This window comes from Pleurodeles waltl, chromosome 12, assembly GCF_031143425.1.
Source record: "Pleurodeles waltl isolate 20211129_DDA chromosome 12, aPleWal1.hap1.20221129, whole genome shotgun sequence".
Taxonomy (NCBI): Eukaryota; Metazoa; Chordata; class Amphibia; order Caudata; family Salamandridae; genus Pleurodeles; species Pleurodeles waltl.
In genome coordinates, this window is record NC_090451.1 from 668,297,255 (window position 1) to 668,528,175 (window position 230,921).

General features: G+C 45.9%; 2 protein-coding genes across 8 annotated transcripts; both read left to right on the plus strand.

The window, feature by feature from the left end:
- The first annotated feature begins 8,454 nt into the window (after positions 1-8,454).
- Positions 8,455-32,978, plus strand: CTXND2 (cortexin domain containing 2). 4 transcript variants are annotated; one of them, XM_069218525.1, is made up of 2 exons: positions 8,455-8,585; positions 27,451-32,978. In XM_069218525.1, exon 2 carries the CDS (start codon positions 27,486-27,488, stop codon positions 27,651-27,653), a length of 168 nt encoding a protein of 55 aa, XP_069074626.1. In that variant the 5' UTR covers positions 8,455-8,585; positions 27,451-27,485; the 3' UTR covers positions 27,654-32,978. The 4 variants fall into 4 exon arrangements, with proteins under 4 accessions (XP_069074626.1, XP_069074623.1, XP_069074625.1 ...); XM_069218522.1 differs by lacking the exon at positions 8,455-8,585 and adding an exon at positions 11,544-11,773; XM_069218524.1 differs by lacking the exon at positions 8,455-8,585 and adding an exon at positions 17,968-18,323.
- Positions 32,979-48,313: 15,335 nt separating this feature from the next.
- On the plus strand, positions 48,314-210,614 carry SETDB1 (SET domain bifurcated histone lysine methyltransferase 1). 4 transcript variants are annotated; one of them, XM_069218530.1, is made up of 22 exons: positions 48,314-48,427; positions 49,162-49,383; positions 58,390-58,547; positions 59,464-59,501; positions 59,661-59,751; positions 70,796-70,969; positions 90,667-90,868; positions 91,400-91,473; positions 106,224-106,414; positions 121,297-121,426; positions 133,549-133,684; positions 133,949-134,146; positions 135,589-136,182; positions 144,308-144,424; positions 164,629-164,798; positions 174,453-175,084; positions 175,919-175,947; positions 192,017-192,149; positions 193,073-193,235; positions 202,275-202,483; positions 202,922-203,010; positions 208,462-210,614. In XM_069218530.1, the coding sequence occupies exons 2-22, from the start codon at positions 49,172-49,174 to the stop codon at positions 208,577-208,579; spliced, it is 3,858 nt and encodes a 1,285-aa protein (XP_069074631.1). In that variant the 5' UTR covers positions 48,314-48,427; positions 49,162-49,171; the 3' UTR covers positions 208,580-210,614. The 4 variants fall into 4 exon arrangements, with proteins under 4 accessions (XP_069074631.1, XP_069074629.1, XP_069074630.1 ...); XM_069218528.1 differs by having other exon boundaries at positions 48,326-48,427; positions 133,952-134,146; XM_069218529.1 differs by having other exon boundaries at positions 48,419-48,531; positions 133,952-134,146.
- The last annotated feature ends 20,307 nt before the right edge of the window (positions 210,615-230,921 follow it).

Genomic DNA, 230,921 nt, shown 5'->3' on the forward strand with positions numbered 1-230,921 from the left:
CGCACCCTCTAAAACCAGAAAGACTGTGGTATGGCTGTCCTTTGCTCAGACCTGGAACACTTCCACCCTCCTCAGGCGATTACTCTAGGGGTCTTGCTTCACCCAATAATGCAATGAAACAATAATAACAAAGTGAAGTGTGAAAACCTACCATCTCCCGTTCAGGTCCTCTAATCAAATTCCTGAAGAATTTTCATTCTACACTCCCTCACCCATCACCTAATTATGCTCTAGGCTTGTAGTAGAGGCCATATCTTGGACACTGAAATGGGGAGGGCATCACCAGTCCCCCTGCCTCACTGGACAACACTGTCAAAATTTCACTGCTTCATGCGAAAAAAGATTGGATCACATCAAAAGTGTCCTGAGAACTGCTGAAGCCGTACAGCCTTTCAAAGCATAGGTGTGGATGTATGGGCCATGACGAGGAAGTACAGGAGTAGGGGTAATGGGAATCGACAATCAAATTCCATACAGACCAGGTGTACCAAAGCAGAAAAACTGGCTTCTGATCATTCTCTCTTAGAATCCAGGCTGTAAACGTTGATGACCTGGACTTGCAAATGTGCGGATATATTAGTGGTATGGAACTTATGGGGATGTCTTACGTAGCTGCTCAGTGTGTATGTATTATCTTTTCGATTGGCCGATAGTGGTAGGCAATAGGGCACCCAACATAGCTTTTGACCCTCAGGCTCATGTAATTACGAAAATCAAAGAAGAGATGTATTTGGAGGTTTGCTTCAACAGGGGATGTTTTACGGCTAGCGATGCTGCCTGGACATCGATTAGGGCAGTCTGGGGTGGCACATGATACCCTTGACTTGACCTTGCTATGACTTGTCTAGAGAAAAGGAAATATACGTAAAGAGACCTTTGGGAGCTCTGTTTCCTTCCTGCCATTTCCAATCCTGGACCTCCTCCTAATTCCTGAGGACCAAACAAAAGGACATACTTCTGCTGGCTCAGGAAGCTGGATAAACGAGCAGCATAATCACAGCTGTATGGATGGAAATTATATTTTCTGGGACGACACAGCACTTCTGCATAATTGAAACATACTTATGTCTACCGTGTGTGGAGGTAACTTTACATCAGAGGTAATCGCGTTTGCAGAAGGCAGAGATATTTCCTGTCCGCATGTGCCCTTCTTAGACATTTTGTCATCACCTGTAAGAGTTTGCAAAAAAAGGCAACTTAAAAAAGCAAAAGAAACATTAAGACCTCCATCCAAGAGGTTTGACAACATCCATCATTGTAATCCCAGTTTGCCCCACTCTGAGAGTTGCATAGCCTTCCCTTTCCTCCTTCTGGTGCTGTCTGCTCTATAAGAAACACCTCAGAATTTGTTTCATTGATGCAGTGCCAATTGTCATACATTCAGTTCTGGATCATACTGAAGATGTTATTGATTTTACACTGTTCCAGGTCAGGACTTTTTGGTTTATTGCGTTTTAAAGACTCAAGTATGCCAAACGCTGTACGGGCTCATCAAATGTGAATCAACTAATCCAGTGGGTGTGCGCTGTAATGGTAGCCTTGTGATTTACTGAATGGAGGTGCCAGTTTGTCTCTCTCTTATCAATGGCTTTGGAAGTAAATGTAGTCAGTTCAGGGTACCGGCGAGACAGACCCTCCAGGAAAGGCAGCTCCTAAGACATAAGTTAAGGTCAGGGAACACAGGGGAAACATAACATCAAGCAGCAAACTTTGTTCCCACATGACCTATTTACATTAATAAGTGGAGTATATCCAACCCAGTCTCTGACCCGAATGCTTATGCAAAGCACACATTCAGGCCATCGTCAATCTTTATTCGATCATCAGCTGACCATAAAAGAAGAACAACACAAACTTGCATAAAACAGATCACAAAAAACATTGCAAATTAGTTTTAAAAGCACAAAATAGAGGAGGGTTCTTAAATCACAATACAATTGATGACCTCAGCCGTATAGTACACTGTACAAAGATGCAGTTAAAGGAGATATCCTCACCTTTGGCAGTGACTGCAGAAACTCCATAGCAGCCCTGCATTTTCTAGAATTGGCCTGTTTAAAAAAAAAAAAAAAAAAAAAAGGTAAAATAAGCAGCTATATTAATGATATATAAAACTAACAAAAAAAGTATAAAGTGCAATGTGTTTTGTGCAGAGCAGCCATCATGTGGGCATGCAAGAAAGTTAGCAATATTTGTGTCCTTCGTAGGATCAGCCGCTAGGAAATAGACTTTGTTCAGCCTTAGTCTTGTTATCAAAAACCTGTGATGCAACTTGATCACCCAGGTTAAGTATGGCTCAATGCCAGGGCTAGTAAAGATGTGGCATGTGCCAGAACAGTGGGCTTGCTAGTTTCTTTTTGGATTCTCTCTTCAGTACACTTAGCTAAAAAACATTGCCCTCCGTGTTCTAGAAAAGATGGCCTCTTAGATTTCTGGGGTCTCAAACTAGTCATTTAAATTCAGGCAGATACAGATGTGTATGTATGAGATCCAATGTAGTTTCAAATATTCCAGCTTTTAGACAGTCAACAAAAACCACCTGGTTAAAATAAGTTTTGCACTTAGTCTGGATCTTGATCCATACCATAAGTAGTTTCAGCTTAAGAATATCACTGCTATAACCTAGTCCAGCTTCAGAGTGACAGATATAAGTGCTAGTGGATTTTGACACAGCCAACAATCTTCTGACAAAACCATTTTCAACCCTCCCCAGCCCATATTGGTCACTATGGCCCAGATTTAAGAGGGCCTAGCACTACCTTAGTCAATTTTTTTTACGCTAAGGCAGCTTTAAGGTGGCCTTTTCCCTGCACCATATTTACAAAGTGGTGCAATGCAAGCATTACTCCGCTTTGTAACCATTTGCGCAACATTAAACCTGCGCCAGGCATAATGTATGCAAAGGGAGTGTCCCCCCCCATTAGGGGGGGCGAAAAAATGGCCCAAAGAAATCTAAGAAATTTCTTTGCGTCATTTTTTCCGGCACTTATTACACCTGCTCAGAGCAGGCGTTAAGAGGGGGAACACCACTGTTTACCATGGGCCCGTATGTACGGTGCAGATGTTGCCAAAATGTTGGATCTAACCCTGAACAGTACATCAATAGCATCAAAAAAGTTTACGCAATTGCCCCCTACCCTGGCCATGGTGCTCTGTATAAGATATGGCATAAACATGGTGGCAATAAGGGGGGGGGCAAGGAAAGTGACGCTGCACTTGGTGCAGCGCCACTTTACCTAATTCTGCCCCTAAATCCTCTGACAACAGCCCTATAAACTGCATTTGTGCAACAATTTGCCTTATATATTGTTATAATAATATTTCTGATGGGCTTGTTGCTTACACACAAAACTGACGACCACTTCTGTGGTTCTTGCTAGAGCAGTAGCTCTGGTAGTTTTCAGTGGGCTCCAGGTAAGTTTCTCATCAACAATATCCCAAAATATGGATATGTAGGGACAGTGCTAAATTTTTTAATATTCACCCTAAAGGGGATATCTTTTCTTCTTTTGGGATCCATAGTCCATCATGTGGGTTTTTGCTTGAATGACCTTGCGATCCAGGCTAGCCATGAAAGCACAAATTTGGTCAAGCAGTCGCTGCAGGCCAGTCACAGCCTTAGCTAATAAGACTATATCATCAGCGTAGATCAATGCTGGAACACTGCGATTACCCACACGCAGGCAATCCACATTAAGGTGGAATAATAGTTCTTCTAGGCCGTTGACATATAGAGAAAAGAGAGAGGGTGCCAGCCTATAGCAATTTTAAAGGGTTCAGTTGTCTCTTCCCTCCCCCCCCCCCCATTCAGATCGATACCACACATTAGCAGTCACCTATAGGTTGAGTTCTCTCAAATAGTACTGTGTTCCCCTTTAGCCAAGGTTCTGTCGTAATACTCCAGAGCTTAGGTCTATTGAGTGAGTCAAAAGCTGAACTCAGATTCATAAATTCTAAATGCACCTTGGCCACTGTGCAATTGTTTATTCAAAGATATAAATTAAGCCACTGCTCTACTGTCCAAGACCAGAACAAAGGCCAAATTAAATCTCAAAGCACATTGCGTTCGCTCGCTCAAGTTTATAAGCACTCCAACAGAATCCTTCCCATTATTTTAGCATTTGAACTGATCAGCGATATCGGATGATAGCACTGCGGGTATACCTTGGAGCCTTTTTTAAAAATGGGAACATTAGTCACATGGGAGCAGGCCTTGAGAGGACCCATTATTAAGGAAACCTTAACAACATTAGTCAAAAGTTAAGCCCACAAAGGCATATTTGCCTTAAAAAGGTCAGCTGGTATCGCATCCTGCCCAGGAATGTGTTCTGCAGGGCATCTACTGATTGCATCTAACATATCACTCAATTCAATCTCAAGTTTTGGAAGTAGCGTGGGAAAAGACGAGGATGGAGAAGAAGAAGAAACTGGAGAAGCTTTTGATGAAGTTGCCACCTTCTCAGTGGGAATAGATCCTTCCATAGAGGTAGGGCCTAAATCTAACTGAGTAAAGTGTGACCCTGTTGCTGGTGGCATCACTGTGTCAAGCCCAGTCTGCTGGGCTTTCTCAAAATAATTATGATTCAGTGTCTGCCAAAAGGTTTTACTACCTTTAAGGTCACAAGCCAATACTAAGGAATAATATGCTTCCTCGTTAATGATCTTTTTCTGGGTCCCTAACACCACCTTGTACGCCTTCCTGCAGTTATGTGTGCGCTCTAAATTCCTAGGAACTTCTTTGAGTGCTATCAGCATGACGGTGTCAAACCATTTGACTTGCTTCCTGTTATTAAGTCTTATTGAGACTATAAGCATATTGCATGCCGCAGCACAGATTCTATCAAAACTCTTAAGTAGCTCGGCCCCGCTCAATATTGATATTTTCACCGAGGCACAACAGGAAATCAGGAAGTGTTGAGCCCATTAAAGCGGACAATAAATAATCATTGTCAACCTTTGCCAAAATCTTAATCGCCCCTTTTATTGTTCGCATAGGTCAGTGGTAAAAGTTTGACCTCCAATTGTCTCTTAGCAAAGAAAGCACTGCGAATTGATCTGGGTATAAGCCTATGACATTACATATCTTATTGATTTTTTTTATATATATATATATATATATATATATATATATATATATATATGCCACATTTTATTTTGGTTTATATCATTTTCATAAACTCATATAAAAAATCATATAAACATCCATTGTATCTCAGAATTGCATCATGTGGTTCATTAGGCTATCACAAAATGCAATACAAGTTTGAAAACAAATTTGATTTACATTATATTTGGGTCAGAGACTGGGTCAAATATGTTTCCATTATGAATATAATTAAATAGGTCATGAGAGAACAATGTTTTGCTGTTTGATACTAGTGCGACAGAGGCACGGTGCCAGGCCAAACCTTCTGGCTCAAAAAGATAAAACCCTGCAAATAAATGTGATCACTTGGGTTGCACGTGAGCTCTGTTGTATGCTGACCACAGAGCACGTCAAGCGCCCTGCGTTGATGGGGGCTCTGCCACACCATCTGAAGTCTCTGTGACTGTGTACACTTGTCATTCACAATTGAGTTGGGGCTAAAGTTGTTTCCTTTTCCTTGTACAGGGAGTATCAGGACAACTGAACCAGTGTTTAAAGTGCAAATTCTGAAGCCTACTGTTGACTTTTTCTGAACTGGTGATGGTCTGATGCATAGGAAGTGGACCACTAAAGCATTGTGCCATAGAGCCCCATATGGGTGGTGATGATGCATGTCGTGCACTGTGGTCTTGTGTGGTGAGTTAGGGGGTTATTACAACTTTGGAGGAGGTGTTAATCCGTCCCAAAAGTGATGGTAAAGTGACGGATATACCACCAGCCGTATTACGAGTCCATTATATCCTATGGAACTCGTAATACGGCTGGTGGTATATCCATCACTTTACCGACACTTTTGGGACGGATTAACACCTCCTCCAAAGTTGTAATAACCCCCTTAGTGTTTTCAAATGCTGAAGCTGTACTTCGAAGCAAGCCTCATCTTGGTTGTTGATCTGTAGAAAGTTGTTTACCACTTGCTGTAGATATTTTGGTGCTACAATCATGAATCATGGCCTGCAATTGTGAAGGACGTGGGCGCTGACCTTTGGGTCCTGCAGTTGGTTAGCCACATCCTTCTATATTATCTCGTAGAGAAATGGAAGCCCTGAATGGGGTGTAGCTAGCAAAATCATCAAGGGGCTTTTTCAGTGGAATCTATGGAGGTTTGAGGGTATCAAGAAAGATGTTTTTGGGGATATTAACTATGTTGGGGTGTTCTGCAGTGCTTTGTACAAGTACAAATGTAGTAGTAAATGTTTATTAGTGAAACACCCAAATATCCCCCAAGTTTAAAAGTTAAATGTGTAGGGATTTCTTTTTCTTCACAGCATTGTGGGTAAAACTCTAAAATCAGGATCCCATGTGTGGGATAATTGCTGCATGAAGTAAATAATCCACTGTATAATTGGCACACCTCCCTATTTTCTCTAGACCTATTCCATCAGAAAAAAACTGGTAAAACTTCCCAGGTGAGAAGGGTCAGAAAACAAAATGAAATATGCGGTAATCTGTGAGGTAAACACGGATTCCACATGTTAAGCCTGATTACGACTTGCGAAACTCGTAGTTGATAGTGTTTGGTCTTAAGAACATAACTCAAGCTTCATACATATATTTACAACAATGTGTGTAATCTATACATTACATATGGTACAGAACCTGGGCATGCGTAACCAAGCAGAGCCGTGAAGAGCCATCTGATATGTAACCAAATAGGGCAGCATGTCATTATATGAGAGAGAGTCTCAGTTTACAAGTTTCTAGTCTTGCAGCACACTGGACTTGGTCCATCTTCTCAAAACCTCATTCAATTCATGAACATTAACCCTTGCCTTCAAATAAACTGTGAGTAACCATGTCTACCAGAGTGTTGCGTGGCTCAGTGGACTAATGAATCCACTCCAGAAACTTTTTATTTGACATCATGGCCACAGGTTCAAATCCTAGTGTGTCCAAGCAGCCTTACATCCTTCAAAGGTCGATAACATGTGTATCATTGAGTTGAGTACCAATGAACACTTGCTATTCAGCACTGAGGTGCCCAAATGGGTCAATACGCTCTTTACAAATACGTGTTATGCTACCAGATCACATCTTTCAACAGACTCAAACTATGCCATTTTTCCTCCTTTCTAAAGCTATACCATCCAAAGACTTATTATCTTTGCACTGAGTGTTGTATCATACCTGTACTTTGGCTTTCTGTCTGTATAGGTCTCTTTTATGTTTGAAGTTTCCTATTGACTCTTGGGTAATAGTCTACATTATGGAAAAATTCAAAATTCCATTTGTTGCAAAAATGCAGCATTTTTACGTGAGAACAACGCAAACTAGCAGAATGTGAGCTGTTGCTGTTTGTGGTGCCTATATTTTATGTTTGTTTTTTTTAAACCTGGAAATGTGTACTGTCGTTCAAAAATAATTCAAGGGACAGAGCCCACTTCTAACTAAAATGTTGCACCCGATGCTCCAAAAAAAGCATACACCCAACAGATATGGTTTAAAATGCAATTCCTGCGTTCAACACCTTTGTTTAAAACCATTGTCACTTTCAGACATTTCTAAGCTCAATTACGTAATGATTTGTGGAAATAATGCATGTGCCTCAAGAAGAAAAAAAAATACTTCAAAAATGTTTTTGCTTTTTTATGTGAACTTTTGTGGGAAATAGTATGGGGTGTGTGATGTAATTTTAAATGTATGTGATGTTCTGCATACGTCTTATGCCACGAAGAGCCACGCAAGGTGGCTTTGCATGGCATAGTAAATGCCACTTAAGGGTAATGCCATCCCTCAGTAAATCTGCATCCTTTTGGCTGGGGCAAATCTGCCTGCACGTCTTATGTCAGGAGTGCATGACCTGCATGTGTGTATGTTTGTCTGCCTGTTTGTGGCGTGCGGAGACACCACACAAAGGGCTCGTCTATTGGCTTTGTCACTGCTGGTTGCTTCAGGGTCTGTCGCAGTACACAATAAAATTATTCCTCTGCAGCAACCAGGCCGCCCCACATTCAAGCAGACCACAGGGAATTTCCCGCCTTTCCTGCTCCACACTCTCACGGAAGGCGGAAATTCCCCGGAGGGTTGAGGCAAGATGTCCCGGGCCTTGCAGCTGAGAGACGGTGGTACACCACACACACACCCTGACCCCGCCAGGACTCCCTCCGGCTGGTGCGGCCTTGTCTCCCCACAGAGGCGGGGAGAGGTGCGCTGCGGCCGGGCTATGATTGAATGCGTAGGCCGCTTGCCTCATTACCGGGAGTGCATGAAATGCAACGCTGCGCGTTGTGAAGTATTCATGAGCCCCCTGGGACCGAGGACATGTCGGGGCCGGCGGGAGGGGACAGGGGACACGGACGCACAGGCGGTGAGAGGCAGGGCAGCCTCTGAGGCCTTCGAGGAAAGCAGAAGAGCCGGGGAGACTGTGAGAGGGACGGGCCCAGAGAGTGGGCTGGCAGAGGAAAGCAGGAGGTGTGACTCGACAGTGCTTGCATGGAAGGTGCGTCTGTGTTGTAATTGCATTTGTTTAGCGCTTACTACCCCGAGAGGCGTCGAAAGGCTCGAAGGAGCTATTGCAAGGCAGTATGGGTACTAATGTAGAGGAGCGAGGGCAGAAACGGAGATGATAATACAGGTGGGAAGGGCTGACAGTGAACAGGCGAAAAAGAGAAGAAAACCAACACACAGGATAGGACGGGGAGAAAGAGGGAAGGACAAGAAAAGGGGTGGAAATGCTCTCATGAGGTCGGCGGGGGACACAAGACAGACGGAGAGCGGACCCAAGTCCAGTACTGAAGGGACAGGACACGTGGGGGCTCCACACACATGACGTTGCAGGGAAGGGGTTCCTCAAGACGTAAAGGCGTGCAGAAAGGTAATGGCATAGGACAGGATAGGTGAGGAAAGTATACAAAAAAGGGATGGGTGGAAGCTTGAATTAATCTCAGCCACTGGTAAATTCACGGCTGCATCCCAGTCCATCATTATTTTTCTGCCACGGCTCCTCAGTTTTGACCAAACCACACGCAAATCAGTCTTGACCCTGCTCCAGTGGGAATAGTCCACCATGAACTACCAGACCAGGTTCTCCCTGAACCTGAACAAAAGCACCCTAAAAGTACAGGGCAGGCACTGAGAGAAAGTAGGGCAGGCAACTGGCCCACAAAAGAGGGCGAGCACAGGTTTTGTATGGGTAAAGGTGCATTGAGAAGGCCAACAGCGTGGAGGCTGTGAGGACCCCGGGCAAACTGAGTGGCAATATGGGCACTACTAGGGCGTGGGTCAGCTACAAAGATGACAGGTGAGGGGTGGTGAGGGTGACGTAAATTGAATAAGACAACATATAAAATAATGTAGGAGATGAATAGGTAAATGCTGCCAGGAGACCGGGTGGGTGTGAAGGCAGTAATACAGTAAAGAAAGCTAGAAAGAGGACAGAAGAGGCAGTGAGTAGACCAGACAAGCATTGAGGGAGCAGGACAAGCTGATAAACATTAGGAAAGTTAGTGAGGTGACAAACCAAGGCTGCTGGATGATAGGACAGGACTATCTTTCCAAGGTGTGTGAAACCCCCAAATAAATCCATTCTTGTTTTGGTATTTGGGTGTGGGGGTCTCCTGACAAGCCAGGCTGCTGGATGACAGGACGGGACTATAGTTTTGGGAGGGTGTTTGGCAGGGTAACACCCCCAAATAAATCCATTGTTGTCTTGGTATTTGGGTGTGGGGCTCTTGAGTCTGGTCTGCTTTCTCTGTTCCAGTTTTTCCTCATTTCACTAAGAGGTTCTGTCTTGTTCATGTATTTAGATCTTGATATATAATGGCCAGTTTACCAAAAAAATACCAAATTGTCACCCACCTTGAACAGGTGCACATTTACTGTTTTTTTTGTTTAGAACTTACAAACATTGGAGTAGTAGGATTGGAAAGCTGCGCCAGTCTGAGGTTTCCAGGCATACTACCAGCAATCAAGCACCCAAAATTGGGTGGGACGAAAGCATGAAAATAGCCACCCACAGGTAATCCCTTGGGTAGCACTCCAAAGCATAATTTTTCACCCTCTACGCCACTCTAGAGAGAGGGCCTGATTTAGGATTTGGCTGGCAGGGTGGCAGAGGATTTTACGTCTGCCACAAGGGTGTTACTCTGCCTGCCAAATTTAGAGATGTCTGTTGGCCCTGCAGACATCTCTGTATCTTGGCAGAAACTGTTGTCATGGTGGCTGTTGTCAATGTAAGAAAAGTTTGACGGATGCTTAAATAAATAGGATGGCTGTCAGTCGCGGCTCACGGGGGTTACAAGGGGAGGGGTGGCGCGTAGGGGGAATATTAATAATTTTAAAAAATAAAGCAAAAAAACTTACCTGCACAGTGTGCTGCTGCTCCTCTGTCTCCCAACAGGCAGCACAGGCTCCCAGCCTGCCCTGCGGCCAATCCTGACGCTGCTCAGAGCAGCGTTAGGATTGGCTGGGAGCGCCCAGCCAGGGTACTCCCAGGCAGACTGGGAGCCTGTGCCTTGTGTGTCCAGCCCGGCAACACAGTGCCGGGCTGGAGAGAGCACAGTGCGCATGTGTGTGTGGCCAGGGCCGGCTAAACACACATGTGCCCTGAGGGGAGTGCACAGTGTCCTTTGTCCCCATCATCCCCAATGCCCCGCCACTTTAACAACTAAAGGATAATGAACTTAGTTTATTATCCTTTCGTTGTTAAAGGGATTTGCAGCGGTTGTTGCTGGCGGGGTGATGCCATAGCGGAGGAACCACCGCTGAATTGGCTGGGCATCAAAGGTGTTCAGAGTTTTGTATTTCTGAAAAACAAACTTTATTAAAAAAATTAAAAAATAGACATCAAGTGAGCTTTCTCCCAGCCATATGCGCACAGAAATGTGGTACGATGCGCCCCGGACTGGTGGTAAGTCAGGAGGCTGTAAAACAGATGCAGAGGGAACAGGAGCAGTGATGAGCTCGCAGGACATGTGGTGACATGCAGTGCTTTAAATGGAAAAATAGAAGTGCAGGTACTCTGTACTAGAGTACCTGCTTGTTTCTGAGAAGTGCCGGTACTCTCCAATTCAAAGTATTACGTTTTTCTTGAGATATGCCGGTACTCTCCCTCTCAAAATAAAAAAGTGCCGGTACTCAGTACCGGAGAGTACCGGCCCATTTAAAGCACTGGATGGAAAGGCACACAGTGCAGGTAGGAAGGGGCATGATTCATAAGGTGGGCAGGAGGTGCTTACGTTTGAGGCGCAAAGGGCGGACTGGGAGGTGTAGTGTGTACTGCCCGTGCCCCCTAGGACTCGCGGGGCGGCACACGGCGCCAGCAGGCAGGAGGTGAGGGCGGGGCGCGGGAAGCCCTGGGACAGAAGACACGGAGAGGCAGGTGGGCGGGGAGGGGGCAGGACGGGCGGAGAGGACAGGATAGGCAGCTAGAGGGAGGAAAGCAGCGGGGGAGGCGGACGGAGCAGGTGACGAAGGGCCTGGGCCCCAGGCGATAAGGGACAAGGGGAGGAAGCGTGTGAGGGAGGGCAGGACCCGGCCGGCCGTGAAGGGGAGGGCACTTGTGCAGGCGCTGGGGGGGAAGACAGCGGCTCCGGGACACCCCCAAAGGGTCCGTGCACACGGCCACCGGCACAAGGACGCTGCAGCAGCGGCTGGGGCCCCTTGAAGAGCGAGATACAGTCTTTGCAGGTGAGACTATTAGCAAAGCGCCTAGAGGCGAGAGGACACCCTTTGTACGCTTAGGAACTATAAATTGCCCCGTCTGCACACGTGTCCGTGCATTCATTATCTGTGTGTGTTCTCCACACATGCTAGTTTTATGTCTGTAACATGTACACGTGTGCAGTTCATGCATACATATCGTTCTGCGGTCTGCATTAGTTATCATACGTATCCTCTGCATGCATCGTTACAATGTGCGTGTAGATTTTGTCTGTTTGCTCTGTGTACATAGTTATCTTTATGTGTGCATTTCTACATCTGTGTGTTTAATACCTACATGTATGTTATCTGGGTGTTGTGTACGTACGTATGTTAACTATGGTTCACCTGTACGTATATACAGCATGTTCTCTGCATCATCGCTATCTCTGTTAATATTATATTTACGATTCACATTTACATGTATATTTTCTGCCTGAATGGTGTCTCTACATGTAAGCTGTTATAAATCTACTTATTCCTATTTTTTTCTGTGCACTGTCTGCACACAATGCCCCCACCTGTCCTCCGTTTGGTGTCTGTACATGTGATTTACATGAATATCGAAGATGTCTACCCCCTGTCTCTATCTAAGAACCATCTATGATGCACGTGTTCATGTCTGCATGTATACTGTATTTACTTACACGGTATCGGGGCTAAGCACGTACAGAGCCGTATTTTCGACTTGCCGTCTATATGTGCATGGTGTGTTATGTATGTTCAACGTACAGATCTAGCGCTATATGTATTATATATGACTGTTTGTCTGTGCCTAATATCTGAATTCACACATTGATATCACCCAGTGGCAACTTCCGCAAAAAAATCTCCACTTCGGGTCTTTCCGAGACGGGCAGATGACAGATGGGGCAAAAATGCAAGCTATTCAGAAATACTCATTTCCTTTTATCGCTAGATCAATAAAGCCATTTGTAGCTGACCTCCACTTTTATCAAAGAAGCACCCATAGGTGTTGAAAACTGCAGGCTCAGGGCTAAGGAGGGGGCTTTAGTGGCCTGAGGACAGATCTGGGCTGGGGGAGTTGGGGGGGGCGGTGTAAGGTGTTGAATGATGAGGGGGTCATTGCTCTGGCCTAACTTAGGGACCCACAATTATGAGATGGAAGAGGAGCCACTTGTCCTTATATAGGGGTGCTTTGAGGCATTCTTCACCATATGTTATGCTAGGTTATGTCTGTGATTCGTATAGCACTTTATGCCACCCTAAGGCTGCTTCAAAGCGCTGGGGGCAGAATCCGTGAAACAGAGGGCCCAGACCGATGAAGGGCACACGTACAATAGAGGGGTGGTAAAGGAAACTTGTGAATGGGCCAGTCTTCCATAAGTCAGTGTCAAGCAAAGAGGTTTAGACCTAGGCCACTTTTACACTGAAATTCCCCAAGTGTCACCCTTCCTGCAATTTGTAAGATTTTTTTTGATTTTGAAATGAGGACCAGTACAGATTTAAAATATGCTTCGTTTCTACTGTACACACCACTAAATCGTTTTCTTATTCCTTTTAATTACTAGTATAACTAATGTCACGCTTAATGAGATGAACATAATTTAGGTTATTTTAACTTCTGATTACCATATGCTTGCTAATTTTTTTTCAATACATAATTTTATTGAAGTTTCAAAAAAAGAAAAAGTCATTACAATACTATTCGACAGTTAATTTAGGGCAGTTCACAACCAGACCAATCAATGACCCAAATCATCAGAGGTACCAACATTGTATAGCTAAAATGATACAAGCCCATTGGACCCATTATCCGTATCCCATTCCCACCTCCATCCCTCGAAATTCCCACCATGGGGACCAAGTGTTTCCCATTTGTGGGGACAACCTCTGCCAGCGTATATCACTGTTTTCCACTAACATGCACCAGTCCATATTTTTCTACCAGTGAGTCACCTCTGGTGCGCTTGGCGCTCCCCACGGCTGAGCAATATTCCGATTTGTCACTCCTAGACCCAAGGATAACCAGAGCTTTCTAAGTCTGGGCAGGGTATTGCTCCTGTAGATAAGCAGGATACAGCATTTACGTGTATCTGGGATCTCTGTGCCCATGACCTCTGATAATTCCCCAAAGTGTTGACCAGTAATGACTTACCTTTGGACAAGACCACAGCATATGAAGAAAAGTACCCTTCTCTCCACATCCCGAGGCAGGGATTTGTCAGGTATCCGTCCATGGTGCGAAATGTCATGCGGGAATAGCGGGGTCGGGGTAGAATATGCACTTGGATTAGACGAAATCCTGTGTTAATAGCAATCTCCCTGAAAGCACTCATTGCCTCCTCCCATTCACCATCCTCAAAGACTCCAACTATGGCCTCCATTTAGACTTCAGCTCACTCAGGATGCCTGCGGAGTTATTCATTAATTTTTCGTATATTACGCGATATGGCCCCTTTAGGTAGTGGTTCTGTCAAGATGCGGTGCTCAAAGGGCGTGGAGTCTTTGATAAGGGTGTGTTTGGGGATGTGTGTCGCTAAGGTGTGTCGAAGCTGGATGTATTAATGTCTCCTTGTATGCCAATTCGCATTGTACTCGCATTTCAGACTGTGTGAGCAGGGAATCCTCTTTCCACACATCTCCAAGTGTGTATATACCGATAAGGTTTCCCCTCATGAAACCCTGTAACTCCCCCACCTCTTTTAAAAGGTCACTGGACCGGAGGGGTGTCATTTCCGTCAGTTCTCCCCTCCAGCTCAGGAAAGTGGTCGCGCCTCTCCAGATTTGCGCTACAGTTTGAGTACGCAGCAATAGTAGTTTTGATGCGAAGGACCTGTATAGTACCCCCTGAGATCCCACCTGTCCCAAAGTTAGTCTGTCCAGCCTGCATGCTGGGTCACTAACCACCGCCAGCTGAGTGGCCCAGTAGTATTTCATAATGTCAGGCACGTCAATCCCCCATCATACACTCCGCCCTTTAACTTTTGAAGAGCTATTCGGGGTGGGTCCTTAGCCCAAAGTAAAAGTTGGAGTGAGGCTTCCGTCTTGTTAAAGAATTCCTCCGGTACTCAGCATGGAGTATTCTTGAGAGAATATCATTCTGGGTAGTGTCATCATTTTAAATATCGTCACCCTTCCTAGTTGGGAGAGCAGTAACGTCTTCCAGTGCTGAACATCTGCAGCAAAGCAGTCAACAATTGGGGGTAGGTTGTTGGGGTAAAAAAGCTGTGGATCAATTGTGGTGAAAATCCCCAAATATTTAAATCAGTAATTGGCATGGGCATTGGGATGTCGCTGTGTAGTGCGGGTGGGGAGCCCGTGAGCTGGTGCATGAGGTACTTACTCCAGTTGATAGTATATATCGAGTGTCTTCCAAACATTTGGAGAATCTGAATCAGTCAGGATATCGTCAGAGGTGGTCAATGACATAGAACAAGTTATTGTTCGTGTATAATGAGATACGCTCTTCCCAGGTCTCTCCCCATTGTATGTCTCGAACTAGGGGGTCTTGTGTGACCCACGCTGCTGGGGCTCCAGGGCCAGTGCAAATATCAGTGGGGACAAAGGGCAGCTCCATCTTGTTCTTCTGTGTAAAGCAAATCTACAAGACAGTCCTCCCTTCACCTTGACCTGGGTCTTGGGATCTTGGTAGAAGAGATGTATCCAGCTTATGAAATTGGGCCCGAATCACAGCCTCTCTAAAGCCCCAAACATGTAGTTACACTCAAGTGTGTTGAACGCCAATGAGGTGTGCATCAACAGCAACATAGTGGAGATACTCTTGTCTGTCGATCAGCCGAGTACCCAAAAAAGTCAGCAGAGGTTGAGCCTCATCCCCCTGTTTGGCATAACCTCTCCCACCGTTCAATGCCTTTTTAAGGTCTCTCATGGCTGGAGCTTTGGTTTCACAGCTGGGAGTAGTTTGTGTCCTAAGGGCCTTATCTGTAAAAATATTCTAGCTGGCCTGCAAGGCCTGAAAATACGTAAGACACTATGCCCCCCAGGGGCTGAATATATGGTTTCACTGCAATGCTCTCTGCCCTTCTCTTTTCATGCGGTTATGCTCTCTTAGGGCTGACTATATGGTTACATGACCATGTTCCTTCCAAATGCTATTTTCATTGTGGTGTCTTCCAAAGGGTGTTCTGACCATTACAGTCTAATGCCAAGTGTATGAAGGAATGCACAAACACAGTTTATTTCTGATAAAGGGTTAATGTGCTGCATGGCTAAATACTTACAAGGTCCCAAAGGCGAGACCGTGTCTATGCCAATGCTTGTTTTGTATTGGCGGCCCTCACAGCTACCAATTGCTGCTGGGCTATTTCACATGCAAAAAAGCACTTTTGTGTCAGTATATATATTTTTGTATTATTTATCAATCCAAGTGGCGTCTACCATCTTGGATTGGTAAATAAATGTAAAAAAAGAAAATGGTGTCTTAGTTATTTAGTAGGCTTGCACATGGGCGGACAGTCATACAGAGCCCTGCGTCACAATACTTGCACACTGCAATAGAATGAGATTGGTGCGTCACTGTGCCTTTTTTTCCCCTTTTTTTGCTGATGGTGCACAGCACCAGAAAAAAACATTGGCAAAAAAATAGACCAACATGGCAAACCCTATTGTCTTTGCAGTGCTTGTTCGTTTTCTGACAGTGCGTCACGCACAGATGCCCAGGTGTGGTTCCCACAGCTCTCTGTGCTTTAGGGCTTCAGGCCACATCTCAATTAAGAGACCCTACAAAGTCTGTATGTGCATAGGGGTTCCTGTGCTGCCATCAAAGGGGTGTGGCCTTAAGATATTGACTGGGCTGACTTTTTTGGGGGCAGGACTGAGACTGATTTATACATGATTAGTCTTCTTCTATAACACACAGAACAAAAAAACGGTTGAATGAAATGTGCCCAAAATAATTAGCAATGGCCCGGATTTATTGAAGTATTTAGTCTATCACATATTTGCTTTTCTGTGTGTTTTAGCTTTGAGGCGTGGGTAGTATGGGGTGACACGAGTCCTGCTGTTCCGAGCCACCTGCTGCTTTGCCATTAAACTCAACTCCCTGTCTGAGTAGGGTGTGTGTGGGGAGCATTGTGAGTTTGTGCCATCCCCACAAGACCGCTTCAGATGTCTGGATATTCTCAGCGGCTTGGCTAGAGGCCATTGTAATCCTTGCTCACCATGGGCACTTTCTTAAACGCTGTCACTTGATCGCAAGATGAGGTCAGTGAACCCTTGCAGCTGTCTCTGACTGGCAAGCACATACCACGCGGTGAACCCACAGATAGGGCTGTGCCCATATTTATTCAGTAAAGTCCATAGTGAGGTGCCCTGGGGTGGCAGGCCCATACCTCCTTGATGACATTTCCAACAGCTCCCCCTCCCCAGAAACAAAGACATTTTTGCTAATACCTGAGGTGTGTGTAACTCAGTCCTCCATCTGACCCACCAACCTTCTAATCGAATTTCATTCCTGATCTGGTGCTCAGAGGACAATGTATCCACTCCAGGAATCTATGTTCCACCTCATGGTGACGAGTTGGAATCCTGGCTGGCCCACTCAGCCTTTCATCCTCACTAGGTTGATAAACTGCATACAATTGAGATGGGTAAAAATAAGCATGTTATTCATGACCAAGAGGCCTCAAAAGGGGAGCCTGCACGATCGAGATCCGCACTTTGTTTAGGTAGCGTCTAAAAGTGCGGGTCTCTAGGCGTTTCGACCCATTAGACATCAGTTTCAAAAGCACTAGCATAAAATGAGACTAACTAGTTCTCGAAGGCCAGAGAATATATTCCACAGGACCATAAATGTGCTCTTGTGGGCCCTTGACGCAATGGAACTGTACATTTTGTTGCAGTAAACATAATTTAAATGATGTTCTTTCGAGGCAAAATATGACACATCAGCTGCTTTCTTCAGATGTCCAAAATGGGTGATGTCGGGCCAGGTGATCTGTGAGGAGGGGATTAGGCTGGCTTGAGGTCTCCTCTAGAGGTGCAGCCCAAAGTCACACGCACACGTGTGTGTGGGAGGGGGTTGTGTGTGGGGGCTGTGGATGTGTGTGGGTGTGTGTGGGGTGTTTGTGTGGGGGTGTATGTGTGTGTGGGGTGTGTGGGGGAGGGGTGTATGTGGGTGTGGAGTTGTTGGGGAGGGGACAGGGTTGCAAGTGCCTCCTGCCGTGGTGGGGGGAGGAGGGAGAAGACGGCACGAGGGCTTGCAGTCTGCCTTGGGCTTCATCCCTGTGTGCAGATGCCTGCCCGATGGCTGACACTCGGAGCCCGACGGTCCCGCCGGGTGGGCCTCGGGCCGCTAGGGGCACTTCCCGCCGTGGGGTCTGCCCACCTTGATCTCCGCAGGCCGCAGCAGCAGTGCCCCCTGCCAGCCGCCTGGGCTTCCGGCTCAGCCGGCCACCGAGCGTGGGGTCCATGCAGCACGGCCTCCGACCCCAGCAGCATGACTGCCCCGCGGGAGCACGGCCCTACCTGCAGCAGCACCGGGGTGAGCGGAGGGGGCTGAAACTGACCCATTCCAGATCAATTGAAAAGTGAGACGAGATAATCGGAAAAATTGGTCAGTGTGTGTTTGTGGTTAGGGTGTATTTGGTTGTGTCAGTGCTAGTGCACAGAGGGGGTATTTGGGACTGTCTTCTACTTCCATTTCCCTTTTTTATTTCCTTCTTCAGTTTTTAATGTTCCTTATTTCTCACTTTTCAACATTTTTCGTTTTTTTCTGTTTTCTCCTTCAATACCTATTTTATCGTTAATTTAACTTTACTTTTCCTCGCCTGGCAGTATTCTGATAATCTTTTAAAGCAGTTTGTAAATATATACTACTGTGGTATTTCACGAATTTCGCTTCCTCCATGTCTGGGTAGTGCACCTCTGGTGCCTACCACTGCGCTATCTTTCCGCCTATGTACATATACCTGTTCCTGCTGTGGCGCCTGGGGGCATTCTTGTGTTCCCACTCGACTGCCTCAAATGGCCTTATAGTTCCAGCCACTTACACGTGGTGACAGTGTCTTGTGGGCCCCACCAGTGCAAGTTCATTAGTACTGATTTCACGTTAGATAGTTTGGGGTAAACGTTGCCCCTAATTCTGGGTCTTAATCATCATTCACACATTTATGACCACCTTTCTGTTCTTCACTGGCTACCCAGTAGCGTAACAAAGGCCCCCGCAGCCCTTGCGGTGTGGGGAGTGGGGGGCGAGCTCCAGAGGGCCCCATGAGCACAGCACACTGTGCACAGGTGGCAGGCTTCTGACTGGATCCGGTGGGGAGGGCCCCCGTCAAGGTACTTTTCAGGGGGGCTTCCTCAAGTTTTGTTACGCCACTGTGGCTGCCATTTCTGAAAAGAAGTCTGTTTAAGGCACTGTGTGTATCATAAGGCTGTTACTTGGGGTTGTGCCCAGCCACAGTAGTTCTCCTTTCAACATCTCCCAGAAATCTTTGTTCAAGGGCAGTCAATCCACTTTCAATTCCCAGTTTTCCGAGAGCTCGAATGGGTGGACAGGTCTTCTCATGCAATCCAAGTTTGTGGGTCTCTTTACTTGGCACTAAGTATTGAAAGTTGTCTTCGGAAATTTAGAAAACTCTAAAGATGCACAGATTTACTTCTGGGTAGGACTGTCTGCTTTCTTTCAGTTTGTGTTCAGAGCCAGGGCACACTCTTCCTGGCTAATGGCGTGCTTTAGAAGTCATTATCACATCATAAAGCTTATTATGTATCTTATTATAATTTTTACATCTCTGATCAGACCGACAAAGTCAACCTGGTTTGCTTGTCAATAGCTCTTCATGAATTAAATCCAATACCTCTGCGCATGCAACTACAGAGGCCTTAGTTTTTAGTTGGAGATGTAATATGTTGCCTCAACTGTAAAGTATTTGTTGATAGCACACTAAACAAGCCTTGACAGAACCACTAGATCTCATCTTTGAGACCCATTAGCAAACCTAATTTTGCCAAAGTGCTTGAAAAACAAATTAAAGTTGGTGAAAGCAACAGTGGCAGTAGAGGGTTGGGCGGGTGGACAAGAGAGGAAGCTGCAACTGAGGTGGGCTGGCAGGGGGAAATCGGCAACAGATGGCTGGCAAGGAAGCTATAAAGGCAACTGAGGGTCAGTGGGGCACTAAGCAACAATGGCAAAGGACTGAGGATGGGCAAGAAAAAGTAATGGAGAGAGGATTGACTGGGAGGCACTACGACACATTAGAGTGGGTGTGAGCGAACCCTAAGAGGCAATGGAGGGATGTCAGAAGGCACTAAGCGGCAATGGAGGGAGGGATACTTAAAAGCCGCGGATGGTGGGTGAGTGGTTAAAACGCAACAATGGCTATGGAGGAAGGGTGGGCTGGGAAATGCCAGGGCAGCAACATAGAAGTGGAGGGTTGGCAAAAAAGAAGGCAGCAAGGGACGGTGGGTGGGGAAAAAGCAACTGCAGCAACAGAGGGAGGGTGGTCAGACACTAAGCAATAGCAACAATGGAGTGAGGGTGGATGGAGAACTGCATCAGCTGCAATGGAATAGGAGGAAGCTTCAGGGGTGGGGAAAACAGCACACCAGCGAGAGAGATGAACATGGAGCATGGGAAAGAAACACATTGGGTGGGAAGCAGGTGAAGGACAAAGTAGCGCTGAGGGAAGGAGTGTGGGGGGAAGGACTTGGGCAAGAGACAACAACGTTAAATAGGGGGATAGGACAGCATAACACAGGAAGTTAAACAACTTGGAGCATTGCAGTTGGTGAACAGAAGCACACTTGGAGACATCAGAAAAACAAGCAGACTCTCCTAGATTGCTCATGAAAAAGGAACAATAGTTCCAGAAAAGTAGGCACTGGTAGAAGCATAGAACGCGCCAGTCGGAGAAATGGTGAACAGGCTAATCTCCATGGGAGGCACATCTACAAGCTAGATGAGCTAAAAGAAAGCTGAATATTATAAATCAAGCAAATGTGAGTGACAAAAGACAAAGCCAGGGGTAAGCAATGGGCAGAATGCATTTGCCATATCCCTAGAATAGCATAGCAGCAGGACAGCTGCATTGTCTGGTAGGCTTCGACCTAAAAAGGCAGCCATTAAAAAGGTACTGGATAAAGACACTGGTGATATACATGATTGATATAATTTCAAACATTACACATTTTGTCTTGTGTCACATAATCAATAAAGCATTGGTGTCCCGAGTGGATTGCCCATGAATATTTACATTTTAAGATTGTTTTGCTGCATGCCTATGCATGATATTTATTGCTAATTTAAAGAAGTTATCAATGTATCAACGTTCCAACCTTAGATCTGAACTAACTAAAATATATTCTATGAATTTTCCAATATTGAAATTCAGCTTCATAGTACTAGATCGTGTTATTGTGTTTCTAACACTGATTAACATTTTTTGTTTAATTAACAAGGCCGATTGTGTTGTAGTATTTAACAAAGTGGCAATGCTACTAAAAGGGGCCAAAGTTCCTGCCGGATAAATATTGATATTGTTTGATATTCTTTTTTTTGTCGGGGATGCATATGGCTTTTCTTAAAAGCAGCGTAGCTTATCCCTGAAATCTCTATGTACACACCACACAAGGTTTGTTAACCAGCACCAGAAGTAGCAACAGTACTGTCTAAAGCCTTCTTTGACAGGAAGCAGATTCTGCGTTTTGAAGCAGGCCTACCGCACCAAAAACACAAATCTTGCTATGCACAATCTTCCAGCTGACCTCACTACACTTCCAAAATGTAAACCTTTAACTGATACAACTTTGTGGACCCATGGAACCGCCTCACAAAACCTAGATATGTGCCACACATACAAAGATGGCTTTGCATTGTACACTCAAAATTGGGCACCCAGTGTTTAAAAGCGTTTGTGCGCACATAGCAATTTCAGAAGATCTTAGTTCTAAGTGGGATTATGCACTCTGTAGCACGTGTGCAAAATCAGCAAATTTGCACCATCCACATTCAATTCTCATTGCATATGTTTACCGAGCACCCTAAAACACAAAAAATGTAACTGTATACACACCTTCTCCTACCTTCCTGGACATGGTCAAAAGCTGGACAGAAAAAGCCAAAAGTAAGATGACAGCTACATTTCCTGCCAAATTTGAAACATAAAAGGCACCCAAGTATCGCTACCAAAAAAAAAGAAAAAGCTATCCTAGAAGGCTATGCTCTTGCTGTTCTGAATATTATTCAGCCACTCTATCATCTGCTTCTGAGTAGAAATTTGTACACACACTGATGGGCATACTTAGGAAAAATTACGCTTTTCCTGCGCCCCGTAGCGCCCCCTAACGCAACCATGTGACGCTGTATTTAAAATACGGCACACCATGTTAGGGGACCAGCATCAGAATGTTTGACGATAGTCTGGCGCTTTGCAGGATTAGTGTAAAAAATTCTGAGGCTAGTCCTGCAAAGCACCCAGAGGCCCATTGTAACCAATGGAATCACCCTTTTAACTCCTGCTCTGAGCAGGCATTAAAAGTGCCCCCAAAAAATGGTGCAAGGAAATCTTTTCGATTTCCTTGCACCAGTCCTCTCCCTCCTCAAAGGGGGAGTGCCTCTTTTGCATACATTTTGCCTGGCGCAGGCATAATGTAGCGCAAAGCGTTACAATGTGGCGCAATGCATGCATTGCGCCACTTTGTAAATATGGCCTAGCATTTTTGGCTTTCTAACTCTGCATTAGCATACAAAAATGATGCTAATGTTGCGTTAGAATGGCGCTTAGGCTCTTAAATATGCCCCTTACTTTTTTGGTCTTTCTTTCTCGTTGCTTTCCTGTTTTGTAGCTATCTTATTTTTGCAGTTCTGTCACTTAAGTTATTTATTTTTCTTTCACTTATTCTTTCTAGAAGTGAGTCCCACCAGGCTTTGCACTGACACAACTTCATTTCTGATTTATGCTTCTTTCTCAAAAATCATTTCTTCACTTAAATTATCATTTCACTTTCTGCTTCAAATATCTCATTTTCTAAGGCTAACTTTTCAGATACTGCTGTCAATGTCTGGTTGCCCTCTCACTTTGAGATTCTGTTTTCTCCCTTCCACGCTGTTACTGCCTCTCTCTCTTTCATTCTCTGCTTTTTCTTACCCCATACTTTGTCACTTTGTTTTGCTTAAGTGTGTATGTGTTTTCCAGCTGTCACGCTTGTGTTCTTTTTTCCCTCCTCCTGCTTCGTGTTTCTCCCTCATGTCCGTGTGCTACTGTTTCGCATTTATGTGCTTCTTTCCCGTTAAGCCATGCTCCATCTTACTCCTGCTCTCACCCGTGTGCTTCTTGGTATTCTCTCTTTCTTCTGCGTCTCCCCACCAGCCCTCATCTGCTTATTCCCTTTCCCACTCCACCCTCTTCATCGTTAACCTACTCGCATCCCCGAAGTACCAATGGTAATTTTTTTTAAGTCCTCACTCATTGATTTTCCTCTTAACCTCTTAGGCGAACTTTATTTAATCAATTTATCTTCTTTTTAAGCTTCCTTGTAATTTACATATTTCTAGCAATTTTATGGCTCTTCATTTGCTTTCTTACTGCTTTCGCCTCTGTTGACTTAGTTTGTTGTTTGATGTACGTGTGGACCAGTCTTCCTAAGTTCTCTTTTAAAATTCTCTCAGGAAACCTCCACGCTTGTTTCCAAATGCTCCCTGTAAAGTGCCATCCATGATGTTTCCTTCTGTTTAAAATCATATTCTGTACTTTCCCCAATCACTGGTATCAAATCCCATCTGGAGTTCTTACCATATATTTTCTATGTGTGCTTTAGAAGAGTGTAAAGAAATGGCTCCCTATTGCAGTTACCCCCCACTTTTTGCCTGATACTGATGCTGACTTGACTGAGAAGTGTGCTGGGACCCTGCTAACCAGACCCCAGCACCAGTGTTCTTTCACCTAAAATGTACCATTGTTTACACAATTGGCACAACCCTGGCACCCAGGTAAGTCCCTTTTAACTGGTACCCCTGGTACCAAGGGCCCTGATGCCAGGGAAGGTCTCTAAGGACTGCAGCATGTCTTATGCCACCCTAGGGACCCCTCACTCAGCACAGACACTGCTTGCCAGCTTGCGTGTGCTGGTGGGGAGAAAATGACTAAGTCGACATGGCACTCCCCTCAGGGTGCCATGCCAACCTCACACTGCCTGTGGCATAGGTAAGTCACCCCTCTAGCAGGCCTTACAGCCCTAAGGCAGGGTGCACTATACCACAGATGAGGGCGTAGGTGCATGAGCACTATGCCCCTACAGTGTCTAAGCAAAACCTTAGACATTGTAAGTGCAGGGTAGCCATAAGAGTATATGGTCTGGGAGTCTGTCAAATACGAACTCCACAGCTCCATAATGGCTACACTGAATACTGGGAAGTTTGGTATCAAACTTCTCAGAATAATAAACCCACACTGATGCCAGTGTTGGATTTATTAAAAAATGCACACAGAGGGCATCTTAGAGATGCCCCCTGTATTTTACCCAATTGTTCAGTGCAGGACTGACTGGGCTGTGCCAGCCTGCTGCTGAGAGACGAGTTTCTGACCCCATGTGGTGAGGGCCTTTGTGCTCTCTGAGGACAGAAACAAAAGCCTGCTCTGGGTGGAGGTGCTTAACACCTCCCCCCTGCAGGAACTGTAACACCTAGCAGTGAGCCTCAAAGGCTCAGGCTTCGTGTTACAATGCCCCAGGGCACTCCAGCTAGTGGAGATGCCCGCCCCCTGGACACAGCCCCCACTTTTGGCGGCAAGTCCAGTAGAGATAATGAGAAAAACAAGGAGTCACTGGCCAGTCAGGACAGCCCCTAAGGTGTCCTGAGCTGAGGTGACTCTGACTTTTAGAAATCCTCCATCTTGCAGATGGAGGATTCCCCCAATAGGATTAGGGATGTGCCCCCCTCCCCTCAGGGAGGAGGCACAAAGAGGGTGTAGCCACCCTCAAGGACAGTAGCCATTGGCTACTGCCCTCCCAGACCTAAACACACCCCTAAATTCAGTATTTAGGGGCTCCCCTGAACCTAGGAACTCAGATTCCTGCAACCTAAGAAGAAGAGGACTGCTAAGCTGAAAAACCCTGCAGAGAAGACGGAGACACCAACTGCTTTGGCCCCAGCTCTACCGGCCTGTCTTCCCCCCTTCTGAAGAAACTGCTCCAGCGACGCTTTCCCCAGGACCAGCGACCTCTGAATCACCAGAGGACTGCCCTGCTCTAGAAGGACCAAGAAACTCCTGAGAACAGCGGCCCTGTTCACCAAAGACTGCAACTTTGTTTCCAAAGAAGCAACTTCAAGACAACTGCGTTTCCCGCCGGAAGCGTGAGACTTGCAACTCTGCACCCGACGCCCCCGGCTCGACTTGTGGAGAAACAACACTTCAGGGAGGACTCCCCGGCGACTCTGAGACTGTGAGTAACCAGAGTTGCCCCCCCTGAGCCCCCACAGGGACGCCTGCAGAGGGAATCCCGAGGCTCCCCCTGACCGCGACTGCCTGACTCCCAGATCCCGACACCTGGAAAAGACCCTGCACCCGCAGCCCCCAGGACCTGAAAGATCGGAACTCCAGTGCAGGAGTGACCCCCAGGAGGCCCTCTCCCTTGCCCAGGTGGTGGCTATCCCGAGGAGCCCCCCCCCCTTGCCTGCCTGCATCGCTAAAGAGACCCCTTGGTCTCCAATTGATTTCCATTGGAAACCCGACGTGTGTTTGCACACTGCACCTGGCCGCCCCCGTGCTGCTGAGGGTGTACTTTCTGTGCTAACTTGTGTCCCCCCCCGGGCCCTACAAAACCCCCCTGGTCTGCCCTCCGAAGACGCGGGTACTTACCTGCTGGCAGACTGGAACCGGGGCACCCCCTTCTCCATTGAAGCCTATGCGTTTTGGACACCACTTTGAACTCTGCACCTGACCGGCCCTGAGCTGCTGGTGTGGTAACTTTGGGGTTGCTCTGAACCCCCAACGGTGGGCTACCTTGGACCCAAACTTGAACCCCGTAGGTGGTTTATTTACCTACAAAAACTAACAAATACTTACCTCCCCCAGGAACTGTTGAAAATTGCAGTGTCTAGTTTTAAAATAGCTATATGTGATTTATTTGAAAAGTATATATGCTATTGTGATTATTCAAAGTTCCTAAAGTACTTACCTGCAATACCTTTCATTTGAAGTATTACATGTAAAATTTGAACCTGTGGTTCTTAAAATAAACTAAGAAAATATATTTTTCTATACAAAAACCTATTGGCCTGGAATTGTCTCTGAGTGTTTGCTCCTCATTTATTGCTTGTGTGTGTACAACAAATGCTTAACACTACTCCTTTGATAAGCCTACTGCTCGACCACACTACCACAAAATAGAGCATTAGTATTATCTCTTTTTGCCACTATCTTACCTCTAAGGGGAACCCTTGGACTCTGTGCATACTATTCCTTACTTTGAAATAGTGCATACAGAGCCAACTTCCTACAAAGAGGCACCTATTTGTAACGTTTTTCTGTGGGCTTTTTCTCCATTTAGATTGGTGTCAAATATAGTTGTTATATATACGCAATAGCTCAATTTCTAATTGATCTGATTTGCTATTGTTTTAGCACGGTTCGTACATATTTGTATGCTGCTCAGGCGTAAGCAATCAAAATATTAATTAAGAAAATAAATCATTAGAGCTGCAGCGTAGCGTGCTAAAATCCAACAGAATGCAAAGCAATGGCGACCTGTAGGCATGTGTTAGTGAAACAACAATCCAAACCACGGGGAACCAGAAGGAACAGAGAGTGGCTCTAAAAACACTTACATTTTTAATATCTCTACCAAACATTTTAAGGTCCAGTTTTTCTAATTTCTTCTGTGAGTTTATTTAAAATTCTGAAGGTCCTGAACTGTGTATCTGCTATCTTCAGTTTTTAGTCTGTCAAACCCTGGCACAGTTATGAGAACTTTATACTGCGACTGAAAAACACTTTGCAGTCAATATAAATTTTGTTTTATCTTTCAAATAAACAGCCATGGCCCCAGACACAAAACTCTGCCTCAGATAGAGCACTTTAAATGTAATCCAAACTTTTACAGGCTGCCAGTAAAGATGTAAGTGTGGGATCATCTATTATCTATCATACCTCTATTTATGTACTCAAGTCACACTTGGTTGATAGCATATAAACTTCCTTTGCTTCCTTTCCTTGGCAATAATACTGTGTTATAATAACCAATATTTCAGATTCTTTATTTTTAAAATCTGCCATATTTAACAGTGTCGTTTTTTTTAGTGGCGGGGTAGTTTTAGATAATCTTACTTACAAATTATAAAGCCGGCAACACAGATTTAAACAAGGAGTTAAATTAGAGTAAAAGTGTGGCACAGAAAGGAGTAAAGACAAGAAATGTACAGTTCTTTTAACGGTATTCCACCAGAATCAGAATATTGTTTCCAAAATAGCATGATGCCATAATATCAAGGGGAAAATGTTAAGGACCAGCTTAAAGGCCAAGAAAGCATACATAGATGTATATGCCTGCTTAGCTGAACACATTTGTACTTTGACAATATATTTTCAAGGAATATTGATATGGGTCTAAGAATAGTAAATGTGTACTTACCTAACTGTACTTACCTTGATGATATTTTGCACACAGTACTTTGGAGATGATATAATGGGTCATACAACCGTGTTTGATTCTAATGTGTCATTTTATCACACTCTCCATGGCAGGACCAGCAAATGACTGAGAACGGATTGTTTGACCCATGGATAATCCCACCCCCTACATCGACGTGGACAAAGGCTTTGCCATTGCTTTCTTCCTTCTGCTGTGTTTCTTCCTCGGGGTAGTGATTGTGCGTTGCGCCAACTTTATTATGGACCCATACAAGGACATGCCAGCGTCCATGTGGGAGGAGGAATGTGCAATGTAACGAAGGCCGTAAGCTTGGGCCTGGCACATCTATTCCATGTGGGGACAGCAAAGTGAGAAGAAAACAAGACGTGATGCCCTTTCAAGGAGAGGCGGGAAGGAGAAACAAGCATACACCTGCCAACAAGCACAAGAAGGCGAAATTAAGATGCATCTACTGAAACAAGTTGAAAGTGGGTCTGGAGGAATAATGAGGCCACGACCACTGAAGTTCACATGGAGGAAGGAGAGATGTGGACAGATGGTGGGAAAGGTGGGGCAACACCGCCTGTGGGAAAGTGGTAGTCTAAACCTGAGCTGTAGAAGGTGTAAATTACTAAACAGTCAACAACCGAGTCACGATCATAGCATCAACACCTTTTACCTGCCATGGATCCGATATCATCGGTTTTGGGTGTCAGAGCTTGCAACTGATGAGGGATTAGTTCCGCCTCCCCCAGAGAACAATGTGCTCCTGCTCTGCAACAGTTTCCATTTTCTGCGTGGCTAGAAAACTTGCAAAGAAAAAGCTACAGTTAGAAAGTCTGGAATTCGAGTGCGTTTGCCTTGAAATGTGTGTCTTTTCACCGTGTTCCTTTGGTCAGGTTTAATAAGTAATGAAAGTGACTCTGCCGAAGAACTACAAACCATGCAGTGAGACCACCTTTCAAGACATTTGTAGAATAATATGCTTCTTTGGTTACCAAATCAGTTTGTTGCATCTTGCAGACTTAAAGCAAGCCCTGGGCTATTACCTCTGTAGGAAGATGTGGGCACAGAAATTGTTCAGGATCAGGCTTGCAAAACTGGCCAGTCTTACTCAGGGATGTGACGTCCTAGTGCGAGTCCTTGGCTGCATGCATAGTGTAACTTTGAGAACTGTGATGCATTGATTCATCTTACAGGGAACCTGGATGGTCACACAATTACAGCCCTAGGCTGCATGCACTTCAGCCTGCCAGAATACGGATACGGTCCCTGCAGAAGTTCTTAGATGAATGGGCAGTGGACATCTATATTAGGCTTAGGGAAGCGCTATCTCAGAAGAGATTTTCAAGTATGCATGTACTTACCACACTGGTACTTGCTCAGAATGATTGTGTCCAGTGAGGGCTATGGAGGCGCTCTCCCCAAAATAGTTTTCAGGTGCACTTACAGTAGTCAAGAGAGCTTTGACTAGCATTGATGTATCTGACAAGTGTGTGGGAGCCTCTCTTTGCAGAAGTCCTCAGTGTGCATTCTGACCTCTCATTCCTGAGGCAGCTTACCTCAGTCAGGGAAGATCCCTTTGAACCTCAGGCATACATACCATAGGTTATTTTAGCCCTGCACAGCTTTAGTGTATCAAACAGTGTTCCTCTCCAAGGTGAAGTTAGGGTGAATGAGAAGTGGCTTGTGAGAGGCCTGCTTAGTTTTATTTTTACAGGAGGTGTCAGGGAAGCCCCCTCATGACTGGGCCCTTACGTGCAGCAGTCGTCATTAGGGTCTTTGAGGCCTTTGAGAAGGAAGCTCTAATATCAATGTTTCTCAGGTGCTCACAACAATGACTTCTCTGAACCCTTCTCAGATTTAAGGTCTTCACACAGAACTAAAGCATGGCCATCCAGCTGGAATTCTCAGGTATGCATCAAGTGACCGAGCCGAATCCTGCTCGGCTCTGATGTGTAAAGCCAGTCTGAGAAGCTGCCTCATGAATCAGTGGACGTGTGCACTGTAATTGCTCAGGGCCCTGCCAAGTGCTGATAGTCAGGGCTACTGAAAATATGTGGCAACAAGGATTAGGTTTCCATTAGGATTGGCTAGAGTATGATGCATGCAAAACGTAAATTATGCAGTATACTATGCACTTAAAGGAAATTTGTGTGGCACTTTCTCTAGCATTATCTAGCAATGATGATTAGTATAGCACTTTTAGAATTGATTGCTTTAGAAAATACATTTATCCTAGATTAACAATTTCGTTTTGCATGGAAATGTAGAACCAGCAAATAGTACTTTTAATATGGACCTCAGCAACTTTTCTCACAAGTCAGAGGAAACTGGTCTGTGTAAGCCATACAGTGTTGAACTCGGCAGAACACAATTACATGCGTACACTGCTCGACTTAAAAGATCACCTCTTTCACCTTCGTGTTTTAAACTAATACTCTGGATTATTTCACATTGTTGACTGACATTTATCAGAAGTAAAAGGTGAATCAGAAAAGGGCTTAGGAGTTTTTTTAAATCAAAATTTGGGAGAAAAGAGACAGTCGCTGGCATACTTCACACACCCTGTTTTGGCCCGGCCGTCCCAGGGCCGAGGCAGTCAGCCCTAGCCAAGCTTGAGCCGTGCCCTGCCCGCCAACCACTTTTGCCTATTTTCCTGTGTGATTGAACTGTTGGAGGCAACCCTCAGGAAGTAACTACTGTGGAGAATGTGGATACATATTCATTATTTGAGTTTCTCATTAGGAGGCAGATAAGAATCAATACACTAGACCATAATCCATTTGCAATGTTTACACCTCTACTGAATTCTGTCTTCCTTCTTTAAAAGACTGCAGCTTTGAGAACATTCTGCTGTAAAATAAAAACTAGTAACAGCAGAGACAAGGTTTTAAAGGGGCTAATAGAAACATAATTCAGAGGAACAAACAGGGAAATCGAGTCGAATAGCCATAATATTTATCTGACTAGGAATCTGTTTGTACATCTGACATTGTTCTTCTTCTTAATCTTCTGTTAACATTGAACCCCTGCTTAGTTATTTGATTGATGATCTTTTAATATTTAATGTTTTCATTTGTATAATGTATTTAAACCTGTGAATGCGTGTTTGAAAATTCACTTTTTTGTAGTCCATTTGGATATACATCAAGTAATGGGGCCCAGGGTAAAATGATCACCACTTCAAAATGTGACTGAAGGATCATTCTGACAGAGTTGTGGTGGTCACTTCCATATAGTGCCAGAATATGTTTTGCACCTCATAAGCAGGGCTCTTCACTGTTTTTGTTCTGTTTGGGGCATCCCCAGAGTATGTGGCAGACCATTAATTATAAATTAGTCAATCCTCAGGTCATGTGAAATTTGTCTTCGCTCTACCCAGTTCTAGTGGCCCAAGATATCTTTATTCAGCTTCTAAAATTTAGCAGCTGAGTCACCGACCAATCATTTTTCCCGACTTTGTCCACCTTTACCACGTGGTGGAGGGCCTCCTACTGAAACTAACTGTACGCTACCTGGAGGCCATAGGCCTACTTAGCAACAAGTTCACCATTTTTATTCCACTTTGAGGGCTTCTACCCTTAAATGCTTCTGCCACAAAATCCACAGTGCTGCTGTACTCATTCTCTGGACATCAAGCCCATCAACTGCCATTAGAAACCCAACCTTCCTCGTCCATATTACTATTTCAGTTGGCGCTTTCAGCTCGTACTCCGCCTCTACTGAATTTCATAACCCCTTCAGAAAACACTACATCATGCCAAACAAGCAAAAACTAGTTTACGTCTTTTGTACTTGTCCATACAGACTTATAGTCTTTTTTCATGTCCACTTGGCAAAGGAAAAAAATCACCATTACACCCAAAGGCACTGTGCATCTGAAGCGTGGAGTTGCACATGTAAAAGTGAGTAGTGTGTGTCCCTTTTGAGCCTGCAATTCTCATCGTTCCACTTCAACAGTGATCTGCACATGCCTAGTACCCGAGCCATAGTTCTGGTTTTAAAAACTATGCAAAGAACTACAACACTGATCTCACTGATTCATGACTGTGCTTGCAACTTTATGATAAAATGTTTGTTCTTCAGATAGTTCTCTCTGTTCCAATCTGCTTCTTACTCTGCCTATACCTCCGTTTATTCTTCCCTCGTGGGACCTCCCATTGGGTTCCTTGCCTATTAATGTTGCTTTAAATCTGACTATTTAGGGCCTGTTGTCCGGTTTTTCAACATCATCCGTAGGACTTCAGCGCTCTACGTAAGACCCCTTTTCGGACTGGAGTGTTGCAGTTCATTCCCTAATTATTCATGCCAATTCTGCTACTACAAAAAGATGAAATGAAGAGGTTAAATTGAGACTCTGATATTTGCTGTCATGAGGGTATTGTGCTCACATATGACTTGTGGCTCTATGTCATGTATGACACATTGACCCACTTCTAGCTTTTTAGCTAAGGCGTTGTACACTGTGAGACTTGCTTTTGTGCTTCTCCTGTAAAAGGGGAGGTTACAGTACCACTAGGAAGAGGACTATTGCCTGCAAGTGGGCACTGACTGAAGGTGTTGTACAGAAAAAGACTGCCTTAGAATAATGGTATACTAGCAACATATCAGAGCCCTTAACTAACCTAGTACTTCATACAGACACATATTTATATAATGTATGTAATGCATGGCTATTAAAAATAAGTAACTGTTGGAAAACTAATTACAAGCAAGGAAGTGTAAGCCGGTAAGGCCCCATGGTAACTTATGACAGCAGTTACACAAGAGAGACCTTTTCCTAATAACTACAACATTACCATAAAGTGTGAATCAATTGAATGTATTAAGTGGAACAAAAGGAAGTTGTGCTATTGGTAGCATGAAGAAATATTACATTTTTTAGCATCTCTACATGGCTTATGAGGAAGATTGTGATGAGAATAATAACACCTATTAATAACCAGGTCACACATATTTAGCTGCATGTGTCATGTAAAATCGAACAATTTATAACTGCATGAGGTCATGTAATTCAGGAACAGTAAAAGGGGCCACATAGTGGCTGGAAAGAACTTGTGAGAATACTAGAATGTACATAATACACAAGTGTGCGATAACAATGAAACATTCCCACAGTACAACTGCGCCAGCGTAGCACAGATTCAAGAGATCTCATTCTGGAATCAAGGCACAAGTGGCACTTGTGGTCACGCATATTCCCAAAGGAGAACGTTTGCTGCTTGGCTTCCATGAAATAAAGCGCAGGCTCAGAATTACATCATGATCTCATGGCAGCACCACTTAAATTCTGACTTTTTGATCAAAATGCAGATGTATTATTTTGAAGTGACACAATGGAACCAGAGGACGATCTATCAATGGACGCTTTGGTGTGAGCATTGGAGCGTTGAACTTTGAAATGTGGGAGTTGCAAGAAGGAGTTGGAGCTGGGTATGATGTAAGCTCTGTCTAATTTGCAATAAAAGTCTTTACACTTACGCACTTATGCCTCCTTGACTCCTCATCTGTTGACTAATGATGTGTCACCTAGATGCTGGGGATTGGAACTTTGAACTTTGCAATGTGTTAGTTGCAAGAAGGAGTTGGAACTGGGTTCAATGTAAGATTTAATTTGCAATAAAGGTCTTTGCACTCACGCACCTATGCCTCCTTGATTGCTCGCCTGTCGACTAGCGATACGTCGATGGTGGGCCTAGCAGAAAGATTCACAAGGATCCTGCTGCAGATACTTCTCCGATCTCTACTGCTAAAAAACACATTTTCACTTTAAAGGGTAATCTGTTCTGTACTGTCTATTCTGGTCCTGGGGATCACTTGATGGCTACTCTTATTGCTGGGAGAAATGCTATTCATGGCTACAATGGAGTCATTTGCCTATATCTGATGTATCATGCACTGCAACACTTAAGTGTTCTAGCCGTCTGCCTGTGTCTTATGACTGATGCACCACCTCGTTGGAATGAACTGTCTATGTCTGGTCTTAAATACAACTCTCGCCAGTGCTCGTTGAAATGAGAGCAGATCTAGCTCATGCGTAGACAGGCTGAAGAGATACTTGTTAACCAGCACATGGCAGCGTGCACTAACTCTAGCTTTTTCAATGTCCATTGTGATGCATTGATTTGGATAAGAATGGTCTTGTGTGGGTCCCTGGCCCATCTCCCAAGCTTTAAGAATGGTTTAACATTAGTGTCACCTTTTCCCCAAAGAGACAGGGTACTTCAATAAACTGCATATTAAAAGAAGCGGTCTCTTTGGTATCCTGACAGTATCATTTAGTCCTTTAGATGTCCAATTAACTAGCAGAAATAATCACTCATCCCTATTCAGGTCACAATGATGGTACCTATTTAACCCGTTGCTTGAAAATAATAGGAAAAGTTTTTAAAATTATTGTAATGTTACAGTGTGCCCTTACCCAATGCCTTTGCTACCCACTACTACCTCTTAGTCCTACTGCAACAGCAACAAAGCAACAAGTGACACAGTCAACTACAATGACAGTGACATTGGTTTTCTTAGCAGTCAGCAAGGATATACTCAACAGATGAGCATATCTGACTGTCCATCATCAAATGAACTGGGGAAGTCCCTTTCCGCAACCTACTATGATTTTGGCTCTGACATGTTTTGTGTATTTTTTCCAGTGTCTCGTCAGTTTTTTATTATACTATCTAGGCACTTCCTATTCTGGTTCCCAACGTCCACCTAATAAACGTATTTCCTCTGTCCCTCACACCTTAACAATTGTTTAGAGCAAAGCTTTGGACCTGTGATTTGATGAGTGCCATCACTCCAAGATGTCCGACTATAACATGCCTTGCTCAACCCTTTTCCCAGGACTACCAGCTGAGCAGTCCATTTAAGGGGCAGAAAGACAACTTCCTTGATGGGGGGAGGGAGGGTGCTGCAACCAGAACCTCTGCCTTATCCCTTCTCTTCTAATGTCCCTGATTTAACCCCTAGAGCCCCTCTGTCAATCCCAGGTAGATCCCATTTAATATTCCTGATGACTTACCAGTGCTTGCAATGTGTTGTACAGGGATACCGCATTGGAAAGCACGATATAATACTCCCTGCTGGCTAGATTCCATATAATGCTTTTTGGTGGTTTAGCAGTCTCTGAACGGGTTTGCTCCATTTTGTCACTCCTGAATTGATTTCATATAACACTTCCTGTTGTTTTAACAGCACCTCCAATGGGTTGCACCAATATTGCCCCTGGGAATGAATCAGCTAATACTGCCTGCTGGTTTAACAGTGTCTACAATAGGTTGCTTCAAACACTATACAGCAAGGTGGATTACCTAAATATCCTGCGGGTTACACCAATGAGTCTCCACTGGACAAGCCCAATAAAAACACTCCCTGGTTGTTTAACAGTACTTCCAATGAGTTGTACTGCTGTTACTCATGGGTAAACACCAAATAACATACTATGGTGCTTAAATAGTGCCCCCTTTGAGTTAGCTAATGTCTTTTTTGGAAAACCACTGTATAATATTCCTTGGTGGTTTAACAGTGTTTCAGTGCTGTGTTCAGCTGTCCTTCCTTGGCAAGCACATTATACTACTTCTAGGTCGTTTAAAAGCGCCTCCAGTTGGCTGTTTAATTTAATTATCGAGTAGATTCTATACAGCACTCCCTAATGGGTTAACTGTGTTTCCAATGGGTTGATCCTCTTTCACTCTTGGATTTGTGCCTCACAATGCTCTGTGGTGGTTTAACAGTGCCTCCAATGTGTTGCTTCCCTGTGTTTCCTGAGTAAGCACAATATGACTCTTCCTGCTGGTTTAAGAATGCCTCAAGTGGATTGTTCCTCTATAACTCCTGGGTAAAGACCATACAACACACCATGGTATGTTAACAGTTCTTCCTTTGAGTTGTACCAAGTCTCTCTTGGACAACCTCTTCTTAATACTGCTCTGTAATTTAACAGTGCCTCCAATGGGTTTCTCCACTTTTGCTCCTCTGCAAGCATCATGTAATGCTCCCTCTGATAGACCGCACCACTGTTGCTCCTAGATGGAATCTATACTTACTGCTGGTTCAACAATACCCTGAAAGGCGAGGTCTTCTGATGCTACTGAGGTGATTTCCAAACACCATAATGAGACATCAGTGGTGGTGTCTATACTGGATCCTGCCCATACAAAGTATATATTTCTCTGAATCTCAGTAACATTGCAATCATGTGCTCTAAAGACCGCAGAGCGAAATCGTTCTAACTGGAGCCCACCATGATCATGATAGAAGTATTAGGCATAAATAACAGAGTGACACTACAAAATAAATTATAGGGTGATGTTGAGCTTACCAAATTGAAGGGATAATGGCCTAGTTTATTGGCCAAGTGAAAGAAGAACCATTTTTAATAGCAATGGGAGTTGCTGCAGAGAGCGGCAAACATGTTTGAGTTCCTGTGCAGGTAGTTTTGGTGAACATTGTCCACAAGGGCCAATTGACTATGACGGATGTCAAACGATCACGTGTTGGTGAAACCCTGCTTGGTATTTTTGCGCATATATATAAGCACATGCATCAGGGAACCTATCAGTCCATGTAATTGTTGAATAACATTTGCCTTGCCTCGGTTCTTAGATCGCATATAGAGATACGACATTTAGGAGAGATAGCACCGGACCTGCTACTGTCTCCACCCGGGGAACTTGTAGCGATGATGTCTTGAAAGCCTTTGAGACTTTGAACTGGAAAGCCACATGTGAACAGTCTCTCTCTTTCTGTTACCACTCAACATTCTGATTAAAAATTGATCAGGACATGTCTAGAAGCTGAACCAGCTCTAGATTACTACATGGCCACACCAGCGAGGCATGACCCCACAGTAAACATCTACCCCGTAACAACCACAAAACACAACCACTTTTTGTGATCGCCAAATAAATCATTAAAACTCTGCATTGTCGGTTTGATCTTATCTGCCACATACATAGAAAGGCCAAAATGTGCCTGTAACAAACATAGTATCCTTAAGAAAAAATATACTATTTTACTGTGTTTCTTTACATCAGTAGAAACAAAAAAGACATTCTGAAATAATGCCATGGTAACTGAGTCACATTTTGATCATAAAAATGTTCACTTAAGAGAACCTGACTGCTAACTCCAATGTTTTCTGGATATTCGGCTTACTCTACTGTTTCATTTATCAAAAAAGCACCTCGTTGAAAATAGTTTAAGGTACCAATTTCTTATGCCTGATAAAAGGCATACCCTCTCCTAAAGGTAATAATTCATTGCAATTTGTGGGCGCCAATTGGATGATGCCTCTCATTAAAAAGAAATGCTGCAACACCAGAGTAATGGTAATTTTGGGGAGCTTGTGGGCATGCATGGTAAGACGTGTATTGCCAACTACTAGTACAGTGCTGAACTCCAGAAAACTGTGGTAGCTAGTCGCAAACTGTTAGCATCCAATAATTATTTCCTACCCTTGGTCAAATGCCGGTCTATGCACAATGGTGGTACTTCTGGAAATTTGTGAGCATCAATAGCATGATGCCCACCCCTGGTAAAATATTGACCCTAGTGTAATGGTGTACATTCCATGAATACTGGGGGTGGCTTCATGATAATATGGTGCATATCCCTTGCATAAGACCGGTGCTGACAGAATGGTAGTCATTCTTGACATTGTGTGCATACATGTCACAGTGGTTCTCTTCCATGACTTAATGACAGGTGTGTCAGTGCCAAATGGTTGCAGTTCTTGGAATATTGCGAGCATCCATTCCGTAATAATGCCCAACCCAGCCAATCATGATTTATGATCTTTAGGTGGCATTATTGGCTATATTTGGGCATCCACTTTGCAGTGGCAACATTTTTTTACATAATTTGTGTATGCACTATATCCACTTGCTTAACTTTTGACATCTGAAATTGTGGCATGCGTGGCACCAAAGTACCAAACCTAGGGCCTCATTTACAAGGCCTTTATACCACCTTTGCATCATTTTTTGGGGGGCAAAGCAGTGGCGGTAGCAGTGGTTTACACTGCTCCAGATTTACAAACTGATGCATTGGGCCCAATGCATCAGTTTGTAAACCCTTGCTTTACATCGAACATGCGCCAGGTATGGAGGGTAGGCTTTCATTCCCATAGGAGAAGCCATGTAGAACTGATGCAGTGAAATTTACATTTCACTGCGTCATTCTGCGACTTCACTGCGTCAGAATTTTACCATCTGCTCAGAGTAGGCGTAACTTTGACACAGGGCTTTTCTCTATGGGGGCCTCCTCGCATTGCTGGAGTAGCGTCATTTTTTTACGCTAGTCCAGCAATGCATGAGTTTAGCGCCAACAGATGCATCAGAATTTCTGATGCATCTGTGAAAATGTAAGTCATGGAGCTCTGTATTGTAAATACACCGCATCCATGGCGCCTTTAGTTGATAAAAGCGCAGCGCAGAAATCTGACGCAATGGGCTAATACCTCAGATTCTTGTAAATTTGGCCCTAGTATATTGTTGTCCCTGGCTTAATGGTTGTACTAATAGGCACATTGTTGGAATGTTACACAAAAATGTATATGTTATGATGGTGCAAAGGCACAAATAATCTAGTTACTGGCCTTCAGTAATGCTCTTTCTTCTGGATAATCTATCTAACCGAAGATTCCTCACCTTGAGAATACCTGAAGGCACCAGACAGGATGCAGAATTTTTTCTCGATATTGCTCCTCCGCACCAATGGGTGGCATTGTGAGGCTCCGTGTTGACTCACCCTGGAAGTGACGCGAGAGCTACATATAAGCACCATCCCTGCACTCTGATGCCAATTTTTTCTGACTCTGCGGCTTCAGATATGGAGCTGGATCAGTAATCAGATATGACAATGTGCAGATCACTAAATTGGGAAATGTTTATCGATAGAGAAAACAGCCTATTCCACAGAACAGGGAGGTGGGAGGGCTGTGAGGAATCTGTGGTTAGGTAAAGTATCTACCAGAAGCGTTACTAAAGATAAGTAACTTGTTCTTCTGATGGATACTTCAACCCACCCCCCAAGTAACTTGTTCTTCTGATGGATACTTCAACCCACCCTCCCCCCCGAATCTTCATAGTGTGAATAGTTACCAAAGCAGAGCCTCCAAAAGTGGTGGGTCTGTGGAAGGGCTCAGTCCACAAAGTCCTGCAAGACTGAATGGGCAAATTTCCCATCTCACAAGATCTGACTATCAAAGCAATAGTACTTTGTGAAAGTGTGGGTTGATGCCCACTTTGCAGCCTAACAGATGTCTAGAACAGGCACGCCGCATGTCAACACACTGGTAGCAGCCTTGGCTCTGGTCAAATGGATGCTCAGACCTTTGAGGGACTACTTTGTGGCCAATGCGTCCCAGATTTTAATAGTGAGGACTATCCACCTCTGTATGGTTATTTTCTGTGCTACCTTACCCTTCTTTGTCACAGAGAACCCCACTAAGGGCTGATTGTTCACCCAATGGTCCATGGTACAACTGATGTAAAAGCTCAAAACTCTTTTGGAGTCCAAGCAATAGAGTCACTTCTCCTCTTTTGAGGGGTAAGATCGAACAAAGAATGCTGCAAGAGTGATAACTTGTATGAGATGAAAAGTTATCACAACCTTCAAAAGAATGAAGCCCTAGTCGGCAACACCAGTGTGTCTGGGGAAAAGGTGGTGTATTGTGGATGAACAGCCAGAGCTTGTAACTCACTCATGTGATGAATTAATTTATCAATATACTGTTTTCAGTCAAAGGGGCCAACAAATAACCTTTAAGAGTGCCCATGGCATGGTAAGTCTTTGCTGGGATAAAGACAGAACAAAAAGAAAAACATCGGGCAACTTTGCCTGTAAGGGGCCTGTGTGACAGGAGTTACACCAGAACATAAACTTATCCCAGCGTCTGGTGTAAACAGTTTTTATGGATAGAAGTCTGGATGCTACAATGGCATCCACCACTTTGGGAGGGAGATTGAACCAGTCATCTGTCGCCACTCAAGCTTCACGCATGGAGGTATAGACCGCACAAGCCTGGGTACTGAATTATGCCCTACTCATGCAACTGAAGATTCTCCAGAAACGGCAACTTGATTGGAGAACAGATACTCATGCCGAGAAGTTCTGGGTACCACACTCTCCTGGACCAAACTGGAGCCACTAGGATAAGTTGAGCCCACTTGTTTCTGATCTAAACTGAGGTGAAGTGCAAAATAATGATGAACTTAAATGCAGCCCGAGTAATTACCAGTGGTTGAGATCAATTCAAGCGTCCCAGCCATCACTTTTTTGTTCACTTCAGTGCAATGCTCTGAGTGCAATGGTAGGCCACTACTTGCGTCCCACGCTCACTTTGCCACTGGAACCAACCTACACCCAACTAAAAAGCCCCAAACTGGGTCAATCCGGTCTTGCTTTGCACCGGTTCAGTGAAGACCTTGTTTGGTAGTTAGGGGTGGAATGTTGTTATTGGAGCAGCATCAGGGCTGATTTACCTATGGCTGGGTCTAATTTGTGATGGTATTGTGGGCAAAAAAAACAATTGACTGGGATGTGGTGTTGATTAATTAATTACCAGTGGCTGAGATTAATTCAAGTGTTACACCAATCACTTTTTCGTTTACCTGAGAAGGGCCTTGGCCTTGTTGTAGAACCAAGCGCTCTCCAAAAGCCTCAAACAGGGCAACACTTTTGTAAAACTGCTAATGAGCGCAGAAAGGCAGTGTGCTGTGGTCCAGCTGCTCCAATGTTGAGTCTGATTATCTCTGAAGAGACAGATACCGTTAAATGCCCCATGCAAGTGCAAGGCTATTTTCCTGTGACGGTGAACATGCTTATGGTTATATCTATTAATAATAACCAGGTGGTTGTCTGCTCTGTCAATATTGCCACAGCCACAACCTTCTTATCCAAGATGCTGTTTAACTATTTTTCTGTGAAGAACTATTCTGTTCCACATCTCCACCCCCTCACATGGATAAGCCTTGTTATTGGATGTTTGCTACTGGTTTCAACACTCATATTCATAGAAAAGAGGACTTAACTACAAATTATTTCCCATAATATTTGGTCTGAATTTATTTGCAGCAGAGTTAACTTCCCTAAGCAAACAAAATGTTTTAAATGGATTGTTAGCAGGGCATTTCGGCTTTCTTTCTGTGTTTAAAAAAAACATTTTCACTATTACAGTACTGTTCTCAGAGCCCTGATCAACAGAACTGGTAAGCTCACCTTTGCAGGCCCTTCCTTGAAGCAGGCATCTATCACTGAATTCTATGTCAGGACTAGAGGCATCAGATTACGCTTCTCTTCCTTTACTGTAAAAAATATAGCAGTCAATTAAAACAAAATAAAGCTTTAAACTACATATCCCATTAGCCCTGAGCCCAACGTCTCAACCAATCAGAGAGTATCAGTCCCCATATATAAAACCCCCTGGAACGACTGTCCGTCTTCTTTCTTTGCTGTTGTAGCAGCAACAAGATAACTGCACTTTATTTGGTTTCCTGCAATTTAAAGTTGTATTTAGACTAAAAAATAGGGCAGAAGATTCTAGTGCCTTGCCCTAGGGGAGAGTGACAGTGGCTCCCTCCACATAGTAAAACTACCGTCTGGCACAGGCAGTGAGTTCTGCCTTTATTTGTTCACCTGTGGGGCTCCACCACCCCACTAACTTCCTCCTACATTATCATTGGCTTGAATTCCTTTTGTTGGTGTAATACACCAATATGGGCCGGTACTTTGATGGGAATGAGTCCTTTGTAGGCTATGCTGATGCCCCCTATAAACATCAGGTGGAGGAAAGGTTGGTGGAGGCACTGGACCCCCATATGCAAGACAATTCATAGAGCCATAGTTTGGGTGCTTTGCCCGTTTATGTAACCTCTCATTAGTTATGGTAGGCAAGAGTTCAGCACTGGCTCTTTAGGGGATAATCCCCCTCCTGGGAGTGAACACCACTGCCACTGGTAAGGGTCTTGGTGGATGGCATTTGAAGGAGGCAGGGCTGCAGATAGCCTCTTCTGTTCAATTGTACCATTACTACGGAGCCTCTTCAGCACCTCAACACAAATCCCATTATTCTTATGGTGCCCCATCTGACAGCTGCCCTTAGAATCACCTCTTTAATCCAGATGACATAATTCATCCATGCTCTACAGACTTAGTGCACTGCCCTGAAATAGTGGACTATGTCCAGGATCACTTGAGGAAAGGGTTTGGATAGAAAGTCCGTAACCTTATGCTCTGAATGCCTGCGACCTTCACTTACAGGCAAGTTCGCAGACACTCCCGAATTGGAGCCTAACATGGCAACATTTGGCAGAAAATTTGTGAGGGACCCCAAAAAGGGGATCAATCATCTTAAGTGTGTAAACATAGAAACCTGTCAGCAAAAAGTTACATTGTGTCACATTACACTTTATTTTCTTTCTTTATATATGTGTTGTTAAACCTACTCTACAGTGTACCAGAAAGACATAAGTAAAGCACTTTTTAGAAAACGTTTTTAATTTCCTTACAATGCACTTTAAAATTAGACTTATAATACACATTCCTTCATAATACAAATTGTAAGTACTAGCACATTATATCCAACAAATACACACATTTGCTATAAGTAATAAACTATGACAAATTCCCTACATTTTTATATATCATTATAAGCTGCATCTCAGTTGTTTGTTTTAAATATCCAGTACTTTTGGACAACCAACAAACACTAGATATCCCTGATACCTGAAACTGCTGATAGAGGTAAAGTTAATATTGATTTTGTACATCAGAAATTGGGGCAAACAATTACAGAAGAAATCATTGTCACCTATTTCTATGTTTTCTTACTTACTTTCACTATTTTTTTTATTTCAACAGTTAGTTTCTTGGGGAACACCATTAGCATTTCACATGTAAGAAAATAGACTTTTTGCAGGTTTCCCCCAACTTTTTGCCCCATTCTGGACTACTGGCTGTTGGGTTTTGACTTTGAGAATGCACTCAGGTTTGCTGTTTAGACCTCAATGCCAGTGTTCTTTCCCTTTTCAAAAGTATATGTTAAATTGGATACCCCAATTGGCATGTGCTGACTTACTTACAAGTCTCTAGTATATCGTACCCAGATACCAAGGGCATGTCCACACAAGCACCGCAGCACTGGTTGTGCCACTCTGTGTGTGACAAAGTAAAAACACAACTTTCAGATGCCATTGCAGACTGAAAAGGCTGTGCTTGCAATGCACACCAGACTTTGCCATTACAATTATTGTCAGTCACCTTAAGGCCCATATTTAACCTTTTTCAGTGCCACATTTGCGTTATTTTTTTACGCAAAAACTGCGCAAATTTACAAAATACAATTGTGTTTTGTAAGTGTGCGCCAATTTTGCATAAAAAAACAACGCAAATGCGGCGCAAAAAAAAGTATAAATATGGGCCTAAGTCCCTTAGCCATATATGTAAGTCTCCTCTAAGGCAGGCCTATGTAGCCCTATGGCAAGGAGCTGTATATTGTTAAGATAAACATATAGTTTTGATATGTTTATGCGGCAAAGCCCTAAACTGCCAGTGGTTGCTGAGGATGGTTGAGTAGCCTTATAAGGTAATTGCAGAGTTAACCGTTGGCACTCCAATGCACCTAACTTCTGACAGAGGCTATTTTACTATATCATGTAGGATATCAATTTAAAGGGGACAACAAAAGTGACTCAGTGGTGCAGTCAACACTTATGCTCACTATAATGCGAAAGTTGCCATACTTTGACCCAGCTAGTCCAGTGACTTCACAGAGTCACAGGGACTGAGACAGGTTTCTGCCTGTCTGAGGAGAAGGGTAAACAACTCCCAGGCTGAGAACAAACGCTGTTGCCGCACTAGAGGTGTGACTCCCACCCACAGGATGGGTTGCAAAGGGTGTTAGCCCAAAGGCAAGCATCAAAGGGTGATGCCGCCTTTAAAGGGCTGCTGTGACAACATTACCAAGCAGAAAGCACTTTGTGTCCCCTAGACAGGGTAGAGCCAAGGCCAAAGGAGGGAAAACTGGTTTCAGAACCAGTTTTCCATAGGCATGCTGCCCGTGATAGCTACACCTCCAGGAGTGGACTACCAAGGTCCTCACCAGCGACAGCTGACATAAATTAAAAGTGGTGAGGTGGGGGAGGGGAGAAGCGCATGGGTGCAGGGGGGAGCGCGTGGGGGAGCGCGGGTTGATTAAAAAAACACATAGCTGGTGCTGCCTCGCGATCCTCAGCTTCCTGGAGCAGCATCAAAGACTCCCAGTGCAATCCCCGCACTGCTCTCATGCTAGCTCTCATGCTATTATCTAGCATGAGAGCAGTACCTGGATTAGTCTGAGTGGGCTGATTTGCCGATCGCTCAGGGCCAGGGAGTCTGTGTTGTTTCTCCAACCCGGCTGTCAGATACAGCTGGGCTGGAGAAACCTAAGTGCACATGTCTGTTTGGCTGGCCTACAGTGGCTGCCCAAACAGACATGCACAGTTAAGGGCACACTCCACTCCCTCCTCCTCCCTCCCCTGTGGGCTGGTCCTGCCCCTCCGTGCACAGACTGGCTTAGCCAGCAACAGAAAAATAAAACGATAGAGAAGTATTGTTTTATTTTCCTGCTGTTGACTGTGAGCCAGCGAGGCGACGCCCCTCCGCCATTGCGAAGGAGCCGCCGCTGGTCCTCACCCTTGAGGAAGACCTCAGCCATCTTTGTTGTATTGTGCAAAGTACACTCTGGGATAGCCAGATGCCACACATCACCAGAACTGTGTCACCAGGTAGGAGGGATACCTACTAGCACAATGGTTAGTGACCACGTTGTCCCCTCAGGCACTCTACTGATATATAATGGGCACCCCTTGGCACCCTAGAAGTTAAAACTCACTAGATTTGGACCAAGGACAAGAAGAAAACCACTCTGCACTCCTTTTAAGTACACAGAGAGAGGCTGCGGCACCGGAGCGACTGCACTTACTGCACATTGGACTAGTGTTTTTGTGCCAAGTCTGAGTAAAAGTGAATTCCTGGCCCCGATCCACTGCAAAGGCTCCAAGGATCAGTTGGCTGGTCCCCTGGAGCCTGCTCCAGGGACACAAGAGCATAAAGAGCCGAAAAATAACAGGGTGGCAGTCACAGTGGAATTTTCCCTGCTAATGGTTACCAGGCGCACTAGCAAAGGAATCCAAGATAACCAAGGTCTGCACCCGAGTCTGCAGGACCCGGGAGAGCTGTCAGAGACAGGACTTGTTGGACTACAAGGACACTAACCACCACCAAAGGTTTGCACCGGAACTGCTGTGTTGCAATAACTAAAGGTCTGTATCGGCAGTCCTTTGGCCTCTGCGTAAAGGACTTTCTGGGACTCTAAGATACATGGTTGGAGTTGCCCCCACTCACCCATGGACCGAGTACTCAACCAGACATCACCCCGTGGACCACACACCCTCAAGAGGCATCCATTGAGCACCTTTAAGCCTGTAAAGTTTGGAACTTGCTTCTAGGACACTCTGGTGGCCAGGTAACTGTCCAAAGTTTTATTTCCAGACTCCTAGACCTCAATCCTGGTGGATTTAGGGCCTGATTTATGAAAAGTTAGTGCTACCTTTATGTCATTTTTGATGCAAAAGCAGCGCAAACTCCCAAAATATAATTATATTTTGTATATTTATGCCGCTTTTGCATCAAAAAATGATGCAAAGGTGGCGCTAACTTTTTATAAATCAGTCCCTTAGTCACCAAACTCAGGTCGGAGGTGCCAAACTCATTGTAACAAAAGTTTTCCAAACTTTTATAAAGTTTGCAAAGTTTTGACTTGCCAATGTTTGTTTGCGCATGATGTTAATATTTTTTAATGCTTTAAAAATTCCTATCTCCGGAACCTTCTAATGGATTTTTGTCATCAAGGACTCTAAAAATGAATTAAAAAGTGCACTATTTTTTATAAATTGTTATTGTGTCTCTTTCTTGTTTGGTGACTTTTGGTGTTGTTAAATGCTTTATACATTTTCCTTTGCTAAGCTTTACTGTTCTGTGCCATAGCTACCAAATAGTTGAGCTGAGGGTTGAGCAAATAACTCTGACTGGGTCCAGGGAGATAAATGTGAGTGTACTGCACAACAAGGCCCCAACCTTGCAATATAGTATACCCATTTCCTTACATCACACAAATGACCCCTTTCATGGATTCTGAATTTTGTCTTCTTTTCAGAAATGTATAGCTTACCAAACGGCATTCAGATCAGTACAGTGTGTACTGAGAGCAGCCATCTTTGAAGGAGGGGAGAAACTGCTCTATACTCATGTAAGTCTAGGTTTGAGGGTTCACACCTGTTCCAACACAAACTGCCAGTAGATACAGTTGCTACAAGCAGAAAAAGTAAATGCTACTTAGAAGAATCCAAAAACTGTGGTAAAGATGTTTTTTTTTACAACTCTACTTCTTTCTTAAACCCAGGAAGATTGTGAACTTAGCACAGGAAACCTTTTGGTGATGCAGGAAATAAGCATGTTTTCATTCACAGCACTTTTCTCACATTTTGTCCAAACAAAAACTAATTTTGCTATCTTTTGGTTGTTTGTTGTTTCCTTCCGGTGATCCACAAATTCCAAGTATATTTAGAATTCCACCCAATGTGGTGAAAAGGGTTGCAGATTTTCCCTGGGTGCCCTTGTGGGGAAGGAAAAAAGTAATGAAGGGTGAAGTGCCCTAAATATAAATCAAGCATTGACAATGCTAATAGGTCTGGCTGAAAAGGAATGTTGTATGGTAATGTAAAACATTACAGTTAAAAAGCAAGGGAAAAGAACAGAGGTCTTCAAACTTTTTGATGCCTAGAACCCCTTTCAAAACCTTTTAGGCATAAGGTCCCCCTCCTGACAAAAAAATTATAGAACCTGGTACTCCTCGTCATCGACTGTCATAAACATCCTCAATTCCCACTGCAAATCATTTTTACAGTGAGGAAATAATATGAAACAGTGTTTAGCAAACCAAAGGTCAGTGAGTGTTGGAGCGTGGACAAGGGTGTGACTAAAAACAAAGGTCCTCATTTCTAAGGAATTGGCATGCGGCAGCACTGCAAGTCTTCTTGCAACACTGCCCTACCCCAATATAAAAGGGAAGGTGCATTCCTATCCTTTCCCCCTGTGCTGGCACACAAATTGCTGCCTAGTGCCAACGTAGGCAGGATTGTTTTTGTGCAGGAAGGGGCACCTTCCTGAACAAAAACATCCTGAGAGGTATTTTCCTCTTTCCTTGTGTGCAGCAAACTGCAACACACATGGAAAGAGGAAAAATTAGGAGAAATGAAAACATTTCTCCTCATTATACCTGTGTAAGGTTTTGGCACTGCTCCAGTTTACATGATTTTGTAAATCTGGGGCAGCGTCAATATCCATGGGTTTGCATAAGAACACCCACTGCAAGCCCATTGAATGCCTCCTTGACACAGAGTAAGGCAACGCAGCGACTTGCGCTGCTTTGACTTACTCCATATTTATGAGGCCATGCAAAGCCACGCAGGGTGGCTATGCGTCACCTCACATGTATGGCTGAGAGGCTGGTGCCTCCAGGGCGTCAATAAAAGTGATGCTCTGGTGGTGCAAGTCTCTCATAGATATGCCCCAAAATATTCTGTAACTTTTTTTTAGGTCTTTCACCTTCAGGTAGCTACATATAAAATAATAGGCAGCTTAAAAGAAAAATAAATAAAAGAAAATGGTTACTCATTGGGAAATGCACTGTAGTCCATTATGAAACCACTATTATTTAATGCACTGCATAGGTCTGTATGTAACCAGCCAGCCACAGAATTAAATCTTGATTGGTGCAGTGGAGAATAGTGACTAGTGTATTTTTAGTGCTACGAGGTCCCAGCCTGTGACAGAAAGCACTGTGAAAATGTAAGTCATTATATTATATTAGCATTACATACTGTGTACGATAGACCACTACAAAATGCACAAAAAATGTTTAAGATTAAATAGTGTTTCCAAAATGTAGATTTGAGTAATACCAGACCATATGTAAAATATGTTTTTAATAGCTGTCCCTTCAACACCTCATCACCTAAGCACTATGTATATACAATTACACTTAAAAGCACACACTTCACAGCCAAGTTGTTAACTCTTTGCACTACTACTCAAAAAGAAAAAATCTTTGCCATCACAAAGCTTTGAGTGATTCGATCAATAAAAGCCAGAACGGACTCCAAAGCATCCTTTATGTTTGTATATTTTATCATTGGCATATCAACTCGTAGCTCACATTTGCATTTCATTCAGGAAGCAGGCCCCCTGGTGTCTGGAAGGATTCTTTAGCTGTCTGTGCAGCTTCATTTCACAGCACAGGAGACTCAATGAATACAAGTTCAGCTGAAGCATTTTAAAGATGGGATGGGAATGCGCGACCCCCCTTTCCAGGACTCCACGCCCCCCTCGGGGGTCGCAACCCACAGATTGAATACCTCTGGAATAGATATATGTCTGTGTGAAAGCACAGAACTGGAAAACAATATTGGTGTGGGGTAAAGGGTCCAGAGTCCAACAAGACCTAAAAATACATGTAGGCCAGTCAAACCATGTACTTCTGACACCACATGTGTGCAATGCCAATGTCTCTCTCTAATGATGCTCACATAATTGTCTGGGACAACTGCTAAGGCAAGTCAGACCATATACAAATGGTCAGCACTGGGTGGGTAAACGCCTCACCGGCTAAGGGTCAATGAACTATTAATGACACAACAAGGAACTAGGGTAAACATAAGCCTCAAACCTAGACATACATAAGGATAGAGCAGTTTTTCTACCCTCTAAAGATGGCCGCTCTCAAAACACACACACTCTCTACTGCTCTGGTTGATGCTGTGCTTCTTTGTCCCGCCCCCTCTTGTGCTGCCCCCCCTCAGGCTGTGTAGCGAATAGCAACGGCCGTTGCATCCGTACTCTACAGCAATAGCCGCTTCCTTGTGGCATCTTGTGCCGTCACGTCCGTCGGTGGGAAAAACTTCCGGGGCGACTCCGACTCGGCGGTCCCGCTGGATTCGGAGTGAAGCGAGGAGGCGGGGCGTGTACAGCAGAGGGCCCGGGGAGGAGGTGCGTTAAAGTGGGATGGGGCGCTGTTGTGGGAGGATGGGTAGCACTAACGAGGGGGTAAATTAAATATGGAGGGTGCTGCCAACTGAGGGGCTGTGGATTAGGTGAGAAGGTGCACTAGCATGGGAGAAGGCAAATAGAGGGGTGCATGTGGCCGGAGGCAACACCACCGGGATAATGCAGTGTTTAATATATTATCGCGATAATGCAGCTTAATGTGTAAATGTTAAAGTTGCACTTTGATGGGGAAACAACATTCGGGTGATGCGGCGAACAGAAGTGTGGGATGGGGAGTTATTACAGCATAGAGGGATGCAATATACACCCACAGTAGAGGCAGTAACATGTTGCGTCTACGACTGACAGGAATCAGTAGTGGCCAGGAATGTAGATCGATGGGAGGTAGATGCGGATGAGATGATAGTATCCCAAGGGCAGCGGATCTTGGGGTTTAAAATCAAGGTAAAGAGTCTCCCCACGGGGCAGCACCTTTGAAGAGTGCGTTGGTATCCTGGCATAACGAATTGTGACGTTGGAGCCCAAAGGGTGGCAACTTGGGAAGGATATTTTGGTAATTATAGGGTTGGACAGAGGGGAATGTGGGCATGGGGAGTAAAATCTGATCTGTAGACGAACAGCATTGGCAAGATGAGTCATATTACATTTTGAGGGCGCCTGAGATTCCCGTGTGCCAGGAGGCTCCGTGAAGCTTTACATTATCCTTGTCTCCCAAGACCAGCCACGATGGAGTCTCCAGACATCCTGGACCTGCAGCAGGCAGTAGTAGATGAGCTGGGTATCTCTATGGATGAGCTCCGGCAGTTCATTGACGAGGAAGTCAACAAAATTGAGAGTGTGAAACAACGGAAGGCCCAGCTGGTGGAGTTAGAGACCTGGGTGCAGCAGAAGGAGAATGAAGTGGCACACGTGGACAAGCTCTTTGACAGCGCATCTAGGTGAGTCACTTGTTACTATCTGGAGGTGTCTGTTAATACCTTGTGATTAGTACGTATGCCACTTTTATCTTTCTATTTTATCACCTTCGTTTCATTGATTTGGTGCCTTGATTTGATATCTTTTGTCTCGGTCGTTGAAGTTAATGATTTTGTGCTTTGGACTGATCACCATACATAAATCTTGATGTTTTTATTTGCAGTCCGTTAATCTCTACACATTGGATTATTTGGGCATTTATAATGCTTCCAACTTGTGTATCAGTTTTTAGATTGTCGGTTTGTGGCCGCTATTGCATGGATCTTTGAATCTTGTTTGTTGTTGTATATCTTTCCATATAGCTGGGTCTGATCTGAGGTGGCATTGTGTGCAAAAGAACTATGGGTTGGAATGCTACCCCAAGTGATTGCCAGTGGTTAGACTTATTGCAAGCATATTCCCCTCAACCTTTGTGTGTTTAATGTGCTGCCCTAAGTGCCCGTGGTTGTGCCAAGACATGGGTCCCTTGCTCACTCTGTCACTGAAACCAAGCTACACTCGACTTAAGAGCCCCAATCAGAGCAAAATGGGTCTTGGGTTGCTTGTATTCCGGTTCAGAGAGGACCTGGCATGGCAGATCGAGCAGGACTGTTCCTATTGGGACAGGATTGAGATTGATTTGCTTATGGCTGGGTTGAAACTGAGGTGGCATGATGGGTGAAAGAACGTTGTCTTAGATCACAACACTAGGGAGCAAGGTAGATTCTGGAAGGGAAAGAAGACCTCAGTCACATCTATTCTCCTGGACATGGTGTCTGTTCTATGGGGATGCTCTTCAGGTAGATGGACAGAATGCCGAACAATGTAAACATTCACCCCTAGTCACAAAGATCTGGGTAAAATCCTTTTTTTTTAACCCCCCATGCCACCCCAGTTTGGACCCAGCCATATGGAAACCAGTCTTGCCCCTGTTCCCCATGGTCAAGCCCGAACTGCCAGGCCAGGTCCTCCTTGGACTGGAATCAAGCATCCTAGGATCGATTTCAGGGCTTCACCCCTCATCAGCAAGGCTGTCTTGAACTTGGTAGGGCGACAAAAGCAGAACAACAGATGATAGACGGAATGCTCAATAATGCAAGCATTCACCCCCAGTCACATAGATTTGGGTTTAATCCATCATTTTATTTGCCTACCATGCCACCACAGTTTGGACCATTTCTCTGTCCTTTTCTGTGTTGTATTGTTATTCATATGGCATCTTCTTAGTTCTTTTGAGGCCCACAGCACTTTCCGAATTGAGAGTGCACTGTTATTTTTAATGTGAGTTTGTATTGGATGCAGTATTGCTTATTGAATTCATGTTTTGATGTTATCGCAAAGATTGGTGACATTCCTTACATTTTGCTTTAGAGTTAAATGAGTAATGTAGCAATGGAATGGTTGAAATAGAATTGAAATTTGTGTATACAGAGCTGTTTTATTATGAGTTATTATGTTGCAGGGAACATACAGAAATTTATAACACTCTGCTGCAGTGCATCTTTTTTATTTTATAGTCATGAACTTTTTCACGGGCGAGCGCAAATCGCTGAGTTCCGTATTATCTCTCTTTGGGCTTCAAACCACGCCCATGTCACGTCAGTGTCTTTCATTGGTTCGTGACGCTTGCCTTTTAAAATCTGCTTGATTTCATTAGCAGAAGGCATGCATACGTCATGCCTTTTCCAGTGGTTAGCCCTCCTCGAGCGCAGTAACCAAGTACTGAAAACATACGAGGCTCGCTGTTTTCCGTCTGGTTTGTAGACTACTTTTTCTTTTTTTTCGCAGCGCGATCTCGGTTGGCAGAAGTCGAGCGCTTTGCATGACATCGACCCTGTTACATAGTTATTTGCAGTTTTGCTGGTTAGGTAGATAATTGCACTTTTGCAGATAGGTTTCACTACAAGTGAACTGTTATTTCCGTTTGTGTGTCTGCTTTGCACTGATAGCGGCCGTTAGCTCGCTTATATAAAACTTTAACTTTTCAGTTTATATGGCAAGAAAAGTCCACTTAGTTATGTGAAACTGTTTTATTTTCATTTTCAATTTATGTGGCAAGAAAAGTCCGGTTAGGAGTTTACAGTGCTAATTGCTCGAGCTCAAGCAAACGCAAGACCGTTTGCAAATGCTTGTTTTAGACTTGCTTCAGCATACAGCATTGGGCAGTAGTCCAGCCCATTTCAGTCATTGCCCAAACTGACTGTGATTGGCGGCGTTCTGCTCTTTCACTAGATCACATTCGCACACAAAGTAGTCCCCCCTCACTGCCAGGGTCTACTTTGGCAATGTGTCCTTTTGAGACCAAAACATTATTTTGCTTTTTGCCTTTTTGTTATTTATTTATTTATTTTTTAACATACTGTCACAGGCCTGACGGTTGCTCCAATCGAAACATTTTTAAAAACCGTGAAAATACAAGCATTCATAAAACTAAAAGGCTTGCAGCCAACACCACATCTATTACACAGAACCATCTGGCAAACAAGATTGTATATGAGATTCTAATAGTGAAGAATGCACTTTTGATCACTTGGTTAGCTGGTAGTTTGTCCAGGGTCCATATTAGCACCTCTTGGTGGTCCAGTTTCCTCAGCATATTCTGTACCATACAGGTTTCTACAGCCGTAAGTAGTAGCAAAACCATTTGACATGTCCATGTAAAATCAGTTTTCTTTCTCCAGGATAGGGTATGGGGCGCGTCATCAATTATTTCTGAAAGTTTGGATGCACCACACTATTGCAGTAAGTGAATGCTGGTATTTATAAAGGAGGAAGCAATTTAAATTCTTTTTGCCAGTTAGGATTGGTGCCTTGGATTCCAGTGTCACTCATCCTTTGGAGAATAGTTATGGGTTTGAAGCAGTTGCTAATTGTTCACAGTGACAAAGACTGATAACCGGTCGACAAAAAGAGAAGGGATACCACTCTATTGGTCTACCATGCCCTTGAGGTTATCCCATATTACAATTAATACTGGTTTGGTGATTCTTCATCAGTAAATACTGCACTGTTTCTCAGAGTTGAGGTTGTTTTCATCAAGAAAAAAAGAGATATGTATGACAGTTGTATTTTCAGTGAGCTTCCATAAAAATGGCAATTTGCTACTGGCCTGTAGTTTCTGGGCCTTGTTCCTTATGTCTTTGTTTCTTAAGTATTGCCTTATTGTAGAAAGTTTTCAGTTAGTTGAGGAGGTTGCCAGATGACAGAAATGACTTAGTGTTTGCTTTGGTGGAAATTATTGCAGGTGACGATAGTAATAGGATTTTTATTGTATTTGAAGGGAGGAAATGGGTCAGTTGATGATCTGTTAATAGTGACAGACTTGATTAGTTTAGTATGGAGAGTTCAGTGAACCTACAGAAGTTTTGGAATGAGTAGTTTTGGAACTTGAAATCTGCTTGTAAGAGGTTCCACTGGCTGTTGCATATTTGACTATGAATTACGGCTTTCAGCTTGTTCACTGAAGTTATTTGCCAATAACTTTTAGTTTGGTTGCAGAATTTGAATGTGTTTTTAAAAACTGCTTAATTTGTCATGATGTGTCCAAAATGTGCTGTGCGTGATTTTCTTTTTGGCTGCCGAATATGTTCTTTACTGTCTATGTATTTGATTCTTTAAGGTTAATGCTCTGTACTTTTCTCCACAATCTTTCAGGGGTTGTATTTATTGTGTTTTGTAATTTAAATATCCTGATGAGACAGCCCATTTTTTCATGATGATTTTCTGAGGCTTAGAATGGAACCACTTTGTCAAAAGTTTCACAGTGCTATTGGTGAAATCAATAGACGGCCGTTAGAGATCCTAGAGGTCGTTAACCAGAAAACTCTACCAGAAAGTTGTCCAGGTTAAGAATTTTTTCATGGCATGGTCATTCTTATTTGTTGGGTAGGATAGGAGGGGATTGTGGTGGTAAAAATGAAGTCGAAATTTATGATATGGTGAGCTGGTTTTTAGTGGTGTGATTTTTATTTAACGGGGATCGTGGCTTTTAGTGGATAGTTGCTTCACAACTATGGTTAGCAGGCCAGTGACTAGGCGGTCAAGGTCTCCAGCATCAAGGTTAATAAATGAGATTAGGATTGTGGTTGGATCATGGCTCGTTGTACCATTATTTGAGCTCACCTAAGATGCATTGATTTTTGTAGTCAGGGCTAATGTTTCAAACGGCATTCAGGAGAGTGCCTGAAAACGTTTTGCTGCAAGGGAGTGGTTGGTAGATGAGCAGGAAGGCGACTGCATTTACTTTTCAGGTTGAGTCAATGTAAAGACCTAGGCATGGAACTATTGTAAAGAAAAATGCTCCCTGTTGCAGTTACCCCCCACTTTTTGCCTGATACTGATGCTCAGTGAGAAGTGTGCTGGGAACCTGCTAACCAGGCCCCAGCACCAGTGTTCTTTCACCTAAAATGTACCATTGTCTCCACAATTGGCACAACCCTGGCACCCAGGTAAGTCCATTGTAACTGGTACCCCTGGTACCAAGGGCCCTGATGCCAGGGAAGGTCTCTAAGGGCTGCAGCATGTCTTATGCCACCCTAGGGACCCCTCACCCAGCACAGACACACTGCTTGCCAGCTTGTGTGTGCTGGTGGGAGAAAAAGACTAAGTCGACATGGCACTCCCCTCAGGGTGCCATGCCAACCTCACACTGCCTATGGCATAGGTAAGTCACCCCTCTAGCAGGCCTTAAAGCCCTAAGGCAGGATGCACTATACCACAGGTGAGGACATAGGTGCATGAGCACTATGCCCCTACAGTGTCTAAGCAAAACCTTAGACATTGTAAGTGCAGGGTAGCCATAAGAGTATATGGTCTGGGAGTCTGTCAAAAACAAACTCCACAGCTCCATAATGGCTACACTGAATACTGGGAAGTTTAGTATCAAAGTTCTCAGAATAATAAACCCACACTGATGCCAGTGTTGGATTTATTAAAGAATGAACACAGAGGGCATCTTAGAGATGCCCCCTGTATTTTACCCAATTGTTCAGTGCAGGACTGACTGGTCTGTGCCAGCCTGCTGCTGAGAGACGAGTTTCTGACCCCATGTGGTGAGGGCCTTTGTGCTCTCTGGGGACAGAAACAAAAGCCTGCTCTGGGTGGAAATGCTTCACACCTCCCCCCTGCAGGAACTGTAACACCTAGCATTGAGCCTCAAAGGCTCAGGCTTCGTGTTACAATGCCCCAGGGCACTCCAGCTAGTGGAGATGCCCGCCCCCTGAACACAGCCCCCACTTTTGGCAGCAAGTCCAGGGGAGATAATGAGAAAAACAAGGAGGAGTCACTGGCCAGTCAGGACAGCCCCTAAGGTGTCCTGAGCTGAGGTGACTCTGACTTTTAGAAATCCTCCATCTTGCAGATGGAGGATTCCCCCAATAGGATTAGGGATGTGCCCTCCTCCCCTCAGGGAAGAGGCACAAAGAGGGTGTAGCCACCCTCAGGGTTAGTAGCCATTGGCTACTAACCCCCCAGACCTAAACACACCCTTAAATTTAGTATTTAAGGGCTCCCCAGAACCTAGGAACTCAGATTCCTGCAACCTAAGAAGAAGAGGACTGCTAAGCTGAAAAACCCTGCAGAGAAGACGGAGACACCAACTGCTTTGGCCCCAGCTCTACCGGCCTGTCTTCCCACTTCTAAAGACACTGCTCCAGCGACTCTCTCCCCAGGGACCAGCAACCTCTGAATCCTCAGAGGACTGCCCTGCTCTAGAAGGACCAAGAAACTCCGAGAACAGCGGCCCTGTTAACCCAAGACTGCAACTTTGTTTAAAAGGAGCAACTTCAAAACAACTGCGTTTCCCGCCGGAAGCGTGAGACTTGCTACTCTGCACCCGACGCCCCCACAGCAACGCCTGCAGAGGAAATCCCAAGGCTCCCCCTGACCGCGACTGCCTGACTCCCAGATCCCGACGCCTGGAAAAGACTCTGCACCCGCAGCCCCCAGGACCTGAAAGATCGGAACTCCAGTGCAGGAGTGACCCCCAGGAGGCCCTCTCCCTTGCCCAGGTGGTGGCTACCCAGAGGAGCCCCCCCTCCCCCCCCTTGCCTGCCTGCATCGCTGAAGAGACCCCTTGGTCTCCCATTGATTTACATTGGAAACCCAACGTATGTTTGCACACTGCTCCCGGCCGCCCCTGTGCTGCTGAGGGTGTACTTTCTGTGCTAACTTGTGTCCCCCCCGGTGCCCTACAAAACCCCCCTGGTCTGCCCTCCGAAGACGCGGGTACTTACCTGCTGGCAGACTGGAACCGGGGCACCCCCTTCTCCATTGAAGCCTATGCGTTTTGGGCACCACTTTGAACTCTGCACCTGACCGGCCCTGAGCTGCTGGTGTGGTAACTTTGGGGTGGCTCTGAACCCCCAACGGTGGGCTACCTTGGACCCAAACTTGAACCCGGTAGGTGGTTTACTTACCTGCTAGAACTAACAAACTCTTACTCCCCCAGGAACTGTGAAAATTGCACTGTCTAGTTTTAAAATAGCTATATGTGATTTATGTGAAAAGTATATATGCTATTGTGATTATTCAAAGTTCCTAAAGTACCTACCTGCAATACCTTTCATTTAAAGTATTACATGTAAAATTTGAACCTGTGGTTCTTAAAATAAACTAAGAAAAGATATTTTTCTATACAAAAACCTATTGGTCAGGAATTGTCTCTGAGTGTGTGTTCCTCATTTATTGCTTGGGTGTGTACAACAAATGCTTAACACTACTCCTTTGATAAGCCTACTGCTCGACCACACTACCACAAAATAGAGCATTAGTATTATCTCTTTTTTCCACTATCTTACCTCTAAGGGGAACCCTTGGACTCTGTGCATACTATTCCTTACATTGAAATAGTGCATACAGAGCCAACTTCCTACAACTATCATCACATTACCTTGCTGCTGGCACCTGTGCTCATTCTTACTTGCCTTTTGACATATTACAGTTTAGGGTTACATGCTGCTTTATTTGCACCCCTATTTAGGAGGTTGCCTGTGATGGTTGTCTTGATAGAGCTGCATAGCTCCACCCCCTCACATCCACGGACTATTCTTTAATTGCGCATGTAGCTCATATGTGGTGCTTCAAACGTACTTCAAGATTGTGGCGGACCAGAAACCCATGTGCATAATGACTGGAATCGATTTTAGATAGTGTGTGACTTCACACAGTGATGGTTTCCTACTGTGTAGAAGACAACAGTTATGCTATGTTTTATGGGTGGCCTCTCCGATACTATAGCAGTCTGATGTAAGGGAGTGTGGTGTCAACATAGTTAACCTGCATTGTGCCATCTGTCGTAACCAATGGGGTGTGGTGCCAAACCTGTACCCCATAAACCCTTCGCCATAAATCGTCTTATGAATTTCGCATATAGAATTCACCACAGATTGCATGTAAAAATTCTCAACCTGCGGTACTCCTTAAAATCTGGCATGAAAATATGACCGTCTATTTCTTATTTGTTTTATTTTTTTATGCCCCACCTCTTCCCTTCTACCTCTTGCCTTCTTCTTCTGTCTATAAACTCTGAGGGACAGATGTACAAAAAGAAGGAATAGTGATTTCCAATTAGCAATTTTATCTGAATTGCTATTTGGAAATCGCTATTCCTTATGTGTGAGACATTTTGTTCCATACTGGCAATTCCTAGTCGGTCGCAAATCAGCCTACTCATGAGTATTATTGAGATAGGTCACAATTTGCGTCCCGTTAGGAAACGCTGCTTTCATCCAGGGGATGGTGGTAGTTGTGTTTTTTTAACACAGCCCGTTTTCCTTTAAGAGAAACCGTGTGCGATTAAAAAGAAAACAATGGAACAATAAAGTATCATTTTTGAAGAGTAGACAGTGGTCTGTAGGACCACTGCCCACTCTTAAATATGTTTCTACAACATTCATACTGGACTGTCTGCACAGTGTACTTCACTGCAGTGCAATAAATAGGGAGCCAGCTTTCTAGAGTTAACATATGTTTATTTCTGAGTGATAGATCTGCTCAGTTTGAGACCTACAAAAATGCTTTACAATGCTAATATCTTGAAAACTATTGACAAATTTACACCAAAACATGCAAAGGCACTTTTTTGCGTAAATGTTCTTCTTTCTCACTACGTCAGATGGAATTCTGCTGAAGCCTTTTTTTACTGAGACACTTTTAAAATGTTCCTGTGGGAATTGAAATGGGAAATGTCTTTTTCTTGACTAGCCCCTCCAAACCCTTTTTAAAAAAAAAAAAATCTGACAATTGTAGGAAATTTGCTGTATGGAAAACGGATCTCTTGAACATTTTTGGGAACATTTTGTGCTGACTTGTATAGTGCCAACGTTATTGGTTAACAAAAGAATTGAATACATCAACCTATCTGCGCCAAACCAGTGATTTATTGTTGGAAGTTAGATCTGATCTTGGCCCCAATGGTTAGATATGGTCCAGAAAATGTTATCCCATAAACCAGTGAAATTCGTCAGTAATGATTTGCAGCACTCTTGGCAGTCAACCTTTTTGTTTCCTGTGCCCTTGGTAACGTGGTGAATAGAGCATATATTGTTCGTTGTGCACCTTGAAAATCACCCCATTCCAAATGCTGCTGATCTGCCTTTTAGATTTGTAATGCAGCCAGTCTCATTTGATGGATTTTAAGTAATGAGAATGCTTGATAAATAGCTGACTTACCAATGTATTCTTTGTAGCTGAAAGTTCATGTAAACGAGGAAGTGGTTTTACACCCTAGCAAACCTATTGAGAACAGGTATCAACCAGAGCAGAGCGTCTTCTGTTGGACTGACAATGCGGATATTAATTATGTGGATTTATTATTTTACTAGGGCAGCACTGGTGGAAGCCCAGATAGAGGAGTTACTCATTTTTATAAAGACCAAAAACGTTTTTTTCTTTATCTGGCGTTGTGCTATCAAGGGCAGTAGGTTTAATGGGTGGGTCGGTTGTGTCAATACTATGACTTTTCACACCCACTGTTATTTGTGTCTCTATAGTGCTGTCGATGACTGTGAATCTCTTGTGAAAGATTTATACAACAAGTTGGGGTTGAACTATCGTGAGAGCAGTTCCGAGGATGAGGGCTCCAGCAGGCCTGCGGAAGTCATTGAGATCCCAGATGAAGAAGATGATGATGTCCTCAGCGTCGGCTCTGGTGGGTAATGTTTCTTTAAAATGGAGTCCAGTTAGTGACCACATGTCCACATGCCTGATAAAAAAAAGAGTGCTTGTTAGCATGGACTGTATTATGGTTTCAGGCCAACTACTGCTCTGCTTTGCATTCCATAAGATCACAAAGCTCAAAGCACTTGTCACACTCTCCATCTTGCAAAATAGTTTGAGTGGTAAGGATTTGATTTATTTCAAAAAGATGATTTTATGAATATTTATACTTTGTTCTTTTTCATTCAGTTGTATTAAATGCTGTAATCCTTTAGAGTCATAAATGCGTTTCACGCACCATCGTTCAACTCTATCTTTGCGCTAGATCATCATATTTCAGATATTTTCTGTTGTTTTGTTTCTGTTGTGTGGAGCTTAGACAGACCTAGTAGACATTGAGCAGCATTCGGTCTGCAGTAAGCCTCATTGTGGTCCTTGTGACCAAACCAAGCTTAATTGGGTGTTTGGACTGCTGTGTCAACCTCCCAAGCAGTCTTAAACTCCAGTTGTTGGCTGTCCAGCAGAGTTTAATAGACAGCTTATGCTCAGATGCCTGTGTCTGCCCATGTTAAGGTCCTAAGAAAGTCTGTTAAATCAGAGATGTTTCACAACTTTCCCTCTTTTGGAACTACGTGATTAATGAGCCCACAAATATTGCTTTTAACTTGACCTATTAGATGCAATATAGTCTCAAGTTTCCCCAGAAATGCATTTTTTGGGGAACAAATAAATGATGATCATAGCATACTATCATCTGCCTTACTTTGCTAGATTTTTCTGCCCCTCGACCTTGAACTTGACCTCCAGCCTTTACAGCGAGTCCAGATTGCGATGTAAATCAGCTCTTTAAGGATAAATGCAACAGATTGGAATTTACTGAACATTATTTTAATGTGTGTTCCTGACAGGTGACGCAGTTAATAGAGTTTCGAAAGACCAGAGCCTGGTGAGTTGAAAATGTGCTCCTCTTGTGCACACTTTTAATTACTATCCATATTGAGTCTACTGTGTTGAGCCGGTTGGTTGTAACTCCACCCTACCAATTAACTCTGTAGTGTGTTTCAAATATATACGTATTGTCTCTTTGCTATCATTCCCACATTAGTTACGTGAAGCGATGGCTGCCATGAGGAAATCTGCTCAAGATGTCCAAAAATTTATGGAAGCAGTCACCAAGAAATCCAGTGCCCAGAAAGGTCAGCAAAATTTGAAAAGTGTGTGTGCGCGCGTGTGGGGGAAGGCACGATAGTTTCATGGAGAGGTTTCTAAGGAGAATGTAAGTGAGCACTTGGATATCTAAGAAAGACAAGCTCTTTGAGATGGTTTGTAATAACCATGGTTAAAACATTAAGGTAACACTGTAGGGAGCAGTGTTTGTACCATCTCGCCCATACAGTCCTCACCCTACAGAATAGTCAGAGCTTGCATGCCAACATGCATGTGCTTGTGTGCATTTCACCTGTATTTATCAGTCCTGAACTTGCCTTAAGAATATGATCCATATTCACTTTCTTGCTTGCCTTGCCACAGATGAAGAGAAATCGTGGCTTTTAAAAATGTTCTGTTTCCCAAAACTAGCTGTTGTGAACAGTATTGGTTTTGATTGAATGTAAACCTTAACTTTTTTTTAAAGGATTCAGCATTCTGTATTGAACAAAAAGCCTGGTCTCGTTAAGGGGACCTTTCCACAAAAATGGGATAGGTGGTGTAAGGAAATGCCTCCTTGGCATGGTTACCCCCTGACTTTTTGCCTTTGCTGATGCTATGTTTTGAATTGAAAGTGTGCTGAGGCCTGCTAACCAGGCCCCAGCACCAGTGTTCTTTCCCTAACCTGTACTTTTGATTCCACAATTGGCACACCCTGGCATCCAGATAAGTCCCTTGTAACTGGTACCTCTGGTACCAAGGGCCCTGATGCCAGGGAAGGTCTCTAAGGGCTGCAGCATGTATTATGCCACCCTGGAGACCCCTCACTCAGCACAGACACACTGCTTGCCAGCTTGTGTGTGCTGGTGAGAACAAAACAAGTAAGTCGACATGGCACTCCCCTCAGGGTGCCATGCCAACCTCACACTGCCTATGCAGTATAGATAAGTCACCCCTCTAGCAGGCCTTACAGCCCTAAGCCAGGGTGCACTATACCATAGGTGAGGGCCCCAGTGCATGAGCACTGTGCCCCTACAGTGTCTAAGCAAAACCTTAGACATTGTAAGTGCAGGGTAGCCATAAGAGTATATGGTCTGGGAGTCTGTCAAACACGAACTCCACAGCACCATAATGGCTACACTGAAAACTGGGAAGTTTGGTATCAAACTTCTCAGCACAATAAATGCACACTGATGCCAGTGTACATTTTATTGTAAACTACACCCCAGAGGGCACCTTAGAGGTGCCCCCTGAAACCTTAACCAACTACCTGTGTAGGCTGACTGGTTCTAGCAGCCTGCCACACTCGAGACATGTTGCTGGCCCCATGGGGAGAGTGCCTTTGTCACTCTGAGGCCAGTAACAAAGCCTGCACTTGGTGGAGATGCTAACACCTCCCCCAGGCAGGAGCTGTAACACCTGGCGGTGAGCCTCAAAGGCTCACCCCCTTTGTTCCAGCACCGCAGGGCACTCCAGCTAGTGGGGTTGCCCGCCCCCTCCGGCCACGGCCCCACTTTTGGCGGCAAGGCCGGAGAAAATAATGAGAATAACAAGGAGGAGTCACTGGCCAGTCAGGACAGCCCCTAAGGTGTCCTGAGCTGAAGTGACTCTAACTTTTAGAAATCCTCCATCTTGCAGATGGAGGATTCCCCCAATAGGGATAGGATTGTGACCCCCTCCCCTTGGGAGGAGGCACAAAGAGGGTGTACCCACCCTCAGGGCTAGTAGCCATTGGCTACTAACCCCCAGACCTAAACACGCCCTTAAATTTAGTATTTAAGGGCTTCCCTGAACCTAAAGATTTAGATTCCTGCAACTTACCGAAGAAGAAGACTGCTGAGCTGAAAACCCCTGCAGAAGAAGAAAGAAGACACCAACTGCTTTGGCCCCAGTCCTACCGGCCTGCTCCTGCCTTCTAAAGAAACCTGCTCCAGCGACGGTTTCTCAAGGACCAGCGACCTCTGAATCCTCAGAGGACTGCCCTGCTTCAAGAGGAACAAGAAACTCCCGAGGACAGCGGACCTGCTCCAAAAAGACTGCAACTGTGTTACAGAGGAGCAGATTTAAAAACCCTGCAATCCCCACAAGAAGCGTGAGACTTGGAACACTGCACCCGGCGACCCCGACTCGACTGGTGGAGAACCAACACATCAGGGAGGACCCTCCGGCGACTCCGAGACTGTGAGTAACCAAAGTTGTCCCCCCTGAGCCCCCACAGCGACGCCTGCAGAGGGAATCCCCAGGCTCCCCTGACCGCGACTGCCTGACTCTAAAATCCCGACGGCTGGAAAAGACCCTGCACCCGCAGCCCCCAGCACCTGAAGGATCGGAACTTCAGTGCAGGAGTGACCCCCAGGAGGCCCTCTCCCTTGCCCAGGTGGTGGCTACCCCGAGGAGCCCCCCCCCTTGCCTGCCTGCATCGCTGAAGAGACCCCTTGGTCTCCCATTGATTTACATTGGAAACCCGACACGTGTTTGCACACTGCACCCGGCCGCCCCAGTGCCGCTCAGGGTGTACTTTTTGTGTAAGCTTGTGTCCCCCCCCGGTGCCCTACAAAACCCCCCTGGTCTGCCCTCCGAAGACGCGGGTACTTACCTGCTGGCAGACTGGAACCGGGGCACCCCCTTCTCTCCATTGAAGCCTATGCGTTTTGGGCACCACTTTGAACTCTGCACCTGACCGGCCCTGAGCTGCTGGTGTGGTGACTTTGGGGTTGCTCTGAACCCCCAACGGTGGGCTACCTTGGACCCCAATCTCAACCTCGTAGGTGGTTTACTTACCTGCAAAAACTAACAGTTCGATGGCATCTGTCGCTGTAGATACGCATGTTCTGCAATAGCTCGCCATCTGGTGTTGGGCCGGAGTGTTACAAGTTGTTTTTCTTCGAAGAAGTCTTTCGAGTCACGGGACCGAGTGACTCCTCCTTTTGTCTCCATTGCGCATGGGCGTCGACTCCATCTTCGATTGTTTTTTTTCCGCCATCGGGTTCGGACGTGTTCCTGTCGCTCCGAGTTTCGGAACGGAAGATTAGCTAATTTCGGAAGATTTTCGTCGGTATTGTTGCGTTCGGGATCGGCGTACTTAGATTCCACACCGCATCGAAGATCGAAGAGCTCCGGTGCCCTTCGGGGTAGTTTTTCGATCCTCCGTCGGGGCCTGGTCGGCCCGACCGCGTGCTGAAGAACGCCGATGGAACGGACCCCGTTCCGTTTCTGCCCCAAATGCCACAATAAATACCCCTACACAGACCAACACTTGGTCTGCAACCTGTGCCTGTCACCTGAGCACAGCGAAGACACCTGCGAGGCCTGTCGTGCGTTCCGGTCCCGAAAAACACTCCGAGACCGTCGAGCCAGAAGACTGCAGATGGCGTCCGCACCGACAGCCCAACGGGAGTTCGAGGAACAGGAAGAGGAAGGTACCTTCTCGATCCAAGACTCAGACTCCGAAGGATTCGACGATACACAAACCGTGAGTAAGACGTCGAAATCCACTCAGAGGAACATTTACAAGGCCCAGGGGACGCCACTGCCACCAGGCCATGGCTCGACCCATAAATTCGGTGACCGACCGTCGGCACCGAAAAAGGCCCAAACAGTGCCGAGATCGTCCGACTCCGGTCGAGACACCGGCACGCAGCCTTCTCGGGACCGAGAAAGTGCTGGAGACAAGCCTCGACACCGAGATGCCGGTGTGGACACGGCTCGACGCCGAGACAGCGGCACCGAAACAGATCGACGCCGAGAGGTTTCGGCCCCGAAAAAGAAAAAAGTCACCTCGGAGCCGAAAAAACACGCAGACAGGGTTTCGATGCCGAAACAAACTGCAAGCGACCCAGCTTCAGGCTCTTATACAGAAGAGCACTCGCTAACCTCCCAAATGCAAAAGCATAGGTTTGAGGAAGAGCTACAAGCAACTGATGTGGACCATACGCAAAGGCGTATATTCATACAGCAGGGGACAGGGAAAATAAGCACCCTTCCCCCCATTAGGAGAAAGAGAAGGTTGGAGTTCCAGACGGAACAGACACCACAACCAAAAGTGGTGAAAAGAGTTACCCCACCACCCTCTCCTCCGCCCGTGATTAACGTCTCACCAGCACAAACTCCATCACACTCCCCAGCTCACACCACCATGAGCCAGGGTGACCAAGATCAGGACGCATGGGACCTATACGACGCCCCAGTGTCAGATAACAGTCCGGAGGCATACCCTACAAAGCCATCTCCACCAGAAGACAGCACCGCGTATTCTCAAGTGGTGGCTAGAGCAGCACAATTTCACAACGTAAGCCTCCACTCAGAACAGGTCGAGGATGATTTCTTATTCAACACACTCTCCTCCACCCACAGCTCATACCAAAGCCTGCCTATGCTCCCTGGTATGCTCCGGCACGCAAAAGACATCTTTAAGGAGCCGGTCAAAAGTAGGGCAATCACACCAAGGGTGGAAAAAAAGTATAAGGCGCCTCCTACAGACCCGGCTTTCATCACTACACAGCTGCCACCAGACTCTGTCGTTGTAGGAGCAGCTAGGAAAAGGGCCAACTCTCACACATTTGGAGATGCACCACCCCCAGATAAAGAAAGCCGCAAGTTCGATGCAGCTGGTAAGAGTCGCAGCACAAGCTGCAAACCAGTGGCGCATCGCGAACTCCCAGGCACTACTTGCGCGCTATAACAGAGCCCACTGGGACGAGATGCAACATCTCATTGAACATCTGCCCAAGGACTTACAAAATAGGGCAAAACAAGTGGTTGAGGAGGGACAGACCATCTCCAACAACCAGATACGCTCCTCCATGGACGCTGCAGATACAGCTGCACGGACAATTAATACATCTGTAACTATCAGAAGGCATGCATGGCTCCGAACGTCTGGATTTAAACCAGAGATTCAACAAGCAGTTCTCAATATGCCTTTTAATGAAAAAGAACTGTTCGGTCCAGAAGTGGACACAGCGATTGAGAAACTCAAAAAAGATACGGACACTGCCAAAGCCATGGGCGCACTCTACTCCCCGCAGAGCAGAGGGAATTACAGCACATTCCGTAAAACGCCCTTTCGAGGGGGGTTTCGGGGTCAAAGCACACAAGCCAGCACCTCACAAGCCACACCGTCCAGTTACCAGGGACAGTATAGAGGAGGTTTTCGGGGACAATATAGAGGAGGGCAATTCCCTAGAAATAGAGGAAGATTTCAAAGCCCCAAAACCACTACTACTAAACAGTGACTCACATGTCACTCACCCCCTCCACACAACACCAGTGGGGGGAAGAATAGGTCATTATTACAAAGCATGGGAGGAAATCACTACAGACACTTGGGTTCTAGCAATTATCCAACATGGTTATTGCATAGAATTTCTACAATTCCCTCCAAACATACCACCAAGAGCACAAAATTTAACAACACACCATTCCAATCTCCTGGAGATAGAAGTGCAGGCACTATTGCAAAAGAATGCAATCGAATTAGTGCCAAACACACAAATAAACACAGGAGTTTACTCACTGTACTTTCTGATACCAAAGAAGGACAAAACACTGAGACCAATCCTAGACCTCAGAGTAGTGAACACTTTCATCAAATCAGACCACTTCCACATGGTCACACTACAAGAAGTATTGCCATTGCTAAAACTACACGACTACATGGCAACTTTAGACCTCAAGGATGCTTATTTCCATATACCAATACACCCATCGCACAGGAAATACCTAAGGTTTGTATTCAAAGGAATACATTACCAATTCAAGGTACTGCCTTTCGGATTAACAACCGCACCAAGAGTCTTTACCAAATGTCTAGCGGTAGTCGCTGCACACATAAGAAGGCAGCAAATACATGTGTTCCCATATTTGGACGACTGGCTAATCAAGGCCCATTCGTTCATACAGTGCTCAAATCACACAAATCAGATCATACAAACCCTCTTCAAACTCGGGTTCACCGTCAACTTTACAAAATCCAACATTCTGCCGCACAAGGTACAACAATACCTAGGAGCCATAATAGACACATCAAAAGGAGTGGCCACTCCAAGTCCACAAAGAATTCTAAATTTCAACACCATCATACAACGCATGTATCCAACACAAAAGATACAAGCAAAGATGGTATTACAACTCCTAGGCATGATGTCTTCATGCATATCCATTGTCCCAAACGCAAGACTGCACATGAGGCCCTTACAACAATGCCTAGCATCACAGTGGTCTCAAGCACAGGGTCACCTTCTAGATCTGGTGTTAATAGACCGCCAAACTTACCTCTCGCTTCTGTGGTGGAACAACATAAATTTAAACAAGGGGCGGCCTTTCCAAGACCCAGTGCCACAATACGTAATAACAACAGATGCTTCCATGACAGGGTGGGGAGCACACCTCGATCAACACAGCATACAAGGACAATGGAACGTACATCAAACAAGACTGCATATCAATCACCTAGAACTTCTAGCAGTTTTTCAAGCACTAAAAGCTTTCCAACCAATAATAGTTCACAAATACATTCTCGTCAAAACAGACAACATGACAACAATGTATTATCTAAACAAGCAGGGGGAGACGCACTCCACGCAGTTAAGCCTGCTAGCACAAAAGATTTGGCATTGGGCAATTCACAACCAAATTCGCCTAATAGCACAGTTTATACCAGGGATCCAAAATCAACTCGCAGACAATCTCTCTCGAGATCACCAACAGGTCCACGAATGGGAAATTCACCCCCAAATTCTGAACACTTATTTCAAACTCTGGGGAACACCTCAGATAGACTTGTTCGCGACAAGGGAGAACGCAAAATGCCAAAACTTCGCATCCAGATACCCACACAAACAATCCCAAGGCAATGCCCTATGGATGAACTGGTCAGGGATATTTGCTTACGCTTTTCCTCCTCTCCCTCTCCTTCCTTACCTGGTAAACAAACTCAGTCAAAGCAAACTCAAACTCATATTAATAGCACCAACTTGGGCAAGGCAACCCTGGTACACAACGCTGCTAGACCTATCAGTGGTACCCTGCATCAAATTGCCCAACAGGCCAGATCTGTTGACACAGCACAACCAAAAGATCAGACACCCAGATCCAGCATCGCTGAATCTAGCAATCTGGCTCCTGAAATCCTAGAATTCGGGCACTTACAACTTACCCAAGAATGTATGGAAGTCATAAAACAAGCCAGAAGGCCATCCACCAGGCACTGCTATGCAAGTAAATGGAAGAGGTTTGTTTGCTACTGCCATATTAATCAAATACAACCATTACACACAACTCCAGAACATGTAGTGGGTTACTTGCTTCACTTACAAAAATCTAACCTAGCTTTCTCTTCCATTAAAATACACCTTGCAGCAATATCTGCATACCTGCAGACTACCTATTCAACTTCCCTATATAAGATACCAGTCATTAAAGCATTCATGGAGGGCCTTAGGAGAATTATACCACCAAGAACACTACCTGTTCCTTCATGGAACCTAAATGTTGTCCTAACTAGACTTATGGGTCCACCTTTTGAACCCATGCACTCCTGCGACATACAGTTCCTAACCTGGAAGGTGGCATTTCTTATCGCCATTACTTCCCTAAGAAGAGTAAGCGAGATTCAGGCGTTTACAATACAGGAACCTTTTATACAACTACACAAAAATAAAGTCGTCCTAAGGACCAATCCTAAATTTTTGCCAAAGGTTATTTCACCGTTCCATCTAAATCAAACAGTGGAACTTCCAGTGTTCTTTCCACAGCCAGATACCGTAGCTGAAAGGGCACTACATACATTAGATGTCAAAAGAGCATTGATGTATTACATTGACAGAACAAAAAACATCAGAAAGACTAAACAACTCTTTATTGCATTTCAAAAACCTCATGCAGGAAACCCAATTTCAAAACAAGGTATAGCCAGATGGATAGTTAAATGCATCCAAATCTGCTACCTTAAAGCTAAACGACAGCTGCCCATTACACCAAGGGCACACTCAACCAGAAAGAAAGGTGCTACCATGGCCTTTCTAGGAAACATCCCAATGCAAGAAATATGTAAGGCAGCCACATGGTCTACGCCTCACACATTCACCAAGCACTACTGTGTAGACGTGTTATCCGCACAACAAGCCACAGTAGGTCAAGCCGTATTAAGAACATTATTTCAGACTACTTCCACTCCTACAGGCTGATCCACCGCTTTTGGGGAAATAACTGCTTACTAGTCTATGCAGAACATGCGTATCTACAGCGACAGATGCCATCGAACTGAAAATGTCACTTACCCAGTGTACATCTGTTCGTGGCATCAGTCGCAGTAGATTCGCATGTGCCCACCCGCCTCCCCGGGAGCCTGTAGCAGTTTGGAAGTTACCTTCAATTATTTATATATGTATCATCTCAACCTTAAATAGGTGCATACTTAGTCACTCCATTGCATGGGCACTATTACTACAATTCAACTCCTACCTCACCCTCTGCGGGGAAAAACAATCGAAGATGGAGTCGACGCCCATGCGCAATGGAGACAAAAGGAGGAGTCACTCGGTCCCGTGACTCGAAAGACTTCTTCGAAGAAAAACAACTTGTAACACTCCGGCCCAACACCAGATGGCGAGCTATTGCAGAACATGCGAATCTACTGCGACTGATGCCACGAACAGATGTACACTGGGTAAGTGACATTTTCATTACTTTACCTCCCCCAGGAACTGTGAAAATTGCACTGTGTCCACTTTTAAAACAGCTAAATGTGTTTTATGTAAAAAGTATATATGCTACTGTAATTATTCAAAGTTCCTAAAGTACTTACCTGCAATACCTTTCAAATGAGATATTACATGTAGAATTTGAACCTGTGGTTCTTAAGATACACTAAGAAAATATATTTTTCTATAACAAAACCTATTGGCCTGGATTTGTCTCTGAGTGTGTGTTCCTCATTTATTGCCTGTGTGTATGTACAACAAATGCTTAACACTACTCCTTGGATAAGCCTACTGCTCGACCACACTACCACAAAATAGAGCATTAGTATTATCTCTTTTTGCCACTATCTTACCTCTAAGGGGAACCCTTGGACTCTGTGCATACTATTCCTTACTTTGAAATAGTGCATACCGAGCCAACTTCCTACAGGTGGTAAGTGTGAGAACAGATACGTTATATTTGTATCTGTAGCCACTCAATGTAATGAATGTTTATTGAATTCTCCTAGTAAAACAAAGCTAGCTGTTTGGTGTCTGTATGCGCAGGCGCATTCCAAGCATTTTTAAGTCGATGAGGACGATGAATGCAAAGTAGAGACTTTGTTTGGTGAGACAAAAAAATGTAGGGGGAAACTGCTGTTACTGCAGTCTAGCTTTCCCCTGATTAATCAATTGATGTAGGTCTTAGTGGAATGAAAAGGAAAGAAATACTTTGCAAATAGTCCAAGGAACTTGCAGAGTGGGTGGTTTGGATATTGGGTGTTAAGGACTAGTCACATAGGTGGGCAGTTAAGATAAAGTTCCTCGAATTAAATGGATATTTTGGGGGTGGAGTGGGTTAAAGTCCTCAAGAAGTAATAGTGTAGGGCAGCGGTCCTTAAGCTGTGGTCCGGGCACCCTGAGGGTCTGTGATGCTACTCAAGTGGTCCGCGATTGCTTGGTAAAATGTAATAAAATTAAGATTAATAATATGTATATAAATAAAGAAGGAAAATTTGTAAAATGTAACATCTTCAAATGTTCTGTAAATGTGTAGAAATTTGAAATTGGAGGCCAAAAATTAAGTTGATATTCGCAGACTAATTTGAGGGATCAGTGCAAGTGCATCAAACTGAATATATAATGGACGATTGGTGGCCTCAATTGAATTTAAAGAATCTCCAACCTTCCCTTTAAAGTTTACATTTTGCTTTGTTTGTGAATAGAGCTTATTTCTGTACAGTTGTATTTAAATCACAAAATTGCTTAGTCCTGGGTCCCTGGCTTTTAATAAGGACTTGGTCTAGAAAGTTTCACTTGATTGAGATCATCCTTCTTAACAGACTGGACTTGCTACCATGCTAAACAGAAGTGATTCGCCTGATGCCGTTTTTGTGTTTCAACAGAGTAAGCAATGTGAGTTGGCAGGCACTAATCCGTAGTCCTAATCTTAGCTGTGTGTATCTTTGTGCATATCTAGATGCAGAAGACCCTAATGCTTCAACCCAAGATCGTGAATAATCAAGTTCTTAGATATAGAATATGAAACACAAACTTATCTTGAACTAAAATTACTATTCCCATGTTTTGTCTCCAGTGTAATTGAGAATCTGCAGTTCCACGGGTGTTTTATATTTTAACATTGGCATTAATCATTAAAAATTTACTTTCATCTGAGTTTATGAGGTGACTGGCTGTGGTAGAAGGGGAGATCATTTTCCTAGGAAATGGACCTTTGAACCTGTATTGTTTATGGGAGACTGCTTACTGCCTCTTCTGTTAAAGGTCCGTACCATCACAAAACACTCAATCCATGCCTATCCTCAATTGTGCGTAATGTGTGAGCTACACAAGCTGGTGGACTCCCTGTAGACTGCTCCTTGTCCAGCGTCTGTGGACCGACTTCAGACAGCTGAATCAGCGTGTCCTACAGGTGAAAGACACAATCATCAGTAATGGGAGCCAAACCCATTTGCCATTAGTCCCTACTGATGAAAAGCTCTATAACTGTGCGCTGTCCTAAAAGTGAAGGGCTCTCTGATCCCTGACAAACCAGTAAGAGATCCTAACCTTGTGCCAAAACACCACAGCTGCTTAGAATAGGGAGTTGAAACGTATCACTCACAAATCAAGTGCTAAAACTGGAATGCTTTGAAACTGCTTATGCACCTTGTGTCCTAGAATGCATGTCATTCAGGTCTAATGAGTTAGTGCACTAATGTATCCACTGTAGGGGTCTATGTGGATTATGGAATATGGGCCTGTCTGATGGCTCTGCAGTGTCTATCTTACAAAAGAAGGGCAGTTGAAGTGTAGGAGGAGTAGCTGCTGTGGTTGCCACAATACTTAAATCAATTCCAAAGTGACAATAGCGTAAACTGACCTCTGCTTCATGACACATTTTTCTTTGCAGATTCACATCCATCTAAGGTGTCCTCTATTCCATCCTCGCCTACAAGCTCCTTGGGAGGAACACAGATTGGGGACATTAGCAAAGATGGAGACCTAATAGTTGGTATGCGTATTCTAGGCAAGAAACGGACCAAGACCTGGCACAAAGGAACACTGATAGCCATCCAGAATGTTGGTGAGTTCGGGGATGATAATTGTTGGGTACTGACTTTCATTTACATCTTGAACGGCCCCAGCACTACTGAATGGTAGTCTTCCTTTAATGCAAAATAGTAATAGCATTCCCTGCAGATGCTGGTAACAGTCTGGTCAGGTGGTCTGAACACACCATCATTTAATGTTAAGATAGGGTTTAAAAGAATGGGTTCTTTGTGATAAATTTAAGAAGTGGAAACGATGTGGATATCTTGTGGGTTTTAACAACTGAGCTTATGTGGTCTCATGCTCAAATTGATGGGTAAATAATTAGATAGTTAGGCCTGTATTTATGGAATGAGTTACTTGAAGAAGTTTAATAATTTTGCACTGCAAGTGATGACCTGTCTCACTATCTCTGACTACACATTACCTTGAAAGTTGTGAGGAGGGGTAGCTACAAGCACTCTGAATTAACCAGTATTCTGGGTTGGGGTTAAACAGGGGTGTCTGAAAACCGTCAAGCAAATAACTTTGGGCTGTGCTTTGTTCAGTTTTTCTGACTTTGCAGGTGTGAGTGCCCAAAACCAGATGTGAGCTAATGGGCGTAGATCACAAATTCCCACAGACTAGATGCACTCTCAGAGGGTTCTCCTAGAAGAAGAAAACAGGTCTTTCGTGTTTGTAATGTAGAGTGGGATTGCTCTTACTATTTTTGTCCAGTCTTCTCTGGAGCTCATTGTTGGGGGGGGGGGGGGGGTGCATTCTAGTATTCCCCTTGTACTACTTTTCTCATTAATTGTAGTCCCTATTTATGATATATTCTTGCGGGAATGACTTGCCCTTATTCCTCCCTTTTTTATGAGCTGCTAGACTTCTCCAGCAAAACTAGTATATAATTTCCCCCACAATCCTTTATGGCCCTTTCTCACACAATACCTGTGTTGCCCTTTCTTCTTTCAGCCGGTGTTTGAATGTGTATAATATACGCTTTATTTACTTATGTTAGGTAGCTCTTGCTTTACATAACAGACATAATAGCTATTGTAGGAAAGTGCCTCTTTTTGACATGGTTACCCCCCCCCCCCATGTTTTGCCTAGTACATGATGTGATTTCGATTTAGAGTGCCCTGGGTTCCTGCTAACCAGGTCCCCAATGCCCGATCTCTTACCCAAAACAGCATAGTTGTTTCCCCAATTGGCAAAACCTTTAGCACCCTCTGTAAGTCCCTAGTAAACGGTACCACTGGAACCTAGGACCTGGGGTACTAAAGGAGGTCCCTAAGGGCTGCTGCACGAATAGTGCCACCCTGAGGGACCCCTCACCAAGCACATGACATGCTGCCATTGCAGGCTGCATGTCTTGGTGCAGACAAAAGTGAAAACACAACACGGCACGCAGCCTGTTTGTCAGGTCCTCTACCACTAGATACAATATGTGTAAGTCACCCATCTAGCAGGCCTTACTTCCCTAAGGCAGGGTGCATTATATTACATGTGAGGGCATATCTGCATGAGCAGTTAAGCCTCTGCTATGCGTTTTGTCAAGTCTCAGACATAGTAAGTGACTAGGGAAGCCATTTTAAATGCATGTGCTGGACGCGGGTCAGTATGGGTTTCCCAGCTACATGACGGCTTCACTGAAGATAGGCATGTTTGGCAGGGGTGTGGAATTTATTAAAATATCTACTTGTCCAGGGGACAGGCTGCTTCTCAAATCTACTTGTCCAGTAAAAAGATCTACTTGTCCCTTTGGTGCCATGTAGTGTGGCGCCAAATTATGGCAGCAATCTCCTTATGTAAGAGCTCTGATAATAGCCTCTCTGATTATGCCAGGGCTACTACCACAGTAGGGCTTGAATACTAGCAGGTTCAATCCCTACTGTAGCAATTTCCTTATTTTGTCACCTTTCTGCAGATCTGCATGCTGGGGCTGACGGAAGCAGTAAGCAATAGTTCCAGGGCCTGAATTCCTTTGAGTGTGCAAACCTACTAACCTGCATGTTTCAAAGATTTTCACCAGCTTCTCTCTAATATTTTCCCATAATAAGAAAGGTTGGACATTTATTCCTGACAATGGCAGAATTAGAACTTTTTCCAGGGTTGGGAAGAAAGTGGCTGGAGGGAAAATGAACTTGCAAATGCTCAATAGATTTTCACATGAGCAAATCTACACATGCATATTTACCCATGCTAAAATACAGTTCACAAATATTTTATAGGGGTACGACATATACCATGGGTGCACTTTTGTGACTTTCTTTAAGAATTTGGGGCCACATGTAGGTAGGTTCAGATTTGCGACCCGCAAATTGCGAGTCAGAGCGACTCGCAATTTGCGAGTCGCAAATCCGAATGTAGGATGGTGTCCCTGACACCATCTGTGATTCGCAAGGGCTTCGCAAATGCCCACCTTATGAATAATCATGAGCTGGGTCGCAATTTGCGACCCCCTTGCGAATGGCGGCCCTCACATGGATGGTGGCCTGCTGGAGACAGCAGACCACCATGTCTGTGACTGCTTTTCAATAAAGCAGTTTTATTTTTTTTTGTAATGCAGCCCGTTTTCCTTAAAGGAAAACGAGATGCATTACAAATAGAAAAATGAAACGTTTTCGTTTCATTTTTTCAGAGCAAGGAGTGGTCCGCAGGACCACTGCCTGCTTTGATTTTTTTTTTACAGTGACATTCACAATGGGGAAGGGGTCCCATGGGGAACCCTTCCCTTTTGCGAAAGTGTTAGCACCCATTTGAAATATGTGCAAACTGCGATTGGTTTGCGCCCGCAAAACATTCCTACATTGCACTGCGAGTCGCAAACAGGAAGGGAGCACCCCTTCCTAATTGCGAGTCGCAAACCCGTTTTGCGATTCAGTAACCAGGTTACTGAATCGCAAAACTGGGTTTGTGCATCGCAATGTGCTTTTTGCAAGTCGCAAACAGCGAAAGTCGCTGTTTGCGTCATGCAAAAAGCTACCTACATGTGGGTCTTGGTCCCTAATTAGGTCTGGTGTTAACAAAAACATTTTGTTTTTATTAAACTTCTATTTCTCTCCCTTTCGGCTGGCTTTACTGTGAGTGATCGCATTCTGCTCTTCCACAAGGAGCATATTGGCACACAAAGTAGTTTTGTTCAGTGTCAGGAACTACAGTGGCAATCAGTGACGTAACGAAACTGGAGGGTGCCCCTTTGCAATTAACATGGAGGAGCCCCCTCTCCAGACTCACTCAGGGCAGGTGATGTGCTGAAGGGGCCCCCTGGAGGGCGGCTGCGGGCCTTTGTTATGCCACTGGTGGCAACGTGTGCTTTTAGAGTTCAAAAACGTTTTTTTTTTTTTTTTTGCCAGTGTTTGTTACAATGTTGAGGGCCTGGTAGCTCCCACAACAATAAAGTGTTGCAACAAGACACGCATTGATGAAACTAAAAGACTTATAAAAATATGTCAGATCAGTTGGCTTTGTTTATTTTCATGCTTCCCATAATCGTGTTGAAAATGGTTACACTGATTTTCCATTAGAAATATTTTTGGGAAATACTAGCATGCATCAAAACATTTTACTAAATGACACTTCATTTACATCTAATCAGAGAGCATTCTGGGAGCATTATACTTAGCCTCATAGCCTAAACTTTTCAAACATGTGTATACATGTTTTTTTGTTTTGTACTGGAACCAACGTCAGTAGTGAAGTGTGACCTTAAAACATTTATTTACAGCACTCACCCTAATAATGAAGGCTTTCAAATAATGAACCATAAATACAAGTTCGAACAGCATTATCTTTTGGAAACACATTACCTCAACTGCAGAGAGAGAGTTCCACTCTCTGTAAACAGGCAGCCAAAGGGTTTGTGCTGCAGAGGGTTGGGCCTACTTGTCCCAAGGACAAAGTAAACATAAAAACTTGTTGCCCTTGACCCCAAACAAGATGTCCCGGGCGTGGGGCTATAGGAATTCCACATCCCTGTTTGGTATCAAACATCTCATACTGGTGAACCTACACTAATGGCAGTGTTGGATTTATCAATACATGCACCCAGAGGACACTTTAGAGGTGCCCCCTGAGACCGTACCAGCCTCTGGTGTGTTCACAAACTAGGTTTTACCAGCTTGCCACCCAATACACCATTCTGGACTCTAAGGGGTGGGAGCCATCAGCTCTCAGGAGACCCAGAACAAAGGTCTGTCTGGTAAGAGTGTCAAGCACCCCCTCCTACAGGGTGAGCTGCTGATTAGCCTTCCTAATGCGGCAAGCTTCAAAGGGCTGCTGCCTTTGAAATGCAAACCTGGCTTCCCTCACAGGAGAGCAAGCCACCCCCTCTGTCCAGAGCCCATTTGGCACATGGACAGGCAGGAAAATGAGCTAGTCGTGTAGGTGTGCCACCTCCAGGCTAGTACCACCCCTAAGGTGAGGTGGACACGATTTTTCAGAAGTAGCCATCTTTGTGATGGCATACTTGGGAGTTCTAGGGCAGGGTTATGCCCACTTCCCACAGGAAGTGGTCATATAGGGGGTTTAGTGTCCCCTAGGGTCAGTAGCCCATTGGCTACTACCCTACACACCGCTAACGCCCCTAAATTCAGTATTTATCGGAGCCCCTGGCACCAGAGAAGCAGATCCTGACTGTAAGGAAATGCCTCCTTGGCATGGTTACCCCCTGACTTTTTGCCTTTGCTGATGCTATGTTTTGAATTGAAAGTGTGCTGAGGCCTGCTAACCAGGCCCCAGCACCAGTGTTCTTTCCCTAACCTGTACTTTTGTATCCACAATTGGCACACCCTGGCATCCAGGTAAGTCCCTTGTAACTGGTACCCCTGGTACCAAGGGCCCTGATGCCAGGGAAGGTCTCTAAGGGCTGCAGCATAGCTTATGCCACCCTGGGGACCCCTCACTCAGCACAGACACACTGCTTGCCAGCTTGTGTGTGCTGGTGAGAACAAAACAAGTAAGTCGACATGGCACTCCCCTCAGGGTGCCATGCCAACCTCACACTGCCTATGCAGTATAGATAAGTCACCCCTCTAGTAGGCCTTACAGCCCTAAGGCAGGGTTCACTATACCATAGGTGAGGGCACCAGTGCATGAGCACTGTGCCACTACAGTGTCTAAGCCAAACCTTAGACATTGTAAGTGCAGGGTAGCCATAAGAGTATATGGTCTGGGAGTCTGTCAAACACGGACTCCACAGCACCATAATGGCTACACTGAAAACTGGGAAGTTTGGTATCAAACTTCTCAGCACAATAAATGCACACTGATGCCAGTGTACATTTTATTGTAAAATACACCCCAGAGGGCACCTTAGAGTTGCCCCCTGAAACCTTAACCGACTATTTGTGTAGGCTGACTTGTTCCAGCAGCCTGCCACAACCGAGACATGTTGCTGGCCCCATGGGGAGAGTGCCTTTGTCACTCTGAGGCCAGTAACAAAGCCTGCACTGGGTGGAGATGCTAACACCTCCCCCAGGCAGGAGCTGTAACACCTGGCGGTGAGCCTCAAAGGCTCACCCCTTTGTTCCAGCACCGCAGGACACTCCAGCTAGTGGAGTTGCCCGCCCCCTCCGGCCACGGCCCCCACTTTTGGTGGCAAGGCCGGAGAAAATAATGAGAAAAACAAGGAGGAGTCACTGGCCAGTCAGGACAGCCCCTAAGGTGTCCTGAGCTGAAGTGACTCTAACTTTTAGAAATCCTCCATCTTGCAGATGGAGGATTCCCCAATAGGATTAGGGATGTGACCCCCTCCCCTTGGGAGGAGGCACAAAGAGGGTGTACCCACCCTCCGGGCTAGTAGCCATTGGCTACTAACCCCCCAGACCTAAACACGCCCTTAAATTCAGTATTTAAGGGCTCCCCTGAACCTAAGAATTTAGATTCCTGAAACTTACAAGAAGAAGAAGACTGCTGAGCTGAAAAACCCCTGCAGAGGAAGAACAGAAGACACCAACTGCTTTGGCCCCAGTCCTACCGGCCTGTCTCCTGCCTTCCAAAGAAACCTGCTCCAGCGACGCTTTCCAAAGGACCAGCGACCTCTGAATCCTCAGAGGACTGCCCTGCTTCAAGAAAAACAAGGAACTCCCGAGGACAGCGGCCCAGCTCCAAAAGACTGCAACTTTGTTTCATAGGAGCAGATTTAAAGACCCCTGCAACTCCCCGCAAGAAGCGTGAGACTTGCAACACTGCACCCGGCGACCCCGACTCGACTGGTGGAGAACCAACACCTCAGGGAGGACCCTCCGGCGACTCCGAGACCGTGAGTAACCAAAGTTGTCTCCCCTGAGCCCCCACAGCGACGCCTGCAGAGGGAATCCCCAGGCTCCCCCTGACCGCGACTGCCTGAACTCCATTTCCCGACGGCTGGAAAAGACCCTGCACCCGCAGCCCCCAGCACCTAAAGGAACGGAACTCCTGTGCAGGAGTGACCCCCAGGAGGCCCTCTCCCTTGCCCAGGTGGTGGCTACCCCGAGGAGCCCCCCCCTTGCCTGCCTGCGACGCTGAAGAGATCCCTTGATCTCTCATTGAAAACCATTGAAAACCCGACGCATGTTTACACACTGCACCCGGCTGCCCCCGCGCTGCTGAGGGTGTACTTTTTGTGCTGACTTGTGTCCCCCCCGGTGCCCTACAAAACCCCCCTGGTCTGCCCTCCGAAGACACGGGTACTTACCTGCTGGCAGACTGGAACCGGGGCACCCCCTTCTCTCCATTGAAGCCTATGTGTTTTGGGCACCTCTTTGACCTCTGCACCTGACCGGCCCTGAGCTGCTGGTGTGGTGACTTTGGGGTTGCTCTGAACCCCCAACGGTGGGCTACCTTGGACCAAGAACTGAAACCTGTAAGTGACTTACCTGTGAAACCTAACAAAACTTTACCTCCCCCAGGAACTGTGAAAATTGCACTAAGTGTCCACTTTTAAAACAGCTTATTGTGTTTTATGTAAAAAGTATACATGCTAATGTAATGATTCAAAGTTCCTAAAGTACTTACCTGCAATACCTTTCAAATGAGATATTACATGTAGAATTTGAACCTGTGGTTCTTAAAATAAACTAAGAAAAGATATTTTTCTATAACAAAACCTATTGGCCTGGATTTGTCTCTGAGTGTGTGTTCCTCATTTATTGCCTGTGTGTATGTACAACAAATGCTTAACACTACTCCTTTGATAAGCCTACTGCTCGACCACACTACCACAAAATAGAGCATTAGTATTATCTCTTTTTGCCACTATCTTACCTCTAAGGGGAACCCTTGGACTCTGTGCATGCTATTCCTTACTTTGAAATAGCACATACAGAGCCAACTTCCTACACTGACGACCTAAGAAGACCAAGGACAAAGCAGAGCCACAGATGAAGAGAAAAGAAGCAGCTAACCTGGTACCAACCCCACAGGCCTTTCTGCATCCATCGTCAAAATCTGCACCAAAAATGGACTCATTATGCAGCTGTAACTCCAGAATCCCGGGAGGGCTGCCTGTCTTCGAAAAAGACTTGAGGCCTCCTGTGATCAGCGGACCTATTCTCCAGCAACTCCAAAAGAAAGGGACTCAGAAGCCTCAGGAACCTCTGTAAGGAAATGCCTCCTTGGCATGGTTACCCCCTGACTTTTTGCCTTTGCTGATGCTATGTTTACAATTGAAAGTGTGCTGAGGCCTGCTAACCAGGCCCCAGCACCAGTGTTCTTTCCCTAACCTGTACTTTTGTATCCACAATTGGCAGACCCTGGCATCCAGATAAGTCCCTTGTAACTGGTACTTCTAGTACCAAGGGCCCTGATACCAAGGAAGGTCTCTAAGGGCTGCAGCATGTCTTATGCCACCCTGGAGACCTCTCACTCAGCACAGACACACTGCTTGCCAGCTTGTGTGTGCTAGTGAGGACAAAACGAGTAAGTCGACATGGCACTCCCCTCAGGGTGCCATGCCAGCCTCTCACTGCCTATGCAGTATAGGTAAGACACCCCTCTAGCAGGCCTTACAGCCCTAAGGCAGGGTGCACTATACCATAGGTGAGGGTACCAGTGCATGAGCATGGTACCCCTACAGTGTCTAAACAAAACCTTAGACATTGTAAGTGCAGGGTAGCCATAAGAGTATATGGTCTGGGAGTCTGTCAAACACGAACTCCACAGCACCATAATGGCTACACTGAAAACTGGGAAGTTTGGTATCAAACTTCTCAGCACAATAAATGCACACTGATGCCAGTGTACATTTTATTGTAAAATACACCCCAGAGGGCACCTTAGAGGTGCCCCCTGAAACCTATCCGACTATCTGTGTAGGCTGACTGGTTCCAGCAGCCTGCCACACTAGAGACATGTTGCTGGCCCCATGGGGAGAGTGCCTTTGTCACTCTGAGGCCAGTAACAAAGCCTGCACTGGGTGGAGATGCTAACACCTCCCCCAGGCAGGAGCTGTAACACCTGGCGGTGAGCCTCAAAGGCTCACCCCTTTGTCACAGCCCAGCAGGGCACTCCAGCTTAGTGGAGTTGCCCGCCCCCTCCGGCCACGGCCCCCACTTTTGGCGGCAAGGCTGGAGGGAACAAAGAAAGCAACAAGGAGGAGTCACTGGCCAGTCAGGACAGCCCCTAAGGTGTCCTGAGCTGAGGTGACTCTGACTTTTAGAAATCCTCCATCTTGCAGATGGAGGATTCCCCCAATAGGGTTAGGATTGTGACCCCCTCCCCTTGGGAGGGGGCACAAAGAGGGTGTACCCACCCTCAGGGCTAGTAGCCATTGGCTACTAACCCCCCAGACCTAAACACGCCCTTAAATTTTGTATTTAAGGGCTACCCTGAACCCTAGAAAATTAGATTCCTGCAACTACAAGAAGAAGGACTGCCTAGCTGAAAAACCCCTGCAGAGGAAGACCAGAAGACGACAACTGCCTTGGCTCCAGAAACTCACCGGCCTGTCTCCTGCCTTCCAAAGATCCTGCTCCAGCGACGCCTTCCACAGGGACCAGCGACCTCGACATCCTCTGAGGACTGCCCCTGCTTCGAAAAGACAAGAAACTCCCGAGGACAGCGGACCTGCTCCAAAGAAAAGCTGCAACTTTGTTTCCAGCAGCTTTAAAGAACCCTGCAAGCTCCCCGCAAAAGGCGTGAGACTTGCAACACTGCACCCGGCGACCCCGACTCGGTTGGTGGCGATCCAACACCTCAGGAGGGACCCCAGGACTACTCTAAGACTGTGAGTACAAAAACCTGTCCCCCCTGAGCCCCCACAGCGCCGCCTGCAGAGGGAATCCCGAGGCTTCCCCTGACCGCGACTCTTTGAAACCAAAGTCCCGACACCTGGGAGAGACCCTGCACCCGCAGCCCCCAGGACCTGAAGGACCGGACTTTCACTGGAGGAGTGACCCCCAGGAGTCCCTCTCCCTTGCCCAAGTGGAGGTTTCCCCGAGGAACCCCCCCCTTGCCTGCCTGCAGCGCTGAAGAGATCCCTAGATCTCCCATTGACTTCCATTACAAACCCGACGCTTGTTTCTACACTGCACCCGGCCGCCCCCGCGCTGCTGAGGGTGAAATTTCTGTGTGGACTTGTGTCCCCCCCGGTGCCCTACAAAACCCCCCTGGTCTGCCCTCCGAAGACGCGGGTACTCACCTGCAAGCAGACCGGAACCGGGGCACCCCCTTCTCTCCATTCTAGCCTATGTGTTTTGGGCACCACTTTGAACTCTGCACCTGACCGGCCCTGAGCTGCTGGTGTGGTGACTTTGGGGTTGCTCTGAACCCCCAACGGTGGGCTACCTTGGACCAAGAACTAAGCCCTGTAAGTGCCCTACTTACCTGGTAAAACTAACAAATACTTACCTCCCCTAGGAACTGTGAAAATTGCACTAAGTGTCCACTTTTAAAACAGCTATTTGTGAATAACTTGAAAAGTATACATGCAATTTTGATGATTTGAAGTTCCTAAAGTACTTACCTGCAATACCTTTCGAATGAGATATTACATGTAGAATTTGAACCTGTGGTTCTTAAAATAAACTAAGAAAAGATATTTTTCTATATAAAAACCTATTGGCTGGATTTGTCTCTGAGTGTGTGTACCTCATTTATTGTCTATGTGTATGTACAACAAATGCTTAACACTACTCCTTGGGTAAGCCTACTGCTCGACCACACTACCACAAAATAGAGCATTAGTATTATCTATTTTTACCACTATTTTACCTCTAAGGGGAACCCTTGGACTCTGTGCATGCTATTCCTTACTTTGAAATAGCACATACAGAGCCAACTTCCTACATTGGTGGATCAGCGGTGGGGTACAAGACTTTGCATTTGCTGGACTACTCAGCCAATACCTGATCACACGACAAATTCCAAAATTGTCATTAGAAATTGATTTTTGCAATTTGAAAAGTTTTCTAAATTCTTAAAAGACCTGCTAGGGCCTTGTGTTAGATCCTGTTTAGCATTTCTTTTAGAGTTTAAAAGTTTGGTAAAAGTTTGAATTAGATTCTAGAACCAGTTTTAGTTTCTTAAAAAGTATTCCAACTTTTAGAAGCATAATGTCTAGCACAGATGTGAATGTGGTGGAACTCGACACCACACCTTACCTCCATCTACAGATGAGAGAGCTAAGGTCACTCTGTAAACTAAAGAAAATAGCAATGGGCCCCAAACCTACCAAAGTACAGCTCCAGGAGCTTTTGGCAGAGTTTGAAAAGGCCAACCCCTCTGAGGATGGCAACTCAGAGGATGAAGATAGTGACTTGGAGGGAAATTCCCCCCCTCCAGTCCTACTTATGGAGAGCAGGGCTTCTCAAGCCCTGACTCCACAAATAATAGTCAGAGATGCTGGTTCCCTCACAGGAGGGACCAACAACTCTGAAATCACTGAGGATAACCCCAGTGAAGAGGACATCCAGTTAGCCAGGATGGCCAAAAGATTGGCTTTGGAAAGACAGATCCTAGCCATAGAGAGGGAAAGACAAGAGATGGGCCTAGGACCCATCAATGGTGGCAGCAACATAAATAGGGTCAGAGATTCTCCTGACATGTTGAAAATCCCCAAAGGGATTGTAACTAAATATGAAGATGGTGATGACATCACCAAATGGTTCACAGCTTTTGAGAGGGCTTGTGTAACCAGAAAAGTGAACAGATCTCACTGGGGTGCTCTCCTTTGGGAAATGTTCACAGGAAAGTGTAGGGATAGACTCCTCACACTCTCTGGACAAGATGCAGAATCTTATGACCTCATGAAGGGTACCCTGATTGAGGGCTTTGGATTCTCCACTGAGGAGTACAGGATTAGGTTCAGGGGGGCTCAAAAATCCTCGAGCCAGACCTGGGTTGACTTTGTTGACTACTCAGTGAAAACACTAGATGGTTGGATTCAAGGCAGTGGTGTAAGTAATTATGATGGGCTGTACAATTTATTTGTGAAAGAACACCTGTTAAGTAATTGTTTCAATGATAAACTGCATCAGCATCTGGTAGACCTAGGACCAATTTCTCCCCAAGAATTGGGAAAGAAGGCGGACCATTGGGTCAAGACAAGGGTGTCCAAGACTTCAACAGGGGGTGACCAAAAGAAAGGGGTCACAAAGACTCCCCAGCAGAAGGGTGATGAGACAACCAAAACTAAAAATAGTAAAGAGTCTTCTACAGGCCCCCAAAAACCTGCACAGGAGGGTGGGCCCAGAGCCTCTTCACAAAACAATGGGTACAAGGGTAAAAACTTTGATCCCAAAAAGGCCTGGTGTCATAGCTGTAAACAGCATGGACACCAAACTGGAGACAAGGCCTGTCCCAAGAAAGGTTCCACTCCAAACTCCCATCCAGGTAACACTGGTATGGCTAGTCTCCAAGTGGGATCAACAGTGTGCCCAGAGCAAATCAGGGTCCACACTGAAGCTACTCTAGTTTCTGAGGGTGGGGTGGATTTAGCCACACTAGCTGTCTGGCCGCCTAACATGCAAAAATACAGACAGCAACTCTTAATTAATGGGACTAGAATAGAGGGCCTGAGGGATACAGGTGCCAGTGTCACCATGGTGACAGAGAAACTGGTTTCCCCTGGCCAATACCTGACTGGAAAAACTTACACAGTCACCAACGCTGACAATCAGAGAAAAGTACATCCCATGGCAATGGTTACTTTAGAATGGGGAGGGGTCAATGGCCTGAAGCAGGTGGTGGTCTCCTCAAATATCCCAGTGGACTGTCTGCTTGGAAATGACCTGGAGTCCTCAGCATGGGCTGAGGTAGAGCTAAAAACCCATGCAGCAATGCTGGGTATCCCTGAACTGGTGTGTGTGAAAACAAGAGCACAGTGCAAGGCACAGGGTGAAAAAGTAGAGCTGGAGTCTGGAAAAATGGCCCAGCCTACCAAGAGAACAGGAAAGTCAGTTGGGAAACCAACTGCAACACAGCAAAAGAAAGGGAACCTCTCTTCTCAGGAAGAAGTTCTGCCCTCTGAGGGAACTGAGCCTTTGGAGCTTGAACCTTATCAGGTTGAGCTCTTAGGCCCAGGGGGACCCTCAAGGGAGGAGCTGTGTAAGGGACAAGAAACCTGTCCCTCTCTTGAAGGCCTTAGGCAGCAAGCTGCTGAAGAGTCCAAAGGCAAGAAAAATGGAACACATAGGGTCTATTGGGAAGATGGGCTCCTGTACACTGAGGCCAGAGACCCCAAACCTGGTGCCACTAGGAGAGTGGTAGTGCCTCAGCTGTTCAGAGAGTTCATCCTAACATTGGCCCATGACATTCCCCTTGCTGGACATTTGGGACAAACCAAGACGTGGGAGAGGTTAGTCAACCACTTCTACTGGCCCAATATGTCCAACATGGTTAAGGAGTTTTGCCTCTCCTGCCCCACCTGTCAAGCCAGTGGTAAGACAGGTGGGCATCCAAAGGCCCCCCTCATTCCACTTCCTGTGGTAGGGGTGCCCTTTGAAAGAGTGGGTGTGGACATAGTTGGTCCACTGGAACCTCCCACAGCCTCAGGAAATATGTATATCCTGGTAGTAGTGGATCATGCTACCAGGTATCCTGAAGCTATTCCCCTTAGGTCGACTACTGCCCCTGCAGTAGCCAAGGCCCTCATTGGTATCTTTACCAGAGTGGGTTTCCCTAAGGAGGTGGTGTCTGACAGAGGTACCAACTTCATGTCAGCATACCTAAAGCACATGTGGAATGAGTGTGGAGTGACTTATAAATTCACTACACCTTACCATCCACAAACTAATGGCTTAGTTGAGAGATTCAACAAGACATTAAAGGGCATGATCATGGGGCTCCCAGAAAAACTCAAAAGGAGATGGGATGTCCTCCTGCCATGTCTGCTTTTCGCTTACAGGGAGGTACCACAGAAGGGAGTAGGGTTCTCACCCTTTGAACTTCTGTTTGGTCATCCTGTAAGGGGACCACTTGCCCTTGTTAAAGAAGGCTGGGAGAGACCTCTCCATGAGCCTAAACAGGACATAGTGGACTATGTACTTGGCCTTCGCTCTAGAATGGCAGAGTACATGGAAAAGGCAACCAAAAACCTTGAGGCCAGCCAACAACTCCAGAAGTTTTGGTATGACCAAAAGGCTGCACTGGTTGAGTTCCAACCAGGGCAGAAAGTCTGGGTTCTGGAGCCTGTGGCTCCCAGGGCACTCCAGGACAAATGGAGTGGCCCTTACCCAGTGCTAGAGAGGAAGAGTCAGGTCACCTACCTGGTGGACCTGGGCACAAGCAGGAGCCCCAAGAGGGTGATCCATGTGAACCGCCTTAAGCTCTTCCATGACAGGGCTGATGTGAATCTGTTAATGGTAACAGATGAGGATCAGGAGGCAGAGAGTGAACCTCTCCCTGATCTTCTGTCATCAGACCCAAAAGATGGCACAGTAGATGGAGTGATCTACTCAGACACCCTCTCTGGCCAACAGCAGGCTGATTGTAGGAGAGTCCTACAACAGTTTCCTGAGCTTTTCTCCCTAACCCCTGGTCAGACACACCTGTGTACCCATGATGTGGACACAGGAGACAGCATGCCTGTCAAGAACAAAATCTTCAGACAGTCTGACCATGTTAAGGAAAGCATCAAGATGGAAGTCCACAAGATGCTGGAATTGGGAGTAATTGAGCGCTCTGACAGCCCCTGGGCTAGCCCAGTGGTCTTAGTCCCCAAACCTCACACCAAAGATGGAAAGAAAGAGATGAGGTTTTGTGTGGACTACAGAGGGCTCAACTCTGTCACCAAGACAGATGCCCATCCAATTCCAAGAGCTGATGAGCTCATTGATAAGTTAGGTGCTGCCAAATTTCTAAGTACCTTTGACTTGACAGCAGGGTACTGGCAAATAAAAATGGCACCTGGAGCAAAAGAAAAGACAGCATTCTCCACACCTGATGGGCATTATCAGTTTACTGTTATGCCCTTTGGTTTAAAGAATGCCCCTGCCACCTTCCAAAGGTTGGTGAATCAAGTCCTTGCTGGCTTGGAGTCCTTTAGCACAGCTTATCTGGATGATATTGCTGTCTTTAGCTCCACCTGGCAGGATCACCTGGTCCACCTGAAGAAGGTTTTGAAGGCTCTGCAATCTGCAGGCCTCTCTATCAAGGCATCCAAATGCCAGATAGGGCAGGGAACTGTGGTTTACTTGGGCCACCTTGTAGGTGGAGGCCAAGTTCAGCCACTCCAACCCAAGATCCAGACCATTCTGGACTGGGTAGCTCCAAAAACCCAGACTCAAGTCAGGGCATTCCTTGGCTTGACTGGGTACTACAGGAGGTTTGTGAAGGGATATGGATCCATTGTGACAGCCCTCACTGAGCTCACCTCCAAGAAAATGCCCAAGAAAGTGAACTGGACTGTGGACTGCCAACAGGCCTTTGACACCCTGAAACAAGCAATGTGCTCAGCACCAGTTCTCAAAGCTCCAGATTATTCTAAGCAGTTCATTGTGCAGACTGATGCCTCTGAACATGGGATAGGGGCAGTTTTGTCCCAAACAAATGATGATGGCCTTGACCAGCCTGTTGCTTTCATTAGCAGGAGGTTACTCCCCAGGGAGCAGCGTTGGAGTGCCATTGAGAGGGAGGCCTTTGCTGTGGTTTGGTCCCTGAAGAAGCTGAGACCATACCTCTTTGGGACTCACTTCCTAGTTCAAACTGACCACAGACCTCTCAAATGGCTGATGCAAATGAAAGGTGAAAATCCTAAACTGTTGAGGTGGTCCATCTCCCTACAGGGAATGGACTTTATAGTGGAACACCGACCTGGGACTGCCCATGCCAATGCAGATGGCCTTTCCAGGTTCTTCCACTTAGAAAATGAAGACTCTCTTGGGAAAGGTTAGTCTCATCCTCTTTCGTTTGGGGGGGGGTTGTGTAAGGAAATGCCTCCTTGGCATGGTTACCCCCTGACTTTTTGCCTTTGCTGATGCTATGTTTACAATTGAAAGTGTGCTGAGGCCTGCTAACCAGGCCCCAGCACCAGTGTTCTTTCCCTAACCTGTACTTTTGTATCCACAATTGGCAGACCCTGGCATCCAGATAAGTCCCTTGTAACTGGTACTTCTAGTACCAAGGGCCCTGATACCAAGGAAGGTCTCTAAGGGCTGCAGCATGTCTTATGCCACCCTGGAGACCTCTCACTCAGCACAGACACACTGCTTGCCAGCTTGTGTGTGCTAGTGAGGACAAAACGAGTAAGTCGACATGGCACTCCCCTCAGGGTGCCATGCCAGCCTCTCACTGCCTATGCAGTATAGGTAAGACACCCCTCTAGCAGGCCTTACAGCCCTAAGGCAGGGTGCACTATACCATAGGTGAGGGTACCAGTGCATGAGCATGGTACCCCTACAGTGTCTAAACAAAACCTTAGACATTGTAAGTGCAGGGTAGCCATAAGAGTATATGGTCTGGGAGTCTGTCAAACACGAACTCCACAGCACCATAATGGCTACACTGAAAACTGGGAAGTTTGGTATCAAACTTCTCAGCACAATAAATGCACACTGATGCCAGTGTACATTTTATTGTAAAATACACCCCAGAGGGCACCTTAGAGGTGCCCCCTGAAACCTATCCGACTATCTGTGTAGGCTGACTGGTTCCAGCAGCCTGCCACACTAGAGACATGTTGCTGGCCCCATGGGGAGAGTGCCTTTGTCACTCTGAGGCCAGTAACAAAGCCTGCACTGGGTGGAGATGCTAACACCTCCCCCAGGCAGGAGCTGTAACACCTGGCGGTGAGCCTCAAAGGCTCACCCCTTTGTCACAGCCCAGCAGGGCACTCCAGCTTAGTGGAGTTGCCCGCCCCCTCCGGCCACGGCCCCCACTTTTGGCGGCAAGGCTGGAGGGAACAAAGAAAGCAACAAGGAGGAGTCACTGGCCAGTCAGGACAGCCCCTAAGGTGTCCTGAGCTGAGGTGACTCTGACTTTTAGAAATCCTCCATCTTGCAGATGGAGGATTCCCCCAATAGGGTTAGGATTGTGACCCCCTCCCCTTGGGAGGGGGCACAAAGAGGGTGTACCCACCCTCAGGGCTAGTAGCCATTGGCTACTAACCCCCCAGACCTAAACACGCCCTTAAATTTTGTATTTAAGGGCTACCCTGAACCCTAGAAAATTAGATTCCTGCAACTACAAGAAGAAGGACTGCCTAGCTGAAAAACCCCTGCAGAGGAAGACCAGAAGACGACAACTGCCTTGGCTCCAGAAACTCACCGGCCTGTCTCCTGCCTTCCAAAGATCCTGCTCCAGCGACGCCTTCCACAGGGACCAGCGACCTCGACATCCTCTGAGGACTGCCCCTGCTTCGAAAAGACAAGAAACTCCTGAGGACAGCGGACCTGCTCCAAAGAAAAGCTGCAACTTTGTTTCCAGCAGCTTTAAAGAACCCTGCAAGCTCCCCGCAAAAGGCGTGAGACTTGCAACACTGCACCCGGCGACCCCGACTCGGTTGGTGGCGATCCAACACCTCAGGAGGGACCCCAGGACTACTCTAAGACTGTGAGTACAAAAACCTGTCCCCCCTGAGCCCCCACAGCGCCGCCTGCAGAGGGAATCCCGAGGCTTCCCCTGACCGCGACTCTTTGAAACCAAAGTCCCGACACCTGGGAGAGACCCTGCACCCGCAGCCCCCAGGACCTGAAGGACCGGACTTTCACTGGAGGAGTGACCCCCAGGAGTCCCTCTCCCTTGCCCAAGTGGAGGTTTCCCCGAGGAACCCCCCCCTTGCCTGCCTGCAGCGCTGAAGAGATCCCTAGATCTCCCATTGACTTCCATTACAAACCCGACGCTTGTTTCTACACTGCACCCGGCCGCCCCCGCGCTGCTGAGGGTGAAATTTCTGTGTGGACTTGTGTCCCCCCCGGTGCCCTACAAAACCCCCCTGGTCTGCCCTCCGAAGACGCGGGTACTCACCTGCAAGCAGACCGGAACCGGGGCACCCCCTTCTCTCCATTCTAGCCTATGTGTTTTGGGCACCACTTTGAACTCTGCACCTGACCGGCCCTGAGCTGCTGGTGTGGTGACTTTGGGGTTGCTCTGAACCCCCAACGGTGGGCTACCTTGGACCAAGAACTAAGCCCTGTAAGTGCCCTACTTACCTGGTAAAACTAACAAATACTTACCTCCCCTAGGAACTGTGAAAATTGCACTAAGTGTCCACTTTTAAAACAGCTATTTGTGAATAACTTGAAAAGTATACATGCAATTTTGATGATTTGAAGTTCCTAAAGTACTTACCTGCAATACCTTTCGAATGAGATATTACATGTAGAATTTGAACCTGTGGTTCTTAAAATAAACTAAGAAAAGATATTTTTCTATATAAAAACCTATTGGCTGGATTTGTCTCTGAGTGTGTGTACCTCATTTATTGTCTATGTGTATGTACAACAAATGCTTAACACTACTCCTTGGGTAAGCCTACTGCTCGACCACACTACCACAAAATAGAGCATTAGTATTATCTATTTTTACCACTATTTTACCTCTAAGGGGAACCCTTGGACTCTGTGCATGCTATTCCTTACTTTGAAATAGCACATACAGAGCCAACTTCCTACAACCTCAGAAACCCGACACCTAAATTCACAACTGCACCTGCTGTCTCTGAGCCGAGTTGAAGTGGACCACCATTGCCAACAAGGTTCCCCAGCCCTCCAGAGTCCGATTCCACCGTGATTTCTCCTTGCCTGGACTCCATGACAACCCCTGCAGCCTCTGCATCCAACCCCTCCCACCCCAACCCCCCACCATGAATGTTTGGGTCCAGAAAACCCGATGCCTAAGGACACCTCTGCACCCATCGCCCCTGAGCTGTGGCAAAGAGGACTAAAGGTGCCTACCTGTGCCCAGGCATTGTTGGGCCCGAGCCCTGCTGTTGGTTCAGTCCTACTGGCCTCTTGGCCAGAGCCTGCTGCCTCTTTCTGCAGTGACTGATCTCCATAGGAACACATTGGGCTGTTTTGCACTCTGCACCCTGCTGACCCCCTGCCGCTGAGAGTGTACTGTGGGTGCTGCCTTGGACCTTGCCCAGTACTTACCTTAACCTCAGGAGATTTTTCTTGTAAGTCGCTGTACCGTACATGCTTGCTGAACTTGTTTTTTCTCCCATAGGATACCATTGCAGAACTAAGCAATTGCACATTTCCACTTTAAGAGAAAATAATTCCTATTCAAAAACTTACTTACCGGAACAATTTTCCTCTGATGCCTAAACATATATAAATATACATGCTATTTTTAGAAATTGGTGTGGATCTCATTCTTGAGTTGTGTGTCTCCTTAACTATTGTGTGTATTTGTAGATGTCTTACACCCCTCGGTGTTAAGCCTAAGGCTGCTCGAACACACTGCCCCTTAGTAGAGCACTTAAGGTTTGCATAGCAACCCCTGTCCACTTTCCGGGGAAACCCTGGACCCTTTAAACGTTATTAGCATACCACATAAAGGGCCAACATCCTACAGCTATTGCCCTCATTACCAGTGCTGCTCTAAATTCAAGTCTTGTGCAAACAGTGTTTGTGTCCATGTTGAAATCATGAGTTTCATGCAGGTTGTGCTTGCACTCATGGTATTGTTCATGCAAAAGTCACTACTGGAGACTCTCGGTACTTGCCCCCGGCATCTGGATCACCATCCTATCTGATATCAGGTTTGCCCCTTGTTATTCCATATTTAGGAAACTCTTGTGGCTTTTTAGACTAGCCTATGACTAAATAATATGCTGCATGCAACGCTTCTGTTACCCTAGCGCCATGAGTGCGCTCTAAAAATAAGCGTAACATAATAGATAATTGCAGAAAGTTGGGAAGGCATAACTGGTGAAAAATTGAACTACTGTATAGTAAAACCAGCCATAAGTGGATCTCTGCACATTAGTCCCAGTTTCCAATGGAAAAGGTGAGAATTGGACGCAGAACCACTATAGGAAAATATGCTGCTGTTAAGTAACAGTATTTCCTTTGGTCGTTTTGTAGTTTCAGTTTAACCACCAGCTTTCTAATGAAGATTGTCTACATTTTTCATTTCTAAGTTTCACAAGCCTTTGAGCACTACATGCAGATTACTGGTTTACATTTTGATGATTGCAGCACAAACCTTTTATCCAACAGGAGACCTTATCTACTGACTGTGAAACTTGTGAAATACAAGTTTTTGAACCACAAATAAACAGCCATTTTAATTTCTTCCCTTATATAGCCAGTTTTAAAGGATAAACTTTGAGATCTATGTCTATCTGATCAGGGTTAATCACTGTTCTGTGCCTTTCTTTTTCAGGTGCTGGCAAGAAATACAAAGTGAAATTTGACAACAAAGGGAAAAGCCTCCTGTCTGGGAATCACATCGCCTATGACTATCACCCCTTTCCTGAGAAGCTCTTTGTAGGTAGCCGAGTCGTAGCCAAGTACAAAGATGGAAATCAAATGTGGCTCTATGCTGGTGTGGTGGCTGAGCCACCAAGCATCAAAAATAAAATGAGGTATTGGAAACTTGCGCCCATGCTCCCTTCTCAGTGAGTGTGGCAATATCTGTTGGCCTGCACATGATGTTTCCATGTATCTTCTTTTACCCCCTGCTTTTCACAATTCTTTTATAAGCTAGCAGGATTTGGACTGGTAAGCAAACCTTCCCCTCCTGATGTTTCTGCTGATAAATCCCATGTAATGAATGCAGCAGCGTTGATGGTAGGCATAACTTGTTTGCCCGGGTTGCAAATTGATGAGGCACACCAAACTCATCATGCGGTCTCTGTGTTACTTATTTAGTACATGTTTGAGGGAAGCTAGCCCTGCTGATAAAACTGTACCTTTTTCTGTAATTTTGAAGTTTGAAGGGCTGAGGCTCATCTGTACCTATTATCTGTGGGTGGGAAGCATACACTCCGACCACTTGATCTATATGCTTTACGTGCAACTTCTCTTTTGTGTGCTCCAATTATGTTACCAGTATGTACAGTTTTAAAGGCTTAGCAATATTACTGCACTGACATATGTTTTATTTTACTACACAGGTTCCTTGTTTTCTTTGATGACGGCTACGCTTCCTACGTCATTCAGTCAGAACTTTATCCAGTCTGCAGACCTTGTGAGTTGCATCATGTGTAACTGCTTACTCTGGCTTTGATCACATGTAAGGTTATTTGCAAATGTAGCATTTTGCATGGACTGTTTGTTTCAAGTGATATCCATGCTGACTTCTAATAGAGCGCCAATGGGATGGTGGTTGTAATGTTTATTGGGTTGTTTTGTGATCAGCTGTGAAATATGATTTCTTGGATATGCAAGCGCGCCTTAATTTTCCTGGCTTTGTGGATTCTTCTTGGTGTTCTCTTGAACGATTGGTATACTGGAGGTCAACAGGTGAAAACCTTTGTGAGCCTCAGGTGCTTGGCATGGTGGAAGCCCCTTATGCCCTGTTGCCATTGTTACAGTTTGGTAATCTTTTAAGTTAAAAGTTTCCTTAAAGCCATTAGGCTTAGGTTACTGTATCTTCTGAAATTGCGGATTAAACAGGTGTCACACATTCAGAGGGGAACTGAAGTGGAGTCACTTCTTAAAAACAGAAATGTGGAAAATAATGAGTGCCTCTCTCGGTTTGTTGTGACTGATATATTCTTGAGTCTTTTAGCTGTAACTGCTGCCTTTCAAATTCGAATTTCCGGACTCCCTAACTTTCATTGGTCTTGCATGGTTTCCAGGAGATAGATAGTTGGACAACCTTGCTTCCTGCCATTGTGGTTTTTCTCCATTTCATTTGTGTGGCTTAATCCACTTGACAGCTTTCTTGCTTGAACAATTCTGGATTTAAAAGTGCTGCTCTGCTCTGAGCTATTTAGTAAAGGTCATTGCTGTATTTCTGTTTCTGGTGTTAAAGTAACTCTAGTTCTCGGCATGGTTTCTTGTTATTGCCTTGGTTTTGTGTCCGGCTTGCATGAGTCATGGTAGTAATATCTATTTCCTGATCTGTTCTGCACTATTATTAGTTTGGCCCATTTACTTCTTATGACTCAATAACCTATTCCATGTTTCTTTCTCTATATTGTGGTTCTCATTTCTGCAATTCAATACTCTGGCCTATTTTTCTCAACGATAAGTGCAATTTGTCTTTCACATCTGTGCTCCGACCATTCCTGATTTTGATGGAGAAGTTCCTTTTGTGCAGTGGCTCAGTCCTCACTCTGCTCTGTGCAATTCTGTCTTCTTGTGGGCTGAAGACTGTGCCGTCCTGAATTTGAAAGCCTTTATCAGTGCAGAAATGTGTAGAGTGAGTTCTTCCTGTTCTGACGCCAGTTCGCCACTCCTCCGCTCTAGCCTGCCTCCAAGCTCTAATTCACACCCGATATCCGTGGTGATCTCATTCCCTCCGGGGTGCCTTTTTCTTTAAATGGCCTGCCAGTTTAGACCTATATGAAGGTAAATTTGCTTTTTACCACTTTTCTATTATATATTTTTACCTGATTGGTAGAACTTTGAATAAAGGTACTACCTAATGTGAATGTGCCATCTTTGAACCTCTGTGCATTTTATGTCATTTTCACTGACATCCTTTGAAACTGTTCTGTTTCAGGAGTCTATTATCATCCTTTCTATGTTCCTGAGTGTCTCTCTAGACACTGTCTGTTGTATTAATAATATTTCCATTGTTTATTTTTTTTCTTAGCTGTGTTTGGTTACCTTTTTTCCTTTTTTTCTTCCAGTGTAGCATGTTGCTCCTACAAGTAACTTATATTGTAGGCTTGAAAGCATTTTAGGTGTTTTTTTTTTTTTTTTTTTTAACTTTCCTCACTCATAGTCAAGAATATGAGAGGGATGGAATGGATAACTGGACCCAGCAAGTATTCTAAAATCATTAGGTTTAAGAATCACGGTTTTGAAGTCGAACTTTAGGTTTTCTATTCAGTTTTTGAATTTTCAACTTCATGTGAGCGGATATTTCTAAAATACACAAAATCAAGAACAAGGTAAAAATACCATTCTAAATGTGAAAAAAAAATCCAGTTTAATTTCTCAAAAGCTCTTCTTTTTTTTTTTTTTTTTTACATTGTTCGATCTATTCTTCTGTTTCAGTCCATAGTATTTTTCAAACCTCCTTTGAATACGTGTCTGTGGCAAGTCCTAGATTTGAAGATGTGCATGCACACTGTTTTGACATGACGGTTGATTTCCCCCAGGCAAGCATCTCTGCTTGAGTCCCCGTTGATGACCTCTCTTTGATGTTTATTGCTGGCAAATTCATATGTTCCGATGAAGTCACTTCCCTCTTTGTTTTACTTCGGCTGTTGATGTGTCACAATGCTTTCTTGATGCTCTGGCTTTATGACTTTACTGTTGCTTGGAAACCATGAAAACAGCAGCTCAGCACAAATCTGCCAAAGCTCAGTAGGAGCCACTGTGAGTCAAAAGATTGCAGAGCTCTACTGGCGCTTCCTTTCTAAAGCAATAATTGTTTTTGTGGCAAATTTCAATGCTTTTGGTGCAGCTTGTCATTTCATCTGTTGTGCTATTTTTCTCAACGATTTGTAAATATGTTGGGCATCTGCCCAAAGAAGCGCCCCTTTCTTCCACTGAGTAGGGAGCACGAGCAGGTCTGGATGAAAAGATGGTCTGCTCATGGAGGTGAGTCCTACAGTGGCGTTGGGCATGCCTGCCAACTAAGTAAGTTCCACCACTGCAATGGAAATTATAATCACTGAGGGAAAAGAGCTTAGAGGGCCTTCACTCATCACAGACTGTTTCCAGAAACCGTGATCAGTAACCAAGTACTTCTTGTTGTCATGTTCCCTTGGGCTGTTCAACAGTGAGCTCTATGGCTCAGTGTCATTGACCTGATTAATAGAACTCCAACAAGAAAGTCAGATTTTTCTCACCAAAATATTTTATTGCCAGAATGAAGGTTTATTTAAAGTACTTCGTAGACCAATGAGTTAGTAGCGGAGAACTGCTTGTCTAACCAGTAGAAACACGTAAGCAACAGCAGACAAACAGGCATAGAGTTACCCTTGGGGTCCTGCAACAGAGATTCTCTTGGCACATATGCCATCTGTCCATGGATTTTTATATACCACACAGCATGTATACACATTTCTTACTTATTTAAAAGGGACCTATTTGGTGCTGTAAATGATTCTTTAGCACCTTTTCATTCACAAGCCCCTGTTGCTCTTGTCAGACTGGACCCAGGAGCTCTGGGCTCTTGGAACTAGCCAGAAGCCCGTTAAGGGAGGGTACATAGATTTAAAGTAATGCAGTTGGTCCAGACGATATCTAGTTAAATACATGTCCTTTGATCGTTCTGTTATCTACAGCTTAGTAAGAGCTCAGACAAAGCTGAGCGATTCTATGTTAAGGATAATGGCTTGCTCAGCCAATGGTTTGGATTTTGTTTTCGTCAGAAATGTTTTACCTGGATCGTCAGCCCTGCTTTGTCAACTGTCAGTTCTATGTGCTTGCGCTTTGTTTTTATACAAAATTTCAATATTGTTATTTATTTTTTACTATTCTCTCCGAGGCCGTGCCAAAGTATTGATACAAGTGGATCCATCATTTACTCTTCCGTTTTAATGTATAGTGGATGATACCAGCTGTTTTGGATTGTAAAAGGTTAAATCACTGCCTTACTATGGATCTCTTCACAAGTATCATTAGGTCTGAAATGGTGCATGTGGTGAAAATAAAGATGATTTTTGCTTGTTAGACTAACGTCATGGTAGGAGGAAGTAGTGTTGAAAGATTTTGCTGCAGATCTTTTCAGTGCAACCACCCCTTCCGCCACCTTTACACCCACCACTGCTTTTGACTTGCAGGCAGCCATTTCTGTTAACCAAAGAGATTGGCCTAATCAGATATTTTGTTGATCCTACAGCAGATCATTGTAGGAAAGTGTCAATTTTTGACATGGTCAACCTCACTTTTTGCCTGGTAAATGATGGAATTTTGAATGAAAGTGCACTGGGTTCCTTCAAACCAGGTTCTCAGTGCCAGATCTCTTTCCCTAAACCTATGCAATTGTTCCTCAAGTAGCAATATGTAAAGAAATAGCTCCCTGTTGCAGTTACCCCCCACTTTTTGCCTGATACTGATGCTGACTTGACTGAGAAGTGTGCTGGGACACTGCTAACCAGGCCCCAGCACCAGTGTTCCTTCACCTAAAATGTACCATTGTATCCACAATTGGCACACCCTGGCATTCAGATAAGTCCCTTGTAACTGGTACTTCTAGTACCAAGGGCCCTGATGCCAAGGAAGGTCTCTAAGGGCTGCAGCATGTCTTATGCCACCCTAGAGACCCCTCACTCAGCACAGACACACTGCTTACAAGCCTGTGTGTGCTAGTGAGAACAAAATGAGTAAGTCGACATGGCACTCCCCTCAGGGTGCCATGCCAGCCTCTCACTGCCTATGCAGTATAGGTAAGACACCCCTCTAGCAGGCCTTACAGCCCTAAGGCAGGGTGCACTATACCATAGGTGAGGGTACCAGTGCATGAGCACTGTGCCCCTACAGTGTCTAAACAAAACCTTAGACATTGTAAGTGCAGGGTAGCCATAAGAGTATATGGTCTGGGAGTCTGTTTTACACGAACTCCACAGCACCATAATGGCTACACTGAAAACTGGGAAGTTTGGTATCAAACTTCTCAGCACAATAAATGCACACTGAAGCCAGTGTACATTTTATTGTAAAATACACCCCAGAGGGCACCTTAGAGGTGCCCCCTGAAACTTAACCGACTATCTGTGTAGGCTGACTAGTTTTAGCAGCCTGCCACAAACCGAGACATGTTGCTGGCCCCATGGGGAGAGTGCCTTTGTCACTCTGAGGCCAGTAACAAAGCCTGCACTGGGTGGAGATGCTAACACCTCCCCCAGGCAGGAATTGTCACACCTGGCGGTGAGCCTCAAAGGCTCACCTCCTTTGTGCCAACCCAGCAGGACACTCCAGCTAGTGGAGTTGCCCGCCCCCTCCGGCCAGGCCCCACTTTTGGCGGCAAGGCCGGAGAAAATAATGAGAAAAACAAGGAGGAGTCACTGGCCAGTCAGGACAGCCCCTAAGGTGTCCTGAGCTGAAGTGACTCTAACTTTTAGAAATCCTCCATCTTGCAGATGGAGGATTCCCCCAATAGGGTTAGGATTGTGACCCCCTCCCCTTGGGAGGAGGCACAAAGAGGGTGTACCCACCCTCAGGGCTAGTAGCCATTGGCTACTAACCCCCCAGACCTAAACACGCCCTTAAATTTAGTATTTAAGGGCTACCCTGAACCCTAGAAAATTAGATTCCTGCAACTACAAGAAGAAGGACTGCCTAGCTGAAAACCCCTGCAGAGGAAGACCAGAAGACGACAACTGCCTTGGCTCCAGAAACTCACCGGCCTGTCTCCTGCCTTCCAAAGATCCTGCTCCAGCGACGCCTTCCAAAGGGACCAGCGACCTCAACATCCTCTGAGGACTGCCCCTGCTTCGAAAAGACAAGAAACTCCCGAGGACAGCGGACCTGCTCCAAGAAAGGCTGCAACTTTGTTTCCAGCAGCCTTGAAAGAACCCTGCAAGCTCCCCGCAAGAAGCGTGAGACTTGCAACACTGCACCCGGCGACCCCGACTCGGCTGGTGGAGATCCGACGCCTCAGGAGGGACCCCAGGACTACTCTGATACTGTGAGTACCAAAACCTGTCCCTCCTGAGCCCCCACAGCGCCGCCTGCAGAGGGAATCCCGAGGCTTCCCCTGACCGCGACTCTTTGAACCTAAAGTCCCGACGCCTGGGAGAGACCCTGCACCCGCAGCCCCCAGGACCTGAAGGACCGGACTTTCACTGGAGAAGTGACCCCCAGGAGTCCCTCTCCCTTGCCCAAGTGGAGGTTTCCCCGAGGAATCCCCCCCTTGCCTGCCTGCAGCGCTGAAGAGATCCCGAGATCTCTCATAGACTAACATTGAAAACCCGACGCTTGTTTCTACACTGCACCCGGCCGCCCCCGCGCTGCTGAGGGTGAAATTTCTGTGTGGACTTGTGTCCCCCCCGGTGCCCTACAAAACCCCCCTGGTCTGCCCCCCGAAGACGCGGGTACTTACCTGCAAGCAGACCGGAACCGGGGCACCCCCTTCTCTCCATTCTAGCCTATGTGTTTTGGGCACCACTTTGAACTCTGCACCTGACCGGCCCTGCGCTGCTGGTGTGGTGACTTTGGGGTTGCTCTGAACCCCCAACGGTGGGCTACCTTGGACTAAGAACTAAGCCCTGTAAGTGTCTTACTTACCTGGTTAACCTAACCAATACTTACCTCCCCTAGGAACTGTGAAAATTGCACTAAGTGTCCACTTTTAAAACAGCTATTTGTCAATAACTTGAAAAGTATACATGCAATTTTGATGATTTGAAGTTCCTAAAGTACTTACCTGCAATACCTTTCGAATGAGATATTACATGTAGAATTTGAACCTGTGGTTCTTAAAATAAACTAAGAAAAGATATTTTTCTATACAAAAACCTATTGGCTGGATTTGTCTCTGAGTGTGTGTACCTCATTTATTGTCTATGTGTATGTACAACAAATGCTTAACACTACTCCTTGGATAAGCCTACTGCTCGACCACACTACCACAAAATAGAGCATTAGTATTATCTATTTTTACCACTATTTTACCTCTAAGGGGAACCCTTGGACTCTGTGCATACTATTCCTTACTTTGAAATAGCACATACAGAGCCAACTTCCTACATTGGTGGATCAGCGGTGGGGTACAAGACTTTGCATTTGCTGGACTACTCAGCCAATACCTGATCACACGACAAATTCCAAAATTGTCATTAGAAATTGATTTTTGCAATTTGAAAAGTTTTCTAAATTCTTAAAAGACCTGCTAGGGCCTTGTGTTAGATCCTGTTTAGCATTTCTTTTAGAGTTTAAAAGTTTGTAAAAGTTTGAATTAGATTCTAGAACCAGTTGTAGATTCTTAAAAAGTATTCCAACTTTTAGAAGCAAAATGTCTAGCACAGATGTGACTGTGGTGGAACTCGACACCACACCTTACCTCCATCTTAAGATGAGGGAGCTAAGGTCACTCTGTAAAATAAAGAAAATAACAATGGGCCCCAAACCTACCAAAATACAGCTCCAGGAGCTTTTGGCAGAGTTTGAAAAGGCCAACCCCTCTGAGGGTAGCAACTCAGAGGAAGAGGATAGTGACTTGGAGGAAAATTCCCCCCTACCAGTCCTATCTAGGGAGAACAGGGTCCCTCAAACCCTGACTCCAAAAATAATAGTCAGAGATGCTGGTTCCCTCACAGGAGAGACCAACACCTCTGAAATCACTGAGGATAACTCCAGTGAAGATGACCCCCTGTTAGCCAGGATGGTCAAAAGATTGGCTTTGGAAAAGCAGCTCCTAGCCATAGAAAGGGAAAGAAAAGAGATGGGCCTAGGTCCCATCAATGGTGGCAGCAACTTAAATAGGGTCAGAGATTCTCCTGACATCCTAAAAATCCCCAAAGGGATTGTAACAAAATATGAAGATGGTGATGACATCACCAAATGGTTCACAGCTTTTGAGAGGGCTTGTGTAACCAGAAAAGTGAACAGATCTCACTGGGGTGCTCTCCTTTGGGAAATGTTCACTGGAAAGTGTAGGGATAGACTCCTCACACTCTCTGGAAAAGATGCAGAATCTTATGACCTCATGAAGGGTACCCTGATTGAGGGCTTTGGATTCTCCACTGAGGAGTATAGAATTAGATTCAGGGGGGCTCAAAAATCCTCGAGCCAGACCTGGGTTGATTTTGTAGACTACTCAGTAAAAACACTGGATGGTTGGTTAACTGGAAATGAAGTGTGTGACTATGTTGGGCTTTATAATTTGTTTATGAAAGAACACATTTTAAGTAACTGCTTCAATGAAAAGTTGCATCAGTATCTGGTAGACCTAGGTCCAATTTCTCCCCAAGAATTGGGAAAGAAGGCAGACCACTGGGTTAAGACTAGGGTAACCAAAACTTCCACTGGGGGTGACCAAAAGAAAGGGGTTACAAAAACTCCCCAGGAGAAAGTGGGTGACACTAGAGACAAAGAAAAAGAGTCCTCTGTAGGCCCCCAAAAACCAGAACAGGTGGGTGGGCCCCAAGACACAACCCAAAACAAAGGTGGGTACCAGGGTAAGAACTGGGATGCCACTAAGGCATGGTGCCACAACTGTAAACAGTCTGGGCACCACACCAAGGACACTTCTTGTCCCAAAAACAAACCACAGAACAAAATTCCAGGGGTAACCAGTGTAGCCATGGGAGATGACTCCTCAGATGAGGAGGTCTTCCTAGCCTTCAACTGGAAACAGGGCCCAACAGGTGAGTTGGAGATTCCAGAGGGAAGTAGACACTTCCACCACCTACTGGTGAATGGAATCCCAACCACTGCCCTGAGAGACACTTGTGCCAGTCACACTATTGTGCATGACAGGCTAGTGCTCTCAAACCAGTACATCCCAGGTGAGACTGCCAGGGTAAGAGTTAGCCTAGACAGGGTCACTAAGAGGCCCGTGGCTTTAGTGCCCATAGAAGTGGGTGGCACTCTTAGCTGGAGAAGGGTAGTAGTCAGTACAGACCTCCCCCTTGATTGTCTCCTTGGAAATGACTACCCAGAGGTTAGTCAGAGCTCAAGAGAGGAACTGGTCCAGTGCCAGTCCTCTCCCAAGGATTCTGGAAGTCCTGCCTCTGCAGTAAATGCAAGCAGGCCCCAGAAGAAGAAGAAAAGAAAACAGAGTAGGAAGGGTGGACAACCTTTAGCCAAGGTTACAGCAAGCCAAGGAGATTCTGCTCCAGTAGGGGAGAACTCCAAAAATGGCCCTGATAAAGTCCAACCTGACCCACAAGAAGTCCTGGCTAGTCAGGCAACTGTTAAACCTGAGTGGGTGGCTCCTCAGCTAACAGAAGAAAGAGTGGAAGAAGGGTGTTTACTACAAGATGTGGTAACCCCCCACTCCAATACAGCAGACAGGCAACCTGAACCCAAAGAAGCCTGTAACTTAGCCCCTTCCCTTTTAGGTGAAGAGCTAAAGGTGTGGTTCTGGGCACTGACAGCTGTCAGTGGCCTCTGCTGGGTGTTAGCCTTTGTGGCTGCACTATCCTTGGCATGGTGGTCAGACCCCATGCCAAATAGCAAGTTAGGCCCCCTGACCCTGTTGGTCATGGTGGGGTTACTCCAGCTCTGGGTAACCTCTTTGGGTAAGCTAGGGATGACCCTGGCTAAGATAAGATTAGCAGAGGTGGATACCTCTAAACCCAAAATAAAAAGAATGGGTGGAGACATTGAAGAAGCAGACAAGAGGCAATTCAGACTAGGTCCTATCACTGTGGAAGTGGGTCAGTTCCCCAAAGGGAATGACCTGAACAGAAGGATGTAAGGCAGAGTAGGCCCTGCAACTAACCAGCCTATTTCTCCTACTCTTCCTCGCCTGACAGACTAGGAAGACTCTCCCAGCTTGGGCTGAGTCTCCTGGCCTGTGGGCTGGGGGGGGCTTGTGTAAAGAAATGGCTCCCTGTTGCAGTTACCCCCCACTTTTTGCCTGATACTGATGCTGACTTGACTGAGAAGTGTGCTGGGACCCTGCTAACCAGGCCCCAGCACCAGTGTTCCTTCACCTAAAATGTACCATTGTATCCACAATTGGCACACCCTGGCATTCAGATAAGTCCCTTGTAACTGGTACTTCTAGTACCAAGGGCCCTGATGCCAAGGAAGGTCTCTAAGGGCTGCAGCATGTCTTATGCCACCCTAGAGACCCCTCACTCAGCACAGACACACTGCTTACAAGCCTGTGTGTGCTAGTGAGAACAAAATGAGTAAGTCGACATGGCACTCCCCTCAGGGTGCCATGCCAGCCTCTCACTGCCTATGCAGTATAGGTAAGACACCCCTCTAGCAGGCCTTACAGCCCTAAGGCAGGGTGCACTATACCATAGGTGAGGGTACCAGTGCATGAGCACTGTGCCCCTACAGTGTCTAAACAAAACCTTAGACATTGTAAGTGCAGGGTAGCCATAAGAGTATATGGTCTGGGAGTCTGTTTTACACGAACTCCACAGCACCATAATGGCTACACTGAAAACTGGGAAGTTTGGTATCAAACTTCTCAGCACAATAAATGCACACTGAAGCCAGTGTACATTTTATTGTAAAATACACCCCAGAGGGCACCTTAGAGGTGCCCCCTGAAACTTAACCGACTATCTGTGTAGGCTGACTAGTTTTAGCAGCCTGCCACAAACCGAGACATGTTGCTGGCCCCATGGGGAGAGTGCCTTTGTCACTCTGAGGCCAGTAACAAAGCCTGCACTGGGTGGAGATGCTAACACCTCCCCCAGGCAGGAATTGTCACACCTGGCGGTGAGCCTCAAAGGCTCACCTCCTTTGTGCCAACCCAGCAGGACACTCCAGCTAGTGGAGTTGCCCGCCCCCTCCGGCCAGGCCCCACTTTTGGCGGCAAGGCCGGAGAAAATAATGAGAAAAACAAGGAGGAGTCACTGGCCAGTCAGGACAGCCCCTAAGGTGTCCTGAGCTGAAGTGACTCTAACTTTTAGAAATCCTCCATCTTGCAGATGGAGGATTCCCCCAATAGGGTTAGGATTGTGACCCCCTCCCCTTGGGAGGAGGCACAAAGAGGGTGTACCCACCCTCAGGGCTAGTAGCCATTGGCTACTAACCCCCCAGACCTAAACACGCCCTTAAATTTAGTATTTAAGGGCTACCCTGAACCCTAGAAAATTAGATTCCTGCAACTACAAGAAGAAGGACTGCCTAGCTGAAAACCCCTGCAGAGGAAGACCAGAAGACGACAACTGCCTTGGCTCCAGAAACTCACCGGCCTGTCTCCTGCCTTCCAAAGATCCTGCTCCAGCGACGCCTTCCAAAGGGACCAGCGACCTCGACATCCTCTGAGGACTGCCCCTGCTTCGAAAAGACAAGAAACTCCCGAGGACAGCGGACCTGCTCCAAGAAAGGCTGCAACTTTGTTTCCAGCAGCCTTGAAAGAACCCTGCAAGCTCCCCGCAAGAAGCGTGAGACTTGCAACACTGCACCCGGCGACCCCGACTCGGCTGGTGGAGATCCGACGCCTCAGGAGGGACCCCAGGACTACTCTGATACTGTGAGTACCAAAACCTGTCCCTCCTGAGCCCCCACAGCGCCGCCTGCAGAGGGAATCCCGAGGCTTCCCCTGACCGCGACTCTTTGAACCTAAAGTCCCGACGCCTGGGAGAGACCCTGCACCCGCAGCCCCCAGGACCTGAAGGACCGGACTTTCACTGGAGAAGTGACCCCCAGGAGTCCCTCTCCCTTGCCCAAGTGGAGGTTTCCCCGAGGAATCCCCCCCTTGCCTGCCTGCAGCGCTGAAGAGATCCCGAGATCTCTCATAGACTAACATTGAAAACCCGACGCTTGTTTCTACACTGCACCCGGCCGCCCCCGCGCTGCTGAGGGTGAAATTTCTGTGTGGACTTGTGTCCCCCCCGGTGCCCTACAAAACCCCCCTGGTCTGCCCCCCGAAGACGCGGGTACTTACCTGCAAGCAGACCGGAACCGGGGCACCCCCTTCTCTCCATTCTAGCCTATGTGTTTTGGGCACCACTTTGAACTCTGCACCTGACCGGCCCTGCGCTGCTGGTGTGGTGACTTTGGGGTTGCTCTGAACCCCCAACGGTGGGCTACCTTGGACTAAGAACTAAGCCCTGTAAGTGTCTTACTTACCTGGTTAACCTAACCAATACTTACCTCCCCTAGGAACTGTGAAAATTGCACTAAGTGTCCACTTTTAAAACAGCTATTTGTCAATAACTTGAAAAGTATACATGCAATTTTGATGATTTGAAGTTCCTAAAGTACTTACCTGCAATACCTTTCGAATGAGATATTACATGTAGAATTTGAACCTGTGGTTCTTAAAATAAACTAAGAAAAGATATTTTTCTATACAAAAACCTATTGGCTGGATTTGTCTCTGAGTGTGTGTACCTCATTTATTGTCTATGTGTATGTACAACAAATGCTTAACACTACTCCTTGGATAAGCCTACTGCTCGACCACACTACCACAAAATAGAGCATTAGTATTATCTATTTTTACCACTATTTTACCTCTAAGGGGAACCCTTGGACTCTGTGCATGCTATTCCTTACTTTGAAATAGCACATACAGAGCCAACTTCCTACACAATACCTTTGGTCCCCCTGTAAGCCCCTAGTAAACGATACCTCTGGTACCTATGGCATGGGTAACAAAGCGGGTCATCAAGGGCTGCTACATGTATTGTGCCACCCTCAGGGGCCCTCACCTAGCACATGCAGACTGCCATTGCAGGCTGTGTGTCTTGGTGCAGCTAAAAGTGAAAACAAGACCTGGCACACTGCCTGTGTGCCATGTCCCCTAACACTGTATGCAGTATATGCAAGTCATCCCTACGGCAGGCCTTACAGCCCTAAGGCAGGGTGCATTATATTGCATGTGAGGGCATATCTGCTACATCAGATAAACCTCAATTTGTCTTTGTCAATTCTTAGACATAGTGAGTGAACAGGGAAACCATTTTAAGTACATGTTCTGGACACTGGTCCCTACGACTTCTCCAACTACATGGTGGATTCACTGAACATAGGGATGTTTGGTACAAACTTCTTGTATTAATAAGCTCTCACTGATTCCAGTGATGGATTTATTGATACATGCAACCAGAGGGCACCTTAGAGGTACCCCATGAAAACCTACCATCTACCCGTGTGCTGGCTGACTAGTTCTAACTAGCCTTTCACCACCAGAGAGGATTCTGACCCCCAGAATTTTGAGAGCCTTTGCTCTCGGGCGGACAAAATCAAAGCCTGCCCCAACAGGATGACCTGGGGCTTAAAAGATGCCCACCCCCCTTGATATGTAGACCTGGCTTCCCTCATAGGAGAGGAGTCAACCCCCTGTCCCAGGGCCCATTCGGCACCTGAAAGGTGGGAAAATTAGTAGTCAAAGAGGCGTGCCTACCCCTCAGGTCAGTCCCACCCCTAAGGTGAGCTGCTTGATGTGGACACAACTTTTAAAAGTCTGCCATCTTGCTGATGGCAGAATTAGGAATTCTGTGACAGGGTTATACCCACTTCCCGCAGGGAGTGGTTGTATAGGGGCTGTAGTGCCCCCAGGGGTACATAGCCCATTGGCTACTACCATACATTCCCTGAAATGCCCTAAATTCAGTATTAGACTAATACTCCAGAGACGCAAAAGCGAGAACTGAATACTGGTGACAGACTTGGCGTCCACCCTGCCAACCTGCCTGCCAACTTCAACAATCGTGCTAAAGTCACCTCGTCCTCCAGCTGTGGAAATTTCCAAAAGCCCTGGAAGACTGCCAGCCTTCTCCCAAGCAACAGTAAACACCCGTGGCGTAGTGGAGCTGCTCCCTACATCCTTGCAGGCACCCAAAAACCTCTGAAGAGGATTCTGGACCGCAAAAACTGCCACCGCACAGCACCACTGCACCCGGACCTCCTAGCCAATGTTGAAGTAGGCCAGTGGTATCAACCTGGTCCCCAGCCTCCCCAGAGATAAAGTCCATTGTGGGTTTCACCACTGCGTCCTTCACTCCGACGCCTGCAGTCTCCTTGCCCTGTACTTACCTTAAGTCCAGGAAATTGGTCATGTAAGACGCTGTACTATGCCTGAATGCGGTACTTGTTTTTCTCTCAATAGGAAAACCTTGCTGCTTCTGAAAAATGCACCAAGTGTCGACTTTTGAAAACTGAAATTATTTTTTTGTGCAAAATGTACTTACCTGATCATATTGATTCTGGTCCCTAAACATATATAAAGATACTTGTTATTTTTGTAAATTGGTGTGGATCTCCTTTTTGAGCTGTATGTCTCATTTAGTGACTGAGTGTTTATTTGCAGATGTCTAACACTCTTCTCTGATCAGCTGCTCGACCACACTACCCCTAAAAGAGCACCTTGGGATTGCTAGAGCAAGCCCAGTCCACTAGGAAGGGAATCCCTGAAATCTTTGCACGGTATACCACATTTTGATATACCATATAAAGAGCCAGCTTCCTACAACCAAGGGTTAGCGACATTCAATTAGTTAAGACTACTGTTCCCATGCTAAAAGTTGTGATGCATCATTCAAAACATTTATTAAGTTATTTGTGAGCAGAGGCCGAGCATTCAGTCCCCTTCCCTAAAGAAGAAAGGAAATAAAAGTATTTTGTTCAAAGATAAGCAGACTTTTCAAAATGCTATCCGAAGCCCTAGAAACACTAATGGTTTATTTCACCAGTCTGTAGGATAGAGTTTTTTCTACACCTGAGCAGTTATGTACATGGTACACCAGGTCAGTGGTAATCATTGGTAAAAGCCCTACATTGAAACTGTTTTCTAGACTTCGACACAAAAACACAGGTACATAGGCTAGTGATTCAGAATCTTCAGCTGATTACAACTCTACATCAATGTGCTTATCCCATGCATTAGTATTAGAAAGGCAGGCGAGGGAGGGTCAGAGCATACTAGTGTACTTATGATGCTTTTCGAAAAATGGTTATCTGCCTCAAGTACGTATTACATGTATTATAAGGCTGCATAGTAGCGTGCTACTGACCCTAAAGAGCGTCAGTGCTCCGTCAGGAGTAGTAAGCACTATATAAATACAATTATAATAATGTGTTTTTAAATGTGATGTATGACTTGAAGGGTGGCAGCAGCTGCCTAATGTTGCCTCATACTATTTATATGAGGGGGATTTATAGGGAGGTGTACCTTGCTCCCTTTTTGGTGATTATATATCCAGTCTCACTTTTTCTTTTCCTTTCCTTGAGAAGTGAGGAAGGCTTGGGAAGACATTGAGGATGTTTCCTGCCGTGATTTCATCGAAGAATATATCACTGCGTATCCAAACCGACCAATGGTGTTACTCAAAAACAATCAGCTCATCAAAACTGAGTGGGAGGGAACATGGTGGAAATCCAAAGTTGAGGAAGTAGACGGCAGCCTTGTCAAAATCCTCTTCCTGGTATGTATTGCAATCAAAATATGAAATTGTTTTCAACACTGCTGCTCTTGTAGTACTAAGGCTATTGCACCTTATTTTATAGAAATTTACTAATTTGGATACTTTATTCTGAAGCTTAGCAAAAATGTAGGGATGAAGGCATTCTCAATTGCTTTTTTTTTTTTTTTTTTTTTTTTTTTTTAACTAGTCTGTCCTGCCTTTGAATAATTCTGGACAGTTTGTTGTGTTTTACCCCAGTGAACTCCACAATCGTGCGAGTCACTGAAGGTCCTCCCTTTTATTGTTTTTGCTGTCATCTGTTCAGGACACTCTTGATTTAAGTAGGTACTTGGCCACCTTAAGCAAGGCTGTGCGGTGACTCCGACAGTAATGATAGCATTATCTTAAGTGATAAAGGCCTTTTACCTGTAAAATATCATGCCAGTCCTCCCCCAAATGGAATCCACTGCCTTCACTGCGTCTTGATACGCGCATAAATTCTTTTTCTGGTGTTTATGTTCATGGGCTTTAATATTGTGAATTTACTTGTGTCCCTTAACTGCTGTTCCTCACATGTTTGTGTTGCAGAAGATGCTGCTATTTGTGCCAACAGTGTCCATCGCAGACAATACAACCCTTTTGCTCACTCTCCACTGTCCTTCTTTTCAAATCCGAGTACGTGACAAGTGGAGAAGATAAATGTCCCACCTTCTTTGACTTTGTCCAAGTTTCCCAGCTAGAATAAAAAAACACCTTTCCATGTTTTCTGGACCTCACATATTGCAGAGGCTTTCTAGATAGCTAAGTACACATTGCAACTGAGCTAGCTAAAACCAGTATCATTGTCAACACTAGACTGGAACCCAGCAAATTTGGTCAGCAATTGTAAAAACAATGCTCCTTCAGGGTCCGAGGAGCATTTGAACTTTGAAAACTGACTACTGCTTAATTTGGTCAAGCATGCAGACTTGGTCATGAGATGTGTCTAAGTATTGACCCTAACAACCAATAAGGGGTGTATCTTGAGTGGTTACCCTAGAGGCTTTTATAACCATAAAAGGAAGGAAGACCGATCAGGAGCATTAGTGGACCCTCTGTGTTTTTGCCGTTCTCCAGCCAGACTGAACCTAATGCTTGGAAGTCTGCAGTCACTTTGGTGTGCAACCTAAAAAGAGAAAGATGACTTGCTTGCATGATGAGCCTGAGTGCTCCTGACCAGAGAACAGACCTGTTCAGGGGGAGAAGGACCTGGTCCCATTTGAGGCTAAGGAACATCACGAGGACAGCTGAGGAACTCGTACTTCCCAATAGCCATAAAGTCACCTCAGCTCAGCTGCCTTGGTGAAACAAGAGTGACTTCCGGTTTGAAGAGTTGTGAGACTGAGCCCTGTAATTGGCCCCAATTCCTTAATGTGCCCTTATGGCCCCTATATCTATCTCACTTAAGTGGGCTAGGAGATAGTTTGCCTTCAGTGCCATGGTATAACCCTAGTACGTCTACCTGAAAATGGAAGAAATTGTCCTGTCATTCTAGCATTTGTGTGGTATGAGATATTGGCGATTAAAGCATCAGTTACAACTAACCCAGATGAGACTAGTTCCTAATGGCAAATGGGGTAGCATGGTACTTTTGTGGGGGCCCTCTTTTCCTGTTTTCAGTGGCTGCACCTTCCCACTGTTAAATCCTGGTCCTGAATGCTGGTAAACAAACCATATGAGCTTTCCACTACAAGACATCCTATTTAAGTTAACTTGACTTTTGATTCCAGACTGCAGTGCTCCTCTTATCCCAGCACAGTGACTGGATACAATGTCACCTAGGTTGTCATATGCATCAGCGAAGGCTTTCCTCCTCGTACATTGATCATAGGACTCAATATTAGTCACAAATCCAGCTCCAAGAGCAAGATGTCTGTAAAAAGCTTTTACAGTTCAATCTCTGGTCCAAAAACTGCAAGGCTAGGAAGGTTCCTTTGCATATTGTATTTTTAAATGTAACATTTTACTTGTTAATAAATTACTTTTTTATAGAGTAAAACACTGATTAGACATTTCCATTATTAATCTCATCAGCTGTGTTATACTTTATTTAATATGTATGTGACCAAATTCTGGTGTTAGTCTTAATTTCCCTCCTTCACTAATCTGAGAGTGTCAAGTACCAAAAGGGAGTCACTTTGCTTTCCAGCTTGGAGTGCAATAATGTTGTGATCCTTAAATAGTAATATCTAGAATCTGTGACTGACCCGAACCCTAAGAGGATATTGCATGTCAGGGGTGTGGAATTTAATAAAATATCTACTTGTACATGTGACAGGTTGCTTTCTAAATATACTTGTCCTTCAAAAAAATCTACTTGTCCCTTTGGTGACACATAGTGCGGCGACAAATTATGGCAGCAGTCTCATTATGTAAGAGTTCTGATGATAGCCTCTCCGATCAGGCAAGGGCTAATACTATTGTAGGACTTGGATACTTGCAATTCCAAACCCTACTTGTAGGAGGCTGGACTGGCTTGTAGTGAGTACCAAGGGGTACTTGCACCTTGCACCAGGCCCAGTTATCCCTTATTAGTGTATAGGGTGTCTAGCAGCTTAGGCTGATAGATAATGGTAGCTTAGCAGAGCAGCTTAGGCTGAACTAGGAGACGTGTGAAGCTACTACAGTACCACCTAGTGTCATATGCACAATATCATAAGAAAACACAATACACAGTTATACTAAAAATAAAGGTACTTTATTTTTATGACAATATGCCAAAGTATCTTAGAGTGTACCCTCAGTGAGAGGATAGGAAATATACACAAGATATATATACACAATAGCAAAAATATGCAGTATAGTCTTAGAAAACAGTGCAAACAATGTATAGTTACAATAGGATGCAATGGGGAAACATAGGGATAGGGGCAACACAAACCATATACTCCAAAAGTGGAATGCGAACCACGAATGGACCCCAAACCTATGTGACCTTGTAGAGGGTCGCTGGGACTATTAGAAAATAGTGAGAGTTAGAAAAATAACCCTCCCCAAGACCCTGAAAAGTGAGTGCAAAGTGCACTAAAGTTCCCCTAAGGACAAAGTAGTCGTGTTAGAGGAATAATGCAGGAAAGACACAAACCAGCAATGCAACAACTGTGGATTTCCAATCTAGGGTACCTGTGGAACAAGGGGACCAAGTCCAAAAGTCACAAGCAAGTCGGAGATGGGCAGATGCCCAGGAAATGCCAGCTGCGGGTGCAAAGAAGCTTCTACTGGACAGAAGAAGCTGAGGTTTCTGCAGGAACGAAAAGGGCTAGAGACTTCCCCTTTTGTGGACGGATCCCTCTTGCCTTGGAGAGTCGTGCAGAAGTGTTTTCCCGCCGAAAGGACGCCAACAAGCCTTGCTAGTCGCAAATCGTGCGTTTGGCGTTTTTGGACGCTGCCGGGGCCCAGGAGGGACCAGGAGGTCGCAAATTGGACCTGAAGAGAGAGGGGACGTCGAGCAAGACAAAGAGCCCTCACTGAAGCAGGTAGCACCCGGAGAAGTGCCAGAAACAGGCACTACGAGGATGCGTGAAACGGTGCTCGCCGAAGTTGCACAAAGGGGTCCCACGTCGCCGGAGACCAACTTAGAAAGTCGTGCAATGCAGGTTAGAGTGCCGTGGACCCAGGCTTGGCTGTGCACAAAGGATTTCCGCCGGAAGTGCACAGGGGCCGGAGTAGCTGCAAAGTCGCGGTTCCCAGCAATGCAGCCCAGCGAGGTGAGGCAAGGACTTACCTCCACCAAACTTGGACTGAAGAGTCACTGGACTGTGGGGGTCACTTGGACAGAGTCGCTGGATTCGAGGGACCTCGCTCGTCGTGCTGAGAGGAGACCCAAGGGACCGGTGATGCAGCTTTTTGGTGCCTGCGGTTGCAGGGGGAAGATTCCGTCGACCCACGGGAGATTTCTTCGGAGCTTCTGGTGCAGAGAGGAGGCAGGCTACCCCCACAGCATGCACAAGCAGGAAAACAGTCGAGAAGGCGGCAGGATCAGCGTTACAGAGTTGCAGTAGTCGTCTTTGCTACTATGTTGCAGGTTTGCAGGCTTCCAGCGCGGTCAGCGGTCGATTCCTTATCAGAAGGTGAAGAGAGAGATGCAGAGGAACTCGGATGAGCTCTTGCATTCGTTATCTAAAGTTTCCCCAGAGACAGAGACCCTAAATAGCCAGAAAAGAGGGTTTGGCTACCTAGGAGAGAGGATAGGCTACTAACACCTGAAGGAGCCTATCAGCAGGAGTCTCTGACGTCACCTGGTGGCACTGGCCACTCAGAGCAGTCCAGTGTGCCAGCAGCACCTCTGTTTCCAAGATGGCAGAGGTCTGGAGCACACTGGAGGAGCTCTGGACACCTCCCAGGGGAGGTGCAGGTCAGGGGAGTGGTCACTCCCCTTTCCTTTGTCCAGTTTCGCGCCAGAGCAGGGGCTAAGGGGTCCCTGAACCGGTGTAGACTGGCTTATGCAGAATTGGGCACATCTGTGCCCAAGAAAGCATTTCCAGAGGCTGGGGGAGGCTACTCCTCCCCTGCCTTCACACCATTTTCCAAAGGGAGAGGGTGTCACACCCTCTCTCAGAGGAAGTTCTTTGTTCTGCCATCCTGGGCCAGGCCTGGCTGGACCCCAGGAGGGCAGATGCCTGTCTGAGGGGTAGGCAGCAGCAGCAGCTGCAGTGAAACCCCAGGAAGGGCAGTTTGGCAGTACCAGGGTCTGTGCTACAGACCACTGGGATCATGGGATTGTGCCAACTATGCCAGGATGGCATAGAGGGGGCAATTCCATGATCATAGACATGTTACATGGCCATATTCGGAGTTACCATTGTGAAGCTACATATAGGTAGTGACCTATATGTAGTGCACGCGTGTAATGGTGTCCCCGCACTCACAAAGTTCAGGGAATTGGCTCTGAACAATGTGGGGGCACCTTGGCTAGTGCCAGGGTGCCCTCACACTAAGTAACTTTGCACCTAACCTTTACCAGGTAAAGGTTAGACATATAGGTGACTTATAAGTTACTTAAGTGCAGTGTAAAATGGCTGTGAAATAACGTGGACGTTATTTCACTCAGGCTGCAGTGGCGGGCCTGTGTAAGAATTGTCAGAGCTCCCTATGGGTGGCAAAAGAAATGCTGCAGCCCATAGGGATCTCCTGGAACCCCAATACCCTGGGTACCTCAGTACCATATACTAGGGAATTATAAGGGTGTTCCAGTAAGCCAATGTAAATTGGTAAAAATGGTCACTAGCCTGTTAGTGACAATTTGAAAGTAATGAGAGAGCATAACCACTGAGGTTCTGGTTAGCAGAGCCTCAGTGAGACAGTTAGGCACCACACAGGGAACATATACATGCACACCTATGAGCACTGGGGCCCTGTGTGACAGGGTCCCAGTGACACATACATATAGGCCACAAACCTATGAGCACTGAGGCCTGGCTATCAGGATCCCAGTGAGACAGTGAAAACAGTGACAAACACCCTGACATACACTCACAAACAGGCCAAAAGTGGGGGTAACAAGGCTAGAAAGAGGCTACCTTCTCACACTACTATAGCAATTTCCTTATTTTGCTGTCTATTCGCAGATCTATGTCCTGGGACTGGAGGAAGCAGCAAGCAATAGTTCCAAGGCTGGAATGCCTTTGAGTCTGCAAGCCTACTAACTTGCATGTTTTAAGGATGTTCACTAGCTCTTCTCTAATCTTTTCCCATACTGAGAAAGGTTGGAAATTTACTTCTGACAGTAGCAGAAGTAGAAGCTCTTCCAGGATTGTGAAAAAAAGTGCTTGGTGTCAATGTGAACTTGTAAATGCTGAATAGATTTTCGCATGAGCAAATGTACACATACATATTTGCTCATGCTAAAATACAGTTCACAAATATTTTCTAGGAGAACGATTTCCTGCTTTACTTCTGTTCTTGTGAACTCATGAAAGCCACTAATTCAAAGACATATAGCATGGGTGCACTTTTGCGACTTTCTGTAAGACTTGGGTCCCTAATTAGATCTGGTATTGACCAAGACATTTTTATTATTAAAATTTTATTTTTCTCTCTCTCTATATGCTGTCTTTACTGTGAGTGATCGCATTCTGCTGTTCTGCAAGGAGCATATTGGCACACAATGTAGTTTTGTTCAGTGCCAGGAACTACTGTGGCAATCAGAGGTGTAATGAAACTGGAGGGAGCCCCTCTGCAAAGAACATGGAGGGGCTCCCCCCACCAGACTCACACAGGGCAGGTGCTGTGCTGAGGGGGTGTCCCTTGGAGGGCCCTCCGCACAGCTGGGGCTGTGGGACCTTTGTTACACTACTGGTGGCAATGTGTGCTTTTTGAGACCCAAAAACTTTTTTTGCTTTTTGCCAGTGTTTGTTACAATAGCGAGGGCTTGACAGCTCCAACAACAATAAAGTGTTACAAAAGCCATGTCAAAACAAGACGTGAATTGACAAAACCAGAAGACTCACAACAAATGTCTGACAGGTTGGCTTTGCCAGTGCTTGTTTATTTTCATGCTTCCCATAATCTTGTTGAAAATGGTTACACTGGTTTTCCATTAGAAATATTTCTTGGAAATACTAGCATGCATTTTACTAAATGGCGCTTCAAAGAAATAACAACTAAAATTTCATAGTAGTGACTACTTACTACTTACATTTTTTTCTGAACATTTTATTTTGAAAGCAAAGAATCTTCACTCTTGCCTACAAGCTTCCGCAAACATTTGCATCTAATCAGAGAGCATTCTGGGACCATTATACTTAGCCTCAAATTGTAAAACGTTTCAAATGTGAGTAAACTTTTTTTTTTTTTTTTAACTTGAACCACTGTCAGTAGTGCAGTGCAACCTTAAAACGTTTATTTATGGCGCTCACTCTCATAATAAAGGCTTTTCAATAATGAACCATAAATAAAAGTTCAAACACCATTAACAGTTGGACACACATGATCTCAACAGCAGACAGTCTCTTCTCGGTGAACTGGCACAACCCTACTTGTCCCAAGGACAACATAAACATGAAAACTTGTTGCCCTTGACCCCAAACAATATGTCCCAGGCGTCGGGCAATAGGAATTCCACATCCCTGCAAGTATTGGCTTAGCCTTTGCACTCACTCTTGGATTAGCTTGATGCAGGGCAAAAATAAAAAGACTGGGTAGCAGATATGCATGCAGTTGGGCACTTGGACAACGTGGCTACCCTTCTTACCAAGCAGGGGTACATTCATGTTCCAGTAGGTATCAACTGAATATATTCTGGAGTTTAGTCCACTCAAGAAATGCTATATTATGAAATATTAAGAGCAAATAAGTCCCTGTGGCGTAACAAAGGCCCACGCAGCTCCACGGTGCAGGGGGCCCCCTTAGCAGAGTACCCAGACCTGAGAGCTCCTGAGTATATCCATAAAGGTTGGGGCATTCATGTTCTTTGCAGGGTTTCTCTTTAAGTTTAGGAAATATACACATTCCTTCAACAAGAGAGCTACTAGAAGAAATCTCTTTCTCAGCACTTCTTTTCCAGCACCTTTTTCCAAGCCTATCTGCAGCTCAGATAAAGTAAGCTTTGTTTCATTGGGCCAGTGGAACCTAATCTTACAGTGACCAAGTGCCGCCAGTATAGTGGCGGGAGTCTTAAAGGGACAGTTGAGCTTTCAGATCACCAAGGACACTCTACATCATGTGCAGCCTTGCACATGGTGTCCCAAATGGACATAGCCAATATAATCTCAAAGTTGAATACAAGTGGAAATACATACTCAGTCATACTACCCTGTACAGTGACTCATGGTCTGGTAAAATACTGTACCTATGTCACTGATGGAGAGTACACTTTGTGTGCACCTTCTGCTAACTGTAAGCTCTGCATAGCCAAACTAGGTCCTAAGATGGTTGCATCATCTTTGGACTTCCACTATTTCTGTGACCTTTTTGCTCGCCATGCAGCTGGGCCAGCTCTATGCAGTTGAAAAGAGAATTCTGTGTGGACCAGCTTGGGACGCAGTGGCTGAGCATCTTAAATGGACTTTACTGACCTGGTAAGCAGTGTAATCAGAGGTTGGCTGTGGCAGTGTCACAAGAAGAGAAATACTTGTGGTGGACAGCCAGTTATAGCTCCTCAATGTGGTTGGCTATGCCTTGCAGCAAAGCTATTACGTGAGCTGGAATACGCCGGAGAAACATGGTTGAACTGAGGTTGAGTGCAGACTCATGGCATACCTCTGGAGGATTGCACCACAGAGGTGTTATCAGGGGAGGGGCTTCCTGGAAACCTAGAGTACCCTTTCCTGCCTCAACAGGAGTTTAAGGCACCCATATTTGTTTTAGTACCCCTTAACTCTGACTGGCATTACAATAGGGACCTGTACCATGCCTTGCTACTTGACCAGAGGACTTGTTAAAAGAGGTGGACATTTTGTCATCTGCTCAATTGTTGTAGATTCCTGCTCCCAGAAGACATAATCGCAATCATGAAAAATGTCTGTGCTGAGACCTCCATCTGTTCTGAAGCAAATGAGGTTGATTGTTTTTATGACAATGTGGATTTATTATGTCGTGAGCAGACCCACCTAGATCAACACACTACTTTAAACCGAAATCATTCAAAATTGAGGCTGCCAGTTGGAGCCAAATGGAGGAGCTGTCAAATGGGTGGTTCAAGACTATCAAAACACTGTGACATTGTGAATAGCTATTTAGATGTTTGGAATACCCGGCCAATAAAACCAATGAGGATCTGGCCAGAGTGAACAAGTTTAGAGACTTTTTTATTAGAAGCTTTGTCAGGTTTAAACAGCGCTGCAAAGTTGCATACAATATGAAAAAATGATTTACGGCTCACCAAGTGCTGTGAGCTGCAAAAGTGGGGATGTGGATTCCTTGATGTCAATACTGGGTGGAAGGTATTGTTAGACTTCTTGGAGTGTCTGTAGGAAGCTGGCTCTTTATGTGGTAGGCTAATACCATGTAAAGGTTCCAGGGGTTTCACAGTGAGTGGACAGGGCTTTCTGTGCAATCTCAAAGTGCTCTGTTAGGGGTAATTTGGTCGAGCAGCGTTGGACTTAACACAGAGGAGTGCAAGACATCTACAAATAAACGTAATAGTTAATAAATGAGAAACACGGCTCAAGAAGGAGATTCACACCAATTTTTTAAAATAGCATGTATTTTTTATATATGTTTAGTCATCAGAGAAAAATCGTTCAGGTAAGTATTTTTTTTTAAATAGGAACTCTTTTCACTTTAAAAAGTGGACACAGTGCAATTTCTGAGTTCTGCAATGTTGTCCTCTGGGAGAATAAACAAGTTCAGCAAGCATGTAGAGTACTGCGACTTACAAGACCTATCTCATGGGTTTAAGGTGAGTATTGGACAAGGTCCAAGGCAGCACCCGCAGTAGACTGCCAGCGGCACGGGGCCAGCCGGTTGCATAGTGCAAAACAATTCCCAGTGCTTTCCTATGGAAATCGGTCACTGCATAAAGAGGCTGCGGGCTCTGGCCAAGAGGCCAGTCGGGCTGAACCAACAGCGGGGCCCAGGCCTCACGATGCCCAGGCACAGGGAGGCACCTTTGGCCTTCTTCTCCAAGCTCAGGGGCGATGGGTGCAGAGGTGGCATTAGGTTTTCTGGACTGGGGCAGTCCCGGTAGAATGTGGCTGTGTTCAGAGGCTGCAGACATCATCAGGGAGTCCTGCAGGACAAGTCGACTTTAGTGCAGATTTCATCAAGTGATGCGGACAGGCCAGCAGTGTTGGTACCAGGGCAGCTGATTGTTTTCTCTTTTTCTGCGTTGTGGCTCTTTTTTGTCCCAGCTGTAGGGGTGTTTAGGGTAGTAGCTAATGGGCCCTCCTATATGACCACTTCCTGTGGGAAGTGAGCATAACCCTGTCCCAGAATTCCTAAGGATGCCATCACAAAGATGGCTAGGTCTGAAACATCGTGTCCCCTTCACAGTAGCTCACCTTAGGGGTAGTACTAGACTGAAGGTCTTTTCGCCTTAGGAAGGCTAATAAACAGGTCATCTTGTTGGAGGAGGTGTTACACCCTCTTCCCTGACAGACATTTGTTCTGGGCCTTCTGTGTGCAGAGGGCTCTCAGCCTAGGGGTCCAGAACATTGTCTCAGGTGGCAGGCTGGTAGAAACCAGTGTGCAAGCACACCAGAGGCTGGTAGGGTTTCAGGGACCACCTGTAAGGTGTCCTATGGGTGCATATATTGGTAAATCCGTCACTGGCATCAGAGTGGGTCTAACAATACTAGAGGTTTGATACCAAACATCTTGATCTTCATTAAAGCCATCATGTTGCTGGGGAACTCGTATGGATCAGTGTCCAGTACATGCATTTAAAATGGCTTCCCTGGTCCCTTTCTAAGTCTGAGAATTGACAAAGACACAACAGGGACATATCCGATCATACAGATATGCCCTCACATGTAAAATAATGCTCCCTGCCTTAGGGCAGTAAGGCCTGCTAGAAAGGTGACTTGCATATATTGCATGCAGTTTTAGGGGACATGGCACTCAGGCTGTGTTGTGTTTTCACTTTTGTCTGCACCAATACACGCAGCCTGCAATGGCAGCCTTTCATGCTTGGTGAAGGGGTCCCTTTCGGTGGCACAGTTCATGCTGCAGCACTTATAGGCCCTCTTAAGTACCTCAGGCCCTAGGTACCAGGGGATACCACTTACTAGGGACTTACAGAGTATGCTAAAGGTTTTGCCAATTGGGAAAACAACTGTGCAATTTTGGGTAAGAGCTCTGGCACCGGGTACCTGATTAGCAGAAACCAGTTGTAGGAAGTTGGCTCTGTATGTGCTATTTCAAAGTAAGGAATAGCATGCACAGAGTCCAAGGGTTCCCCTTAGGGGTAAAATAGTGGTAAAAATAGATAATACTAATGCTCTATTTTGTGGTAGTGTGGTCGAGCAGTAGGCTTATCCAAGGAGTAGTGTTAAGCACTTGTTGTACATACACATAGACAATAAATGAGGTACACACACTCAGAGACAAATCCAGCCAATAGGTTTTTGTATAGAAAAATATCTTTTCTTAGTTTATTTTAAGAACCACAGGTTCAAATTTAACATGTAATATCTTGTTGGAAAGGTATTGCAGGTAAGTACATTAGGAACTTTAAATCATAAAAATTGCATGTATACTTTTCACGTTATTGACAAATAGCTGTTTTAAAAGTGGACACTTAGTGCAATTTTCACAGTTCCTAGGGGAGGTAAGTTTTGGTTAGTTTTACCAGGTAAGTAAGACACTTACAGGGTTCAGTTCTTGGTCCAAGGTAGCCCACCGTTGGGGGTTCAGAGCAACCCCAAAGTCACCACACCAGCAGCTCAGGGCCGGTCAGGTGCAGAGTTCAAAGTGGTGCCCAAAACACATAGGCTAGAATGGAGAGAAGGGGGTGCCCCGGTTCCGGTCTGCTTGCAGGTAAGTACCCACGTCTTCGGAGGGCAGACCAGGGGGGTTTTGTAGGGCACCGGGGGGGACACAAGCCCACACAGAAATTTCACCCTCAGCAGCGCGGGGGCGGCCGGGTGCAGTGTAGAAACAAGCGTCGGGTTCGCAATGTTAGTCTATGAGAGATCTCGGGATCTCTTCAGCGCTGCAGGCAGGCAAGGGGGGGATTCCTCGGGGAAACCTCCACTTGGGCAAGGGAGAGGGACTCCTGGGGGTCACTTCTCCAGTGAAAGTCCGGTCCTTCCGGTCCTGGGGGCTGCGGGTGCAGGGTCTCTCCCAGGCGTCAGGACTTAGGATTCAAAGAGTCGCGGTCAGGGGAAGCCTCGGGATTCCCTCTGCAGGCGGCGCTGTGGGGGCTCAGGGGGGACAGGTTTTGGTACTCACAGTATCAGAGTAGTCCTGGGGTCCCTCCTGAGGTGTTGGATCTCCACCAGCCGAGTCGGGGTCGCCGGGTGCAGTGTTGCAAGTCTCACGCTTCTTGCGGGGAGCTTGCAGGGTTCTTTCAAGGCTGCTGGAAACAAAGTTGCAGCCTTTCTTGGAGCAGGTCCGCTGTCCTCGGGAGTTTCTTGTCTTTTCGAAGCAGGGGCAGTCCTCAGAGGATGTCGAGGTCGCTGGTCCCTTTGGAAGGCGTCGCTGGAGCAGGATCTTTGGAAGGCAGGAGACAGGCCGGTGAGTTTCTGGAGCCAAGGCAGTTGTCGTCTTCTGGTCTTCCTCTGCAGGGGTTTTCAGCTAGGCAGTCCTTCTTCTTGTAGTTGCAGGAATCTAATTTTCTAGGGTTCAGGGTAGCCCTTAAATACAAAATTTAAGGGCGTGTTTAGGTCTGGGGGGTTAGTAGCCAATGGCTACTAGCCCTGAGGGTGGGTACACCCTCTTTGTGCCTCCTCCCAAGGGGAGGGGGTCACAATCCTAACCCTATTGGGGGAATCCTCCATCTGCAAGATGGAGGATTTCTAAAAGTTAGAGTCACTTCAGCTCAGGACACCTTAGGGGCTGTCCTGACTGGCCAGTGACTCCTCCTTGTTTTTCTCATTATTTTCTCCGGCCTTGCCGCCAAAAGTGGGGCCTGGCCGGAGGGGGCGGGCAACTCCACTAGCTGGAGTGTCCTGCTGGGTTGGCACAAAGGAGGTGAGCCTTTGAGGCTCACCGCCAGGTGTGACAATTCCTGCCTGGGGGAGGTGTTAGCATCTCCACCCAGTGCAGGCTTTGTTACTGGCCTCAGAGTGACAAAGGCACTCTCCCCATGGGGCCAGCAACATGTCTCGGTTTGTGGCAGGCTGCTAAAACTAGTCAGCCTACACAGATAGTCGGTTAAGTTTCAGCGGGCACCTCTAAGGTGCCCTCTGTGGTGTATTTTACAATAAAATGTACACTGGCATCAGTGTGCATTTATTGTGCTGAGAAGTTTGATACCAAACTTCCCAGTTTTCAGTGTAGCCATTATGGTGCTGTGGAGTTCGTGTTTGACAGACTCCCAGACCATATACTCTTATGGCTACCCTGCACTTACAATGTCTAAGGTTTTGTTTAGACACTGTAGGGGTACCATGCTCATGCACTGGTACCCTCACCTATGGTATAGTGCACCCTGCCTTAGGGCTGTAAGGCCTGCTAGAGGGGTGTCTTACCTATACTGCATAGGCAGTGAGAGGCTGGCATGGCACCCTGAGGGGAGTGCCATGTCGACTTACTCGTTTTGTCCTCACTAGCACACACAAGCTGGCAAGCAGTGTGTCTGTGCTGAGTGAGAGGTCTCCAGGGTGGCATAAGACATGCTGCAGCCCTTAGAGACCTTCCTTGGCATCAGGGCCCTTGGTACTAGAAGTACCAGTTACAAGGGACTTATCTGGATGCCAGGGTCTGCCAATTGTGGATACAAAAGTACAGGTTAGGGAAAGAACACTGGTGCTGGGGCCTGGTTAGCAGGCCTCAGCACACTTTCAATTGTAAACATAGCATCAGCAAAGGCAAAAAGTCAGGGGGCAACCATGCCAAGGAGGCATTTCCTTACACCAGTGCACTTTCAGTCGAAATCACATCATGGACCAGCCAAAAAGTGGGGGGTAACCATGGCAAAAAGAGGCACTTTCCTATAGTGTTGGGTTAGTGAAATGCTAGAATTGGTGCTCAGATCTTGCAAGCTGCCTGCTAGGAAAAGAATGAAGGGCACTCGCGAGGTAGTATCCTTGGGGGTTTCGCACTTTATTGAAATGGTCCTACAGAGGGAAGAAGTGTGTGTTTTCTGAGTCAGGTAGCCAGATCTCATTCCTTCTGATCATGTTTGAGGCTATAGCTGTCCTGTTTTAGAGTGTATATCGCCTTAGAACTGGACATTGGTGGGGTTATTTTTGACTGGTAATATTGGTTGGAGTGTGGTTGGTAATGTCCTTGTGAGGCAGACTGGAGGACTGTTCAGTGAGAATTTTCTCGTTGATGTTTCTCTTTTGTCTCTCTGATTGACGACCCCCAGCCTTTATTGCTAGCTTGTGGTCTATATCTGTGATTACTTTGAGGGCTTTGCTTATTGGAACGTTATTGTTTTTTTTGTCCTTTGAGGCACAGTGTGTTCTTGGATCTGACCTTGCTCCGTTTTATCAGTGACCTTCAACAAAAACCAATCACTCAAGCTTAGTCTAGCTGGTGACCACAGAAGACATCGCTTAACCCTTCTCTTCAGTTGTGCTGGTTAATATGCTGTATTGAAAAAAATCTGTGTAGAGGTTGCCCTACAGAGCCTCATAAAAATATCATAACAAGCCTTGATGAAGCTTTCTTTGACCCTAGCAAGAAAAGCTATCCTCAAAGAATTGAGGAAATTCTGAGGGAGACAGAAAACAGAAATTGAGGTAATGAGGTCTTCCAGCCTCTTCGACTAAAATGCTGTGGAAAGCTTACCTCTACGAGGATTAAACAATGATGAAATTTGCAAATTTCCTGATCATTTTTCTGAGTAATAACACTTCAGTGCCTTTATCAAGCATTCCAAATGCATGAACAAACGGCTGGGTTTGTGGTTGAGTGTTTAATTATTATTATTTGTTTTTTTTTTCAATTTGGAACAGATTGTATAATTGTGGGCGTTTAAAAACATTGGCCACAACTCAAGTGCGAAGTCCTTTTATTAGCTGACGCTTCAATTTTCAAATCTGTGGTTGAGGGATGGGAACTTTTCTGATGATAAAGCTTTGCCAGTAGTAGATTTCAAAAATTGCACTGGCTATCATTTCCAAAGCAAATGCACACACGTGGGATTGAGTCACTAGACTCCCATCAATGTAAGTGATTATTAACTTTACAGTAGAGCATCAGCGCGTATGGCACTCTACAGTTACACATGAAATCAATGAGAATATATCTGTTGCGTTGAATATATTCATGCCAGCCTCACCAAGCTAATGTGTTCCCTCTGTTTTATTCAGGATGACAAGCGTTGTGAATGGATTTACCGGGGATCCACCCGCCTTGAACCAATGTTCAGTATGAAGACCTCTACTGCCTCCAGCCAAGAGAAGAAGCAGGCTGGGCAGCTGAGAACCCGTCCAAATGTTGGTATGTTATGTTCAATGCTCCTTCCTCTGGCTCAGATGTTTAGCATGTGTCCAGTTTTTTTGTTGAAGCAGTTGCTGCATCTGTAGTAATGGCTGTAGGAAGTTGGCTCTGTATGTGCTATTTCAAAGTAAGGAATAGCATGCACAGAGTCCAAGGGTTCCCCTTAGAGGTAAAATAGTGGTAAAAATAGATAATACTAATGCTCTATTTTGTGGTAGTGTGGTCGAGCAGTAGGCTTATCCAAGGAGTAGTGTTAAGCATTTGTTGTACATACACATAGACAATAAATGAGGTACACACACTCAGAGACAAATCCAGCCAATAGGTTTTTATATAGAAAAATATATTTTCTTAGTTTATTTTAAGAACCACAGGTTCAAATTCTACATGTAATATCTCATTCGAAAGGTATTGCAGGTAAGTACTTTAGGAACTTCAAATCATAAAAATTGCATGTATACTTTACAAGTTATTGACAAATAGCTGTTTTAAAAGTGGACACTTAGTGCAATTTTCACAGTTCCTAGGGGAGGTAAGTTTTGGTTAGTTTTACCAGGTAAGTAAGACACTTACAGGGTTCAGTTCTTGGTCCAAGGTAGCCCACCGTTGGGGGTTCAGAGCAACCCCAAAGTCACCACACCAGCAGCTCAGGGCCGGTCAGGTGCAGAGTTCAAAGTGGTGCCCCAAAACACATAGGCTAGAATGGAGAGAAGGGGGTGCCCGGGTTCCGGTCTGCTTGCAGGTAAGTACCCGCGTCTTCGGAGGGCAGACCAGGGGGGTTTTGTAGGGCACCGGGGGGGACACAAGTCCACACAGAAATTTCACCCTCAGCGGCGCGGGGGCGGCCGGGTGCAGTGTTAGAACAAGCGTCGGGTTCGCAATGGAAGTCAATGAGAGATCAAGGGATCTCTTCAGCGCTGCAGGCAGGCAAGGGGGGGCTTCCTCGGGGAAACCTCCACTTGGGCAAGGGAGAGGGACTCCTGGGGGTCACTTCTGCAGTGAAAGTCCGGTCCTTCAGGTCCTGGGGGCTGCGGGTGCAGGGTCTTTCCCAGGCGTCGGGACTTAGGTTTCAGAGAGTCGCGGTCAGGGGAAGCCTCGGGATTCCCTCTGCAGGCGGCGCTGTGGGGGCTCAGGGGGGGCAGGTTTTGGTACTCACAGTATCAGAGTAGTCCTGGGGTCCCTCCTGAGGTGTTGGATCGCCACCAGCCGAGTCGGGGTCGCCGGGTGCAGTGTTGCAAGTCTCACGCTTCTTGCGGGGAGCTTGCAGGGTTCTTTAAAGTTGCTGGAAACAAAGTTGCAGCTTTTCTTGGAGCAGGTCCGCTGTCCTCGGGAGTTTCTTGTCTTTTCGAAGCAGGGGCAGTCCTCAGAGGATGTCGAGGTCGCTGGTCCCTTTGGAAGGCGTCGCTGAAGCAGGATCTTTGGAAGGCAGGAGACAGGCCGGTGAGTTTCTGGAGCCAAGGCAGTTGTCGTCTTCTGGTCTTCCGCTGCAGGGGTTTTCAGCTGGGCAGTCCTTCTTCTTGTAGTTGCAGGAATCTAATTTTCTAGGGTTCAGGGTAGCCCTTAAATACTAAATTTAAGGGCGTGTTTAGGTCTGGGGGGTTAGTAGCCAATGGCTACTAGCCCTGAGGGTGGGTACACCCTCTTTGTGCCTCCTCCCAAGGGGAGGGGGTCACAATCCTAACCCTATTGGGGGAATCCTCCATCTGCAAGATGGAGGATTTCTAAAAGTTAGAGTCACTTCAGCTCAGGACACCTTAGGGGCTGTCCTGACTGGCCAGTGACTCCTCCTTGTTTTTCTCATTATTTTCTCCGGCCTTGCCGCCAAAAGTGGGGCCTGGCCGGAGGGGGCGGGCAACTCCACTAGCTGGAGTGTCCTGCTGGGTTGGCACAAAGGAGGTGAGCCTTTGAGGCTCACCGCCAGGTGTGACAATTCCTGCCTGGGGGAGGTGTTAGCATCTCCACCCAGTGCAGGCTTTGTTACTGGCCTCAGAGTGACAAAGGCACTCTCCCCATGGGGCCAGCAACATGTCTCGGTTTGTGGCAGGCTGCTAAAACTAGTCAGCCTACACAGATAGTCGGTTAAGTTTCAGGGGGCACCTCTAAGGTGCCCTCTGTGGTGTATTTTACAATAAAATGTACACTGGCATCAGTGTGCATTTATTGTGCTGAGAAGTTTGATACCAAACTTCCCAGTTTTCAGTGTAGCCATTATGGTGCTGTGGAGTTCGTGTTTGACAGACTCCCAGACCATATACTCTTATGGCTACCCTGCACTTACAATGTCTAAGGTTTTGTTTAGACACTGTAGGGGTACCATGCTCATGCACTGGTATCCTCACCTATGGTATAGTGCACCCTGCCTTAGGGCTGTAAGGCCTGCTAGAGGGGTGTCTTACCTATACTGCATAGGTAGTGAGAGGCTGGCATGGCACCCTGAGGGGAGTGCCATGTCGACTTACTCGTTTTGTCCTCACTAGCACACACAAGCTGGCAAGCAGTGTGTCTGTGCTGAGTGAGAGGTCTCCAGGGTGGCATAAGACATGCTGCAGCCCTTAGAGACCTTCCTTGGCATCAGGGCCCTTGGTACTAGAAGTACCAGTTACAAGGGACTTATCTGGATGCCAGGGTCTGCCAATTGTGGATACAAAAGTACAGGTTAGGGAAAGAACACTGGTGCTGGGGCCTGGTTAGCAGGCCTCAGCACACTTTCAATTGTAAACATAGCATCAGCAAAGGCAAAAAGTCAGGGGGCAACCATGCCAAGGAGGCATTTCCTTACACAACCCCCCCCCAAACGAAAGAGGATGAGACTAACCTTTCCCAAGAGAGTCTTCATTTTCTAAGTGGAAGAACCTGGAAAGGCCATCTGCATTGGCATGGGCAGTCCCAGGTCTGTGTTCCACTATAAAGTCCATTCCCTGTAGGGAGATGGACCACCTCAACAGTTTAGGATTTTCACCTTTCATTTGCATCAGCCATTTGAGAGGTCTGTGGTCAGTTTGAACTAGGAAGTGAGTCCCAAAGAGGTATGGTCTCAGCTTCTTCAGGGACCAAACCACAGCAAAGGCCTCCCTCTCAATGGCACTCCAACGCTGCTCCCTGGGGAGTAACCTCCTGCTAATGAAAGCAACAGGCTGGTCAAGGCCATCATCATTTGTTTGGGACAAAACTGCCCCTATCCCATGTTCAGAGGCATCAGTCTGCACAATGAACTGCTTAGAATAATCTGGAGCTTTTAGAACTGGTGCTGAGCACATTGCTTGTTTCAGGGTGTCAAAGGCCTGTTGGCATTCCACAGTCCAGTTCACTTTCTTGGGCATTTTCTTGGAGGTGAGTTCAGTGAGGGCTGTCACAATGGATCCATATCCCTTCACAAACCTCCTGTAATACCCAGTCAAGCCAAGGAATGCCCTGACTTGAGTCTGGGTTTTTGGAGCTACCCAGTCCAGAATAGTCTGGATCTTGGGTTGGAGTGGCTGAACTTGGCCTCCACCTACAAGGTGGCCCAAGTAAACCACAGTTCCCTGCCCTATCTGGCATTTGGATGCCTTGATAGAGAGGCCTGCAGATTGCAGAGCCTTCAAAACCTTCCTCAGGTGGACCAGGTGATCCTGCCAGGTGGAGCTAAAGACAGCAATATCATCAAGATAAGCTGTGCTAAAGGACTCCAAGCCAGCAAGGACTTGATTCACCAACCTTTGGAAGGTGGCAGGGGCATTCTTTAAACCAAAGGGCATAACAGTAAACTGATAATGCCCATCAGGTGTGGAGAATGCTGTCTTTTCTTTTGCTCCAGGTGCCATTTTTATTTGCCAGTACCCTGCTGTCAAGTCAAAGGTACTTAGAAATTTGGCAGCACCTAATTTATCAATGAGCTCATCAGCTCTTGGAATTGGATGGGCATCTGTCTTGGTGACAGAATTGAGCCCTCTGTAGTCCACACAAAACCTCATCTCTTTCTTTCCATCTTTGGTGTGAGGTTTGGGGACTAAGACCACTGGGCTAGCCCAGGGGCTGTCAGAGCGCTCAATTACTCCCAATTCCAGCATCTTGTGGACTTCCACCTTGATGCTTTCCCTAACATGGTCAGACTGTCTAAAGATTTTGTTCTTGACAGGCATGCTGTCTCCTGTGTCCACATCATGGGTACACAGGTGTGTCTGACCAGGGGTTAAGGAGAAGAGTTCAGGAAACTGTTGTAGGACTCTCCTACAATCAGCTTGCTGTTGGCCAGAGAGGGTGTCTGAGTAGATCACTCCATCTACTGTGCCATCTTTTGGGTCTGATGACAGAAGATCAGGGAGAGGTTCACTCTCTGCCTCCTGATCCTCATCTGTTACCATCAACAGATTGACATCAGCCCTGTCATGGAAGAGCTTAAGGCGGTTCACATGGATCACCCTCTTGGGGCTCCTGCTTGTGCCCAGGTCCACCAGGTAGGTGACCTGACTCTTCCTTTCTAGTACCGGGTAAGGGCCACTCCATTTGTCCTGGAGTGCCCTGGGAGCCACAGGCTCCAGAACCCAGACTTTCTGCCCTGGTTGGAACTCAACCAGTGCAGCCTTTTGGTCATACCAAAACTTCTGGAGCTGTTGGCTGGCCTCAAGGTTTTTGGTTGCCTTTTCCATGTACTCTGCCATTCTAGAGCGAAGGCCAAGTACATAGTCCACTATGTCCTGTTTAGGCTCATGGAGAGGTCTCTCCCAGCCTTCTTTAACAAGGGCAAGTGGTCCCCTTACAGGATGACCAAACAGAAGTTCAAAGGGTGAGAATCCTACTCCCTTCTGTGGCACCTCTCTGTAAGCGAAAAGCAGACATGGCAAGAGGACATCCCATCTCCTTTTGAGCTTTTCTGGGAGCCCCATGATCATGCCTTTTAATGTCTTGTTGAATCTCTCAACCAAGCCATTAGTTTGTGGATGGTATGGTGTAGTGAATTTATAAGTCACTCCACACTCATTCCACATGTGCTTTAGGTATGCTGACATGAAGTTGGTACCTCTGTCAGACACCACCTCCTTAGGGAAACCCACTCTGGTAAAGATACCAATGAGGGCCTTGGCTACTGCAGGGGCAGTAGTCGACCTAAGGGGAATAGCTTCAGGATACCTGGTAGCATGATCCACTACTACCAGGATATACATATTTCCTGAGGCTGTGGGAGGTTCCAGTGGACCAACTATGTCCACACCCACTCTTTCAAAGGGAACCCCCACCACTGGAAGTGGAATGAGGGGGGCCTTTGGGTGCCCACCTGTCTTACCACTGGCTTGACAGGTGGGGCAGGAGAGGCAAAACTCCTTAACCATGTTGGACATATTGGGCCAGTAGAAGTGGTTGACTAACCTCTCCCACGTCTTGGTTTGTCCCAAATGTCCAGCAAGGGGAATGTCATGGGCCAATGTTAGGATGAACTTCCTGAACAGCTGAGGCACTACCACTCTCCTAGTGGCACCAGGTTTGGGGTCTCTGGCCTCAGTGTACAGGAGTCCATCTTCCCAATAGACCCTATGTGTTCCATTTTTCTTGCCTTTGGACTCTTCAGCAGCTTGCTGCCTAAGGCCTTCAAGAGAGGGACAGGTTTCTTGTCCCTTACACAGCTCCTCCCTTGAGGGTCCCCCTGGGCCTAAGAGCTCAACCTGATAAGGTTCAAGCTCCAAAGGCTCAGTTCCCTCAGAGGGCAGAACTTCTTCCTGAGAAGAGAGGTTCCCTTTCTTTTGCTGTGTTGCAGTTGGTTTCCGAACTGACTTTCCTGTTCTCTTGGTAGGCTGGGCCATTCTTCCAGACTCCAGCTCTACTTGTTCACCCTGTGCCTTGCACTGTGCTCTTGTTTTCACACACACCAGTTCAGGGATACCCAGCATTGCTGCATGGGTTTTTAGTTCTACCTCAGCCCATGCTGAGGACTCCAGGTCATTTCCAAGCAGACAGTCCACTGGGATATTTGAGGAGACCACCACCTGTTTCAGGCCATTGACCCCTCCCCATTCTAAAGTAACCATTGCCATGGGATGTACTTTTCTCTGATTGTCAGCGTTGGTGACTGTGTACGTTTTTCCAGTCAGGTATTGGCCAGGGGAAACCAGTTTCTCTGTCACCATGGTGACACTGGCACCTGTATCCCTCAGGCCCTCTATTCTAGTCCCATTAATTAAGAGTTGCTGTCTGTATTTTTGCATGTTAGGCGGCCAGACAGCTAGTGTGGCTAAATCCACCCCACCCTCAGAAACTAGAGTAGCTTCAGTGTGGACCCTGATTTGCTCTGGGCACACTGTTGATCCCACTTGGAGACTAGCCATACCAGTGTTACCTGGATGGGAGTTTGGAGTGGAACCTTTCTTGGGACAGGCCTTGTCTCCAGTTTGGTGTCCATGCTGTTTACAGCTATGACACCAGGCCTTTTTGGGATCAAAGTTTTTACCCTTGTACCCATTGTTTTGTGAAGAGGCTCTGGGCCCACCCTCCTGTGCAGGTTTTTGGGGGCCTGTAGAAGACTCTTTACTATTTTTAGTTTTGGTTGTCTCATCACCCTTCCCCTGGGGAGTCTTTGTGACCCCTTTCTTTTGGTCACCCCCTGTTGAAGTCTTGGACACCCTTGTCTTGACCCAATGGTCTGCCTTCTTTCCCAATTCTTGGGGAGAAATTGGTCCTAGGTCTACCAGATGCTGATGCAGTTTATCATTGAAACAATTACTTAACAGGTGTTCTTTCACAAATAAATTGTACAGCCCATCATAATTACTTACACCACTGCCTTGAATCCAACCATCTAGTGTTTTCACTGAGTAGTCTACAAAGTCAACCCAGGTCTGGCTCGAGGACTTTTGAGCCCCCCTGAATCTAATCCTATACTCCTCAGTGGAGAATCCAAAGCCCTCAATCAGGGTACCCTTCATGAGGTCATAAGATTCTGCATCTTGTCCAGAGAGTGTGAGGAGTCTATCCCTACACTTTCCTGTGAACATTTCCCAAAGGAGAGCACCCCAGTGAGATCTGTTCACTTTTCTGGTTACACAAGCCCTCTCAAAAGCTGTGAACCATTTGGTGATGTCATCACCATCTTCATATTTAGTTACAATCCCTTTAGGGATTTTCAACATGTCAGGAGAATCTCTGACCCTATTTATGTTGCTGCCACCATTGATGGGTCCTAGGCCCATCTCTTGTCTTTCCCTCTCTATGGCTAGGATCTGTCTTTCCAAAGCCAATCTTTTGGCCATCCTGGCTAACTGGATGTCCTCTTCACTGGGGCTATCCTCAGTGATTTCAGAGGTGTTGGTCTCTCCTGTGAGGGAACCAGCATCTCTGACTATTATTTTAGGAGTCAGGGTTTGAGGGACCCTGTCCTCCCTAGATAGGACTGGTAGGGGGGAATTTTCCTCCAAGTCACTATCCTCTTCCTCTGAGTTGCCACCCTCAGAGGGGTTGGCCTTTTCAAACTCTGCCAAAAGCTCCTGGAGCTGTATTTTGGTAGGTTTGGGGCCCATTGTTATTTTCTTTATTTTACAGAGTGACCTTAGCTCCCTCATCTTAAGATGGAGGTAAGGTGTGGTGTCGAGTTCCACCACAGTCACATCTGTGCTAGACAGTTTGCTTCTAAAAGTTGGAATACTTTTTAAGAATCTACAACTGGTTCTAGAATCTAATTCAAACTTTTACAAACTTTTAAACTCTAAAAGAAATGCTAAACAGGATCTAACACAAGGCCCTAGCAGGTCTTTTAAGAATTTAGAAAACTTTTTCAAATTGCAAAAATCAATTTCTAATGACAATTTTGGAATTTGTCGTGTGATCAGGTATTGGCTGAGTAGTCCAGCAAATGCAAAGTCTTGTACCCCACCGCTGATCCACCAATGTAGGAAGTTGGCTCTGTATGTGCTATTTCAAAGTAAGGAATAGCATGCACAGAGTCCAAGGGTTCCCCTTAGAGGTAAAATAGTGGTAAAAATAGATAATACTAATGCTCTATTTTGTGGTAGTGTGGTCGAGCAGTAGGCTTATCCAAGGAGTAGTGTTAAGCATTTGTTGTACATACACATAGACAATAAATGAGGTACACACACTCAGAGACAAATCCAGCCAATAGGTTTTTATATAGAAAAATATCTTTTCTTAGTTTATTTTAAGAACCACAGGTTCAAATTCTACATGTAATATCTCATTCGAAAGGTATTGCAGGTAAGTACTTTAGGAACTTCAAATCATAAAAATTGCATGTATACTTTACAAGTTATTGACAAATAGCTGTTTTAAAAGTGGACACTTAGTGCAATTTTCACAGTTCCTAGGGGAGGTAAGTTTTGGTTAGTTTTACCAGGTAAGTAAGACACTTACAGGGTTCAGTTCTTGGTCCAAGGTAGCCCACCGTTGGGGGTTCAGAGCAACCCCAAAGTCACCACACCAGCAGCTCAGGGCCGGTCAGGTGCAGAGTTCAAAGTGGTGCCCCAAAACACATAGGCTAGAATGGAGAGAAGGGGGTGCCCGGGTTCCGGTCTGCTTGCAGGTAAGTACCCGCGTCTTCGGAGGGCAGACCAGGGGGGTTTTGTAGGGCACCGGGGGGGACACAAGTCCACACAGAAATTTCACCCTCAGCGGCGCGGGGGCGGCCGGGTGCAGTGTTAGAACAAGCGTCGGGTTCGCAATGGAAGTCAATGAGAGATCAAGGGATCTCTTCAGCGCTGCAGGCAGGCAAGGGGGGGCTTCCTCGGGGAAACCTCCACTTGGGCAAGGGAGAGGGACTCCTGGGGGTCACTTCTGCAGTGAAAGTCCGGTCCTTCAGGTCCTGGGGGCTGCGGGTGCAGGGTCTTTCCCAGGCGTCGGGACTTAGGTTTCAGAGAGTCGCGGTCAGGGGAAGCCTCGGGATTCCCTCTGCAGGCGGCGCTGTGGGGGCTCAGGGGGGGCAGGTTTTGGTACTCACAGTATCAGAGTAGTCCTGGGGTCCCTCCTGAGGTGTTGGATCGCCACCAGCCGAGTCGGGGTCGCCGGGTGCAGTGTTGCAAGTCTCACGCTTCTTGCGGGGAGCTTGCAGGGTTCTTTAAAGTTGCTGGAAACAAAGTTGCAGCTTTTCTTGGAGCAGGTCCGCTGTCCTCGGGAGTTTCTTGTCTTTTCGAAGCAGGGGCAGTCCTCAGAGGATGTCGAGGTCGCTGGTCCCTTTGGAAGGCGTCGCTGAAGCAGGATCTTTGGAAGGCAGGAGACAGGCCGGTGAGTTTCTGGAGCCAAGGCAGTTGTCGTCTTCTGGTCTTCCGCTGCAGGGGTTTTCAGCTGGGCAGTCCTTCTTCTTGTAGTTGCAGGAATCTAATTTTCTAGGGTTCAGGGTAGCCCTTAAATACTAAATTTAAGGGCGTGTTTAGGTCTGGGGGGTTAGTAGCCAATGGCTACTAGCCCTGAGGGTGGGTACACCCTCTTTGTGCCTCCTCCCAAGGGGAGGGGGTCACAATCCTAACCCTATTGGGGGAATCCTCCATCTGCAAGATGGAGGATTTCTAAAAGTTAGAGTCACTTCAGCTCAGGACACCTTAGGGGCTGTCCTGACTGGCCAGTGACTCCTCCTTGTTTTTCTCATTATTTTCTCCGGCCTTGCCGCCAAAAGTGGGGCCTGGCCGGAGGGGGCGGGCAACTCCACTAGCTGGAGTGTCCTGCTGGGTTGGCACAAAGGAGGTGAGCCTTTGAGGCTCACCGCCAGGTGTGACAATTCCTGCCTGGGGGAGGTGTTAGCATCTCCACCCAGTGCAGGCTTTGTTACTGGCCTCAGAGTGACAAAGGCACTCTCCCCATGGGGCCAGCAACATGTCTCGGTTTGTGGCAGGCTGCTAAAACTAGTCAGCCTACACAGATAGTCGGTTAAGTTTCAGGGGGCACCTCTAAGGTGCCCTCTGTGGTGTATTTTACAATAAAATGTACACTGGCATCAGTGTGCATTTATTGTGCTGAGAAGTTTGATACCAAACTTCCCAGTTTTCAGTGTAGCCATTATGGTGCTGTGGAGTTCGTGTTTGACAGACTCCCAGACCATATACTCTTATGGCTACCCTGCACTTACAATGTCTAAGGTTTTGTTTAGACACTGTAGGGGTACCATGCTCATGCACTGGTATCCTCACCTATGGTATAGTGCACCCTGCCTTAGGGCTGTAAGGCCTGCTAGAGGGGTGTCTTACCTATACTGCATAGGTAGTGAGAGGCTGGCATGGCACCCTGAGGGGAGTGCCATGTCGACTTACTCGTTTTGTCCTCACTAGCACACACAAGCTGGCAAGCAGTGTGTCTGTGCTGAGTGAGAGGTCTCCAGGGTGGCATAAGACATGCTGCAGCCCTTAGAGACCTTCCTTGGCATCAGGGCCCTTGGTACTAGAAGTACCAGTTACAAGGGACTTATCTGGATGCCAGGGTCTGCCAATTGTGGATACAAAAGTACAGGTTAGGGAAAGAACACTGGTGCTGGGGCCTGGTTAGCAGGCCTCAGCACACTTTCAATTGTAAACATAGCATCAGCAAAGGCAAAAAGTCAGGGGGCAACCATGCCAAGGAGGCATTTCCTTACAATGGCCATATTCATGGACGCAAAACATCAAGATGCACAGTTCCAAACAAAAAAGTTGGAATACACTTGACCCAATTTGGGGACAGCAAAAAGAAAAAGAAAGACAGGTCCCTGAAAATATCCAATATTTTGGAACAAGTGCCCTCACTCAACAACTGGGGACCTGCTTCATCATCTGGCTTTGCTCCTTGTTGGGCCGGTGCTGCAATGCCCGATGGGCCCCTCAAGGGGGCTCTTTGCCGGAGATCTTTTGTTAAAGATGTTTGCCGGTGGGTGAATGCAATAATGTGGGGATTGGTGGAAAAAAGCTGTTAAAAATAGCTAGAGGAAGAAAACTATTTAAATAGAACAATTTATTAGCAAAAAAAAACAAAACCCTCTGTCATGAATAAAGGCAATGAGTTAGGGGAAAATAGAATAATGTCTACTCTACCCTATTATATGTAATTTCAAGTACCCACAAAACCCTGTTTTCAGGGAATGTGGTGGGTCAGAATCGGTCGTCCCTATACAGTCCTCAAATAGGTCAACATGTTTCTCGCTCAAGTAGTCATGAAAGATCTAGTGCGATTCGTCAGGACCTCAAATCACCTACCTAATCCTCACTCCTCTGATGGAATAAATTATGTGACCAGGAACCCTCCTCACAATGAAGGATGGGCCCTATAGGAATGTCGGAGGAATTCAAAAAGACCCGTCATTAACGACCATCTTCTTTGTTGAAAAAACGGTGTTATACACCTACCCAGTCTCCACATACCCTGAAACATATTCACGGACGTCCACTGGTAAGATTTGGGTCATTATGTCTGTCTCTCTGGTAGGACTGGGCACTGCTGATATTTCTGGATGTACCTCACATTCTTGCCCAAAGGTAAATTGTGAAAGGAAAAAAAAAATAGGAACCATTTTGCACTAAATGTCATTTGCAAGACATATCTCAGTGCCACCACCCAGTAGAAATGTGCAGAAAGTGAGGTCTTGCTGTAGACCTGCAAGGTACATTGATAACAAATGCATACACGCTATTTCATCGTCAATGTAGCCCATGTGGTGGTTCAGCATATTGAAATGCTCAGTGGCTAAGATATGGACATGTGGGTCAGCAGGAAACTTGGAGCCTTGCCTAGGTTATAATCCAAGCTCTGGCATTTGATTGCAAATTATGTGAATCTGGAAGTCACTTAATCTTCTTGTGGCTAAAGTTATAAATATGTATGAAATCTAACACATCTTAATTTTCAATGAAAAAGTCATTGTGAAATGTGCAAAAATTCCAATCGATGTATAGCACTCCGTTGCTATTGAGATAATAGTGTGCCATATGAAATCTCAATATATATACCTATACAGAGGGTTCTATAGCCCTTCAGCAAAGGTAGTTTTTCAAGGTGCAGTAGAGCCGTATCTTTGAGTGAAATGTATTCCATTGGCCCTGAACTTAGCTGTCTTCTAGTCATGACCAAAGTAGTAGTTCTGGGATGCATCACAGGCATGCAGTCAGTAAGCTGTTTTTTAAAGTGAATATAATTAGTGTTCCTCGGTTATTGTGTACTTGATTTCCGCTTCTTTCATGCCGTAGGTGCTGTCAGAAGTAAAGGGCCTGTAGTTCAGTATACTCAAGACTTAACTGGTGCTGAAACATCAGGCAGAACTGTCGACCAGTTCCAGCTGCTTCCGCCTCCTTCATCTGATTCTCCACAACTGGTTGAAATGGAGTAAGTCTGGTATTATTTAGTTTATTTCTTTTCATTGCACTGCTTAGAGACTATGTGGCTAGTTAATTTTGCTTTCTGGTGGAACGTAATTGCCAGGAGTAGCGTGGGGATAGAGAAAGGCCACTGCAAAATGATTACAGGAAGAGAAGCCATCCAACTATGTAAGACTTTGTTAGGTGCAAAACTTTCTTTAGCAGCTAACCTGATGTTCCCTCTTTTTTCCCCCTCTGCTTCGCTTACCTCTGCTATCGTTTTGCACCTAAGCAGTCCAGAAAGTCAAATGTCACTGTCGAGGAAGCAGCAGGTGGCAAAGAAAAGCACTTCATTCCGTCCTGGGTCTGTGGGGTCTGGACAGTCCTCTCCATCATCCCCTGTTCTTAGTGAGGCTCCCTTGACACCAGTTCAAGCTCTCACTCCAGCCCCACTACCGGCCACCAGAGCCATGGTCAGCCAGCAGTATCGGTAAGTTGCCACATTTCCTATTAAGTAGTTATCAGACTTCATGGATGCAGATGTTTTACTTATCTTGGGGTGCTCTTGTTTGTCAATATGATTTTGATGATAAAATGGCAATATTTTTTTTTCCAGACAAAAAATATATGAAATTGTCAATATCAATCACTTTATATTATTTTTCCTGAGCAATAATTTTTCATTTGCCTCCTGATTCTTCTCTCACTTTACCTCTTTTTGAGCCACTCAGACACTGTTTCTCTTTCCCAAGCCTGCACACTTCCCAACTCAGATGGCTCTGGAAATTGCTATAGAAGTCATTGCCATTCTCACACCAGATCGTTCTGTAAGCCCCTTTTCTTTATCTACTAATCGGGCCGGACTGGGAACCCAAAGCAGCCCTGGCAGTTTTGTTGGACGAGCCCCTGGGGAGGAGTGGGGGGTGGAGGTGGAGGTTGGGTACAAGTGTGGAACACTGCAGCATTTGTTACTGGAGGCTGATATTGCAGCACCTCTGCAAAATCTTCCCCAAGTAACAAAATCTGCCCCCACCTCTGCAAAACCGGCCCCCACCCTTCCAGCCTCCCAGGAAAACGCCTGATGCCCTCTATGGCCAGTCCGGCCCTACTACTAATGGGAATAGAAAGGGGACTTGCGGGTCACTGTTGAGAGCTCTAGGGGCATAGTCGTTTGGAGCCAGATATAGAGTGCACTTGAAGTTTTGCCTTTGCCTTGTTTCTAGTACCAGATTTACAGGAGCATGCAATTTATTCTTCACCGATCTCAGTTAAAAAATGTGTTGAAAGTCTGGAGTTTTGCATTGTTTCAGCTTTCTTTTAGCAAGGTATTTTAATTGTTGTATGTAATGCCACTTCAGAAAAGCATATGAGATTCTAGTGATAGAGGTAGGGAATGTATTATACTTTTGTGGCAACATCAGGGGGAAGCCTATGGCTCCAGGGGAAGGCACTTGTGTGACAGTGGTAGGTCAGTGTAAGTGAATGATAATTATAGGCAAAGGCTTAAATTCCATAGGTGCAGAACCATACAAGTTTAGTATTGAATAAGTCCTTACTATTGGATGGTGGGAAGGTAAGAGAAGGCTGAATTATTCAAGAGGTGTTAAATAAGAATGTTGCCTCTGTTCAGATAGTGATGTGCACTTAAATATGAAAAGGACCTTCTTGGTTGCTGTTAAATTGAATGTCTCAGCTGAAAGGCAGATTATTGACTGTGCCAGAAGCAGACCCCCGCTCCAAGAACAATGCTGGTGTTATATTGGTCAATGATTCGAGGAAACATATAGCTTTGGCTTCTCCAGTATTCTAGGGGAGAACATTGTTTACAAGTCACTTGAAGACATTTAAAGCAATCAGTTTAAAATCACCTGTCTATTGACTTTCGGTCTGTAAGTATTGCAGGAATGTCCTCACGTGTTCTCTGTCACACAGGTATACAACTGTGCCTGGCGCTCCTACTCAGTTTCCTGGGATGACGGATCGGGTCCCAGTGGATGTGTCCTACCGCGCCCCAACGGAGAAGCTGGTCTATATCCCTCATGTGTGTAACTATACCTGCCTTTCCCAAGTACGGCCCAGGAAAAAAGACCAGCATCGTGGCAAAAACCCACTTCTTGTGCCACTTCTCTATGACTTCCGTCGCATGACAGCCAGACGGCGTGTAAACCGCAAGATGGGTTTCCATGTCATCTACAAGACGCCATGCGGGCTGAGTGTGCGTACAATGATGGAGATTGAGCGCTATCTTTTCGAGACTGATTGTGACTTCCTTTTCCTGGAAATGTTCTGCCTGGACCCCTATGTGCTGGTTGACCGCAAGTTCCAGCCCCAAAAACCCTACTATTATATTCCAGACATAACATATGGCCGGGAGGATGTTCAGCTTTCCTGTGTGAATGAGATTGACACCACACCTCCACCACAGGTGGCATATAGCAAAGAGAGGATCCCGGGCAAAGGTGTTTATATTAACACCAGCTGGGAGTTCCTGGTGGGCTGCGACTGCACTGACGGCTGCAGAGACAAGTGAGTAGCAAAGCTATTATTATTTTACTGTTCTCGATTCTTAGAGCTCTTAGCTTTGTGAAGTGAGATTTGAAGGATGGTTTTATTCTATTTAGTTTATGAAGCTGTATAGTCTGTCTCAAAATGCTTCAAAATATCATATCCCTGAAGATAACCCAGCAGGTAACATTAAACTAGCAACCTTAGGTTAAACATTTAAGGCATATCTGTGTGTTTTTGGATGTAGAATGCTTTCAGTGATACTGGCTGAGTGTATTGCATTTGTAGTATTTTAGATATGAAGAATAGTAACAGTTTCCATCAATAGGAAACACACTCATGCATGTGTTTGGAATAGTTAAGTGGATAATTACGATTGTGAGAAGTTACTGTGGCCTGCTGGAGACTTATGTTCATATGTGATCTTATTACTAACCTTGTCTGTTTGCAGAAAACTTAATGTGGGTTAACCAAGACATTGCAGTATGTGCTTTATTTACCATTTGTTGGCTTTGTCACTCATTTTCATGATTATTTGATGGATTGTCTTCCAGTTATTGTCTTTATTTCTTCCACTGGAGCATAGCTTCTTTCCCATCCTTCTTATTCACTTCTTTCTATTCTTCTCCTGTTCACTTTTAGGAAATTACCACTTTTTTTGGGTGGTAAAGCACTTCAAGAGTGCGTGTATTTTTCAAGGTCCCCACTTCAGTCCAAAACAGTCTTCCCAACTCCAGTCCTCTCCACTCCAATGTGACCCATTTGAATCTAAAACCATCTTCCCCTATCCAGTCTGCCCAACTCTAATCCAAAGCAATCTGCCCTACTGCAATACGTCCAACTCCAATCCAACCCAATCCAATTTAATCCACCTCACCCCGATCTAGTTCACTTTCCCAAACCACCCCCCTCCAATCCAAAACATTCTGCCCCACTCCAGTCCAAAACAGTCAGTCAGTCAATCAATCAACCAGGATTTGTAAAGCGCAGCTAATCACCTGACAGGGTGTCCAGACACTTAAAGTCCTGAAGACTCATTCCAACAGCCAGGCATTGAGAGCCCTTTGCAGTTCTGGAAGTATGTGAAGGTCTGGATTTGCATGGGGTGGCTGCACAAAAAACAAGGGCGGGATAGGGGGGTTAAGCAAGGAGAAAGCAGTGAAAACAAGGGAAAAGCAAGGGGACGGCACACAAAAAATGGTGGAAAAGCAAGGAGAAAGCAGTGACAGTGAGGGAAAAGCAAGGAGAAACAAGTGAGAAAGGAGGAAAAGCAAGGAAAAGGCACTCAAAAATGGGGGGGAAAGAAAGTAGAAGACAGAAGCAAGAACGATGCAGCAGCACAAGGAGAGCTGGTCCTGGGACCTGCTCAGTGGGGGTGCTCTGTGGGCTCCATTAAGTAGGTCCTGGGAGGAAGGAGTGGTGGTGGGTAAATTCCTAACTGGACTTTTCTTGCCACATAAATTGAAAATGAAAAGTTAAACAGTTGACATAAGCAAGCAGATTCAAAGCGCCACGGCCGCCATGAGCATGAGCGCGAAAGAGAGACACAAAAGGGAAAAAAAGTTTGCTCACAGTCACACATGCAATTATTCATGCAAGAGGGTCGATGGCCAAGGCGGTAACAAAACTGCCCCAAGGAGAGACAAACAAAAAACATTCACCAGTGATAACAAAGGATTTTTTAAAGGCAAGTCCCCATGAATGAGTGATAGTGATGGGTGTGCTGTGGGCGTGGTCAAAAGCCCACAGATAGATTACAACAGGTCAGAGTGCTTGCGCGCTCAGCCTAAGAGCGGGGGAAAAGCAAGGAGAAGACAGGTCAAAGAGCGATGCAATGGAACAGGGAGAGGTGGACCTGGGGACATTCTGCCTCCACTCCTAACCATAACAGTTTGCCCCACTCCAGTCTGCCCCAGCCTAATCCAAAATAATCTCTACCTCTCCAATCTGCCCCACTTTAATCCAAAACAATTTGGCCTACTCCAGTCTGCCGCACTCCAGTCAGCCCCACTTCAACACAATCCTCTTTACCCCAATCCAGTCCACCCCACTGCATCCCATTGCACCTCCTCTAATACACCAGTCCAATCCACTGCACTCCAGTTCAGTCAACCACAATCCACCCCGCTCCAATCCACCCAACTCCAGTTCAACCACTCCCGTCCAATCCACTGCAACCCAATCCACCCCACTCCAATCCATCCCAATCCAATTAATTAAAATCCAGTACTCTCCTTCCCAGTCCAATCCACCATACTCAAATCCACCCACTCCAAAACAAAACACCACTTCAATCCACCCCACTTCAGTCCACCCTACTCCAACCCTCCCCACCCCAACTAAGTATGCTCCAGGTCCAGTCTGATGCCTGGGGGAAATAAGGTAAGGCTTCTCCAACTAGAATATGTCGCTCCCAGGTCAATTGTTACTGAAGGTAAGTAACTTGTTCCTCATTCCAATCCACCCCACTGCATTTGAATCCACTCAGTACCACTGCAATGCACCCCACCCCATGAAATCCACCCAACTTAAGCCAGTCAACCCCACTCAGTCCAGTTCACCCCACTCCAATCCGGGACACTCCGCCTCAGTGCACTCCAATTCACCCTACTCTTATCCAACCCACCCCAGTTCAATCCACCCAAATAAAATCCACTACAATCTAATCCTGTCCAATCAATTCCAACCCAATCCACTCCAATCCACCCCAGTCCACCCCCTCCAGTCCACTGTCCTCCTGTCCACCCCACCTCACTTCACTCCAATCCAGCCCACCTCACTCCAGCCCAAACCACTCCACCCCACACTAATCCACCTCATTCTGGTCCAGTCCACCCAGCTACAGTTCAGTGAATCCAACCCCCCACTCAAATCCAATCCATCCCACTCCAGTCCAATCCATCCCACTCCATCCCACCCCAGTCCAATCCATCTCACCCCACCCCAGTCTACTCCACCACACACCAGTCCAGTCTAAACCATCACACTCCAGTTCACCCCACTTCAAATCATCTGATTCCAATCCAACCCACTGCACCCAAATCCAATCCATCCCACCCCAGTCCTGCCACTCCAGTTCAGTCCTCCCACCCCAATCCAATCTACCCATGCCAATCCACTCCATTTAACCCAGTTCCATTTCAATCCACCCCATCCTGTCTACCTACTCCAAATCACCCTGCTCTACCCCCGTACAATCCACCCAATCTACACCAATCCAGTCCACCAACCTACCTCAATCCACTCCATCAGTTTCCACCTCCACTCTGCCACTGAACTCTAATCAACTCTGTGGCACTCTATTCCATCAAATCCACTCCACAACACTATTCCTCCACTCCACTCTGACACACCATGCCACTAACTTTTAGTCACATGTTTTTTTTTTTTTTTTTTTGGGGGGGGGGGGGGGGGGGGAGATGTCCAAGAAATAAATTGCTGCTGGCCCCTCACTTTTGCCCTAGTTTTTTATTTATTTATCTTTTATGTATTTACCGTATCATCTATTATTCAATAATAAATGGTTCCTGCACCAGTTCATATGCATATGCATGTAAGGTGATGCATGGTTCACGCCTACAAAATGAAACAGCCATACCTGCAAACATTGCTGTTTGTAATTGTTGCACAGCATCCGCAAACGTCATTGGCTTAGCCAGTAGGTTAAAAATGTGAGACCTGTTGGCTTTGCCAGTGCTTGATAAAAATGTACCTAGAGACAATAGCGTGGTTATGTTCCAGATTCCATTGAACCAGAATCAATATTAATACGCTTGAGTTGCCAGCCTCCTCTAGTAAAGGCAATTTCAGATGCTGCCACTGCTGCCTGCCTGATTTATGTTTCCTAATAAAACTGTTCGGTAGATTTGTAGTTTGTCGAAGAACGAAGCAGGTACGTGCCATTGGCCAGCACTATACATATGTAGGAGTTCTGACCCGCTCATTATCTTGTCTAATTGGATTCGTCCCTTGAGTGATGGTGGTAATTTAGTTCGATTTGGCTGTTATTAGTCTGTGAAAAGAGTGCTGCATAGTTGTACTTAAAAACCCATTTGACCAGTGTTCTCGCCGACTACTTGATGAATTTTGTGTGCAGTTTCGAATCCTGATATACTGCTAAACTCTTATTTTTTTGCTGACATGATTTTAGCAATAATCTAACAATTCTCTTCTTTTTTTTACTGCTATAAATGATCTACAAATAGCATAATATATGTGTTTCCAGTACAGAGGGTCAGTGGAACTGTTCAGGTTTTATTTTGTATTGTGGCTACTGAAAGATGAACGTAGATAGCGAAAAAGATAAGCTCGAGATATCGATGTTGTATTCCATGTTTTATCATGACTCCCTGAGATAATCTGTTTATTAGTAAAGAAGGCTCCAGGCTGATTCACGCCATGATTTCAAAATGTGGTCAAGTCTAAAACCCAAGACCACATGCTCAAAGCACAGGCAGGTCTTGTCTCTGTCATGTGACATATGTTAGTAGCTCTTTAACTTTAGCAGTTCTTTGAATTTTTCATCTTTTGCTATTCACACTTCTGTAGAAATGAAAGAGTTATTCATTTTTTGAGGCCGGCTGAAGGATAACTGGATGCACTCACTTTGACATCAATTTTTAGCATTACCTCAACAAACAGAATAATAATAATATTTTACAAATTTGTGGAGAAATATCAGCTGTAATTTAAACAGAAAACAGTAAAGTATGAAATGTAGATGCTGACCATCAGTTTGTCAGTGGTAATGCAAATGCAGAAGGTGTGGACATGCGTATTTATGAAAAATAAACACCCGTTTTTAGTTTTACTTAAGTTGAATCATAGCAAAAGCTCCAAATGATTGTGATCTAAAGGCAGCAGCATCATAGATATAACTGTCTGTCAGACACCGACATCCTTAAAAGATGAAGGGCAATTAGTCTTGGTTAACTCATTTTGTAACTCTGTAGCTTCGGAGTAGTGCACACACACCCATTAAGAATGCAGAGTGTAGTGCAGTTGGGAAGCTGAAAATGTTTGATACCTGAATCGTTCGATAAAGCATTCTTTATGGATTTTACAAGTCAACAAAGTGGTTAAAAAAAAGTTTCTTGATCAAGCCACAGAGCTGTGCATGAAACAAATAAGAACTATAGGGCACCCCATGGTGACATCTGTGCAGATTTGTTAAGCGGGTGAGAGCTTTCTCCCTGCACAGTGTCCTCCTTGCCAGCCATCCATGTTACCATTATGGATCAGTTTGAGCGCAAACTTGGATACCAGAAAACAGGAAAAAGGAGTTGATCATCCAGGCTGCATTTCAATGTGACACTGCCACTTGTCGGGCATGACCGGGGAGAGATTGCTACATTTCAGTCAGCTGACGGCTGGTAATTGTCCTGCATGCTGGAAATGTCCCTCCTGATGGCTGGATGAGTAGAATTACCTTTCTGTGTACTGCCAACATTTGGGGCACTCACGTATGACAGAAGAGACATCCATCATCACCCTCACTCCACCTCCCCATATGCTTTCTGCAAGGTCCCGAAGGAAGCTGGCTGATGACACAGGCCACAAGGAACCGCCGCTGTTGCAACAGTACAGAACAAGCATTTGCAATGCAGCCGGCCTCGCATTTGCTCGAGTTAGAGCTATTAGTGTTTTAAACTCCTAACCAGACTTTTCTTGCCACATAAACTGAAAATAAAAATATAAACAGTTTCACATATGTGAGGCCGCAAAGCAAACACACAAAAGGAAACAGAAGTTAGCTTGCAGTGAAACGTATTGGCAAAAGTGCAATTATCCTGGTTACTGGCAAAAATACAATTATCCAAGTACTGGCAAAAGTGCAATTATCTATGTAACAGGATCGATGTCATGCAAAGCGCGTGACTACTTCCCAGCGAGATCGCGCAACCTACGAAACAGAGAGAAAAAGTAGTCCAGAAACCATACGGAAAACATGGAGCCTCATGTTTTCAGTATTTGGCCGGTGGGCTCAAGGAGGGCTAAACGCCGGAAAAGGCATGACGTATGCATGCCTTTTACTAATTAAATCAAGTTAATGTTAAAAGGCAAGACCACAATCCAACTAAACTGATGGGCGTGGTTAGAAGCCCGTAGAGAGATAACAAAAGGGACAGAGCGCTTTGCGCGCTCGACCCTAAAAACTACACACACCAGTAAATCTCCTGGAATCGAACTACTACTACAGCAATAGATATCCATAGTTCTTTTTCTGTTGTTTGGATAAGGAGATGGCACTTAGAGAGGCTTCGTATTTTGCTAAGAATGCTGGAAGTTTAACTCTTTGAAATCCAGTTTCTGATTCCATCGAACGGAAGTCTGGAAAGTTGTATCATTTTCTTCAGAAATAGTTGACTGGCTCACTGGTGTCCACATGAAAAACACGTCACATAAATGTGTCAGTGCGAGCAATCCACTTAGCTCTTCAGGCCTATTTTTGTAAATATCTTTTTGTAGGCAATAATAAATGGAGTGATGATTATTTAATTTGCAGTATTTATCACCAGTCGTATGTTAGAATGACCTTAATTATTACAAAGTGCCCTCAGACAACCTGCAGATCTGAGTGAAGGTTAAATAGGCCCCAATCATATTTCATTTCACATCCCCTAACCTGCCTGTCGGTTCCATATGTAAAGTGACCTAATATTGTCCTCCATCCAGTTTATATAGGTGTATCAGTTTGCCAAGCCTAAATTATGCAAAACCATATGCTGTAATCTGGTCAAGAGTCAGAATTCACCACTCACCATCTTCCCTCACCAAATGGTCCATGTGGCTAACTTCACCCCGCACTGGTACCTTATATATCTTTATCACTAATTATATCTTATGGAGCAAGTAGCTTTTCTTTAGAGCTGTGCTGCAAAAAGTTGCAAACAATGCTCCTTGCAGAAACATGACTTTCTTCCCTCCTAGACAGATTTCTCCATGGTCTTCCTCCTTTGCTGTTAAAGCTACAACATGCACACCAGCGAAGTGGAAAGTTTTTCTTCTCTGGCCTGTTAGCTTGAATATGATCATAAAACATTTTTAGACTGAAAACATGGCAAGCGAACCCACACTTGTTAGCATTACCATTCAAACATTTAGGTTACAAGCATCTAGTTAACAATACCATTCACATATTTTGGATACACACAGTTAGGTTAGAGTGCTCTTCTAGGCCCTGTGTCTTTTACATTCTCTAATATCAATTGCTGTCATGTTAATGCATGTTACATGCAAGACTGACCTAACTGCATGTTATCATCACACAGAAGCCTGCCATAGCAATCTAGCATACATTATGTCAGGAGTGTGCAAAAGGCTAAGATCCTCCATCCCCTTACTTTGCTGCAGATCATTTTTCTTCTGGACATACCATGCATTTTTGATTCTGAAGAGGGACTCGACCAGTTTGTTGGAGTGACTTGATATGCATTGTTACGGAATTTGTGAAGGGGATCTCGGTCCTGGTAAGGTGCAGGAAGTGACGAGGTTATTAACAGAAAATACCATCATTTATCCAAACAGTCAGTGGTCAGAAAGACTTGTTACATGCCCTGATAGACTGTCCTACCTAATACAAGCTAAAAAGAACAACCTCTATTCCTAGCTTTATTGATTCAAGGAATTACCAGAAGCCCAAAAATTTTAGATATCTTGAAGCTGTTCAGTAAACCAGCATTCGGTATAGAAATTGAGGATCATGCCCACAAAATCCTTGCAGACCTAGCACATGGATTAAAAAGTACACAATGATCGAAGGCTGTCCATGCTCCAGTTGAATGTTGTGGGACCTGCAGCAGAATTTACCACAACTCACTCAGGACCTGTGGAGTAGCAGCTAGCACCACCTTTGTTTTTCAGTTCGCGTTTCAGGAGATCATATCAAAATGTCGCTTTCAGTTTCCATATTGAAGGAAATCTAGGTATCTGCAAAAAAGGATCCTCAAACATGCTTTCCTTTTTCCTGAGTTAGATCATCAGTCATATTGTATGTCCCCATGGATGTGATATTGTATGTTCTTATCTTCAATGATAACTAGTAAACATAATGTGGTGGTAAGCGTCTCTGGTAATGGATACTTGTTAACTTAATAATTCTGTTTTTTAGAATCTTTCAATGCACTTTGTTGTTTTATGGTTCTAGGTCAAGGTGTGCCTGCCACCAGCTGACCCTACAAGCATCCACGTGTTTACCTGGTGGACCACCCAGCGGCACTGTGGGTTTTGATCACAAGAGACTAGAAGAATGCCTTCCAACGGGGTACGCATGAGTTGTCTGCAAGGAAGTAGTTGTTTGAAATGTATCTGCTTATTTTGTGGCATGACCTCTGAGACGTTGCCTGCAATCAGATGTGTTTAGACCTTATCTGCATTGTCCATGATGTCTTCCTGTTTTATCTGTAGCTGATTTTCGTCTTGTTCAAGTTTTTTCCCCACTAATAGAGCATTCTAATGATTATTCCCTCCTGCAGATTTCTTGTGTAACCCTTCTCTCCTAGTGCTAGACTGGATCTGGCCAATTCTTCTGTAGTACCTTGTCACAGGCTGCTGGTGGCGGTGCACAATGTCTCTTGCACAGTCCACACCAAATGTGAAATCTGCATTCCTATATTTGGTGCAGCCGTGACATGATTTCACTTTTTGACTCACTTCTCACCAGACACAATATCCAGAGCCCCTAATGATTTGCTTAAAATATCCTCATGTTTTCCTGCTTTCTTCAATGCAATGTGACCTCTAAAGTATTAAGGATTTAATGATTGTAACACTTGTCACGAACAAGTATTGGTACTTCACAAAGTCTTTATATGGTCATGGGAGTTCTTGCATGACTTTGCAAGTGTGACATTTGCATCATGATGCATTATAAGGCTTCATCTCACTGTCGTTACCTGAGTGCGAGTTGAAGCTCACTGTGACCTCTACAAAAAAGATATAGGGGCCCTTCATTGAGGATTCCAGGTTTGAGCCATTTCCCAGGGAAGCACTGTAGGCACCACAAGGATAGTCTCTTATCCACTGAAGATGAATCTCAGGAGGTCCAGGGAGCTGTGTGATTCTTTAGAACCGGTCTAGTGTAGCTTGCAAGATCATGTTGTCTTCTAGCTTTTTACAGAAGATACCCCATGCAAACAGTCACTCGCACTTTTTGATAAGAGGTGATCAAAGTGTGAGCTCTAGGAGGGGTTGGATTCTTATTCTTGGTACTGTAGAGCCACCAAACAAGGGTTCAGTCTAGCACTGTTTTTTTATTTATTTTGTTTTATATGATGTTTGTAAGCAGAAAGCTTCAAGAAAGGAAATTTCAAAATGACTAACCTGCCATACACTACAGACTTTGTAGGCTAAAGACTAGGTAGCCTACTTGGATATCAAGGACATGTATGTGTATTTCCCCAATTGAAAAAGTGTACAATACATTTTTGAAGTGTGTGATGTAGGTATGCCCTGCCAGTTTTACTGACTTTTCCATTGGCCTGCTGTCTCCACTTGCGATCACATAGGTCGTGGATGTAACACCAAAGCATTTACATGTATAGGTGGACAACTGTAGGAAGTTGGCTCTGTATGCACTATTTCAAAGTAAGGAATAGTATGCACAGAGTCCAAGGGTTCCCCTTAGAGGTAAGATAGTGGCAAAAAGAGATAATACTAATGCTCTATTTTGTGGTAGTGTGGTCGAGCAGTAGGCTTATCAAAGGAGTAGTGTTAAGCATTTGTTGTACATACACCCAGGCAATAAATGGGGAACACACACTCAGAGACAAATCCAGGCCAATAGGTTTTGTTATAGAAAAATATATTTTCTTAGTTTATTTTAAGAACCACAGGTTCAAATTCTACATGTAATATCTCATTTGAAAGGTATTGCAGGTAAGTACTTTAGGAACTTTGAATAATCACAGTAGCATATATACTTTTTTCATAAAACACAATAAGCTGTTTTAAAAGTGGACACAGTGCAATTTTCACAGTTCCTGGGGGAGGTAAAGTATTGTTAGTTCTTGCAGGTAAGTAAACCACCTACGGGGTTCAAATTTGGGTCCAAGGTAGCCCACCGTTGGGGGTTCAGAGCAACCCCAAAGTCACCACACCAGCAGCTCAGGGCCGGTCAGGTGCAGAGTTCAAAGTGGTGCCCAAAACGCATAGGCTTCAATGGAGAGAAGGGGGTGCCCCGGTTCCAGTCTGCCAGCAGGTAAGTACCCGCGTCTTCGGAGGGCAGACCAGGAGGGTTTTGTAGGGCACCGGGGGGGGACACAAGTCAGCACAAAAAGTACACCCTCAGCAGCGCAGGGGCGGCCGGGTGCAGTGTGCAAACAAGCATCGGGTTTCCAATGGGAGACCAAGGGGTCTCTTCAGCGGTGGAGGCAGGCAAGGGGGGGCTCCTCGGGGTAGCCACCACCTGGGCAAGGGAGAGGGCCTCCTGGGGGTCACTCCTGCACTGAAGTTCCGTTCCTTCAGGTGCTGGGGGCTGCGGGTGCAGGGTCTTTTCCAGCCGTCGGGATTTTAGAGTCAGGCAGTCGCGGTCAGGGGGAGCCTCGGGATTCCCTCTGCAGGCGTCGCTGTGGGAGCTCAGGGGGGACAACTTTGGTTACTCACAGTCTTGGAGTCGCCGGAGGGTCCTCCCTGTAGCGTTGTTTCTTCACCAGTCGAGTCGGGGTCACCGGGTGCAGTGTTGCAAGTCTCACGCTTCTTGCGGGGATTGCAGGGGTCTTTAAATCTGCTCCTCTGTAACAAAGTTGCAGTCTTTTTGGAACAGGTCCGCTGTCCTCTGGAGTTTCTTGTTCCTCTTGAAGCAGGGCAGTCCTCTGAGGATTCAGAGGTCGCTGGTCCTGGAGAAAGCGTCGCTGGAGCAGGTTTCTTTAGAAGGCAGGAGACAGGCCGGTAGGACTGGGGCCAAAGCAGTTGGCGTCTTCTTTCTTCTTCTGCAGGGGTTTTCAGCTCAGCAGTCTTCTTCTTCGGTAAGTTGCAGGAATCTGAGTTCCTTGGTTCTGGGGAGCCCCTAAATACTGAATTTAGGGGTGTGTTTAGGTCTGGGAGGGCAGTAGCCAATGGCTACTGTCCTTGAGGGTGGCTACACCCTCTTTGTGCCTCCTCCCTGAGGGGAGGGGGGCACATCCCTATTCCTATTGGGGGAATCCTCCTTCTACAAGATGGAGGATTTCTAAAAGTCAGAGTCACCTCCGCTCAGGACACCTTCGGGGATGTCCTGACTGGCCAGTGACTCCTCCTTGTTTTTCTCATGATCTCTCCTGGACTTGCCGCCAAAAGTGGGGGCTGTGTCCAGGGGGGCGGGCATCTCCACTAGCTGGAGTGCCCTGGGGCATTGTAACACGAAGCCTGAGCCTTTGAGGCTCACTGCTAGGTGTTACAGTTCCTGCAGGGGGGAGGTGTGAAGCACCTCCACCCAGAGCAGGCTTTTGTTTCTGTCCCCAGAGAGCACAAAGGCTCTCACCACATGGGGTCAGAAACTCGTCTCTCAGCAGCAGGCTGGCACAGACCAGTCAGTCCTGCACTGAACAATTGGGTAAAATACAGGGTGCATCTCTAAGATGCACTCTGTGTGCATTTGTTAATAAATCCAACACTGGCATCAGTGTGGGTTTATTATTCTGAGAAGTTTGATACTAAACTTCCCAGTATTCAGTGTAGCCATTATGGAGCTGTGGAGTTCGTTTTTGACAGACTCCCAGACCATATACTCCTATGGCTACCCTGCACTTACAATGTCTAAGGTTTTGCTTAGACACTGTAGGGGAATAGTGCTCATGCACATATGCCCTCACCTGTGGTATAGTGCACCCTGCCTTAGGGCTGTAAGGCCTGATAGAGGGGTGACTTACCTATGCCACAGGCAGTGTGAGGTTGGCATGGCACCCTGAGGGGAGTGCCATGTCGACTTAGTCTTTTTCTCCCCACCAGCACACACAAGCTGGCAAGCAGTGTGTCTGTGCTGAGTGAGGGGTCCCTAGGGTGGCATAAGACATGCTGCAGCCCTTAGAGACCTTCCCTGGCATCAGGGCCCTTGGTACCAGGGGTACCAGTTACAAGGGACTTACCTGGGTGCCAGGGGTATGCCAATTGTGGAAACAATGGTACATTTTAGGTGAAAGAACACTGGTGCTGGGGCCTGGTTAGCAGGGTCCCAGCACTCTTCTCAGTCAAGTCAGCATAAGTATCAGGCAAAAAGTGGGGGGTAACTGCAACAGGGAGCCATTTCTTTACAACAACTGGCTGGTGAATGCTATTTCTCTGTTGATAGTACAGGAGCACCTAAAGTCTAAAGTTACCCAGCCTAAAAAAGAGCCAAGGTTCTTGATCAACTGGAGTCCCAGTATAAATCACATGTGGGGACTTCAGAAAAATGATCTTCGATATGGGATGTGCCAGAGATAGCAGCTAGATCTATGTCCAGTGGCTACAAATGTCAACTGTACTCCCCTTTGGATAGAAATGCTCATCAAACCCTGGAAACCAAATAGATCCTTGACTAGTCTCTTGCCCTGTACAATACATTTATTTCGACTTCCCTCATTTAGAGAGCTGTACAAAAGATGTGGCAGCTCAGGGCAGGTGTTAACCTGATTACACCAAACCGAATCTCCTGCAGCTGAACTTCAAGTCTCCATGTCCACTTCCTTTCTCAGACTTTGTACTTTTACAGCGTAGGAGTCAAATGCTATTCCTGGAGATGGTGCTGATGCACCTCATTCTTCCTCAAAGCCAGTGTACTAGCCCAGCTAGTCTGTCGTTGCCAGATGGTGTAGATCCTAGTGTTTAGATCTCTACACTTGGGAGTTTTGGACATCCTGCAATTTACCGTGTGCTAGGTAAACAGTTGAATATGGGTACCATGAAAAGTAGCTGTAGGAAGTTGGCTCTGTATGTGCTATTTCAAAGTAAGGAATAGCATGCACAGAGTCCAAGGGTTCCCCTTAGAGGTAAAATAGTGGTAAAAAGAGATAATACTAATGCTCTATTTTTGTGGTAGTGTGGTCGAGCAGTAGGCTTATCCAAGGAGTAGTGTTAAGCATTTGTTGTACATACACATAGACAATAAATGAGGTACACACACTCAGAGACAAATCCAGCCAATAGGTTTTGTTATAGAAAAATATATTTTCTTAGTTTATTTTAAGAACCACAGGTTCAAATTTTACATGTAATAGCTCTTTTGAAAGGTATTGCAGGTAAGTACTCTAGGAACTTTGAATCATTACTTTAGCATGTATACTTTTCACATAAAACACAATAAGCTGTTTTAAAAGTGGACACTTAGTGCAATTTTCACAGTTCCTGGGGGAGGTAAGTTATTGTTAGTTTCAACAGGTAAGTAAGGCACTTACAGTTTTCAGTTTTTGGTCCCTTGGAAAGCGTCGCTGGAGCAGGGTTCTTTGGAAGGCAGGAGACAGGCCGGTAAGTCTGGGGCCAAGGCAGTTGGTGTCTTCTGGTCTTCCTCTGCAGGGGTCTTTCAGCTCAGCAGTCCTTCTTCTTGTAGTTGCAGGAATCTAAATCTTTAGGTTCAGGGAAGCCCTTAAATACTAAATTTAAGGGCGTGTTTAGGTCTGGGGGTTAGTAGCCAATGGCTACTAGCCCTAAGGGTGGGTACACCCTCTTTGTGCCTCCTCCCAAGGGGAGGGGGTCACATCCCTACTCCTATTGGGGGAATCCTCCATCTGCAAGATGGAGGATTTCTAAAAGTCAGAGTCACCTCAGCTCAGGACACCTTAGGGGCTGTCCTGACTGGCCAGTGACTCCTCCTTGTTATTCTCATTATTTTCTCCGGCCTTGCCGCCAAAAGTGGGGGCTGGGGCCGGAGGGGCGGGCAACTCCACTAGCTGGAGTGTCCTGCGGTGCTGTGACAAAGGGGTGAGCCTTTGAGGCTCACCGCCAGGTGTTACAGCTCCTGCCTGGGGGAGGTGTTAGCATCTCCACCCAGTGCAGGATTTGTTACTGGCCTCAGAGTGACAAAGGCACTCTCCCCATGGGGCCAGCAACATGTCTCTAGTGTGGCAGGCTGCTGGAACCAGTCAGCCTACACAGATAGTCGGTTAAGTTTCAGGGGGCACCTCTAAGGTGCCCTCTGTGGTGTATTTTACAATAAAATGTACACTGGCATCAGTGTGCATTTATTGTGCTGAGAAGTTTGATACCAAACTTCCCAGTTTTCAGTGTAGCCATTATGGTGCTGTGGAGTTCGTGTTTGACAGACTCCCAGACCATATACTCTTATGGCTAGCCTGCACTTACAATGTCTAAGGTTTTGCTTAGACACTGTAGGGGCACAGTGCTCATGCACTGGTGCCCTCACCTATGGTATAGTGCACCCTGCCTTAGGGCTGTAAGGCCTGCTAGAGGGGTGTCTTACCCATACTGCATAGGCAGTGAGAGGCTGGCATGGCACCCTGAGAGGAGTGCCATGTCGACTTACTCAGTTTGTTCTCACTAGCACACACAAGCTGGTAAGCAGTGTGTCTGTGCTGAGTGAGGGGTCTCTAGGGTGGCATAATACATGCTGCAGCCCTTAGAGACCTTCCCTGGCATCAGGGCCCTTGGTACCAGAGGTACCAGTTACAAGGGACTTATCTGGAGGCCAGGGTGTGTCAATTGTGGAATCAAAAAGTACAGGTTAGGGAAAGAACACTGGTGCTGGGGCCTGGTTAGCAGGCCTCAGCACACTTTCAATTCAAAACATAGCATCAGCAAAGGCAAAAAGTCAGGGGGTAACCATGCCAAGGAGGCATTTCCTTACACAACCCCCCCCCCCCCCCCAAACGAAAGAGGATGAGACTAACCTTTCCCAAGAGAGTCTTCATTTTCTAAGTGGAAGAACCTGGAAAGGCCATCTGCATTGGCATGGGCAGTCCCAGGTCTGTGTTCCACTATAAAGTCCATTCCCTGTAGGGAGATGGACCACCTCAACAGTTTTGGATTTTCACCTTTCATTTGCATCAGCCATCTGAGAGGTCTGTGGTCAGTCTGAACTAGGAAGTGAGTACCAAAGAGGTATGGTCTCAGCTTCTTCAGGGACCAAACCACAGCAAAGGCCTCCCTCTCAATGGCACTCCAACGCTGCTCCCTGGGGAGTAACCTCCTGCTAATGAAAGCAACAGACTGGTCAAGGCCATCATCATTTGTTTGGGACAAAACTGCCCCTATCCCATGTTCAGAGGCATCTGTTTGCACAATGAATTGCTTGGAGTAATCTGGAGCTTTTAGAACTGGTGCTGTGCACATAGCTTGTTTCAGGGTGTCAAAAGCCTGTTGGCACTCTACAGTCCAGTTTACTTTCTTGGGCATTTTCTTGGAGGTCAATTCTGTGAGGGCTGTCACTATTGATCCATATCCCTTCACAAACCTCCTATAGTACCCAGTCAAGCCAAGGAATGCCCTGACTTGAGTCTGGGTTTTTGGAGCTACCCAGTCCAGAATAGTCTGGATCTTGGGTTGGAGTGGCTGAACTTGGCCTCCACCTACAAGGTGTCCCAAGTAAACCACAGTTCCCTGCCCTATCTGGCATTTGGATGCCTTGATAGAGAGGCCTGCAGATTGCAGAGCCTTCAAAACCTTCTTCAGGTGGACCAGGTGATCCTGCCAGGTGGAGCTGAAGACAGCAATATCATCAAGATAAGCTGCACTAAAGGATTCCAGCCCAGCAAGGACTTGATTCACCAACCTTTGGAAGGTGGCATGGGCATTCTTTAAACCAAAGGGCATAACAGTGAACTGATAATGCCCATCAGGTGTGGAGAATGCTGTCTTTTCTTTTGCTCCAGGGGCCATTCTGATTTGCCAGTACCCTGCTGTTAAGTCAAAGGTACTTAAGAATTTGGCAGCCCCTAATTTGTCTATGAGCTCATCAGCTCTAGGAATGGGATGGGCATCTGTCTTGGTGACAGAGTTGAGACCTCTGTAGTCCACACAAAACCTCATTTCTCTCTTTCCATCTTTGGTGTGAGGTTTGGGGACTAAGACCACTGGTCTAGCCCAGGGGCTGTCAGAGTGCTCTATTACTCCCAATTCCAGCATATCGTGGACTTCCACCTTGATGCTTTCCTTAACTTGATCAGACTGTCTAAATATTTTGTTTTTGACAGGCATGCTGTCTCCTGTGTCCACATCATGGGTACACAGGTGTGTTTGACCAGGGGTTAGGGAAAAGAGTTCAGCAAACTGTTGCAGGACCTTCCTACAGTCAGCTTGCTGTTGGCCAGGGAGGGTGTCTGAGTAGATCACTCCATCCAGTGAGCCATCTTTAGGGTCTGATGAGAGGAGATCAGGGAGAGGCTCACTCTCAGCTTCCTGGTCCTCATCTGTTACCATCAACAGATTTACATCAGCCCTGTCATGGAAGAGCTTAAGGCGGTTTACATGGATCACCCTCTTGGGGCTCCTGCTTGTGCCCAGGTCTACCAGGTAGGTGACCTGACTCTTCCTTTCTAGTACTGGGTAAGGGCCACTCCATTTGTCCTGAAGTGCCCTGGGAGCCACAGGTTCCAAAACCCAGACTTTCTGCCCTGGTTGAAATTCAACCAGTGCAGCCTTTTGGTCATACCACAACTTCTGGAGTTGTTGGCTGGCCTCAAGGTTTTTACTTGCCTTTTCCATGTACTCTGCCATTCTTGAGCAAAGGCCAAGTACATAGTCCACTATGTCTTGTTTAGGCTCATGAAGAGGTCTCTCCCAGCCTTCTTTAACAAGAGCAAGTGGTCCCCTTACAGGGTGGCCAAACAGAAGTTCAAAGGGTGAGAATCCTACTCCCTTCTGAGGCACCTCTCTGTAAGTGAAAAGCAGACATGGCAGGAGGACATCCCATCTCCTTTTGAGTTTTTCTGGGAGCCCCATGATCATGCCCTTTAATGTCTTGTTGAATCTCTCAACAAGGCCATTAGTTTGTGGATGATATGGTGTAGTGAACTTATAAGTCACTCCACACTCATTCCACATGTGTTTTAGGTATGCTGACATGAAGTTGGTACCTCTGTCAGACACCACCTCCTTAGGGAAGCCCACTCTGGTAAAGATACCAATGAGGGCCTTGGCTACTGCAGGGGCAGTAGTCGACCTAAGGGGAATAGCTTCAGGATACCTAGTAGCATGATCCACTACTACTAGGATATACATATTTCCTGAGGCTGTGGGAGGTTCTAGTGGACCAACTATGTCCACACCCACTCTTTCAAAGGGGACCCCCACCACTGGAAGTGGAATGAGGGGGGCCTTTGGATGCCCACCTGTCTTACCACTGGCTTGACAGGTGGGGCAGGAGAGGCAAAACTCCTTAACCTTCTGGGACATATTGGGCCAGTAGAAGTGGTTGACTAACCTCTCCCACGTCTTGGTTTGTCCCAAATGCCCAGCAAGGGGAATATCATGGGCTAAGGTCAGAATAAACTCTCTGAAACCCTGAGGCACTACCACTCTCCTAGTGGCACCAGCTTTGGGATCTCTTGCCTCAGTGTACAAGAGTCCATCTTCCCAATAGACCCTATGTGTTCCATTTTTCTTGCCATTGGACTCTTCAGCAGCTTGCTGCCTAAGGCCTTCAAGAGAGGGACAGGTTTCTTGTCCCTTACACAACTCTACCCTTGAGGGTCCCCCTGGGCCTAAGAGCTCAACCTGATAAGGTTCCAGTTCCATAGGCTCAGTTCCCTCAGAGGGCAGAACTTCTTCCTGAGAAGAGAGGTTCTCTTTTTGGTGTTGTGTTGCAGCTGGTTTCCCAGCTGACTTTCCTTTCCTCTTGGTAGGCTGGGCCATTCTTCCAGACTCCAGCTCTACTTTTTCACCCTGTGCCTTGCACTGTGCCCTAGTCTTGACACACACCAGTTCAGGGATACCCAGCATGGCTGCATGGGTTTTCAGTTCTACCTCAGCCCATGCTGAAGACTCCAGGTCATTTCCAAGCAAACAGTCTACTGGGATATTTGAGGAGACCACCACCTGTTTCAGGCCCTTGACCCCTCCCCACTCTAAAGTTACCATAGCCATGGGATGTACTTTAGTCTGATTGTCAGCGTTGGTGACTGGATAAGTTTGTCCAGCCAGGTATTGGCCAGGGGAAACCAGTTTCTCTGTCACCATGGTGACACTGGCACCTGTATCCCTCAGGCCCTCTACACTTGTCCCATTAATTAAGAGCTGCTGCCTGTATTTTTGCATGTTAGGGGGCCAGGCAGCCAGTGTGGCTAAATCCACCCCACCCTCAGAGACTAATGTAGCTTCAGTGTGACACCTGATTTGCTCTGGGCACACTGTTGATCCCACTTGGAGACTGGCCATTCCAGTTTTAGCTGGATGGGAGTTAGAAGTGGTATCTTTCTTGGGACAGGTCTTGTCTCCAGTTTGGTGTCCAGACTGACTACAGTTACGACACCAGGCCTTTTTGGGATCAAAGTTTTTACCCTTGTACCCAGGATTGTTTTGTGAAGAGGCTCTGGGCCCACCCTCCTGTGCAGGTTTTTGGGGGCCTGTAGAAGACTCTTTACTATCTTTGTTTTTGGCTGTCTCACCACCTTTCCCCTGGGGAGGTTTTGTGACCCCTTTCTTTTGGTCACCCCCTGTGGAAGTTTTGGACACCCTAGTCTTGACCCAATGGTCCGCCTTCTTTCCCAATTCTTGGGGAGAAATTGGTCCTAGGTCCACCAGATGCTGATGCAGTTTATCATTGAAACAATTACTTAATAGGTGTTCTTTCACAAATAAATTGTACAGCCCATCATAATCATTTACACCATTGCCTTGAATCCAACCATCTAGTGTTTTTACTGAGTAGTCTACAAAGTCAACCCAGGTCTGGCTCGAGGATTTTTGAGCCCCCCTGAATCTAATCCTATACTCCTCAGTGGAGAATCCAAAGCCCTCAATCAGGGTACCCTTCATGAGGTCATAAGATTCTGCATCTTTTTTAGAGTGTGAGGAGTCTATCCCTACACTTTCCTGTGAACATTTCCCAAAGGAGAGCACCCCAGTGAGATGTGTTCACTTTTCTGGTTTCACAAGCCCTCTCAAAAGCTGTGAACCATTTGGTGATGTCATCACCATCTTCATATTTTGCTACAATCCCTTTGGGGATTTTCAACATGTCAGGAGAATCTCTGACCCTAGTTATGTTGCTGCCACCATTGATGGGTCCTAGGCCCATCTCTTGTCTTTCCCTTTCTATGGCTAGGATCTGTTTTTCCAAAGCCAATCTTTTGGCCATCCGGGCTAACTGGATGTCCTCTTCACTGGAGTTATCCTCAGTGATTTCAGAGAGGCTGGACCCTCCTGTGAGGGAGCCAGCATCTCTGACTATTATTTTTGGAGTCAGGGCTTGAGAAGCCCTGTTCTCCCTAGATAGGACTGGTGGAGGGGATTCTTCCTCCAGTTCACTATCATCCTCCTCTGTGTTATCCACAGAGGGGTTGGCTCTATCATACTCTGCCAACAGCTCCTGGAGCTGTACTTTGGTAGGTCTGGAGCCCATTGTTATTTTTCTTATGTTACAGAGTGACCTTAGCTCTTTCATCTGGAGATGGAGGTAAGGTGTGGTGTTGAGTTCCACCACATTCATCTCTGTACTAGACATTATTCTTCTAAAAGTTGGAATGCTTTTAAGAATCTAAAACTAGTTCTAGAATCTAATTCAAACTTTTAAAAACTTTTAAACTCTAAAAGAAATGCTAACAGGGACTAACACAAGGCCCTAGCAGGACTTTAAAGAATTTAGAAAACTTTTCAAATTGCAAAAATCAATTTCTAATGACAATTTTGGAATTTGTCGTGTGATCAGGTATTGGCTGAGTAGTCCAGCAAATGCAAAGTCTTGTACCCCACCGCTGATCCACCAATGTAGGAAGTTGGCTCTGTATGTGCTATTTCAAAGTAAGGAATAGCATGCACAGAGTCCAAGGGTTCCCCTTAGAGGTAAAATAGTGGTAAAAAGAGATAATACTAATGCTCTATTTTTGTGGTAGTGTGGTCGAGCAGTAGGCTTATCCAAGGAGTAGTGTTAAGCATTTGTTGTACATACACATAGACAATAAATGAGGTACACACACTCAGAGACAAATCCAGCCAATAGGTTTTGTTATAGAAAAATATCTTTTCTTAGTTTATTTTAAGAACCACAGGTTCAAATTTTACATGTAATAGCTCTTTTGAAAGGTATTGCAGGTAAGTACTCTAGGAACTTTGAATCATTACTTTAGCATGTATACTTTTCACATAAAACACAATAAGCTGTTTTAAAAGTGGACACTTAGTGCAATTTTCACAGTTCCTGGGGGAGGTAAGTTATTGTTAGTTTCAACAGGTAAGTAAGGCACTTACAGGTTTCAGTTTTTGGTCCCTTGGAAAGCGTCGCTGGAGCAGGGTTCTTTGGAAGGCAGGAGACAGGCCGGTAAGTCTGGGGCCAAGGCAGTTGGTGTCTTCTGGTCTTCCTCTGCAGGGGTCTTTCAGCTCAGCAGTCCTTCTTCTTGTAGTTGCAGGAATCTAAATCTTTAGGTTCAGGGAAGCCCTTAAATACTAAATTTAAGGGCATGTTTAGGTCTGGGGGGTTAGTAGCCAATGGCTACTAGCCCTGAGGGTGGGTACACCCTCTTTGTGCCTCCTCCCAAGGGGAGGGGGTCACATCCCTAATCCTATTGGGGGAATCCTCCATCTGCAAGATGGAGGATTTCTAAAAGTTAGAGTCACCTCAGCTCAGGACACCTTAGGGGCTGTCCTGACTGGCCAGTGACTCCTCCTTGTTATTCTCATTATTTTCTCCGGCCTTGCCGCCAAAAGTGGGGGCCGGGGCCGGAGGGGCGGGCAACTCCACTAGCTGGAGTGTCCTGCGGTGCTGTGACAAAGGGGTGAGCCTTTGAAGCTCACCGCCAGGTGTTACAGCTCCTGCCTGGGGGAGGTGTTAGCATCTCCACCCAGTGCAGGCTTTGTTACTGGCCTCAGAGTGACAAAGGCACTCTCCCCATGGGGCCAGCAACATGTCTCTAGTGTGGCAGGCTGCTGGAACCAGTCAGCCTACACAGATAGTCGGTTAAGTTTCAGGGGGCACCTCTAAGGTGCCCTCTGTGGTGTATTTTACAATAAAATGTACACTGGCATCAGTGTGCATTTATTGTGCTGAGAAGTTTGATACCAAACTTCCCAGTTTTCAGTGTAGCCATTATGGTGCTGTGGAGTTCGTGTTTGACAGACTCCCAGACCATATACTCTTATGGCTAGCCTGCACTTACAATGTCTAAGGTTTTGCTTCGACACTGTAGGGGCACAGTGCTCATGCACTGGTGCCCTCACCTATGGTATAGTGCACCCTGCCTTAGGGCTGTAAGGCCTGCTAGAGGGGTGTCTTACCCATACTGCATAGGCAGTGAGAGGCTGGCATGGCACCCTGAGGGGAGTGCCATGTCGACTTACTCAGTTTGTTCTCACTAGCACACACAAGCTGGTAAGCAGTGTGTCTGTGCTGAGTGAGGGGTCTCTAGGGTGGCATAATACATGCTGCAGCCCTTAGAGACCTTCCCTGGCATCAGGGCCCTTGGTACCAGAGGTACCAGTTACAAGGGACTTATCTGGAGGCCAGGGTGTGTCAATTGTGGAATCAAAAAGTACAGGTTAGGGAAAGAACACTGGTGCTGGGGCCTGGTTAGCAGGCCTCAGCACACTTTCAATTCAAAACATAGCATCAGCAAAGGCAAAAAGTCAGGGGGTAACCATGCCAAGGAGGCATTTCCTTACAGTAGCCTATTGGCCATTTCAGCTAATGTTTTATGCCTGATCAACAGTTTAAGTTTCCAGTTATTGTGAGATTATTTAGAGTTTCATAACTCCACATTTCTCCTAAAGGGGTCCGATTTATCCCTAACTTTGGTCCTGCCATTTTCTTACAGGGTCTGTATTTGCCCTTCTGCATGCTCATCCCATGAAATATCTGACATGGATGGAAGACACTTTTTCCAGTGGCAGTTAGTTAACACAGGATGGCAGAGAAAGATAAGATGCCCCTCTGAGTGAAGGCATCCTTTCTCTTGGAAGTTCTTGTGGCCAGTAGCCTTCCCAACTCTCCACTTCTCTAAAGCGGAGATATTAGAAGGGCTCTTAGCAATTGCCTATGTAGGAGAGTGGATCTTCTAATTGATGAGTCTATTTGTGTCTTGAGACAGCCAGTCTGTGTGAAAAGCTGTAAAAAAACAAACTCAGGCAGACTATCTCTAAATGGATTGTATATGAATGATTTCTATGAACTGGCTTTGAAGTCTCCTCCTGCAGGTTTCTGACCTCATTCAGTGTGAGGTAAATCCAGCACATATGGCGCATGGTGTGTTGGTGCAGTCAGTGTGTGTCTGACAGCTCTGTTCCCAACCTCATCACAAGTAATCACTTTACTAATGTCTTACTCCTATAGCAATAGCTTTTTTCTCTTTGCTAATGAAGATAGTTTACTATGACTGCAAAGAATCTTCGTCCATTGATGAGCCTTCAGAAGAAATCTTCTCTCCTGGATTTAGAAATGGTAGACCTTGTAAGACACCGGTCCTCCAACCATTCTACTGTGTATTTCGTTCCTAATGGTAGGATCAGCAACCAAATAGTTTGGAGTGGACAGAACGCCTAACCAGCAAGTGTGTTAATGCTGAGAGCAGCATTCATTATTTTCCCTTTGTTGAGCCATAGTCACCTGGAGAAGCAGTGGAAGGTTTAAAAAATACTTTTTTTTTTTTTTTTTTTTTTAAATAGAGGACCAACACAGTGAGCCAAAGTTCATGAAAGATACATGTACACATCCATCCAAAGTGTGGAGTTTCACTGCAATTACGTTGGGGCCATTTGCTATTTAGTGTATCAGTTTTGAACCTTGTTGCAAACACAATATTTTGTTTAGGCATTTTTTACTAATTTACTGCTTTTGGTAAAGTAGTAACCAGAGCAAGTTTGAAGCGGATTAGTCTAGAAGCGTAAAGATCCCTTTTACGCAACAAACATTTGTTTGGCTTTCTTCACTGTCACCTTCTACCCCAAGTCCACCTGCACCTGGGGACCTCTGCACACCCCCAGTCAGTAGCACCTGTCAATTTCCTATGTTCTCCGAAAGAACAAAATAAGACACCCTATTTTGTTTTCAACAGTGTTCTTGTGGGTTAATTGGAATGATTGGTAAAAACTGATGACCTAGAATGGCTTTCATTGTGAAGATTTGATAGTAGAATGGGTCTACCTGATCCCACTGCCAGCCTATCTCTATCTTTAATTTGAGGGTTGTCTACAGGTTCTCTCTCATTCCAAAGAAACAACAAGTATTTCCCTCTTTTATTAGCAGAGTCCCATGTGGGTAACAAGCGATTGGAGTGGTGATGTAGCTGATGCCATGCTTTGTGCCTTAGCAGTGAGATGAATAGCTCCAAGATCTCGACACTGTTCATTTCCACAACAGTCATGGGAACTGTACAAGATAAGCCAGAGACTTGTTGTAATAGATCAGTTCCTAGTCACAGTGCATCTTGACCTCAGAGTACTGCTAAACAAGTCATTGCCGTGTGCCTTGAAACAGTAATGACTGTTTTAGACAGCAAATGGGTTTTTGTATATAAATAGTTTGACAAATGGATAGTTATAGTGAGATCTTTGTCTGCAGCAAGTGACAGCATGAATTAAGCAGCCTGTACCCCATTGAAAACGTGGCTGTGCCTCTTCAAATGTAATTGGCATTTTTCAACTGCAGTTAGACGTCAGTGGGGAAAGCCAAGACTAATCTGTTCTGTATGTCTCAAGCTGTTCTTTTTTCTGTTGGAAACCGCTACTGAAATGCAGTACTTTATTTGGCACACATTTCTGTTCATTTCATCTGATCAGCGTTCTCTTAGGCCACTACCTTCTCCAGGTGTTCCTTTAAAGAGCAGTATTTTCACATTTTACTTTTCTGCTAACTCAGGGGATGGGTGCCTAGTATGTGTCTGAGAAGACATTGAACATCTATCATTATCTAGTCTTTTGACGGGATTAGAGTTGTTTAAAGAGGGTCACAGAAGTCCAATGTCCAACCCTAGCAATGATGAGTCTCTCTCAAGATTAGCATAGAACTTCGGAGACGGACAGTAACCCCTCCTCTGTCAGAATTGATGGTCTGTCATACAAATGTGTTGCATTTAGTGCCCAATTGGAGGTTATAACTTGCACAGTGATGCTTTCATCTTTCTTGATTAGCACTTTGTAAAGAAATGGCTCCCTGTTGCAGTTACCCCCCACTTTTTGCCTGATACTGATGCTGACTTGACTGAGAAGTGTGCTGGGACCCTGCTAACCAGGCCCCAGCACCAGTGTTCTTTCACCTAAAATGTACTTTTGATTCCACAATTGGCACACCCTGGCATCCAGGCAAGTCCCTTGTAACTGGTACCCCTGGTACCAAGGGCCCTGATGCCAGGGAAGGTCTCTAAGGGCTGCAGCATATCTTATGCCACCCTGGGGACCCCTCACTCAGCACAGACACACTGCTTGCCAGCTTGTGTGTGCTGATGAGAACAAAACGAGTAAGTCGACATGGCACTCCCCTCAGGGTGCCATGCCAACCTCACACTGCCTATGCAGTATAGATAAGTCACCCCTCTAGTAGGCCTTACAGCCCTAAGGCAGGGTGCACTATTCCATAGGTGAGGGCACCAGTGCATGAGCACTATGCCCCTACAGTATCTAAGCAAAACCTTAGACATTGTAAGTGCAGGGTAGCCATAAGAGTATATGGTCTGGGAGTCTGTCAAAAACGAACTCCACAGCTCCATAATGGCTACACTGAATACTGGGAAGTTTAGTATCAAACTGCTCAGAATAATAAACCCACACTGATGCCAGTGTTGGATTTATTAAAAAATGCACACAGAGAGCATCTTAGAGATGCCCCCTGTATTTTACCCAATTGTTCAGTGCAGGACTGACTGGTCTGTGCCAGCCTGCTGCTGAGAGACGAGTTTCTGACCTCATGCGGTGAGAGCCTTTGTGCCCTCTGAGGACAGAAACAAAGCCTGCTCTGGGTGGAGGTGCTTCACACCTCCCCCCTGCAGGAACTGTAACACCTTGCAGTGAGCTTCAAAGGCTCAAGCTTCGTGTTACAAGGCCCCAGGGCACTCCAGCTAGTGGAGATGCCCGCCCCCTGGACACAGCCCCCACTTTTGGCGGCAAGTCCAGGAGAGATAATGAGAAAAACCAGGAGTCGTCACTGGCCAGTCAGGACAGCCCCTAAGGTGTCCTGAGCTGAGGTGACTCTGACTTTTAGAAATCCTCCATCTTGTAGAAGGAGGATTCCCCCAATAGGGATAGGAATGTGACCCCCTCCCCTGGGGAGGAGGCACAAAGAGGGTGTACCCACCCTCAGGGCTAGTAGCCATTGGTTACTAACCCCCCAGACCTAAACACGCCCTTAAATTTAGTATTTAAGGGCTCCCCTGAACCTAAGAATTTAGATTCCTGAAACTACAAGAAGAAGAGGACTGCTGAGCTGAAAAACCCCTGCAGAAGAACAGAAGACACCAACTGCTTTGGTCCCAGTCCTACCGGCCTGTCTCCTGCCTTCCAAAGAAACCTGCTCCAGTGACGCTTTCCAAAGGACCAGCGACCTCTGAATCCTCAGAGGACTGCCCTGCTTCAAGAAAGACAAGAAACTCCCGAGGACAGCGGCCCTGCTCCAAAAAGACTGCAACTTTGTTTCAAAGGAGCAGATTTAAAGACCCCTGCAACTCCCCGCAAGAAGCGTGAGACTTGCAACACTGCACCCGGCGACCCCGACTCGACTGGTGGAGAACCAACACCTCAGGGAGGACCCTCCGGCGACTCCAAGACCGTGAGTAACCAAAGTTGTCCCCCCTGAGCCCCCACAGCGACGCCTGCAGAGGGAATCCCGAGGCTCCCCCTGACCGCGACTGCCTGAACTCTAAAATCCTGACGGCTGGAAAAGACCCTGCACCCGCAGCCCCCAGCACCTGAAGGAACGGAACTTCAGTGCAGGAGTGACCCCCAGGAGGCCCTCTCCCTTCCCCAGGTGGTGGCTACCCCGAGGAGCCCCCCCCTTGCCTGCCTGCACCGCTGAAGAGACCCCTTGGTCTCTCATTGAAAACCCGACGCGTGTTTGCACACTGCACCCGGCCGCCCCCGCGCTGCTGAGGGTGTACTTTTTGTGTTGACTTGTGTCCCCCCCGGTGCCCTACAAAACCCCCCTGGTCTGCCCTCCGAAGACGCGGGTACTTACCTGCTGGCAGGCTGGAACCGGGGCACCCCCTTCTCTCCATTGAAGCCTATGCGTTTTGGGCACCGCTTTGAACTCTGCACCTGACCGGCCCTGAGCTGCTGGTGTGGTAACTTTGGGGTTGCTCTGAACCCCCAACGGTGGGCTACCTTGGACCCCAATCTTAACCCCGTAGGTGGTTTACTTACCTGCAAAACCTAACAATACTTTACCTCCCCCAGGAACTGTGAAAATTGCACTAAGTGTCCACTTTTAAAACAGCTATTTGTGTTTTATGTGAAAAGTATATATGCTACTGTAATTATTCAAAGTTCCTAAAGTACTTACCTGCAATACCTTTGAAATGAGATATTACATGTAGAATTTGAACCTGTGGTTCTTAAAATAAACTAAGAAAATATATTTTTCTATAACAAAACCTATTAGCTGGGTTTGTCTCTGAGTGTGTGTTCCTCATTTATTGCCTGTGTGTATGTACAACAAATGCTTAACACTACTCCTTTGATAAGCCTACTGCTCGACCACACTACCACAAAATAGAGCATTAGTATTATCTCTTTTTACCACTATCTTACCTCTAAGGGGAACCCTTGGACTCTGTGCATACTATTCCTTACTTTGAAATAGTGCATACCGAGCCAACTTCCTACACACTTGGTAACAAAGGATCTCGGAACAATTTTGCGATTTCAGTTTTCAACAAATTTTACTTGCACGAAAGGCCAAATCTCACCTTGAAAGTTTGCCCCCTGTTTTTTTCTTTGAAAGATTAAAGAATACACTTATTCCTGTTAGGTCTGCTGCTAATTCCGAAAAGTCTAATGTTCTTTCTGAAGACTTGGATATCTTTCGTATATGTGCAAAGTGGATATTGGGTACTTGTCCCTGAATTGACCCTCTATTTTCATGTGGTTATTCCCTATTAGAGTATTGTGCTCTCCATACAGTTCCTTTCAAGCTTTATAATTATCACTGTTGTCTGAGGTTATTCCTTCTCTCGCCACAGCTATTCTTTATTCAACTCCTTTATAAAAATATATCAAAAGCTTTCTTTTGTTCTCCTGCTGCTCTGTTTTAACTTTTCAGCCAGTATTAGAAATATGCAGAGTAGTAGCAGAACCTAGCTGGACTTGGATTAGGGCCTGTCCCTGGGACGGGGACCTGCAAAGACAAGTTGCACTAAACGTCTTTGGCTTCAAAGAAGAAATGCCTTGATTGCGGGTGTAAACCATCCCTTCATCTGCAGAATCAGAGAATATTCAGTTTAGACAAGGGATAGGACACAATTAAGTAGATATGCTTTCGGAGACCAGAAACACCCCCTCTCATTTAATGCCTTACTCTCTTGTAGTTTCAATTAATTTGCCTTGATGAAGTTCATGTTCTCTCTTCTACCATGCCCTTTTCTGTTTTTTTTCAGACATACCATAATTCATCCCCAATTTATATCAAAAGCTTTTGCCATTTTTATGCAGTAAACTGTTTAGTTTTCATTTCCTTGATTGTGTAATTTTAAATTGGGGGTAGAGATAGGCACCTTTAACTCAGAAATCTGTCAAGTGAATTCCCTTGTGCAACACTGTTTGCTACAGCAAATGGAATAGCTATTTTTACGTAATCCAAGGGTTACTAAGCATTGCTCTTAGCCTTGGGTGATTGCTGTCTCACTGCAAAATGGAGCTCACTGAGAAAGATATCTATTACGTTGTTTGCAAGCATTCCTGGTGATTATCTCCTTTGAGAGATTTGAGTCAGTGCCAATAAATGTCCCCAGTGTAAGGAGTACTTCCTTGTCATCTGACTGCCAACAGATAGTAATTCCGTTTACATGTGGCTTTAGAAAATCCTGTTGCAGAAGAAATTGAATGAGGTTACCATTAGTGCTAATTTAAAAATTAGGCAATTTATATTTTGCTTTAACCATCCAGTTGTGTGTCTGACCCCTCTTGAATAATATGGTTTATCTTTCCTTCTTTCAACTAAAGGAACTAAAACTGGTATCATTGAACTTGTATGTTTTTGTCTGCCTAACCAACATGCCATTCCATCTGAGAGGTGTTGCTTTGTGCTGAAAAGTCTAAATGTTTTCTAGATCTCACAAAAGCCTCTCCTTACTTTGTGGGTTATAATATTAAAAGCAGACGACTTCGGTAGATGCAAGGCAGGAGATTCAGCATTACAGGTAAGAATTATGTTCTTCCAACAAGTCTCTCCTTATTAGTAATAATCTTGCTTCCTTCTCTCCTTTGCAGAGTGTATGAGTGCAACAAGAGGTGCAAATGCAACATGAATATGTGCACGAACCGCCTGGTACAACATGGGCTGCATGTACGCCTACAGCTCTTTAAAACTCAGAACAAGGGCTGGGGAATTCGTTGCTTAGATGACATTGCCAAAGGCTCATTTGTTTGCATCTATGCAGGTAACCACGCATTTCACAGTCGTCGTAGATTGAAAGATTAAAAATAAGGAATTATCATGGCTAAAATGGTGTTTGTGATGTGGAATGGCTGAAAATTTGGGGCTCTGTGGTAACCATGCATTTGATGTAGTAACAAAATGCTGTGATCTTGTTTGTAGTCCGAGAGTTATTTCCACAAAATTAAACACTAGTTCCAAATAAATGTACAAATAACTACAAGTGTTTATACATTGTAGTATAACATAGAAGGCTACCTTAAGAACGTGTATAGGTTATAGCATAGCCTATACATATATGATCCTGTATGTAGAATTCTGTTATTAATTGATACAGAAAAAAGGAATTAAAGATGATTGCAGGCAAGTTCACAAAATAATGGGAAGGGAACCAAAAAATAGGTTAGTAGCTAGACAACAGCAAACTTAAGCAAGTGTTTTTAAATCTACAATTAGCTATTTATAGTGCACTAGAAATTGTTTTCATATGATCTCCAATATGTACCCTGTCACATGTTTATCAGAAAAAAAAGTTTCTCAAGTGATTGGATTATGGACAGTGGTTTCCATTCACCCTTGTTGAGAAACTTGTTACTTTCAGGGCTCAGAAAACTCTGAGCTTACTTGAATATTCCTAGTATGGATACCGTGAAAGTCATACATTTGAGAATCTTGTTGCTTTCACCAAAATGCATGTAGTTGACATGTTGTTATGCCAGCTTTGTTGGGAAGACAAATATTCCATTTCATTTTTCCATGCTTTCTTCATTAATTTCATCCAAAAAATGCAGTTGCTGTTGCAGGTCCCTGGGTACAAATTTTAAAGTCATAATTAAAGGTGTTTTCCCTTTCGTGATCGTGGCTTTCCAGTAATACAAAAAACCATTGTTAACAGAGGTAATGGCCTATATCAACGCTGTAACCTCAATTTAACCATTACAAAGTAATACTATAATGTTATAAATAAGTATACTAAATAGACATCTGATTTAATTTAAATAAAAACGATAAAGGAAACCAATTAAAATAAATTTAGGTTAAATGTTTATGGTAAATTAGTTTATATAAGTAATTTAACTTGAAAAATAATAAAATGTTTGCCTTATTTAAGGTAATCAGACACAGTTATCGGACTAAGATGTATTTTAATTAAAGTAATTTCAGTTAGGGTTTTGAGGGTTGATCATTTAACATATTTAATTTTAAGCTTAATTAACATTTAGAATAAATGTTTAATGTATGAATGTTTTCAATGGAAATTAAATAGGCACTAAAGTAAAGCATAGTAATATAATCATATAATTTTAAATATGAATTAAGTTCAGTTATTGGGAAAGATGTTTTAAGTATTAAAGGACTGGTGCTCAGGCTGGAATTTGTATCAGATTAAGTTTTATTTTTATTTTATCTGAATGTAATATGAATGCATGTTAGACTTTGTTCTCAAAATAATGACTCCAATTACATTTAAGGTCTAGCGTGAATTATTTAACCAATATTGACATTTTAATTGCTGTATTCTTTCTGTATAGATTTATGATTGAACATTTGATTAGTTTTATTTCAGTGTTTAAATGTTGATATGTTTGTAGATTGGGGATAGTGGCAGATTTACAGCAGTAAAATACATTTAACACTTAGTGGTTGCTGTCGATGTAGTGGCATAAATGTGGTTGTGGCTCTTGGTAGTAGACTTTGAGAATAACCTATAACTGTTAAGAGAGAGCAGATTAACAAACATTTGCAATGCAATGGTTCTCGCGTTTGCTCCAGTTAGCGCTATTAGCGCTGTAAATTCCTAACCGGACATTTCTTGCCACATAAATTGAAAATGAAAAGTAAAAGAATTGACATAAGTGAGCCAATTGAAAGCGCTACGGCCGCCATGAGCATAAGCGCGAAGGAAAGACGCAAAATGAAAAAGAAGTTCGCTTACAGTCAATTGTATTGGCAGATGTTCATTTATCCTTTAAACAGGGTAGATGGCCAAGGCATTAACAAAACTGCCCCAAGGAGGGACAAATATAAAGCATTTACCAATGATAACAAAGGATTTTTGAAAGGCAATCCCATGAAGGAATGATAGCGATCGGTGTGCGGTGGGTGTAGTTAAAAGCCCACAGATAGATTACAAGTCAGATCGCTTGCCCACTCTACCTAAAAATGGATGCTTTGAATGTTAGACAAGTATTTAATTTTTAATACAGGTTCAAGAACTGTTAAAAAAATATTTTTATTGTTCCTTTAAAAAGTAAAAATGTAGAAAGCTTGTTTAGCTAGATAGTAGCCTCTACAGACTGACATGTGACTGTAAGAAAACAGATCTCAGAATTCCAGGATGCAATGCTGTGTCAGTTAGCCCTAATCCCTTTTTTCTTTGTTGTGATAAAAGAATATGAGAACACTAGCTGTGGATTTTTGCATTGCCTTCGTAAAATCAGATTTGGAAATCTCTGTATAACGTGCCTTGATGTTTTAGAAATCTGACACCTGGCTGGTGTAGATGCCTTTTTCTACTTTGCACTCCTTTGTGGTTCCCTCATTCCCACCAGCTTTTTTTTTAGATGTTCAATTTACAGTGGAAAAATCCTGAAATTATGAATAAACTTGATTAGATAAGTTTGGTGAATGGTCTTGCTGCATATGGTGGTTAGAAAAACAGGTTGGCCCAAAAAAATTTGAAGGCACAAAGTAATACTATCTTTATTTGGCTATATATAAGCCATTCCTCTTCGGTCATCAGCCATTATCCCTTACAGAAACTGATTTATTTTTGACATTCTAGTAATTAAAGATTTTGACTGCTTAAAGAAAATCTAATTTCTCCCTATAACCATCCTACTAAGAATGTATCGCTTTTAAAAATTGAATGTTTATCTTCGTGTCCGTTACTCAGACAGGTGCTGCTCTCAGTAGAGGCTTGGCTATACTCAGTGTAGGAATGAAAAGGTTTCCCTTGGAGCTCAGTCTTCATTCCCTCCCTTAGAATGTTTTTTGTACATTTACTTGTATTACACAGTTTCCGTTTATTTTGTTGTTGCTCAAATCTTTTCTCTCCAGCAGAGAGCTCTCTTTACAACATAGGTGTAAAAAAATGTCTTTGGCACTACTTTCACAAAACCATAGGCAGTTGGTGACCAAGATTTTTTTTTTGTTTTTTTAACTATTCAGTTGTAAAGCAGTTGATAGTAGAATGCTTCTAGCAGGCAAGCCGCCCCTTCTAGTTGGAATATAATCCATTTCAAATGCATCAGTTGCTGCTGAAAAGTTTTTATGAGCGAACTGGGTATCAGTACATTACAGACACTGCCTTGTGAATTCTAACCTGAGAACAGACACCAGTCATTCCTGAACAAGGAACTTGTTTACATCTTTTTGATTCATTTTTTGTTGTTCTAGCTTACTTGCATTCATGCAGGTAATTTGCTTGCCATTATGTTTTTTTATGCATATTTTTTTAATTTGAACGAAAATGCCATTGTAGGCATGGGGCAAAAAATCTAATTGTAAGCCTGATTTCATTTACTTAAGCTAACAACGAATGACATAGTTAGGCAAAAACAGATTAAGGAAGTGGTGATTACATTCCTCCAAATTTCTGAAATAATTGTGAGTACCTCACTCTGCATTCGAAAGTCTCTACAGTAGCCTGCCGCTTTAAAAAGTTACTTATATCTTTTTTTATCATCCTGAATAATTAATAGGGTCTCCCCTCCCCCCCCCCCCCCCAAAGTTTGTTTTTAATTATTATTGGATCAAAAACATTGTGTTCTTTATAGATGGTCATTGGTTCTAAAATATTTTTGTGTGAGAAATAGATTTATTTGAAAACATGTTAATTGCTCGCCAACATAGGAAGACTTCTTCGGTGTTCATGATTTTATTTAAAGCCAATATGAAGAACTAGGGTTAAGGATCAGTTGTTTTTCCATCTGTCTAACCTTCCATATTCCCCTCAAGTAGAAATTGGTGGTGAAAGCGTTCCAGTTAGACAAGCATGCAGTCCTGGTGCCATTTATCCTTATGGCAGGATGGAGTAAGCATGCAGTCTTTTCTGTGCTTCTGGACTTCTAGTCACAGATTATTTACTTCTAGAATATCCGCAGGTGCCAGGATGAATGCAGGAAACTCTTACAGCATTGCTCGTGTGTCTGTAGGTGGTGCCTTATCACTTCCCGGTCACTTGATAAGCAGAGCAGAAAATAAGAACCACTCCTCCACGCTAACATCAGTACCTTTCTTTCCACACCCTTCAACACCGATCTGGAGCAGCAGTCCCAATTTTGTTGGTTTTCTGAGAACGCCCCAAAAAATTAAAAAGAAAATCACAGTACGCTAGTGAACGATGTCCCCATTGAAAATGACCAGATTCAAGCCCTTCTAAGGCTGCAGACAGCTGATTTAATTCACAGACCAGGGCGAGGAATGCCCATGGTGCTTGGTGTCAGGCCACAGCTGTAATTCGTGAGATGTGTGCTCTTAGACACCCTAAAGGATTTCGGGACTGGAAGTCTAAACTCTGTTGCTGCACATAAGCCGTCACGGTCTTGGCATCTGTCCTGTTTCAAGTAGTACACTCGTTTGCGCCTCCAGTCTTGATACCTCTCCAGCGAAAACTCCATTTCCTGCTTAAAGTCTTCTGAAAAGTTGAAGTCTAAGTCTCAGCACAACAATAAGGCGAAGCGCTTCTTAAAGTGCATCCAGCCACTCGAAGATAAGTGAGAAGGCACAAGGGAATTATAATTAAGATTGCACTACCACAGTGTCTCCTGGATCCAAACTGATCCTGCAATTGGACACAGCAGTCCCCCATGTGTCCCTGGCTTTTGCCAACCCTACAATATGGTGCAGATTTTGGTTCTATTCTGGCTACCTCTGGTGTAGCTTCAGGGACCATCAGTGGTCTCCAGTCGCACTTTCATCTGCAGGTCTGTCCCTGGGTCCATTTGTCCCCTCAAAACCTGCTACTGGGCCTGGTGTGACTCTGATGCTTACTTGTACTTCTATTCTTCAGAGAGATTTGGACCCAGTGCAAAATGCCAGTGTCTCTCCGATACCGATGATGATGAGGAAGGGGACTGATTACTATCTCTTCATTATACTGATTATTTATGCATTACATCTTAACTTACAATATGCCAGTGGGTTAAACACAACTCTTGAAACCGAGCTTGACACTCCACTTGGGCCACCAACGGCCTAGAGTGCTTCGTTTGCGGTGAAGTTTAGTAAATAAATGTGATAACTGAAATTCTTCAACCAGGGTTTAATCTGAGCAATTGTTACCATTGAAAGAAATGTCTACTCATGCAATTATGGCTTCATGGTCCAAGTCATGCACATGCCTGCATGTCAGGCGACCTGTGTTTAGGCATCAGGCTGGCTGTCAGTGACCTGGACTTCCTGACCAAGCACACTACATCAGAGAGCCTGATTGTTTAAGCTTCAGCAAATAGGTCAGTTCCAGATTCCTTCCTGATCAATCCTCCAGACCCAGAATCAAAAAGACTTGATGCTTTCGGGAAGAGGATATTTTCTATGGCTAGGCAAGCCCTTAGATGTATCAATACAGCTTGCCTCTTGGGTAGGTATATCCACACATTATGGGAGATGGCCAGCATCATCTTGCTGGCCATACTGGAGAATGGTCAGGGTACATGATGGTCAGGATACCATCAAGTGTTTGCCCCCAGCTGGCCAGGATACTACAGACTGCACATGTAGATCTATTGGAACCAATGTTGTGCTTAGAACACGCGCCTGGAAGAGCTCAAACAGCTGTTTTGGACAATTCTAGGCATCCCTAATGGATAGGCCCTTTGATCGCTGGAGACTTTATGGAGCATAAAGTGCTGGAACAATTCACGGAGAATCGCAACGCAGTATGTGTAGGAAGCTGGCCGTGTACATAGGATGTAAATACTGTGTAAAGGGTTCAGGGGTTCCCCAGTGAGTGGACAGGGCTTGTGATGCAATCCCAAAGTCCTCTTTTCAGTGGCAGTTTCGTCGCGCAGCTTTAGGCTTAACACAGAGTACAAGACATCTACAAATACACACAATAGTCAATAATCGAGACGCACAACTCAAAAAGGAGATCCACACCAATTTTTAAAAATAGCAAGTACCTCTATATATGTTGAGGCATTATAGAAAAATCGTTCATGTTTATAGATAGCAATTCTTTTCACTTTAAAAAGTGGACACAGTGTAATTTCTGAGTGCTGGGTTATACTATGGGAGGAAAACCAAGTTCTGCAAACTGGTACCTAGCAGCGACTTACAGGTCCAATTTTATTGAGTTAAGGTAAGTATGGGGCAAGGTTCAAGGCAACACAACAGGTCACTTCGGGAGGAGGCACAGGGGGGTCCGGTGCAAAGATGGTTTTAAACATCGGGTGCCGAATGTTATCCTATTGGGGGGAAAACATGTACTGCATTTGGGGCATTTCACACCGACTTACAGGGCCAGTCTTCTGGAGTTAAGGTAAGTATGAGCCAAGGTCTAAGGCATCACCAACAGGTCACTTCGGGAGGCACTGGGGTGTCTGGGTGCAAAAGTGCTTTTCGGTGTCAGGTGCCTAATGTTAGCCAGTGGAGGAAAAACATGTACTGCATTTGGGCATTTCACAGTGACTTACGGGACTAATCTCTTGGACTTAAAGTAAGTATGGGGCAAGGTCGAAGCCAGCACCAACATTTCACTTTGGGAGGCATTTGGTTGTCCGGGTGCAGAGGTGCATTACAGCATCTGGTGCCCAATGTCCCAATCAGTCAATGAGGATCAGTCCAGTTAAAAAGAGGCTGCGGGTTTGGACGGGGTGAGGCCAGTTGGGCTGAAACAGCAAGTGGGTTCAGCTCTCACGATGCTTGGGGTGGTGGGGGGCCTTTTAGGCCCTCTTCTCCACAGGCGATGGGTGCAGGGGTGTTGGATTTTCATCACTGGGAGCACTTGCAGTCGCGGGGCCTGCAAACAGGCTACAGACGGCGTCAGTGATATCACGGTGGGCAAGGCGAAGGTGAGCTTTGTCTCAGGAGGACCGGGGAGACCACGCTGGCATCATTTGCCAACTTCAGCTCGGGCTAGGCAATAGCGGGAGAGTGGTGCTTTCCACTGTCCGGTTTAAGCAGTCCGGAGTCCTCTCAGGTGTCTTGGGGTGCCTACAGGATGCAGGGAAGCAGCTCTGCTGCTCCACAGGAGGTCCTGGGTCATTGTTGAAGGCAGGTAGTCCTCCCAGGCATTTGGAGGCACAACAGCTTGCAGAATGAGACACCTTTGGTGCAATTTGGTGAGAACAGCAGACAGGCCATTAGGGCAGCTGCCAAGTTAGATGCTTCTTCCTCAGTCTTTGCTTTGGCAGCTCTTAAGTGTCCTCCTCCTTCATAGGTCAGCAGGAATATCAAGAATATGATTTGCTGGTGCCAGGGGCTCTCATAAGTAGTGAATTTAGGGGCATTAGGGAAGTGTAGGGTAGTAGACAATGGGCTACCTACCCCTGGGGTCACTTCGTCCCTATATGAACACTTCCTGTGGGAAGTGGGCATAATCCTGTCTCTGAGTTCCTAGTTTTGCCATCACCAAGATGGCAGACTTTTACTTTTGGGTCCACGCCATGTAGCTTACCTTTGGAGTGGAACTGACCTTCGAGTAGACACACCTTCCTAACTAATTTTTCAGCCTGTCCAGTTGCCAAATAGGCCCTGGGTCAGGGGGGTCCGCAAATCCCTTCTGAGGGAAGCCAGATCGGCATACTGAGGGTGGTGGGCCTCCCCTGTCTTGGAATGCAGATTTGCAGGCCCTCCTGTTGGGAGGGGTATGTTAACACCCTTGCCAGAGCAGGCCTTCTCCCTAACTGCCCAAGAGCATAGGCTGTCATCCTTCAGGGTGAGGGGGGCAGAAATCTGCTGTTGGTGGCAGGCTAGTTAAAACTAGTCAACCAGCCCACGGGTAGATGGTAGGTTTGATAGGGGGCGCCTCTAAGGTGCCCTCTGGGTGCATGTATTAATAAACCCATCACTGGAACCAGTGAAAGTTAATTAATATGAGATGTTTGATAGCACACATCCCTATTTCTAGTGAAGACATCCTGTAGCTGGGGAACTCGTATTAACCAGTGTCTAGCACATGCACTTAAAATGGTCTTCCCTGATCACTTACTATGTCTAAGAATCAACAAAGACATAGCAGGGGCATATCTATTCTTGCAGAAATGTCCACATATGTAATATAAGGTACCCTGCCTTAGGGCTGTAAGGCCTCCTGTATGGGTGATTTACATATATTGCATGCAGTGGTAGGGGACGTGCCATGTCGTCTTTTCACGTTTAGCTGCACCAAAACACAGAGCCTGCGGTGGTAGTCTATATGAGTATGGTGCTGTGGCATAAGCTGTGCTGCAGCTGCTGGGGGACCCTCTCTAGTACCTCTGATCTGGGTACCAACAGCAACATATACTTACAGAGCTGCTTAAGGCCTGGCCACCTGGGGATCAAGTGCCCAGGTGTCTTGTTTTGGGAAAGAACACTGGCACTGGAGACCTGGTTAGCCAGAGCCCAGTGCACTTCAGTTAAAGATGCATCAAAAACAGGTGAAAAGGTGGGGTGGGGGTGACTACTGCAACCAAATTCCAGTTTCCTACAGCTTAACAGCCAGGTCTTGCCAACTCTGGTCTTCTCCACTTAGTTCACTCTCCAGAACTACTGAATTTGTAAAGTGCTGCTGTGGTACCTATTTCTAACGGTGAGGTACCTGCCATTAGAAGTATCCATGAACAAAACAAGTTACGTAGCTCCAGAAATAGTCTTTCTGGTGGATACTCTGTAATTGTAGATTCCTCACTGCCCTCTCACCTCCACGTTCTGTGGAGTAGCCTCTTTGCCTTCTGAAAAATTCCCAAGCTAGGAATAAGCACACTATCTCAGACAGTGCTTTTTATGCTTGGTGCCTGGGCGCAGAAGGTTAAAGCAGAAGAAACTGATGTCAGCACTCCGGTGTGGTGCATATATGTTGCTTCGCTTAGTCATTTCCAGGGTAGTATGGAGGCATTGTGGAGCCACATGCCCCTATCTACTGGTGCACCGGAGCATTGCAGGATCATACCAGATCATTTCTGACACATAGGAATATTATACATGTGAGGAATCTGTGGTTAGTTAGACTATCCAGCAGAAATAATGTCTCTGAAGGTAAATAACTTGTTCACCTGTGCCACCCATGTCATAGTTAAGACCAAGTTGTTGATGGCAACTCTGAGATCTAAACTCTAGTAAGGTAATTTGGCATACTGCTAATTGTAAAATTTTCAGACAAGCATCCACTAACCATGGAAGAATGAGAGGGCATAATGATGCTTGGAACTTTGGTGCAGAAGACTCTTGACTTCAGAGGTTCCAGAGATCTGTGCAGAAAAGAAGTTGGGGGTTTTGACCCTTATACCGGTCTGGTAACTCATCACTGTTTGTATTATGGAAGTGTGATTTTTTTTTTTTCCCCCACTTAACAGTACCTGCTGTGTTGTGCTTTTAAGTTGTATAGCAGATCTCCTGGGCATTGGCCAGAGCTTGGTTCCTTGTCATAGATGCAGTGTGTACCAGTTTTTCCTGGCCAATTTCCATCCCTCTTCGTATATTCCTAAGGCCTGATGTTTTTTGCTTCATGCAGGAAAGATCCTAACTGATGATTTTGCTGACAAAGAGGGCCTGGAGATGGGTGACGAGTACTTTGCTAATTTGGATTATATAGAGAGTGTTGAGAACTTTAAGGAAGGCTACGAAAGTGATGCCAAAGCCTCTTCTGACAGCAGTGGTGTAGACTTGAAGGATGAGGAGGAAGAGGAGAACACAGGAAGTGACGAGCAGGAAGAAAGCAATGAAGAAAGCTCAGATGACAATTTTGGAAAGGAAGGTGACTTTAACACGAATTCTGTTTGGCGCAGCTATGCCACACGTAGGCAGACAAGGGGGCAGAAAGAGAATGGTCTGTCTGAGACTGCCTCTAAGGACTCTGGACTTGCCAGGCAAGTGAGCCATGATGAGGCCAATGCCTGCAAGCTTCCTGTGTCAGAGGAGACGTCAAAGAACAAGGTAGCATCATGGTTAAGCTCAAACAGCATGGCTGACTCCTTCCAGGACTCTGACAGCAGGTCCTCCTTCCGGCTTGCTGAGGGAGAGTCCAAGCCTAAAGTAGAGCCACAAGCTGATGGAGAAAAGCCATCCATCTCAGGATTTGGGATGAAGGACTCCGTGGGAGGTGACCCACACTCAAAAGGGGTGAAAAAGGAAGAGACAGGGAAGGTAAGCCCAGCCATAATGTTTTGTTCTTGTAAGTGTCTAAACTGTTTTTTCTGTTTGTCTTATTTTGTTCTTGTATTGTATTAAAAAAATGCACAGCTTAATAATGTACATTGGTTGTAGAATGTGAAGCATTCAGAGCTCCTTGTTACCCGTAACCAAGTGGAGCCTGTTCCACAGCAAGTTTCAAAGCAAGCACTGATTTATCACCTTCATGGAGAAAAGTCAGCAAATCATGGTACATACAGAAGGGCTTTCCCTGAGTCCTCCAGAAACAGCCATGCTCATGCTAATATACAGCATATCCTTCAGTAGCGCAGACCAAGACCCTCCTCTCCATGCTGATAAAGCATTTACTCTCTCAATCCAAATGCAAAGACAATCCTTCACTTATATATGTCAGGTTTTCCTGTAGAGTCCTTGGTGCTGCTGATCTCACATTCTCCTGCAGGGTTAGGTACAGTTGAAGACCTTTTTCTATTTAAGTGAGCACTGCTGTGTTCGCATTACCCTGCTTAGTGCTTATTGCAGTAGCAGGTCAACGACCTTCTTGCTTCCTTCAGCTTGCTGCAGATATATTTCCTTCTTCTTCCTTTGAGAACTCCTCTGCACACATTCTGATGTGTCTGTGTACAGTGGTATAGGTTTGCCACCCTGCTGTTAAATGCTGATGAGTAGATCAATAATTAAAAACATCTCCTTAATATTCTTAGATGAGGTGTGGTGTTTGTGAAAAGGCAACACAAGGGTAGAATATCTAAGAATCCACATTGCAGGTTTTTCACAGTGTGTATTTATATTATTCTGCCATTAAATCTCTTTGGTTTTATTTTGTAGGACTGTGAAGACCACAGCAAGTTTCCAGGGTAGGTTTTTAGTTAATCTTGGCTGTTGCTTGTCAAAGTGCTGAATGTGGTAGAGCCTAATGTTAATTTTTTGCTAACATGTGCCACGAATTCCCCCAGAGAAGATATTCATTTTAGTGAAGATGCTTATGGGTTCAAGGTTTTGTACGACAAATTGTACACTTCTGCACCTCTTGATGTCCCAGTTTAAAGTTATGGGAGCAAACTTAGTGTCCTATGATCACTCATTGTACGAGTTAATCAGTAAGGAGATGAAGCCATATCTTACTTGTGTGTGCAGTGAACATGGCCCGTTTCTATAGTTAAAGTGCCGAAAAACAACCTAGTTTTCATGCATGCTAAATTAATTTATGAAATAGACTGAAAGCAAAGGGTTTTTGAAAGGCCAGATACTCTGAAACCTTTCCCTCACTGCCTTGAAATCAGAAAATTAACGTTCGATGGCATCTGTCGCTGTAGATACGCATGTTCTGCAATAGCTCGCCATCTGGTGTTGGGCCGGAGTGTTACAAGTTGTTTTTCTTCGAAGAAGTCTTTCGAGTCACGGGACCGAGTGACTCCTCCTTTTGTCTCCATTGCGCATGGGCGTCGACTCCATCTTCGATTGTTTTTTTTCCGCCATCGGGTTCGGACGTGTTCCTGTCGCTCCGAGTTTCGGAACGGAAAATTAGCTAATTTCGGAAGATTTTCGTCGGTATTGTTGCGTTCGGGATCGGCGTACTTAGATTCCACACCGCATCGAAGATCGAAGAGCTCCGGTGCCCTTCGGGGTAGTTTTTCGATCCTCCGTCGGGGCCTGGTCGGCCCGACCGCGTGCTGAAGAACGCCGATGGAACGGACCCCGTTCCGTTTCTGCCCCAAATGCCACAATAAATACCCCTACACAGACCAACACTTGGTCTGCAACCTGTGCCTGTCACCTGAGCACAGCGAAGACACCTGCGAGGCCTGTCGTGCGTTCCGGTCCCGAAAAACACTCCGAGACCGTCGAGCCAGAAGACTTCAAATGGCGTCCGCACCGACAGCCCAACGGGAGTTCGAGGAACAGGAAGAAGAAGGTACCTTCTCGATCCAAGACTCAGACTCCGAAGGATTCGACGACACACAAACCGTGAGTAAGACGTCGAAAACCACACAAAGAAACATTTACAAGGCCCAGGGGACGCCACTGCCACCAGGCCATGGCTCCACCCATAAATTCGGTGACCGACCGTCGGCACCGAAAAAGGCCAAAACAGTGCCGAGATCGTCCGACTCCGGTCGAGACACCGGCACGCAGCCTTCTCGGGACCGAGAAAGTGCTGGAGACAAGCCTCGACACCGAGATGCCGGTGTGGACACGGCTCGACGCCGAGACAGCGGCACCGAAACAGATCGACGCCGAGAGGTTTCGGCCCCGAAAAGGAAAAAAGTCACCTCGGAGCCGAAAAAACACGCAGACAAAGTTTCGACGCCGAAACAAACTGCAAGCGACCCAGCTTCAGGCTCTTATACAGAAGAGCACTCGCTGACCTCCTGTAGGAAGTTGGCTCTGTATGTGCTATTTCAAAGTAAGGAATAGCATGCACAGAGTCCAAGGGTTCCCCTTAGAGGTAAAATAGTGGTAAAAAGAGATAATACTAATGCTCTATTTTGTGGTAGTGTGGTCGAGCAGTAGGCTTATCCAAGGAGTAGTGTTAAGCATTTGTTGTACATACACATAGACAATAAATGAGGTACACACACTCAGAGACAAATCCAGCCAATAGGTTTGTGTATAGAAAAATATCTTTTCTTAGTTTATTTTAAGAACCACAGGTTCAAATTTAACATGTAATATCTTGTTCGAAAGGTAATGCAGGTAAGTACTTTAGGAACTTCAAATCATCAAAATTGCATGTATACTTGTCAAGTTATTGACAAATAGCTGTTTTAAAAGTGGACACTTAGTGCAATTTTCACAGTTCCTGGGGGAGGTAAGTTTTTGTTAGTTTTACCAGGTAAGTAGGACACTTACAGGGTTCAGTTCTTGGTCCAAGGTAGCCCACCGTTGGGGGTTCAGAGCAACCCCAAAGTCACCACACCAGCAGCTCAGGGCCGGTCAGGTGCAGAGTTCAAAGTGGTGCCCAAAACACATAGGCTAGAATGGAGAGAAGGGGGTGCCCCGGTTCCGGTCTGCTTGCAGGTAAGTACCCGCGTCTTCGGAGGGCAGACCAGAGGGGTTTTGTAGGGCACCGGGGGGGACACAAGTCCACACAGAAATTTCACCCTCAGCAGCGCGGGGGCGGCCGGGTGCAGTGTAGAAACAAGCGTCGGGTTCGCAATGTTAGTCTATGAGAGATCTCGGGATCTCTTCAGCGCTGCAGGCAGGCAAGGGGGGGATTCCTCGGGGAAACCTCCACTTGGGCAAGGGAGAGGGACTCCTGGGGGTCGCTTCTCCAGTGAAAGTCCGGTCCTTCAGGTCCTGGGGGCTGCGGGTGCAGGGTCTCTCCCAGGCGTCGGGACTTTAGGTTCAAAGAGTCGCGGTCAGGGGAAGCCTCGGGATTCCCTCTGCAGGCGGCGCTGTGGGGGCTCAGGGGGGACAGGTCTTGGTACTCACAGTATCAGAGTAGTCCTGGGGTCCCTCCTGAGGCGTCGGATCTCCACCAGCCGAGTCGGGGTCGCCGGGTGCAGTGTTGCAAGTCTCACGCTTCTTGCGGGGAGCTTGCAGGGTTCTTTCAAGGCTGCTGGAAACAAAGTTGCAGCCTTTCTTGGAGCAGGTCCGCTGTCCTCGGGAGTTTCTTGTCTTTTCGAAGCAGGGGCAGTCCTCAGAGGATGTCGAGGTCGCTGGTCCCTTTGGAAGGCGTCGCTGGAGCAGGATCTTTGGAAGGCAGGAGACAGGCCGGTGAGTTTCTGGAGCCAAGGCAGTTGTCGTCTTCTGGTCTTCCTCTGCAGGGGTTTTCAGCTAGGCAGTCCTTCTTCTTGTAGTTGCAGGAATCTGATTTTCTAGGGTTCAGGGTAGCCCTTAAATACGAAATTTAAGGGCGTGTTTAGGTCTGGGGGGTTAGTAGCCAATGGCTACTAGCCCTGAGGGTGGGTACACCCTCTTTGTGCCTCCTCCCAAGGGGAGGGGGTCACAATCCTAACCCTATTGGGGGAATCCTCCATCTGCAAGATGGAGGATTTCTAAAAGTCAGAGTCACTTCAGCTCAGGACACCTTAGGGGCTGTCCTTACTGGCCAGTGACTCCTCCTTGTTTTTCTCATTATTTTCTCCGGCCTTGCCGCCAAAAGTGGGGCCTGGCCGGAGGGGGCGGGCAACTCCACTAGCTGGAGTGTCCTGCTGGGTTGGCACAAAGGAGGTGAGCCTTTGAGGCTCACCGCCAGGTGTGACAATTCCTGCCTGGGGGAGGTGTTAGCATCTCCACCCAGTGCAGGCTTTGTTACTGGCCTCAGAGTGACAAAGGCACTCTCCCCATGGGGCCAGCAACATGTCTCGGTTTGTGGCAGGCTGCTAAAACTAGTCAGCCTACACAGATAGTCGGTTAAGTTTCAGGGGGCACCTCTAAGGTGCCCTCTGTGGTGTATTTTACAATAAAATGTACACTGGCATCAGTGTGCATTTATTGTGCTGAGAAGTTTGATACCAAACTTCCCAGTTTTCAGTGTAGCCATTATGGTGCTGTGGAGTTCGTGTTTGACAAACTCCCAGACCATATACTCTTATGACTACCCTGCACTTACAATGTCTAAGGTTTTGTTTAGACACTGTAGGGGTACCATGCTCATGCACTGGTACCCTCACCTATGGTATAGTGCACCCTGCCTTAGGGCTGTAAGGCCTGCTAGAGGGGTGTCTTACCTATACTGCATAGGCAGTGAGAGGCTGGCATGGCACCCTGAGGGGAGTGCCATGTCGACTTACTCGGTTTGTCCTCACTAGCACACACAAGCTGGCAAGCAGTGTGTCTGTGCTGAGTGAGAGGTCTCCAGGGTGGCATAAGACATGCTGCATCCCTTAGAGACCTTCCTTGGCATCAGGGCCCTTGGTACTAGAAGTACCAGTTACAAGGGACTTATCTGGATGCCAGGGTCTGCCAATTGTGGATACAAAAGTACAGGTTAGGGAAAGAACACTGGTGCTGGGGCCTGGTTAGCAGGCCTCAGCACACTTTCAATTGTAAACATAGCATCAGCAAAGGCAAAAAGTCAGGGGGCAACCATGCCAAGGAGGCATTTCCTTACACCTCCCAAATGCAAAAGCATAGGTTTGAGGAAGAGCTACAAGCAACTGATGTGGACCATACGCAAAAGCGTATCTTCATTCAGCAGGGGACAGGAAAAATAAGCACCCTTCCCCCCATTAGGAGAAAGAGGAGGTTGGAGTTCCAGACGGAACAAGCACCACAACCAAAAGTGGTTAAAAGAATTACACCACCACCCTCTCCTCCGCCCGTGATTAACGTTTCACCAGCACAAACTCCATCTCACTCCCCAGCTCACACCACCATGAGCCAGGGTGACCAAGATCAGGACGCATGGGACCTATACGACGCCCCAGTGTCAGATAACAGCCCGGAGGCCTACCCTACAAAGCCATCTCCACCAGAAGACAGCACCGCGTACTCTCAGGTGGTGGCTAGAGCAGCACAATTTCATAACGTAAGCCTCCACTCAGAACAAGTCGAGGATGATTTCTTGTTCAACACACTCTCCTCCACCCACAGCTCCTACCAAAGCCTGCCTATGCTCCCTGGTATGCTCCGGCACGCAAAAGACATATTTAAGGAGCCGGTCAAAAGTAGGGCAATCACACCAAGGGTGGAAAAGAAGTATAAGCCGCCTCCTACGGACCCGGCTTTCATCACTACACAGCTGCCACCAGACTCTGTTGTTGTAGGAGCAGCTAGGAAAAGGGCCAACTCTCACACATCTGGAGATGCACCACCCCCAGATAAAGAAAGCCGCAAGTTCGATGCAGCTGGTAAAAGAGTCGCAGCACAAGCTGCAAACCAGTGGCGCATCGCGAACTCCCAGGCACTACTTGCGCGCTATGACAGAGCCCACTGGGACGAGATGCAACATCTCATTGAACATCTGCCCAAGGACTTCCAAAATAGGGCGAAACAAGTGGTTCAGGAGGGACAGACCATCTCCAACAACCAGATACGTTCCTCCATGGACGCTGCAGATACAGCTGCACGGACAATTAATACATCTGTAACTATCAGACGGCATGCATGGCTCCGAACGTCTGGATTTAAACCAGAGATTCAACAAGCAGTTCTCAATATGCCTTTTAATGAAAAAGAACTGTTCGGTCCAGAAGTGGACACAGCGATTGAGAAACTCAAAAAAGATACGGACACTGCCAAAGCCATGGGCGCACTCTACTCCCCGCAGAGCAGAGGGAATTACAGCACATTCCGTAAAACGCCCTTTCGAGGGGGGTTTCGGGGTCAAAGCACACAAGCCAGCACCTCACAAGCAACACCGTCCACTTACCAGGGACAGTATAGAGGAGGTTTTCGGGGACAATATAGAGGAGGGCAATTCCCTAGAAATAGAGGGAGATTTCAAAGCCCCAAAACCCCTACTACTAAACAATGACTCACATGTCACTCACCCCCTCCACACAACACCAGTGGGGGGAAGAATAGGTCATTATTACAAAGCATGGGAGGAAATCACTACAGACACTTGGGTTCTAGCAATTATCCAACATGGTTATTGCATAGAATTTCTACAATTCCCTCCAAACATACCACCAAAAGCACAAAATTTAACAACACACCATTCCAATCTCCTGGAGATAGAAGTGCAGGCACTATTGCAAAAGAATGCAATCGAATTAGTGCCAAACACACAAATAAACACAGGAGTTTACTCACTGTACTTTCTGATACCAAAGAAGGACAAAACGCTGAGACCAATCCTAGACCTCAGAGTAGTAAACACTTTCATCAAATCAGACCACTTCCACATGGTCACACTACAAGAAGTCTACAAAGAATTCAAAATTTCAACACCATCATACAACGCATGTATCCAACACAAAAAATACAAGCAAAGATGGTATTACAACTCCTAGGCATGATGTCATCATGCATAGCCATTGTCCCAAACGCAAGACTGCACATGAGGCCCTTACAACAGTGCCTAGCATCACAGTGGTCTCAAGCACAGGGTCACCTTCTAGATCTGGTGTTAATAGACCGCCAAACTTACCTCTCGCTTCTGTGGTGGAACAACATAAATTTAAACAAGGGGCGGCCTTTCCAAGACCCAGTGCCACAATACGTAATAACAACAGATGCTTCCATGACAGGGTGGGGAGCACACCTCGATCAACACAGCATACAAGGACAATGGAATGTACATCAAACAAAACTGCATATCAATCACCTAGAACTTCTAGCAGTTTTTCAAGCACTAAAAGCTTTCCAACCAATAATAGTTCACAAATACATTCTCGTCAAAACAGACAACATGACAACAATGTATTATCTAAACAAGCAGGGAGGGACGCACTCCACGCAGTTAAGCCTGCTAGCACAAAAAATTTGGCATTGGGCAATTCACAACCAAATTCGCCTAATTGCACAGTTTATACCAGGGATACAAAATCAACTCGCAGACAATCTCTCTCGAGATCACCAACAGGTCCACGAATGGGAAATTCACCCCCAAATTCTGAACACTTATTTCAAACTCTGGGGAACACCTCAGATAGACTTGTTTGCGACAAGGGAGAACGCAAAATGCCAAAACTTCGCATCCAGGTACCCACACAAACAATCCCAAGGCAATGCCCTATGGATGAACTGGTCAGGGATATTTGCTTACGCTTTTCCTCCTCTCCCTCTCCTTCCTTACCTGGTAAACAAACTCAGTCAAAGCAAACTCAAACTCATATTGATAGCACCAACTTGGGCAAGGCAACCCTGGTACACAACGCTGCTAGACCTATCAGTGGTACCCTGCATCAAATTGCCCAACAGGCCAGATCTGTTGACACAGCACAACCAAAAGATCAGACACCCAGATCCAGCATCGCTGAATCTAGCAATCTGGCTCCTGAAATCCTACAATTCGGGCACTTACAACTTACCCAAGAATGTATGGAAGTCATAAAACAAGCAAGAAGGCCATCCACCAGGCACTGCTATGCAAGTAAATGGAAGAGGTTTGTTTGCTACTGCCATATTAATCAAATACAACCATTACACACAACTCCAGAACACGTAGTGGGTTACTTGCTTCACTTACAAAAATCTAACCTAGCTTTCTCTTCCATTAAGATTCACCTTGCAGCAATATCTGCATACCTGCAGACTACCTATTCAACTTCCCTATATAAAATACCAGTCATTAAAGCATTCATGGAGGGCCTTAGGAGAATTATACCACCAAGAACACCACCTGTTCCTTCATGGAACCTAAATGTTGTCCTAACTAGACTTATGGGTCCACCTTTTGAACCCATGCACTCCTGCGACATACAGTTCCTAACCTGGAAGGTGGCATTTCTCATCGCCATTACTTCCCTGAGAAGAGTAAGCGAGATTCAGGCGTTTACTATACAGGAACCTTTTATACAACTACACAAAAATAAAGTCGTCCTAAGGACCAATCCTAAATTTTTGCCAAAGGTTATTTCACCGTTCCATCTAAATCAAACAGTGGAACTTCCAGTGTTCTTTCCACAGCCAGATACCGTAGCTGAAAGGGCACTACATACATTAGATGTCAAAAGAGCATTGATGTATTACATTGACAGAACAAAGAACATCAGAAAGACTAAACAACTCTTTATTGCATTTCAAAAACCTCATGCAGGAAACCCAATTTCAAAACAAGGTATAGCCAGATGGATAGTTAAATGCATCCAAATCTGCTACCTTAAAGCTAAACGACAGCTGCCCATTACACCAAGGGCACACTCAACCAGAAAGAAAGGTGCTACCATGGCCTTTCTAGGAAACATCCCAATGCAAGAAATATGTAAGGCAGCCACATGGTCTACGCCTCACACATTCACCAAGCACTACTGTGTAGACGTGTTATCCGCACAACAAGCCACAGTAGGTCAAGCTGTATTAAGGACGTTATTTCAGACTACTTCCACTCCTACAGGCTGATCCACCGCTTTTGGGGAAATAACTGCTTACTAGTCTATGCAGAACATGCGTATCTACAGCGACAGATGCCATCGAACTGAAAATGTCACTTACCCAGTGTACATCTGTTCGTGGCATCAGTCGCAGTAGATTCGCATGTGCCCACCCGCCTCCCCGGGAGCCTGTAGCAGTTTGGAAGTTACCTTCAATTATTTATATATGTATCATCTCAACCTTAAATAGGTGTATACTTAGTCACTCCATTGCATGGGCACTATTACTACAATTCAACTCCTTCCTCACCCTCTGCGGGGAAAAACAATCGAAGATGGAGTCGACGCCCATGCGCAATGGAGACAAAAGGAGGAGTCACTCGGTCCCGTGACTCGAAAGACTTCTTCGAAGAAAAACAACTTGTAACACTCCGGCCCAACACCAGATGGCGAGCTATTGCAGAACATGCGAATCTACTGCGACTGATGCCACGAACAGATGTACACTGGGTAAGTGACATTTTCAATATAAGGCAGACTTGGAGAATAGCTGACTGGAGCAGACTTAGACAATTGGCAATGGGTGAATGAGGTCTCCTTTGCCTGTCACAAAAGCAGAAACATGTACGTTGCAGGGAATTATGAGCCAACCCGTCAGTAAAAAGGAAACTAATGGAATAATGTATGCAGGAGAGACAAGTCAAATACACTGGGTTGAGTTGTTGTGAGATCTACAGCTGTAGTTTGTTTACATAAGGGATTTGCAAAAAAGTATTGTCCCAGACACATATCTGATGTGGGAACAAACATAAATGGTAGATCTGGAGCAGCCATTAAGTGATTGAGTGAGGCATCACTTTTTTGGACCATAAAACTAGTAGCATTCTGTTTGAGTAACACCAAATCATTTTATTACAGCGCTATAAGAGGTTGCATTAGCTATCTGTTGAAGTGTGGAAATGTAGGGATCTGCAAACAAGCACAATAATTTCTCTCTCATATCAGAGTAGGGGAGGACAAGGGTAGAACCTCTGATAAGGGACTACTTGGTGATGGTGCTTGACCATGAAGTGAAATTTTAGAATGGTTGTCCTACATTCCCACACTATGTGGTGTTGCATTTCCTCCCATTGGAAGGCGCAGGATATTACAAGTGTCAGAGGTAGTCATGTTATGAAGTAGGTAGCGTTAGCTCTTAACAGCAGGACAGATTTCACTGTATTGTTTCTTTCACTATGTATGAAATACAGACAGCTCACAGGTGACTACGACTTTTCGATATCACAAACAAAACTCCTTGGGGCAGTGAAAAAAAAAAAAAACGATGATCGCCAGTGACAATCATCCAGTGTGTAACTGTATCATTCACCACTACAGCATTAATGGTCAGTTAATCGAAATGTATTCCCCTTTAGACACGTTTGTCCCCTTGTTCCTTTCCAAGACTTTTGGTGAAATAGTCATCCAAATGTTCCTAACCATGACACATGTTCAAGAGGTGCTGCGGGTGCCTCCCTGGAGCCTCCTCTCCATTCCTGTCCCTTATCTTATAATGAAGTCCTGTGCCACTCAGTCCAGTTCATAAAACAGAAGTTTAACGCCTGCTGTGTACTAATAGAGACCTTTAAAGAATTTGAAGATAGGGTGACCTACATGGTGCATCATGAATCCCATTTAAAAAAACGTAATCTTCCTGACCGTATTAGTTAAAGGTAAATGCACATACTGTTGGTTCTTAATTCTACGCTACAGTAGAAAAACGTTAATATTCTTTAAGCGTGTTTAACATCTGCCCACCTCAGAACAGTCTTGTTCAAAACATAATAACCAACACACATCATGGTGTGTTTCTATGTTTACCATCATATATTCATGGTCAATTATTCTTCTTTGGCCATTTTGTTTTTTCACCTGGTTTTTCAAGGTCAAACGCACAGTGCGTTTAGCCGTTTGCACCTGCATTTGAATAGTGCTTTGTTAGATTAGAGACAGTGGATAAATGGGGGAGAAGAAAGAGTGAGAATGCAGCATATTCAGTGATCGAGCAGCAGGGAAAGGAAAAAAACTTTAGAAGGTTAATCTTACTTATTCAAGGCAATTTTGAGATAGATCTCCAGACCTTTGAAACCGGACGGCATTTTCCACAGCATCCCACAAACGTCTGACCATTATTCTGCCTCTGTTTGTTGCCACAAGTTCTCTTGTAGTTTATACAAACCCACTTCGCAATTAAACTTGTGAAATGTTATGTGTAGGAAGCTGGCTATCCATGTAGTGTACCAATGTAAGGGAGCACTGCAGATAGTCCAGGAGACCCTCATTAGTTTACAGGGTTTAAAATTAATAATCCTGAAATGCTCTTTTTTGTGGTAGTGTGGCTGAGCAGTTTAGGTTTATTAGATGCCAGTGTTAAGCATTTGTTGAACACACACAGAGTCAACAAATGGGACACGCATGCAAGAACTAATTTAGAAAAATAATACATATTTTTATACATATTTTTACACCAAGAACTCCATGGTTGGATAAGGACTTTTTAAGTTAGCAGTGTTGAAAAATACAGAAAATACACTCGTATTGGCTCTAATGCGGTAATGGTTATCCTATAGCGAAAAGCATGTATACTCATATGGATACTTAGCAGCGATTTACAGGACCAGTCTTCTGGAGTTAAGGTAAGTATGGGGCAAGGTCCAAGGCAGACTAACAGGTTACCTTCGGGGACACAGGGGTGTCTACGTGCGGAGGTGCTTTTCAGCATCAGGTGCCCCGTTGATTTCAAAGGGAAAACGGTCCTGTGATACAGGCTGCAAGCAGGGACTGTGTGGCAGTCTGGCAAACCCTCAGGGGTCTCAGTCCTTGAGATTCCTGGGCACGTAGGGACACCGCTGATCCATCAGAACTCGGGCTCAGCTGCAGTGTTGATTTCTTCAGCGGGTCGAGCTGTGGGAGGCACTGGGGGACCAGTCTGGCCAAAGACAAAAGGGAGCTCACCTGTTGGGGGTCTCAGGACCTCATGGGCACCTCTTGTCCACTCCTCAGGCTGTGGGGCACAGGTACAGTTGTGCTTTCAGGCATCGGGTCATGGTGTTCAAGAGGTTATCGCAGTTCCAGCTTTTCTGCAGATACAGGCTGCGGGCGGGGACTAGATGGGCCAGTCTGGCTAAATCCAAGATGGGGCTCAGCTCTTGAGGGGATTTGTGCTTTAAGGCCACGGTCGGTTCATGGAAACTCAGGCTTGGGGGGCTTGTGTGCAATGAAGCTTTGTTCAGCGGGGTCGCGCTGGCAGAGGCTCTCGTTTTGGTCCATTTGGTGCCTTCAACATGCAGGGAAGTAGCTCCTCTACTCCAAGGGATATGTTGCTGGCCAGTTGAAGTCATGAGTCACTCCTCTACAGCCTTTAGAGGAGGCACTGCTTTCTGGATGAGCCGGGTCCGTGCAGCTGTCTGGGACAGCAGACAGACTGGAGGGGTTGGTGCTGTCAGTTGCTGATTCTCAGTTCTCACATTCTGGGCTCTTCTTTGTCCTTCCTTCTTCTGCAGGCAGACTAATCTTAAGTCCTGTTGTCAGGGGGCCACCTAAAACTCAATTTAGGGGTGTTTAGGGGAGTGTCGGGTAGTAGCCATTGTTCCATAAGGATCGCAAGTCGCATTGCTATCACCTTTTACTATCGTAGTTGAGTAGCGATATAGGCCTGTATGACGTGCAAAGGTGCAGAGGCTTGCCACGCTTGAGAAGCCGGGTAATGAGAGCTTCCTGCTGGGTAAAGGGGAGAGAACCATCCTCGAGGGCTTCGGCACAGAGTTTTGAAAGATTCAATGGCTTTATGGAAGTGCCCAGTAAGGCATCAAGACTTGGGTCTTTTGATCCTCTGAGGGCATCAGTGGCCTGGGAGATTTCCTCCTGTGTAATGGGGGCTTTGAGGAATTGCTGCTGACCAGTTGAGAGCCAGACCATGGCAATCTCAGACAAGTAGGAAGTGATCTCCTCAGCTACGTCTGTGCATTGCAAAATGTACAGGGTTCAGTAATAGTTGAGTATATTGTCGTCATTCAATATGACAGTGCCTTCATCTGCTCACAGGGTAGTGATCTATGTGGCCTGGTAACTGGGCTGCAGAAGGTGGGCCAGAGTACGGACCGGGCGGTCCCCCTCTTCATAGCATTGGGCATGGGCGTATTTGCTAAGAACGGACACTTCTTGATCTGGTAAATCATAAAATTCCAGTAGGCAAAGTGATCGCTTGAGCAGCACTGATGTTTGGGTGACCCTACAGGTGGCAGAGTCATTAGCCTGCAGGTCCCGTTCCACTTGAGCCAAGTTATTGCATATACTCTTTGAATTTCCATAATGGATGGAAATGCAGACACCCCTGAAATAAACTTTAAAGTCCTCCTATAAGGTAACCTGTTTGGAAACAGAGGCCCGAATTCAAGGAGGAGAATTTGTTAATTTTGTTAATATTTGCAAGAACGTCCGATCAGAAGACAGAGTTTTGGAACGCAAATTCTGGGAATCACCACCTTTTAGGGATTGGAGAGCGTGTGGAAATGTGCGTCACCTCCTGCAAACAAAGTAGATTTAGGGGTGTAAACCAGTATTCCAGACGAGACCACGAGTCATTGAGGGCGAAATAGAAAGTGAATCCTTTAGCATGAGGAGACTGTGTGCGTCACACATCCGAAAGATGATGGAGGTCTAAGAGTTCTTGTAAAGTGCGCAGAGAACGTGGTTTAACACCAATGGGTAGCCCAGTGGAGACAGAGGGCGGGGTGTAGTGAGGTGTTAGTCACCACCAAGATGAAAGTGGTCATCAAGCAAACGGGAAATCAAAGTTGTGAGTGGATGGTAGAACTCAGGTCTGCTAGCATTCGGAGCATAAACATTGACAAACAGGATTGCTCTGCCTGAGACTGTGCCCGATACTAGGATATATCTCCCCTCCTCATCAGCAATGTGAGTGTAATATATATAGGGTAGTGGTTTATGAATCAGTTCGAAGACACCACAGGAGTAAGTACTGTAAACAGAAAAGTAAACATTCGGACCCCAGGGGTGGGCAAACTTAGTCATCTTGGGGAGAAAGGTGCGTTTCCAGCAAAAATGCAAGTGTGATATGATGTCTGGCAAGGTACACCAAGACTTGTTTCCCATTACGGGGATTGCTGAGTCCCTGAATGTCCCATGTCAGACAACGGAGTTCTACTTTCCTAGAGGACATAGGGAGATAGGAAGACGTTCAGAATGAAGGGACATGGTGCAAGAATGTGGATGCAGCAAAGTAGGTGAGGTGCGTCTGAAAAGAACAGAGCAGCAAAGACAAAATCAGAATCAATAGCAGACAAACCCCACACCAGTAACCCATTACTGGTGGATCCCAATACGAAACAACATAAACATAAGAATGCCATCAGTCGTTCGCCTCGGGGCAGTGACAACGCCATAAACAGGGCAAGCTCCTTGAGTACACAGTAGCAATTAAATGTGAGGCTGCAAAGTCTCTGAAGACAGTGGTATGATGTCAAATATTTATTGAGGAGAGATAAGCTCAATGTCCGGGTGCCAGTTTTGAGGAATGGTAGGTCGCCCAGTAGGCTCATCTGTGGACATCAAGGCAGTTAGGGGGGTGTATTTGCTGGTAGGTGTGGCATGGTAAGTGGGGAGCGTCTCGGGAAACGATTACCTAAAGGAGAATTGCATTTTCAATGTTGCTTACAAAGCTTGATTTCTTCAGCAGGATTGGTGTAGATATGTTGCTGGCTGTTTACCTCCACTCAGAGACAAGCGGATTATAGCATAGCATATTTCAGGCCCTGCTTAAGAAGAGCCGCCTTGGAATCTGCAAACTGGCGTCTGGCCTCCTGAACAGCGATCATGAATCAGGAAATATGGAGATTGTGGATCCCTGTATTGGAGAGAGGCCTGTTATCTGGCTAGCTGAAGAGCAGTATCCAGTTGGGGGAAGTTTAGTAGGTGTCTGACAGTTGGATGGCGGGGTGCTCCTAAGCAGGCCCAAGGATCTATGTGCGCGTTCCACAAAGAAGGGGTCTGTGAAGGCCGCATGTCCAAAGAGGTCAGTAAGTAGCTTCTCTACAAAAATATCAGACTGGCCCATGTTGGTGGTTTCAGCAATTCCAGAAATGCGACTATTATTCTGGCATGAATGAGCTTCAAGCTCAACTCTGTCCAGGCACGTGGCAGTCTAACCACTCACCCATCTGATCCAGGCGGGCACCAAGGGCATCAAAGCAGGTGTCAATCGTCTGGAAGCCAGCCTGCCATTATAGCATCAGCGCCATCAGTACTAATAGTCAGGGAGTGAGGGGATTCCTCCACCGTAGAGTTCGAAGGCTGCAGCCTCGGGGTTAGGGTAGAGTCAAATGTCAATTTACGCTATTTGGGGTCGCCACACCCCATATGGTGTGTCCAATGGGAGGGGGGTCACCCAGAGGCGGAGCAATGCAGGGGAGCAGTCAGGAAGCCGGCAGTGGCATATTCTGTGCCGCTATTCCGGAAAATATGTACTTGCTTGCGGCCAATAATTCAAGGCAGGGGAGAGTCACTCCGAGGGCGCTAGGCGTCCACAGGTGGAGCCTTGGCAATAGCGGGCAGCATGTGGGCAGGACATCAGTAATGTAGTTCACCATACACTGGGTGGGACGATTTCCCCCCAGTTGAAGAGCACCAGTGTGTTCAGGGAGCTCACCCCAACCTCATGTGCAGTAACTAGAACACTGGGGTAGCAGGGGCCTGATCCCAGAGCATTCACACAGCGCAGCCAGGGCAGTAGAACTTAGCACAGTGGAGAAACCGCAGGTCCCAGACCACAGGGCTCGCAGCGAGACAGGACGTACCACAGGGCCTCAGCCAACGTCCAGCCAGCAGGGCCTCGCAGCAGCTCACCCGGGGCAGCACCAAGGTTGGGTAGAGAACACCCACGCCCTACAGCCTCAGGGAGGTCCAGGGCGGCAGCGCAGTCCACGGCCTCTGGGCTGCCTGCTTGCACCCAGAACAGATGCAGCAGTCCGCCTCGCGCCTGCCGCCACTGGTCTTTGCAGGTGGGCAGTTTCAGCGCTGGGCGGATCCTTTTTGCATCTTGTGCTGCTATAGGTTTTAGCTGCAGCAGGTGGGCGTAGACTGTGAAGCTGTGGCCCCACTCCCAAGCCCACCCGCAGCCTATGCCACTGCAGGGCTTCTAGGAGCCACGACGGGCCTCGGCCACACCACGCAAGGATTTACCATGTGCAGAGGCTTGTCATGGAGTTAAATGGGCTAGAGCAGGTACGATTGGGGGTAGCTAGAATGTGACACCCCTGGCATCGCAGATCGCATGAGATTGAGGCAGCTGCATGTTGGATCGCCGACCCAGCTCGGAGCTTCAATGCTGCGCGGCCATATTGGTCTCTGGCTTGGCCATGCCCCCTTTCTTGCTGCACTAAAGCTCTGCCCATTCTTTGGGAGCTGACATGTTTATTTCATACTGATATTTATCCTGTTCGCGGCATCTTGTTTTTTCCTTGGATGACAATGGTGTATTCCATATTTTTTTTTTTTTGTTTATTCCCTTGTCACATTTTCCGACTCCTAACCCACAAGCACAGAGCCACCTTTACACATTTCCTTCTGTTTTTAAGATGCAAAAAGTTTCATGCAGTTTATTTAAGCAAACAAAATTTACTTTAGATTTGTGGTGATCCTTAGCACAGCAGATAGATGTTTTTTTAACTGATTTTAAATTTCTCTAATGCATTATAAATGCTGTGCATGTTGCGCATGGACACAATGTGCATGTCAAGATCGGTTGGCTCATCAACATTTTCAGGTAATTTATAGATAATCTAGATTAGGAGGGAGAGAGGAGTAATTTACCCTGACTTCTTCGAGATTGGTTTTGTCCAAATTTTGTGTCTATTGTTTGTCCGTCTCGTACATACTAGTCTCAGATAAAGAGTCAGATTTGTTGCTGCCTACACATACGACAAGTCTTTTCTTTATTTAGGGTCGGGGATAGCAGTAGGATGTACGGCTACAACCCAGCTCCAGCGAAACCTGAGGGAATTAAAAGGCCACCCAGCAAAACCACTATGCACCAGAACAGAAGACACTCTTCTGTCTCACAGCCCAACAATGATGTGAGTGTTACCCAAGCCTCCGTGCCAATCGTTTTAGTGCTGATTCCTTATGGTTTGTCTTAAATTTATCAGCTAACTCTAAGCTTCTTCGCCTTAAATAAAAAAAATGGGTTATATTACTTGAAAGCACAGAAGAGTGAGCCAGCGATGTGGTTACAATTTTTCAGGGGATTGACTTTTGAGTGCCACATCCTGTTCTAACTCTCAAGACACTACATTACTGTGTAGCTATCTTTAGAAGTATATTACGATAAAAATTAGGAAGGCACCAATACATTATAGAGGCCAAAAATAGGCAGGTAAATAGCCTTGCTATATTAAGGCTTTTCTTGTTGTCGTGGTCTACGCTTAACAGAGTTGCCGATTTTCCTGAATATAGGAAATGAATCTGGTGAGTAAGTAAAGTTGATGGTTCTTTGTACTTGTATATGGATTAGTGGGCCAATAGATTACATTCCATGAATTTAGATTATGAATGTGAATTGTTCATAGGCATTTTTTTAGTATTGTAAGTTACCATGTTGGCCTTTCTGTAACGTTCTTACCTGATTGACTTTACTTACTATGAGTATGAATATTACTTCAGATATGCTTGAAATTCTATCAGTCTCTGAAATCATTCAGTTGTTCTTAGAAATAATTTTGTAATTTTTGTATATTCCTGGTTCACTATGTAACAGAAGCAAAATGCATTCTTAAATTTCAGCATAACATTGTGATTCACATTGACCCCTAATATTTTTCATTGTACATGGCTGTCAAAACACTATGCCACATAACAGAGGAAATAACGGATTCATGTGGATGATAGATCTCCAGTATTCATTCTACCTGTAACAACAAGTTTAGGTTTAAAATTTAGTTTAGTGGCATGAAACTTAACTCCAATTACCCTATAAGCTTCTCGTCAACTTTCTTCCCAGGATGTGTTGACACTGTCAAGCAGTGAGGACAGTGATGTTGGCACAAAGAACAAACCAGGTGGGCAAGCTGCAACTGCAGGCAATGACAGTGATGACATTCAGACCATCTCTTCTGGCTCAGACGATGAAGGAGATGACAAGAAGAATCAGTCGGCCAACGCTGGTAGGTGGTGCCCCCTGATACTAATCTGTCATGGATGTTGCATCATGTTTTAACTATAGCTGATTTTTTTGATTGGATTGATTAAGTAGTTGCTTCTTGTCTTTAGCAATTAAGTTTGTGTCTATCATCTTCACTCCCCTAACACTGCAGCCTGCACTTTTCACAAATGGATCGCCGACTGTGCCAATACCATAGCCCTCCTCAAAAAGTACAACAGCACCCATGACAAGAAAGCCAGCTGGTTCACCGCAAAACTCCAAGAATCAAGACGCACATGTTGACGCCTCGAGAAAATCTACAGAAGCCCAAAGCAACCCCAGAGCCGCCACCACCGCACACCACCAACTCATCAGAAGCACCAAAAAGAAAGCAATACAAGAAAGAATCTCCTCACATGCACACAACAGCAGGGAACTCTCAGCATCATCAAGGAGTTCGCCCAACCCAACCGCGAAACAACGGATATCCCACCCTCACAAGATCTCTGCAACAAACTCAACACGTACTTCCACCACAAAATCAAGACCATCTACGACAACTTCAACGAGGACAACCCATGTGCAGAACCCCCTCCACCGGAATCTGACACCAACAAACCAACTATCACCAACTGGACCCCCCTCACCACCGAAGATACACTGAAGACAATGAAGACCATACACATGGACCCATTTCCCCCACCACATCTTTGACAGAGCCGCTGACACGATCGCCCTCAAGCTCCGCCTCACCATCGACCGCTCCCTAGCAGATGTCTCCTTCCACGATGACTGGAAACACGCTGAGATCAACCCGCTCCTCAAGAAACCCTCGGCGGACCTCAAGAACTTCAGGCCCATCTCCCTGCTCCCATTTACAGTGAAAGACATCAAGAAAGCCATCAACAGCCAACTCGCCACTTATCTGGAAGACCACATCCTCCTCGATGCTTCCCAGTCTGGCTTTAGAAAAAACCACAGCACCGAAACAGCCCTACTAGCTGCAACAGACGACATCTGCTCTCTGCTGGACAAGGGAGAGACTGCGGCCCTCATCCTGCTTGACCTCTTGGCGGCCTTCGACACAGTCTCCCACCACACCCTGACACGCAGACTTCAAGAGGTCGGCATCGGAGTCAAGGACCTCGACTGGATCCAATCCTTCCTCTCTGGCAGAACTCAATGAGTGTGACCTCCCCCCGCCTTCCTCTCAGACCCCACACCTACCACCTGCGGAGTTCCCTAGGGATCCTCCCTCAGCCCCACTCTGTTTAACATCTACATGGCCCCTCTAGCCGCCATCGTCAGACACTGCGGACTCAACATCGTCTCCTATGCTGACGACACCCAACTCATCCTTTCCCTATCCAACGAACCCAACACAGCCAGACACAACTTCTGCGAAGGCATGTGAACAGTCGCCAGCTGGATGAAAAACAGCTGCCTACAACTCAACGCAAACAAAACCGAAGTACTCATCAATGGCCCTCAAACCGACATGTGGAATGACACCTGGTGGCCATCCACCCCTTCCCTCGGAAGCCCGCTGTAGGAAGTTGGCTCTGTATGTGCTATTTCAAAGTAAGAAATAGCATGCACAGAGTCCAAGGGTTCCCCTTAGAGGTAAAATAGTGGTAAAAATAGATAATACTAATGCTCTATTTTGTGGTAGTGTGGTCGAGCAGTAGGCTTATCCAAGGAGTAGTGTTAAGCATTTGTTGTACATACACATAGACAATAAATGAGGTACACACACTCAGAGACAAATCCAGCCAATAGGTTTTGTTATAGAAAAATATCTTTTCTTAGTTTATTTTAAGAACCACAGGTTCAAATTTAACATGTAATATCTTGTTTGAAAGGTATTGCAGGTAAGTACATTAGGTACTTTGAATCATTTCAATTGCATGTATACTTTTCAAGTTATTCACAAATAGCTATTTCAAAAGTGGACACAGTGCAATTTTCACAGTTCCTGGGGGAGGTAAGTTTTTGTTAGTTTTACCAGGTAAGTAAGACACTTACAGGGTTCAGTTCTTGGTCCAAGGTAGCCCACCGTTGGGGGTTCAGAGCAACCCCAAAGTTACCACACCAGCAGCTCAGGGCCGGTCAGGTGCAGAGTTCAAAGTGGTGCCCAAAACGCATAGGCTTCAATGGAGAGAAGGGGGTGCCCCGGTTCCAGTCTGCCAGCAGGTAAGTACCCGCGTCTTCGGAGGGCAGACCAGGGGGGTTTTGTAGGGCACCGGGGGGGACACAAGCCCACACAGAAATTTCACCCTCAGCGGCGCGGGGGCGGCCGGGTGCAGTGTTAGAACAAGCGTCGGGTTCGCAATGAAAGTCAATGAGAGATCAAGGGATCTCTTCAGCGCTGCAGGCAGGCAAGGGGGGGGCTTCCTCGGGGAAACCTCCACTTGGGCAAGGGAGAGGGACTCCTGGGGGTCACTTCTGCAGTGAAAGTCCGGTCCTTCAGGTCCTGGGGGCTGCGGGTGCAGGGTCTTTTCCAGGCGTCGGGACTTAGGTTTCAGAGAGTCGCGGTCAGGGGAAGCCTCGGGATTCCCTCTGCAGGCGGCGCTGTGGGGGCTCAGGGGGGACAGGTTTTGGTACTCACAGTCGTAGAGTAGTCCGGGGGTCCTCCCTGAGGTGTTGGTTCTCCACCAGCCGAGTCGGGGTCGCCGGGTGCAGTGTTGCAAGTCTCACGCTTCTTGCGGGGAGATTGCAGGGTTCTTTAAAGCTGCTCCTTTGGATAAAGTTGCAGTCTTTTTGGAGCAGGTCCGCTGTCCTCGGGAGTTTCTTGTCGTCATCGAAGCAGGGCAGTCCTCGGAGGATTCAGAGGTCGCTGGTCCCTTTGGAAGGCGTCGCTGGAGCAGAGTTCTTTGGAAGGCAGGAGACAGGCCGGTGAGTTTCTGGAGCCAAGGCAGTTGTTGTCTTCTGGTCTTCCTCTGCAGGGGTTTTCAGCTAGGCAGTCCTTCTTGTTGTTGCAGGAATCTAATTTTTCTAGGGTTCAGGGTAGCCCTTAAATACTAAATTTAAGGGCGTGTTTAGGTCTGGGGGGTTAGTAGCCAATGGCTACTAGCCCTGAGGGTGGGTACACCCTCTTTGTGCCTCCTCCCAAGGGGGGGGGGGTCACATCCCTAATCCTATTGGGGGAATCCTCCATCTGCAAGATGGAGGATTTCTAAAAGTTAGTCACCTCAGCTCAGGACACCTTAGGGGCTGTCCTGACTGGCCAGTGACTCCTCCTTGTTGCTTTCTTTGTTCCCTCCAGCCTTGCCGCCAAAAGTGGGGGCCGTGGCCGGAGGGGGCGGGCAACTCCACTAAGCTGGAGTGCCCTGCTGGGCTGTGACAAAGGGGTGAGCCTTTGAGGCTCACCGCCAGGTGTTACAGCTCCTGCCTGGGGGAGGTGTTAGCATCTCCACCCAGTGCAGGCTTTGTTACTGGCCTCAGAGTGACAAAGGCACTCTCCCCATGGGGCCAGCAACATGTCTCTCGTGTGGCAGGCTGCTGGAACCAGTCAGCCTACACAGATAGTTGGTTAAGTTTCAGGGGGCACCTCTAAGGTGCCCTCTGGGGTGTATTTTACAATAAAATGTACACTGGCCTCAGTGTGCATTTATTGTGCTGAGAAGTTTGATACCAAACTTCCCAGTTTTCAGTGTAGCCATTATGGTGCTGTGGAGTTCGTGTAAAACAGACTCCCAGACCATATACTCTTATGGCTACCCTGCACTTACAAGGTCTAAGGTTTTGCTTAGACACTGTAGGGGCACAGTGCTCATGCACTGGTACCCTCACCTATGGTATAGTGCACCCTGCCTTAGGGCTGTAAGGCCTGCTAGAGGGGTGTCTTACCTATACTGCATAGGCAGTGAGAGGCTGGCATGGCACCCTGAGGGGAGTGCCATGTCGACTTACTCATTTTGTTCTCACTAGCACACACAAGCTGGTAAGCAGTGGGTCTGTGCTGAGTGAGGGGTCTCTAGGGTGGCATAATACATGCTGCAGCCCTTAGAGACCTTCCCTGGCATCAGTGCCCTTGGTGCCAGAGGTACCAGTTACAAGGGACTTATCTGGATGCCAGGGTGTGCCAATTGTGGAATCAATGGTACATTTTAGGTGAAAGAACACTGGTGCTGGGGCCTGGTTAGCAGGGACCCAGCACACTTCTCAGTCAAGTCAGCATCAGTATCAGGCAAAAAGTGGGGGGTAACTGCAACAGGGAGCCATTTCTTTACACCCGCCCACCCCCAGACACCAAGCCTGCAACCTCGGGATCATCCTGGACTCCAAACTCTACATGGACTGCCAAATCAACTCGTCGCATCTACCTGCTTCCACACCTTCCACCCTCTACGCAAGACTTTCAGATGGATCACCCTCGAACACAGAAAGACCGTCACACACGCCCTCATTACTAGCAGACTGGACTACGGCAAGGCGCTCTATGCCGGGATCAGCAAGAAACTCACCCGCAAACTACAGAACATCCAGAACGATGTCGTCAGACTGGTCCTCGACCTACCTCAACACTGTCACATCTCTCAGCACCTGCGCACACTAAACTGGCTTCCCATAAAGAAAAGAATCACCTTCAAGATCCTCACCAACGCACACAAAGCCCTCCATGACACCGGACCAGCCTACCTGAATAGGCTAATCAGTTTCCACGTACCACACAAGACCCTATGCTCAGCCCAGCTCTCTCTTGCTGAAGTACCCCGCATCAGGAAAACAAGAACGGGGGGACGCTGCTACTCCTACCTCGCGCCACAGCCTGGAACGCCCTACCGCTTTACCTCAGACAGACTACACCCCTCCTCAACTTCACGAAGGAGCTGAAGACATGGCTATTTGAAGAACCTCCGCAGTGATGGACTCTCCTCCCCTCCCCCACCTCCTCTGCCGCAGCGCATTGAGACCCTTGCGGGTGAGTAGCTGCGCTTAACAAAACACTGATTGATTTATTGATTGACTCCTTGGATGTAAACCAAAATTTCACCCAGTTAAGTTTTTAACTGCATCTTGGAATGTTACTGCCTCTTCTTCGGCCTTACATTAGGTTGTAAACAGCACTTCTTCTGCTTTCCACTCTCAGTAGAGTTTTTAGTTCTACTTTTGCCACTAAGGCATTTTGCTTTGTGGTGCCATTTCGGATTTGTTACAAGGTTTTTTTCTGCCTCCCCTTTGGCCTTGCATCATGTGTTGTCTTGCTGTTTCATCATATGCCACACATTTTCGAATTTACTTTAGCCACTGACGCTGAAGACATTACTTTATGTCGCACCCTATAGAACAATGTAGTCCTATATAGATGGTGTTACCAGATAAAGGAAGTTAAATATGGATGCAGCTTTGGAACAACATATCTCTCATCATTGAGAACCACTGATCAATAGTAAGGGCAGTTTTGAAATGCACATCTGTGTCATTCATTGATGACTCCACACACTGTTAACACCAACCTCCGACACATTATGTTAGTAAGAGTATTTTACCAGTGTCATCCGAGGCATCATTTTCATTTTGAGCCAAGAACTGAGCACCCAGTATACCTCTTCAACACTTGACCCTCAGTAAGGCAGTCCAAGACTTCAGTAAGGGGATGTGGGGTATGGGTCCCCAAACTCCATAAACAGATGATTCTAATTTACAATTCAATGTCCGGTAATGCTTGTTATTTTGAAAAAGCAGTAGTTTTTTTTATTAAGATCACAGAACGATATAGAGTACATATTGTATCAGGAACAACCCCTCCTAGGGTACTCAGTACTATAGTTCAAGTCCTTGGTGTTGCCTTTAGAGGGTTCTGTTTTCTGTTAGGGATCTCTGCAGCAAAGGGGGGAATCAATTGCCTGATTCCTGGCCAATATGTCAGTGCAGGAAGCTGTCTCTTTATATAATGGACCAAAACGAGGTACACTTTGTAAAGAGTCCTGGCAAACCCAAAAGGGATTACAGAGGCCTAAATGACACCCCAAATCCTCTCTTCTGTGAGAGTGCAGTAAGTGAGACACACCCTCAATAAAGAAAACCGACACCAATTTATAAAAATGACACATACTTTTACATAAATTTAGATAGCAGGATCACTGAAATCAGTTGAGTACTTTTCAAAAAAGAAATGTTTATAGTTTTCAAAAGTCCACAATGCGTTTTTCTGTAGCTGCAGTGTTATTCTGTGGGAGTAAAAACATACGCGGCAAACAGGTACTTCTCAGCAACTTACAGGACTCATTTTTTGGTCTTAAGGTGAGTATGAGACAGGGTCTTAGGCCACACGATCAGGTCACCTCGGTGGTGCTTGGGCGGCCGGGTGCAGTAGTGCAGTTCAGCGTCCGATTGCCTGTGTAAGTCTATGTGGATCTGTCTGGTCAAAAAGACGCTGCAGGGGTGGACTTAGAGTCTAGTATTGGTGAACCACCGAGCGGGTTCAGTTCTTGCAATGCTCTGGGATGTGGGGACAACAGTGGTCCTATTCTTCTATGTCTGGGGCGTCCAGTTGCAGAGGTGGTTTGGACTGTCTGGTTTACCATCACCAGGGTCGGCCGCAGTAGAGGGTACACACAGAAACGGCTCGAGGTGTGGAGTGGGGGGTCCAGTCTGACTGAACCCACTAGTAGGCTTGGGTCTCACGAGCCTGAGGGACATAGGGGCATCAGTAGTCCTCTTCTCCTCGGTCTAGGACGTCCGGGTTCATAGGTGCAGTGGACCTTCTGATCTCCGTCACCAGAGGTAGTCACAGTGAAGTGAGATCTGCAGAAACAGCCTGCAGATATCATTGGGAAATCCACAGTGGGCGAACTCAAGTTGGGTTCGGTCGGATGGGGGTGGTCCTAGGAGCAAGGAAACACCATTAATTGTTGTGGACCCAGGCAGTGGAGCTCAGATGCAGCAGGTTTTAGTTGTAGGGTCACAGTTCATTTCAAAGGCCGCAGGGACTTTGAAGTTCCTGGCCTTGGCATGTAGGTTTACTAGCCATCCTGCTAGAGGAGATAACACCTTCCTCTGTAGCAGGCATTGTTTCTGGCCTTTCTCACCTCCAAGGGGTCAGAAACATGTCTGTGGTGGCAGGCTGGTCAATACCAGTCAGCCAACAAACTAAACGACTAGTAGGTTTTAGGGGCACCTTTAAGGTGTCCTTTGGGTGCATTTCATAATAAATCTAAGACTGACATCAGTCTGGATTTATAAAGACGAAGTGTTTGATATCATTCACCATAGGTTGCAGTGAAGCCATTGTGTAGTTGTGTAACTCGTAATGTCCAGTGCCCAGTACATACTTTATGATGGCTTCCCTATTCACTTGCTATATCTATCAATAGACTTAGTCATCACAGGGGCATATCTGCTCATGTAGACATGCCCTCACATGTATTATAATGCACCCTGACTTAGGGCTGTTATGGCCTGCTGTAGGGGTGACTTACATATAATACATGAAGTGACTTTGGCATGGCACACAATGAGTGTGCCATTAGGTGTTTTCATTATCGCTTGCACCATGACACACCGTCTGCAGTTTGTATGGAGGGCCCCTAGGGTGGCACAGTAAATTCTGCAGCCCTTAAGGACCCTCTTTAGTACCCATGCCCAATGTACCAGGGGTAACATTTATTAGGATCTCGCAGGCCCTATATGCAGCTATGCAGGCAGATAGCAGACCTGTGGGAGTCACCTTAACAGCTTGGAATAAGTCTATTAACATCCTACATTGCATTGATTGACATCACCTTGATGGACTCCACATCCCCCCAACCCCCAGGCATGCATAAATACTTGTCATAACTCTCTCTGAAAAAAACTCTGCCTTCCTTCGTCAAGCAACTGTTTTCATACCATCTTTCTTATTGGTGTTTCTGCTGGACTTCATTGTGTTCCTTTGCTAAGCAATTATATTTGTAGCATAAAAAGCACCTTAGATCTACTTGTTGACCTTATCTACTTCTAAAAACGTAGCCTTCCATTGTATAAATATTATCACTTTAACATAATCTCCATCAATTACCTTTTTTCTCAAACCATGCTTAACATTGAAAACATTTCCTTCCTTCTCTTTTAATCTCCACAGGCCTATTTAAAAAGTACTCCTCACTGATCTTCACCTTTCCTTTGAAGGCTACTTCCTTGGTTCCACCTGTTGCCAGGTAACCTACTCCTCATTACCATAAACAGAATCTACCCTGAGGAGATGGGGTGTGTGTGATTGTACCAATATCTCCATATGCTGTCCTCCACAACACATTTCCAGTTCAGTCCACACATTTAATGTTGAATTCCGAATTACTCCATTTTCATCACAAATATCTTTCAGGCTTTTGGAAACAAATTGCAGTCCAGTGTTATTCGGTAGATACTTGGATGGCCCTTTTTCCAAAAACAATCTTTGCAAAAGAAAAATGGTTTACCACCTCCAAAGTCTCACCATTGCCACAAACTCTATTTCTGTATTGCATCTTTCAAAGAGTTGCATGTTTATATTATTCCACATCAAGAGCCTTCAAACCTTACAGTCTGTAATGTAATATTTCAAGCAAGTAAATGATTGAATGCTGACAAACATATGTTACAGGTAAGTAACTCTTTTGATATCTGTCTTGAACATGAGGACTTTCCAGTAAGCCATAATTACCTTTTACTCAAAGGCGTTTTCCTGTTATTAGTGCCTCAAGCTTCTTTTATTTAAAGAAGAAAGCGGGAAAAGGCGTTGATGCTTTCAGGGAAGAGGCAGGCTCATATGACATACCCATGCTTGTGGGCACTAGAATGTAAAGTTCAGGAATAATAATTGTGGGCATAGGTTTTGCACACACTATTGGATGGCATTATATGCACAGTGTTGATAATAGGAAGAAGATTTAAGACTGAGTCGCAGAGTCACCATAAAAGTAAATTTATCTCATCATGTGCTTTGTTTTCAGATTTTGTTCCTTGTATTTTTTGTGGCAGTTGTTTGACATATTTATTTGTTCTTGGTAACACATCTGCATATTGTAACTGCCTAACAAAGCCAAAGATTGTGATTCAAAGATATCGATGAGTTTTATGATGAGCCCTTCCTCAACAGATCCCAACAAGCGTCAAGTTGCTGTCAAATCAACCCGTGGCTTTGCCCTAAAATCCACGCATGGTATTACCATAAAAACCCATATGGCTTTGGCAGACCGGGGAGACACTAAGCAGGTACCCAGAAGCACTCGTCAGTTCTACGATGGTGAGGAATCCTGCTACATCATCGATGCTAAACTGGAAGGCAATCTTGGCCGTTATCTGAATGTAAGTTTGTGACACAACTCAGATTCCGTTATGGTACCCCTGCTCTACATGTGGTCACCTAGTCAGTGTTGTGGTGCTCAACCTTCATATATGAGCAGTTTGTGTGTTACTTTTTGTTCCAGGAATGTTGTTTCACCTGCGTAAAAATTGGGGCGTATTTGGGATTGGGAGCCTCTTTGGCAGTAAGATGCCTTTGCAAACGCATAGCGTGTTTTCTGTTGGTTTATGAATGTGTTGAGTAGTATGGAGTAGACTATTTGTTTTTGACACGTTAATAATTTGGACACCTTTAGCTTGTTTTCCAGAGCTGCTCATCTAAAACTTTTCTACCTGTGAGTGAAGAAAAGCAGTGAAACTATTTGTTGTAAATGATTGTGTACTAACTCACTTTAACTGTTTGTCTATGCTCATATTCTTTTTTGCCATCTCTTATTACAGCATAGCTGCAGTCCGAACTTGTTTGTGCAGAATGTCTTTGTGGACACCCATGACCTGCGCTTCCCTTGGGTGGCATTTTTTGCAAGCAAGTAAGTGAGACGCTGGAGAGAAAAGATTGACAAGTAGGGAGCTTGAAGATGGATAAGTTTACTAAAGGCCACATCTTTGGGAGTTGGGGAGCTAGCAGAGAGGGATCTGACCTGGAGAGACTAGTCTCTTCTTGGGATGTCTGTAATCTGCATGGTGTGGGAGTGGAGAAAGAAACATGCATGTGTGCAGAGACATTATTCATAGTATTTATTTGTTAGAAACAGATCATTTCAACCAGAAATTCCTTACATTGGATATTGGCATTTTGGGTTCCATGTACAGAACGTGATATGTTAGATGAGTTTTGGGTGTAGAACAATAACACAACAGAAAATATATTTAACACGCACATATTTACATTGACAAATTTAGTGTGGAAAATTACATTCTCTGAAGTTAATGAGGTGATTCTGCTTGATGATGGGTTCTTTGAGAGCAGGCTTGAACAACGTGATCAGTGAAATTGGGCACATTCAGCCTGAAGATAAAGTGGGATGCAGTAACCAAATAAATAAAACTATCGGAATGTAGATGCTGCATATTGTGGTTTATGTGCGGTTGGAAAGTTTTTTTTGGGCTGAAAATATTAAGTTGGGACATACTAAGGGGTGGTTGGAAGTGGAGTTTTTTATGGCTTTGAAACATATGATCAGTAGTTTGTAGTGAGTCTATTTGTAACTGATAGTGGATTGGCTTGGTGTCCTAACTGAAAGGTAGTTTCGCAAAGTTTAGAAACTCATCCAGAGCAGTAAAAGTCAGTGACATATCAAAGAGTTGAGAATAAAAGTGCTGTGATTGTGTTTGACAGAGGTTGGACCTGTGAGAGTGGGTAGTACATGCGGAGCTGACTGCACAGAATCCAGACAAAAAGTGATCACATAGGTTGTGATGATGCGGGTGAGATAATTAAAAAGTAATCTCTCCATAATCTGTTATAAGATGGGGAGAAGTGAAATGGGGTGCAAGGCAGCAGGGACCCAGGGGTGGTTTTAGTATTGTGGAAAAAGCTTTTCCAGTTGGTAGAATTTGGGGGTAGGCATCTGTGTTGAAAGAGTGATAGAATTGAGATGTTAAACAGGTTAGTACAGGAGAGGAAAGGACTAATGTGGCTTGACTTGGGGACTGAAGGTGGTCATATGGTACGCTGGTTTCAGAGAGGTAGTTACCTCAGTAGGAGATGTGCGAGAGAAGATACAGAGTGAAGAGATGAGTGGGAATGTTGGGAGAAATGAAAATTAAAGGAGAGGTGAGCTTGAGAAGAGTGTAGCAGGGTCAGTTCTAATTCCAGAGAGCTAGGAGGTCTATGAGGCAAGGTTTTCATGAAACGGTCATAGATATGATGGCTCTGTTTCAGAGACATTGGCTAGTTAGGCATGATTTGGGGGCATTGACTTGTTAGTCAGTGGCCCTCAAACCGTAACGTCATACCTATGAAAGTTTCAATCCCTCTGAGTTCCCCCCACTTTGCTGACGACCACATCCCTAAAACTAAACAGTCTTTACATAACTGGGATCCTTATTCAAATTCACAATGATCCCATACCCAAACTGAACTTCACTCAATATGACATACTGACCAACTGATTGATAAGAGTGTTGTATTCATAAACAGAAGCACTCCAGCTAAACAAGGCAGTCAAGAGTTTGAAAGATACAGATGATAAAAGTTGTATGCCTTGTTGGCAGATGAGATGCATATGTATTAGGATGTTCACAACACCGTTGTAATTACCTTTAGATGAAGCACCCGTTAGCCATCCTCCTGCATCTATGTCTTGATCATGTATGCAATATTGAGTCAACCATAAATAGCCCCCTATTTATAATACAAATTGGGTGAATCATAGGCCTGGATAAAGAGGTGAGTGTTCAAGGATTTCCAGAATTAGAGGAGATTCTTTTTTAGGGTCCAGCCTGCAAGTACATGTACAAGCGCATGCGTCTTGCTTGTGAGACTCTGTTGTGTACAGTAAAGGGCTTGGAGCTCGGCTGTCGCTCACCATATGTTGGTTTGCGTGGCATTCTTCTTCACAGCCTCGTAATTAGTCAAGGCAAGCCGGGCATCATTTCCGTTCCTCTCTGTGGCGCAGGGACCAAGCACTGATTGATTCAATGTAATGAGTACCTGTCCACTGCTCCCGATGTGATTGAGGTACTAGTTTGTTCTTTTTAACTTCTGGTGCCCTGCAAACAGAAGGCTTGTGAATGGCAACAACATGGCCAGCAGGACAAACAAAAGTGACAAGTTTTATTTTTTAAAGCTAACATTTTTTTATTTTGCCAAGTCGTATTTTCTCACTTTCCACTCATCTTTTTTTTTGTTTTTGCTCGTGGGTGCTCTTCTCAAAAGACGACAATTAACTTGTTCGAAATATTTCAATCCAAAACAATCTGCCTCACTTCAATCTGCTGCACTCCAATCGAAAACAATCTGCCCCACTCCAATCCAAAACAATCTGCCCCACTCCAGTCCCCCCCACTCCAATCCACAACAATCTGACCCACTTCAATCCACAACAGTCCAGTCCATTCCACCTCACACCAATACAGTCCACCTCACCCCAATCCAGTCCACCCCACTCCCATCCACTCCACCCACACTAACCCAACTCCAGTCCACCCAAATACAATCTGCTCTACTCCAAATCAAAACAATCTGCCCCACTTCAGCCTGCCCCCTCCAATCCAAAACAATCTGTCTCATTCCAATTCGCCCCATTCCAATCCAAAACAATCTGTCCCCCTCCAATTCAAGAGTCTGCCTACTCCAATCCAAAAGAATCTGCTTCACTCCCATCTGCCCCCCCATTCAATCCAAAACAACCTGACTACACTCACACCCTTTTCAATCCGACCCACTCCAACCTGCCTCACTCCAGTCCCAAACAACCTGCTCCAATGGAAAACAATCTGCCCCATTCCAATCCACCCCACTCCATCCCAATTCACTCCACCTCAATTCACTCCACCTCATTCCACCCTACACCAATCCAGTCCACCCCACACCAATCCAAACCACCCCACACCAATCCAAACCACCCCAATCCACCATACTCCAGGCCACTCTATTCCAACCCACCCAACCCCAAACCAGTTGATTCCCACCCCACTCCAATCCATCCTTCCCCACCCCACCCCACTCCATCCTTCCCCACCCCATCCTTTCCCACCCCACTCCAATCCATCCTTTCCCACCCCACTCCAATCCATCCCACCCCACTCCAAACCAACCCCACCACACTCCAGTCAAGTCCACCAATACCACGTCCACCTCACTCCAATCAATCCACCCCACTCCAATATAATCCACTTCAGTCGAACCCACTCCAGTCCAGTCCACATTAATCCACCCTACTCCAGTCCAATTCACCCCACTCCAAACCACCTTAATCGACCCACTTCCATTCACTACATCCCTCTCCAGTCAGTCTACCCCACACCAGTCCAAGCCACCCCACACCAATCCAAGCCACCCCACTCCAGTCCAAGCCACCCCACTCCAGTCCAAGCCACCCCACTCCAGTCCACCCCACACCAATCCAAGCCACCCCACTCCAGCCCATCCCACTGCAGTCCACCAAACCCCCAATCCACCCGACCACATTTCATTCCACCAACCCACTCAATCCACCCAACTCAATCCCAATCCAACCCACCCATCCCAGTTCAGTCGACCCCACTCCAGTCCATCCAGCCTGCCCCACTCTAATCCATCTGGCCCACCCCAATCCACCCTAACCCACTGCAATCACATGAGTTCTTATGTGCGTCTGTGGGGTGGGAGGTTCTTTGTAGTTATTTTTTTTATTTTTATTTATTAATCAGCCACAGCCGATGTATTTAGCAGTGTACCTAGTTCCTCAAGACTAACTGGGAATTGATGCATTCTGTTAGTTTTAGAAATTCAGTTTATTGGAGTAATAACAGGATAGTTTTCATATTTGGTTCTATCATTGGTTTGAATATTTTAAATCTAATGCCTAAGCATGCTGCCACCCAGCATGAGTATGTGACCGCTTCATAGTACAACACAAGTTACTCTGGTTACCCTTAGGTTAGAAATATTAACCTAGATGGAAATTTGCGATGTTATTTGAGCCCCTAAAACCAGAATAGATTTACATGAGGATTGTTGAATATTGCCGCCAATTAAAGACCCTATTAAAGACATGTGGACATTGAATATGCCTAATTTGCCCCTTGTTGATGCCTCCACCTCTACAATGTATTTTGTACTTCTATGTTTTCCCTTCTTTCTGCTGGCCCCAATACTTACCCTTGTTCTCCCTAGCACCTCCGTTAAAGCTTACTAAAGCTAAATAGCTCCACCTTACGAAGCAGTACTAGTGAGCTCTCAGCACATGTAATGTAAGCCACAACTCCACTCAGCATCTAGCGCTCAATGGGCATGAATGACCCTTTGCTTCTGAAGAAGTCTGTGGTAGGTTCTAATGAGCCTCCTTCACATAGCCCTGACAAAGGCTTGGATGCTTCCCATGTAAGTAGCTGTGTACCGCATGTGCATAAAGCATTTCAGTGCTGACTGTATACTAATGTTGTGCATGTGTTTTGCCTTAGACAGAGCACTTGGTAGCCAGTACCCTGAAATTAGAAAGAAACAAAGACCATAAATGGAGGAACAGATGCTTCCCACTCTTGAGGCAAATCTGTACTGAGTTGTCATAGGCTTTAGTAGATGTTGTTGAGAATTCTCCAAGGGTTTGTAAGAAGAAATGGGTGAAATTGTTGGTCTCAGTGGGATTGATGTTCGGTCATGGTGGATGTGAGCTAGACTGTTAAGGTGGATTTTAAATATGTTGCTGGTGGAGTTTTTAGATCATTTGCTACAGCGGGTCAGAGGTATAACAGTAAAATGTTGTTCCTTAGTCTAGTAGGGGACTATTTCTTAGAGCATCTTAAAGAGAATGTTGGGCACAAGAAGTTTTACCTATAAGGGGACATGCCCTGGCTTTTTAATGAGCTTAAAACATGAAGACTGTCATGGAGCGCGAGTACTTTTTGTGGGAAGGGAATGGAATGGCAGGGTTTTTCACGAAGGTACAGTAATACATCTGATTCATGTGTTTCAGAGATGAACTGTCAAGAATGGTTGTTTTGTAAAGAATGCTCACTTTGTTAAAGTTGCTTTCATTGTACCATTTAAAAACTGCACATAATGGGCTTCCCGAATCCGCTTGAGAGGGAGCCCGTATAATGAATGCGCTACAGTAAGATAACTATCGTGGTTGGCGCTGTATGTTTGAGAATACCATAACGTCCTTTTTCCCCATTCCTAATAGAATAACCTAAAATAAAAATCATGGCTATTGATGTCATTTTTATGTTTATTTTTTTTTTAAATGTAAACTGCAATGGTTAATCACATTGACTATTAAGCCACGTTTTTACCGACAGAAAATGCCTTCACTGTCCCCCTTTCTTCTCATTAGGAGGATACGCGCAGGAACAGAGTTGACCTGGGATTATAACTATGATGTCGGCAGCGTCGAGGGAAAGGTGCTTTTGTGCTGCTGTGGATCAACAGAGTGCAGGGGTCGACTACTGTAAAGTTGCTAGTGCCTGTGTGTAGCACTCCAGCGAATATAGACCAGTTCTGTGTCCCTCCTCCTCCTCCTATGGGCTCCAGTAGTCTTTGTCCTGGGAACTGAAGAACTTTCTTGCTGAAGTCCGAGAGCCTGCAAGTGGAGGTAGCGATACAGAGAAAGTAAGGTTACGCTCGATGACCCTGGACGTTCACAGTGACTATATTGTTTGTAAACCTGATGTCGGCACTGAGGCGGGACTGTGCAGAGCTCGATTTAATTGTCAGAAAACACTACTGTGACGCCGCCGGCAGCACTGTTTTGAAGAATTCTGAAGTTTTCATGCACTTGAGCTTGGTACGCAGACGCCCACACGTTTTCACCACACAACCTGGACTGTAAATTTACTCTCACCTGTGCTTATATTATGACTTTTATTTTTACTGGAAAATGAATGTTTTTTTAATTGAATTAAAACTGTAAACAAGGTGAGAACTATTTCGCAAAGGCCTCTATATTCTTTGGGATGTGGTTGGATGGGTAATTAAAGACATAAACATTTTGGTGCTAGGGTATGTACACAGAGGTCATTTTTGTAGTTATCCCAATGTGTTCACTGATAAACTACGCAAATAAAGCTTCTTGGACGTCATTCTTTGTACATTTCGAAGGCCGAGAGACTACAATTTAAATTCAGTCTTCTTCACTTCAAAAGTTCCCAACTCTGTCAAATCGAGCTTCAAGTTCTGGGTTTCGGTTCCAGTCTCTCCTCGGGTTAGGGTTACCCAGGCAATTGAGGGCACCTGTCTCCATGGCATTCTTTCTGGAATGTTGCCACGGATTGTGGCAAGCAAAGTTCTTTGGAAAGGATAGTCCACTTCACAAAACTCAACATTAGCTCTCTGTCCCTTTCATTCTAAAAAGTCAGTGGGTTGTTGGTGTGGCCTTGCTATCTTTTTTTGTGCCCAACTGGCCAAGAAGGCACATACTTTAATGCTCTTTTACTAAGGGTAAAACTGGTTGTAGTTGGGGTTAAAGGTGATTAGGTTAAGCTGTTTGAGTGATTATGTCATCCAAGGATACTTACCATGTTTTTGGAAGGTAGGCAGTTAATCTCAGTCCCAAGATAAGCTATGAATGTTTATGGAGTGGTAGTCATTCTGTTTAATTTCACGTGTTTGGATGCAGAGAACAGACGAATTTCTGATATTAAGGTTTAAGAGAGGCTATTAAGGGGTGCACTAGTATTGCCAATGTTGCCAAAATGAGTGTTATCAATCTCATTAACCTGCAGTAAATCCTTAGGCAGGTACACAACACGCTTACAGTAACCAAAAAATAATAAGAATTAAAAAAAAAATGTAAGTGCTGATTACCAGTTTGTTGTTATATTCCCATATGCTCTTTCTTCTGCCCTTCCATGCTCTCCACATTTGTACATATTGTTTATTTGTTAATTTTTATTACAGTTACTGAAGATACTGAGCACTTAAGGTATACTTTTCATTCAATTTCCTGAAGAATCCAGATTTATTGAGAGATTGTATCGAGCCCCCTCCTGGCTTCATTGCCATAATGAGCTTTATGTGCGTCCAAGTTGCAGGTTTTCAAGCAGGATCAACAATTTGCACAGCCACGGAACAGAACCTAATGTTTGCTGCCTGGTCTTGATTGGATGGTAGGATTCACAAACTTTACTGCAAAGGACTCTTGCCCAGTGGGGAGGCATTGCTGGGCACTGGCTGTATTTAGAATGTCCTCTATTAAGTAGGTGCATTACTTGAACCACAGCCGCTCTGCATGGTTTGTTTTTCTTTGACCATATTTTGTGTGTTTTCTTTTTCAGAAAATGTTTCTTGGTCAAATATTTTAGAATTTGTTTTTGTAACATTCAAAACACTAGGATTAGCAGTGTTTTCCCCTTCTGGAAGCTTTAGCCGCCCTGTTAGGGGCAACATTTTGTTCTTCTTATCAACTATGGAACAAAGGTAGATTTAGGATGTACATTTTTTATAGACCTTAACTGTATATTTGTAACCATTAAACATGTGTGAATTATTGTCTTGTGTGTTCTCCTTATTAATATCACCCACGTGTTCTCTGTGTGAATCTTGTGCACGTTTCTCTAGTTTCCAGTGGTTTTCTTCTCATGCGTATGGTGGCTGTTGGTCTCGTTTTAGAAGATCTCAACAGGCCATCACAGTTGGCCTTCCTTTTGGTAACATTAGCCCTAGTACTGCCAATAAATCAGTTTGTGGCTTTGAAGAGATTCTCGATTTCTAATTTTGCTCTTAATTAACTTTTGCTTACCTGTAGTGCCTTCTGGCTTTTTTAGTCCAACGACCTTTTGAAAACCCTGAACCTCATTCTTCTGAACATGTTTATCATTATTTCTTGGGTCATATTTGTAGGAAGTTGGCTCTGTATGTGCTATTTCAAAGTAAGGAATAGCATGCACAGAGTCCAAGGGTTCCCCTTAGAGGTAAAATAGTGGTAAAAATAGATAATACTAATGCTCTATTTTGTGGTAGTGTGGTCGAGCAGTAGGCTTATCCAAGGAGTAGTGTTAAGCATTTGTTGTACATACCCATAGACAATAAATGAGGTACACACACTCAGAGACAAATCCAGCCAATAGGTTTTTATATAGAAAAATATCTTTTCTTAGTTTATTTTAGGAACCACAGGTTCAAATTCTACATGTAATATCTCATTCGAAAGGTATTGCAAGTAAGTACTTTAGGAACTTCAAATCATCAAAATTGCATGTATACTTTTCGAGTTATTCACAAATAGCTGTTTTAAAAGTGGACACTTAGTGCAATTTTCACAGTTCCTAGGGGAGGTAAGTATTTGTTAGGTTAACCAGGTAAGTAAGACACTTACAGGGCTTAGTTCTTGGTCCAAGGTAGCCCACCGTTGGGGGTTCAGAGCAACCCCAAAGTCACCACACCAGCAGCTCAGGGCCGGTCAGGTGCAGAGTTCAAAGTGGTGCCCAAAACACATAGGCTAGAATGGAGAGAAGGGGGTGCCCCGGTTCCGGTCGGCTTGCAGGTAAGTACCCGCGTCTTCGGAGGGCAGACCAGGGGGGGTTTTGTAGGGCACCGGGGGGGACACAAGTCCACACAGAAATTTCACCCTCAGCAGCGCGGGGGCGGCCGGGTGCAGTGTCGAAACAGGCGTCGGGTTCGCAATGTTAGTCTATGAGAGATCTCGGGATCTCTTCAGCGCTGCAGGCAGGCAAGGGGGGGGTTCCTCGGGGAAACCTCCACTTGGGCAAGGGAGAGGGACTCCTGGGGGTCACTTCTCCAGTGAAAGTCCGGTCCTTCAGGTCCTGGGGGCTGCGGGTGCAGGGTCTCTCCCAGGCGTCGGGACTTTAGGTTCAAAGAGTCGCGGTCAGGGGAAGCCTCGGGATTCCCTCTGCAGGCGGCGCTGTGGGGGCTCAGGGGGGACAGGTTTTGGTACTCACAGTATCAGAGTAGTCCTGGGGTCCCTCCTGAGGTGTTGGATCGCCACCAGCCGAGTCGGGGTCGCCGGGTGCAGTGTTGCAAGTCTCACGCTTCTTGCGGGGAGCTTGCAGGGTTCTTTCAAGGCTGCTGGAAACAAAGTTGCAGCCTTTCTTGGAGCAGGTCCGCTGTCCTCGGGAGTTTCTTGTCTTTTCGAAGCAGGGGCAGTCCTCAGAGGATGTCGAGGTCGCTGGTCCCTTTGGAAGGCGTCGCTGGAGCAGGATCTTTGGAAGGCAGGAGACAGGCCGGTGAGTTCCTGGAGCCAAGGCAGTTGTCGTCTTCTGGTCTTCCGCTGCAGGGGTTTTCAGCTGGGCAGTCCTTCTTCGTGTAGTTGCAGGAATCTAATTTTCTAGGGTTCAGGGTAGCCCTTAAATACTAAATTTAAGGGCGTTTTTAGGTCTGGGGGGTTAGTAGCCAATGGCTACTAGCCCTGAGGGTGGGTACACCCTCTTTGTGCCTCCTCCCAAGGGGAGGGGGTCACAATCCTAACCCTATTGGGGGAATCCTCCATCTGCAAGATGGAGGATTTCTAAAAGTTAGAGTCACTTCAGCTCAGGACACCTTAGGGGCTGTCCTGACTGGCCAGTGACTCCTCCTTGTTGCTTTCTTTGTTCCCTCCAGCCTTGCCGCCAAAAGTGGGGGCCGTGGCCGGAGGGGGCGGGCAACTCCACTAAGCTGGAGTGCCCTGCTGGGCTGTGACAAAGGGGGGAGCCTTTGAGGCTCACCGCCAGGTGTCACAGTTCCTGCCTGGGGGAGGTGTTAGCATCTCCACCCAGTGCAGGCTTTGTTACTGGCCTCAGAGTGACAAAGGCACTCTCCCCATGGGGCCAGCAACATGTCCCTGGTGTGGCAGGCTGCTGGAACTAGTCAGCCTACACAGACAGTTGGTTAAGTTTCAGGGGGCACCTCTAAGGTGCCCTCTGTGGTGTATTTTACAATAAAATGTACACTGGCATCAGTGTGCATTTATTGTGCTGAGAAGTTTGATACCAAACTTCCCAGTTTTCAGTGTAGCCATTATGGTGCTGTGGAGTTCGTGTTTGACAGACTCCCAGACCATATACTCTTATGGCTACCCTGCACTTACAATGTCTAAGGTTTTGTTTAGACACTGTAGGGGTACCATGCTCATGCACTGGTACCCTCACCTATGGTATAGTGCACCCTGCCTTAGGGCTGTAAGGCCTGCTAGAGGGGTGTCTTACCTATACTGCATAGGCAGTGAGAGGCTGGCATGGCACCCTGAGGGGAGTGCCATGTCGACTTACTCATTTTGTTCTCACTAGCACACACAGGCTTGTAAGCAGTGTGTCTGTGCTGAGTGAGGGGTCTCTAGGGTGGCATAAGACATGCTGCAGCCCTTAGAGACCTTTCCTTGGCATCAGGGCCCTTGGTACTAGAAGTACCAGTTTACAAGGGACTTATCTGAATGCCAGGGTGTGCCAATTGTGGATACAATGGTACATTTTAGGTGAAGGAACACTGGTGCTGGGGCCTGGTTAGCAGGGTCCCAGCACACTTCTCAGTCAAGTCAGCATCAGTATCAGGCAAAAAGTGGGGGGGTAACTGCAACAGGGAGCCATTTCTTTACAATATTGAGTACTTCACTTGTGCTGCAGCTAGCTTACTCAACTCCCTGAACCAGGTCTGTTGCGATCTTGAGGCTAGTATGTTTAACTTGGATTTTCCTTTGTGGTCATTAGTGCCGACTTAAAATTGCTCAAGTTTGTTTTATGTCAAAATAGTGCCTGGCCGTAGGGTGGTTAATAGAATCCCTCCAACCATCATGCAAATAAGAAATCTTCAATGACTTACCATACCAAAAAATAATTGTGATTTTCTTTCCAAGGCCAACCTTTTTCTGTGACAGCATAGGGGCTGCTTTAATGGAAAGAATGTAAGGACATCTCTTGCACCCTTGAATAAATCTATTCCAATTCTAATGAGCCTTGACTGAATATGATTGTAAAATGTAATTGCAAATTCTAGTTTGAAATCTGGAATACAATGGCTAGACAATTTGCAGATTGAATTCGGATAATTTACTCTCTACTGCAATAGTCCATGGTGAAAATCCCAAAAACATTTCCTAACATGAAACTAAAGTTGGTCTTCACATTATAAATGTTGTAAAATGTTACTAGCGCTTTGTAAAAATTTAGTGTGCCAGTATTTTTATCCCCATCTCTATGTTGATGTTATAAATATGTTGATGAGTGAAAGCCACAGAAACCGGTGGGGTTTGAAGAAGGACCAGAATGGAGGACAATGCAGAAGAGAATCCGAAGATCAACCCAATGCTAAAGGCATTATTCCATGAAACAATGAAACTACTGGAATTTTCGCCAGCTGTTTACTAGTCATCTTATAAAATGATCTAAGACTTCAAAAAGGCTTCTGTGAAACTAGAACAGTTATGTCCACAACACAACTTTCCAGACATAATTGCCTGGACCTCTGAAAGAGACAGGTTTTCCTCAGAATTGCTTTCTATTCTTAAGTCTTAAACCTGTTGAAGTAAAGGGTAGTTGAATTTGTGCAGTAGGAAACCTAAAAACACCACTACAAATGTGTTCCTTCAGCAAAAAACCTTTGACAGATTACCTTTGCCTTGAGAAAAGTTTAACAACATTGCCCCAATGTAACCTGCAAAATGTAAGTTTATAACTTATGTGGCTGGCTACAGGTGCTCATGTTCTGCACACTCCATCTAGTGTTGGACATGGACGTTTCCAAGCTATTTTGTTCAAAGTTGTTTTCAAGTCCCAAGACCTTTTGTGACTCTACCATTAGTACACAATCCACAGATGGTTACAGGGTATTGTTTTTCTCTGGAGCATCATAATTGGAAAAATGCAGTGAAATATAAAGCTTGACCCAAAATAGATAAGACCAAGACACATTTGTTGCTCATGGCAGCAGTATGAATAGTCTGTTTATGCTCAGCTGCATCCTCTATCGTCAGACAAGAAAAAAATGAACAGCCACAAGAACCTACTGTTGTCCTGACCACCAATGCTTTTGCAATCATATTAGACATAAAGAAACATGATAGAGAAAAGCCATTCTACTGGACTATCTATCAAAAGAAAGAAGTGCAAAAGAAAGTTGCTTCCTGAAGGAAGAAAATTCAGGCTCTAACTATATCATGTAAATAACTGTGGCTATAGAATTTGTACTCTGGATATTCCCAATGACAGGGCTTAATGTTTTGGAAAAAAAGACCAACAATCAAGACCAACATGATTGTTACGCTCCCTGATCTAAGTAAACATTACTTGTTGTGGTAGCAGAGTGAGATATTCAGGGAGAGTTCTACTCGTACAAATTCCACAGTCAACAACCTAACCAGGCATATGCCTGCGGTACCAGCAGAGGGGAAGCAATCTTACTCCACAAACATGAAGAAAGGTAGACAGGCGTGACTCCTAAGTCCTCACTCCCTAAACCTGGAAGCTTGTGAGAAGGAATTTACTCCTACAAATAATTGCAGTAGATTTAAAGGAACTACAAAGCAGTAGAATTCCAGAAGAGCCTGCAACTAACACACCTAAGAAATGCTTAGTAGGCACATCAGGTTTAGAAAAGAGGCCACTGTCCTCCTGCTGAAGCAATTGATTTTCCCAAAAGGCAAAGAAACACCTTTTCTAATGCTGGAAATTCCTGAAAATTCATCAGGGTGATGGAAACCGAACTTGGAAATGTGCTTCTATAATAATATCCTGAAAGAGTACACTTTTGGATAGCGAATCTTCAGAATGTGTTACCCTATTTTTTTGGACAACGCTTATTTCAACTGCTCATGTTCACTGGCCAGTTAATAAGCATGGACTCTAACAGAATCTATACCAATTGTGAAAATTCCCCCCTTATTTGACATACAATATAAGTTTGAAATAACCTCAGCGTAGACGTCTCCCTCATCAAAAACAGAATCCTGAAACTTCCATTGCTATTAGCAAGAATGAACTGACATCAATATTCTAACTGCTCCAAATGAGAAGCTACTATCTCAACTTTATTCTATCAATTAATATCATCAGAGACCACTTTCATATCTTCAAATCCTTCTGCTTTGCCTTGATTTAAGGCACCTATTTCCCAAATAATCTTCTCTTAGTCTCTAAAGATCAGACAAAGCATTCCAGTTCTCAGAAACTGCAGTATCAATGTAGGCCTGTTTTTAAACTGCTTGACCAGTTTCCAACTTGCCCTAGTCATTGTGAGGTATCGAGATGTGAGTTGCTAATCACATTAATACTATTACTGCAAGCAGCATCTGATTGCAGGTTAACAATCAGATTTATTTTTGGGTTTCAGTATCAAAACATGGAGGTGACTTTCCATGGTCTGGCACAGTGGAACCCTGAATCACCTCATGGACATTTGTGATCAAGTACTCCCTCTTGGTGACTGCATGGCTGAAAGTCTGTGCAACAACGCCCACAACAGCAAGGAACTATTTGGCATCGTCAAAGAGCTCTCCAACCCGGACGCAGAAAACAACTCCATCCCTCCATCACAGGACCTCTGCGACTCCCTCTCGACCTTCTTCCACCACAAGATCACCGACATATACAACAGCTTCCCGACCACCGACGCGAACCCCCCCCCCCCCGGAACCCGCTACCGACATCGCCACCATCCTCACCTGGAGCCCAACCACCACCGAGGAGACCACCCGCGTCATGAACTCGATCCACTCCGGATCCCCATCGGACCCCTGCCCGCACCACATCTACAACAAAGCCGACGACATCATCGCACCGCACGTCCGAGATGTCATCAACGCCTCCCTCACCACCGCCACCTTCCCGGAGAGCTGGAAACACGCAGAGCTCAACGCCCTCTTAAAGAAACCCACAGCAGACCCCACCGAACTCAAAAACTTCCGGCCCATCTCTCTCCTGCCGTTCCCCGCCAAAGTGATTGAGAAAATTGTCAACACTCAACTCACCAACGCCCTGGAAACCAACGACTCCCTCGACCCCACACAGTTCGGTTTCAGGACCAACCACAGCACCGAAACGCCCTCATCGCAGCCACGGACAACATCAGAGCCCTGACCGACAAGGGTGAGACCGTGGCCCTCGTACTCCTGGACCTCTCCGCAGCCTTCGACACGGTCTGCCACCGCACCCTGATACGACACCGGCATCAGAGGCAAGGCCCTCGAATGGATCATCTCCTTCTTCTCCGGAAGGACTCAGAGAGTCCGCCTGTCCCCCTTCAGATCCACAGCCACGGAGATCATCTGCGGCGTACCTCAAGGATCCTCCCTCAGCCCCACTCTCTTCAACATCTACATGACCCCCCTGGCGAACATCGCACGCAAACACGGACTCGACCTAATATCATACGCCGACGACACCCAGCTCATCTTATCCCTCACAAACAACCCCACCTCAGCTAGGACCAGATTTCATGAAGGAATGAAGGAAGTGGCGAACTGGATGACAGACAGCCGCCTGAAACTGAACGCCGACAAGACGGAGGTCCTCATCCTCGGCCCCACCCCCACCGCATGGGACGACTCTTGGTGGCCCCCCGCCCTAGGCAGCACTCCCCAACCCACCGACCACGCACGCAACCTCGGCTTCATCCTGGACTCATCCCTCACCATGACCAGACAGGTTAACTCGGTGACCTCGGCATGCTTCAACACCCTCCGCATGCTCCGCAAGATCTTCCGCTGGATCCCCACCGACACCAGGAAGACTGTCACCCACGCCCTCGTCACCAGTCGCTTGGACTACGGGAACACCCTGTACGCGGGCATCACCACCAAGCTGCTGAGGAAACTCCAACGGATCCAGAACGCTGCCGCAAGACTCATCCTGGACATCCCTCGCCACCACCACATCTCAGGACACTTGAAAAAACTCCATTGGCTCCCCGTCAACAAGAGGATCACCTTCCGACTCCTCACCCACGCACACAAAGCCCTTCACAACCTCGGACCCAAACTCATCAACAACCGCGTCTCCTTCTACACTCCTCCGCGCACTCTACGATCCGCCGGACAGGCCCTGGCAGCCGTACCCCGCATCCGCAAAGCCACCGCCGGAGGAAGATCCTTCTCTTTCCTGGCAGCGAAGACCTGGAACTCTCTGCCCAGCCATCTTCGCGCCATACCTGAACATCTCTCCTTCAGAAGGCAGCTCAAGACCTGGCTCTTCAAGCACTGACACCCCCCCCCCCCCCCAGCGCCTTGAGACCCTTTATGGGTGAGTAGCGCGCTTTATAAATGCGAATGATTGATTGATTGATTGATTTACTGATTTGCTCATTCTGCCAAATTGCTTTTTCTAGTGCAGGCGGTGTGCATCAAACAATAGCTTGACCATCATAAGCTACATGATTTTAGCATGTGTTCACCAACAGGTCTTCCCTCTGTTGGGTGACAGTAGTTCACCCAATGGCACTCCTTACATTGGTGGTTACTGCCCAGGTGATAAGTTCATGGCACGGCTAACAGTTGGTGGTACTGATTATAGTTGTGGCTATGAGCCTTTTTGCCCATTGGTCACACTGCCTGGTGACTCTCCCTAGAAGACCGAGGTAGTATGTCCTGGCTGGGCATGATTTCCCATGATTGTATGGGGTGCGCATGAGTGCTAGGGTATGTGGAATGTGGGGTACCTCTGGGATAAAGGCCCCAGGTTGCCATACCACTTAATGTTGTAGGGCAATCATTACCATTTAATGAAGATCCGTGCTGTTATCGCCCCTCGTTCGTGCATGCCATGCCCCTGCCATCTACCCTAATCCCCCTTTCTTGTAGATTTTTTTGTAAAACTACGTGCAGGTAGGTGTCTTGCATGTGCATCCCAGGGAAAGGATCAGGAAGGGCCGTTTTTGCTACCCTTTTTGGGTACCAACCCAATTCCAGCAGGTCTGCCTAAGCCAGATAGGGACAACACCAGGCCAAAGGCTTCACTGCTTATACAAAGAAATGCGTTATATACCCAACCCCACATCTGTTGTTCTCTTCTGCTAGAGCAAATACACTTTAATAGGACATGACTGGCAAGAAGTTATTCTGGTAGCAATTTTGGTAAGTGCCAGGTTTCAAGTAGTACATTGCCATGGAGCTGGGGCATATCTGAAAGAAACATTCTTGGTCCTCCTGAAGGTTTGGAGCTAGCTTTGATTTGAGCTGGCAGTTGTGTCCTGACCTCCCGTAACCATTGGATATAAGCAAACCCTTTTGGTTTAGCCAGTGTTTTATCTTTTTTTTTTTCTTCTTTTTTTTTTAACAAGTTCTGCACTCCTGTTTAGAGGAATGTGAGGAGCAAAGGCAGATATCTTTGTTGTCTCACTTTTAGGAGGTAAAAACTCTGATCTTGTGACAGAGAGAATGAACTTGTATCTGCTGCATCTGAAAATAAGGACATGGACTGTCCTGCATGATGAGGACCTGAGGACCTGCCCAGAGCCAAAATCCAAATTCAAAGCATTGTTGAGAGGATGAAGGAAGGACCCAGTCTGCTAAGACTGAAAGCCTGCAACCCACTGCCTAGACTAACATAATATCACTTTTGCGAATGATGCTAACACCATGTAAGAGCTCATAAACTCCTCCCTAGGTGCTGCTGTTGTCACATCATTGCTGTCCATGTTGTTTCTTTTGGCAAATGAAAGTCTGTGTAAGTGCCGGATGCATGTTGCTGCATCATAATTGTGCATCACTTAATAAGCAACCTGATGTCCATGTACATCCCAAGTATTGCATGTCCATCTATGTTGGTCCAACCCCCCTTCACCTGCCATGTGGTGGCTTCTGTTGGACGACCTATGTGCCTCCACGATTACTTCCATGGGTGTACCCCTGAACTATTATTTCCACACCCGGTGGTCAATGAAAACACTACGGCTGCTTAAGCCTGACAGTACAATTCAATGTGACCTAACAGGTGGCTAAAGGAAGCTGGCTCCTTACATAGTGGACCAAAAAGGGGTACACTGTGCAAGAGTCCAGGCAAAGCCCAAAGGTATCACAGAGGCACAAATGACATCCCAGATGCTCTCTTTTGTGGTAGTGTGGGCAAGCAGTTAGGCATATCAGGGTAGTGCTAAGCATGTCAGGTACACACATAACCAGTAAGTGAGACACAATATAAAGAAATACGACACCAATTTATACAAGTAGCACAGACTTTTATATAAATTTAGGTATTAAGATCACAGAAATCAGATCAGTACTTTTCGACATATACCTCTTAACAGTTTTTGAAAGTTATCTTATGGAGGAAAAACATATACTGCATTCGGACACTTTACAACGACTTACGGGCTGTTCTTCAAGCCTTAAGTTGAGTATGGGGTAGGGTCGAAGGCCACAGCAACAGGTCACCTCAAGAGGCTCTATGGCATCTGGATGTAGTGGTGTGTTATGGCGTTGGGTGTCACATTCACGTAAATGGGAAACGGTCTGGTTGGGAAGTTTCTGTAAGCTGGGACTTGGAAGATCAGTCCGGGGAAACTCATAGACTGGCTCGACCCTTGCGGTCCTCGGGCACGTGGGGACAATGTTGTTCCGTTTCTCCTAGACTGTGGGGCACGGTGCAGTGGTGTCTTTTGGCATTGGTCTGGTGCTGGCGTTATTTGCAGTTGGAGGGGGTCTGCAGAAATGGGCTGCAGGCGACGACTGGAAGTCCACTCTGACCAAACCCAGGGATTGGCTAACGCCAGGGGTTCTCAGGATTCGGTGGGCACCGATGACTCCCTTGAACTCAGACTGCGGGGCTCAGGTAAAGAGGTGCTTTGAAGCCTTGGGTCATTGTGGTCAGAGACTTGCTTTGGTTCTCGGTGGGAACAAGGCGGGGGGGGACGCACTGTCCTGAATGGCCTCTTGGATCCTGACAGAAGGTTTACTTTGGAGCCGTTGATGTCTGGATTCGACCATCAACAAGCCCTGGCTTCTGTAAAGGGCCAGTACCCCAGGTATATGTTCAGGCAGCCTCCGGATGGGTCCATCGTCTCAGGACTTTGGTCAAGTGGCAAGACTGACCACCTGGGCTCTAAACAGTCTTCTCCTGGCACGTTGATCCCTCGGGGGGCCCGATGGCCAACGGAGCAGAGTACTGCTCCAAGGGAGTTGTTCTTGGCGATTTGTGAAGCACTCACAGGTTTCTTGGAGGCTGCAGTGACAGGATACGTCAGTTGCTCCTCGAGGGTCGGATGCAACAGGCAGACTTGCAGGGTTGGCGCCAAGTCCACGATGCTCCTTGGTTCTCGGGTCCAGCATGCTTCTTGTCCACTCCTTCTTTTGTGTCCAGTGAAGATCTGTTTGCCTCTTATCAAGGGGTCCCCTAAATACTCAATTAAGGGGAGAGAAGGGTAGTAGCCAATGAGCTACTTACCCTTGGAGTCACTACGCCCCCTAGATGACACTTTCTTTTGGGAAGTGGGAATTACCCTGTCACAGAATTCTTAATCCCACCACACATAAGATGGCAAAATTCATAAGGCTGTGTTCATTTTAGACTGGTAACCCTGGGGGGGTGTCCAGCCTGGAAATGCAGCATGCGTCCTGCATAGCTAATTTTCTCGCCTGTCCAGATGCTGGATGTGCCCTGGGGCAAGGGTTAGGCATCTTCCTATGTGGAAGGCAGATCTGGATAGCAAAGGCCTTGGGCTTCTTTGAAGTTTCCTACCTTGGAATGCAGTGTTTGAAGGTCATCCTGTTGGGAGGGATCTGTAACACCCGTGCCAGAGCAGGCTTTGTTTCTGACACCCAGAGAGCATAGGCTCTCACCCTTGGTCGGGGTAGGGGGAATGCCAGAAGCTCAGTTGTTGGTGGAAGGCTGGCTAAACCTAGTCAGTGAGCCCACTAGCAGTTAGTAGGTTTTTAATGGGCACCTCTAAGGTGCCCTCTGAGTACATGTATTAATACATCCTTCACTGGAATCAGTGAGGGTTTATTAATACAAGATGTTTGATACTAAGCATCCCTAGTTTCAGTGAAACCATCATGTAGCTTGGGAACTCGAATTGACCAGTGTCCAGCACATGTATTTAAAATGGCTTTCCTGTTCACTTACTATGTCTAAGAATCGAAAGACATAGTAAGGGCATATCTGCTCTTGCAGATATGTCCATTGTAAGGAAATGCCTCCTTGGCATGGTTGCCCCCTGACTTTTTGCCTTTGCTGATGCTATGTTTACAATTGAAAGTGTGCTGAGGCCTGCTAACCAGGCCCCAGCACCAGTGTTCTTTCCCTAACCTGTACTTTTGTATCCACAATTGGCAGACCCTGGCATCCAGATAAGTCCCTTGTAACTGGTACTTCTAGTACCAAGGGCCCTGATGCCAAGGAAGGTCTCTAAGGGCTGCAGCATGTCTTATGCCACCCTGGAGACCTCTCACTCAGCACAGACACACTGCTTGCCAGCTTGTGTGTGCTAGTGAGGACAAAACGAGTAAGTCGACATGGCACTCCCCTCAGGGTGCCATGCCAGCCTCTCACTGCCTATGCAGTATAGGTAAGACACCCCTCTAGCAGGCCTTACAGCCCTAAGGCAGGGTGCACTATACCATAGGTGAGGGTACCAGTGCATGAGCACTGTACCCCTACAGTGTCTAAGCAAAACCTTAGACATTGTAAGTGCAGGGTAGCCATAAGAGTATATGGTCTGGGAGTCTGTCAAAACACGAACTCCACAGCACCCTAATGGCTACACTGAAAACTGGGAAGTTTGATATCAAACTTCTCAGCACAATAAATGCACACTGATGCCAGTGTACATTTTATTGCAAAATACACCCCAGAGGGCACCTTAGAGGTGCCCCCTGAAACTTAACCGACTATCTGTGTAGGCTGACTAGTTCCAGCAGCCTGCCACACTAGAGACATGTTGCTGGCCCCATGGGGAGAGTGCCTTTGTCACTCTGAGGCCAGTAACAAAGCCTGCACTGGGTGGAGATGCTAACACCTCCCCCAGGCAGGAGCTGTAACACCTGGCGGTGAGCCTCAAAGGCTCACCCCTTTGTCACAGCACCGCAGGACACTCCAGCTAGTGGAGTTGCCCGCCCCCTCCGGCCCGGCCCCCACTTTTGGCGGCAAGACCGGAGAAAATAATGAGAATAACAAGGAGGAGTCACTGGCCAGTCAGGACAGCCCCTAAGGTGTCCTGAGCTGAGGTGACTCTAACTTTTAGAAATCCTCCATCTTGCAGATGGAGGATTCCCCCAATAGGGTTAGGATTGTGACCCCCTCCCCTTGGGAGGAGGCACAAAGAGGGTGTACCCACCCTAAGGGCTAGTAGCCATTGGCTACTAACCCCCCAGACCTAAACACGCCCTTAAATTTAGTATTTAAGGGCTACCCTGAACCCTAGAAAATTAGATTCCTGCAAACTACAAGAAGAAGGACTGCCTAGCTGAAAACCCCTGCAGAGGAAGACCAGAAGACGACAACTGCCTTGGCTCCAGAAACTCACCGGCCTGTCTCCTGCCTTCCAAAGAACTCTGCTCCAGCGACGCCTTCCAAGGGACCAGCGACCTCTGAATCCTCTGAGGACTGCCCTGCTTCGAAAAGGACAAGAAACTCCCGAGGACAGCGGACCTGCTCCAAAAAGACTGCAACTTTGTTTCAAGGAGCAGCTTTAAAGACCCTGCAATCTCCCCGCAAGAAGCGTGAGACTTGCAACACTGCACCCGGCGACCCCGACTCGGCTGGTGGAGAACCAACACCTCAGGGAGGACCCCCGGACTACTCTACGACTGTGAGTACCAAAACCTGTCCCCCCTGAGCCCCCACAGCGCCGCCTGCAGAGGGAATCCCGAGGCTTCCCCTGACCGCGACTCTCTGAAACCTAAGTCCCGACGCCTGGAAGAGACCCTGCACCCGCAGCCCCCAGGACCTGACGGACCGGACTTTCACTGGAGAAGTGACCCCCAGGAGTCCCTCTCCCTTGCCCAAGTGGAGGTTTCCCTCGAGGAAGCCCCCCCTTGCCTGCCTGCAGCGCTGAAGAGATCTGTTGATCTCTCATAGACTAACATTGCAAACCCGACGCTTGTTTCTACACTGCACCCGGCCGCCCCCGCGCTGCTGAGGGTGAAATTTCTGTGTGGGCTTGTGTCCCCCCCGGTGCCCTACAAAACCCCCCTGGTCTGCCCTCCGAAGACGCGGGTACTTACCTGCAAGCAGACCGGAACCGGGGCACCCCCTTCTCTCCATTCTAGCCTATGCGTTTTGGGGCACCACTTTGAACTCTGCACCTGACCGGCCCTGAGCTGCTGGTGTGGTGACTTTGGGGTTGCTCTGAACCCCCAACGGTGGGCTACCTTGGACCAAGAACTGAACCCTGTAAGTGTCTTACTTACCTGGTAAAACTAACAAAAACTTACCTCCCCCAGGAACTGTGAAAATTGCACTGTGTCCACTTTTGAAATAGCTATTTGTCAATAACTTGAAAAGTATACATGCAATTGAAATGATTCAAGGTTCCTAATGTACTTACCTGCAATACCTTTCAAACAAGATATTACATGTTAAATTTGAACCTGTGGTTCTTAAAATAAACTAAGAAAAGATATTTTTCTATAACAAAACCTATTGGCTGGATTTGTCTCTGAGTGTGTGTACCTCATTTATTGTCTATGTGTATGTACAACAAATGCTTAACACTACTCCTTGGATAAGCCTACTGCTCGACCACACTACCACAAAATAGAACATTAGTATTATCTCTTTTTACCACTATTTTACCTCTAAGGGGAACCCTTGGACTCTGTGCATGCTATTCCTTACTTTGAAATAGCACATACAGAGCCAACTTCCTACATTGGTGGATCAGCGGTGGGGTACAAGACTTTGCATTTGCTGGACTACTCAGCCAATACCTGATCACACGACAAATTCCAAAATTGTCATTAGAAATTGATTTTTGCAATTTGAAAAGTTTTCTAAATTCTTAAAAGACCTGCTAGGGCCTTGTGTTAGATCCTGTTTAGCATTTCTTTTAGAGTTTAAAAGTTTGTAAAAGTTTGAATTAGATTCTAGAACCAGTTGTAGATTCTTAAAAAGTATTCCAACTTTTAGAAGCAAAATGTCTAGCACAGATGTGACTGTGGTGGAACTCGACACCACACCTTACCTCCATCTTAAGATGAGGGAGCTAAGGTCACTCTGTAAAATAAAGAAAATAACAATGGGCCCCAAACCTACCAAAATACAGCTCCAGGAGCTTTTGGCAGAGTTTGAAAAGGCCAACCCCTCTGAGGGTGGCAACTCAGAGGAAGAGGATAGTGACTTGGAGGAAAATTCCCCCCTACCAGTCCTATCTAGGGAGAACAGGGTCTCTCAAACCCTGACTCCAAAAATAATAGTCAGAGATGCTGGTTCCCTCACAGGAGAGACCAACACCTCTGAAATCACTGAGGATAACTCCAGTGAAGAGGACATCCAGTTAGCCAGGATGGCCAAAAGATTGGCTTTGGAAAGACAGATCCTAGCCATAGAGAGGGAAAGACAAGAGATGGGCCTAGGACCCATCAATGGTGTGGCAGCAACATAAATAGGGTCAGAGATTCTCCTGACATGTTGAAAATCCCTAAAGGGATTGTAACTAAATATGAAGATGGTGATGACATCACCAAATGGTTCACAGCTTTTGAGAGGGCTTGTGTAACCAGAAAAGTGAACAGATCTCACTGGGGTGCTCTCCTTTGGGAAATGTTCACAGGAAAGTGTAGGGATAGACTCCTCACACTCTCTGGACAAGATGCAGAATCTTATGACCTCATGAAGGGTACCCTGATTGAGGGCTTTGGATTCTCCACTGAGGAGTATAGGATTAGATTCAGGGGGGCTCAAAAATCCTCGAGCCAGACCTGGGTTGACTTTGTAGACTACTCAGTAAAAACACTAGATGGTTGGATTCAAGGCAGTGGTGTAAGTAATTATGATGGGCTGTACAATTTATTTGTGAAAGAACACCTGTTAAGTAATTGTTTCAATGATAAACTGCATCAGCATCTGGTAGACCTAGGACCAATTTCTCCCCATTAATTGGGAAAGAAGGCGGACCATTGGGTCAAGACTAGGGTGTCCAAAACTTCCACAGGGGGTGACCAAAAGAAAGGGGTCACAAAACCTCCCCAGGGGAAAGGTGGTGAGACAGCCAAAAATAAAAATAGTCAAGAGTCTTCTAAAGGCCCCCAAAAACCTGCACAGGAGGGTGGGCCCAGAGCCTCTTCACAAAACAATCCTGGGTACAAGGGTAAAAACTTTGATCCCAAAAAGGCCTGGTGTCGAAACTGTAGTCAGTCTGGACACCAAACTGGAGACAAGGCCTGTCCCAAGAAAAGTTCCACTCCAAACTCCAATCCAGGTAACACTGGAATGGCTAGTCTCCAAGTGGGATCAACAGTGTGCCCAGAGCAAATCAGGGTCCACACTGAAGCTACTCTAGTCTCTGAGGGTGGGGTGGATTTAGCCACACTAGCTGCCTGGCCTCCTAACATGCAAAAATACAGGCAGCAGCTCTTTATTAATGGGACAAGTGTAGAAGGCCTGAGGGATACAGGTGCCAGTGTCACCATGGTGACAGAGAAACTGGTTTCCCCTGGCCAATACCTGACTGGAAAAACTTATACAGTCACCAATGCTGACAATCAAACTAAAGCACATCCCATGGCAATGGTAACTTTAGAATGGGGAGGGGTCAATGGCCTGAAACAGGTGGTGGTCTCCTCAAACATCCCAGTAGACTGTCTGCTTGGAAATGACCTGGAGTCCTCAGCATGGGCTGAGGTAGAACTAAAAACCCATGCAGCCATGCTGGGTATCCCTGAACTGGTGTGTGTAAAAACAAGAGCACAATGCAAGGCACAGGGTGAAAAAGTAGAGCTGGAGTCTGGAAAAATGGCCCAGCCTACCAAGAGAAAAGGAAAGTCAGTTGGGAAACCAACTGCAACACAGTCAGAAAAAGAGAACCTCTCTTCTCAGGAAGAAGTTCTGCCCTCTGAGGGAACTGAGCCTTTGGAGCTTGAACCTTATCAGGTTGAGCTCTTAGGCCCAGGGGGACCCTCAACCTTATCAGGTTGAGCTCTTAGGCCCAGGGGGACCCTCAAGGGAGGAGCTGTGTAAGGGGCAAGAAACCTGTCCCTCTCTTGAAGGCCTTAGGCAGCAAGCTGCTGAAGAGTCCAAGGGCAAGAAAAATGGAACACATAGGGTCTATTGGGAAGATGGACTCCTGTACACTGAGGCCAGAGACCCCAAACCTGGTGCCACTAGGAGAGTGGTAGTGCCTCAGTCGTTCAGAGAGTTTATTCTGACCTTGGCCCATGATATTCCCCTTGCTGGGCATTTGGGACAAACCAAGACGTGGGAGAGGTTAGTCAACCACTTCTACTGGCCCAATATGTCCCAGAAGGTTAAGGAGTTTTGCCTCTCCTGCCCCACCTGTCAATCCAGTGGTAAGACAGGTGGGCACCCAAAGGCCCCCCTCATTCCACTTCCAGTGGTGGGGGTCCCCTTTGAAAGAGTGGGTGTGGACATAGTTGGTCCACTAGAACCTCCCACAGCCTCAGGAAATATGTACATCCTAGTAGTAGTGGATCATGCTACTAGGTATCCTGAAGCTATTCCCCTTAGGTCGACTACTGCCCCTGCAGTAGCCAAGGCCCTCATTGGTATCTTTACCAGAGTGGGTTTCCCTAAGGAGGTGGTGTCTGACAGAGGTACCAACTTCATGTCAGCATACCTAAAACACATGTGGAATGAGTGTGGAGTGACTTACAAATTCACTACACCATACCATCCACAAACTAATGGCTTAGTTGAGAGATTCAACAAGACATTAAAAGGCATGATCATGGGGCTCCCAGAAAAACTCAAAAGGAGATGGGATGTCCTCTTGCCATGTCTGCTTTTCGCTTACAGAGAGGTGCCACAGAAGGGAGTAGGATTCTCACCCTTTGAACTTCTGTTTGGTCACCCTGTAAGGGGACCACTTGCTCTTGTTAAAGAAGGCTGGGAGAGACCTCTTCATGAGCCTAAACAGGACATAGTGGACTATGTACTTGGCCTTCGCTCTAGAATGGCAGAGTACATGGAAAAGGCAACCAAAAACCTTGAGGCCAGCCAACCGCTCCAGAAGTTTTGGTATGACCAAAAGGCTGCACTGGTTGAGTTCCAACCAGGGCAGAAAGTCTGGGTTCTGGAGCCTGTGGCTCCCAGGGCACTCCCGGACAAATGGAGTGGCCCTTACCCAGTGCTAGAAAGGAAGAGTCAGGTCACCTACCTGGTGGACCTGGGCACAAGCAGGAGCCCCAAGAGGGTGATCCATGTGAACCGCCTTAAGCTCTTCCATGACAGGGCTGATGTAAATCTGTTGATGGTAACAGATGAGGATCAGGAGGCAGAGAGTGAACCTCTCCCTGATCTTCTGTCATCAGACCCAAAAGATGGCTCAGTGGATGGAGTGATCTACTCAGACACCCTCTCTGGCTAACAGCAAGCTGATTGTAGGAGAGTCCTACAACAGTTTCCTGAACTCTTCTCCTTAACCCCTGGTCAGACACACCTGTGTACCCATGATGTGGACACAGGAGACAGCATGCCTGTCAAAAACAAAATCTTTAGACAATCTGACCATGTTAAGGAAAGCATTAAGGTGGAAGTCCACAAGATGCTGGAATTGGGAGTAATTGAGCGCTCTGACAGCCCCTGGGCTAGCCCAGTGGCCTTAGTCCCCAAACCTCACACCAAAGATGGAAAGAAAGAGATGAGGTTTTGTGTGGACTACAGAGGGCTCAATTCTGTCACCAAGACAGATGCTCATCCAATTCCTAGAGCTGATGAGCTCATAGATAAATTAGGTGCTGCCAAATTCTTAAGTACCTTTGACTTGACAGCAGGGTACTGGCAAATAAAAATGGCACCTGGAGCAAAAGAGAAAACAGCATTCTCCACACCTGATGGGCATTATCAGTTTACTGTTATGCCCTTTGGTTTAAAGAATGCCCCTGCCACCTTCCAAAGGTTGGTGAATCAAGTCCTTGCTGGCTTGGAGTCCTTTAGCACAGCTTATCTTGATGATATTGCTGTCTTTAGCTCCACCTGGCAGGATCACCTGGTCCACCTGAAGAAGGTTTTGAAGGCTCTGCAATCTGCAGGCCTCTCTATCAAGGCATCCAAATGCCAGATAGGGCAGGGAACTGTGGTTTACTTGGGCCACCTTGTAGGTGGAGGCCAAGTTCAGCCACTCCAACCCAAGATCCAGACTATCCTGGACTGGGTAGCTCCAAAAACCCAGACTCAACTCAGGGCATTCCTTGGCTTGACTGGGTATTACAGGAGGTTTGTGAAGGGATATGGATCCATTGTGACAGCCCTCACTGAACTCACCTCCAAGAAAATGCCCAAGAAAGTGAACTGGACTGTGGAATGCCAACAGGCCTTTGACACCCTGAAACAAGCAATGTGCTCAGCACCAGTTCTAAAAGCTCTAGATTATTCTAAGCAGTTCATTGTGCAGACAGATGCCTCTGAACATGGGATAGGGGCAGTTTTGTCCCAAACAAATGATGATGGCCTTGACCAGCCTGTTGCTTTCATTAGCAGGAGGTTACTCCCCAGGGAGCAGCGTTGGAGTGCCATTGAGAGGGAGGCCTTTGCTGTGGTTTGGTCCCTGAAGAAGCTGAGACCATACCTCTTTGGGACTCACTTCCTAGTTCAAACTGACCACAGACCTCTCAAATGGCTGATGCAAATGAAAGGTGAAAATCCTAAACTGTTGAGGTGGTCCATCTCCCTACAGGGAATGGACTTTATAGTGGAACACAGACCTGGGACTGCCCATGCCAATGCAGATGGCCTTTCCAGGTTCTTCCACTTAGAAAATGAAGACTCTCTTGGGAAAGGTTAGTCTCATCCTCTTTCGTTTGGGGGGGGGGTTGTGTAAGGAAATGCCTCCTTGGCATGGTTGCCCCCTGACTTTTTGCCTTTGCTGATGCTATGTTTACAATTGAAAGTGTGCTGAGGCCTGCTAACCAGGCCCCAGCACCAGTGTTCTTTCCCTAACCTGTACTTTTGTATCCACAATTGGCAGACCCTGGCATCCAGATAAGTCCCTTGTAACTGGTACTTCTAGTACTAAGGGCCCTGATGCCAAGGAAGGTCTCTAAGGGCTGCAGCATGTCTTATGCCACCCTGGAGACCTCTCACTCAGCACAGACACACTGCTTGCCAGCTTGTGTGTGCTAGTGAGGACAAAACGAGTAAGTCGACATGGCACTCCCCTCAGGGTGCCATGCCAGCCTCTCACTGCCTATGCAGTATAGGTAAGACACCCCTCTAGCAGGCCTTACAGCCCTAAGGCAGGGTGCACTATACCATAGGTGAGGGTACCAGTGCATGAGCACTGTACCCCTACAGTGTCTAAGCAAAACCTTAGACATTGTAAGTGCAGGGTAGCCATAAGAGTATATGGTCTGGGAGTCTGTCAAAACACGAACTCCACAGCACCCTAATGGCTACACTGAAAACTGGGAAGTTTGATATCAAACTTCTCAGCACAATAAATGCACACTGATGCCAGTGTACAATTTATTGCAAAATACACCCCAGAGGGCACCTTAGAGGTGCCCCCTGAAACTTAACCGACTATCTGTGTAGGCTGACTAGTTCCAGCAGCCTGCCACACTAGAGACATGTTGCTGGCCCCATGGGGAGAGTGCCTTTGTCACTCTGATGCCAGTAACAAAGCCTGCACTGGGTGGAGATGCTAACACCTCCCCCAGGCAGGAGCTGTAACACCTGGCGGTGAGCCTCAAAGGCTCACCCCTTTGTCACAGCACCGCAGGACACTCCAGCTAGTGGAGTTGCCCGCCCCCTCCGGCCCGGCCCC

Excerpts from the sequence above, each read along its gene's own strand:
- CTXND2 (XM_069218525.1), top strand. The coding sequence starts at position 27,486 with ATGGATAATCCCACCCCCTACATCGACGTGGACAAAGGCTTTGCCATT.
- SETDB1 (XM_069218530.1), top strand. The coding sequence starts at position 49,172 with ATGGAGTCTCCAGACATCCTGGACCTGCAGCAGGCAGTAGTAGATGAG. Across the intron at positions 59,502-59,660 it reads TTTCGAAAGACCAGAGCCTG|TTACGTGAAGCGATGGCTGC; the intron begins GTGAGTTGAAAA and ends TTCCCACATTAG. Across the intron at positions 91,474-106,223 it reads TTATCCAGTCTGCAGACCTT|TGAGGAAGGCTTGGGAAGAC; the intron begins GTGAGTTGCATC and ends TTCCTTGAGAAG.